The sequence below is a fragment of the Synchiropus splendidus genome, chromosome 10 (genome assembly GCF_027744825.2).
Source record: "Synchiropus splendidus isolate RoL2022-P1 chromosome 10, RoL_Sspl_1.0, whole genome shotgun sequence".
Classification (NCBI taxonomy): domain Eukaryota; kingdom Metazoa; phylum Chordata; class Actinopteri; order Syngnathiformes; family Callionymidae; genus Synchiropus; species Synchiropus splendidus.
In genome coordinates, this window is record NC_071343.1 from 1516356 (window position 1) to 1796332 (window position 279977).

General features: G+C 47.9%; 17 protein-coding genes and 3 long non-coding RNA genes across 40 annotated transcripts in view; 8 read left to right on the forward strand and 12 right to left on the reverse strand.

Moving 5' to 3' along the window:
- gpm6bb (glycoprotein M6Bb) overlaps positions 1-14995 on the forward strand; it is a 24321-nt gene extending 9326 nt beyond the window's left edge. Inside the window, exons 2-7 of one of the 2 annotated variants that reach the window (XM_053877945.1) lie at positions 8405-8591; positions 9062-9218; positions 9381-9549; positions 10439-10512; positions 10797-10862; positions 13707-14995. In XM_053877945.1, the coding sequence (XP_053733920.1) occupies positions 8405-8591; positions 9062-9218; positions 9381-9549; positions 10439-10512; positions 10797-10862; positions 13707-13856 (803 nt within the window). In that variant the 3' untranslated portion in view covers positions 13857-14995. The other variant, XM_053877946.1, reaches the window with a different exon arrangement.
- A 1626-nt stretch (positions 14996-16621) lies between these two features.
- ofd1 (OFD1 centriole and centriolar satellite protein) lies at positions 16622-24831 on the reverse strand. Of its 4 annotated transcripts, none has more exons than XM_053877924.1 (22): positions 24233-24831; positions 23613-23801; positions 23476-23544; positions 23374-23401; positions 23204-23308; positions 23004-23140; positions 22764-22937; positions 22563-22669; positions 22279-22398; positions 21792-21865; positions 21629-21720; positions 21289-21478; positions 20560-20681; positions 20378-20489; positions 19334-19885; positions 19111-19267; positions 18876-18967; positions 17822-17950; positions 17420-17559; positions 17222-17350; positions 17092-17153; positions 16622-17019 (listed from the first exon to the last, which is right to left on the reverse strand). In XM_053877924.1, the coding sequence occupies exons 1-22, from the start codon at positions 24323-24325 to the stop codon at positions 16968-16970; spliced, it is 2925 nt and encodes a 974-aa protein (XP_053733899.1). In that variant the 5' UTR covers positions 24326-24831; the 3' UTR covers positions 16622-16967. The 4 variants fall into 4 exon arrangements, with proteins under 4 accessions (XP_053733899.1, XP_053733902.1, XP_053733898.1 ...); XM_053877927.1 differs by having other exon boundaries at positions 16623-17019; positions 17822-17953; positions 20587-20681; positions 24233-24830; XM_053877923.1 differs by having other exon boundaries at positions 16624-17019; positions 17222-17347; positions 17822-17953; positions 24233-24829.
- trappc2 (trafficking protein particle complex subunit 2) lies at positions 24609-26894 on the forward strand. 2 transcript variants are annotated; one of them, XM_053877950.1, is made up of 5 exons: positions 24609-24764; positions 25022-25147; positions 26343-26485; positions 26560-26647; positions 26710-26894. In XM_053877950.1, the coding sequence occupies exons 2-5, from the start codon at positions 25055-25057 to the stop codon at positions 26806-26808; spliced, it is 423 nt and encodes a 140-aa protein (XP_053733925.1). In that variant the 5' UTR covers positions 24609-24764; positions 25022-25054; the 3' UTR covers positions 26809-26894. The 2 variants fall into 2 exon arrangements, with proteins under 2 accessions (XP_053733925.1, XP_053733926.1); XM_053877951.1 differs by lacking the exon at positions 24609-24764 and adding an exon at positions 24788-24919.
- A 67-nt stretch (positions 26895-26961) lies between these two features.
- Positions 26962-29034, reverse strand: rab9a (RAB9A, member RAS oncogene family). 3 transcript variants are annotated; one of them, XM_053877949.1, is made up of 3 exons: positions 28852-29034; positions 28494-28594; positions 26962-28404 (listed from the first exon to the last, which is right to left on the reverse strand). In XM_053877949.1, exon 3 carries the CDS (start codon positions 28379-28381, stop codon positions 27773-27775), a length of 609 nt encoding a protein of 202 aa, XP_053733924.1. In that variant the 5' UTR covers positions 28382-28404; positions 28494-28594; positions 28852-29034; the 3' UTR covers positions 26962-27772. The 3 variants fall into 3 exon arrangements, with proteins under 3 accessions (XP_053733924.1, XP_053733922.1, XP_053733923.1); XM_053877947.1 differs by having other exon boundaries at positions 26962-28416; XM_053877948.1 differs by having other exon boundaries at positions 26962-28436.
- On the forward strand, positions 28578-31576 carry LOC128766376 (uncharacterized). The gene is made up of 3 exons (XR_008415983.1): positions 28578-29108; positions 29764-29905; positions 31074-31576. It is a non-coding gene; the product is annotated as an uncharacterized LOC128766376 (long non-coding RNA).
- Positions 30635-40479, reverse strand: egfl6 (EGF-like-domain, multiple 6). 3 transcript variants are annotated; one of them, XM_053877931.1, is made up of 14 exons: positions 40313-40479; positions 39233-39662; positions 37403-37509; positions 37100-37192; positions 36526-36645; positions 36319-36438; positions 35826-35960; positions 35635-35757; positions 34580-34642; positions 33364-33552; positions 31531-31605; positions 31369-31464; positions 31049-31311; positions 30635-30957 (listed from the first exon to the last, which is right to left on the reverse strand). In XM_053877931.1, exons 2-14 carry the CDS (start codon positions 39298-39300, stop codon positions 30853-30855), a joined length of 1557 nt encoding a protein of 518 aa, XP_053733906.1. In that variant the 5' UTR covers positions 39301-39662; positions 40313-40479; the 3' UTR covers positions 30635-30852. The 3 variants fall into 3 exon arrangements, with proteins under 3 accessions (XP_053733906.1, XP_053733907.1, XP_053733905.1); XM_053877932.1 differs by lacking the exon at positions 34580-34642 and having other exon boundaries at positions 33352-33552; XM_053877930.1 differs by lacking the exon at positions 40313-40479 and having other exon boundaries at positions 33352-33552; positions 39233-39714.
- An 11628-nt stretch (positions 40480-52107) lies between these two features.
- Positions 52108-52848, reverse strand: tmsb4x (thymosin beta 4 X-linked). The gene is made up of 3 exons (XM_053877952.1): positions 52712-52848; positions 52410-52520; positions 52108-52337 (listed from the first exon to the last, which is right to left on the reverse strand). The coding sequence occupies exons 2-3, from the start codon at positions 52507-52509 to the stop codon at positions 52312-52314; spliced, it is 126 nt and encodes a 41-aa protein (XP_053733927.1). The 5' UTR covers positions 52510-52520; positions 52712-52848; the 3' UTR covers positions 52108-52311.
- Positions 52849-54472: 1624 nt separating this feature from the next.
- LOC128765743 (toll-like receptor 8) lies at positions 54473-58044 on the reverse strand. The gene is made up of 2 exons (XM_053876770.1): positions 58033-58044; positions 54473-57508 (listed from the first exon to the last, which is right to left on the reverse strand). The coding sequence occupies exons 1-2, from the start codon at positions 58042-58044 to the stop codon at positions 54473-54475; spliced, it is 3048 nt and encodes a 1015-aa protein (XP_053732745.1).
- Positions 58045-59940: 1896 nt separating this feature from the next.
- Positions 59941-64126, reverse strand: LOC128765744 (toll-like receptor 8). Its single transcript, XM_053876771.1, is given in 3 exon segments — positions 59941-61063; positions 61065-62968; positions 64121-64126. Coding segments are annotated over 3 exon segments (3033 nt in total).
- Positions 64127-65779: 1653 nt separating this feature from the next.
- Positions 65780-76030, reverse strand: LOC128766361 (toll-like receptor 8). Of its 2 annotated transcripts, none has more exons than XM_053877920.1 (2): positions 75913-76030; positions 65780-68818 (listed from the first exon to the last, which is right to left on the reverse strand). In XM_053877920.1, the coding sequence occupies exons 1-2, from the start codon at positions 75913-75915 to the stop codon at positions 65780-65782; spliced, it is 3042 nt and encodes a 1013-aa protein (XP_053733895.1). In that variant the 5' UTR covers positions 75916-76030. The 2 variants fall into 2 exon arrangements, with proteins under 2 accessions (XP_053733895.1, XP_053733894.1); XM_053877919.1 differs by lacking the exon at positions 65780-68818 and adding an exon at positions 71600-74668 and having other exon boundaries at positions 75913-76027.
- Positions 76031-78073: 2043 nt separating this feature from the next.
- On the reverse strand, positions 78074-82121 carry LOC128766360 (toll-like receptor 8). Its single transcript, XM_053877918.1, has 2 exons — positions 81982-82121; positions 78074-81163 (listed from the first exon to the last, which is right to left on the reverse strand). The coding sequence occupies exons 1-2, from the start codon at positions 81985-81987 to the stop codon at positions 78128-78130; spliced, it is 3042 nt and encodes a 1013-aa protein (XP_053733893.1). The 5' UTR covers positions 81988-82121; the 3' UTR covers positions 78074-78127.
- Positions 82122-83961: 1840 nt separating this feature from the next.
- On the reverse strand, positions 83962-88666 carry LOC128766362 (toll-like receptor 8). Its single transcript, XM_053877921.1, has 2 exons — positions 88553-88666; positions 83962-86997 (listed from the first exon to the last, which is right to left on the reverse strand). The coding sequence occupies exons 1-2, from the start codon at positions 88553-88555 to the stop codon at positions 83962-83964; spliced, it is 3039 nt and encodes a 1012-aa protein (XP_053733896.1). The 5' UTR covers positions 88556-88666.
- A 394-nt stretch (positions 88667-89060) lies between these two features.
- tlr7 (toll-like receptor 7) lies at positions 89061-95585 on the reverse strand. The gene is given in 2 exon segments (XM_053876772.1): positions 89061-92380; positions 95406-95585. Coding segments are annotated over 2 exon segments (3336 nt in total). The 3' UTR covers positions 89061-89224.
- Positions 95339-133888, reverse strand: frmpd4 (FERM and PDZ domain containing 4). 2 transcript variants are annotated; one of them, XM_053877915.1, is made up of 18 exons: positions 133771-133888; positions 133513-133694; positions 112732-112848; positions 106024-106184; positions 105779-105881; positions 105406-105451; positions 104600-104704; positions 104333-104440; positions 103151-103282; positions 102658-102777; positions 102041-102177; positions 101760-101886; positions 101562-101651; positions 101314-101496; positions 101119-101239; positions 100074-101051; positions 98626-99777; positions 95339-96866 (listed from the first exon to the last, which is right to left on the reverse strand). In XM_053877915.1, exons 2-18 carry the CDS (start codon positions 133575-133577, stop codon positions 95713-95715), a joined length of 4899 nt encoding a protein of 1632 aa, XP_053733890.1. In that variant the 5' UTR covers positions 133578-133694; positions 133771-133888; the 3' UTR covers positions 95339-95712. The 2 variants fall into 2 exon arrangements, with proteins under 2 accessions (XP_053733890.1, XP_053733892.1); XM_053877917.1 differs by lacking the exons at positions 112732-112848; positions 133513-133694; positions 133771-133888 and adding an exon at positions 112377-112644 and having other exon boundaries at positions 95340-96866.
- LOC128766375 (uncharacterized) lies at positions 111420-124881 on the forward strand. Its single transcript, XR_008415982.1, has 7 exons — positions 111420-113580; positions 113639-113702; positions 113890-115482; positions 115593-115775; positions 118514-118616; positions 124148-124265; positions 124359-124881. It is a non-coding gene; the product is annotated as an uncharacterized LOC128766375 (long non-coding RNA).
- A 2525-nt stretch (positions 133889-136413) lies between the features above and the next one.
- On the forward strand, positions 136414-156454 carry LOC128765581 (rho GTPase-activating protein 6-like). Of its 4 annotated transcripts, XR_008415899.1 has the most exons (13): positions 136414-136654; positions 146001-146160; positions 147890-147961; positions 148376-148740; positions 149885-150080; positions 150882-150937; positions 150993-151143; positions 151208-151347; positions 152398-152586; positions 152789-152886; positions 152951-153180; positions 154474-155695; positions 155882-156452. XR_008415899.1 is itself a non-coding variant. In XM_053876334.1 (12 exons), the coding sequence occupies exons 1-12, from the start codon at positions 136505-136507 to the stop codon at positions 154938-154940; spliced, it is 2274 nt and encodes a 757-aa protein (XP_053732309.1). In that variant the 5' UTR covers positions 136414-136504; the 3' UTR covers positions 154941-156453. The 4 variants fall into 4 exon arrangements, 3 of the variants coding, with proteins under 3 accessions (XP_053732309.1, XP_053732311.1, XP_053732310.1); XM_053876334.1 differs by having other exon boundaries at positions 154474-156453; XM_053876336.1 differs by having other exon boundaries at positions 148376-148638; positions 154474-156452.
- Positions 156455-168316: 11862 nt separating this feature from the next.
- On the reverse strand, positions 168317-171546 carry LOC128765584 (uncharacterized). The gene is made up of 5 exons (XR_008415900.1): positions 171459-171546; positions 169607-169726; positions 168722-168895; positions 168486-168639; positions 168317-168421 (listed from the first exon to the last, which is right to left on the reverse strand). It is a non-coding gene; the product is annotated as an uncharacterized LOC128765584 (long non-coding RNA).
- Positions 170851-207491, forward strand: mid1 (midline 1). 7 transcript variants are annotated; one of them, XM_053876341.1, is made up of 11 exons: positions 170851-170947; positions 188653-189374; positions 191994-192050; positions 197186-197281; positions 199046-199153; positions 200549-200697; positions 200759-200886; positions 202284-202427; positions 204625-204786; positions 204847-205054; positions 205116-207437. In XM_053876341.1, exons 2-11 carry the CDS (start codon positions 188709-188711, stop codon positions 205459-205461), a joined length of 2064 nt encoding a protein of 687 aa, XP_053732316.1. In that variant the 5' UTR covers positions 170851-170947; positions 188653-188708; the 3' UTR covers positions 205462-207437. The 7 variants fall into 7 exon arrangements, with proteins under 7 accessions (XP_053732316.1, XP_053732315.1, XP_053732318.1 ...); XM_053876340.1 differs by lacking the exon at positions 170851-170947 and adding an exon at positions 174238-174382; XM_053876343.1 differs by lacking the exon at positions 170851-170947 and adding an exon at positions 177194-177391 and having other exon boundaries at positions 207260-207491.
- Positions 207492-208737: 1246 nt separating this feature from the next.
- On the forward strand, positions 208738-232729 carry cog3 (component of oligomeric golgi complex 3). Its single transcript, XM_053877375.1, has 23 exons — positions 208738-208945; positions 209165-209311; positions 209384-209445; positions 211423-211588; positions 216734-216808; positions 217264-217356; positions 218586-218711; positions 218792-218872; positions 221272-221315; positions 221396-221522; positions 222089-222180; positions 222280-222419; positions 223519-223679; positions 224093-224201; positions 224303-224421; positions 224510-224599; positions 227271-227391; positions 227635-227723; positions 227828-227962; positions 228190-228265; positions 228369-228496; positions 230329-230427; positions 230503-232729. Exons 1-23 carry the CDS (start codon positions 208778-208780, stop codon positions 230530-230532), a joined length of 2478 nt encoding a protein of 825 aa, XP_053733350.1. The 5' UTR covers positions 208738-208777; the 3' UTR covers positions 230533-232729.
- Positions 232730-263622: 30893 nt separating this feature from the next.
- LOC128765746 (endothelin receptor type B-like) lies at positions 263623-267939 on the forward strand. The gene is made up of 7 exons (XM_053876773.1): positions 263623-263997; positions 264072-264184; positions 265341-265545; positions 265641-265781; positions 265833-265966; positions 266042-266150; positions 267808-267939. Exons 1-7 carry the CDS (start codon positions 263623-263625, stop codon positions 267937-267939), a joined length of 1209 nt encoding a protein of 402 aa, XP_053732748.1.
- The last annotated feature ends 12038 nt before the right edge of the window (positions 267940-279977 follow it).

Below are 279977 nucleotides of genomic sequence, written 5' to 3' on the forward strand. Positions count from 1 at the left end.
GTTGAGATTTGTGACGGAGACTTCAGCTCGGGACTGGACTCCGACGCGCTCGACGGCTCCCTCCAGAGACTGAAAGCCGAGCCTTCACGTTTTCAAACAGCCATAAAGCTTGTATTTATGGGTTTGAGGCCGAGCCGTTCCGTCTGTTATCAATTACCGGCGGAGACGAGCATGTGGCCAAACGCTCGGCAGGAACGTGAGATGCTGTTGGGTCTCATGAGGTAAATGGGTCTCATCTGCGCGGCGCTTTTGTAAAGCAGTCGATGGCTTGTAATGATTCATCGAGCGCTGGAGAGGGGCCGCGGCTGAAACCGGGTCAGTACTGGCAGCGGAGTGGCGCTGAGAGAAGAGGACATCTGAAGTGAAGAACCCTCCCGCTCCACCTCAGGAGAGTCAGAGATGAAGGTGATCAGAGATGAGTCCATCAGACGGAGGTGTGGAGAAGTTTGGAGGGCAGATGTTTGAGGAGAGGTGAGACCAAGGACTATGGAGATGAAGGAGAGGAACCACTGAGGTTCATGACTGGTGATGGTGGTGGGACTAGAGGGTGATCATGAGGGTGTACCTCACCCGAGGGCTCCACCAGTCCACCATGCAGAATTTTGACCAATGAAATGCAACAGGGTCAAAACAAAAACAAAACTTTTCTCAAACTCTGAAGAGATTTTGTGTGTATGTGTATGTGTATAAGTGTACCTGGTTTATCCATACTTGTGAGGACATTTTGCTTTGTGGGGACATTTTTGCTGGTCTAAGGTTAAGCCTCAATTTCAGGAATTAGACATCAAAATAAGTGAGTCCTGGTTCAGGTGGGCCATGTGTTCAAGGGGAGAGGCTGATGGCCATGAGAGGTCCCCACAAGGACTGAGATCCAAATGTGTGAGAGATCCCATCATGACTGGTGTCATGTTCAACGTGGCCCAGTCGTTGCAGCCCTGCTTGAGTCAGCGAGTCTTGTTCTAAATCACATTTAGCGAAGTTACCGCGGGGGGGCAAGGGGAGAGTGGGGCGTCCCCTTGTCAGGACCCAGCCTCCCGAGGACACCCGGACACACAGCAAGCTAAAATCCTGGAGATGGAAATGAATGCAGCGCCCCGTGCTCTGGTCCTGTCTTCAAACTGCAGCCAATACTGACGGAAACGCTGATGTTAAAGTATCGGTTGTTTATGGTGCAAGTCTCTGTCTTGAAGATTCGCGGCGTGTTTTCTGCTGACACCGTTTCAAGGTCAAAGCCTCCTGTCAGCCTTGGCCTCCGTCCTCTCGGGGTCCCCTGTTCTCTCGCGACTGGGCTCCAGACTGGGAGCCTGAGAACTCTTGAGTTGGTGTGAGCCAAGCAGGTTGCAGGTCTTCACGGGCGGCTGAACAATGAGGGGCATTCAGGGCCCCCCAGTCTCACAGCGTGAGAGCTGGACCCACAATGGAGCCTGGTCCATTCCGAAGAGATTCATCGTCATTCAGACCCTGTCCTCAGCGGCGAGGAGTGTCCCCGCACCATGAGTGAGTCTTGTTCACCTCGAGGACTATTGAGACCAGGGCGAGTGAACAAGCGTCCCTGAACGGAATGTGCAGCCACCAATGAAGCCTCTTGCTCTTCAACCCGACTGAACCATTTCTCTTCCATGTTTGTTGAACGAAGATATTGGAACGAGCTGGCGTGGCTCTTCGCTTCAGTCACGCACATGTTGGCTTGAACGTCTTTACGCGTTGCTCGTAAATGGCTGAAGTCCTCGCTGAGTCACCGCAGAGGAAGCCTGATGAAGAAGACGAGGACTGTTGTGGGATTCACGTCCCTGACCCCTCAGCCCCCCTCCTCAGCAGATCCCCCGCCTCTCTGATGTCTGGTATCCGTGAGAAGAACCCCCCCCCCGGTGCCCCGGCTGAAAAGCCGTCCTCTCATTAACATGCCCCTGGGCCTGCTGGCTGAGCTCCTGCCAAACACACAGAGCCAAGAGCCTCCGCGGGCCCCGCGCCGACCCAGTCTGTGCTCACCTCTCCGACCAAGACTCGCTCCCACCCCCTCGTCCTTCTGTGGATCTTCTTCATCATGTTCCAAAAGTCAACGGATCTCTGCTCATATTTAAGAAAAAAGGGCAAAGAATTCATTTGTTTATTATTGAAGACTAATGCTTTATGATGGTTACCAGTACTTTGGCATAAGAGTCCAAATCGAGCAGTGTTGAGGTTGGTTCCAGTGAAAACACTTCAGTTCTTGATGTACAGTTTTATTTACAGTACTTAAGAAACGTGTCTGTGTGACTGAAGCACTCATCCTTCTGTATTCTGGTGTCTCTCTGGTCTCCGTCTCGACCTGGTCTCGGCACGCTCAGGTCTTGACACAGCCCGAGTCTGGAGTCATCGATTAACCCCTGTATGTTCTGGTGGGAGGAAACCGGAGTGCCTAGAGCACAGCAGGGAGCTGTAGTTGAACGCAACCATCACAGATGTCGCTGCCTTAAAGTAAAACCTATTGAAGAGAGAAGAAACACAACAGTAAAACAGAGGCGAATCACAGCGTCAACGTGTTCATCATTTCACAGTGTTGACATCAAGTGTCAGTGGGTGATCTGAGACTCGAGCTCGACAAGTGTGAAGGAAGAAGCCACCAGCAGAGCCAGACTTGGGGGGGTCGCAGTGCTTTCGCTGGAGCCCGCAGTGGGGGTCCGCTCTCCTAATCCTGGGCTCAGAGGGGTTTTAGTGGCGGGATCATCTGAGTCAGTCCGCCTGGAGCGGGCAGTAGTTCACGGGAAGGTCTGGCAAGTCCTCAGCTTCACTTCTCCTTCTACAACTTCTCTGCTTCCGAGCGAGTTTGTTGGCGCTCCATCTCAAGTGTGGCTTTAGCTCCTCCTCCTGCCAGCCCGAGTCTCAAGTGCGAGCCTCTTCAGAATCAAAGTTTCCTCTGAGGCCCGAAAGCTGTTCCCTAACAGGGTCAGTCGACGACCTACGCAAGTGCTGCAGCATCTTCTGCATACCTTCCAGGAACCTGTTGACGAGAAGAGCAAATATTTTCCTCTCTTCGTTCAAGAGGGGACAGATGTTTTGAGCTCCAGCGACCGGAGAATGCAGCCATGTTCCAAGTCACACGCTCAAGTCTGTTCCAACCTTGGACCTCGCCGGTCCGTTGGCTGAAGCGTGATGACCCTGGTCCCAGTCCTCACCTTGGTTGTGTCTGCTCCCTGATGGAACCAGACTCACGTGGAATTGAGTTAACTTAAGTCAGGATTGGAATAAACCCGGTTCCCTCAGGTGGCACTTCTTCATGCCCAGGACCAGGAGCATCTTCAGGTCCCGCTCAGGGTCTGGTTCATGTTGTGGAGGACGGGACTGGAAGCTCTGCCAGCTCCTAGGACTGGTCTCCATCCACCTGGAGGACGTCCTGACCCCACGTCGTACCTTCAGTTGTAGCCTGCAGGGAGAATACTTTGGCTCTTGTCAGTTACTGGACCTTCTGAGCATAGAGGTGTGTCGGCTGGCGCTAGCTGCCGCTGTGGTGACCCACATGGAACCGACAGGATGATCCGAGCATCTGCGGCGGCCAGGAAGAGGAGAAGCCCTCAGGAAAGAGCTTGGACGGAGATAGGAAGAGAGAATGTGCTGAAGAGATGCATTTTTGCTGGACGCGAGAAAAACAACCATGGAAACTTCATCAGAGGGAAAGCGAGAGCCGAGGCCCAACAAAAGGGGCCCCGATGAGCCGCGACAAAAGGCCGGTGCGCTTCCTTTGAGCCGAGTGTTTACCGAGGCCCGAGCCTTCTCCAGTCTGTTGGTTGGACTCCAGACAAGAGTCAGCATTGTTTAAATGTCAGTGCAGTCTCTGTTGATATTCCAGCGGCAGCAGCAGCCGTCTCTGGACCGTGTCTTTCCTCCGCGAAGACACATCACATCCATCAAACCTGTAAGGTGGATGTGTTATATATAATATTGTGATTGAAAACAAGAGAATATCCTTGAATTGTTGGTCGCACTTGGATAGAGTTTACCTCTGCTCAAAAAACACAGATGATGTCATGACTCGGTGCATGAAGCAGTTGGAGTGGACTCGTCTTTGCAGCTCTGACGGTTCCCTTTAAAAGCCCATAGTGCAGCAGCTTCTCAACACTCTAGTGCAGCTCAGTCTTGAGGTGCTTCTGATCTTCTTGGCTGCTTCACTAGTGGAGGTTTGAGGAGGGCAGTCGTACACCCCACTCCACCCCGGGTCAGAAGAAGAACTCAAATTTGTTTCAAACCTTTGGCACTGCTTCAATTGTTGCAGTGCATCCCGGGACTTTTTGGCCTGGGGGGCTCTGAAAAGAAGTAAGGAGTCAGAGGTGAAGATACTGAGGGTGTCACTAGAAGGGAGAAGGTCAGAAATGAGTCTGTCAGAGGGAGATGAGGAGAAGTTTGGAGACAAAGTCAAGGAGGACAGGTGGAGAGGAGAGACAGAGTTGGACCAAGGTGGTTGGAGATGAAGAAGAGGAGGAGGACAACAGTGAGGTCCATGATGAAGGTGTGACTGGAGGAAGATGACAGGTGAAGGTGGAGGACCCCTGGTGGGAGATGAAGATGTTAGGCACCTGGTCTCTGGGTTTTCAGTCGCAACTCTAATCGGGTTTTCGCACGATGCTGTTGGCTTGTTTCCTGCTGGAGCGACGCTCCGCCGTGGTCCTCACCTCCTTCCCTCCGGCCGTCCACCAGCTATTATCCACAGATCATACGTTTCCTCTGCGAGCAACACCGAGCCCACTCTGGGACTCGTCTTGGATTACCCCGCTCCCCCGAGAGCCGCCATTACAGCCATTACAGCGTTTTTACTATGCTCACAGAGAGGAGTGCGGAAAATGAGGCTGTTTCTCATAAATGGTGTTTTGGCATCTCGCCTTGTGGCGGCAACAAACAACAAACACTTAGCCGTAACAGAGCACATCTGCAAGTAATGAGCCTCCACGACTGGAGTTCTTAATGGAGCTTTGGGCGGACCAGATCGCAGAGCCTGTTCCTGACCTGTTAGCTAGCGGGAATGGTTCCTAAATCTAGAACACTCTTCTGCTCGTGTGACTCTGGCTTTGTGTCAGTTACGTGTCTTACACAAACTTTGAGGGAACTGATGTCCTGGGTTCTGGGTTCTGGGCCTCCACCCACTGTGTTCCTCTTATCCAGGGTGGGGTCGCGGGGGCAGCAGCCAGGATAAAAATCTCCCCCTCTGTCCACTCTGGTTTCCTCCCACAGAGGTGTATTCAGGTTCTGTGTGCGTGAGAGGTCAGTGTGTGTCCTGGGGACCTGTCCATGGTCACCCCAGTCGGGCAAGCATGTGACCTGTGGCTCAGATTTGGATGCATATCGTCCTCCACGTCTGTCGTAGACGCTACAGAATGGACTGATCCCAGCACTGCTGCCACTGGGGGGCGTCTGTCGGAGACCTTCCGCCCTTATTTGTCCAAGTCCAACTGTGACTCGGCAGCCTTGATAGACTTCCAGCACTGACTGTGGCTTCACCACGCACAACATCTCACCCCGCGCTCCTCATCGTGGGATCTCCGCAGTTTGTGAGAAATTCCTGCCATCCAGCTGTTGATGATGATGATGATGAAGAAGAAGAAGCAGCTGCAGTGTAATGACACGCAGCTCGGTCCGAGTGCTCCGTCTTTCATCGCACATGAACCTCTGCAGAGCGAAGAGGCTCATGTGGACCCCGTCCTATGAGCTGCCGGATGGCGCTCTGCAGCGGGGCGTGTCTCGGGTCTGCGGCCCGGAAGAGCGGGTCACCGTGGTTCTGAATGAGCCGTGAGAGTCCAGAGTGATGGACAGTCTGGAGCGGCAACAGTGGCTCTTTGTCTGCTGTGGAACACCGGATCAGCCTGTCGTCCTCGCTGTGCTGCGGTCGAGGCGTCGCTCTCTCTCCTCAGCGCGTCCTGTTTCATGTTGCCAGGCAGAGATATGAGCCAGCAAGAAGCATGTCAGCTGACTCTCTGTGAGTCCCTCAAAAGAGCTTCTCCTATGTGTCGTTTGTCCTGTCCTCCATGCTGCCACTGTGCTCTTGAGCAACCACAACCATACGGTTTGGGGCTCATCGAAATTATCAATAACAGGCGTCTGATTTCCCCTCCAAATGTTTCCCAACTTCTCTCATCATGAAGGACTTCTGAAGACAGGACTTGTGTTAGGTTGTTGCAGTGCATCATGGGATCATGGTGTGGGAGTTTTACGTTGCTGCTTTCTGAGACTAAATGACGTCATCATTGAACTGGCAGCATCTGGACACTGACTCGGTGCCATGGACCCGCTCTCCTGGTCGGGTCTGACCCGGGCCTCCTCTGGTCCGCCAGACATCCAGACAGGAGCCACCTCAGCAGGGGTTCCACCCCGAGTCTCTCCTGGTCGACGGAGCTTCTGTCTGGTCTTGTTAAAACAAGTGTGTGATGTGGCTCCTGCTGCGTCTCACGGAAGCTGTTTATCAAGCCCACAGTTGAGGTCTGCCAGCAGCTGGGAGGACCTCTCCAGCGTGTCACGTCCAGCTGTGAAAACAGCCGTCTGGATTTATGATAAGACTAGACTGGAGGAGAGCGCGTCTCTGCCAAGAGCAACACACCACAGAGTGCTGTCCCTTTGGTGGAGTCCACCATCTTGGTATCAGAGTGAGCCTCTCTCTGAGCCAGAGATGGAAACGTTCTTCTGTCCTGAAGATGTTCTGCGAGAAGACATCCAGGCCTCGTTGACTTTAGAGTCTGACACCATGGTTCTCTGTCCGCCACGCTCAGATGTCTTCTCACTCTTGAGGAAGAAAGAGCTGAGCCAGAAGACAAAGCGCTCAGCTCTCCTCTGGTGGACTTCTCCTCTCACCTGTGGTCACCAGCTTCGGAGTGACCCACAGAACAAGAGAGTCTGGACTCTCTGAGAGAGAGAAGCTCCTCCAGGAGAAGATGGTTCAGACGACACAATGTCTCCTGGCCTTGTGAGATGTTCAACTCTGAGGAGGCCCCCGTGGCACACTCTAGAGAGATAACGTCCCTCTGGCCTGGGAACACCTCGGTGTTCCTCCAGAAGAGCGGGCTGAAGTTCCTGGAGAGGGTCTTGGTTGATCCGTCACTCTTTCCTCTCATGGAAACTTTCCTCCCCCCTTACCACGAGATGTTTCCACGGCAGGAGAGTTCAGTCCTGGAGTCAGTTTTCATGCTCTTTGACTGGTCTCCAGACTCTGCCGCAGAGGTCTACCTGACTGTGACGGCTCCTCCAGCAGCAGCTCTTTAAACTATTTACATTGTGTGTGAGCTGCGTGTGCTGTGGAAGCGCTCGGCAGGACTCGGGCTCTGTTCTTCCTATGGCCCATAAATAGTCAGAGGTTCGCTCCCTCCTTGCCCTCGCTGCAGTTGTGTCAGCGCCAAACTGTCTGTTATCTCGGGGGAGAAACGTAACCAGAGAGTGGACCAGTCTCAGACAGCCAGCAGCGGAGAGAAGTCCAATAAAGTCTGGGAGAAACAAACAGGATGTGCTGTGACAACAAGGTCTTCGTCGGAACATGTGGCTGTGATTGGAAACACAGGCTTTGTTTGTGAGTCCATCTGCTGCTCTGCGTCGCTGGTGAGCTTCTCAGCACAGCGCGTCAGATGGTGTCAAGTCCACAGCTCTGTTTTCCCTCCTCAGATCATCATGAAAAGTGTTTGCAGCTGGCGTCACGTGAGCATCTGGACCCAGGTTCTGTTGCGAGATGTTGTTGATGATGACTCAGCTGCATAGTTAAACAAGTCTTCATGCTCCTCAGGAGAGGAAGAGCAGCAGCTATGAACAGACACTGACTTGTATGAGGAGTGGGAAAGAAGCTGCGGTCCATCTGAAGTTTCCATCGCAGGGGCAGCAGCCTTGTCAGGAGGCCTTCCTGAAGCGTGTTCCTGAAGCGTGTTCCTGAAGCCTGTTGCTGAAGCGCGTTCCTGAAGCCTGTTCCTGAAGCCTGTTGCTGAAGCGTGTTCCTGAAGCGTGTTGCTGAGGCGTGTTGATGAAGCGTGGTCCTGAAGCGTGTTCCTGAGGCGTGTTGCTGAGGCGTGTTGCTGAGGCGTGTTCCTGAAGCGTGTTCCTGAAGCGTGGTCCTGAAGCGTGTTGCTGAAGCGTGTTGCTGAAGCGTGTTGCTGAAGCGTGTTAATGAAGCATGTTGCTGAAGCGTGTTAATGAGGCGTGTTGCTGAAGCCTGTTGCAGAAGAGAGTCCAGACTGAGGAACTGTCTGTGGTTCACTCCAAAGCTGGTGACCTCAGGTGAGAGGAGAAACCCGGGGCTCAGTCTTCTGGCTCAGCTCTTTCCTCACTCATGAACGAGAAATGCCACAGTAGGTTTTTTGAGAAACGCTTGTTTTGTCTTCTCTGTAAAGCTGAGGACAAAGCGGGGTTTTGGTGGACGCCCAGGGTCGAAGCGTCTGAGTGTTTGTGTGCTCTCCGTCCTCAGGTTGCTTCGAGTGCTGCATCAAATGTCTGGGCGGCGTCCCCTACGCCTCGCTGGTGGCCACCATCCTCTGCTTCTCGGGCGTGGCCCTCTTCTGCGGCTGCGGCCACGTGGCGCTCACCGGCACCGTGACCATCCTGGAGAGCCACTTCTCCAAAGTGACCAGCGACCACGCCATGCTGACCGACGTGTAAGCGCCGACCTCACCGCCCAGGCATCTCCACCATCCACTCATTCTTATCGTAATCGAAGAACTCGGGCTGTTTCGACCCGGGGAAGACTCCAAATAAGGACTTTTTGGTGCGGCAGTAAAAGCCAGTTGACAGGAGGCAGCTCTGTTTTATGCTGCTGTAAATCCAGCCAGCGCTGTGTTGAAGTTAGCTTGTCTGCAGCGGTGACCGTGTCCAGAGCCATCAGTCACTCCACGTCTCCACTGATGGATTGTAAACTGTCGGCAGCTCCTGGGAGGCTCTGAGCACGGCCTGGTTTTATCATATGATATGATGCATCCCTCTGGCCTGGGAACACCTCGGTGTTCCTCCAGAAGAGCCAGCTCCTGGAGAGGGTCTGGGTTTGAGCTGCCACTCCTTCCTCTCCTGCTTCACTACGAGGTGTTTCAAAGCCCGCTTCTCAGACCAGCTGATGTTCTCGCTCCTGCAGAGTGCAGCTGATGCAGTACGTCATCTACGGCATCGCCTCCTTCTTCTTCCTGTACGGGATCATCCTGCTGGCCGAGGGCTTCTACACCACCAGCGCCGTCAAGGAGCTGCACAGTGAGTTCAAGACCACCATCTGCGGACGCTGCATCAGCGGAATGGTATGTCCAAACACCCGCCGAGCCACTAATATTTACCCCAGGAAAGACTGGAAAGCAGCTGACTCCAGAGTCTATTTACACGTCCGGATGTGCACGGCGGTGCAGTGGTGAAGCCACGTCTCCTGCGAGCTCACGGACAAACGCCTTCCTCCTCTCGTGCAGTTCGTCTTCCTCACCTACATCCTGGGCGTGGCCTGGCTGGGCGTGTTCGGCTTCTCCGCCGTCCCGGTCTTCCTCTTCTACAACATGTGGTCCACCTGCGCCACCCTGAGGTCTGCCACCGCCAACATCACCAACATCGACTCCATCTGCGTCGACGTCCGCCAGTACGGTGAGAGGCCGCTCTGTTGTTCACGGCCTCAAGGACCAACTGTTGAGCCCTGAAGAATCTCAAACATCCTTTCTGACAACATTAAAAACATAGTCCAACGCACAGCCCTCAGTTCCTACTCAAATTCTGCACTTTTTGAACACGAAGCTGAAGTGATAGAAAGTACTGAATTCTCTTCTAAGAACTATGATGTTTGTTGATGACACTGTGATCAGAAGAGTGACTGGAAACCGCTGAGTTTATCGTATAAAGACTGAAGAGGCTTTGTTTTGTGGAGATGAAAAAATGATATTCAAACATTATAAATCGCAATGAAAGCAGGAAAGTGTGGTGAGCTGGAAGAAGTATTTGAACCCTGTAACATGGCTGTTATTAACCCCAGTCATGAGAGACAAAAGGAAGCACAGCGTCTCCAGAATTGAGATTTTTCTGTCATTTTTATGCACATTTCTATTTGACTATTGGATTTAAACATACTTGTACTCGCGCTGTTTTTTTCTTGATTAAAAAAAACCTCATACTTTATTTATTTATTCAATTATATTTTGTTTGCAGGTGCTATTTAAATCATTTCTCTAAAAAATGAGATTTTTTTAATCCTCTTCATTAATTTTTTTCCTCAATATCATCGCATCATTCCCCATTTCTTTCTTTACTATTGTGCGAGTCCGTCACATGGTTATGTTTAGAAGATTTGGAAGGTCAAAAAAGTTTGTTTTTAAAAAATGTAGTTTTCAATTTCATCTCCAAATACTTTTAATGTTTAACATTGTAACTCAAAGGCGGAAGCAACTTTAATGTGGATTGTAAATATGACCGTCTGCAGCGAGGTGAACCACAGTGTGAAGCGCCAGAGCTGTCACCTGACAGGAAGTGCTTGATCTTGCAGGAATCATCCCGTGGAACGCCACTCCAGGAAAGGCCTGCGGATCCACGCTAGGAGACATCTGCAACACCAGTGAGGTGGGTGGGCCTCCCACACACACGCACTCACACACTTGTATCTCTGTCCTTGTGAGGACCTCTCCGTCCATCACCCTTTCCCCAGCCATGGCTCACCTGAGCCAGGACTCTGGAGCAGACCAGAACCCTCAAACTTGACCTTGTGGGGTCCGGCATCACATCCACATACAAGGAGGTATTTTCCCCCCAAGTTGGTCCTCACTAGGATAGACGTGCTTCAACACTCACTCACTGGCTGGACAAACACAGTCGACACAGGAAGTGAGCGACCTGTCTGTTTGCAGTTCTACCTGTCGTACCACCTGTACATCGTAGCGTGTGCCGGAGCCGGAGCCACCGTCATCGCTCTGGTAAGACTCTTCACTCCTCACTTCACATTCAGAGAGGGAAACTTTGATGAGAGCCTTAAAGAGTCAATGTTAAAGGGGCCGTCATCCGAGTTCAAACAAGTGCAGAGAATTCTAGACAACTGTCGCTCCATTTCAACCAACGGAGCCTCAACCGTTGCAGTGCATTATGGGGTTTGTTCAAACTACAAAGAACATGTGAAAGAACATGAAGCCTGCAAAGTGACTCAGTGAGTCAAGAGACGGCCACCTTGGCTGTCTTCTTCCAGAGGTGTGGACTCCGACTTGAACCAGACCTGTCTCGCCCACTTTATCAGGACTTGACGACTGACTCGAGACTGGACTTGACCTCCTGACCTGTGAGGCTCCTCACGCATGACACTCAAAACGATAATTGTTTTAAGGTGTCTGTAGCTTGTTAGACAAACAGTGTTGGGCTGGTGAAGCTTCGTGAAGCAGTATCCTAATTTTCAAAGCCCAGTAGGTGGCGCTGTCAGTTAAAAATGATGTGAGGTGTCATTAAAATAGTTGTTCAAAGGTGCTGCCGTGAAGAGAGCCGTCGTGCGGGCTCAGAAGATGAGGCTTCACGAAGCTTCGTTGACACTTCACCAGCTCACCCTTAGCTCCCAACATTCAGGAGGGACTCGGAGTAGAACCTGCTCCTCCACATCAAGAGAGCCAGTTGATGCAGCTGGTTTTTGACACGCCTCCCTGGTGAGGTCCGAGTCTGACTGGGGGGAGGCCCTGGGACAGACGCTCTCAGGAGCAGGAAGTCCGGGCCTCTCTGCCCAGGCTGCTGCCCGTGTGACCCCACCTTAGATAAGCGGTGGAGGAAAATGCCGCTCCTACAGTTGAGGACGGGGTCACGCTCCGAGTGTGTGTGAGGACTGGAGACTTGAATGTGACTCGTCACTGTGACTCCTCCTCTGCCGCCGTCGCCCTCTCAAAAGTCAGCGGTCTGTTGTTTGGGCCAGCGCAACTGAAGGTCTTGTCAAGGTCGCCGGCATGTCCTCTTACCATCTCTTCTCTTCTCTTCCACCAGCTGATCTACATGATGGCTACCACTTATAACTTTGCCGTTTTGAAGTTTAAGAGTCGAGAAGACTGCTGCACTAAGTTTTAGCGTGGCCGCTCTCCCACGCCCACTAAACCAGACTAGACACCTTTCCGCGTAGAACCAGTGTAAATAGCTTCTTAGCTTCCAACTGATGAAAGTTTCCTGGGGACTGAGGTGGAGTAGAGTCAGGCTGCACCAGTGTTATATTTATATAAGCCATCACAGACGTGACAGACGCCCAGCGGTGTTGACCCCGAGTCAGGTCAGGAGGAGGCGGCCTCAGTTACGTCACATGTTGCACAGAAACGCTCAGTGTTCTCCTTCACCGACTGTTAAGAGCTCGCTACATGGTAGCATGGTAACACCGCTAGGCTAGCTTAGCTCAGTAGCGCCGGCGCACGGGGCCTTTCTTCATTCCGTGTCCGTTCCTCTGTACGACGTTTGGGCCTGGGCAGCGAAGGCCCGCGCTCCTTCTCTCGACGTGCCTTTTAAGAGCCTGTTTTTATCTTAACGCTGAGCTTGCATGCTAAAACCAACCTGACCATATTTAATTGGAGACTGTAGCCTTTCTTTATAAAATAAACGTCTTTGTTTACGAACGTAGCCCCACCTGTTTATTTCAAAGGGTCCGACCGCGACGACGCGCCGGCTTCGCACTAACCGCCAAACTTGCAACTGCATGTGCCTCTTCTTTCTGTTCTCTTCACCTGGCTAACCTCAACTCTGATCCACAGTTGTGGGCCTTCATGCTAGCTGTGTACCTCTGTGTGTGGACCTTTTGAAAGGTTAAAGCAACACTACAAAGATCTGCCGTTTACCTTATGGCTTCATGGCGCTGTTAGCATGCTACCTACGCTGACAGCTGAGAGCAAACGCCACTGAGAAATGGATCTGGCTTGTAGAAGCAGCCATTTTTAAATACATTTGTGGACAATTTAAATTGTTTTTGGGGGATAAAATCAGTTTCTAGCGTCAATGATGTCGACGTGAAAGACACATTAACCCGAGGAAGGGGGAGTCGTCCTGAAATGAGTGGATTAGAAGTGAAATAACGCTGGAGGGAGAGAGTTGTTTCAGGGGCTGGTTTACTGGGTTGCTGTGCTGGAGTGAGGGGTTCGAGACGGTTGAAGTCCGAGGTCCGTGTTCCCTGATTTGTAGCTGATGAGTTAGGACGAGCCACACAGTGTTTGAGTCGGGAATGTGCTGGATGGACTCGCCCATCCTCACCTAAACATTTGTCTCTATGGCAAAACATCCACTGTCAGTTCAAATGCTTCACTCAGACGTGGGTAAAGTGCGGCCCAGGGGCCACGTGTGGCCCTTCGCCTGTGTTCATGTGGCCCTCATGAAGTCAGAGCAAAACTACAAATAAAATCCATGGACACGAAAAAAAGCCCCGCAGCAGATTGAACTGCGCACAGCAGGTGACGTGTGGATGGAAGTGAGAACAAAGTCTCTCTACTTGTTGCTGTTTGTTTGAGCCGCATCGAGTCTGAATTGAGGTTCCCGTCTGCGCGACTGTGGTAAACCAGCCCCTTGCTCTTAGTTAAGAGGTGAAGTAAACAAGCTCCCTGCTGGACTACGGTGGCTCTCTTCGCTGGGTCCATGACGGACGTGCAGCGCCGCCCGCTGCCGGTCAGAGCCATGTGGTGTTGCTTTAGCTGCCCAAGGGGGAACTGGGGTGGAGAAGTGTTTCACGTTGACCAGGTCGCGGGCCTGATTTCCTCCTGTAGCTTGGCTTTGCTTCTCTGACATGCTCACCGCCCACCCACCTCACCCTTCTCTTCCAGATCCACTACCTCATGATTCTGTCCGCAAACTGGGCCTACCTAAAGGACGCCAGTCAAATGCACAGCTACCAAGACATCAAACTGAAGGAAGAGCGGGAGCTGCAGGACCTCACCTCTCGCTCAAAGGAATGCCTCAATTCCTACACATAAGGGACGTCAAACGCACGCACACACACACACACACACACACACACACCGTGGGCTCTCTGGACTCTCTCCACCAGCAACCGCGTCCTGCCGCTCGCCGCCACACTCCACTCACTAACGCATCCACACCTCTGCTTCTTCTCACCAGCCGGCTTCTTGTTTTAACCGTCTTCTCGCGCTCTCGGCTCTGAAACCTCTCTGCGCTCCTTCAGTGGCTCAGTGTCGATTGGAAAAGTGCTGTTTTGGGAGCTTTTCCGTTGTTTTCTTCTCGTGGTGCCGCTGAGCCTGGAACCCAGTGAAATTGCGGATGAACAAAATCGAATGGCAGCAGAAATATTCTCTGGAAACTAAAGGACTGTGAAGGTGGAATTAAAATCTTAAACGTTTTGCACTTAAATGTAAAATCAACTGCTTTTCCGGTCTTGAACTGAGCACTGAATGAACCAGCTCTCCTCCGTTGCTGTCTCATGACAAGCCTTACGTCAAATTCCTAACAGTGTCGATGGAAAACCTGTCGTGTGGTTTATGAGGAGCCGCGATGAAACGACACAGCCAAGGTCGCAGGTGCGCTCGGAAGGTCGACTCTACCTCGGGAGGGCGCTGTGCTCCAGTCTTCCACGGCAGTGTGTGGCAGCATGTCTGCATGCGTCTGAATTCTCTTCTGTTTTCTTGAACTCGCTTGTGTTTATGTTCCACATGCAGTCGCGCCATCCTTCTAGCGGAGTTGCAGGGAAAACCTGGTGTCTTGCATGAACCCGATGAAGTCATGTGACTTGTGTAGTAGGCAGCGTTTGCCTGGTTCCTTTTTCTTACCGAGTATAAGTGAATTAATGGTAGTTTAGTGGTGAATATTGTAGCTTTTAGTTAACCTGTTTTTTTTATGGGCGTGTCGGGCTCCCTGCGCCGACACCTCTCTTTTATACCTGCTATAAGTTAGCCAAAGTGGACTAGTGTTCTGACGCTGATGAATGAGTGAAGGGGAGCGTCAGCCGCTTCCTTCGGAGCCGACCAAACTGGAGGAAGGGAACCTATCAATCACCAGGAGGACGACAATCCCACGCTGGGTCCGACTGGACTCCCTGTTTGACATCGCAGCATCAAGTCTGCTTTTTTTTTTTTGTAAATAAAAAGAAAGAAATGAGGACTGCAGCGTTTGTGTTTCATTGCTGAAGTTCCTGCTGGGGCCTCACGTTTCAGATGAGTCCAGGTCCAGGGGCCGGTTGCTGCCCTTGAAGGTCTGTCCAGCTTACGTCACCTCGTCGACGGGTGAGTGTCTTTCTTCTTGCTGTACACTGTGTAGGACGTTGGTCTTTGTCAATGTTCTTTCTGTGTCAAAAGCAATGAAGCATGGCGAGGGACAAATGGTGCGCTGCACACCATGAGTCAGCAATCTGAACAAACAGAACAACAACAAATATTGAGTTCTGTTCACGCCCAATTCAACACCATGTCGGGACACGCCTTACCTCTGGTGACCTGGAGTAAGGAGTAAGCTACTTATATCGTCCTCACCTGGAGGGCGCTCATTCCCATCAACCCCAACCATGTGCAGCATAATGTTCTGCGAGTGGAATGTACAACCTAGTATCTGTTGCATGGACAGATGGTCCACATCTGAGGACCTTCAGGTAAGCATGTGACCTGAGGCTGAGCAAGTCCTGGCCAGTCACGGTAATGGGTTCTGAAGCGACTAATCCCAGAGGTGGAAGGTCCAGAGATGATGTCAGATCTGGGCATCAGCCATGCCAGAACAGAGAAGTGCCGTTCAGAGAGTCAAATGTTCTGAACAATCCCTCATCTTCTGGGCCTGGCGAGTGGACCCGGACGTCCCGTAGTGGAGTCTGTGGGCGGGGGACCGAGGGGCCATCAGGGGCCTCCTTGGAGAGGGGGACGCCAGTGTCCAGGAGAAGCTCTGGAATGTGGTTCTGGAGGGAGCGACTCACAATGAGGTCTTTTATGCTGCACCATAAAGCGGCCGGGCCAGAGGACCGGCACAGAATACATAATCAGTTGCCTGGTCTTCACCATTCTCCCGGGCCACCGAGAGGACACGTCGCTCATCGACCACCGACTACATTTAAAGGTGAAAATAAAACGATTGGACTCGCCGTGATAAATCTGAAGGGCTTCCAAAAGCCGTAAGAGAAACCACATGGTTGCTCGTCCTGGGACGGTCGGGCAGTGTGAGGAAGCAGCCAGCTGCTTTTCCAAGATTCTCTAGATGCCGTAAACATGACAGACCTGGGGAGGAACTAGACAGGTTCTGCGCACGTGACACCAGCTGTGGATGGCACCAGAGCGGGCGGCAAACAGAACCAGAATCCTGCTCCACTCGGATCACCCACGAAGAGACGTGGTTTGCACCACTGGCTTTTGACGGATGAGTCGGATCTGACCGACATGCACTCGTGACACTGACCTCTGGTAAATTTGTGCTTGTGAGTCAGTGATGTTTCGTAACTAACTGTTTCTGAACCCGCCACATCCCAAGTCTGGACCTGGGCCATGTGCAGCCTGTAACCCGGGATCCCACCGGACACGTTCGTGATGAGTTTGAGAAGTGAGAAGTGCGTCCCCAGTGCGGGGCCTGGGAGCCCTCTGCTGTGGAAACAGCAGTGGTGCGCCTTCCATAACAACAGGACCATGAATCATGAGCCTCTTTATGACCGAAGTTCATTTCATTTTTCATGTTTTTTTTTCTCCAAAAGATATTATATATAGTATATACAGTATAGTAACCATATTCATGTCATAGTACAGCCCAGCGTTGTTTTTCTAGTTTAGAGTTTTTATCCAATGGGAACTCAGCTGGCTCGTGTTGCTCACGAGCAGCAAGGCCTTGGAGCTCGACGCGTCCTGTGATTGGACACTCGTACAGTCCTTCACGGACGAGGCGCCACTGTTTCCTCGCCATCTGAACCCTGTGTCTTAAACATATAGACACAACATCTCCACTCTGGCACGAGAATGTCTCAAGGTGTCTGAGGACTTGCTGATCCACAACTTTATTGAACACTATGAAACATCAAACATCCACGAGTTCAGACCAGAGAATCAGAAGAAAACCTTTCTGGTGACAGAACATCAGAACAGCACTGACAACCACCACGGCGTTCACCAGAAGTCGTCCTCGTTGTCTGCCTCGTGCTGAGAGAACTGCACATCGCTGCAGGACAAACACAGCGTGGTCCAGGTTACAAAGGGGAGGAGACGTTCTCAGGCTTAGAGGAGAACTTACCTGATTTCCTTCTCTTCTGAAAGAGTCTTCAGCTCGGGACTCGAAGCTTCTAGCTTGGGACTCTGCAAGAGGAAGCGCTCGTGGATGACCTCAGAGTCGAGGAAAGACTTCCCGAGTCCTGGTCACTCACCTCTGTTTGTTGCTTCTCTCGGGCCTCCAGGACCATCTTCATGTATTTGTCCAGTGGATTCTCTACCGCCGGTTTGGGCTCCTCGTCCTTCTCTTCTCCTCCACTTTCCTCGTCTGGCTGCTGCGCCTGCTTCGACACAAACTCTCGCTCTCATCCTGCTTCTGAGTCGGCTGACTTTTGTAACGGCTCGTTCTTTACCATTTCCCTCTCCATCCGCTCCAGCTCCTGGAGCTCCTTCTCTCTGGCCTCCTCCTGCTCCAGGCGTCTCTGCTCCTGTCGCTCTCTTCTCTCTTGTTCCCATCTGGCCTCCTCATCTTCAGGCGTGTGTCGAGGCGGTTCTGGAACACAAGAAGAACCTTGAGAAGGAGTCAGCTGTCACAATGCTTGTGAACACCGTGGACCTTCAGGCACGTGACCCGAGGCTGAGCAAGTCTGAGATGAAGTCACTGTAGTCGAAGGGCTACAGAGGCCCATCCGGGAGGTTACAAGCAACTAATCCCAGAGGTGGAAGGTCCAGAGATGATGTCAGATCTGGGCATCAGCCATGCTAGAACAGAGAAGTGCCGTTCACAGAGTCAAATGTTCCGAACAATCCCTCACCTTCTGGGCCAGGCGAGTGGACCCGGATGTCCCGTGGTGGAGTCTGTGGCAGGGGGACCGAGGGGCCGTCAGGGGACTGCTTGAAGAGGGGGACGCCAGTGTCCAGGAGAAGCTCTGGAATGTGGCCTGCTTCTGGAGGGAGAGACGCACTGAGAGGTCTTTTATGCTGCACCATAAAGCGGCCGGGCCAGAGGACCGGCACAGAATACATAATCAGCTGCCCTGGTCTTCACCATTGGCCCGGGCCACCGAGAGGACACGTCGCTCATCAACCACCGACTACATTTAAAGGTTTGATCAAGAGCCAACCGAGTTCTGTCTCGGCTGAAGCGTGAAAATAACTTGCCGTGATAAATCAGAAAGGCTTTCAAAAGCCGTAAGAGAAACCACATGGTTGCTCGTCCTGGGGCTGTCGGGCAGTGTGAGGAAGCAGCCAGCTGCTTTTCCAAGATTCTCTAGATGCCGTAAACATGACAGACCTGGGGAGGAACTAGACAAGTTCTGCGCACGTGACACCAGCTGTGGAAGGCTTCTTGGCACCAGAGCACTCGGATGGTTTCACCAGTCTTTGTTTCAGACTCCTGACTTGGTGTCATCCTGTTGGTGCGTAAGTGTCTCAGAACTGTAAGTCTGGCCCACGGACAACACATCGATTCAGCTCAGTGCTCGAGCAGGAGAGGAAGGGGTCACAAAACCAAAGCACCCTTTCAAAATAAAATGAATCCTGTGCATGAGATCAACTTTCGATGGCCAGCAGGGTCATTCCTTCTTAAGCTCTTCTTCATCATGGGAATGACTGGTCTCACAAGGCACAACTGGCACAACACCAAAGAGAGGGATGCTATGGACTGAAGACGCAACACCATAGTGTCCTCGGGCTCCAACCTGTGATGTATCACTGAGGCTCAACAGTGCTGTCTGTACTGCTGACTCAGCATTTGGTTTTGCCTCAGCTCAGTACAGACACTCTTCTTCAGTGTCCTGAATATGCGCATCATGTATAAGATCAACATCAGCAAGAGCACTGACTTGAGCCACATGAGGTGTGATGTACCTGGCAGCTCCTCAGTGAGATCTTCTATGTTGATGCTCTCCGGCTTCGGTGACGACTCCGTGCTGGAGCCGACATGGTGAAGTGGTGGTGCACTGGAACAAGACAGTTACGGTTCATGAAACCATCTGACGAGTCTGGCTGCTCAGGTCAAAGTTATGAAGGCAGAAATGTGAGATGAATTCTCTTGTTCTCATCCCAGACTGAAGCCCGTCTGTGAGGCTCCTGAGCATGGTACCTGGGTGGGTCTCTCGCTGTGCTCTGCAGCTGAGGACTCCGAGGCAGCTCGGGGGAGGAGTGACCCGAGCGGGACAACTTGTCATGGACGGCTGCAGGGTCGGGAACACGAGGCATCTGGTCGGTGAAGTGCCAGGACAGAACTTCTTCCGACAAGTCTACAGAGAAAATCCAGAGAGAAAGATGAAGCCTGAAGTGTTTCTGGTGAGCGACAGCTGGAATACCTTCAGTGGATCTTCTCGGGGGCTTTTTTGGTGAAGGGGGTGATTGTTCAATCTGTGGGCTTCCACCCACTGAACGCAGGTCGGTGAAAAGGCCAGAGTGTTTCAGCTGGGGTTTGTCAGTCGGGTTTGGGACATGGGGCCGAGCAGGTGCGGAGGTCTTCCTCAGATCTGAGAGGAAGGGGGTGGGAGTGTAGTTTGGCTTAGGGAACTGAAGAGGAGAAAAGGGTCTGGATGGAAGGAGCTGACTGGTGGGGGGTTGCGCTGCCATCTGCTGGTAGTTCCTGAAGGCCTCCTGCAAGGTCTCGGCCTCCTTCCACAGCTCCAGGATCTGAGCTTTTGCTTCAGCCACCAACTTCTTGTCACAGTCTGGAGAGCCCTTCCACGAGGACTGGACTCCACCTGCTTTGCAAACATCATCATGACCCGTCCTGGATCTCGACGCGCCCCTCTCCACAAAGACGTCCGACGGAACCAGCCTGTTTGGACTGAGCTCCAGGACCGAGCGATCCACAAGGGATGGCTTGGGGTTACGCAGCACTTCGTTTTCGAGAGCTGTCGTCATCAAGTGCAGGAAGAGACAGAGCAGAAGAGGACAGTTGACATCTAATACGAAAGACCGACCACCGAGGAGAGAGCAGGCGGAAAACACACGGACGCAGAGCCATGCAGAGAAACTCGATCTCTCTTCGCTGCAATAAAAGTGCAGCATCTGGGAAAAAGCTCAGGAACTGTGAGTGAGGAGCCAAGTTCTTGTCGTCATACGGATCTTCAGCTATTACAGAAACGATGGAGGTAAAACAAGAAAACAGCTGTGAGAGCTGAAATCCTCACGCGGCTATTCATAGACCGTGGTATTGTTTCAGACAGTGGAGCTTTGAAAACACTCATATTTAACTGTTAAAACAGTTTTTACTCCCTGGTCTATTGAATAAGTGAGAGCGTTCACTGTCTGCTGGTGGACATGTGTATCTGTATGGCACAAGCAACAGATCATGCAGACAGGAAACTCAAGGTGACAGAAGACTCCTGCTTCTGTGATGGTACCTTGTTGAGTTTGCCGAAGCTGTGTTTTGATTTCCTCCATGTGAGTGGCCATCCACTGGGTGCGCTCCTCGCTCTCCATCAGCTGCACCTTCAGTTGCCCGCAGCGCTCCACCTGCACAGAGCGCTCGCTCGTGATGCACCGACACACAGAGCAGGCGGGAGGTGGCGACAGCGGGACAGACCTCGGCCTGTAGCTGCGTCTGAAGCACCTGCTTCTGGGTTTTGAACTCCTCCTCGTCCAGTCTGCGAGTGCTCTGCAGCCTCCGCAGCTCCAGCTGCAGGCCCTGCTCCTCGTTCCTGACATCTGAGGAGCACAAGCATTGTCATCTGATAGTGTGTTGGAAAGTGGCGTTTAAACTCAGACATGTTTGATTATTGGACCTGGACCCTTTGATTTGTCATTTATTTTCTGGTCCTTCTTCCCATTGCAGGGAGACACGCACTCTCTCACCAACTCACACACATAGGAACACACACATTCACTGTGTGGGTCCTCTCACTGACTGAGAGCTACACTAAATACAAAACTCCCACAGTCGACAAAATGGAAGGAAGCTGGCAGCTTGGCCCTAATAATGGCCGCCTCGCCGCCTCAGTCTTCTTCCTGTTTCCACGTCTGTGAAGCAAGAATCTTGGTTCTCCATAGATGGATCAAGCAGATCCAAATCGCAGCTGAGCTGCGATCAGAAAGACGGACAATCTCGTGGGATTAGAGAGAAGCTTGAGAGGAAATTGATTTATCTCAGACGCTGAAGCAAAAGCCAGAGATGTTTTGTCTGTTTCATACCGAAGTAATAACCTGTTTATCTACAGCCGGAGCCCCAGATGTTATTGTTTTCTCACGCTTGTCTGGCTGACTCGGGAAATTGGAGACTTTTACAGCTCCTCTGAGGAACATGGGAACGGCTCACCTGCGCTGAGCAGCCGGTTCTGCTCCTGGGCCTCGTCCAACTGTCTCTCCAGCAGCTGCACTTGTCCCTGCAGCTGGACCTTCTCCTTTCTCAAGACGGAGTAGTCGCTCATGTGGTCCAGACGCTCCTGCAGCCGCTCGTTTTGCTGACTCAGCAGGGACGTCTGCTGCTCTGCCGTCTCCAGCTCAACCTGGGACGCAACAATAGAGGTGTGGAAACACGAGCGAGGCTCAAGTCCTGGTGCACCAACAACAATGTTGATGTTTCTGTTCTGGTTTTGCAATCAAGTTTCCTGACTTATGATTCAACTTTCATTTCAGTCAATTGGTCCCTGATGTACCTGCAGCCTCTGCAGCTCTGCACGTGTCTGTGTGTGCTCCTCCAGTCTGGCGCTGACAAAAGCCGACTCCTTGTGGATACGAGCCGTTTCCTCTGGAGACAAAAAGTTGGCTTTCAATCCAAGAGCGAACACACACGTCACCTCCATGCTCTTAAATAATTGCCTTTATTCTTGTTCTCGTTCTCTGTGAGCGTCTCGGTTCTCTTGATGTACTCCTCCTTCAACTCAAGCTGGTACCTGATAGAGTGAAATATAGAACTCATTTCCCCTGCTGATATAGTTTCATTTGATATCACACCATGAATTCAGGTTTATAGTGGTTCTATATACGAGTGAGAACATTGATCTCAAGAGCAGCCTGAAGTGAGAAACTTGAGGGGCCGTGTGCTGGCCCGAGTATTAGGAAGTGGATGGGGAGTTGAATCATTATTCCTCCTTTTATGCGGCTATTTTATCACCAAGCTTTGTTTTACTTCAAGAATGTCAAACAAAAATCAGCCGCTTGAAACAAATATTCATGAAGAAACAATACAGAAGTCCACTTTAAAATGCAATTAGAACTTTGACTTGCTGAAACAAACTTGCTGAATTGTATATGATTCCCAGGATCTAAAGTGATCTGCTTCCGTCAGTGTCAATGCAGAACACACCTGGAAAGTTCATTCTTCAACCTCTGATCGTGTGTGTCCTCCAGAGTCCTCACAGCCAGCTCTCTCCTCCGCAGCAGATCCTCAGTCGCCTTCACCTTTTCCTGATGGAGTTGAGAAGTCCTGAAACCATTCAACATTTGTTCAGAAAAAGGCAGGGAACTTCACCAGACATTCTTTTTTATCGTCAGCTAGTAAAACCTGCGAAAATGAGAGCGCTACAGTTATCTTCAAGACTGTTGAAACCTCTAGAATGAAAATAGGAAAACCAAAAGTAAGAATCTTACGTTTCAAGAGATTCCATTCTAAATTTCAGTTCGTTCTCCCTGTTCCGCAGCTTCTCGCTCTCCTTCAGCAGCACATGTCTCTCCATGTACATGTTCTTTTCCTCAATCTGAACCAAAATACATGTATATATATTGTACTGCCTCATATCAGCACTTTAACCAGACATCTTTATCAGCAACATGACAACAAAACGGACGCACCTCCTGTTGTTTCTGCAAACGATCAATCGCGTTCTTCTCTCTGTCGTGTAATGCTTTGGCTTTCATCTCATAGCTCCTCTCCAGATCCTGTTTGACTTTATGAAACTCCTTCTGAAATTGTGACTTCTCCTCCATCCTCATCTTGGCGAGTTCCACGCTTTTAAAATGTTCAATCTGGAGAAATCAACAGTCAAGCTAAACATGAACAGGATGTGGTGATGAGAGGCTAAGTTCTCATACCTTGGTGTTCATTTCCATTTCCAGCTGTGCTTCCAGTTCTTTTTTGTAAGACTCCAGTCTGGACTGGAACGAAAACCCTTGGCTATCTTTGTGAACGGTGCCTTCGTATTCCTGGTCGATCATTTTTAACTTGTCAACTGAAAAAAAGCCTCATTAACACAAAAGCCAGATGATTCATAATGTTGGACTGTTCTTCGTACCGAGAGACTCTCCATATCTTGATGTTGCTGTTTGAGTGTCCGTGTCATGACACTGTGTCGGGGTGTGGCAATGTGTCAGGTGTGTAAGAAGATTCATTAAAAAGCCTGTCAGAAAGTAAAGAAGTCAATAATTTGACTAAGAAGCTGAAAAAAAGGAAACAGACACGTACTCTGTCCATTGCTGTTGGTACTGGAAAGCTGTTGAAAGAACGAAAACCTTGTCAAGTTGTGGATGAGATGATCAATTGCAGAACAATAATAAAGATCATTACCGCTGAGATGTAAAGCTCTGAGTTGGGGTGAACTTTAAGGAGCTGAAGAAGGTCTTCTCTTCGGAGAATCTGCCGGAAATCAAGTCGGATGAATGTCAGTACACCCTTCTTCTGCTTAAATCTTAGTTAGAACTTGCCTTCTCTTTGGAAAGCCCACAATCAGGGTAGAACACTGACAGTGTGTATTCATGGCCAAAATGTTGCAGATGATCAGCGATGATGTTGTTACAAGCGGTGACCAGCAGAGGCTGAGCTCCTCCGGCAGGTTCTGATCTGGACAGGGGACGAGGCTTCAGCTCCTGGATGAGCTGATTACGAAGCTGAGCCTGTGTCAGGTCACACAGTGGGATGAACAGGGAGGTGAGAGGTGAAGAAGAATACACTTCAGTTAGAACATTACAATTACCGATATCTAGCTTCATCAGGGACGGCTTGAAAGAAAGAGCCTTGCTTATAAAGAGCACAATAGCTTTTAATTTGAAAGAACAAACTATCCACAGTGGACTCAATGAACTTTTTAGAAGTTACGTCACATGCCAATAAAGTAACTTGACAAGAAACATGACCTAAACAGACAGCTAGCATACATAGGGAGGGAATGAATAACACACGGAATCACTGCCATTTCTTTCACAATTAGATTTACTGGAGGAGAAAAGTATTGAATGTTGACTACTTTTCTCGTCGTTTATGTTAAGATTGATACGAGTTAAATCCTCATTACACAGCCAACTTCTCTTTCAATGACAGAACTTACTTTAATAGAGTCCAGTATTCCCTTGTCTTTGAATGTTTGAAAAAGCTTCTTTCTCAGCTCATCGCGAGACATTTCGTCCTCTCTTGAGGCCATTTCTCAAACGGTTCAACCGTTCCTCCAAAAACAATCAGACGTCGACGACTCAGCTGTCATTGTGCGTTCCAACCGGTTTCAAACTGCTATTTAGTCATAACCGGTCGCAGGTGGTCATGTCTATAATTAGGGAATCTTGAAATCACGATCGTAAAAAACAAATTGTCGCTTAGTAACCGGGGAGAGCGTCCGTACGTTTGAAATGATGTTTATTTCCGGGTACAGGTGATGACGTAATGACTCCCATCAGAGAACGATGAAATATGTGTTTATCAAAATCTACGTTGCTTTGATTTATTGATCTAGAAATACCCTAAGTGTTGTAAATGGGGATTTGAATGTGAAAAACAAAGTCACTAAAGAAACGCGTCTGGTCTTCATTCCCTGTCGTCATCTGCATGCGACAGCTTTCGGCCTTTCGCCAAGAAGTCATCAAACGGTAAGCTAAATCATATTTTAAAGTCTCTCCTGTGGATGCGCACTCACGAATTCATTCTGTCCTGGAGAATTAAAGGTTTATCTAAGTCGTGGGAATCGCATTCTGCGGTGAAGTCGCTTTACCCGGTAGAGGCTAATGTTAGCGCGCTAGCTGCGGTCTGTCAACCTGATGTTTACGTTTGTATTATATTGACATACGTGCTCATACTGTGTTGTTGGTTAACGTGGTTGTTTGATCTTATCCTGTTGTTACTGCAGGCCACGCTGGTTTGACGGGAAAGCGGGGGAGTCATGTCTGGCAGTTATTATTTCGTCATGGTTGGCCATCACGACAACCCCGTGTTTGAGATGGAGTTCCTTCCTGCTGGGAAGTCTGAGTCCAAGGTGAACATGCCTGACACTTGCATACAATGGTCTTTTCATAATAATGCCACTCATGGACACCCACACAAGAGATTGGTTCATCTTCCTTATCCTCTGAGCCAATATTAATTCGAGAGAATGTTTCGATCGAGGGGCATCTCTACTGATATCAGGTGTAGTGATAGAATAGAATAGAATAGAATAGAATAGAATAGAATAGCCTAGCCTTTATTGTCCTTGTGCAGTGTACAACGAGATTTGAGCGCTACTCCCTTGGTGCAAACAGTGTAAAAAGAATATATCAAAACAATCAAACATAAGCAGAAAACAACAAGTTGGTACTAATAAATAATATATACACAAGTAGCAGCAGTAAAAAGAGCCTAATAACAGAAAGTGGCTCTCATCCGGATGTAAACGTGAATCATTTGTTATTGCACGTAGTGATTTCTCTATTGCGCGATGATCAATATGATCAGTAATACATGAAAAATGTAGACTGTTTAATCTGGTGTTGTTGTTTTTGTTCAGTACTGAGATAGGAAGAAGCTGTCTCTGAGTCTGTTTGTCCTGGTTTTGTGTGACGTCTTCCTGACGGTAGACTTAGACTTAGACTTAGACTTTCTTTATTGTCATTGCACAAAACATATTACTATATGATGGCAACGAAATTTCAACGGTAGCTGGTGGAACAGAGAGTTACTGGGGTGGGACGAGTCCTTGATGATGTTGCCGGTTCTGCTGAGGTAGCAGGAGTCGGCCATGTCCTCCAGGCTGGGCAGAGAGCAGCCAGTGATCTTCTGGGCTGTGTTGATGACTCTCTGCAGAGCTTTCCTGTCTGCAGCTGAGCTCCCTGCGTATCACGCTGTGATGCAGCACGTTAGGACGCTCTCTGTAGAGGGTGACCAGCAGCCTCTCCTCCAGGTTGTTTCTGCTGAGCACCCTCAGGAAGTGGAGACGTTGCTGAGCCTTCTGCTGTGGTGTTTGCAGACCAGGAGAGATCATCAGAGACCTGCACGCCCAGGGACCCTCTCCACACAGTCACCGTGGATGTGGAGAGGGGCCGGGTCCGCTCTGCCCTTTCTGTAATCAAAAATGTCATATGTAGCTATTATTTCATCTAAAAAGTAACATTTTCTCATCATTATCATACACATGTATGACACAATAGATGTAATATATGTTAGATAATAAGATGGATACTCTTTGTGGACAGGACGACCACCGGCACTTGAACCAGTTCATCGCACACGCAGCCCTGGATCTGGTGGACGAGAACATGTGGCTGTCGAACGGCATGTTCCTCAAAACAGTGGATAAGTTCAATGAGTGGTTTGTGTCTGCCTTCGTCACGGCGGGACATATCCTTCCTTCCTGTGTAACCGTTGTGTAACTTACTGCCAGTACGAACCTGCTTTCTTTAACGCCCATTCACATATCAGATTCATCATGCTGCATGACGTCCGACAAGAAGATGGAATCAAGAACTTCTTTAATGACGTTTATGATCTGTACATCAAGGTGAGTGAGTTGCTGTGAATTTGAAATGCCTTGTGCTACATTTGAATTTACTCCCGTTCCAGTTTGCCATGAATCCATTCTACGAAATCAACACGCCAGTTAGGTCCACAGCATTTGAGCGAAAGGTCCAGTTCCTTGGTAAAAAACATCTCCTCAGTTAATCTTCACGACGTACTTACACCTTAATATGTAACCTGTTTGTAAATATGTTTCTGATTTAATGATGCAAATAAACAGTTATCTCGAATACGGGTATGTTCTTGATTTTATCCTAAAAATGTGAAGGAATGAAAAATGACACATTTATTCAGATTTATTTGATTTATTGACAGCAAAACAATTGAGTTTTTTTTTTTCTGAACAGAATTTGATTAAAATAACCAGTTTAATAAAACGGGATCATCTGCTTTTTGTTATGAATTGATTTAAGTATTCTATATGTTAACATACAACTGCATAAATAGTGGGATGTTAATGGAAATTTTAAACGTTTAAGAAGTAATGTAATAACACTTTTCTTTCAATCAAAATAGTTTTTTTTACATGTATTCCACTGACAAAAATTCTCATGTTTTTTATTTATTCCGCACTCCATAAGAAAATTTGCTCATTCATTTGAATCAGACAACATTGAGAGGAAAGATACTAACCAGAGTCCCATCACACTGTTAGTAAGCGTTCTATAAGAGTTCTACAAATGTTTCCAGAAGCTTGAAACTGCCGACTGCCATGCATGTTGATCTGGTTTGCATCAGGAAGCAGAGAGGTACGATCGTCATTAGAGCTGTAGCTTTCAGTCCATTCACAGAAATCAGGTTGTTAAGCTGCTGAAAAATCCAATATACATTTATGTCTCTACATCTAAACATACAAGCCGCCACTTCTTGACACTACTGTGTAGTATGCATCCACAGATTGATCTTTTAAAAGTGAAGTTTGTTAATGATTCCTATTGACATGTCGTCGCTGTGTTTTGTTCCCGTGCTCCTCCAAAGCCTGACCTTCGAACTGTAGTAAATGTGAAGGAGTGATTCAGCATTATTTTATATCGGTAAGATCACAGTCAGCTCCAGTTCATGTCACCTGATTTACATAAAATGTAAATGTGGAGAGCAAAATGGGATGTTAAGAGCAGCACGCGGCCGCAGAACGTGGCTTTCTATGGAGCTTGACAGTGTCTGTGGGGATCAGGTGGTCCGTTCTCTCGTCCATCGCCAAAACCCTGCGCACCGCTTCCTCGAAAGCCGTTGCTACGTTGGTGGCATCCTTGGCACTGGTCTCATAGTAAGGATAGTCCCCGTTCTCCTTGCACCACTGTTGAGCCTCCTCCGAAGACACCTGTCTCTCAGTCACATCCAGCTTGTTGCCCAAGACCACAAACGGGAACTTTTCTGGTTCCTTGACGTCTGCGTAGTAGATGAACTCTTTCTTCCAGTTGCCCAGGTTGAGGAAGCTCTGGTTGTCGTCCACGCTGAAGGTGAGCAGGCAGCAGTCCGAGCCGCGGTAGAAGGGCGTCCGTAGGCTGCGGAATCGCTCCTGCCCGGCCGTGTCCCAGATCTGCAGGGTCACCTGGTGGCCGTCCACCTCCAGGTCTTTGTTGAGGAACTCCACGCCGATGGTGTGGAAGAGGTGCGCGTCAAACTTGTTGGTGACGTATCGGTTCATGATGGAGCTCTTCCCCACGCCTCCGTCGCCAAGTAGGATGACTTTCAACAGGGATGTTTTGGTTGTCATGGCTCCTCACGCCTCCCACCAGTCTGATGATTCACCTGGTCAGCCGAAAGAAACACTACAGAACCACACACTCGCACACACCTATTCAGGCAGAGGTGCCATTTTGACTCACCCAGATCAAACGTCTCGTGTCCTTGGCTCGTCCAAATCATGTGCTGCCGAATCTGTCCCTGGTCACAGGCTCACTTCCTTCATGTTGATGTGATTATCCAGCTGGAACGCAGGGACAACAGTCGTTTCACTGATAAACAAACGAGGCCACACACAAGTGTCGTTTCGACAGTCATGCTACAAGCTAGCACACAGAACGCCACCAGCGAGTGCCACAGAAAATGAATACACCACGATGAATCCTAGTTTCACGCTGAGCTTCGCTGTGTCCACCGCAGAAACCAAACAACCCCAGCGAAGCTAGCCAGTGATGCTAGTATAGCCATCGCGCTTTGCTCGGGAAATTCAAGAAAAGCTACCTCTACTTCTGGTGCAAGCGGGTCTGCGGAGACAGCGAGGAGTGAATCACAGCAGTGGGAGCCGTGTTCCGTCCTTGGAACAACGGGACAATTCGTTTCCTGGAAGCTCCGACGGATCCTGCTAACGCAGCTAGCTCCTCGCAGGCTAGCCAGGTCGTGTGATCTCCGGGCACGCGCGCAGCTCCGCGGTGTCGCCAGCAGAGGGCGACATTGGTCCGAGAGTCGCCGAGCTAGCACCTAGCATCCACCTGCGATAGGTGAGTAAATGTGAATAACCTGCTGAATGTAGCCCGTTCCACGACTAAGAGGCTGTAAATATTAGGATATTAAGAGGTTCTTAGGCTTCGTGTTGCCAAACCCTTTACCTATATCTCACTTGGGCGCAGTTCAACAACTCTTCTGAGCAAGTTTTTATGTAACACAAAGATTCACAGGGCTGCGTCCGTTTTCTTTCACGAGGTTTCAAAACGGTTCAGTGAAACGCCAGGTGATATTATCGCCGTTACTTTCTCTGCATCTTAAATTTGGTCATGGGGAAGGACGAAAGCGGTTCTAGTGTCGGGGTTGAAGACATTTTGGTGCTGAGGTATTATAAAACTAGGATAACATTGGCGGGAAGCATCACTGTGGCGTGGCATTATAAGCTTTAAAATTTCAATTTCTTTGGGGAAATATCTGGGTAACACGTCTATGAATAAAAAGCTATGTCGAATATGTCTTATTTATTGGTTTTTGAGGGACCAGACGAACCGGAAATTAGCATTTCATCTAGAACTAATCACTTTTCTTTAACATTTTATTATAGTTGCGTTAGGAAATGCAGTCAGGGGGAATGAAAGGGAAAAACCAAACAATTTCCAAATATATTGAATGATGACTAAAACACTGTTTTTTTGTTTTGTTTTTTTGTAGTTTTGCTCTGACATGAGGGCCGCATTGTTCTGCTGGCCTCATCGGACCGGGACCTTCAGCATGCACTGGGGCCGGGAGTGAGGCGGCCGGGATGAGGATCAGCACCTCCAAGTCTGTGGCCATGGTTCTCGACCGGAATAAGGTGGTTTGCTCTCTCCGGGTCGGTGGAGAGTTCTTGCCCCAAGTGGTGGCGTTTAAGTGTCTCGGGGTCTTGTTCTCGAGTGAGGGAAAAGGGGAGCGTGAGATTGATAGACGGGTTGGTGCAGCGGCAGCAGTGATGCGGTCGCTGTATCGGACTGTCGTGGTGAAGAGCTGAGGTGCTAACTAGTTGAAGAAGCCATGAACTTGTGCGCTTGGGATTCTTGTCCATCATGATTGATAAGACGGTGACGACCAGCCTATCACTACTCCCCACAAGGGTGCGCTGGCATGGCGTTCATCTCAGTCCCAGCAGCTCCCCCCCCAACAATGTTTCCTGTTCCCACACTTCTCACAAAAGGTGTGCGTCAGTATTTCTTGGAAGTGCAGTGACCCCAACATGAAACAAGGCCTCTCACCGGGTTGGTTGGATTCAGGCGTTCTTGAAGACACTCCATACGGTTTGGGTTTTAGTTTTACCACGTGTTTTCAGGCTGCTGTAATAAAGTTGACCAAGACAGAGATAATACATTTTCAGTTACCTGGCAGAGTTTCCACCCTTCTTTTTGCGTGTCAGTTTTTTCATCAGTTACATTTTCCCCTCTGCCACCATTTCCTTTGGGATTCAAACATTTCTTTCACATGCCTTCACTTATCTTTTCAGTGATAAGTACAGTATAATTTGATGAGAAATAAGCAACTTCATTAGAAAAAAAACAAGTTTAATGTTGAGATATCACATGAATGCAAAATATACAGGAGCTGTGTACTGATTAATCACATCCGTATATTTCATCATTCTCATCACACGCCATACATCACTATTATTTATTTAACCGACTGCACACAATACTGTTCAAGGACAAACATCTGGATTCCTGAGAGACTCAAATCAGGTGTGAAACGTGCACGAATGGAGCGAAACTTGCTCATGGTTTTTTGTATAAATAGTTAAAAGACAGGACTCCCATCCTCACAGGTTCCTGAGGTCAGTACTACATTGTCCAGCCCGATCTCGCCTCCAACTCCTGTCCCACGCTGAGCTTCAAAGATAACCTGAAAGACATCCCGGTGATTGACGGCTTTATTGTGAAGCTTAAAAAGTGTCACAGGAAATCTGTTATCATCTCAATGATCTGAGACTCACAGAGTGCGGCGCCTCGTCTTTCCAGGTGACGGTGAGAAGCTCCGTCTGCCAGGCCTGATCCCTGCTGCGGTTCTGGTCCCACACGGGGTAGTCGTTGTTGTCCAGCAGCACCCGGAGAGAACCCACGTCACGACCCACGATGCGGTAGTCAAAGGTGAGGCAGAAGCTTCCCTGCTGGGCTCGGTCGCTCAACAGCAACTTCAGTTTTGCCACATCATCCTGCTCGCCCATCAGCCCGTTCACAGACATGTAGTACTCTGCGCCTGAGCAACAACCTTGTGTAAAACTCAAAGAAAGTGGCAGGGTTTTGAGATAATCACCGTTATCATGGTACGCCACACTCCAGTCCATGTCGTCCGTCTTGTCCTGGACCCACTCGCATGCTCCTTGATCGAAGTTGCAGTCCATGATGAACTCTAACATAAAAGGAGATTGTCAAGCCTGATCGGTCACTTGTTGTGAGGGTCTAAAATGGACCATACCTTCTTGAACTGGTGTTATTTCAAGTTCTTTGACTTCAGTTGCAGGTCCAAAGACAGAATCAAAGTCTTCGGGAACTGCACAACAACAACATCAAAATAAACTGAACATGCTGGTTGCTTCTTCTTCAAACATACAATTATTGACGTTTTTTTAGAACGGAGCTGGGGTGTTCTACAAGCAGGTGCTGACCTGCCTCGCTGTCACATACATCCCGAGACTTAACTATAACTCCAGGATACAGCCTCCTAGCATTTCGAAAGAACAAACCTCCCCCCTCCCTTCAGTCAGTCAGAGGAGTGACAGCTGGGGTTATTGAACCTGCGCCCTCAGAGCTGGCCGCTGTGAGAGGGGGCTCGAGTGCTGATGACAGACTTTCCTTCGAGGAGTGAAGTCTGTTTGCACAACAGCTGTTTTGGGCAAAACATAATAAAAGGCTGGGAAATCTGCCTGTCTGTTCCCTCCTCCTGGAGGTGGGAAGTACAGCCAGGATGAGTTGTGAGCCTCCACATGCCACAGGAGCTGAATTCCTTCCTGCAGGTGATGGATGACACGGGGCCTGTTCTCTCTTGCTGTCTCAGACGCCAGTGTTTCCATGACTGGTGAATGGAAGCAGCACTTTCATTTTCACCCCCCCGAGTGAAATGTTCAATATACAAGACGCTGTAGACGCTAGAGGCATCAAAGAGCAGTACTGGCTGGTTCCTGCCGGATGATTAATGACACTCAGCTTTGTACAATTTTGGTGAAGTTCAATTTTCAAGCTCTGCTTAAATGTAAGGTTGAGTCTGAGGCAGAAGCTCTGGCTGTGTAAGAGCTGCAGGCGTGGAGCGTCTGCCATTGCTGTTGTTCTTGTCGCTGTTTCCATTTTGTAAACTTCAGATGAGTAAATCTTGGTAAATAGAAACATTTCATAACCTGCGAGTGACGGTGAGATCTGATTACTGAAGGTAAAAAAATGCTGATCAGACCTTCATAGTTTGCCCAAAGACGCCTCAAAATCATGCAGTGAACTTGCTTGCCTGAAGTTTCCACCACTCGCGACACATTTCCTTCTTCCTCCACCTCCACCTCTCTAGATCATCCTATTATGTTCACCACATCCATCAACCTCTTTGGTTGTCTTGCTCTTCTCCCAACACCTTCCAGCAGCCAAAATGCAGTTTGAAGGTGGGAAACTATTGAGCATGTATATCCATTGTCAGTCCATGGCTTGTGTATCTGCTTGGGATAGTCTGAATAGCTCTCTGAGGGCTGGATGGAAGTTGCTTGCTTGCCCTGCTTTGGATGTTTAATTGTGGAGCTGTCGAGGTAAAACTCCCTCCGGTTGTAAAAATCTTGCCTCTTGTAGTAATGGCAGTACGATTCCACCCCGTGACATCAGGAACAGACAGCAAAGTTCGTCATGATGAATCTCCCTCTGCTTCCACATCAATAAAGTCAGCGTGATGGTCTGTAACTGATTTCCAGGCCTGCACACTTATTCACACTCTGGTGTCAGCAATGTCAACGTCTTGCTCATGAACATGTCAGCTAGAGGAAACGTGAACCTTATTAGATGACCTGTGTGTTCTTAGAATCCCTGGAGCAAAACCAATGCTAGGCTTGTATCTGTTACTTCAAACCATCTGAGAAGAATCACTGAGGCCTCTGAGGTCACCGAGAACATGAATCAACAAGCCCCCTTTTATCTCCGGTCAGAGGCCAAGACCCTGATCAGTGTTTGGTTCCACTGTTCTATCTGGGTTAACTGGGTTCAGATGCTGTCAAGACTCGACCTCAGCAGATGAATACATATTCCATATGTACAAGAATTGACTTACTGAAAACGTCACCTCGCTGGTTGAGCTGGTTGTCCTCTTCATCGTTCTCTTCCTCCTCCTGCGGGAATTCAGTTGCGGCACCAATGTAAACTTCCCCTTCATAGTCAAATGGCTGCTGGCGGACTGCAGGAGGCGGCGTGGCGGCTGGTTCAGGGATGATGTTTTTGATGTCTTCGGGTCTTGCTTGTGAGTCTGGAATGGCTTCAGGAGAGCAGAGCACTCTCATTTACAGGGTTGTTTTTACATGCTTGGACTTCCTTTTTCAAATCACGAGTGATGCACGGGCCAACTAGAGCGTCCCAAGTCATGCGGGTATCATCATGAGTCTCGCTCATCTGTGAACATGCTGAGGTTTCCAGCCCTAAAAGCCTGTGTGTTTAGCAAAAACATTTCCAGCCAAAAGCATCAAGAATAGTGACACTTCATCATCAGGGTTTGTTTGTGAAGGCTTCAAACTTCTTCTTGACCCTTTGTCATAAACTAGCACTCAAGAAATCGAGCGTTTGTGAAGCTCATTATATTCACTTAATTGAAATGAGGTAATGTGCCGATGTGAACCAGATGTGGAACAGCACGGCCCGTGGGCCACATGCGGACTGGTGCCTGCATTTTTTCGGACCCGATGATGGCTGTGAGTCTGTGCCATGTTCTCAAAGTTGTAGGTTCTATTCACAAAATGTATTGCTGTTATGAGTACAAATAAATATTTTCAGTGGTGGTGTTATAAAACCTTCCATCACACTTTTATTCATATAATCATTATATACATATTTTAAAATGATTGTGTTGTATCATCACAACATTTGTCTTGTGTCCATGGCTGAAAAAGAAATGTATTTTTAAAACATCAGATTAATTTCTCTGTTTCTTCTTGTCTTCTAATCAGAGATGAGAGAGCAAAAGCGCCTTATAAAATAATTGGGTTTCAGCGGCAGTGCCACTGTAGAGTGTGGCCCTTTGAGTGATTTCAGTTGGATTGCACTGAAGCCATTGCTTTCCTCACACACGTTAGTGGTTTGAAATTTGATCTTGCCTCTGAGTGAGTGTGGCTGTAGGTCCAAAGTTGAACAATACAGTGTGGGTTCACTCATTCTAATGCTTGAAAGTGTTTTGAAATAGTCAACAAGTTCTTCAGAGCCTTCACACACCCTCATGTTGAAGTGAAACGAATGCTCTGATGGGGTGGCGTGTTAGCGGAAGCAGGGTCTTGGATTCCACACAGTCTCACCATTCAGGAAATCATCTGCACTGCCTTTGTCGCCGTCCCAGGGCCTCTGATAAAACGGCTTGACTACAAAAACATAAAGGCACTTGCATTTACAACCTGAGCCCACATAGAGAGAAAGGAACGCCACTGGTGAGGTTACCAAGTGTTGTAACTTCCTCAAACCTGTGTGTGCGTATTTACACAGGTGGGCTGGCCAAGTAGCGCCGGCGGCAGGCTGCAGGAAGTATGCAGTTCCTGTTGGCTCTCACATTGGCTGAGAATTGTTGTGCGATCAGTGACATGAAGAGTTTGGTTGCAGAATTAAGTACAGGATTATAGCTTGTAGCTACTCGCACCAACTTTCCCAACACAGGTCTGCGGTGGAGTTTCCATGCCTCTCACTGCTCCGCTCTTTATTCCTTCCGTATGGTTAACCCATTTTTGATAGTCACGTGATAAACCCCGACAGCTCCAACTCTTGATTGACTTCAAGTTGTTTGTCTTATAAAGCCAACAAATGAGTATAGATGAATGTTCCCCAGGTCGGTGACCAAAAGAACAAGATCTTGGATACAGCTTTAGAGTTTCCTCCATATGGTAGCTTGACTCTCGCGTTTAGACAAGTTGAAGAGCTTGTTCGTCTGGTAGTGAGCCAGATGAAACTCCTGTTCTGCTGTTCTGAGAGAAGCCGGTCTTCTAGTGAGCCTCCTGTTGGCGGAGGTCGTCAGAGCAGTTGTTAAAAGGGAAACGACATCCAAGAGACAAAGTGGAGAGTGTGTCTCTTGGATGTCGTGAGAATTCTTTTCCCCAAAAGAGTTGGAAGAGGAGGGCAAAGGTTAGCAGGGTTTCCCGCAGAAAGTCTGTCTGTGTGACGACCAGGAGATTGTCAAGCTGTCGTCGAGAGAGAGTGCCTGAGAGCTTTCAAGATATTTGTAGATTTGTGTCTGCTAATGAAAGGGGTAGTTTTTATCAGCCTTAACATTATAGCACCGTGGGAAGCCTGGCTGCGCCTCTCGACTTCTGCAACAGTGACCTAACCTTAGAAAAACAGCCTCCTTGACAGTGCGTAGTCTCACCTGTGCATTCAAATCCATTTCCTCTGAAGCCAGAGTTACACTTGCACTTGTAGGACCCCTGAGTGTTCACGCAGGTAGCGTGTTGGCTGCATTTGTGGGTGCCAGATTGACACTCATCCAGATCTGCAAAGACGGTAGATTATTTGAGTCTGAATGAAGTGTCTTATGTATTAGGCTCAGGTGCACCTTACCGACACAGTCGTATTTGCCGTTGACGTATTTCAAATCGTAGCCATCCTGACACTTGCAGTAGTAGCTGCCGAACGTGTTGACGCACTGTCTGTTGTACGGGCAGAGGTTCTTCCCTGTGACACATTCATCGATATCTGCCGAGACACAGCAGAGTGTTGTACTATCATCATCATTTATAAATCATTGTGACCGCATGTAGCTTCAGGCCATCGGCTGGAAAATGAAAATATGAATCAAGAGCATATCTCTAGGCCTTTCAGCGTCCATTCCACTTCTGGCACCATGTCTCACACGTGTCCTAAACCAGGAACACAGACCACACTTTGTCACCACGAGGGTTTAACATAGGTGCCCTGGACATTGGTCTCCCTTGTTTTCCACCCAGTGTTGCTGCAATAGTTTACTCAAGCGTTCCCTCTGTCTTGTCTGACGCTTCAAGCCACACAGTGATGGTACAGTCTTTCAGGTTATTTTTGTAACCTGCTCACTCACCAACACACGTCCTCTCATCTTGGCCCAGTTGCAGCCCAGCCGAGGGGCAAAGGCAGCGGATCTCCCCCTGGACTTCCTCGCAGCCGTATTGACAGTGGGAGAGAGAGCAGGTCCTGGAGTCTGTGTGTGGAGGCAGTGGTACAGACATGTCACCGTTATCAATACAAACCTGTCTGGGACTGAAGCAACAAGTGTGCTCGGACTCACTGGCACAGGAGCCATCCGGCATCAGCGTGTAGCCATTCAGGCAGTAGCACTTGTAGCTGCCGTAGGTGTTCATGCAGCGGTGTTCGCACGGTCGAGGTCTGAGGCCGCACTCATTCAGGTCTGAACCCAAGATCAACAAGAAGGCTTCAGTGCTGTTTATGTGCTCTTCAGCAACACCACACCTAACAACAGGCTGTTGATGGAATCCTCCCTACTAATGCTAGAAACTGTGGAGTCATCAGTCCGTCCAAACACACTGTGTTAAGGTCACTTTACTGAACGAGGACTGATCCAGACGCTTTGTTACTCAACGACACATCTGCTTATCTTTACGAAGGACTGATGGCGCCCCAGGGATTTTGACAATCAAGACAACGATCTAGACTCTCTGTTACCTTTGAGTCTATGTGTGTGGTCAGAATGTGGAACACTGTGACTGACAGCTCACAGCTTTTCTACCTTTGTGTTCGTCACAAAGTGGCATCTTCGTTTAGGACAAATGAGCCTTTCGAGGGCAACATGATGGATGCCCTGGCACTTCATCTGGCCACTCGTAGTTTGACAGCCGGCTCACCTTGGTTGCAGGTCTTTCCCGTGTATCCCTGGAAACACTTGCATTTGTTGGGTCCGACACACTCGCCATGCTTGCAGCCGAAGTCACACTGAGCTGGTTAAACATTCAACAGGAGAAAATACCACCATAATATCAGACAATGATGGACGGCAGTCAAGCCACAGACTTCTATTTTCAAACCACACTCAAGGTTTTCCAATCTAGCCAGCCACGGAAAGTCCCGCTCTGGTTTTCATTAGCGAAGGCTTTACATCTGATTTTAAAACTAGGGTAAATTACAGGCGCGCATACTTTGATTTGTACCTTCACACTGTCCTTTGCTGTTCTTCTTCCAGCCATAGCAACACTCCAGTCTGTTGCCATAGCGACACACACCTGGTTGGCTTCCAGTAAAGACTTGTCGGTGCTGCCTTTGAAGAAAGTGGAAGGTAATAAGTGTTATTTCACTCTTTATTCAATGAAACGTGGAACTGCAGTGAGTGAGAAGGAGGCTCTTGTTGATGGATGTACGTGTAGGAAACACCACCTTTCACCTCTCACCTTGTGCCAGATAAAAACACCCTCTTCCTGTAGCTGACATGTCAACATATAAAAACCATGAGATGATTTGCTCATGTAAAATGAATCACCGCTTCCTGCTGCATAAAACGATCCCCATTTCCTCAATCTAATTAAACAGTGGGGTTCTCTACGCATCCGGGATCCAAGCGTGGCTCCACAGAGACTGGAGGAATCTGAGAGATCAACCAGAATAGCCGAGTCAGGGGGGACCCCTCTCAGTGTGACAGGTGCTCGTCTGCTATTAGCGTTCGTGTGCCACTTTTAGTGACATACTGTCTGGCCTTGACATTGAATACACACCATCTAACACACACAAGGAGAGAATGCTGTGTTTGACATATCAAACACGAAATATGTCACATAAATGTGGCAAAACTGAATCAGGAAGACAGTGGACTAGTAGCTTCCTCTGAGGTTGAGTTCCACCTCTGGACCTACGAGGCTTCTGGACTGATATACATCAGAGGTTCATCACCAGTGAAACAAACACTTGCGATCTGCTTCCATTGGTCCTGAGAACATTCTCCTAATTGAAATAGTGCTGCTGTTATTTTAGTTTTTGTCGTAAGTAGGTCATGTTCTGGTCACTGTAGTCTTAGTAAGCAACAACATCTGAAACTGACGTGGTACACCAGGAAGTCCTGGGAAACAAACAAGTGCTGTGTTGACATGGTTAACTAGGAAGTCGACAATGATAATTGTGCTGCTCCTCCGTTGTCACTTTTGTTTGTTTTGTTTTGTTTCACAATGCTAATGGTGAATTGCAAATCCATTTTGCTAATGTAAAACTATTAACCGACTACTGCATAACTTAGCGTGATTGAACTTTTCATTCCAATTGCAAATATTGTTCTCTAGGAAGTAAGGAAAGAAGGAGAATTATAAAGGGATGGACGTCAGTGTGATGCTAGCTAGGAGTGGATAAAGGTATGGATCAAATGAAGGGAGTCAGGTGGGAAAAAAATATGGAGAAGAACTAAAGGTTGGAGTTGAGGGTGAAGCGTGGCAGAAGGGCAGAGGAATAAAAGGACAGATTTAGTGGAATTAGTCATTCAGAAAGTCTGACTGTGTCATGTGATGGATTGATATGTTAAATGTGGGAAGGGTGAAGAAGATGAATCGAGGTTTGAGGGAGTGGAGTTCAAGTTGAAACCAAGGAGGTTTGACTGAAGGAAGGGGATAAGAGGTCAAGCAGGGTTGATGGTAAAAGACAGAAATTCAGAAGAGATGGAGGGAAGAGGTAGACAAGAGAGGGGAGGGAGCAGAAGAAATAAAAGATGGGAACGTAAAAAATTGATGGTGAAAGAAAAGAAAGCAAAGGAATGTGGCAATGCTGACTCAGCAAAGCAATGAGGCTAGATTGCTCCAGGTGTGTGCAAGAGCACAGAAGAAATGTTGATATTTAAAGACTGGCAAGTGGATGGGCTGGTGGACGAGTCCTCAGTTACCATCTCCTATCTGACCTTACATACATGTGCTACTGGAGAGAACGGTTTTCTGATTCAGTCACTCAAGTTTAAATGACAAAGGTCTCTTTAAAGTAACTCGGTGCTATGTGGAGTAAAGACTTACCTGTGAGCTGAGGATGAGGAAACATGAAGCACCAGCAGCAGAAGGCTGAACACAGGTAACGGCCTCATGGTTGCTGTCCTGCAGACTGTGAAATCAAAGCTCTTCCCTGCTGCACTTGTTGAAGTAATCTCAGACTCCTGGTGCCGACGCTCATAAAACTGCTTCGGTTAGCAGCAGCTATCAGATCTGGTGGAATGTCATGGGCTTCCAACAAAAATCCCAAAGTTGAGCCTCGCTGTGAGAAGAAAATCCTCCTGCTGCAGCCGCGGTCTTCAAAGTCCCATAATTTGCTCTGTGGTGCTCCTGGCCTGTGCAAATTGCAGGAGTGGGTTGACACTGTGGGAAATGACACGGCACTTTGAGGGAGAGGACTTTGAGGAGTAGGGGTGGCTTTGAGAGCGGGGGGTGTTTTCGGGGTGCTTTCTCTCCGCTGAAACTCAAGACAAACCACAACAAATTCTTACTCTGGGTCTGGATTTGTTTCCTTCAAATCCCGGTGATCCCACCTCTGACTGAGCAGAGCAAACATTTGCTGCCAGAAGCTTTTTTTTTTTTGGATAATTAGCTGCATCAGCTAATTGCAGCGTGAGACGAGCACAGGCCTGTCATTAGCAGCTGCTGCCCGCTTTGATGTTGCTCTCGCAGGTAGCACATAAAGCCGCGGCTCGGGCACCGGCGCTTATTCTGGGCGCGCCAATAAAAACATTTCATAGCTTTTAAAGTGCACGCCGACATCTGGTTCTGTGTACCCTGGAAGTGGAGAAGGCACGGCTCTGATTTGTGGAAACACTCCCCACCCCGACAGTTTGTGGCACATAACTTGTTTTCAGCAGTGAAATTGTTTTTTGATGTCTCATTAGTCAGAGTCCAGTCGAGTTGTGAAGCACAGCGTGATCGCCACACACGCAGATCTAGATAAAATGATGCGCTATGAGTCCTCTGGTGAGGAATATCCGCATGTCTGGGAGCTACGTAATAGCTACATAACTTTAGCAAGAACTAGTAACTCTAGAGCTGTGCAAGGTGTAGGGAAGTTGTGCACTTGAAGAAGAAAAGTCTTCTTTGTTGAACGTGGTGTACCTGTCCAGTTTGCTGAGCAGCTGTAGATCTCTGCTGGTTAGCAGTAGGTAGCACTCCACACAGGAGGTGGTGAATCTGTCCACATCTCCTGCGTGCTCCTCCTCATATCAGCTCGGTTCTCTGCCCCAGAGGATCACAGTGAAAAGAAAGAGAAAGACAAGAGTGTCCTGAGGTGCCACACTGGTGAATGAGTCTTCACCAATCAATTCCACATGTTTATGAAACTTAAGAGACTGTAGCCTGCCTTTACGACCTGACCTTTTCTTGTGTTTTGCTTCATGCACTTTGATATGGAGTAATAGCTGAACTTTGTCTTGTAAAGAAAGTTGTTATTGCAGAAAAGAATGACCTTGTTCCTGGATAATTATTTTCAATGCTGTTATTAAAACCGAGATAAAGATCCATTCCTTTCTTCTTTTTTTTCACACTTAAATGGCTCTATTGTTGTTGTATCACTGCAGGATGGTGTGGGTAATGTCCCCTAATGTGGCTAGTTGATCGACATTTAAAAAGCCATGGCAGTAAAAGACAAAAATGTAGCCTGCACGTATGTGGACAGGGGGGTCTAAGTATCTGGTCTTTCCTTGGCGAATTAATTCACCAATCTCTTTTTGATTCCCATTTTCGATCCCATATTTCATGACATTATCTCCTTTGCATGTGAACAGGGGCTGTAGTGGAACGCACTGTAGTGGAAACATCTCCATCTAGTGGTGGAAGAGCAGGCCCTTCTGTGGCAGTTTGACACACATGCACGAAAGCCTCACTAAATCTGCAGGCCAGAGCGGAATTTTTATTCCTCATGGACACTCATGCACATTGCATCTTCACAGAGAGTTAACTGATGGGTTCATTGTTAGCACTTAAATGAGTGGGTCCACTGATCATTTGACCTGCAGAACTTCCACTGGTCTCTGTTCACACCTTCAAGCTCTTGAGAAGATTTGTATCTGGTACAGTATAAGTTTTAAGCATCAGAAGTGCTGATACGAAACTAGTTTCAGTTCTGGTTGCTGCACTCTGCACTCACTGGATGGAAAATGACAGTTACAGTTCAGAAACTAAGACATACGCTCGTCTTGCTTCACTCTTCACAACCACATGACTGTGGTCACCCCAGGTTCCCACTCAGGAGAACTTGCTTTTTCTTCAGACACCTGATAGTAAAAACACTTTTAAACAGGAAACAAACCGGTGAGTCACATCAAGGGAATGTTGCAAAAAACATTTCCAAGACCTCTGACTGCTCTCTTTGCCATCCTGAAGGAGGAGACAAAGAGTATGTCGATTACATTTTTATGAAAGCTGATTTACTTGAACATGAAATATTTCCGAGGTAAATCTACCATCGGTTGTTGCATGTGCATAGAGCCCAGATATTGATATGATGATGTCAGACATTCAAGTATGAGTGTTGTAATCGTTTCCCTCTGTGCTTCTGAGGGTTGCAGGTACAAGAAATGACTTTTCTCAGCTGGGTGTCTCGAAGCTTAGTCTTCCAGAAGAGACTTGGACTTGAACATCTGCTTGTCTATATGGGGAGAAGCTGTTTATCTTGTTGAGATGTCTCCTGGACCAGTGAGATGTTCTGGAGAGGAGAGGCGATGTCTCTCAGTTGACCTGAGTCCGACAGTGTTCCTCCTGAGGAGTTGGAGGAGGTTTTCTCCAGACTGAAGTCTGGGCCTCTCTGCATGGGTGTTTGACATCATTGTTGCTGAGCTCTGCTGTTGGCTCGCTATAGAGAACGTGTGGTCCCCGGGATGCACCTACTGTTGCTTTCGATAAGTGATCAATTGTGTTCATTTTGGAATTGCTTCTTCCTGCCGCATGCTCTGACCTCTATCCGCCACTAGATGCCCCTCTTTCTGTATATTCACCGGTGACATGCTCTCCGCGACACAAACGCGAACACCACATTTTAGGTGAGTTTGGGATTTTTAACTCAAATTCACACCATCACACTTTGATGTTGGTTGCTGGTGTTTCCTCGCCCCGACACTTGGCCCCCCACCCCTGCCTCTTCATGACCTCTGACACTGAGACTTTTGACTATAAAAGGATAGAAAGTACTTCTGAAGCTGATGTTCGACCACATCCTGCCCGGAGCAGAGATGAGTAACAAACTCAGTGTGTTGCTTCTTGAATGCACAGAACAGCACGGGAGTCAGCTTATTAGCTCGCAAACCGGTTATGAAAGTAAATCTAGAAGAGTTTACTTGGTTGAAAGACAAGGGTGCTGTCACTTGTGTTGAGATCACTTTATGGCACTTATTGTATGTGACCTGTAAACAGAGCCCAGCTGAAATGTTACGCAATAACGGACTCCCTGGAGGTGGGTTTGTTGAGACGCCGTGAGAGAGCTGGTGCTGGGTGTGGCACACTTGGCTGTAGGCCTCATCTGGAAATCTCAACCCCCCTTCATTACTAATGCAGCGCCGTGTCCTGCTGTCAGGAGGGAGGTTGTGGAGCGGGGGGGACTAATGTTTATCACTTATTAATGTCAGTGCACTCACAAGAGTGTCACACAGATGTGATGATGTCACCAGCTGAAGATCACCTGAGACATATTGACATAATCTTGCGTGAGGTGTTTGTTTTCAGTCTCGGCCTGAGCCAGGCGAAGCGTGGCCTGTGGGCCTCATGAGGCCATTAAGTTGTGTGTCTGAGGTCAGTGTGAGACTAACAGTGGAAATGTACTTTTGGTGCAAATGGTGTCTCTATTGGATTATTTTGGTTACAGCTTTTGAAAGTTAAACTACATCATTGATGAAGTGAAACTTCATTATTGATGATTTCACATTCTACATACTGCATGAACGTACTTGAGTATATTCAAATTTAAAATGAAGTTTTCTTCCACAAATGGCTAATTTTATGTTGGATATTCATTTTCCTATATTTACTCATTTTATTGGAAATCTTAAAGATGTAATTTAGCTTCAATTGTGCAAAACAAAAAGTGATGTCAACATAGTTATGATTATTTATTTTGGAGAGACACTTTATAGTCATGTTTTAAGGAAATTCATTGATGTATATATGCACACTCGGATTTGTTATACCTCTTTGTGAGGACCTCTCATCGGTATAAAGCTTTCAAAACACATGGGCAACCTTAATCTGGACTGAAACCCAATTATAATGACTCAGGTATTTTGAAGCCCTCTTCCTCAAATTGAGGCTTAACCTTATGGGGTCCAGCAAAACAGCCCACACACACATAAAGGCCCCACAAGGAGGTGTTTTCCCCCAAATTAGACCTCGCTAGGATACTCACACACATTCAAACAGCTGAAAGTCAGACGAAAATGAATGCAGATTCTTGTTGCGACCTTTCTTGTGGTCAAGAGTCAAAGGGGAACTTCCCTCTTCCACTTCCTGTCTTATGACAGAATATAGATTCACATTTAGATCCTATCTTGCCGCGATGTCATGAGAGGTGAACACTACTCTGTCCCAGTGATCATGCCTGAGGAAAAGAAAGTACCTGGATTAAGTTTCACTCATGTATAGGAATTCAAGTTATTTCCTCAGTCACTATCACGTCCGTCAAGCCAACTGGTATGATGACAATCGCTTCTAACACTAGTATATTTAGCAGGTTCATGAGTTTGAATGTAGAAAATAAAATAGCAAAACAACCTGTTGAACAACCTGAAAATGCAAATACAAGACTGAGAAAGTGGCGTGAATCTGATGAATCATATGATGAATATGATGTTGATTTATCATACACATGTAAAAATAGCATGAATTAAATGATCACAGATTGAAGACAATAGTCTTACGTATGCATTCTTTGTTTCCAGAAATCAAACCATTTTAGCAGTAGCACAGGTGCACAATGTATGTAATGAAATAAAAATAAGATAAAGAAAATGACAACCACAAAATGTACAGAGGACGGCGGGCTCAGTAGTTTGAGTTGAACATATTCACCAAGTAAAAGGGAGTGAAAGCATTAATTGGCATAGAGGTAGAAGAGTTTTCTGACATGTTTAAAAACTATGTTGTAGAAATTTTAGATCTGTTGATTGTATTGGTATTTGTTTTATGCTTTGGTTTCTAATGGCTTGGTTTTTCCGGACCCACCCTGAAGCTAAAGTGTCAGTCAGTTGTTATTTTTTTGTGAAATAGCTGTCATCAAACTTGAAAAAGCCAACCTATTTGAAGTTGTGATGTTATAATTCCAGCACTCCGACACAGATTCTCACGTTGCATTGTTCCTGATGCTCTAAAGAGCTACTGTTGCCCCTGAACCTTCACAACAGGTTCAACACTGCAGCTAAGAATGTTATTTATGCTTCACAACTGGTTTGTGCTGACTGCCATTACGCAACTATGAACACCTTCAAATGAAGTGCCGGAGCTGAGCTGTTTGGATTGTCACAGTTTTCATGTTTGTGAAAAGCCTGTTAAAAATAGTGACTGTGTTTGTCATGTCATTTGTGCTAAAACTAAGACGATACCTAATGCTGGCTGCCCGTCTGTGTCTGTTGCCTCCGGTCTTTTAAAATGTTGAGCAGTTTTGGATTGTAGAACATTCACCTGTTTTGTCCTGACTTGATCTTTCACCAACCACAGCCTGTTACCAATGTAAACAGCGGCGTTTTTACAAAGGACGGACATGTTACTGCCTGCACTCGCCGCTAAAATTTCCATCTCGTTGAGACACGACTTCAGCCTTACGAGCAGAGCGAGTTCTCAAGATTTCATCAAGCTGTGATCGACAAACAGATGCTGTCGTGATCCCTAGGTGTGCAACGATTCGTGCACGTCATATATTCCTACTCTGCGCACTGATGGCTGATCCTGTTGTCCTGACTCAGAGCCAAGGCTAATATCATCAATAAAAACCTGCTGATGAACACCGTCTGCCAGCACATTTCTGTTAACAGCTGCCTTTGCTTGTTCAGAATGGAGGCGCAGCTCGTTGCCACATCCTGTTGCATAATTCCACTGTGCAACACACACCACTGTTATTTCGACTATCAAACAAGTTCCTGCAGCAGAAGTCGGAGTGGACACGTGTTTGAGGCCCGCTCATGTGGTGTAGAGTAGATATCCTTTATTAGCCTCACAGTTTAAACATGTATGATGACGACGACAACATGAGGAAGTTTGTAATCTTTAAGAGACTTGGAGTAGTGCGTAATGCAAAATAGTGACACGCCGGAGCTGCGACTCGTCGCCCCAAACGTGTCGCATGCATCGCTGGTCATGCTTCTGCATTGATCTAACATGCAAGTCATTGAACTAAACTTAAAGGAATTTGGTGTGAATGTCGAGTTAGGCTGAAGAACAGCATTGGTGCTGTCCCAACCATTGCCTCACAGTTGCTTAAGAGTAAGACAGAATTATGTTACTTCCCGTTTGCAGGCCAGCTCGGTGTGGATAAGAGTTTTTTGGAGGAATATTCTGAAACCAGTTTTGTTAATGGGCTCAAGATACTCAACCAAACCCTCAGAGGGCACCATCATCGGCCTCGTTTCACATGGCCTTATGAAAGGCAGCAAACAATGTATTCAACCAAAAAAGAAGAAATCCCTGAATCTTGTTGTCATTGTGCTCACTCACAACATTTGATGTCTCACAGCTGAAAGCTCCCCATGAACATGTTTTCTCAAACTGCTCCACGAAGGGCAGCAGTGACTGCAGGTTTTTGTTCCTACTGAACAAGCTGCACCAGACGAGCAGTCGCCTGATCCCAGTCTTTAGTCACTTAGCTGGCGTAAGGGTGTGCCCTTATTGGTTGGAACAAAAAACCTGCACCCACTGCGACCCTTTGACCCTTAGACGTCTGCTCTAAACCAACTGGCGTGTCTGACACATTTAAAGTCTTGGATCCAGATAGTGATCCAGATAGTGATCCAGAGCATTATTTTGTATTTAGGAATGTATATAGAAGAATTAAATGTCTTGTCCAATAACCTGATTATAGACGTCATTAAAAATTAAATATAATGATGGATAGACTAAATGATGAGTGGGATTTTTCCCATGATTCCGTGTAGAAACATGGACTTGTTACAAAAAAAAAAAAGTGAGAGAGCTCCAACTCTGCATCTGCAGAAGGTTGGTGCCACGTGTTTGAATGATTGGGTTCAAAATATTAGAACATACAAGACTTTACCTTCCTGAAAGGAATTTCTGAAATCCCTATTTCTGGTGCGTTCGGAGTCATGCCTGAGAATAACAGCTAATTAGGAGCAGCTTCGTCTTCACTCGCTCCACTTCTGTGTGTCTCACACACACACACACACACGTCTCCTTATCAGGCTGGACAGAGCGGCAGAAACTGTTGGTGACCGATTCTTCAAGGCACCAGCTCTTGCAGAATACAGAACACTGCCACACAGCCCTGACACCTCGCTGACACAAACTTCCTCAAACCTTTTACAAGTGTATTTATGTAACTGCTGCCACATGACATTTCATTTGAGCGACATCACAGAATATGTAGGCAAACCTGCGTGCACGTGATGCATTCGCTCGCAGCACCTTTTCTAGCTATTTACTCAAACTAATTCTATATAAACACTGCAGCTCCCAGCATGAACCCATCACCACCATGCTGTCACATGATAGAATTCTTAATTAGGGTTAATAGCTGACACGGAAGTCACTGGCTGTCACCTCAAATCTATGAGGTTCTGGATGATAGGTTTATCATGTGAGTTAACGTGTGTTGACCAGTGTGTGTGGAGTGGTTCCCTCTTCTCTCCTACCTTCTATTCTCGCATGCATTTATCTTCCCTGACAGTGGGTACAACACCCCCTTGGATTGATCTTTCTGTACCGTCTACCCGACATAACGTTGTGTGTTTTGAAATATTAAAGCAAAATAGTGGCCCATCCATCTATTGTCTATCTGAATTCGTAGTTAAAGAGGACCACTTTTGCCTTTCTCTGGTAACATGCTCTACTGAGGGGGCTCTCAGGTCAGCTTGCATTTCTTTACATGTCAGTATTTTTCCGTCAAACTAAAGACTGAAAACAGAACAAAAGCTGAAAATATTAGTCTCTGTAGTGGGATGAGTGAGGTTGAGTGATGCACTACCTTTGAAGTGTGGATAGTAAAACACAAAGCAACGTGATAAAACATTGTTGCTCACTATGTTTGCAAAAGAAACAGATGGATGGAAAGATAAAACCAGATACAGTGTTCTTATGCAAACACTACGTGTGTGTGTATGTAAAATCTCCTGCTGTGGTTGATGATGTTGTGATCAGCTGTGACAGTCAAATGCAATGAGCTGGAAACACTGAGGAGTATATGCTGCCTCAGCGATGAAGTTGATCTAGTGTTCAGCAACTTCAGCAGTGACTTTTTTTCTCCGTCAGTAACAAATGCATATATAGTTAGCTGCTGCTGTCAAAGTGTCTCACACTCACAAGCACTTGCCTCCCAAGCCGCATTTCCTCTTTCACTGATCCATTTTTGTGTATCTCTTCCCTAGTTCACTTCCTGTGTCTGTCACACATGAGCACCCTGGTCGCCACTGACTGGTGTTTTGATGCATCAATAATGCTTCTTTTTTTGTATACAGTGCCGTTTGTACGGACCAAAACCTTGTTGTCATGTTGTGCAATCTTTCCGATGAATCAACCTTTTAGAACACGAAGCAACTATTAACTTCCGTCTTCCCAGAAACCTCCTCTAGCACTATTAGTTGACAATGAAGAGACATGATGTTTCCAATGGAGGCGTCCTGGGGACAACACCATAAATTGCTTCTCAATCCTCTCAGTACGAAGCTCCACACTGAGCCTTTGATGGATGACCCAGCTTACTTCTGTCCTCACATCTGTTGTTCAGTCAGAGTGCCAGATCCTTGAACTCCTCCACGAGTAGAAGGGCCAGCTATTACACCCTGAGGCTACTAAACTGAAAACCTTCCTCGTTCTGAACCAACTTCTCATAGGATATGCAGCGCAGACTCTTGCTTCATGTGGGCACTAGAGGGATAGCAACATTATCTGTGTCGTGTTCTGGTCACCCAGACTCCCGCTGGTGAAGATCAGGGTGTGGGGGAAGGGCTGGTCCATTACCAGGAAGAAAACCACAGTGCTGCTCCTCCATTCACGTCGTCACTCTTTGGCTTGTGGACCAAATTAGTTTCTGATTTCCGTGTAGTCGTCCCTCCTTTTTCAGCCATGGTAAGCCAGTCCAGATATGATAGAGATTCATTAAAAAACCCATTTGATGCTCGTACCCAACACATTCAATAAAGAATGAGTCCAGATAAATCTCTGAAGGGCCTGAACGTGTTCAGTGTCACTGAGTGTCAAGACTGCAACGGTGCAAATCCGGTTGAAGCCTTCATATTTCATTGACATTTCATCTGCTTTTATATGGGGAACATTTGGGTGGGTAAGTGGAGCTTCATGTTGCCCGCTATACTTTCCTGTCAGGACTAAAATCCAAATTCCGATTGTCTAGGTGTTCCTCTCCAAAAATGTAACGTGTCAAAACATGGAGATCTGAGAGAGAATTTGTTCTGGTTAAGTGAGGTGAAACCAGTGCAGTTGTATCAAAATACTCAGTCTGCATGTTTTCATGAAACCAGCTGAAGCATGGTCACATTCCCTGCTGCGAGTCTGCTCCTGGGCTTCACTAGCACGGCTCCACAGAAGTCTTAAACTACTCCCCAGGGCAGTAGTCATCCACATCATCTTGTTTTATCAAATCTGTTTTTAATATCTTCTATCTCAACATCAATATTATGAGCAGAAGTGTCTCAGTGTTTACCTTGTGGAAACACAGCTGTGCCTTTGGGTGAGTTTCATGTAGTATCTCTCATCAGTGAGCTGTGTGTTTATTCAAAAGGAGGTTGTGTGTTTTTTCACTGTCATTTTGCCAGTCTGCTCTGCTACTGTTGAGAATTCAGCTTCAGGTCGGCATATTGGAGAGTCGGTCGGTCGGCCAGTGTGTGTCCATCCATCCTTTTGTCCTGTTCATTAATGTGTCTGTTATTCAGCCATTCATCCCGCTCTGCCTGTATAATCTTTGACGTGACACATTGAGGCCTGACTGAACGTAACACAAATGAGACGTAGTGGGCTGTTTTTTGCTCATGACATCTCTCGGTGATCAACGAATGAGACCTGACAGTTCAGTCTTGTATAAGTGTAGTGTACACGTCATCGCTTTGAGTTCCGTGAAAACACAGCCATACACAGCTAACTAGAAGGTTTGTCTTTCGCTATTCGAACAGGTGATTAGCAGTACATTTCAGGAACAGGTCTGACAAGTGTGTCTGTGTTTGCTGTCTAAAATTTGCTCAGAGAAAACTCAGTGCAACAGGTTTGCATCTTAAATTACCAGCGCACTTTCGTGGCAGATTTATTTATTAATCATCAGATATATATATGTGCTACAAGTCTTGTCTGGTTTCTGGTTCAACACAGCTGCCATTGTAGTGAGCGAGCGGATCGGTCGGCTCACACACCCCCGGCTTTTGTCTACCTGTGACACAATGGCAGCGCTCCTTTTTCCCACCGTGACTTTGAGAATAGAGACAAAGATGAATTGTCTGGGTGCACTGTTCATAATGCTGTGGAACACTGCACTTTTAAGTCTTCTGCAGTCCCTGTGTTCAGTGTGTTGCTTGTCTTGCGAATCATTCGCCAATACAGAGAAGGGAGTTTGATGTTTGTTCTCTTCATTTGTATCTCTTTACTCCCATATTCCAAAAGCATTCTGTAGCTATCTTGTGAATCAAAATTGTCTTTGGGTGCGAGTTTCTCTGCTTTTAGAACTGACTTTGATGTGATGTGAAGACTGTCAGATATGTTTCACTGTCTGGATGTCGGCCACAAGAAGGTACTTTTAGTTTAAAGACACTGGTGACGAGTCAACTGTGGTGGTGATGTGCTGTTGTGGTGGTGAAGCTGCGAGCACGCAGGAGCACTGCAAGCGATCACGTTGCGGAGGATTCACTGGGACTTACGCAGTTCATCGCAGCGTGTATGGGTTTAGTCATGATGTGCTCCGTATGATGAAAACCTTTCCAGTGAGTCCTTGCATTCTACCCAACTGTATGTAGCTGGGTTTTGTCTTGTATCTTGATGTGGTATGTGACAAAAGCAACTGAGTTACTTTGTATGTGAGTGCAGAGCTGTGATCATGTGGGACAAACAAAAAAAAACAACACAGGAGCAGGCGCGATCCATTTGGGACGGCTGGGTAGCATCTTACACGCTTCTTGCAACGTCTGTAGCATGAAATGTAGTTGAAAAATCCACCCAACCAATCTGAGCCCAGTAAAGGAAGCGGAGCAGATCCGAGGCACCCAGCTATTTGCCCAGGTCTGGGTCAAATGGAAAAACGCACAGCAACATTCATTGTTGGCTGTATTCGATGTCATGCTGCATCTGAAACATGCTGTTTGTGTTCGAGCGAGAACTGTTGAATTAATCAGTTGTGTTTTCAAATTTCCTCATCATCACAATACAAAAGAGGGAACCCGAGGCTGAGACAATAACGGCGCTCCAGCTCTGTGATTGGAGACACACCTTCAGAATGCAACGTTGTGTCTCAACATGAAAACTGTGCTTCAACAGGGTTTGACTCCCTGAAGGGACATTTCTCTGCTGGTTACACCATACCAGAAGCTGATGGCCGCTTCAGCATCTTCAGAGAACCGTCGATTCGCCTCGTGTAGTTTCATGACTTATCCAGAAACAAAGAGTTGTAATCGCAACTTCAGAAACTATATGCAACCGTCTGTCTACTACTATGGCAACAGGGCCAGTACAAGGGAGGAAGCCTTGTGGTTAGTGAGTGAACATGGGCCTCGCTGGGAGAACAATGACCCCTAATATAACCTGCTGCCCCAGTGGATAACACAAACCGTCTGATACACAATCGCACTTCCTCAAACTCAAACTTGCATGACAGTGATCAAATATACGGTCATGTGACACCATAATCGGCGCGGTGGGCTTTTAAAAACTCTGCCGTCGGAGCTTCAGATAGACTGTTTAAGTAAGGTCAGAGAGGTATGCAGGAGGGTGTGTTGCTACTTTGGAGGGGCTTAGGTGTCATCAGGTCACTAAATCTCCACTCTGGATCGGGAACAGCCTGTCCTACCTAGGACGTTTGTAAAACCCTGATTTAAAGTCAGATTTAAAAATGGCTGCAGTGAAATTGACTTGAATGTCAAAGCATGTGACCATTTTGGACCTTGGAATCGTGTTGCAGCAGAGGAAATGGTACCACCGTTTCAAACGCCATGAAGGTGGGACCAGCTGAGCACCATCATGCTCTACTCACTCGACTCACCTCCTGCATGACACGACTTGTGCATGAGGGGAAAGTTGTCAGGTTGGACCAGTCTAATAATTATCAGACTGAGCAGAGTCTCAGCAGTGGGTGTGGCCTCCCATCAGTCAACATTTCAACTGCAGTTTCCTAAACAAAACAAAAAAGTCTTTGCAGTCATTTCAATGTGGAGGCAGTTATAGAAACGTTACCCAGTGGAGCAGACAGTGTTCAGCTAAGTGCAAACTCCAGCCATTTGCAAAACTTTAACCGATTTGCTCTGCAGAACAGCTATGTTGCTCTCAAAAACTTGTTGCGCCACAGCTGCGGTTACAAAACATAACCCCACCCCCCACCTATCACACGAAACATCCGAGCGCTGCAGATGCTGCCGCTCAATTCTAACTTCCTATTCTGCTCTTCATTTAGCTGCAGAGCAGGAAGTGCAAGAGGGGTGGGGTGGGCACTGCCACAGAACAGCTCATGTAAAACATGGAAAAAAAATGGAAAGAATGACAAGTCCATGAAAGAAGATTTACATTTTTTTTAATTTTGCATATTTAACAATGCTTTTACATTCCGGGATTCAGAAATTGGTGGCGACAGGGTGCGAGTGAGTTCACACATGTCAAGCGACATTTACCAGATCAAAGTGGTTCAGTTGACAAAGGTTACATTTAGAGTTCAGATTGGTGGAAGCCAGCCGGAATGTTCAAGCAAAGGTGGGCTGGGCTCAAGAAGACTTCTCCTGCTCGATGGCTGCAAGACAGGAAGCAGAAGTTGAGATCTGTGATCTTGAGACCTTGGACCGAGGCAGATTTCTAGACTCACTTTCTTTGGTTGGTAGTGTGTTCTTCTCATCCGTCTCGGTCTTCTTCAGCTTGGACTTGTCGAAGGTAGTAACTTCTGAGACGTCTGGTTTGTCAGCCATGCTTGAAGAATCTAAAAACAACGCCAACACAGAAATTCCATCAAGATGCCCGCAGCTTCAAGTCGCAAAAAGGACTCAGTGCGGTGTCAGCTTAAACGAGACGCGCCTGACTTTGGCACGCATTCCGTGAACGCAACGACGCATTGAGCGCCCCAGCAGCACCGACACAAGACAATCAAACAAAAGCCATCTGTGCACGCACCTGGTTCCGGTTACGTAAGAACACCTTAGTCTCCGCGAGTCGAGGTCAGACTGCCGTTCGCTGCGCCGAGCGCGCTTCATATATACGAGCCCGCATGCAAATAAGCCTCTGACGTCACAGCAATGCTCTCCTCATCTGAGTTCCCTCAAGTCATTAGAAAAAACACATTTCAGACGCCATGTTTAGAAAGCGACGTGTCATTTAAAAATGTGAAGCTTGCGAGAAAAAACAAAACAAAATAAAAACAAAACGTGTTGGTTTTAAATCTACACAGGTGCGTTCAATCAGTCGCGATTAGAGCCGCACCAGACGTCGAAACCAATCAGGCTCCTTAAACTGTGTCGCGGCAGATGATTTTAAAATAACAGATTGCGTTGGGTTTATTGGATGTGCGTTTGTGTTGTGGCAAGATGACACCTTGTGGACAAAATGAGTAAGTAACATACAATGTTTTCTCGCAGCCGATGGCAGAATTCAAATCATCACAATAAGATGCAGACAAAGTGAGTGTTTCAATGACTCAATGACTCACAGATCTGAGACGAGTTGGAGCAATTCAGATTCATCTAATCAGAATACTAGATTCTGGGTGTAGAGGGTTTTCATTCAGGATGAGGATCAGCTGAAAAAAAAAGCTTCATCTCTGAATCCATTTTAAGATGGTGACCACCATAAACCTCCAGTACAGTTTTATGTAATTGCTTTTATCCAAAGTATATTGTATTTGATCACTTTTCATGCCTGCTTACTCTTGGTCCCTGAAGGATGAACGTAAAAGGCAGAGAAAGGCGCTCATGAATGAAGCATATTATCACTATTGGTATTATTAAAATGTCTTCAGTTTGGGAGTCTCAATCAGGTTCAGAACAGTGCTGATCCAAAACCTTACAATCCACCATTTGAACCCACTCTCACCTGTAGTTGAGAACATTCCTGTCTGGTTTGCCGTAGCGAGAGAAGCTCGGGTGTCTTGAAGCAGCTTGGGCTGGGTAGACCTAGGGCATGCAGTGGAGGTAATGTTGTCTTTGGAGTGTGTTGTTCTTCCACAGTGATGTCAGAATCTTTGTGTTCCCTCATGAACCAACCTGAGGGATCAGAGGGCCTCGGCTTGTCCTTACCTTTGATTTTCCCACTGTACACCAACCCTCGACCGTAGAACTGGACATTTTCAGAACTGGATGTGTTAGTGGAGGAGTTTTGAACACCGAGGGGAAGCAACATATGGAGTCGATATGAAGACGAGAATAGAATCTTGGAAAGCAAGACGAATAAAAACGCAGAGGTCACTGGGGCAGACTAACCCCACCCCTAACTTTTGTTTTGCTGCCTATTAAGTTGTGCTATTTGAGTTGAACGCTGACAATTTCCAGATAAATCTTTGTTGCTCCGCCCACATCGGGCACTGTAACTGCAGGTCTGTGATGCTGCAGCTGGATGCTTCTGAGCACGAAATGTGTTCAACCCTATCCCTAAAATACGCATCACAAATAGCCAAATCAAAACCATCACACATATTTTGGAAAAAAGAGAAAAAATTTATTGCATGTCCAAACTGATTTGTTCGATCAAGCGGATTTCAAATGTAATAGCGGCCCAGAGAATGTTAAGCGGCAGAACAAAGATTACTTGGTTATTAGACCAACACTTTCTTGGTTGTGAGGCAATACGGGCTTAGGTGAACACAAATGAAGGATATAGTAACCAAACTCTACAATATATCATGATGAACTTGTTTATTGGTTAGGAAGGTATTTGATTTCTTCATCGGCTGTTGAAGAACTTTGAGTAGGTCTTGTTGTACATGACGTCATTGTCCACGCGGATGATATTTCTAAGGTTCTGCCAGAACCATGGCTCTGCCGCTGTGTTTTTGGGCCACCTGACGACGCTCTTCCCACAGAGCCTCTCCCTCAGACGCAGCAGATGAGAGTACTGCAGTACTGGCTCCAGCATCAGCAGCACGATCACGTCCTCGTTCTCCTCAAGCAGTCTTTGATGGGCCAAATACATGGCCAGCCTGAAGACGCCGGTCTTCACGTAGCCCTGAGTCAACACGAAGAGGGTCTTGCGGCTGTATCGGATGCTCTGGATGAGGTTGTCCACCAGGGGGACTCCTGCAGGCCAGTCTCTCTCCTCCAGACAGAGAGGAAGATGGTGTCTGTCGTCCTCCAGCTGTGCTCTCAGATTCGTCATCACCCACTCAGAAACGTCTGCATCAGTGGTGTCATAGGTCACAAAGGCGTCATACACGTTGTGTTTGGAATTCAACTTCCTGTAGCCCTTTAGCTTGGCCCTCACGTAGTGCAGGGCGTAGAAGGCATCCCAGTAGAACAAGTGATAAACTGTGGCTACGAACATGAACAGGAGGGTGAAGGAAGTGGAGAGAATGTACATCAAGAACGCCAGACTGTCGTTGACACAGTTGTTGATCTGAAAGTGAGTCAGCAGTTTTCCTTTTTGGTTGGCTGGTGAGTCACATTTCACATCCCAAGTCAGTTTTGGGATTTTTATTCTGCCACTTTCAATCCACAGTATGAAGTCTAGTGAGTCGCACGTGCACTGAAGAGGGTTTTGGTGGATCATCAAGGTTTCAATCTTGGGTGTGGTCTCGAAAGACGACTGGTTGATGGTGGTCAGCCAGTTCTTGATCAGGCTCAGGGTCTGCAGAGACGGTGCTCCCACTAAAAACCCATCATCCAGGTGGAAAACTTTGTTGTGAGACAAGTCCAGAAAGGTCAACGAGTGCGAGTGGATGCCAACCACGTCCGACAGAGAATTGTGGCCGAGGTTCAGAACCTGAAGTTGTTCAAAATCTTTGAGTTTCTCCCACTGAAACTTTGTCAGCAAGTTGTTGCTCAAACTTAGCTTGGTCAGGGTTCTGGGTAAATGTTGAAACACTGTGTCAGGAATGTTCTTGATGCTGTTGAAAGAAATATCCAAAATGGTCAAGTTAGTTAGATTTGTAAAGATCATGTCGTATGACTGATCATGTTTCTTCCAAATTTGTCCCAAGTGGTTGTTTCCGAACTGAAGTTCTGCTAGTGAACGGCTGCTCATCTGCTTGGTTGTTAATGTGGCAATGGAGTTGTGACTAATGTTCAGCACCCTGAGAACTGGCAGGTTCTGAAGAAAATTCAAGCTGTGTGTCACACCGTAGGCCTCAAAGTAGTGAGGGTTGTAACTCAGGTCCAGCACCTCAAGCTTCTGGAGTTCTCTGAAGGAATTGTTGTAGGCCAGACTGACCTTGTTGAAGGACAGATCAAGGTAGGTCAGGTTTGGTAAGGCAGAGAACTCTATTCCCTTTGGTGCCATGGAGACCCCACTTCCTGAGAGGTTGAGGCATGCCACGTCATTGTAGCCTTCAAACTGCTGTGGAGCGATGAAAAACAGGTTGTTTGAACTCAGGCTCAGCACTCTCCCGGCATTCAGGCACTCTGGCTTGATAATGTGATCAATTTCTATGAAGCTATATGGTCGTGAGTCAGGTGGATATGTGAACGTTAACCCAAGGCTGTGTGCATCACTGGAGTCTAGTTGTTTCTCTTGGCTCAATGGAGAGATATGGTTTTCTGCCAGGTATAACACCTTCACGTGGGAGAAGTGTGAAAATACATTGGACTCGTATTTAATCAAGAAGTTTGTGCCCAAGTTCAGGACGGTCAGATTTTTGAGATGGTAGAGAGGCTTAAGAGTCCAGAGCCTGATTTGCTGGAAGATGAGACCTCGCAGATGAAGAACTTGAAGAGACTTGAGGTGTGAGAAGTTTTCAGAAAGATTCACCGTTGGTGGGAATTCCCAAGGTTTAAAGTTGAAGGAGAGATCAAGTATTTCTAAATTCTGCAGGTGTGTGAGAAATGTGGCCTCTGTGCATATCACTTGATGCAGGTGGTTGAAGGATAGGACAAGGACCTTCAGTTGATGAAGATTTTCGAATAAGGAGGGCTCCACACACGTCAGCGAGTTTCCACCAAGGTGCAGCATCTTAAGCTTTGTCAGATTTTGAAATGCATTTGGATGGATATATAGAGACTGGTTTTGACAGGGAACACAGGGGAAGGAAGCCGTGCTGCATCTGGGACAGTTTCCCTGGAGAAAAAGTACGGAGAGGTTATCGAGGCCTAGAAAGTCATTCTCATTGATCGCCTGTATGCTGTTGACTCCCAACTTTACGTCAACCAGGGTCTTGGGAAGGCCTTTGGGAACCTTGGTCAAGTTGTTGAAGGAAATGTCGAGTGTGTTGAGTTGGGTCATCACGAGCAAACTGTCATCCTCAATGGTGACACGCTTGCCACAGGGAGTGACTGAATAGCAGTTCCTGTTTAAATACAAATGCGTGATGTTGACCAAGCCTGCTAGCATCTTGCTATCCAAGTATGTTATTTTATTGTGGTTTAAGTCCAGTGTTGTTAATCTGGTGGGAAGGTTTGTCGGTATACCCTGCAGGTGGTTTCCTCTCAGTGACAAGTTCCTCAGTTCCGTCAGGTTCTTGAAGGCATCTTTGCTGATGACCAGCTTTCCCTCCTTGTGGGCCCAATTGAGGTTGAGGGAGGTGAGATTATGGAGGTGTGACAGCTGCTTTTCCGAGACTCCCACAATAAAATTGTCTGATAAATCGAGCTCTGTCGCGTTACCAGTGATCCCTAATGGAACCTGTTTAAGGAAGCGTCCATTGCACAGGACTATGATGTCCGAGTTGTTGTAAAGCCTGACGTCACATGGGAAGAGCGGAGAGGTCCAGTTCGCTGTGGCTGGCCCGACTGAGAACCACAGGAAGAGCCGCAGAATGTTTGAGGAACCCTGTAGAGGGGAGGTTGATTTAGTTTTCTTAGAATGACCAAGACTGTCAAAATGATTGTCATAACCCCTGATTTGATATGGAATTTGTGTGCACTTCAAATCCCTCTGACTCTTCAAAGGCTTATCCTAGTTAAGAAATTCAAACACCATGCAAGCTGAAAGTGTGCGTGTGTCCAGCGCCACAAATGAAATGAGCGATGGAGGTGCTATCCTGTACAGCATATACCAAGTGGCATCTATTGCAAAGCTGAACTGAGAACTCACCGTCTCCTGATACAGATCAAGAGACATGAAAATTTAATTTCAGGAGCAAAACTGTAAGTGGCACCAACCCCTGGCTCAACCCTAATCCCAACCTGTGTCTTTTCTGATGTGACATGCTGCTCATGGCGCCAGGAAACTGGCAGGTGAAACGTGCTTCATTTGAAAGCCCAATGCATCAACATGTAGCTCGTGACTCCTGTCAAGTGGACTTTGGTGTCACTCTCGGATGCAGAAGTCACATGACATTTCCCTCCTCTCACTTCTCCGTTCATGGCTATTCTATTTTTCAGACTGGAATCCAAGAAACTACATGAGTATAGTGGATTGCTCGGGGCCAGGAAGCCAGTTGATGAAAAACAATGTGGATCTGTCCATGTTTCTGAAACACACGCTGTAGACTTTGAAGCACATGTACTCTGAGACATCACTGAGATCGTGGAAAGTGATATTGTGACTCATGACCCCCCAAATTCCTGCTGGTGTGCCTTCATACTGAGAAGTTAAACAGGTATAATAGTATTTGCTGGTGATGTACTAGACTGGGCCTTTTCTTGAATGTGTGAAGCTGCGAAAACACTATGCTAGTACTGAAAAGGATTTCAGTCACATCTGGCACTTGATCCACTAAACTGTGTCAGAGCCACCATTGATATGAAATATTGTTATGAGCGCCTCAAATTCACCAGAGCGATGCGGTCGTATCTTTGTTTCATTGTCTGCAGATGAATCTTAGAAACTCACCATTGCGTCTGTTCTCTTGGTCTCTGACTTTCGGTCGCTGGACGTCTGCTGTTCAGATGTGGATTCTTAACAAGTCTGAGACGAACTCATGATTTCTGGTCTGTTGTTGGAGCTCTAACATCCTCTTTCAAACAATGTGTTTGTGCTTTAGTGGAAGTTAGTATGAAAACTCTTGAAGTGGTTAACAGAATCAGTAGCACTCTTCTTCTAATTGGTCAGAAGGAATAGGAAGTGAAACACACAGCTATGTAGCTGCGTTATCTGACATTTGTTTCATGCTATTGTCACCTGTGACTTCAGGACGGTGGGACACAAAATGGCTTGAATGATGACAACAACACAACAGCATGTTTTACGCAGTTGGCCTGAATGGATGCACATGGTAACAAGATTGGGACTGTAGATGGAGTAGGAAATTGCATCTGTAAATGCGGAGCTTAGTCTAGATGCACTGATCTCACCATCGCAGACACATCCTGTCTGTTTTGGGACAGGAGGACAAGCAACCCCCCACTGGTGTATATTGTATAGCTGGCATCATCAGGGACACAGAACTACGCAGAATGAAGAGTGATGGAGTTACTGTACATACACTCTCACTGCAGAGCCGCCCCTTTCATCGACCTATCAGACTGCAGGTCAAATAAGAAGCTGGGCCCAGGTGTTTCATCAACATTTATTCAGACAGTTTAATTTGAATTAATATCAGTGAGGCAATGATGCAATGGTTCTTTGATAACTCGTGGAGATGCCACTCAATTTCGTTGTATTATGTGCTACAATGACAATAAAGGCTATTCTGATTCTGATTCTGAAATGCAAGCCAGTGCTGCCTGAGCTCAGCAGCCAGGTGGGGGGGTTCAGGATCAGCCAGGTCTGTGCTTTTAGGGTGCTGGGGGGCTGACAGAGGCAGAGCAGAAAGATCAACCACACAATAGATGGTCAAGTGACCACCGTCAGAAATACATTACTGTAGATGAATAACTCCTTGAAATAGATCGCTGCATGCACATTGCAAGTTTTAAAACATTGTAATGTTAAGTCAGGTTCAGATTATATCCACACACAAACTTTGGATCTGAAATCCCACACTGTTCAGAGGTCAGGACACATGTGCCCAAACCTTAAATATCTGAGGTGCCTTGTCTGATGACTAAGTTGTGATGCTGAGATAATGTTGTGGAAGTGTGCATGACAGATACACACACCTTTACCGTCTCGATTTCTACCGCTAGATTATGTGTGTCGGCATGGTCAGAGCAGTGTGTAAATTTCCCTGATTTTGTGCGTCAGCATGGCCGTCTTAAAATGATCCATACTTGTTATGCAAAAATATTTTGAAATACTTAATTGTGTGTGCAAACCCATTGATTTATTAATTTCTGCGACTTAACAGCAAACTGTTGATGATCATTCAGTCCATTTCTTCATCGACTGAAGTACTGTGAGTAGGTCTTGTTGTACATGACGTCATTGTCCACGCGGATGATATTTCTAAGGTTCTGCCAGAACCATGGCTCTGCCGCTGTGTTTTTGGGCCACCTGACGACGCTCTTCCCACAGAGCCTCTCCCTCAGACGCAGCAGGTGAGAGTACTGCAGTACTGGCTCCAGCATCAGCAGCACGATCACGTCCTCGTTCTCCTCAAGCAGTCTTTGATGGGCCAAATACATGGCCAGCCTGAAGACGCCGGTCTTCACGTAGCCCTGAGTCAACACGAAGAGGGTCTTGCGGCTGTATCGGATGCTCTGGATGAGGTTGTCCACCAGGGGGACTCCTGCAGGCCAGTCTCTCTCCTCCAGACAGAGAGGAAGATGGTGTCTGTCGTCCTCCAGCTGTGCTCTCAGATTCGTCATCACCCACTCAGAAACATCTGCATCAGTGGTGTCATAGGTCACAAAGACGTCATACACATTGTGTTTGGAATTCAACTTCCTGTAGCCCTTTAGCTTGGCCCTCACGTAGTGCAGGGCGTAGAAGGCATCCCAGTAGAACAAGTGATAAACTGTGGCTACGAACATGAACAGGAGGGTGAAGGAAGTGGAGAGAATGTACATCAAGAACGCCAGACTGTCGTTGATGCAGTTCTTGATGTCAAAGTGAGTCAGCAGTTTTCCTTTTTGGTTGGCTGGTGAGCCACATTTCACATCCCAAGTCAGTTTTGGGATTTTTATGCTGCCACTTTCAATCCACAGTATGAAGTCTAGTGAGTCACACGTGCACTGAAGAGGGTTTTGGTGGATCATCAAGGTTTCAATCTTGGGTGTGGTCTTGAAAGACGACTGGTTGATGGTGGCCAGCCAGTTCTTGATCAGGCTCAGGGTCTTCAGACTTGGTGCTCCCACTAAAAACCCATCATCCAGGTGGAAAATGTTGTTGTGAGACAAGTCCAGAAAGGTCAACGAGTGCGAGTGGATGCCAACCACGTCTGACAGAGAATTGTGGCTCACGTTCAGAACCTGAAGTTGTTCAAAATCTTTGAGTTTCTCCCACTGAAACTTTGTGAGCAAGTTGTTGCTCAAACTTAGCTTGGTCAGGGTTCTGGGTAAATGTTGAAACACTGTCAGGAATGTTCATGATGCCGTTGAAAGAAATATCCAAAATGGTCAAGTTAGTTAGATTCATAAAAATCATGTCATATGATCGATCACTGTTCTGCCAAATTTGTCCCAAGTGGTTGTTTCCGAACTGAAGTTCTGCTAGTGAACGGCTGCTCATCTGCTTGGTTGTTAATGTGGCAATGGAGTTGTGACTCATGTTCAGCACCCTGAGAACTGGCAGGTTCTGAAGAAAGTTCAAGTTGTGTGTCACACCGTAGGCCTCAAAGTAGTGAGGGTTGTAACTCAGGTCCAGCACCTCAAGCTTCTGCAGTTCTATGAAGGAATTGTCGTAGGCCAGATCGACCTTGTTGAAGGACAGATCAAGGTAGGTCAGGTTTGGTAAAGAGGAGAATTCTGTTCCATTAGGTGCCACAGAGAACCCGTTTCCTGAGAGGTTAAGACATGCCACGTCATTGTAGCCTTCAAACTGCTGTGGGGTGATGAAAAACAGGTTGTTTGAACTCAGGCTCAGCACTCTCCCGGCATTCAGGCACTCTGGCTTGATTAAATTATGTGATTCGATGAAGCTGAATTGTGGGTAATATGGATATCTGAATGGTAAAGTACGGTTGTTTACGATACGTACCAATTGTTTTTGTTCGCTCAGTGGAGACAGACGGTTTTCTGCCAGGTATAACACCTTCACGTGGGAGAAGTGTGAAAATACCATGGACTCGTATCTTATCAAAAAGTTTGTGCCCAAGTTCAGGACGGTCAGATTTTTGAGATGGTAGAGAGGTTTTAGAGTTTCAGGCCCAATTTGCTGGAAAACCAGACCCGGCAGATGAAGAACTTGAAGAGACTTGAGGCGTGAGAAGTTTTCAGAAAGATTCACGATAGGTGGAAATGCTCCTGGTTCAAAGTTGAACGAGAGATCAAGTCTTTCTAATCTAGGCAGGTAGGTGAGGAACTTGGCTTCCGAGGATATCGCAGGTAGCAGCAGGTTAAAAGAGAGGATGAGGACTTTCAAAAGTTGAAGATTTTCAAACCAGGAGGGCTTCACACTCCTCAGTGAGTTTCCTCCAAGGTGCAGCATCTTAAGCTTTGTCAGATTTTGAAATGCATTTGGATGAATGTGAAGCGACTGGTTTTGACAGGGAACACAGGGATATGGAGCGGAGCTGCATCTGGGACAGTTTCCCTGGAGATAAAGCACAGAGAGTTGACTCAGGCCCAGGAAGTCATCCTCTTTGATCGCTTGTATGTGGTTGGATCCCAGCTTCATGTTAACCAGAGTCTTGGGAAGGCCTTTGGGAACCTTGGTCAAGTTGTTGAAGGAAATGTCGAGAGTGTTGAGTTGGGTCATCACGAGCAAACTGTCATCCTCAATGGTGACACGCTTGCTACAGGGGTTGTCGGAATAGCAGTTCCTATTTAAATACAAATGCGTGATGTTGGCCAAGCCAGCTAGCATCTTCCTATCCAAGTATGTTATTTTGTTGCGGTTCAAGTCCAGTGTTCTTAGCCCTGCTGGAAGGTTTGTTGGTATATCCTTCAGGTGGTTTCCTCCAAGTGCCAAGTTCTTCAGTTGTGTCAGGTTCTTGAAGGCATCCTCGCTGATGACCAGCTTTCCTTCCCTGTTGGCCCAGTTCAGTTTGAGGGTGGTGAGATTATGGAGATGTGACAGGTCCTTTGCTGAGACTTTCTTGATTAAATTGTCTGATAAAACCAGTGCCGTGGCGTTACTGGTAATCCCAAATGGAACTTCTTCAAGAGAGCGAGCATTGCACAGGAATATGATGGCAGAGTTGTTGTTGTGAATGACAACGTCACATGGGAAGAGTGGAGAGGTCCAGTTAGCTGTGGCTGGCCAGGCTGAGAACCACAGGAAGAGCAGCAGAGTGTTTGAGGAACCCTGTAGAGGGGAAGACACAGTCGGTTAAGTGTTTGGAATGAGCACGTCTGCCAAGTAGTTTAATCTTAACCTGTTATTTGACGAGTCTGAGAGCCAGGCCTCTGCACTATTACAGTTAACTGCATTACTGCAATCAAACGACCTCAATAGGGTATTCCGATATGCCGCTGCTGCTTCGACTTGGCTCCCAAGGAAAATGTAAATGCCATTTAAATTGAAAGCATGGATTTACTCTATCAATTTGTATTGATTATTCTATTTTTAAATATATATAGATTAACTACAAATGAAAATCTGAGCAACAGGATTGATGTCTCTAAGTACTGTCCTTCCCAGCACTTGCACTTTACTGTACTTAGAAATGTGGTATATCCCAGCCTTCCGATGAGACAGCCTTGTGAATGAAGAGGATGTGCTCTAACCATTCTAGTGACTAGGAGCTACGGGGGTAGCTCTGCTTGCCATACCTTAGCTTAGTCGGAATTGACGCCTCTGGTGACCTGTTGTCTCCGGCACCATGAGACACAGTATCTGTCCCACGGGTTTGACTTCAAAGTGTAATGCGTCAACATGCAACACATGGCTACTCTCAAGTGGACTTTACTGTCAGTCTGGGACCCAAAATTCCACTTGAAACGGGCCACGTGACATTTGCCACTTTATAAGTGAGAATGTGTTGGTGACGTGTAACGTGTGACGTGTTGGTGAAGTCAAAGTCTAACCAATTCAGAATACGTCTTTTCTCTTCTTTTTATTCTCCACTCTCATCAAGGCCAATCTACTTTTCATACTGGATACTAAGAAACCATATCACATCAGAGTGCAGCGGCTCGCTCAGGCCTGGAAGTCAGTTGATGAAAAAACAATGCGGATGTGAATCTCTGCAGACTTTGAGACACATGTAATGTACTCTGAGACATCGAAAAGTTCCCACGCGACACCCTAAATTCCTACTGGGGATCATTCATACACATATAAACAGGTCTCATTGTATTTGCTGGTGATGCACAAGACTGGACCTTTTCTTTACTATGTGAAGCAGTGAAAACACGTCGTTAGTCACATTTGGCATGAATTGAGCGCCTTGAATTCACCAGAACAATGCGGCCGTATCTTTGTTTCATTGTCTGCAGATGAATTTTAGAAACTCACCATCATCTCTGTTCTCTTGGTCCCTGACTTCGACAAACACCTCACTGGTCGCTGGACGTCTGCTTTTCAGATGTGGATTCTTAACAAGTCTGAGACGAACTCATGATTTCTGGTTTGTTGTTGGAGCTCTGACATCCTCTTTCAAACAATGTGTTTGTGCTTTAGTGGAAGTAAGAATGAAAACTCTTGAAGCATCCACAGCACTGTTCTTCTCATTGGTCAGTGGGAATGGGAAGTCATGTAGTGAAATATGACATTTGTTTACAGGATCACGTATGCTTTTGTCACCAGGAGTGTGACTTTCAAGAATGGTGGGACTCAAAAGACTATAATTAGGGCTGCACCGAATTGAACATTTGAGGCCGAAGCCGACAAATATTTAAAATGCTTGGCCCAATACCGAATAGTACCGAATAAAACAGAATACACAATATCCAAAGCTTTTTACGACGTTTTTCAAATACGCCATAGTGGAGAACATATTTACACACGTTTGACCAGGAACGTTATTGTTTAGATGATTGAATATTTCTGACATTTTTTTAAATTTCAGACTTTACTTTTCAAATAACAATAAGAAGAAGGAAATAACAAACCTTTCTGTTGTATAACAGGCTGCTACTGTAAACACAAGGCACTTGATAGTTGGGTTGCACACTCATTGCAAACTACAATCCGATTCTTGCTCTCCACAAAGCTCAGAAGAACTGAAAACTTCAACACTGCATCCAACCTTTGATCACACTTAGCACTGACACTGGACACCGTGGACAACAAAGAAATGATTAAATAAAGAGGAAGATACATGGGTCAAAAAGTCAAAATCTTTTCAACTTCTGTTGAACCGCTGCTGTTCGGTCTCCAGCTGACCGGGCAGTGAGCTGCGGAGTCGGTGCTGTCATTGTGTTGCCAGATTTTCATGACCTTTTGAGAATGGTGGAGTGGGTTGCCAGAATTCTGTCAGGTCTCACATAGTGCATTTCACTTCTGTGGCACATTTTTTCATTAAAAATACACATTCTATCACATCGCGCTGTCGATTTGAGGTGAAAATCATCTTTCAGGCTGCGCTGCACTGTATTCGATGACGTCACATGTCACCATTCATCTACGATGAGTCTTTGCCAATGTTGGAGGCATCCCTAGTTTGATTGATTATGCTTCATGTCGACAACCACATGACGTCAGCATGTTGAGTGCATGCACATGCGTGAATTGGCGCTGTAAATGGAGGAAGAACTTGCACCTGTATTGTAAATTCAGAGCACTGATACACTGATGTCTTCTCAACGTGTGATGGTGGTCAATATTATTACACGTCTGATGTTACGTGAAGAATCTGGAGGTTGTGTGTTTTTCCCTCTCCTATGATTTTCTCACTGAACACAGACGAGGACGTCTGCCAACACCTCCCCAGAGCAGTTGAAATGACTCTGCCATACTGATCCTACTCAACGATGTTTTGTGGTCACCGGAGACAAATGATATCCATTGGCTGTATCTTCAAACATGTACTGTATAGCCATAAAACCGCCATGTGAAAATAATACATACATGTTACTTTATTGTGTATGCAAATTCATTGATTATGGCATATTTCAACAATGTAACAGCAGTATGTTCCCCAAGAGTACTTTATTGATCATTCATCCCCTCTCGTCATCGACTGTTGAAGTACTGTGAGTAGGTCTTGTTGTACATGATGTCATTGTCCACGCGGATGATATTTCTAAGGTTCTGCCAGAACCACGGCTCTGCCGCTCCAGTTTTGGGCCACTTGACGACGCTCTTCCCGCAGAGCCTCTCCCTCAGACGCAGCAGGTGAGAGTACTGCAGTACTGGCTCCAGCATCAGCAGCACGATCACGTCCTCATTCTCCTCAAGCAGTCTTTGATGGGCCAAATACATGGCCAGCCTGAAGACGCCGGTCTTCACGTAGCCCTGAGTCAACACGAAGAGGGTCTTGCGGCTGTATCGGATGCTCTGGATGAGGTTGTCCACCAGGGGGACTCCTGCAGGCCAGTCTCTCTCCTCCAGACAGAGAGGAAGATGGTGTCTGTCGTCCTCCAGCTGTGCTCTCAGATTCGTCATCACCCACTCAGAAACATCTGCATCAGTGGTGTCATAGGTCACAAAGACGTCATACACATTGTGTTTGGAATTCAACTTCCTGTAGCCCTTTAGCTTGGCCCTCACGTAGTGCAGGGCGTAGAAGGCATCCCAGTAGAACAAGTGATAAACTGTGGCTACGAACATGAACAGGAGGGTGAAGGAAGTGGAGAGAATGTACATCAAGAACGCCAGACTGTCGTTGATGCAGTTCTTGATGTCAAAGTGAGTCAGCAGTTTTCCTTTTTGGTTGGCTGGTGAGCCACATTTCACATCCCAAGTCAGTTTTGGGATTTTTATGCTGCCACTTTCAATCCACAGTATGAAGTCTAGTGAGTCACACGTGCACTGAAGAGGGTTTTGGTGGATCATCAAGGTTTCAATCTTGGGTGTGGTCTTGAAAGACGACTGGTTGATGGTGGCCAGCCAGTTCTTGATCAGGCTCAGGGTCTTCAGACTTGGTGCTCCCACTAAAAACCCATCATCCAGGTGGAAAATGTTGTTGTGAGACAAGTCCAGAAAGGTCAACGAGTGCGAGTGGATGCCAACCACGTCCGACAGAGAATTGTGGCCGAGGTTCAGAACCTGAAGTTGTTCAAAATCTTTGAGTTTCTCCCACTGAAACTTTGTGAGCAAGTTGTTGCTCAAACTTAGCTTGGTCAGGGTTCTGGGTAAATGTTGAAACACTGTGTCAGGAATGTTCATGATGCCGTTGAAAGAAATATCCAAAATGGTCAAGTTAGTTAGATTTGTAAAGATCATGTCGTACGATTGAACATGTTTCTTCCAAATTTGGCCCAAGTGGTTGTTTCCAAACTGAAGCTCTGCTAGTGAACGGCTGCTCATCTGCTTGGTTGTTAATGTGGCAATAGAGTTGTGACTCATGTTCAGCACCCTGAGAACTGGCAGGTTCTGAAGAAAGTTCAAGTTGTGTGTCACACCGTAGGCCTCAAAGTAGTGAGGGTTGTAACTCAGGTCCAGCACCTCAAGCTTCTGCAGTTCTATGAAGGAATTGTTGTAGGCCAGATCGACCTTGTTGAAGGACAGATCAAGGTAGGTCAGGTTTGGTAAAGAGGAGAATTCTGTTCCATTAGGTGCCACAGAGAACCCGTTTCCTGAGAGGTTAAGACATGCCACGTCATTGTAGCCTTCAAACTGCTGTTGGGTGATGAAAAACAGGTTGTTTGAACTCAGGCTCAGCACTCTCCCGGCATTCAGGCACTCTTGCTTGATTAAATTATGTGATTCGATGAAGCTAAAGTCTTGGGAGTGATGTGGATATCTGAATGGTAAAGTACGGTTGTTCACAATATGTGAGCCCAATTGTTTTTGTTCGCTCAGTGGAGACAGACGGTTTTCCGCCAGGTATAACACCTTCACGTGGGAGAAGTGTGAAAATACCATGGACTCGTATCTTATCAAAAAGTTTGTGCCCAAGTTCAGGACGGTCAGATTTTTGAGATGGTAGAGAGGTTTTAGAGTTTCAGGCCCAATTTGCTGGAAAACCAGACCTGGCAGATGAAGAACTTGAAGAGACTTGAGGCGTGAGAAGTTTTCAGAAAGGTTCACGATAGGTGGAAATGCTCCTGGTTCAAAGTTGAACGAGAGATCAAGTCTTTCTAATCTAGGCAGGTAGGTGAGGAACTTGGCTTCCGAGGATATCGCAGGTAACAGCAGGTTAAAAGAGAGGATGAGGACTTTCAAAAGTTGAAGATTTTCAAACCAGGAGGGCTTCACGCTCCTCAGTGAGTTTCCTCCAAGGTGCAGCATCTTAAGCTTTGTCAGATTTTGAAATGCATTTGGATGAATGTGAAGCGACTGGTTTTGACAGGGAACACAGGGATATGGAGCGGAGCTGCATCTGGGACAGTTTCCCTGGAGATAAAGCACAGAGAGTTGACTCAGGCCCAGGAAGTCATCCTCTTTGATCGCTTGTATGTGGTTGGATCCCAGCTTCATGTTAACCAGAGTCTTGGGAAGGCCTTTGGGAACCTTGGTCAAGTTGTTGAAGGAAATGTCGAGAGTGTTGAGTTGGGTCATCACGAGCAAACTGTCATCCTCAATGGTGACACGCTTGCTACAGGGGTTGTCGGAATAGCAGTTCCTATTTAAATACAAATGCGTGATGCTGGCCAAGCCAGCTAGCATCTTCCTATCCAAGTATGTTATTTTGTTGCGGTTCAAGTCCAGTGTTCTTAGCCCTGCTGGAAGGTTTGTTGGTATATCCTTCAGGTGGTTTCCTCCAAGTGCCAAGTTCTTCAGTCGTGTCAGGTTCTTGAAGGCATCCTCGCTGATGACCAGCTTTCCTTCCCTGTTGGCCCAGTTCAGTTTGAGGGTGGTGAGATTATGGAGATGTGACAGGTCCTTTGCTGAGACTTTCTTGATTAAATTGTCTGATAAAACCAGTGCCGTGGCGTTACTGGTAATCCCAAATGGAACTTCTTCAAGAGAGCGAGCATTGCACAGGAATATGATGGCAGAGTTGTTGTTGTGAATGACAACGTCACATGGGAAGAGCGGAGAGGTCCAGTCAGCTGTGGCTGGCCCGACTGAGAACCACAGGAAGAGCAGCAGAGTGTTTGAGGAACCCTGTAGGGGGGAAGACACAGTCGGTTAAGTGTTTGGAATGAGCAAGTCTGCCAAGTAGTTTAATCTTAACCTGTTATTTGACGAGTCTGAGAGCCAGGCCTCTGCACTATTACAGTTAACTGCATTACTGCAATCAAACGACCTCAATAGGGTATTCCGATATGCCGCTGCTGCTTCGACTTGGCTCCCAAGGAAAATGTAAATGCCATTTAAATTGAAAGCATGGATTTACTCTATCAATTTGTATTGATTATTCTATTTTTAAATATATATAGATTAACTACAAATGAAAATCTGAGCAACAGGATTGATGTCTCTAAGTACTGTCCTTCCCAGCACTTGCACTTTACTGTACTTAGAAATGTGGTATATCCCAGCCTTCCGATGAGACAGCCTTGTGAATGAAGAGGATGTGCTCTAACCATTCTAGTGACTAGGAGCTACGGGGGTAGCTCTGCTTGCCATACCTTAGCTTAGTCGGAATTGACGCCTCTGGTGACCTGTTGTCTCCGGCACCATGAGACACAGTATCTGTCCCACGGGTTTGACTTCAAAGTGTAATGCGTCAACATGCAACACATGGCTACTCTCAAGTGGACTTTACTGTCAGTCTGGGACCCAAAATTCCACTTGAAACGGGCCACGTGACATTTGCCACTTTATAAGTGAGAATGTGTTGGTGACGTGTAACGTGTGACGTGTTGGTGAAGTCAAAGTCTAACCAATTCAGAATACGTCTTTTCTCTTCTTTTTATTCTCCACTCTCATCAAGGCCAATCTACTTTTCATACTGGATACTAAGAAACCATATCACATCAGAGTGCAGCGGCTCGCTCAGGCCTGGAAGTCAGTTGATGAAAAAACAATGCGGATGTGAATCTCTGCAGACTTTGAGACACATGTAATGTACTCTGAGACATCGAAAAGTTCCCACGCGACACCCTAAATTCCTACTGGGGATCATTCATACACATATAAACAGGTCTCATTGTATTTGCTGGTGATGCACAAGACTGGACCTTTTCTTTACTATGTGAAGCAGTGAAAACACGTCGTTAGTCACATTTGGCATGAATTGAGCGCCTTGAATTCACCAGAACAATGCGGCCGTATCTTTGTTTCATTGTCTGCAGATGAATTTTAGAAACTCACCATCATCTCTGTTCTCTTGGTCCCTGACTTCAACAAACACCTCACTGGTCGCTGGACGTCTGCTTTTCAGATGTGGATTCTTAACAAGACTGAGACGAACTCACGATTTCGGGTCTGTTGTTGGAGCTCTGACATCCTCTTTCAAACAATGTGTTTGTGCTTTAGTGGAAGTAAGAATGAAAACTCTTGAAGCATCCACAGCACTGTTCTTCTCATTGGTCAGTGGGAATGGGAAGTCATGTAGTGAAATATGACATTTGTTTACAGGATCACGTATGCTTTTGTCACCAGGAGTGTGACTTTCAAGAATGGTGGGACTCAAAAGACTATAATTAGGGCTGCACCGAATTGAACATTTGAGGCCGAAGCCGACAAATATTTAAAATGCTTGGCCCAATACCGAATAGTACCGAATAAAACAGAATACACAATATCCAAAGCTTTTTACGACGTTTTTCAAATACGCCATAGTGGAGAACATATTTACACACGTTTGACCAGGAACGTTATTGTTTAGATGATTGAATATTTCTGACATTTTTTTAAATTTCAGACTTTACTTTTCAAATAACAATAAGAAGAAGGAAATAACAAACCTTTCTGTTGTATAACGGGCTGCTACTGTAAACACAAGGCACTTGATAGTTGGGTTGCACACTCATTGCAAACTACAATCCGATTCTTGCTCTCCACAAAGCTCAGAAGAACTGAAAACTTCAACACTGCATCCAACCTTTGATCACACTTAGCACTGATACTGGACACCGTGGACAACAAAGAAATGATTAAATAAAGAGGAAGATACATGGGTCAAAAAGTCGAAATCTTTTCAACTTCTGTTGAACCGCTGCTGTTCGGTCTCCAGCTGACCGGGCAGTGAGCTGCGGAGTCGGTGCTGTCATTGTGTTGCCAGATTTTCATGATCTTTTGAGAATGGTGGAGTGGGTTGCCAGAATTCTGTCAGGTCTCACATAGTGCATTTCACTTCTGTGGCACATTTTTTCATTAAAAATACACATTCTATCACATCGCGCTGTCGATTTGAGGTGAAAATCATCTTTCAGGCTGCGCTGCACTGTATTCGATGACGTCACATGTCACCATTCATCTACGATGAGTCTTTGCCAATGTTGGAGGCATCCCTAGTTTGATTGATTATGCTTCATGTCGACAACCACATGACGTCAGCATGTTGAGTGCATGCACATGCGTGAATTGGCGTTGTAAATGGAGGAAGAACTTGCACCTGTATTGTAAATTCAGAGCACTGATACACTGATGTCTTCTCGACGTGTGATGGTGGTCAATATTATTACACGTCTGATGTTACGTGAAGAATCTGGAGGTTGTGTGTTTTTCCCTCACCTATGATTTTCTCACTGAACACAGACGAGGATGTCTGCCAACACCTCCCCAGAGCAGTTGAAATGACTCTGCCATACTGATCCTACTCAACGATGTTTTGTGGTCACCGGAGACAAATGATATCCATTGGCTGTATCTTCAAACATGTACTGTATAGCCATAAAACCGCCATGTGAAAATAATACATACATGTTACTTTATTGTGTATGCAAATTCATTGATTATGGCATATTTCAACAATGTAACAGCAGTATGTTCCCCAAGAGTACTTTATTGATCATTCATCCCCTCTCGTCATCGACTGTTGAAGTACTGTGAGTAGGTCTTGTTGTACATGATGTCATTGTCCACGCGGATGATATTTCTAAGGTTCTGCCAGAACCACGGCTCTGCCGCTCCAGTTTTGGGCCACTTGACAACGCTCTTCCCACAGAGCCTCTCCCTCAGACGCAGCAGGTGAGAGTACTGCAGTACTGGCTCCAGCATCAGCAGCACGATCACGTCCTCGTTCTCCTCAAGCAGTCTTTGATGGGCCAAATACATGGCCAGCCTGAAGACGCCGGTCTTCACGTAGCCCTGAGTCAAAACGAAGAGGGTCTTGCGGCTGTATCGGATGCTCTGGATGAGGTTGTCCACCAGGGGGACTCCTGCAGGCCAGTCTCTCTCCTCCAGACAGAGAGGAAGATGGTGTCTGTCGTCCTCCAGCTGTGCTCTCAGATTCGTCATCACCCACTCAGAAACGTCTGCATCAGTGGTGTCATAGGTCACAAAGACGTCATACACATTGTGTTTGGAATTCAACTTCCTGTAGCCCTTTAGCTTGGCCCTCACGTAGTGCAGGGCGTAGAAGGCATCCCAGTAGAACAAGTGATAAACTGTGGCTACGAACATGAACAGGAGGGTGAAGGAAGTGGAGAGAATGTACATCAAGAACGCCAGACTGTCATTGACACAGTTGCTGGTGTCAAAGTGAGTCAGCAGTTTTCCTTTTTGGTTGGCTGGTGAGTCACATTTCACATCCCAAGTCAGTTTTGGGATTTTTATGCTGCCACTTTCAATCCACAGTATGAAGTCTAGTGAGTCACACGTGCACTGAAGAGGGTTTTGGTGGATGATCAAGGTTTCAATCTTGGGTGTGGTCTCGAAAGACGACTGGTTGATGGTGGTCAGCCAGTTCTTGATCAGGCTCAGGGTCTTCAGACTTGGTGCTCCCACTAAAAACCCGTCATCCAGGTGGAAAATGTTGTTGTGAGACAAGTCCAGAAAGGTCAACGAGTGAGAGAGAATGCCAACCACGTCCGACAGAGAATTGTGGCCGAGGTTCAGAACCTGAAGTTGTTCAAAATCTTTGAGTTTCTCCCACTGAAACTTTGTGAGCAAGTTGTTGCTCAAACTTAGCTTGGTCAGGGTTCTGGGTAAATGTTGAAACACTGTGTCAGGAATGTTCATGATGCCGTTGAAAGAAATATCCAAAATGGTCAAGTTAGTTAGATTTGTAAAGATCATGTCGTACGATTGAACATGTTTCTTCCAAATTTGGCCCAAGTGGTTGTTTCCAAACTGAAGCTCTGCTAGTGAACGGCTGCTCATCTGCTTGGTTGTTAATGTGGCAATAGAGTTGTGACTCATGTTCAGCACCCTGAGAACTGGCAGGTTCCGAAGAAAGTTCAAGTTGTGTGTCACACCGTAGGCCTCAAAGTAGTGAGGGTTGTAACTCAGGTCCAGCACCTCAAGCTTCTGCAGTTCTATGAAGGAATTGTTGTAGGCCAGATCGACCTTGTTGGAGGACAGATCAAGGTAGGTCAGGTTTGGTAAAGAGGAGAATTCTGTTCCATTAGGTGCCACAGAGAACCCGTTTCCTGAGAGGTTAAGACATGCCACGTCATTGTAGCCTTCAAACTGCTGTGGGGTGATGAAAAACAGGTTGTTTGAACTCAGGCTCAGCACTCTCCCGGCATTCAGGCACTCTTGCTTGATTAAATTATGTGATTCGATGAAGCTAAAGTCTTGGGAGTGATGTGGATATCTGAATGGTAAAGTACGGTTGTTCACAATACGTGAGCCCAATTGTTTTTGTTCGCTCAGTGGAGACAGACGGTTTTCCGCCAGGTATAACACCTTCACGTGGGAGAAGTGTGAAAATACCATGGACTCGTATCTTATCAAAAAGTTTGTGCCCAAGTTCAGGACGGTCAGATTTTTGAGATGGTAGAGAGGTTTTAGAGTTTCAGGCCCAATTTGCTGGAAAACCAGACCCGGCAGATGAAGAACTTGAAGAGACTTGAGGCGTGAGAAGTTTTCAGAAAGGTTCACGATAGGTGGAAATGCTCCTGGTTCAAAGTTGAACGAGAGATCAAGTCTTTCTAATCTAGGCAGGTAGGTGAGGAACTTGGCTTCCGAGGATATTGCAGGTAACAGCAGGTTAAAAGAGAGGATGAGGACTTTCAAATATTGAAGATTTTCAAACCAGGAGGGCTTCACGCTCCTCAGTGAGTTTCCTCCAAGGTGCAGCATCTTAAGCTTTGTCAGATTTTGAAATGCATTTGGATGAATGTGAAGAGACTGGTTTTGACAGGGAACACAGGGATATGGAGCGGAGCTGCATCTGGGACAGTTTCCCTGGAGATAAAGCACAGAGAGTTGACTCAGGCCCAGGAAGTCATCCTCTTTGATCGCTTGTATGTGGTTGGATCCCAGCTTCATGTTAACCAGAGTCTTGGGAAGGCCTTTGGGAACCTTGGTCAAGTTGTTGAAGGAAATGTCGAGAGTGTTGAGTTGGGTCATCACGAGCAAACTGTCATCCTCAATGGTGACATGCTTGCCACAGGGGTTGGCGGAAAAGCAGTTTTTGAATAAACGCAGAGTGGTGATGTTGGCCAAGCCAGCGAGCATCTTCCTGTCCAAGTATGTTATTTTGTTGCGGTTCAAGTCCAGTGTTGTTAACCCAGCGGGAAGGTTTGTTGGTATACCCTTCAGGTGGTTTCCTCCAAGTGCCAAGTTCTTCAGTCGTGTCAGGTTCTTGAAGGCATCCTCGCTGATGACCAGCTTTCCTTCCCTGTTGGCCCAGTTCAGTTTGAGGGTGGTGAGATTATGGAGATGTGACAGGTCCTTTGCTGAGACTTTCTTGATTAAATTGTCTGATAAAACCAGTGCCGTGGCGTTACTGGTAATCCCAAATGGAACCTCTTCAAGAGAGCGAGCATTGCACAGGAATATGATGGCAGAGTTGTTGTTGTGAATGACAACGTCACATGGGAAGAGCGGAGAGGTCCAGTTAGCTGTGGCTGGCCAGGCTGAGAACCACAGGAAGAGCAGCAGAGTGTTTGAGGAACCCTGTAGAGGGGAAGACACAGTCGGTTAAGTGTTTGGAATGAGCACGTCTGCCAAGCAGATTAATCTTAACCTGTTATTTGACGAGTCTGAGAGCCAGGGCTCTGCACTATTACAGTTGACGTGGTCCCCCACAGCATTACTGCAATTACACAACCCAAACACCAGATTCACTTGAACATGCGTCTCACTTTTACAACTAGTGTAAAAGTTTGAGTGATCCGGAAACCATAACCTCCCAATTGTTTGGAGCAAGTTCAGAGTTTGGGTCAGAAAGTGAGTCTAAATGTCATTTTTATTGGCATTAGCATGGGAAAACCATGCATGAAGCATCAGGTGCATTTCAGGAACTTTTTCAAGGCCTCCAAACACTTTGAAATAATTCAGGAGGGAAAGTTTGTAATGGTCGTATGTGAACTAGGTCACATGATAATCTCAGGTAGTCACTCTTTTTCTTTTTGTTTTAAATTACCATGTTATTACGTTGGAAATGTTATATGAAATGTTATCCAGACTGTCCAGTAGATGGTAGCAATTCCTAATTAAACCGAAATTAGAGTTCAAACGTCAGACGGTGGCGGAGGGAGGCTGAATTGCTGATGAATCGAAAAAGCAGTCTCAGATGATTAACCATGCCATTTTATTGCACAACTGCAGCATCGTTTTCACTGTTGGCACTGTTTTGGCTGTTTGTCAAGAATTTGTTTTTGTTTTACACTTCCTGAACTTACTAGGAGCAAGTGCAAAAATGAATGTTTCCAGTTTAAAAGAACCTACGTTGACTGAAGTTTAGATCAGTTCGTGTGTTGGAGGCATTTATGTTGACCATAAATATTTCATTTGTTTCACTTGTAACTATTGTTCCAGACATATGGTTTTTCACAAGTGAACTTCTCATGACTCTCAATAACCGTTGGTGAATCAGGTGTTTATAATAAGCTGACAGGCTTGTCTTGAATATGGGTGTGTTCCCGCTGGTGTGCGTTCATACAGACACGCGAGGATCTTCAGCAGGTAAAATGGTGTTGGCCCATGATACACTGGACCGAAACCCTTTACCTTTTGAAGCTGTGAAAACACTCTGCTAGTGCTGAAAAGGATTACGGTCACATCAGGCACATAATCTATTTAATGGTGTCAGAGTCACTGTCAATATGCAGTATTGATTTAAGCCCCTCTCATTAACCAGACATGCAGCCGTACCCTGCTAGTGCTTCATAGTCTGCAGATAAATGTTAGCTACTCACCATCACGTCTGCTCTCTTGGGCTCTTCGGAGTCGAATCTGGCCAACTTTGGTAGCCAAACCTCAGCGTTCACATGTGGATTGTTATCACACACAAGCACAGTTTCTGGTCATTTGTTAAGCACAAAGTGAAGAGCTGTTTCACTTCCACTTTCGACCAACACTTCATTTGAAAGAGGAAGTCGAATAGCAAACAAATGAATTTCTGTTAAGAAAAAAAACAAAAAAACCAGCAGCAGCCGTCCAGCAGGAAACTTAAACCACATCTCTGTTGCTGTCACATCTGACTTTATTTACAGAAGTGAATTTACAGTTTTCACTAGGGGTGTGAAGTTAAAGGATGGTGTGACACACAATGGTTTTAATGATTATTCCTCTGGTCAACAAGAAAATACAACTCTCACACAAAACAATGATAGATTATTTTTATACAGGGCTGTTTAAGACACTCCAAGAGCTGTTCCATTCACATCACTGGGGCAGACGGACAATGGACATGTCGCCTTAAACCAGGATGAATCCCAGGCATGTTAGAAGCAATTAGCATGAATGCAAGCATCAACACAGGTTGTTCATCTAGTGTGATGTATTGTCAAAGGACTCACAGCACACTGTCTGATAGCTGGGGAGAAGAGCAGCTCCAGACAGTTGATGCTGGAATAATACGGTGTTCTCCCTGTCCAAAAATCAGTGGATTCTTCTTTGATACAACAAAGATGGACTCACAGTTCTTCTTTATGTTTGCAGCTCTGCGCATACTCGTCGCACCCAAAGCATCTCTGACATCATCACTTTTGGCTTTACCACTGAGCGGCCCGGGGGCTTCATCTGTGGTCCTTAGGCCTGTTGTGTGTCCTCACTAAGTGAAGTACCCTTATTGAGGGTCAAGGAAACGGATGGTGACCACTGCTGGTAAGTAGTTGAACGAAAGACACTGTGCTGTTTTATTCTTTGTTTCACCAATGGCATCTGCAGCGTTTTCGCCTGTGTTTATTCTTGTTCTTACTGCTACTGCTCCTGTAGTGACAGGAAGTGCTTGTTCTTGTTGGACCTCGTATTCGAAACTCGTATTCGAAATAATGGAAACACCTTAAGGTGTTTCCATTATTTCGTCCAACCCGTGTATGTATGTGCAAAATCCATTTTCTTCTTCAATTTAGTTGGTGCAGCTTATACTATATTAAACAGTGTATTCAGTCGTCCGAAAATTACAATACAGTTGTGAATAGAGTTTTTTGAAAAAAAGAATGCGAAACAAAGGAGGTCGGCAAACTCTTGAATTGACCCTTATGTTGACAGGATTATCCATTGGCGACAAAGGTAAGTGAAGCTAACATGTTTAGCTGTGTTTCCCTATCGAACGGACTTCATAATGAAGCATTTCTAATTATATGAATATTACATAGACGTGTACTTTTCAAGATGTTGCTACGAATCAGAAATGATTGTATCGTCCTATATATCGTCGCAATGTACAATCTGCCTTTCGAGCAAACTCATTCACAGTTACCAAAAAGCTGCATTGCCCGAAGACCAATGGCCACCTCTCTTACCTGAAAGAGGAGGAATAATCTGATCTACGCGAATGCACCACTTCTCATTAATCAGCAAACAGCAGCAACAGATATCAACACCAAAGCACCCAGTTTCAGAGAAACCCAAACTGCTGTCAAGCTCCTCACCTGCACCTGGGGTGCCATATCTGGCGCTCAAGAGGTGTCCCAAGCTCTTGCCTTGCCTGACAGCAGGAACAATTCGAGTGCTGGAAGGTCAAGTGAGAAGAGCGGTTATCTTGAAGAATCTTGGCAGTCTGGGCAGGATGCCTTTCGGATGTCTTCCTAGTATTGAGAAAAAGGGCTCTGCAGCAAGACCTGGACACGGTGTGGAGGTGTTTTTGTCCTTGGCGGTTTCTTTGCTCAGACTGCTGCTCTTTTCCTAACCGGGGCTTTTCCCTCTGAACACCGACTAGGACGACTCTCAGCACTGCCTAGGCGTTGTTAAAGAAACACAACCATACAGGTCCCACTCAACCCTGAGTTTGTGTGGCCATCAAAACTGCCATGTTAAAATGATCCAAACATGTTCTGTAGAAGTCTTTCAAAAGCCTTTATTGTGAGTACAAACTTATTGATTTAAGCCAATTTCAATATTATGACAGCTGACTTTGATCCAGAGCAAGTTGCAAAGATTATTTTATTTACTATTCAGTCCATTTCTTCATTGATTGTTGAAGAACTTTGAGTAGGTCTTGTTGTACATGACGTCATTGTCCACGCGGATGATATTTCTAAGGTTCTGCCAGAACCACGGCTCTGCCGCTCCAGTTTTGGGCCACTTGACAACGCTCTTCCCACAGAGCCTCTCCCTCAGACGCAGCAGGTGAGAGTACTGCAGTACTGGCTCCAGCATCAGCAGCACGATCACGTCCTCGTTCTCCTCAAGCAGTCTTTGATGGGCCAAATACATGGCCAGCCTGAAGACGCCGGTCTTCACGTAGCCCTGAGTCAACACGAAGAGGGTCTTGCGGCTGTATCGGATGCTCTGGATGAGGTTGTCCACCAGGGGGACTCCTGCAGGCCAGTCTCTCTCCTCCAGACAGAGAGGAAGATGGTGTCTGTCGTCCTCCAGCTGTGCTCTCAGATTCGTCATCACCCACTCAGAAACGTCTGCATCAGTGGTGTCATAGGTCACAAAGACGTCATACACGTTGTGTTTGGAATTCAACTTCCTGTAGCCCTTTAGCTTGGCCCTCACGTAGTGCAGGGCGTAGAAGGCATCCCAGTAGAACAAGTGATAAACTGTGGCTACGAACATGAACAGGAGGGTGAAGGAAGTGCAGAGAATGTACATCAAGAACGCCAGACTGTCGTTGACACAGTTGTTGATCTGAAAGTGAGTCAGCAGTTTTCCTTTTTGGTTGGCTGGTGAGTCACATTTCACATCCCAAGTCAGTTTTGGGATTTTTATGTCGCCACTTTCAATCCACAGTATGAAGTCTAGTGAGTCGCACATGCACTGAAGAGGGTTTTGGTGGAGCATCAAGGTTTTAATCTTGGGTGTGGTCTCGAAAGACGACTGGTTGATGGTGGTCAGCCAGTTCTTGATCAGGCTCAGGGTCTGCAGAGACGGTGCTCCCACTAAAAACCCATCATCCAGGTGGAAAATGTTGTTGTGAGACAAGTCCAGAAAGGTCAACGAGTGCGAGTGGATGCCAACCACGTCCGACAGAGAATTGTGGCTCACGTTCAGAACCTGAAGTTGTTCAAAATCTTTGAGTTTCTCCCACTGAAACTTTGTGAGCAAGTTGTTGCTCAAACTTAGCTTGGTCAGGGTTCTGGGTAAATGTTGAAACACTGTGTCAGGAATGTTCATGATGCCGTTGAAAGAAATATCCAAAATGGTCAAGTTAGTTAGATTCATAAAAATCATGTCATATGATCGATCACTGTTCTGCCAAATTTGTCCCAAGTGGTTGTTTCCGAACTGAAGCTCTGCTAGTGAACGGCTGCTCATCTGCTTGGTTGTTAATGTGGCAATAGAGTTGTGACTCATGTTCAGCACCCTGAGAACTGGCAGGTTCTGAAGAAAGTTCAAGTTGTGTGTCACACCGTAGGCCTCAAAGTAGTGAGGGTTGTAACTCAGGTCCAGCACCTCAAGCTTCTGGAGTTCTCTGAAGGAATTGTTGTAGGCCAGATCGACCTTGTTGAAGGACAGATCAAGGTAGGTCAGGTTTGGTAAAGAGGAGAATTCTGTTCCATTAGGTGCCATTGAGAACCCGTTTCCTGAGAGGTTAAGACATGCCACGTCATTGTAGCCTTCAAACTGCTGTGGAGCGATGAAAAACAGGTTGTTATAACTCAGGCTCAGCACTCTCCCGGCATTCAGGCACTCTTGCTTGATAAAGTGATGTGATTGTATGAAGCTAAAAGCTCGTGAGTGTGGCGGATATCTGGATGTTAAGCTAAGGCTGTGTCCATTACCTGAGTTCAATTGTTTCTGCTCGCTTTGTGGAGACAGACGGTTTTCTGCTAGATATAATACTTTCACGTGGGAGAAGTGTGAAAATACTTTGGGTTCGTATCTTATCAAAAAGTTTGAGCCCAAGTCCAGGATGGTCAGATTTTTTAGATGGTAGAGAGGCTTAAGAGTCCAGGGCCTGATTTGCTGAAAGACGAGACCTGGCAGATGAAGAACTTGAAGAGACTTGAGGTGTGAGAAGTTTTCGGAAAGGTTCACGCTTTGTGGGAATGCCCCTGGTTCAAAGTTGAACGAGAGATCAAGTATTTCTAATCTGTACAGGTAGGTGAGGAACGTAGCTTCTGAGGATATCACAGGTAGCAGCAGGTTAAAAGAGAGGACAAGGACCTTCAGTTGATGAAGATTTTCAAACCAGGAGGGGTTCACGAACATCAGCGAGTTTCCTCCCAGGTGCAGAGTCTTGAGCTTTGTCAGATTTTGAAATGCATTTGGATGGATATATAGAGACTGGTTTTGACAGGGAACACAGGGATATGGAGCGGAGCTGCATCTGGGACAGTTTCCCTGGAGAAAAAGTACGGAGAGTTCACTCAGGCCCAGGAAGTCATCCTCTTTGATCGCCTGTATGTTGTTGTGTCCCACCTTCACGTCAACCAGAGTCTTGGGAAGGCCTTTGGGAACTTTGGTTAAGTTGTTGAAGGAAATGTCGAGAGTGTTGAGTTGGGTCATCACGAGCAAACTGTCATCCTCAATGGTGACATGCTTGCCACATGTGACAGTGGAATAGCAGTTCCTACTTACATTTAGAGTGGTGATGTTGGCCAAGCCTGCTAGCATCTGCTTATCCAAGTGCATAATTTTGTTGCTGAATAAGTCTAGTGTTCTTAGCCCTGCTGGAAGGTTTGTTGGTATACCCATCAGGTGGTTTCCTCCAAGTGCCAAGTTCTTCAGTCGTGTCAGGTTCTTGAAGGCATCCTCGCTGATGACCAGCTTTCCTTCCCTGTTGGCCCAGTTCAGTTTGAGGGTGGTGAGATTATGGAGATGTGACAGCTGCTTTCCTGAGACCGTCTTGATCAAATTGTCTGATAAATCGAGCTCTGTTGCGTTACCTGTAATCCCAAATGGAACCTCTTTCAAAGAACGTCTATTGCACAGGAATATGATGGCAGAGTTGTTTTTGTGAAGCCTGACTTCACATGGGAAGGGCGACATCATCTTGGCTGTGGCTGGCCAGGCTGAGAACCACAGCAAGAGCAGCAGAATGTTTGTAGTGCCCTGTTGATGGATGACAGTCAATTAATGAAAGACAATTTAAAAAATGTTATGAGTCAAAGAGCCATTCAAAAATCTAACTTTCATAATAAGAGCAGACCTAGTTTGGTTCTACCATTGTTGTGGACAAACAGTTGGACAAAGCCAGCGCTCATTTGTCTAAAACAGAAATATCTTGCTTATGAAGACCAACGTTTCCGATGTTGACCATTGAGGAGTTTCCCTCCTCACAATTCTTCCTCAACACATGACGCTCGTTCACATAAGAAACAGTTTATCAGTAACATAATGTCACATTCCACTATATTCTATGGAAATTCCGTAATCAACCAACTCCGCCATTCTGCCTGTGCCAACAACTCCTGACTGAAAACAACGGGAGAGAACATTCTGTTCAAGTTTTTAGAATGAACCTAGTGTGCATGTAATGTGTACAATAGTCCCCAGCTTCATATGACATGAAAATCTGACGTATATTAGTTATAGAAGAATTATTACTGATTACAGCATTGTGAATAATAATTGTCCACAAACAAGGTTCTTTGCAGAAACAACTTTCTTCACAAGATAAAATCTTGTCCCTTCCAAGTAATTCCTCTCTCAAATTGCAAAAGACAAAACTCAAAAAAAAAGCTAGGGTCATAAGTTGAGAGAACCAATATTTGAGAAAAGGAATTTGCACACATTTGGCACACAATCTATTTAATGGTGTCAGAGTCACTGTCAATATGCAGTATTGATTTAAGCCCCTCTCATTAACCAGACATGCAGCTGTACCCTGCTAGTGCTTCATAGTCTGCAGATGTATGTTAGCTACTCACCATCATGTCTGCTCTCTTGGGCTCTTCGGAGTCGAATCCATCCAACTTTGGTAGCCAAACCTCAGTATTCACAAGTGGATTCGTGGATTCTCACACAAGCTCAGTTTCAGGTCTTTTGTCGAGCGTGAAGTGAAGAGCTGTTTCACTTCCTCTTTCATATAAAGTGTTTGGACTTTAGTGGAAGTTAAACTGAAAAAAACCCCAAGAATTTCTGTTAAGAATAAAAACAGCAGCGGTTGTTCAATTGGACTGCTGGAAACTTAAGTAAAAACTAATCCGTCTTACGGTTAAATATTTATATTTACTCAGAGAAGCACTTTGCATGTTCAGTCGGCATTTTGTTTGAATGCAGTTAAAATGAATACAAGCAACTGTTCACAAAAATACGTGCTAGAAATGGAAAATTTCACTGCAGATCACTGATACCGATTGCATGGTCTGACTATGAATTTGGATTCAAATTGATGCGGTCTTCTGTGTACACGATATGAAAAAATGTACCATGAAATCATTTTAATTCAGACATATTTTCAAATACTCTTCAAGGAGGAAAAAAACAGAAAAACCTTGCAGTATGCAGCAAAAGTCAGTCAAAAGGACGACTGAAAAACAGTTTCTTCGATGTGAGGCTGGTCCTCTGATTGGCAGAAATTATAGAGTTGTTCGGAAAATGAGCGTGAACGATGCGGATGAAGACGGCAGTGACGATGCGAAAACTCTTCAACCTTCTTGATGGCTTCACGGAAGGTTGATGTTTATCATTATCCAATGGAGCTAGACTGTTTAGCAGTGTTTCCCAATCTAAAGTATTTGTTTTTCTGTCATGAACAAATGTTTAAAACCGTCAAATGCATGTGCACATTACATGGGCTTGTTAACATTTCAAGATGACGATAAGAATTGGAAATAATTGTACGATCCTTGTGGGAAGTTGCTGAAATCACAGTTGCTGTCACTAGTGCAAGAGCAGTAGTAAATCTAAAATGTTCTTTGAATAGATGAAAGAAAATACATATGGAATTGTAAATAGACATAGTTATTATTGTTTGTCATACATCATAGACTTTAACAGAGATACCTCTGCATACTCTCCTAGGTTTGTTGTTGCTCATTGAGTGCAGAGTTTCACGACCCCTCATCTTTGTGTGATGTTGCCTCTCTTGATGGAGAGGCAAGAGAGGCACAACAGCGCACCTGGCCCCCTGAATAAGAGGGTTGCCATTGCGCACTGGAAGCTCGTCTTCAACAGCAAGGATCAAAGTATGACCCATTTGTCATGTCAGTAGAACCACAGTGGAGATTGCTTCAGGATTTTTGTGCAAATTTCCATTGTGGCCCATGACATCCACTGTGAGTATGTTTGCATTTCAACTTTGAAGACACATATTCCACTAGCTCTGTACTTGGACCCAATGGTGCGCCGTACCTAGTGTACATGAGTTGCCCCTAGATTTGGCACTGTCGATGGACCTACAATGGAGATCTGCAGACTAGGATGGAAGAAAAGACAACCACCTTTTAGGATTGGCAGTGTGTTGCTGCTGTTTGGCAAGTGATGCCGAATGCACCCATGTTTCCCGGCTGAACATGACTTTAGGACGCCACCCTGACACCACGGGGGAGGCTGTGCGACATGACCTGGACAAGCCCTTCCAGGTTTCCCTGGGGAAGAAGGTGCTCTTTCATTTGAGCAGAACACTACATTTCCCCCCTGAACATCATTTAGGTTGACTTTTGACATCCCCCGAGAGCAGTAATGACAGTACCTTACTGGTCCTACTCATCGCGATGATGTTTCCTTTTCACTTGACATGGTTGAGGTCCATTAGCTGAAACTTCACAAAGATCTTTCAGTAAAAAACTGTCATGTTAAAATGGTCCGTGTTGAAACACTTTATTGTCTGTACAAACTGAATACATTTGGCAAATTCACTGCAAGTGCCGTGAAGGGATCTTTATTAATTATTCAGTCCATTTTTTTCATTGGCTGTTGAAGAACTTTGAGTAGGTCTTGTTGTACATGACGTCATTGTCCACGCGGATGATATTTCTAAGGTTCTGCCAGAACCATGGCTCTGCCGCTGTGTTTTTGGGCCACCTGACGACGCTGTTCCCACAGAGCCTCTCCCTCAGACGCAGCAGGTGAGAGTACTGCAGTACTGGCTCCAGCATCAGCAGCACGATCACGTCCTCGTTCTCCTCAAGCAGTCTTTGATGGGCCAAATACATGGCCAGCCTGAAGACGCCGGTCTTCACGTAGCCCTGAGTCAACACGAAGAGGGTCTTGCGGCTGTATCGGATGCTCTGGATGAGGTTGTCCACCAGGGGGACTCCTGCAGGCCAGTCTCTCTCCTCCAGACAGAGAGGAAGATGGTGTCTGTCGTCCTCCAGCTGTGCTCTCAGATTCGTCATCACCCACTCAGAAACGTCTGCATCAGTGGTGTCATAGGTCACAAAGACGTCATACACGTTGTGTTTGGAATTCAACTTCCTGTAGCCCTTTAGCTTGGCCCTCACGTAGTGCAGGGCGTAGAAGGCATCCCAGTAGAACAAGTGATAAACTGTGGCTACGAACATGAACAGGAGGGTGAAGGAAGTGGAGAGAATGTACATCAAGAACGCCAGACTGTCGTTGACGCAGTTCTTGATCTGAAAGTGAGTTAGCAGTTTTCCTTTTTGGTTGGCTGGTGAGTCACATTTCACATCCCAAGTCAGTTTTGGGATTTTTATGCTGCCACTTTCAATCCACAGTATGAAGTCTAGTGAGTCACACGTGCACTGAAGAGGGTTTTGGTGGATCATCAAGGTTTCAATCTTGGGTGTGGTCTCAAAAGACGACTGGTTGATGGTGGTCAGCCAGTTCTTGATCAGGCTCAGGGTCTGCAGAGACGGTGCTCCCACTAAAAACCCGTCATCCAGGTGGAAAATGTTGTTGTGAGACAAGTCCAGAAAGGTCAACGAGTGAGAGAGAATGCCGACCACTTCCGACAGAGAATTGTGGCTCACGTTCAGAACCTGAAGTTGTTCAAAATCTTTGAGTTTCTCCCACTGAAACTTTGTGAGCAAGTTGTTGCTCAAACTTAGCTTGGTCAGGGTTCTGGGTAAATGTTGAAACACTGTGTCAGGAATGTTCTTGATGCCATTGAAAGAAATATCCAAAATGGTCAAGTTAGTTAGATTTGTAAAAATCTTCTCGTATGATTGATCGTATTTCTTCCAAATTTGGCCCAAGTGGTTGTTTCCGAACTGAAGTTCTGCTAGTGAACGGCTGCTCATCTGCTTGGTTGTTAATGTGGCAATAGAGTTGTGACTCATGTTCAGCACCCTGAGAACTGGCAGGTTCTGAAGAAAGTTCAAGCTGTGTGTCACACCGTAGGCCTCAAAGTAGTGAGGGTTGTAACTCAGGTCCAGCACCTCAAGCTTCTGCAGTTCTATGAAGGAATTGTCGTAGGCCAGATTGACCTTGTTGGAGGACAGATCAAGGTAGGTCAGGTTTGGTAAAGAGGAGAATTGTGTTCCATTAGGTGCCACAGAGAACCCGTTTCCTGAGAGGTTAAGACATGCCACGTCATTGTAGCCTTCAAACTGCTGTGGAGCGATGAAAAACAGGTTGTTTGAACTCAGGCTCAGCACTCTCCCGGCATTCAGGCACTCTTGCTTGATGAAGTGATGTGCTTCTATGAAGTTCAAGGTTTGGGGGTGGGGTGGGAGGGGTGTTAGGCTAAGGCCGTGTGCATCACTGCTGTCTAGTTGTTTCTCTTGGCTCATTGGAGAGATATGGTTTTCTGCTAGATATAATACTTTCACGTGGGAGACGTGTGAAAATACTTTGGGGTCATATCTTGTCAAAGAGTTTGTGCCCAAGTCCAGAATGGTCAGATTTTTGAGATTGTGGAGAGGCTTAAGAGTCCGGGGCCCTATTTTCTGGAAATATAGACCTCGCAGATGAAGACAATGAAGAGACTTGAGGTGTGAGAAGTTTTTTGAAAGTTTCAGACTTTGTGGGAATACCCCAGGTTCAGAGTTGAACGAGAGATCAAGTTTTTCTAATCTGTACAGGTAGGTGAGGAACGTAGCTTCTGAGGATATCACAGGTAGCAGCAGGTTAAAAGAGAGGACAAGGACCTTCAGTCGATGAAGATTTTCAAACCAGGAGGGGTTCACAGAGGTCAGTGAGTTTCCACGCAGGTGCAGAGTCTTGAGCTTTGTCAGATTTTGAAATGCATTTGGATGGATATATAGAGACTGGTTTTGACAGGGAACACAGGAGAATGGAGCAGTGCTGCATCTGGGACAGTTTCCCTGGAGATCAAGTACGGAGAGGTTATCGAGGCCTCGAAAGTCATTCTCATTGATCGCCTGTATGCTGTTGACTCCCAACTTCAGGTCAACCAGAGTCTTGGGAAGGCCTTTGGGAACCTTGGTCAAGTTGTTAAAGGAAATGTCGAGAGTGTTGAGTTGGGTCATCACGAGCAAACTGTCATCCTCAATGGTGACACCTTTGCCACAGGGGTTGTCGGAATAGCAGTTCCTATTTACATTTAGAGTGGTGATGTTGGCCAAGCCTGCTAGCATCTGCTTATCCAAGTGCATAATTTCGTTGCTGAATAAGTCTAGTGTTCTTAGCCCTGCTGGAAGGTTTGTTGGTATATCCTTCAGGTGGTTTCCTCCAAGTGCCAAGTTCTTCAGTCGTGTCAGGTTCTTGAAGGCATCCTCGCTGATGACCAGCTTTCCTTCCCTGTTGGCCCAGTTCAGTTGGAGGGAGGTGAGATTATGGAGATGTGACAGCTGCTTTCCTGAGATTCTCTTGATCAAATTATCTGATAAAACTAGTACTGTGGTGTTACTAGTAATCCCAAATGGAACCCCTTTTAGAGAGCGCCCGTTGCACAGGAAAATGATGGCAGAGTTGTTGTTGTAAAGCCTGACGTCGCATGGGAAGAGTGGAGAGGTCCAGTTAGCTGTGGCTGGTCCGACTGAGAACCACAGGAAGAGCAGCAGAGTGTTTGAGGAACCCTGTCGAGGGGGAAGACACTCAGTGAAATAATTGACATGAGCAAGTCTCCTATATTGTTCCACATGTTGTGGCACACGGATTAATTGTATGAAAAAATAATCTTGCTGATGTAGACAAAGGCTTCCACCATTACATGTGACGCGAAGTTTGAATAATTAAATAGAACCAGAGATTTGTCAAAGAAACTTGATAGAATAAGAAAATGGATACATGCTTGTTGGGAACTTTGGCTACAGCTCAGGCTTATATCCAACTTGCTGACTGGGCCAGGGTGGTACTGATGTACAGTATATGGTAGGCACCTGTTCAGGTTTGGTAATGACTCGAGGCCAACCGTTAGTATGTGCCTGGGTGGGACCCTGTGAGTCCCTGTCCTGCGGAGAAGGGTATGGGCCATTCGGTCGACATATCTGCTGACCATGGCCCTGAAGTTAATGAGGGCTGTGTGTGGGTGTAGGTGTAGTGTAGCACGCCTGGGTGCAAGACAAAGGCTACATTGGAAGGATGATGTCTGAGCTTTGCTAAGATGACTTCTTTAACTCTCTTTGAAACCTGTATTAACCTGTATTGTTGCTTGTCCTTGAGGTGTCGATGGACTGCTGGGTTTTGTGCAGAGGAATGGACTGTGCTGTGTTCAGCCATCTGTTTATGATGATATTGTTTGGTTTATCCATTGTACAGGTCCAACTTTACCTTAAAATCATACATTTGTGTCCGCAAAAAGAAATGGCCACAAAATCCTCGAGGGACTGGTTATTACCGTCAAATACTTGCATACAGTCATATTTAAGAACTGCTGCTTATTGAAAATGTAAAAGCCAAACTGTCAATCATTTTGAAATAATTATCATTATAATATAATGGAAATTTAAATCAATCAAAATTCACTCAGGACTTAAAGGATGAATGTTGTCCTGTTTTTCCGGTAGATGGTAGCTATTTCCAATTTTATAGAAATCACTTAAAAAGTCAGATGTCGCGGGAAAGTAAGTGTTAAAATAAAGACTGACACGAACAATGAGAAAAATATCGTGTCTCAGATGATCAACAAAGCCATTTTAATGCACAACCGTGGCATCATTATGATTATGATCTGTTTTTTTTTTTTTTTTTTTTTTTTAGGTTTGCACTTCATCTGCTTCCCCATTCCCTCAATGTTAAATGAAATCTTTACCTTAAAAGGAATGAAAATGTTCCTAAAACTCTGCAAGGAATATATAAAAGTGCTTTTATGATTTGATCACCTATATATAAAAATGAAGCTTTTTGTAAAAATAGAGCATCACAGTGTATGGACACTTTATCCTATGGTACAGTGTGTTGGTCCAAATGTGTGATTTTCCACAAGCAAACTTACTCACTAACCATAACCACTGATGAGTGTAAGTGTTTGCAACAACAGTCTGACAGGATTGTCTGAAATATGTGCGATTCCTGCTGGTGTGTACTGGTGCAGTCGAGCATGTTAAGCAGGTGTAATTGTATTTGGTGTCAGAGCCACAATCAATATGAAATATTGATTTTATAGTCTAGAGATGAATGTTTGGAACTTACCATTGTGTCTGTTCTGTCGGCCACTTTGTCTAATCCATCCAACTTTGGTCGCCAAACCGCAGCTTCCACATGTGGATTTGTGGATTGTCACACAAAGTCAGTTTCTGGTCAGTTGTTGAGCACCATGTGAAGAGCTATTTCACTTCCTCTTTATTATAAAATCTTTGTACTTAAGTGTAACTTAAAAATGCAACTCTTGAACTTCCCTCATGAAAGCAGCAGTCTTCTCCTTGGTCAGCTGGAAATGAAGTTGTACCTTGTCTCCGGCTGTGGTGAAATATAAGGTGTATTTCCAGAAGCACAGTGACATTCATGACGAGGGCGTGCCATTAAAGGAAGCTGTGAACATAATAAAGAAAAAGCAACTACGCTGCTCAGTATAAACCAGGATCATTCTTGTCACAGTGCAAGTTTAGCTTTACTTTATTGAGCAATCAGCATGAAAAAAAGCACTTTGGCATTCAGCTTCTCTGTCCAGAGTCAAAATACATAAGTTGTTCTGCTTCAATAGTGGTTCTCTCCCATCGTTGGGCTCAACATCTTTCTTCGCCATTTACTTTTTTTCTTTTTTTTTATGAGCTTGAAATTAATATGGAGGCAATTCCTTCAGGACATGTAAAAGGACTTGTCGGGTCAGATGTGACCCCAGGCCCTGAGTTTGACATGTGTGATCTACAGCGTCTCCTTGAAAAGACTATTGTACTGTGTCTGTCCCTGGGTCAGTAACACACTCCTGAGGCTGTACCAGAAATACGGTTCAGCTTGTGGATTTGTTGGCCACTCCAGGACAGATCGTTTGTACAACCGCCTTCTCAGTCTCAGGTACTTCGAGTTGCAAGGTACTTTCTCCAAGAGGATGAGAACGATGACATCTTTTTTCTCATCCATGAGCCTCTGGTGGGCCATGTAGAACGCCGTCTTGAAGCCACCGCTTTTGATGTAGCTGTTGGTCAAGATGAATACTGTCCACTTGCTCTTATGGATGCTCTGCGAGAGGCTGTCAACCGTGGGACAACCTGGTATCCAGTCCCGTTCCTCCAGACACAGTGTCAGTCTTCGGTCCCCACGCTCTTCCAAGTTAGTGGACATCTCCCTCCAAACCCACTCGGACACAGCGGGATCGTCTTTGTCGTATAAAACAAAGGCGTCAAAGACGTTGCTTTGAGAGTGCAAACGTTTGTAACCACGGAGCTTCGCCCAGCAAAAGTGGTATAAGTACCAGACATCCCAGAGGAAGAGATGGCTGGAGATGGACAGAACGAGTAGGCTGAGGACGGAGGAGGTCATGAGAGTGTAGAGTAAGATGGAGAGGTAGCTGTACTGACAGGCCTGCAGGTCAACAGAGATGACCGGGGAACCTTGCAGTGTGCCAGGCGCATCGCAGGTCACGTCGTAGCCCAGTCTTGGGATGGTCACCTTGGTTGTGTTGAGCCATCTGATGAATGAAGTGGCCCTACACGTGCAAAGGAAGCTGTTGTTGTTCAAAAGCAGTGTCTGCATCCCATTGACCACATCATCGGGGAAGCTGGATTGTTCAATGTATTGGATGAGATTGAAACTGAGGTCCAGGTGTGTCAAGTTAAAGGCGCCTTTTAGGAAGTCTGGTGTCAGTTGGGCAAGCTGGTTGTCGTGCAAGATGAGCTTCTTCAGGGACTTGGCAGAGGCCGACAGCGTGGCTGGCACTTCGGTCAAGTGATTTGTACTCAGATCTAACACCTGCAGGCAGGTTAGAAGTTCTAGTTTTTCCCAGTCAAAAGTCTTCAGTTTGTTGTTTCTCAGGTAGAGCTTTGACAGTTTGGCAGGTAGTCCGCTAAAGACCAACTTCGGAATATATGTGAGGCTGTTGTGAGAAATGTCAAGGACAACTAAATTGACTAGTTTCTTGAAATAGTTGAAGTACCTGCTGTCCCCGTCCCGCCACATCAGGTCCAAACGGTTATCTCTGAACTCCAAGTGCTCCAGCGACTCGCTTTCCAGCTCCTTGTTTGTGGACGTAGAGATCTTGTTGTGGTTCATCATCAGTTTCTTCAGATTCTTTAGATTTTTGGTAAAATTAAGCATGTGTGTGACGCCCTCCGACTCAAAGTAGTGGTTGTTGTGGCTGATGTCCAGGACTGTGAGCTTCTTCAGCTCCTGAAAGGCTGTGGAGTAGAGCAGGTCCAGACGGTTGGAGGAGAAGTCCAAATATTTAAGGTTGCTGAGATAGGTGAACTCTGTACCATTCAGACTCTGACTCATCAGATTCCCGGAGAGGTTGAGGCAACGCAGCTCTCCGAGGTTGAGGAATCGACTATGCAGGAAGAATATGTTGTTCCTGCTGACATCAAGAGTCTTCCCATAATCACTGCATTCTTGTTTGACAAAAGAGAGGAGGACTCCCACTTCTTTATCTTTATGTTTGCAGCTGCGTGCGTACTCATCGTATCTAAAGTAGTGGATCTCTCTGACATCATTGTTTTGGTGCTCTATGGCAGGCGACATTGGCGACCAGAACTCGGTCACCTTTGGGGGCAACCCCAACATCTCCTGGCCATCGGAGGGCGACGATATTTTGTTGTCAGAGAGGCTGATGATTTTGAAACTTTTTAGTTCCATGAGGATGCTCAGATTTGCCATTTTGATGAAGTTTGTGCCCAAATCTACAATCTCCAGGTTCTTTAAAGCTTTTAGAGGATCGATGCTCTCTGGTGGCAGCTGCTGGAAGATGTAGCCCTTTAATCTGAAAATTTTCAGGGACTTTAGGGAGGAAAAGTTCTTGCTAAGAATCAAAGTTTGGGGATACTGCTGAAGCTCGTAATTAAACGAGAGGTCGATTTCTTCTAGTTTGCCGAGGTAATAAGGAAAATTGGTTGACTTTATTTCACTTGATAAAAAGTTTGAAGATAAATCAAGCACCCTCAGATCTTTGGTACTGTGGAACCACTTCGGCGACACGCTTCTCAGAGAGTTACTTCGTAAACGTAAGGTCTTCAGTTTGGTGAGCATTTTGAAAGCCGAGCTGTTGATGCGAAGCGGTGAATTATTTGGGCAGGGGGTGCAGGGGAAAGGGGCGTTGTAGCACCGTGGGCAGTTTCCGCTAATGTCTAGAATCTCCAAGTTGGTGAGATTCTTGAAGTCCTCTGCTGTGACCGACTCAATGTTGTTGTTGTAGAGGTATAACTCCTTCAGGGTGGCCGGGAGTTGATGTGGGATGAAAGATAGGTTGTTTGACTTGAGGGACAGCAGCGTTAAATTGTTGAGATGTGCAAAAGTGCCCTCCTCGATGCTGTAGGACACGTTGCAGGGGTTTCGGTAGTAACAGTTCTGACCCAGATAGAGGATTTGGACATTGGTGACGTCAGAGAGGTTTTTTCTGGAGATATCGTAGATGTGATTGACCTCCAGGCTCAGCAGGATCAAGTCAGAAGGGAGGCCTCTCGGGATTTCTGAGAGCTGGTTGCCATCCAAGTAGAGAGCACGAAGACTCCTCAAGGTGGAGAAAGTGTCGTCATGTATGATGACGCTCCTCGTACATATGTGGTCTTTGGGTCCGATCTTGATGGGCACACAGTTGCACCTCATGTCGATCTCGGTGAGGTTGTGCAGGTCGCTGAAGGAGCTGGAGTTGAACTCGTGGATGTGGTTGATGGTGAGCGTCAGATTGGTGGTCTCTCTGGGGATGTCGGGTGGTACGTGCACCAGGCCTCTCTCTGTGCAGTCCACCGTCACAGCACTGCTGTTACGGTCTTCGCTCACGTCACATGGCAGAGTTTTGGGATAGTAAATGGTAGCAGCTGTCATTGTCAGACAATCGCACAGACCCAAGAGTATGACACACACCTGCACAGAAACAAGTCATCGCGTCAGTCAGCTGGTTCTCCATTGATCAGATGATGCACATAGAGACACAACAGCATGTTCATCCTATTCTCAAGTGGAGGAAAGTGGATTGTCTGGATGTGTTTTGGAAGGTTCTCATTCACCAAAGTCAGGATTCAAGCACTAGACTTGGAACTACTTTTACAAGTACTTCACTTGGATTTGCATCTTGATTTCTCCTTTAACCCAGAACTCTCAGCTATCCGGGTTTGAAGAGGCTGGTGCTGTTGCTGTGCTCCATGGGTGACATTGACCAGACCAAGCTAGAATGCATTACTGCCTCGTGTGGTCTTTCCACTTCAACGCTCTCTATGCTGTTTGTCTCATCCGGTATTCAAATTTGAAGTGGAGCTGAACAGAAACTAGGTTCAACTCAGAAAAAGAGCTCGGCCCAGGCCACAGCCTTAAGTCTGTTGGATCTGAAGCTTCTCTTTCATCGTTGTTGTTTTTGAGGCTGCTGGACTCGCATTTGGTTCCACCTATATATCAAAATGTTCCGAAGTCCAGAAGGGTTTTGGCAATCAAGTGAGACATTTTCAAGACCAATCTAGCAACTTTCAAGCAGATGTTTGTGACTATTTTGTATTGCTGTTGTCTTCAGCAGGCAGCTGCTGTATGCGGTGCCGCTCGACCTCCAGGCAGCAAACGAATCATAGCCATTATGCAATTCAGGTGATTCTACGATCTACGACCGCCAATAGAGACTTTCCTTTTTGAGGCTTCCTGCCATTTGACCTCTATTGCTTTAGACATTAGAACCCCCAATGGCATGAGAAAGGTATTAGACCTGCAATACCTCTGTGTAGTTAAATAGTAAAAAAGTCAAATCAGTCAATTTGTTTGACTAAACTACTGGTATTCATAGGTCAGCTTGAATTACTTGAGACTTCGTAGTCATTGACACGTTCGTCGTTCATTCTCTCATTCATTCTTTCGTTCGTGTCCCCATGCCTCACTGCAATTCTTAATCGACCAAATGGATGTTCCCAATTCAGTTGGTCATAAATGACAATGACTGCTGTCTCATTTAACTGCAGATATGAAGAACATTTGGCATTTAAAGACCTTGAGTTAGGAAGAACAATCTTACCAAGCGGAGCGCCATTATTCACGCACGATGGAGACGGTTCAGTTCATCAGCAGCAGCAGGGAGAAATGAGATGGTGTCGAGGCAAAAAAGGAGCTGAAACTCACAGGTGCCAGTGTGGGGTGTTTATATTTACACAGCGTCACTTCCCCATCAGCTCAATGCTCCATTTTTAACCTTCATAACTGCATTGTCAAGAGACCTCAAACTTCAGAAAGCTCATTTTTGATGAACCTCTCTACAATGCTTCATTTGTAGGTCGTGAGGTACACGGTACAGATGACAGCACAGGGCCGTCGTGTACAGAATATGGGGTTGGAAACGACATGCGAAAGCATCGGAAGAAACCCATGCACTGTACGTCGGGCCGTGGTTCGTTGGACCAGCTTTTGAGCGCGCTAACAAATCTCAAAAGCGTATTCCAATTTTATTTTAACAGTAACGGAACATGGGGATGCCAAAAACGACTGTAATTGTGATGTCGCTACAGCCTCTCACGCTGCACCAGTGCAGTGTGGGTTAAGGAGGAGGTTGCGAGGAGCACAGTGAAACCATCCAGGCTTTGGTGCTGTAAACGTGTTTGGAGCGGCGGCACCATGCTAAGGGAGGGCATGTGAAGTGTCGGTGGCATGGTTGGTAGCACTTTACCATAATGACTCCCAGTGCAGTGGGATTGATCGCCCACTAGGGGGATGGAAGTGAGACGGGTGATGTGCATCTAAGGCTGGGAGACTTCAGAAATTTGGACTCTGAATGGCCTTAGGGTGGAACATACCTCCACTCCACGTAGAAATCTTTCTTGTTATTTAATGGCTTTAAAGCAGAGTTCATTTAAGATTCATCGCAAATGAAACTCTTGACAAAACTCTTCCTTTAAATTACATATAGAACAGAAAACTGCTGTGCGGTTAAATGAGAGTAAACATTTTAATCTACAGACAGCACTAGAACAAATCATTCCAGAGAATTACAGAGCTTGTATTTCTATTTTATACTCGTTCCAACCAGCAAGGTGACATTAGTTTTATAAGCCTCGGACTGTTGTGATGAACTCAACACGGTACACAATTACGCAACTGTGAAAACTGCAGCTACAGAATGGAGCGCCATTTTTAATGCAGGAGCACTGTAGGGTCGAGTTATTGTTTGACTCTAAATTATTAACCGTCAGTATGAAATTAAACATGGACCCAGAAATCTTTTCCATGAATAATGCAGTGTTGGGGGGGAGGTGTGCGTTCAGATTCCGTCTCACGATATGAATGGAGAAAAAGCGCTCCTCATCCACGTCATTAAATTTGTCTTGAGAAACGAGAAACACTTGGACGCAAAATGTGCCGTCTTCTTCAGCCAGTAAAGGGTTGATGCTGACGGAGCACATTCATTCATGGGTTCGCAACTGGGGTCCAGCGCAGCGACTCCCAAGTATTTGTTTCTTTAGCTGCACTAATATCATGGAATCATCTCTGTGGGTCGGCCTAGCGCTTATCATAGGCTGGATTAAACCTGCCTGATGGCTGTTAGTCTCGTTCTCCATCTCGTCTTGGTTTGACATGCATTTTGAGAAAAGCTCAATCACCTGTGAGAGACTCGGGGTAGATCCACTGCTAGATCCTCAGAGGATAGGGAGTTGGAGGAGTTTTGGGGAGAGAGGTCTGGGCCTCTTCAGCAGATAGATGCATGAGCACATGAGCGAGTAAAACAAGATGACTTCCTCCAAATAAAGTCCTGAAATGTACAGTGGCTGGTGGACAGTACTCGGACAGTACAAAAACTTTTCTCATCACAGAGGTGGCCATGCTTATCCGATTGCACTGCACACAAAGAAAGACGAGTCATTTGCTGATGATGTTTCAAAACGTTTTATCTCTGTAATGACAAAATAACAAAGTGTACACAGTGTTATACAGTAAGTAACTTTAAGAGTATTTACTGTGCAATGAGCAGAACATCTCTCTCAATAATATACACTTTTATTGTGAACAAAGATGCTTCCAACAAATGAAAAAGAATAATAACACATTGGTTGTTATATTTTTGGCTGAGGGTTATAGGATTATTATTATATAATCTTCTTAAAACTTTCATAAATTTCTCCTTTACAAAATAAAATATAGTGTACACAAGGCATTGTTTTTTCCGGCTGCCATTTGCATTGTAGTTTACACTCACCTCTGTTATATGGCTTTCAGATCAGTACACCGAACCAAACTGCTTATTTGCTGAGCATCGTTGTCACAAAGTGAGTGAGTGAGTTTAGAATAGTGGACGTGGTGGCTGAGTGGCGAGTCAAGGCGCTCACACTCTGATCGCTGGGGGACACCACTGCAGCCTCTTCTGCAGCTTTCAGCAGACACACATAGTTGACGACCACCTCGTCCACCATGGCGACCGCCTGGCGCCGCTCGCTCTCCACGCCCAGGCCTTCCAAAAGTGACATGCAGGCTTGTGCGAGGCAACAGAGTGTGTGGAAGCTGTGCGTCAGAGTGAGCAGCAACTCCTCCGGGCTTCGATACTCCACAGCCATCTGACTGCAGGAGTTGCTCAACATTTTGGCCTGTGAGATGAGCAGCTGCGTGACGTCTTCGTCGACCCCTGACCCCTGACCCCTGGGCACGACACTGCAGCGCACCAAGTTCATGATCTCTAAGGCATCGCTCTGTGCAAGTGCAAATCCTGTCTGTAGGCTGTAGGTTTTCCCCTTCATGGAGTTAACACGTGACAGCCTGTCTTCCAAGCTCATGCCGCTGGTCGCCGCACCTTTTCCGGCCACGCTCGTTTCCTCCCCGCTGCTGTGGACGGTGGATTTTCGCTCTCTGCTTTTGTCGTCAGAATTTTTTTTGCTCCGTGTGAACCAGCAATTGAAGGGCCTATGGCGCCTACGCTCAGCTCCGTCCAACCTCGACTGTGGCAGGGCAGCAGAAGGCCCCTCTCTCGGCCTCACACTTGATGGGTCAAAGGTGATCGAAGCTTGGAATGAACTCTGGGCTAAAGCCTTGGCAGAGAATATCTTCTGAACTTTGGAGGCATCTTTAGCTGACACTTTCTGACCTTCTTCTCGCCCGGCTAGAGTAGCTTTGGTCTTATCTAACAGTGACTCCAGGCTTCTGGTTCCTGGCATGATGGTGCTCCAAGTCCTCCTGAGAGTGCGGCTCTTGCAAGGCCTCCTGAGGCTGCCGGCCATGAGATCACAGGAAGATTTGCTTGCGGGGAGGTCTATGCCTCGTCGGTCAGGCTCGGGTCCAGCCACTGTTTGGCCGCTGGGCTGTGTGCTACTTCGTAATGAGGATGGTGACATGGCTGTGGCGGTGGTCTCATTACAGCGAGCTAAGGATGACTCTTCCCCAACCTTCTTCAGCTGTGTCCAAGCTACACTAGGGGCAGCAGGAGAACAAAGACAACTGTTAAGCATCCATTAGACAGTTTTGTGCAGGCAGTCAAGGAATCCGGTAAAAAGCGACACTCAAGCCGAAGGAAGCTGTTCGTCACTGGTCCTCACTTCCTACTTAAGTGATGTGAAAACCAGCTAAATACATGATTTACACAAGAAAAGGAAGAGGGTGTGAGAAGTTGCTCTGGTTCCTCTTCCCACGTTCCCTTCGGCAGCATTCTTTTTTTAGTGTTGTTGGCCAACTGTTTGGTTCACGTGAACTCAATCCTTGACTCAGGATTGTTATCTGAGTTGGATGTTTGAAATTGTGTTACTGGAGCACACGCTGCTCCAGAACAGCGTTGTAGTTGACCCTCATGACTGTGTGGCAACAGAATTGTTCACCGTGTGGGTGCGTTTGTCCCCTTTTCTGAAAAGTTTCCAACTTGTGGACCTCTGCACAAATATGCAGTATGAATGATCGTCATCTACCAAGTAAATAAGTGTGAAGTTTAATTCAAACTCAGCGCAGTGAGTCGGAAATGTGGCGCATCCGACGTTCAGGTAAACAAGGTTTTAGCTTGAGTGTCAGGGAGGAGACGCTGAACCATTGCCCGCTTGCTGGATGTGGTCGTGCCAGTGAGCTTGCTGCTCTCCCCAAAAGATGTGTAGTGTCAGGAGAAATGGTGACGCAACTTAAAAGAACGAGGGACAAGTGGTGACCATCGCCATCTGCAGCCATCCTTATGCTGCTCTGCAAGTTTGCCTCAAACAGGTTCTGAGTCCGACTGCAATACTCTCAGCTTTCAAACGTAAGCAAACAGAAATGTATCATAAAAGTGGCAGAAAGTTGCAGCGGGGTTGGAGACTGGCCCAGAGATGGCACTGGTGTTTGACCCAGTGACCCAAGCATCGCTACAGAGCCCTGGAAGTGACATGCTTATGTTTATTTTTTTTTGGAGGTGACATGCATGACTTTATTTTTTTAGCCTGAGATAACCGTTATCTCGAGACAAAACTGTTATCTGGTGGTAATTAGTAGAGAAACAATTACTTCCTGTAACCACCATGTCTCCCATGGCTTTGTAACTGCTCGTCACCGTTGTCATTCGCTGTCTGCAAGTCAGAATATTGCTGACGGCAAAGTCAGTGCGCTTTTAACACTCTGATCAAGTGCCTTCTCCTCAAAGTAATACCACATGTGGCATGCATGACTTTATTTTTTATCTCCCGAGATAACAGTTATCTAGAGATAATTTGTATCTCCGGATAAAAAATAAATAAAGACATGCATGTCGCTTCCAGAGACTCGTAGTACCACATGTGGTATTATTTTGAGGAGATGGCACTTGATCAGAGTGTTAAAAGCACACTGACTTGCAGACAGTGACTGACAACGTTGAGTTACGAAGCCATGGGAGGCAGCATGCGCTGTCGTTTACGACTGTATCTTGAGATTAAAATGATCTTGAGATAACCGTTGTCTCGAGATGCGCATTATTGCGAGATGCATGTCACTTCCAGGGCTCCGTACATCGCACTCGTCTCACGCAGTATTTCTTCTTTCTAATTATGTCTCATTTGACTTGATGTCATTGACCCTTTAAATGAGCGCCTTCAGACGGAGTTGGGGTTTTCTAAATCGGATAAATATTTGTGGCGTTATGATGATTCGAAGCGCACAAATACTGCCAGGACTTTTAGGCCACTATGACTTGAGTGTCGCTCTTTAGTTGTAGATCTCCTGTGTGGTTTTACCTGTGGTTTCCTTCATCTTTTTGTGGGTCCCTTCCCGTGCCATCGACGGCTCGGCACTGGTGACAGCGTGGATCTTCCTCAACAATGTGGGGTCGATGACGTGGCCGGCTTTGCCTGTCTTCTCCTCAGCCGTGGCGTAAGCCAGCCCCTTCAGCGACGACTCTGACAGCACATGCATGTTGTCGGTGGTGCACAGGGGCGAGTCCATCGGTGTCACACAGCTGCTACTGCCAGTGCTACAACCGGCGTCTATGGAGGAGCACTGTGAGCTCTGTAGTGAATGCACGCCCTCACTCTGGATGGATGACATACGTTTGTTCACATGATAATCGTACAACCGCGTGGCCTCTTGATCTGAGTGGGGGATTCGGACTTTCTGCTGCTCGCCATCCTGTTGCGAGGTGTCATCTGCCTCAGCGGGCGCTTGTCCTTTGGCTGGGGAGTGGAGATGTGCATGTAGCTGCTGGCTCCCATCCTCCGAGTCCTGCTTCTCCCCCCTCACTGTCAACCTGTTTGTGTGGGAAGCTTGTGACTCGTTCACACATTCTGGAGCAGGATTCTCTCTCTCCATTTTGTTCACCGGCTCTCGCTGCTGCCATTTTTGATGTCTCTCTTTGAAGTGAGTTCGGCCCAAATCCAGCTGGTTCATGTAGTAGGCGTCTCTCACAGTGAAGGCATTATACTTCCCGACAAGATGAGGCGGTTCCTCTCTCGCCATGTCCTGACAGGTCCCATGTGACCTGTCTGAGGAGTCTCGGTGGATCCTGCTCTCCGGCTCCCTCTGCTTCCCTCTCTGCCGACTCATCATGGAGCTCATGTGCATCTTCGTGAAGTATTCACTGACTGATTTGATCTCCATCGTTTCCGGTTCCATCTCGCCACCGTCTGAGTGGCAAAGCTGGGACGGGGCGACAGCAGAGGATTTGGGGTCCTCTTGGTTCTGCTTAACAGTCTTGGCACCACGCTCGCTCCTGGCATCCGACCTCTCCTCGTGTCCTTGGTATCCCTCCGCCATGCAGGAACTCATCCTCAGGTGGTTATCGGAGTGACGCTGGGCGGCGGCCAGCTCTGAGCTCTCTGTCATCTCAGACGAGTTTGTTTCATTTCCAGAATCTGACGACTCGGGACTGAATGCTCTTGATATTTCTACACCTGTGAGTCACAAAGAACAAAAGCTCTGTTAGCAACGAAAGGAGGAACCCAAATGTGTGACAGGACGGTGGATGAAGAATGTGCCTCGTATACAGCCAGAATCCTTGAAATGGAAAACAAAACTGATAAACTCATGCGAACCACAAAACAAATGCATGACTGAACACAAATGAAATGAGAAAAAGAGAAGACAAATGAAGAACAAAATGGGCTTTATTGCAAAACAAGATCAGTGAATGAAAAGTGGATGGCAGGACAGTGTTAGTGAATAAATGTGACAATAGTGTAAGGAGGACCTGGGCTGCTCTCCGACTGTGCCGGGCTCTGGTCTTCGGACGCAGCAAGAGCTTCTAGAGCCTGCAAAGTGGACACCATTGCCGTGTCCAGCGGCTCCACAGGTCCCTCTGCACGGTGGGTGGGCACCGAATCAATGAGCGACACAGGGATAACGTCGCAGGCCCCCTGGGGCCCTTGTTTGCCGACCCCCGGCTGCTCGTCTTCGTCGGAACTGTCCCTGAATCCTGGGGGAGGGGCGGCGATGGCCAAGTTCAGAGAATCCAGGAGGACATCGTTGTCCTCCTCGTTATCTGCACCCTCCGGAGGCGGGGGAAGTGATGTCAAGTCGATGATGTCATCACTCGACCCAGACAGCGACAACAAGGTTGGCTTATCGATGTCACTCATGACCAGGTCTTCCTCGCAGCTGATGTCATCATCGTCCTCCGCGTCGTCCGTGGTCTCTGCGTAGCAGATGTCGTGCAGAAGCGGCTCCTCGATGCATTCGGCAGGACCAAAGATTTTAGTGGAGTACGGATACCCGTCCTCTATGGCGTCCATCATCTTGAAGTCCTCCTCCAGACGCCTGTACATGGGGCTGTGATGGTCAATGATCTCGGAGCTGTCGTCCATCAGTCTCTGATAGCCCAGATTCTGGGGGTTTACAGTGTCCAAAGAAGGATCTCCAAATATGAAGGAGACCTTTGCACTGCTAGCAAAGTCTTGGGGATTGGTTCGTGGAACATTGAGGTACGTTTGGGAGCAGGCAGCCCGACAGCAGTCTGCTCTCTTGGCCATATGAATGGAGTGCTGAGGCTGGTGGATCTCGGAGATGTAGACAGACTGGCCGTCGTACCGCCCGCAGTCGGGATATTCCCCCTCCTGGTCCGAGAATTCCTGACTGCACCTCTGGCTGGTTCTGTCTTCGTAGCCCTTGTGCGGGGTGCTGTACGTGCACTCGATGGGTTGGTAGTTCTGCTTTAGTTTTGTGGCTTGGCCTGGAAAGAGGAAGCCAAACTGAAAACAGGCTCTGACAGTTGTGTATTTGCAGTGCCGCTTCACTACCATCTGCAGTCTTTGACATGTTGAAAATGGATCGCCGAGAGTCCACCAGTAGTCTGTAGTAGCCCGCGGTCAGACAGGCCAGATTCATGGCGTCCACAGATTGCATTAGGAGAGTGATGGGCTGTGAGAGAGGCAGACGCCGCAGTTTTAATGGCTGCAGAACAGACCGGCATTATTTACATCATCCTCTCGAACCTTCACATCCAGGACATGGAGCTCCACCCGGACTCGGTTCTCGTCCTCTGTGTACATCTCAATCCTGTTCACGTGGCTGAAGTCGGCAAGAAGTGCCACCAGATTTGTTTTGGTGTTGATCACATGACTGATGCCGTATTTGGGCCCCACCAGCAAGGTCACCTCCGTGTGCTTTTCTCCTTGCTGTGGAATGGGAAGATGCCTTTACTGACTGCAAAAGTTGAGTGACTAATACAAGTTTGACTCACTATGAGTGTGGACTTGAAGACTCTGCCTCCGTACAGCCTCAGGTCACTCAGATACTTCAGATAATGGACCTTTGCTTGCAAGGCCGTGAGCTAGAACGAGGAAGTTCAAAGTGATGACAGGTGAAAGTGAAACGTCTTCCAGTGTTTTTAATTTGCTCCCGTGAAACACGGAGATGACAGGTGTGCACATGAAGCTACCTTTTTTCCCGGTGGCACCAGGTTCTGGTTGGTTTTGAGGATGTGAGTAAGAGCCTTTTTGATGTTCTTCTCCTTCATGCTCGACAGCACAGCAGGAGGCAGGAACAACGCCAAGCCCCACTCCTTCCTGCAAACACAGACTTCAGAACGTTACCCCGTCGATCCTTCATTTTACAATGACCCCACATCGGTCCCTGGAGCTCCACCAGGAGATGGTGCTGTCCATAACTGATCAGGATCTTTGTGAAGACGGCACTGTACGTGAAACGCGATCCACTTACTCAATATATTTGAGGGAAACTTTCTGGGACTGCTTGGTGTTGATGGTAAGAATGTACATTTGCAGGGCAGCCAGACGGAGAGCCGTGTCATATTTCAGCTCTGACCCGAATCTCTCCAGCACCACATCGTTACAACTCTGGAGGAGAGAGAAGACAGGGTCACGTTTCAGTCAATGCGTCAAAGCTGCCGGGAAACCCACCACAAATCGTCATGCATCATGTGTTTCAGCACATTTCCCACACAGGATTCTAACAATTAACCGATCAAAGGAGCCAGTCCAAACTGGTGGATCACTCTGGTGTCATCACTGAGCTCTGCCAAAATTTGCTGCTGACACTGTTAATATGAGCCAGTCGAGCAGTTGCTGGTGTGTAGAGCAATGAAAAGCCGGTTGCAGGACGCTCCTCAGTAGAAATGGTGCGGTCGTGTTTGGGTTCATTCTGAGCCTCAAGACGACCACACAACCAACAAAACGCATGGCATGAGACACCGTGGAACGTCTATTCTGACTGGCCCCTCCACCTTGCTGGGACCAAGCACAAGTCTGATCGTAATATATACCTATTTAATGAAGAACATGAGCTGAATTAAAAGGTTTGTGTCGCTATACCCTCACCTGGACGTAGAGGTACTCGAACGCCACGGCGTCTCTCCTGAGCAGTTCTAAAGGATCCTTTGGGACGAAAGTTATTCTGAAAAAGCACTTCATCTTATGAGAGCCGGGCCTCTGGGTCACCTGGAGGGGGATGGACAGAGTTAAAATGAGGGAGACCTCTGGAATCTCATTTTACTCCTGCACTTATGAGGAAGGGAATGTTGTGCTGTTTGTCTGGATAGTTACGCTGTGACTGAGGCTGCTGTTTCAGGAAGCGGCTGATTTTTTTTTTTGTTCATATTCCAGAGCTGGCTGCAAACAGGATCCTGCGTCTCACCAACAAAACCCTCCAACCAGCAGTCGCTCGGAAGCTCAATAATTAATGTGTTGCGTCTCACTTTGACTTTGACCCAAAAAAAGCCAAACCCAAGCACTTTCTGGGGGAAACGGCAGTTGGCACCGTGGGAGGTCGGGCATGTGAATGGTGAAGATCATATGTGGACCTTCCTCTCACCTGAGTTAGCATTTCCTGTTCATGCAGCAGCATGAGTTTGCTGGCCGATCCCTCGGCTCTCTGCTCCAGCATGAGGGAGAAGTGCTCAATGCTTTTAATGGACAGCTTTTCTTGCAGCGTCAGGATCACGTCCTGTAACAGACACACGGTTACTAAAAAGGAACACAACCAAAACTCGATGTTGAGAACTCAAGCTGCACATTTCTTCAATAATTCAGGAGCAGATCACAACTGTTGGCTGCGGCATGTGAAGAAAGGGACACCTAGTGGTGGTTGAAGGGAACAACATGCACCTCATGATGCACAATGTCAAACATGCTGATGGTGCATTTACGTTTGTTCTTTAAATGCCCAGAGAACTGTTGTGTGTTTGTCAGTGATAACACCCTCTCGGTCCCAAACGTCTGAGGGCTAAATCTCCAAAGATCAGGTCGCCTGAGATCATATCCCCGGGGACTGTGTGTGTGCCGAGTACCTGCAGTGGCTTCAAATATGTGTTAGCAATGACTTGTTGCTCAGTAACGTTGCTGTATATTTTTATTTGTGGCTGCGTTGCTGCGTTTCATGCAACCTGCAGAGATTGACTGGTCCTCTGTGTGAGGGACCTGAGAGACGGTGACTCGCAGCCAGCGGTTCTATACTGCACTCAGTGTTCTCGCTTTAGACCCGCCCACAGACTGACCTACTTTCGTAATGTTACTTGAGACACGCAGGGTAGTCACTTTGGCAGTCGCCTAGTCGTGTTGGTGTGACGTACAGAGATGGTGTCAGAAGTGGGATGGTAAGTGGGAGTCATCGACTTGATTATCCCAGCAGTCCACTGAGAGGCAGCTCCAGGAGCGGATGGTGTCAGATGTGGGATTCCACATGAGGCCATTGGAAGTGTGAAGAAGTGAGCAGAGATCCTCTCTGAGCTGTGACGCCCTTAATGGATGTGTGTGCGAAGTAACATGAATGATTGGTTATTTTCATTACGAACCTGGCCAAATGATCTTAATAACCAGAGTGAGTTTTTGTCACGGCAATCTATCTGGGCGTTATTTTTTCCCTTGTTTATCCAGGGCAAACGTCTGGTATCGATGCAGCTCTCTTAAGCGTATTAACTTGGCTCCAGTGTGGATCACGTTGCACACCACTGCATCACTTCACAGTTCGGGAAGCGGGACGGGTTCCAGCACCTACCTTAATGGATGTGTTGCTGTCAAACTTAAATGATTTGGTCTGCCCGTTCTCCAGGTACACCTTCAGAACGTTTGGCATGAACAGGAGGGAATTGTCCTTCACTGTGTCCTGCAGGTGGACCAACAAATACAATAAATCATGAGGCACCTGGAAGATGAGCGCTCCTGTTCTCAATGCGGATCATGGTGGCGCAGAAAAGTGAATCCACTCTCGTCTCATCTCTCCTCCTGCCAAGAAGCTAGAATGACTGAATCCAGAGCCACTTACAGGGACTTGGCCGTTGATGATAACCTCCTCGGCGAAGCGGACTTTCACGGGATTGGTCTTTAGTTTGGCCTTTTTGGCGGCGCTGATGAAGGCCGATTTGGGCGACTGTGGAGCAGAGGGTGGCACAAGAAAAGTTTGTGATGAGTCATAGAGTCCACACAGAGGAGCTTCGTCTTCCTGTATGCTGCCGAGGCGAGTGTGTCGCCGTCGCCGGGCCTGTAAAGAATGGCCTAATAAACAGAAGCAATTACCGTCTGGATGAGAAGGGCTCTCGCTCCTCTGGGTTTTATTGAAAAGCACACCCACTTATTTCGGTTTTCAAGTTCGGTGGCTGCGTAAGTGGCTGTTTTCACATGCTTGCCTTTTGAAACTCAACATAATGGTGTGAAATGGATTAATTGCAGATAATATTTGCCAAATGTGCTGCCGTGTTGCTGAGGGAACAGGTCCAACGCGACACCAGAGGCTGTGAGAGCCAAGTCTGAGCATCGACTCGTGCATTGACTAGTGCACGCTGATTGGAATACAATACATGCGTTAAACTGCAGGCCTGGGGGCCAAATTTGGCCCACCAGGTTGGATTAAAACTCTATCGACAGCTTGTATTACTACCAACAAAGATCAGTGGTCAGTCGTCCAGCTGGCTGAGATTATCAGTGTGGACGATGAATTCCAGGCGATGGGAACTTGCTGAATGTTTCCGTGCCTCACAGAGAGGGTTTTCCATCAACTCCAAACACAGAGGCAAGGATTTTGGCCCCTAGTGTGGCTGCCTTTGACACCCAGGGCCTCGTCACGGGACTTACTGGATAGGGCTGGACCACGGTCAACAGGATGGACTCCTTGCAGCTCCTGGAGGAAGACAGATGTTTTCATGAGACACACAGCAGCTTGGCGTAAAATGCTGCCTAACAGGAAGCGAGGACTATTTCAGACAGAATATATGCGTTATTGGGTGATGTATCGAGGGTCGATCCACCAGCATTGTTGACCTAAATCCCGACGCTCCTAACTCAGAACAGCCTCTGCTGGAACGTGAGCTCTGAGCTGTTTCTGTCCTAAAATGAAGCCTTTCTTTCCTTCTTGATCCATGAACCTCTTGCTCTTTAGTTACACGAGTCAGTTGTTAGCGGACCAAACGCTGGACTAGTACCGTCTCACCCTGGTTTGCTGTCGTACCTGACGAGGTCGATCACCCTCTCCCTGGGCGCCGTGCTGACTGCCTCATCATTTATCATGATGATCTCGTCCCCCGCGATCAGCTTACCTTCCGAGGGACCCCCTGCCAACAAGAGCGCGCGGGTTAAGAGGGAACAGAGCGGGGGAGTGAAGCAGCTCTTCACTTCAATGGCGGCTCAGTCACGTTCTGCCGAGGATTTTGCAGCCCTGCTTGTGTGAGTCACGGTTTAGGAGCGTGGTTTTACCTGGGGTCACTGAACGCACCACGACTGGTTTCTCACTTCCTGCGACGAAGCCAAAGCCCAGCACCGGGTCTCGTCTCATCTCCACCTTCCGGGGTGCTGGGGGCACAAACTTGTCTCCATCGAGACGAACCTCCTCCAGGGAGTTGCTCTGAGAGACGTGACTGCAGAGACAGCAGAAGAGAAATCACTGCATGCTCACGTTGTGAGCTGAGGCGCAGCAGAGAGACGTCGAACACAAAGGAACAACACGTTTTGAGGAAATTTCAGGAAAGGAGAACAGATGATTCCATGTCGTTACATGACAGTACTTTAAGGTGTACATGAGTAATCTTCAGCTTATAACCTCTTTATTTATGGAACCATTTCCACGCTTCTTTCCTTCCAAATGTTTTCTTTTATTTACACCTGCATCAGTTTCCACACGTTTGTTGTTTCACGATCAGAAAGCCAGTGCATGGGACCTGAAACTGAAGCTTGAGGTTTGGACAAGGGACTGCCACATGTGGTGACCTCAGAGTTCAGTTCCATAGCTGAGTCATGACTTCACTTACGGACCATAAGTGACTATAAATGACAAATGTGACTTGCACAAAACAAGCAATTGTTTACTTATAAAGTATGGTATGTTGGTATGTTTCAGTTGTGTGCACATATATTTCATAGCTAGCATAATCAGTGAAATACTGCAGGAAGCATGTCTGCGTTTCCTGTTTCTATTGAGCTGAAGCGCTTCCACTCACACGGGACGTGTCTGTCGCGGCTAACAAACACCTCAAACAGTGGAACCTTGAAGGAGAGGTTGAGGCGGCTGTGTCTTCATTTCAGTGCTTCACGCCCGACGTCTCTCAGTGAAGCTGCAGACGTGTTTTCATGACGACCGGGGACCGAGTTTGCGAGGTGATGATGAAGTACATTCAAACTTTGCTCGTGCTAATTTGATCGAACAGCACCAGCATCTTTTGTCGAGTGGAAGTTGCTTTTTTTTTTTTTTTTTTTTTTTTTTTTTTTTTACTCACTGGGCTGGAAATTTGCGGGGACGGTTTTTGGTTCCCGCTGGACCAGAAAAGTCTTGGTCCACGGAATGATTGAATCCATGGCGATGGTTGTGTGGGTTGCTCCAACTTGGCACCCACAACTCCGCTGGTTCCGCCTGGAACGACGACAGTGGAGCTGAGCAATTGGTCCGCTTCAACCAGCTCTGACTGGACCCTGCGGTGACCTCAAGTCAAACCGTAGCACCCCAGATTCTCCCCAGCCAATGGAACCATGACATGACCTGTCAGCAGGTCTGTGGGCACTGGAACTGCCCTCAATCCCGCGGTTCTTCTCATGAAGGACACGCTCCTCATTCGTGTCTCTGTGACTCGAAGCGTCGCCCGACTCTTTCTCCACCACATTGTTGGTAAGGCTTGTGCAGCTTGGCAGGAGAGGCCGTTGCTGGTTATTTTAAACCGTCAAATCTCACGCAGAACCATGGCAGCATCCAAGAGTCTGTGTTCTTGAGCGGCTGCAGAGCTTCTCCGTATGGTGCCGACACTGTTGGTTAATTAAAGCTGTGGGCTCCGGCAGACAGTGTGTAATTCACAGTTAGTCTTGACACGTGTGCTTTTCACCACCAAATAATAACAATTAATCTCTCACGGCACAAAGGCGCCGTCAGACGTGTCAGTCGCCGTCACACACTGCAGTCTTCATTCAGAGATTTTCTATAGAAACACAGGGAGAAACACAATAAAACCCTTGTGTTTTATCCGTTTTGATTTGTGCGACTGCCACAGTTGCAGCTTCAAAGATGAGCTTTGGAGAGTTAGCCTCCCAGAACATGCTCTGGCGCTGGTGACCGGATTTAAGCTCCATTCAGGAAGAATCCAGCATTTAAATCATGAGTCAAGTTAAAGATCTGTCTTTCAACCTGGAGAGTCGGGGGCGCCAGTGAGGACCCTGGAATGGGACGCTTTTTCATGAGCTCCTGCTAAACCCGACCAGCTTCAACAATATTTTGCTACCAACTATTATCTCAAACACCAAAAGGAAGGAGCGACAGCAAGGAAATGGCGCCAGGTCTACACAAATCCAAATATGACCCGTCGTCAGGTGCGAGGCGTCGCACAGCTCCGGCAAAAAACGCTAGCCAATCAGCATCTGCGTCCAGAGAGGACAAGAGCGACAACAGATACGGTGACGCTGAAAACTGTAATTATTTAGATAACTGCAGTGGTGTGATATTTAACTCAAAAGCTGAAATAAAGACGGACAGTCGTCAAACAAGCACCAAGAGAATGTCCTGATTGGAGGGAAACCCGCAATCTTGTTTTGGTTCCATCAAAAACCTGCTGGTTTCTCTGAAGTATTTTTGTTCCTGCCTCCACCTTCAGCTCATGTTTCATCCTGCGCTGGTGCTGCCTGTTAGATTTCCGTCCCTACAAACGTCTGCAGCACCAAGACAGCTACGCAATTAAAAATAATGATCTCGGTTGGGTTGTCTCTTTCCGGGGTTGGATCCAAAATATAAGCCCAACTACCGGCTCACCGGGAGCTCGGGCTGCTCTCAGAAACACGGAGGAAGAGAGAAGAGAAGTTTCCAACTACTGCAATAACATTATTAGCATCATGAGTTTGAGAATGACGAACGACTCAAGTTACAAAAGTCGCGACCAACAAAGAGGTCCACAGTGAAGGTCAGGATCCTCCAGAGATCTTCATCAATACTTGAGCATCCAGTATCACGGAACGTAGCACTGATCACGAGACACACGGTGGCGCTATTTAGAGTCACCTGTTCAGTAATATAATACAGTGGTACCTCACTTTTCGAATGTCCCGGAATTCGAAGAAATTGGAGTTCAAACAAAAATTTTTCGCTGGAACGCCCCTGAAAAATGCCGGAAAAATCATAACGTGCGCTGACCCACGACTCGCTCTGTTGTTGTGTATAACGCAGCCTCTGTATGCAGGCGTGTCCCGTTAGTTCCATTTACTGACTGTTTTTTCTTCATATTGCGGTGTAAAACCTTTCCTGTCTCCGCACTGGACCGTGGTAGAGTGTCACAGGGGAGGTGCTGGAGCGCTCACTCCAGGGTTTGATGTCCTGTTGTGGGCTGGAGCTGGGACAGGGATGAGGCGAGTCTGGGACAGAGCGTGACTTGGTTTATGACTTTGTCACAGCCAAACTGCACAGAAGCGCACATTCAGAGCTGGACACGCACCGGGCACCTCTTCACTTCTGGAGAGACGTCACTCACTCGGCAACCCCTCCCACATGCAGCGGCCACACACATAGAGGAACAGCCACCTGCAGCAGACACTCCACATTCACTCCTACAAAAGACTATTTTAAGGCTTGGAACGCATTAGTTCGTCTTCCATTCATTGTAATGGGAAACATCGATTCAGATTTTGAACAAATGCCTTCTTGAACGGCCGTCTGGAGTGGCTTGTGGTCGAGAACCCAGGTATCCACTGTAAAGTGACGTAGTAGATGAGTTTGGGCAGATATGTGACTTGGATAGAGTCACAGTGAACCTCCATCTTTGTGACGATCGTCTCTCTCTGTCCTCAGCCACAAGATTTTACTGCTTCAGAGCGGAGATGTCCCCGTGTGCTTCCAGGCGAGTGTGACGTCACGACATCATGGGCCGTCTCGCTTCCTAAAATAGGGCACATGTTGGATCAAGTCTGCTCCTACGCACTGGAAACATGCCGCTGTGTGTGACTGGAAGACCTCAGCTGGTGAGTACCACGGACGCCCCTGTGACGCTCCTGACCATTGTTCCAGCAGCGGAGCGATGGGAAAATGTTGAGTCCATGACTGGGGGCCTGAAGAAAACCTCTGGGAAGTTATGGAGTGCAGATATCTTACACTCCAAACCGCCAACTCGGCTTTCATTTTGAAGACAGAATTCCTAAAGTCAAAGAGGAGGTTTCCTCCCCAGAAAAGTCTAAAAAGAAGGGAGAAGTGCAAAGTCCGGTTCCGTTCTGAACTAACTTGACCACATGCTTCGTGGGAGACGCAGGCGACAACATGCTAAATAGCATGCTAATGCTAATCTGATTATTTAAGTACTTTAAGGACTGGAAACTTAGCTTGATTCAGTCTTGCCCTGCACGATCATATCAGCCTAACACAGACCGTCAGGAATAAAGGCGTCGGCGTTCCGAATCACTGCTTTCTAGCTCACCTTGTGGGACCTGACCTACTTGTCAAAAACAGCTGATGTGAGGTTCAAAAACAATTTGACACTCAGTGGTTGACAGTGCCACAGCAACACACGGTGTGACAGAGGCTGTGGCCCGTGTGAAATCGGATCAAGGGCAACAGAGGGGCCTGGGGCCGGACTTTGAATCGGCCTCATTTGAGATGCAAGGTTTCACTCCGATAAGTGACTGTAACATGACTCGTGTCTATTTTTACTTTAGTGTTCAGGGTCAGCCGCAGCAGCGTCCAATGTTCCCCACATCACTTGTGTTGTTGACTTGTCTGCTGAAACAAGTCTGTACCATGTGGAGCTCTGCGTCGAGGCGAGCACGACTCGGTCCTCGGCGCTGCCACCTGCCTCCCACTGTGCAGCCAGTAATGGCTCGAATAACCCGCTAATGACACGTTAGCAACATGTCAGGCGCTGCGATGCCTGTCTTAAGGACGCGTGAGTGACAGGAGGACAGAGGGCGGGGCCAACAACACGCACGACAGGTCTGCCTCTGAAGCTGATCCCGAGTCTGCTGCAGGTCCTGTATGAAGCCACACTGGCCCGGATCACCTCACCAGGGAGGAGGTCACCGCAATTCATCACTGAAAGAGTTCAACTCTGAGTCTCTCCTAGATGACAGAGCTTCCATCACAGCCATTATCCCTGACTCGTGAACAAACCCCAGTGATTGATCAAAGACGGTAGTACTGCTCTGACGTGTCAAACTCGAGGCTCGTGGGTGAACCTGGGCCGCCACATCATGCACATGGCCAGAGAAAGTTTGAACCAAAACAGCATATCCACAACAGTTCCTTGACCCACCAAGCAAAGGCCTCCCACCACTAGAAGGCAGTGTTTCCCCTGCTTATTTTGACACCAGCCATGGAGATAAACTTCCCAGGTTTCCCACCAAGAAAAACCCTCTTGTCCCACCCTCTTCCACACTGGCCATGTTTGGTCCAGGTGCTGCATTGCAACAAAAATCAATTCACTTCTGAAAAGGTTAAATTGTTGCCTCCATCTTTTATGCCCTGAAAATTTTATACAATTGTATTTTATTTTTAATTTTCCAATTCCACTTCTCACTGATCAGAACTACCAAGTACTGCAGTACACGGTTACTTTTTCCAAAAGTGAGCCCCGATTTGCTAGTTTGAACCCAGTCATTTCTATCACACTATTTGAAACGTAGAGAATAAACAAGTTGAAAATGCCAAGGAGTGGACAAATAAAGAAATACAAAAAACCTGCAAATTTCTGAGAGGGGGCGTTTTTGGTTTGTTTTTTGATGCCCTGTCATTGCAGCTTTTTAAGATTCTCTTTTTCATGACACTGTTTCCACTTCAGCTCAGACCATAAATGCCAAATCCAATAACTCAGTTGAAGCCATTTTTTCCCCAAATTTCTTTTGTAATATACATATAATTTTAATTTTATTTAAGGGCTGTTAGTCTTGGATGGTCACTGAAGAGCAGCTGAATATTTATTTCTTCATTTTTATCTCCAGATTTTCTGCTGTCAGATGTGAGGGTGAAACGCCAGGCGACCACCAACGACTGCCAGAGACTCGGAGTAGAGCCCTCTCTCCACCGTGACGTGGCTCCTGGCTCTTGCCTGGACGTCTACCGGTTTAGGATCCAGCATAATAACTAACGATGATATGATACAACCAATAGAATAATCCTGCTGCAGTGTTCCCACACTCCATGTTGTGGAAGTCACGCGTCTCTCCTTCATGACCTGCGTTACATCACTGCCATGTACATATGAATCAGCTGCTGGCTTATTCATGCCTTGCTCTCACGCAGACTTCAGGACAACTGAAGCGGAGCGGCCACTGGCAACAGTCACCCCACCGCCGTCCATTTCAATGCAAACTTGCTGATTCCCAAAAAGCCTGTGCGGTGATGTGTCTGGTCCAGACACGCTCTGCATCAGGCTCCTCCGCGGCTCCTTGCTCTTACGTAACTCCCGTGGCATCACGCTTCTCGTGCTCTACCCCATGTGTGACAAGTGTTCACCTCCTGTTTGACGCATCGCTCCACAGCGCTGGAGAGGCAAGAGCAGCGCAACCAGCAGCCACAGAGAAGCAAAATCCGAAAATACGTCACTTTGGACTCCAAGCCCGCACTTGACTGACTGACAGATCGGAAGCCGCCTTGTTACCTGCTCCCCGATATCCACAAGTGACAGCCCACAGACGTCAGCGAGGCCCAAACAGCCCGGCTGGCATCCTCTCAGGGAAAAGACAAATCCAGCTCCGGCACAAGCTCCTCAGCAGCAGCAGCGGCAGCAGCAGCAGCGGCAGCAGCAGCACAGTCCAAAGTCCTCTTCTACATGTGGGAGACTGCGTGAGGAGTGTTGTGGGTGTGAGCGAGTGAGCGAGCGAGCGAGAGAGGGAGAGAGTGCGCAGCTCAGAATCAGTATTCTAACTGCACAGATGGAGACAGTGTGGAGGCAGTGACATGGCGGGAATGATCACAGGGCCGCAGAACATCTGGGCCTGGGTTCAAGCACTCACTTCATGTAGCAGTCGCGCCCCTCTCTATTGGAGCCCACGTCCCATCCGTTGGGCGGTCCCTGCGAGGCGTTCCAGGTCCCTGAAGGTGGCGGCCAACCTGACGATTTGGTCCTGTGGCTGCAGGGACAAGAGTCACAGCGGGGTCTTAGCAATAGGGGTCAGTGTGCAGAGCATGCGTTCAGTGCTTGGCTAACACAGCTGAAGCTTGAACCTGCGGCCCAAAACAAATCTCCTGCTTCCCAGAACGTTCCCGGGAACGCTTCCTGGAGTTGGAGAAGCAACTCTTCGGTGCGATAGGATTGTGCCAGTCATGTGACGTTTAAGTCCTAAACGCAAAGCCATCTGCCGGCCGCACCTCCATCACCTCACTGCTCTCTCCCTCTCCAACTGTCCTCCCTAACTTTGTCTCCAAACTCTGATCGTGTCTGGTCTCTGAATGATGCCCTGATGATCTCTCATCATCTCCGACTCTGACTCATCATGGCAGTGACTCCACTGCCCTGTGAAGCTTCACTTCAGTCGGCTCCACCCTTCCTGCACTCTCTTCTTCACCTCCTTTATCGCTCCATCACGCTGATGTTTGACCTCACAAACTGAGCTGTTTTCTTCTTCTGTTGCCTCTGATTCCAACTCCACCTTGTTGTTTCTGCTTTCATCTGACTTGTGAGTCCTTGTAGCAGTGATCTGGACTGGTGTGGAGCTTCAGTGCAGAGACGTCAGATGCTGAGTGAAAATGAAGGTGGAAGTGACGTGGAGGAAGCTGCAGAATCTTGCCCAGGTTTAAAGAGCTGACCAGTGAGCATCAGGACTGACGCAAAAGAAGCCACCACGTTTCTCAGTTTTGCAAACGTAGGTCTCCACTAAACGCTTAGCTCAATGATTCATTTGTTTTCTTCTGCTTGTTAAGGTGAAGCAGTTGTGGAGGTGGATAGCCTGGAAAGGTCTCCAGACCGTCATCTGAATATCTATGGGTGTGTGTGAGTGTGTGTGTGTATGCCTTTGTGCATTGTGCACATTACTTGGATTCCTGTGAAATAATGTATAATAATAACGGAAAACTTCACAAAATACTTGAAGTGATTGGAAATATTTGAATCATTTTGGCCAGAAATTTTAAACTGTAATTCAAATTAACAGGATTTTTGTATTTTTTTTTAGCAGAGCTCTGCCTCCAACAGAGGTACAGGTTGATCTGTAAGTGGCCGGTGGCCTGGTGAAAGCTGACGTGAAGCCAAGCGGTGAGCGTAGAAGTCTCACACGTGCCGGCCCGGTCCATCTCAAACCCAGAGCCATCTCAAGCGCACAGCGCCGGACCAACCTCAGCGTCGCGATGAGCTTCCGGCCGCTGACACATCGGACTCAGATGGAGTCTTCCAACAGACTTCTCTCTCCGCGACTGCATTTTCCAAACTGCCACAGTGAGGAATTGTTTCAACGTCTGTGACTCTCTTGTTGAGAAAGAGGAGCAGCCAAAGAGCGCGCGTGAGTCACCGGAGTCACTCGGACATGTAAGAATAGGACGCGTCGTCTGGATAATTGGATCAGCCAGCCGTGACAGAATCGGCTCCTAATGAAGGCAAATGTGGCGATGCTGCCCGAGCGACACGACTCCAGCCAGATCAACAAAGTTTCATAAGCACTGTTCACTCAAATCACATGAATTATGGAAGCTAGGGGCGGCGTCATGCCTCACTCTTGTGCTTTGAGAGGCATGAAATTGGGTTTATTTCGAGATGTCAGCACATTTTTCACGGACGCCCCGAGCTAGTTTGATGAGTTAAAACTTGCAGGACGGTTCTAGCATCTGATTTCAACAGAATGTGGATTGTGCCGTCCTCTTAGTCAGAAGCCTGCGCTGGGATTGTCTTGCGTTTATCTCTCTTTGCGGCGCCGCGGAGGCAGTGGCAGTAAGTTGTGTCACTTCAAAGGCTCGTCTGCTGCGTAACAGGCCTCTTCGCATGATTTATTCAAAGCTTCTCCCTCTTTCCCTCTAAATGTTTCCTCTCCAGCGCACATCATAAACCGCGTGCATAAATATCTGTTGCGTCTCCCAGAGATTGTTTGGTATCAAACATTTTATCGCTCGCTGCGTTTGTGAGTTTCCACAGAGATATGGATTTATCTGACCCGCGCTGAATTCGCCGCCAGCGGGATGGAGCGAGTATATTTAGAACGGATCCTGTGTCGGTCAAACGCGTGCGGATGCCACTGCGGCTGTCTGGAACGGTTTGTCGGCTCTGAGCCGCACTTGTGTTTGTGCAGTCGAAAAGACTTTGCCACTATTTGGGCTGGATGTTTTGGATGACATCAGAATTATGTAACAACTGCTGAGGGACGTTTGACTGAGCTGTTTTTCATAATGTGTATGTGGATCTTCATTGTCTCCGGCGTCAGAACCAGGAGCCTGACGTGAAGCTGCAATATATATATTTGATTCTTTGCACCAGGATGTGCAACATTAGAAGTCACGTCTTCTTCATGACCTAAATTCATCATTTATAGCTCTTACGACCCCCAAAACATTAAGTTGGTTGGATGTATTTCAGAATCTATGACATCCAGGCATCTAATCTAATCTCATCTGATCTAATCTGGTTCTCAATCCCAAACAGGAGTGAAAGGTGGCTCAAAGTTTGGAGTCCGATTCTTCTGCAGATGGAGGCGATCAAGTTTCTCGAGGTCTTGAGAAGTGAGGGAAGGATGGAGATTGGCTGGAGAAAGAGCTGAGCCAGAAGACAAAGCTCTCCTCTGGTGGGTTCCTCCTCTCACCCGGGGTCACCATCTTTGGTGTGATCTCTATCTGGACTCTTAGAGAGAATATCATCCAGGATAGACCCAGAGTAGAACCTCTGCTCCTCCAGGAGAAAACAGTTGAGGTGTCTCCCAGGATGTCTTCTCGGGAGGAAGTCATGGTGCAGTCGCAGGACATGCTGGAGCTTGGTGTTTCCCGAGAGGAGCTCGAAGAAGGTTCTGGAAAGAAGGAGGTCTGGACCTCTCCATGAGAAAGAAGGTCAGCCATCCAGGACCTCTCTGACTAACCTCAGGTAAGCAGCACCGACTGTCTCGATTCACCATCCGATTCAATTCCCTCAGATGCAACATAGAGCTCTCATATTCGCAACTTAACTTCCCAAAACCTCATCTCCAAATAAGTCCTTCACCAGTTGGCTGCTGTTCAAGGCAACATTTGCCTCATCTGTGACAACATGAGACGCTTTCTGGATGCATAGACAAGAGCTGGTGTCAAGCCTGGAGGAGACTTTCTACTCACAGATGCTGCAGCTTCAAAATGTTTCCCGTCTCTCGCAAATCCTCCCGTCGACTCCATTTTCAGTGTCAATCAAATTTAGGACGACAATCCCCCTGCGACCTTTGATCTCCACGTATTCTCCTGAAAGAGCTCGGGCGATGCTGAAGCGGCCGGTCGGCCGGTGGACAGTGAAACCGATCCCCGGCTGCAGGCATTAATAAATGATGTGCGCACCGCCACGTAGCACTAAGTAATTGAGCGGCAAGTGGCTGCGCTGTTCTGCACAATTCATGAACAAGTTACCCAAGAGTCGGAGCGGAGACAAGCAGACGGAGTCGGAATGCAAATGTAGTGTCAGAGGGAAGCGGCCGACTCGGCCCGTGTTTCTTTGATATCTGCAGACGTCCGTTTTTAAAAGAGCAACTGTCATTGAAATCAGATTGTAGGAGCAGAAGACTCAATTGTTGCTGTGTGGAATCCATTTAATCTGGCAAAACTCACATCTATTTACTGTCATCCAAGTTCTGAGACTCTCCATCAACATATGAAAATACCCCTGTGATTCCCATCTGCACCATGAGAGAAGGGGACGCAGCAGTTTGGCGTCTGAGAGACGGGGAGAAGATCGCTTTTCCACCCTCATTAAAACTGCATGAAGAAAGTGATTCTGGCTTTATCACTGAAAGTCACTTTCTCTTGGATCTGGGATATTCAGTTGGAGGAATGCGATGTGAGCAGATTGAGACGATGGCTGATGGAGAAGGCTTCACTCCTGCTGCTGCTGCTTCTACAGAACACATATCTGGAGGAGACGGCGATCCTGGCCCTGACGCCGCCGTGCCATAATCTCACGCCTTTGTCTTTGGGCTCTCGCATTCATCACACATGATGGGCGAAAGCCTGGGAAGCCACCCCAGAGCCAGTTTCTCTCCCGGCTTTAGATACGCCGCCATGAATCACACGTCACATTATTCTCTCTCACGCTGCTGCAGAACTGGACCTCGAATGCAAAAGCACAGCAACACAGTTCACTCCACACTCATTAGATCTTGATGTTGTGGCTATAAAACCGAACCTCGCGAGGCCTGCAGCTGCAGCACTCGCCAGGAATTGAACAAATTCAGGAGCAACGGTTCGACCTTGGATGAGCTAAATATCTGAAGCGACGCTGACACTTTCTGAACCGTACGTGTGACATGTCTGATGAACAGAGGTGGAGAGGTTTGGAGACAAAGCTGGACAGATGTTAGTAGAGAGGAGAGACAGAGTGGGACCAAGGAGATGAAGGAGAGGAGCCAATGAGCTTCATCATGGAGAGGGATGGAGGTGGTGGAGCTCCTGCTGTGGCTGAAGCACCAGTATTGTAGTATTTGAAAGTGGGCTGTGGGCCCTAAATAATGATGTCATCAGAGCGTGACTTTCATTTCTCCGCTTATAGGTGGTTTGCAGGGGCGGGGGGTTAATGAGGGGAGTGGGGTGGTCAGTCCGCCGGTTACAGTAGGGAGAACCATCAAGGACGTCCTGTGCAAGGCCATGTACCGAAAGAGACGGAGGCTGAGGCAGCCCTGACACGGCGAGTCAGGCGTCACTACATGTTGGAGTTTGCTTCCCTCTCTGCCTCCACGAGGAACACTAAACCGGCCCCAGGTTTTATGGGGGCGACCTCTGTGACACCAGACTTGATGTTCTTCAGGGTTTGGATCGGGGCGGAGACTGACTCTCCTTCGATGGTGGGAGACTGAAAGCACTTAATGATAATGAGCACTACAGTAGAAATAAACAAGGATTCAGTAGTCATCACAGACTCAAGCTATTTGTACATGACTCTCAGTTTTACCTTTGCCCTCTGACACCCATCCACCCATCCCGGAAACTGTGGAAAATTCCCTCTATGCTGTAGGGCGCAGGTGGGTGTGGCCTGCGGTCCTCATGAACCCAGACCTCCTTCTGACCTGACGCACTTTTGCATTCCAAACTTCTCGCAGTCCTTAACAGGACTCAACACGACTCCTTCAACTACATTTGACTTCACTTGCCTTGTAACGCAGTGTTGCAGTCACACACTGGCAGGGAGTTGGAGCAGGGAATCTGTCCTCACAGAGGACGTTTATGTCCATGTTACGGACAGTGTAGGAGACGGGATGGAGAGTGGACAGGCTAATGGCCGCGCTGTAAATGTCACTTCCAAGATGTTCACCACACGCTGCGTTCAGAATCAGAGTTACAGCGAGAGACCCCGGGCCACCAGCTCTGGGAAAATGAGCCCACAAAAGCATTGTGTAACTCAGGCGCTGCTTTCTAACTGCATCAATACATGCAGTACCTTTGGTATTACATCGTGCATTGACAACAGCAACGATTGGAGCACAGTTGTTGGTGAAACAACAAAGGAAAAGTCATCTCAAGGTCAGGGGTGAAACCTCGTCGTGTTCATGGTGTTTCTCCATCAGGTCTGCTCCTCTCCAACACTGAAAAAACAGGAGCTAAAAATGGGGTGAATTTCAAATCTTCCCTCCTGTTTCTCTCTTTCAGAAAACATCCTGAAGTCTGTGGCATCACAACACAACTGGGCCCACTCTGCTGCTGATGTGTCACCGCTGAGGTGAAGCTTCTCAAGGTTCTGCTGACTCTGCAGGTATCTCCAATTGATATTCCACGCTGGTGTTTGTTCTTAGCCGAAGCCAAAATCCACTTTAAGATTGTGTTTGTATCAGTAAAGACAACACTGCACTATCATCACATCTGCTCCAGCGAAACACATTTCACACCACTAAAGCAGCAGCCTCTGATGTCGTTGCTAAGGGCAACCACCCTATTCTTAGTGGAACCGCAACACAGAGTGTATGTTTTTGTTGGTGTGAAAAATAGAATTTGTGGACGCTACTACGATGTTTTCCCCTGGATGTTTGCTCCGGCAGATTCATGCTCCCCTCCAGCTCGTGACTCATTGTGCACCTGCTTAAGGACGTCCCTCCTTCGTTGTTATTATCAGCCACAGAGGGGACTCTGACTTCAAGTCATTGTTCCGTCCGCTGCTTCAGAGCCGAGTGCTGCCCGCGACCTGGTCCAGCAGCCACTTGGCTCACAATCATGACCCTCAGCCATCCTTGCTCCAATCTTCCCGTCCAGCTCCTGATGTGCTCGAGTAGTTGTGACAGGTCTTTTAGTCCTGATGCCATCGGATTAACTCCAGAACAAAGATGACTGTCTCGGAGCGCTCGCAGCGGACACAAGAACACTTTGGCAATCATGGTTACGCTAGTGGAGGGCGGCCTTGTCGTTCCCCATTATCCCAAGGTTTTCCTGACGCAGCCCCGAATCGTGCCCCGAGTGGGCCACCAGATAAGTAAAGAAGGCTTGTGTGGGAGTACAAGTCGGGCTGGAGACACCAATACTAGCATAGCTGGACCATTTACTGTACTGTAACATCACAAGCACATACATCTGAATATTAGAGCGTCTTGGTGATAAAAACATCTTGTACTTGTCTTGTGTGGCTGGGCTCAGCAACGACACCTGAAGGAGTTGATCTACCACCAGTGGGCGCTCTCATCGGCATGACCGCTTCTTCTTCTCTGATCGTAGTCTCCCCTAGTCGTTCACCACCCACTGACCTGTGGTTCAGTGACATGTTTTGTCACTGGTCCAACCCGCTCTGCTTGGGTCGCCATCACCCGGTTGTTCTGAACAAAAGCTCTTATCTGAAGCTACTCATAACCCAAAGCAATTTTTACCATACCAGCTGACGCGCTGCCGTCTTCCCAAAACCAAAAGGCTACATTCCAGAACCTTAGGAAACCCCTCTGATGCCAGGGGGTTTAACAGCCACATGTGTTTACGTGCGACGATCGCTCAATTAACCCACAGTGAGCGAGGCACCTCCAGGCCAGCGAGTGGCGCTGTGACCTCTTCAGTCCAACCTGACAGTAAGAAGAAGCAGTGCTAACAGCTAACAAGCAGCTGTTCGATTTTAACACAAGAGCTGCAGACTCAGCGGCTCATCGGAGCGACACCATCTCAGAGTCGTTGTCGAAGAGAGGAAAATGAGCGACTGCATTGCTCAATGAAGTGCTCCACACTGAAGTCAGTCTCGTCCGACTGCGGCCACCGTGCTGGTGAGGGTACAAAGAGTTGGACCGCACTCTCCGCTTGTGTCAACAGCAAAGGAACATGACCAGGTATTCAAGTCGTCCGCGGCAGAGCAAAGGGGAGAGTCGCCGTGTATGGTCGACTGCTTCACTGATACGATGCTTCTCCGCCGCCTCTGCATCACCAACATTTGAAACTTTCCTCCAGCAGCTGCGCCGCAGAGAGACGTTTTTAATCGCAGCATGCAGAAGCACTCAGCAATTACATTTACTTATCTTCCGCCAGGCAGGTCATCATTACCACGGGCCCATGATTGACACTCGCTTCATAAACCGGGGAGGGTTGCTGCTGCCTTTTCAGTGCTGGTGCTAATGACGGACTCACATCAGCCCCGAGTTTGCTTCCCTCTCTGCCTTCACGAGGAACACTGCTCTTCAGAGTCATCTTAGCGGCCCCAGGTTTTATGGGGGCGACCTCTGTGACACCAGACTTGATGTTCTTCAGGGTTTGGATCGGGGCGGGGACTGACTCTCCTTCGATGGTGGGAGACTGAAAACACTTGGATAATGATGGTGACTTCCTGAGCAGTGAGGAGAGCCACGTATCCAGTGGAAGTCAGTGAAGAGAGCTTCTGAATGTCTCCCCCTGCTCCCCGTGATTCTAACACTATTGTGTTCCAATAGTCATTTGCATCAATAAGAATTTTGGGAGAAGCTTTGCTGCTCTAGAGGAGCTGCCAAGGAACGCGGCGTTTCAAGTTGCAGCATGGATTTCAGCGGGATTGACAAATGTTGACTGTAGTGAGTGAGATCTGAGCAGAAGACGACAGCGGAGCACGAGGCACGGCCGTCGGCCTGCTTCCTGGCAGGTGCTTCAGCTGTCACACCAGCGTGTAGAAGCAAACCCAACTTCACTGGAGCGGCTTCCTGCTGAGTGAAATGCTTCCTGGCGTCTGAGCCAGAGCGAGGAGGCCCTGCCTCTGTATCAGGGCTCTTCATCAAGGGATAGTTGTGTGTGCCGTTATTATCCGTGACAGCGCGCGCTGACATGTGACTCCACGGGGAGCTAAATCATAAACGCTGCCAGGAACTGAGAGATGAAAGGCAGTGGCGAGAGGCCTTTTTCCTATTATTCCTCGACGTCTGCGTCAGCGTCATCAGCCCAATCTCCATCTCCTCCATATATGATCAGCTGCTTCCAGCGCTGTGGCGGTCAGAAGCAAATCCCCTCTGGAGGATTAGTCCCATCCGCCCAGTCCACTAGGTCTGGGTGCAGAAGGTGAGGCGTTTGACCTAGAATCCTGCGGCTGGAAAGTATTGGACAGCTTTTACCCAGGACCCTGTTGTCAGATGGTTTTTGTTTCGCCTCACTTGTTCGCTTGAGCTGAGATTTTATCCCTGATTTATCATTTGCAGACCATAATCCCACCTAGAGGAGGCCCTCCTCACCACGCTGATTCACCGCGATGGTCATGTGGAGTGAAATGATTCTTAACGCACCTACCGACAGATTCAAGAAAAGTTCAAGAATATTCTCTGTTTTTTAGTGTAAAAAGTAAAAAATGTTCAAATAAAAATATGACATTTTACTTTTTAAAAAGTTTCTTAACAGTCACAATATTATTATCAGTAAAAGGTAGATTGGAGAAGGTGAGCAGAATTAATATTCTGGTTTAGAGCCGAGGCGATAAAACAAAACACACAACGGAAGGCTTTTTCCATATTGGTGTTCACCTGTTTACATCAAACTAGGACTGAGGTATATTTAATAATGTATATTCGTAAAATAAATCATCTCGTCTCGAAACGAATTGTTGTGAGAAGATGAACTGTCTTGGAAAGATGACTTCGATCGTGTCCCGGTGACGACACGCCGTTGCTCAGAAGAGTTGCTGCCAGCATGAATGAGGCCCACGCTCGACTCCGGTTTTGACGCCAGACTGGTGAAAGAGTTCGGGGAGGTTCGTCGTCACTCATCGCCGTTGACGCTCCGCAGCTTGTCCGCCTCTGTCCTCGGCCCCTCTCGGTCCCTCACCTTTAGATGTTGGTGATGTGTGCAGCAGTTGCGGAACCGCATCGCCCCCACCCGAACCACTCGCTCATTCCAGCCACACACGACCGCACAAGTTGTGAAGCGCACGTCGGTCCTGACACGCCAGCGCGGCACCGGTGATGCGCAGACCGCTCGACTCACCCCGGCAGCTTTGGCATCTTCACGAAGCTGAACACGTCCATGTGCGCTGCGGACGCGACGCCTTCACTCCGTCCTCCCCCCCAGCGAGGGGCTCATCCAGGGAAGCGGCGCGGCGGGAGATCAGCGGCGGCGTGTGGGCTCCGCCATGGCTGAGTGACGGCTGCGGGGAGAGGCTCTGGCAGCGCGGCTGGCTCCTGGTTACATCCCTCAGAGCGAGCCTGCGTTAGCGGCGGCGTTAATCCACCTTCACTTCATCTCCATGGCGGAACAGCAGCTGTGGAGGGGCGCGACAGGCTGAGGGGGGAGGGAGGGAGGGACGGCGGCGGCGTGGTGCTGGGAGATGCGCGAGACGGGGAGGGATGTCACTAGCGCGCGTGCGTGTGTATGAGTGCGTGGAGGAGACCTTCCTCGATTCCCTCAGAGGCTCATCGGTCCTGAAGGACGGATCCAGGGGCCAGTTGCGCAACTGGTGGCGGGCGGGGTCAGCGAGCTGCGGCGTCTCGCTGCGGGTTTGAGCCGTGACGCGCTCCGGTGAGACGGCGGCCCCCGTCATGACACACGTGATGGAGACCCAGTCGTCGCCCGGCTGCCTTCCGACTCACGGTGACACTGTTGGGACCTGGTGAGCCGGAACACAAGTCACGCGCCGCCGAGAGCGCGGACCAGCGTGTTTCCACGCACGCCAGATGTTTGCGTGTCAGTGGGGAGGGTTGTGTGTCAGACATCCATCCATCCTCAGCCCTCGCTGGTTGAACAGGTCGCACCACACCTCCACCATTCAGCTCCGCCTGGAGAATCCTGAGACGCTCCCAGACCAGAGAAGAGCTCTCATCCTTCTACCCTGGTTCTGACTGAGAACCGGGTCTCCTCCCAGCTGGCCGCTCCAGAAACACCTCCTAAGGCAGGCACACAGGGGTCATCCTCATGAGACGCCACCTCAACTGGCTCCTCTCACTGCAGAGGAGCAGCGTTGGGGCTCCAGCCTCCACTCAGCCCCTTTTCAGGTTATCATCCATCCTGGCTGGGAACTTTGCTGGGAACAGGACACCTCAGTAAGTACCTCAGTCCATTAGCTCCTCGGTGGCGCTGACGCCCTGCACTGACTCCAGATGTTTGCTGAGGAGCACACTTGTCCTGACTTGTTTTGCCTCTCGGGTGTTTCTGGGCACCTCTTGGTTCCTGCTTCTGCGTCCTGAAACCCAACAGTAGTCAGGCGTAGTCCTCCCAGCTGCAGTCCCCTTACAAACTCGCCGTCTCTGTCTCACAGACTTGTCTTTGGTCTCCAGTTATCCTGGATGTTGCTCGCTGCCCAAGAGACGTCCCAGCGATCACCTGGGTTTCACGCTATTGCTGATGATAAAGCAGCTGTCAGTGGGAGATTGAAACCCCTGACCTCAGATGTCGCTCATCCGCCCTCATCCCGGCGCCACCTGCTGGAGGTGCAATCCTCCTGCATTGAGCTGAGACAAACGGTGCCATCCTGTGTCACTTTCTCGTCACGCTTCTCTCTCAATGCAAAAAAAAAAGATGTATTCACTTGTGACAGGAGCAAAAGGCAAACGTTTCACAGTTGCTGATGAGCATGTGTGAAAGCCACAAGAGTCACATTGGTGGCACACGCTGTGTTTGTTGGAGAGCTCTTGGCAGGGATTGAGCCTGGAAGGCTGCGTCTTGGTTGTCAGCGCCGTGTGGGCGACTACACGAGGCGAGAACCAAACATCAGGCAAGGCAGATGCTAGTTGCACATCTGGGCCAGGAGGCAAGCAGACTCTTCTTCTTCTTCTTTGGTCATTTCCCATCACAGCAAGTCCTCCAGCTTCACCACGAACCCCTCTCTTGTCTTCCTCTGCTTCATCTCCAACTCTCTGTCTCTCTTCTATCCAGACATGTTGAAGTACCGCTGCAGATTCAACTTGGTATCGATGGAACAAAAGACGTTTGGGGTTTTTAAACCCATTTTTATGGCTCCTTCAGCCGACACACGGCGCCACCATGACGGCAGGTATGTATGACTCTGATTCCAAGAGACAACACGCAACTTTCCCGGCTTGTGAGAGACGATTCTGACTGGTCGGCTCGGTCTTTGCTTTGTAAGTCTGGTTCGCAGGAGTCGTAGAAAAGAGCCCAGCACGTCCTTGTTTCCATGGCGAGTCCTGTTCCGTGAACGACGTGCATCAGGTGAGACGAGCGCCGCGGGTCTGTGTGAGTCGTACAGCTGCTGCTGTTCTCCCGCTGCAACTACAGTGACGTGATGCCAAGTAGGTTCTGATCAGAAGAGCAATAGAAAGGAGCTGGAAGCGTCTCAGGGCAGCGCCGTGGTTCATGCCTTCCATTTCCACCTGAGTCACCTCCTCGCATTAGGATTCCAGCGCGTGTTCCAGACCTTTGGGAAGCTCAAAGCCCTCAGCCCATGGAGAAGAAGGTAAGTTTGCCGAATACGATCCAAATTTGCAGATTCTCGAACCTTTTGCAACCGTATTTTGGCCATCGCGGTCGCCATATTTGTTTACTGCCATAATCTCGCGGTAAGTGGCGACACTCGGGGCATGGAAGTGGCATGCTGTTGTTCAGTTCCAAGCTTGAAACAATCCTTCACTAAACTAACTCATTGCTTTCTAATAGGGGCGGGGTCATGTGTTGGGGGCGGGGTTTTAGACGCCCTGTTTCCAAATCCCATCTAGAAGCCTGGCCACAAACCTGTCGACCAACAGCCAAATGAATCCTCTGATGTCACGGGGACGGCCGGCGTGTTCAGAGGGGTTTCACCAGAACAGACCAGGTGACTCAGGCCAGACAAGGCGTGGATGTGTCACCCGCGGCGACTCCTTCACAGTCGATATCACTGATGGATGTGACAAATGGCTGCCGTTGCCACTCCGAGAAGAGGCGGGATCTTCATCCATCAGTGCTGATCAACACCAGCCAATGAGACGGATCAAAGGAGCTCCCTTGTCTGTCGATGCGACTCGGACAGTGGTGATGGATGGAGGCCGTCGCCACGTCGGGTCCATGTCGCGACTCGAGGATTTCAGGCGGATGTCCTCCACCTCAGCTTCTCACACCCGCTGAGATCGAAGCTGAGGTGGAGGACATCCGCCTGAAATCCTCGAGTCGCGACAAGTTGGACTCAACCTGTGTGTGCTGCCTTTGTTGTGCTGTGCCCGGTGGCCACCAGCTGTGGGTCGTCTGTGAGAGACACAAACTAGAACCTCTCGCTGCCGACCTGACCTGCAAGTCTGGGCCTCCTCACTCATGCTGCTGCCCCCACGACGCAGGGTAAACAGACGGATGGATGTTGGAGACACTGATGAGAACAAGTGCAACCTCAGCAGCGTCGGATATATTACGACTCGTCCTGAAAAAAGAGCACGAGCGGGGTGAAGCGATAAATTTGAAGGAGTCCACACACACACACACACACACACACACACACACAGGCGGGGGGGGGGAGCGGTGACGAGCGAGCGAGGAGAACATGTCCGACAATTTGCTTCCGAAGCAACAAGGCTGCTCTGCGGCCGCAGGACTGGGAGACTCAGCGTATTCTGGACAGTTACGTTGGGCCATTTGGGCTGGAGGCCCCGAGGCCGACACGAGTGGCAGAGGATATTAGGGTCAGGCGGCAGCGTGATCTGAGCGGACGATCGCTGCAGCTTTGACTGATAAAACCCCGCTGGCCCACTGAGCCCTGCTGCTCTCTTCTCTGCCTCTTCCTGAGCCACTTGGAACAAACACAGCCCACAGAAGAGCCTGCTCTCCTCTGAGATCCAGCCTCTCCCATGTCGTGCTCACTTCCTTAAATACGCCCGGCTCGGCCGGTGCCGCGCTAATGTGTTCAGTGAATCCGACTGGGTTTGGAAATGTGCTGACTCCTGAAGTCTGTAGCAGCAGGTGTGGACCACCTGTTTGTGCTGCGTGGTGATGCAGGACGTCGTCCGTGCAGCAGAGCTGCTACAGGTCAGAGGGGGGTGGAGCTCCGCCCACTCAGTCAATCATCCTCCATACGGGTGGATTAGCTTCATCTCTTTGAGCTTTGAGCATCAGTGTACGGGGTACATCACCACTCCAGTCCCTCCATCATCATGACCCTCACACTGGTCTTCTTCATCTCCAACCTCCTTGGTCCAACTCCACCTGTCCTCTCCACCAACCATCTCCAAACTTCTCCTCATGTTCCTCTGATGGCCTCAGTATCTTCATGACTCCTGAACATCATGGCAGTCACCTCCACACTTCTGTCAAGCTTCACTCTGTCTCCCCCAGCTGCACTCTCTTCTTCACCTCCTTCACCGTTCATGTATCACTTCAATAGCTGGAGTAACACCCCGACGTATTCGCCTGTGCTGCGGGGGCCACACGCAGCTGCTGTGTGTTAACTCTGACTCCAGTTAGATAGAGTCCAATATGACTCAGAGTTCAGCCCTGGCCAGACTCCAAATGCTGCTGGAGCCCGACAGAGCTGAAACCTTCATGATCATTATTGATGCAGGATGTCTGGATATTAGTGTTTAATCCTGCGGAGACGCTCAGTGTTTCTGGTTTATATCAATAACAGACGCAGCGTTTCCTCTTGTGTTGAGCATCCGACATAAATACAGAATAAAAGAAACAAATTCTTTTACTAAAACAAATGAATAAATAAAATGACATTTGACTGAAAGTGAAGTTGGTTCAGCATAATTAAAAAAAGTTTTTATCCAGCCGGAGCCAAAAACAACTGACACGATTATTTCTCAGCAGCAAATGCTGCAGCGACGTACAAAACGTGTCGATATGATTCAAGCCCTAATGACATGAAAAATGAATAAATAAACAAAACCAAAGAGGCTTTTATTCTTACGTTATGTCCCCCAACAGGGAGGAAATGGAGGCCAGAGTTAGAGAGGTTGTTGTGGTGTGTGCAGCGCCTGCAGACTGATCATGGAGCTGTGGATGGAAACCTCACATTTCCAATTCAGCTGCTGAGCGAGGGCTGCAGCGGGAGGCGCCCACTGAACTAGTGGGTGCAGGTCAGTTCAGCTGAGGAAGCGCAGCCATGTCTGGACACACACGAGCCAAACCGTCATTTGTAGCATGAAGAACCTCGGTGACGCACTTTTGAACCGTCCCCAGCGACCTTCAGCCGCCGCTTCACCAAACCTGCGCCGCGCCACGTAATCAATTATTCACGCTTTAGATTCATTAACTGAAGCCGAAGCAAATAGTTTCTCCGTCTGAAAATACCTCCCCCCGTTCCCCCCACGCCCCCCGAGAGTGAGCGGCGGTGACTCAGACTGGTCACTACTCACTGGATGACAGTGAAGACGCCGAGCTCGCTCTCCTCCGGGTCCATGGCGTCTCTAGTGCGGCGCTTCCTGTTCTGGCATCACAGTCCCTGCGCGGCGTGTTGTGGTCCCCGCAGAAGTTCCGCTCTGCTCGATTCCCAACTCACCACAGGCAAGTGAGCCCGTGTGCCTAAGCTGTTCACTTGTGATGGCCCGGCGCGAGCGACTGTCCTGAGCCCTGGGGGGGAGAGCGAGCGAGCGAGCCGTTGCTGCTGCCTGGGTCATGAAACAGCATCACATCACGGGCCAGTGCCTCAGAAAACTCAGAGGGATCGATGCCCAACAGCTGCACTCCAGCGGGATTGGCTCTGAGGTAAAGCGTGTTTTGGGACCGTCCCAGTGGGCCGCCATCATCCCTCTCTGTGTGAGGCATTTAGAGATGGCATGCGCTTTATCATCCATCACAGCTTAAAAAAATAAGCCTGCAGCATAATCCAGACTCTCTCGGACCCGGCCGCCAACTGTCGCCCCGCACCCGGCCAAACCCAAATCCTACGTAAAGCAGGAGAATTCGCTCTTAACCTACATGCGGCTGGCAGCAGCAGGCAGGTGTGCCACGACGCTGCGGCGTCTTCCGCGAGGTTCTGAACTCCGGCACGTGTCCGGCCCTGCGAGCCAGCGCCGGCTCTTGCGTAACACGTCCCATTTTGTGTACACACAGCGCTCTCCCGGGAGAGAAGGGAACATCTGAGACGACTGCTCAGGCAGCAGGCCGCGCACCGCTGCATTCGCTCAACTCAGCTGTGAGCACCGTCAGTGTTCCAGTTTGACCTCGTGCAGCGAGTCAGCCGCGGAGCCTGGCTCTTTCCTGTTCATGTTGGGGAGAACCAAGTGTGACTGCGTTCACCTCACGTCCAGGAACCTCACTCCAACTCTGCCCCTCCACTCACCATCTGTCCTCCCTGACTTCTCCCTCAGAGAGACTCACTTCTGATCGTCTCCTTCCTCCTCATGTCGCCCACAGCGTCTTCATCTCTGAACGTCATGGCAGTGGCCTCTACTGTCCTGTCAAGCTTCACTCTGGAAGATCTCTCCTGCTTCTCTCTAGTGTCCACTTCACCTCCCGACATGTCACCATATCATCAGCAAACGTCAATGTCCTTGAGCTTTTTTTATTTTTAATCCCAGGTTGATACTGATTCTCATCACTTTTGAGGTGTCCAGTCCAGACCTTTCTTCAGCTGGAAGGTGCCCAGAGAGTGCAGCCCTCTATTTTTCATTTCTTTATTTTATGATTCATTTTATCATCATTTTAAATGGCAACAATGTAATCGCCAGATTCAAATGAGCTCATTTATACGCGGCGACAGGTCCCTCAAAAAACTAGACCACGAGTCACATGACCTTCTCAGCGGAGTCAACAAAGTCAGCTATTTTAAACATTTATTATTGTTATTTTTGAATATCAAAAACCAGCAGGACAAATACATTTTGTCAGTTCACTGAATGATTGAGTGGGTGGAGCTAAACCCAAGCGAGAGAAGTTGGTGCTACCTGCTCCAGTAAAGTCGTTGTGCAGACAGGAAGTGACCATAGAAGGAAGGCGGCAGGTGACTTCCTGTGCAGTGGAAACATCGAATGTGTCGACACGGACATCTGGGGCGTGACCCTCGCTAACCTGGATTAAGCCTTTGGAACTGAATGAACATAATCCAAGGTTAACAGTTGCGGCTCATGTGCTTGCTCAGCTGATCACAGAAGGTCAGGTGACATCACAGCCCGGTCACTTTCGGACCAGTCAGCGGGAGGATGCAAAGGGAGCGGCTCGGAGAGTCGGGATCCCGGAGAGAGCTGGGGGCCCGCAGGCGCGGGACTCGGCCTTACGTCACTGCAAGTCACTCTGAATAACAGCCAGCATGTCGAGTGGCCACTGAGGTCACTGAGGCACAGCATGGTGGCGCAGTGGGCGGAGATGAAAACTCACAGCAGGAAGTCCACGGAGAGACATCTGGGTCGGGGGAACATGGGGGTCAGTGCTTCGCTGGGTTTCCTCTTGGAACACACCGAGCGTGAGGCCTCCATCACTCGTTCATCTGGACCCCAGAGTACACAAGTCTTTTCAGTAACACCCCAGGTCAGACATGCCAACTCCCGACCTGCAGTCCACATCAGGACCACGATCTAGTTCTGCATGGCCCAGGACATGTGTGAACATCTCATATTAATGTGCAGACTTCCTGCAGCAAGTACCGCTGTGTACTGCCACGACTGAGGTACCCACGACCTGGTGATCCGTCTTTTACCTGCAGTGTGTTTGCATAGCACTCAGTGGCCCCTAGAACAGGAGGCACAGCACGAGCCAACAGCCCTTGGGGATGTGGACTTGCTCGCTTGTCCTGCGGGTCAAGTCCATGTACATGGCCCATGAAGTACTATCACTGTGTCTATCTATTGATACTCACGAAGAAAATGCACCCCCATGTTGCACTGCAACAGTGGACGCAGTTCTGACTGTTTGTATTGGAGATGAGCCACAGTGGGTTTTCAGGACGGGTGACCCCTCCAGGGTGTCCCCCGTCTCTCACCCCGTGTAATCGCCGGGTTGCCTTGTTTGCGAGTCTTTGACTGTGGAGTGCACTGCACGCTGAGCGAGCGCACAAAAGCGCCGTCCAAGATGAAAGCACTCCGCAGAGGCAGACCTTTGTGAGAGGAATAAATAGCCACACGTGAACGGTCGGATGGTCGCGCTCGCCCCTGGGCCACGCAGCAGCGCTTGAGTGGCCTGTTTTCTCTGGGACACACACAGCGCCGCACGGTTCGGAGCGAAGCTGGACGCAGGGCGGGAACAGCCTGCTGTCTCGGGTCACAGCTGCCATGACTTCAGACAGGTCTGCGCGTGTCCGAGGCGTCACGTGACGCTGCAAGACTCCGGCTCTGACAGATGGTGAAACATAATCCCATTCGTTTTTTATTCAAATGACTTCTGTATGGGACGAGCTGGTAAATAGCTGCTGAAAATAGCTCGCACTCACCAAAAGGTGCCGGAAAAGCAAGACGCGGCAAATGGACTTGGCGCTTCACATCATGACGTGGAAGCGAGTGTTTCATGACTTGATGGAGCGAAGCAGAGGCTGATTTGCATAAAATGATGAGAGTGGCTCGGTGCAGCGCAGCGAGAGCGGGACGCGGCCAAAGGTTAAAGACGTGATTTACCCGGGGTGGGAGCAAATACGGCCGCGGCTAATCGTCCACCAAAACTGCCAAACGGCTCGTCAGTCATAATTAAGCCTCTTGGGGCGGTTGGTAACGACTCGCTCGCACGTCGACCTGAGAGTTGGAGTGCTGTGCAGACGTTTGCTTTATGGCCTGCAGAACAACATGAGTCTGCCGAGACAGGAGTTACGGATGGATGACGTCGCCGCCGGGTGCTGGCGCCGTGAGTGAGTCCAGCCCATTTATGAGGCACAGTACGGAGCAGTACCAGTGGACACCACAGGGGGCAGTGTGGCTGTTACTCCCCGACACGCAGCTCTAGTGAGACAGGAAGAAGACGTAACAACGGTGGAAACTCTCCGTCCTCCAGTGGCCATATATTTACCGTCCTCACCGACCAGCACCTCCTACAACGCTGCCTCCGTTTCCTCTTCTGTGCCACAGCTACATGGTCAACACTGACTCCACAGTCACCATGATGGTTTTGGAGTTTGTTGTGCTATGAAACCTTTGACTGACTGACCTCATGGACACCTCTGTTCTCCTTTCAGTTCACAAGTGACTCTTCCAGAAGGGTTTTTATTTCACCGTTTACGTAGTTGAGACAGTTCGATACGTTATATTTAGCAGGCTAACGTTAGCTAGCTAATCTTGCTCTTGACCCGTAACACAAAAAAAGCCACTTCCATGTCATGGTTGATAGACTGTGGCTCCTGGGGCCACATGTGGCCCTCCAGGGGTCACAGTCTGGTTTCTATTTCAACTCTAAACATAACTCTCTAATAATGTTTCCCTGTTTATGACTTAAATGGTGAAACATTTTGTGGACATTTGTACAATGTATATGGAATGAAATCATTTTATAAACAAATATACTTCAAGTATTTGCTTTCATGAGGTAATTCAATTTTTCCAATTTCAGAATATTTGCGCTACAAAATTCAAGTCATATTTCTGATTCTTTTTCTTTATGTTTAGTTCTAATTAGGTCTTTTAGTCAAATCCAACCATTTTTGCATTTGTTAAGTGCAATCCGTGGCCGTCCTAGCGCCGCCCTGCTGGCCTTACATGATATATATATATGTATGTATATGCCCAGGCTCCAGATGTTTGAGTGGCAACGCTGAATATTGCTTTGACAGGTGAGTGTGTGTTTGGCCCAGAATATCAGGATATAAAGTGTGGTAAATGGGCTATCGATGGCTACGTGTTAGCTTAGCACTGAGCAGCAGCGTGTGTGTGTGTGAGACAGCGCTGGCCTCCCAGCAGGGGGCGCTGCTCTCATGTGACCAGAGCAGGAAGGCCTCCTGAGAAGCGGTGGAGGAGGCGAGGAGCCGCCCTCTCCACCGTGGAACCTGCTCAGAGCAGCGCGGCGCTACACAGTCGCTCACTCTCAGCGACTGGGCAGGACGTCGCATTCTTGCCGTCAGATGGCGAGTCTCGTGTCAACACATGGGCGAGGCCCCTCCCCCCCGGCCCCCGCTGCCCAGGGAGGATCGGATGTGCAGCCATTATCTGTAATGTGGGAGGAAAATCAATGCGCCCGTGGACAGCTGCTAAGGTCATCGGGCTAACATTGCCACTTGAATCGGAAGCAGCACAGCGCCGCGGGCGTGGCCCCGGGCCCTTGGGCTCGCTGACATCACGCATGGTTTCATCTGCAACGATTGCGCCGCTTGTGTGACGGCCCGTGTGCAGCGTAATTGCTTTCTGCTTTGGACCCAAGAGCCGAGGACGATGATCGATTCCAATCCCAACTGACACGGCTCCACAGTTGGAGGTCTCCACACACATGAGGATGGAGCTCTCACTGAAGCAGTCACCATGGAAACCCTCAAGCTAAAGATCCCAGATCACCTGCTTCCTGTCTCTTGGCTGTCGCAGGGGCAGCAGCCTGGCCAAAGAGGTCCAGACCTCCCTTTCTCTGGACCACCTCCACCAGCTCCTCTGAGGGACCACGGAGGTCACCTCGCCGTCTGCCCCCTGGCCTTCTCCTCTGAGTCTCTCCTGGATGACGGAGCTCCTCTCTCAGTGCAGACAGAGACAATTCTCTTAGAGGAGCAAAGGATCTACCCTGAGTCTCACCTGGTCGACTAAGCTTCTGCTTCTATTGGAGGTCAGGACTTTCCTTTCTCCTGAAACCGCATGGCTCCAGATCCTCTAGAGAAGCACCAAGGTGCAGCAAGTCCTGGAAACCAGCAGCCACCTCAACTGTCTTCTCCTGGAGGAGCAGAGGTTCTCCTCTAAGTCTCTCTTGGATGACTAAGCTTCTGCCTCTAATGGAGGTCAGGACTTCCCTCTCTCCTGACCCCAAGTTGCAGCCGGTCTCACCTCACCCGTGAGGTCCTCCTCTGAGTCTCTCCGGGATGACTGAGCTTCTCCCTGAGAGAGAGTCCAGACAGCGGAGCTCTTGTTCTCTGGGCCACTCCACAGGTGACCACAGGTGAGAGGAGAAACCCACCTGAGAGCTTTGTCCTCTGGCTCAGCTCTTTCCTCTCCTCAGATGAGAAGGTTCCCCTCCTTCACCCAGTGAGGAAGAAGGGGAACTGAACCACATTGCCACATTGCCCAACAGAATTCCATCATGATCTCACGGATATTGGGAGCAAACTGCCGCGCGATGAGGGCAGAACAAAAGTGATGAGATTTAACAGTGAGCTGTGGGTGCGGTCATTCTCAGAGACCCTCCCTATCTCAGCGAGTGTGTGGCAGTGTGGAGCCAGTGCGGTGATGTGAGCCGGAGAGCTTGCTGTGTGTGTGTGAGAGACTCACCTCTCTGGTTCCTCATCCGAGCTCCCGTGAAGAGGAAGCTCCTCCGAATGATCCTGAAGGTCCATCTCCCGCAGGCAGGTGTCCACGGCTGCGGCTCCTTAAGGCGAGTGAGTCCGGTCCGAGACGCAGCCCGGCAGAGGAGGCCGGCCCAGACACCGATACCCTGCCGAGGATCCCATTAGCTGCAAGGGGATATGGAGGAAGACGAGAAATCAATAGGCGGTTTGGAGGCTGAGTGGAGGCCGTGGTGAGGCCGACCTGGACGGTTGTCTGACGCCGTGATCCAGTGTCCCTGGTGGAGCAGCTGGGTACTGGAGGCAGGGGTTCAACATCTGATCTGTCGCCCTGTGTTTCAGAGCCAGACTGGGACTCTCAGTTGGAGGCCGATGTGCGTCACTGACCCGGCTGCGTTGATCTGCAGCTGCCCGTCACTGCCAGAAGACACAGCCGTCACTGGCCAGTCTGAGGCGGAATCTCTGGACCGAGACAAGAGCCAGAAACGGCTCCGAACAGCGGACTGACCTGCGGCTGGCTCCTCTTTTGCGAGGCAACAGCGCCCACCAGCGGCCTTCGTGAACACTACAACCGAGTGGGTGAAAACCACAGGAACTGACGGGGCAGTGAAGCGCTGTTTATCAGCTCTGTTGCTGCAGACTTCCGTTCCTCATGGCGCATGCGCGACCGTCCCAGCGGCGCAAACTTCCGCCGTAAGTTTAGACGGTGTTCAGGTTAATTTGGGTTGAAGGGTGACGCACATGTCGAGGTCGCGTCTCTGAAGTGTTGCAGAAACCAGGGGTGAAACACATCCACCTGATTATAATTAGAATATAATGACATCATTTTGCTTGATCTTTTTAAATAAGAATCACGGTGAAGTCAATGTCAACCAGCTTCGTGTGGAAGCAGCAATGACTTCACTGACGAGGAGGTGGTTTTCCTGCTCTGAAGTGGCTGCGAAATAGAGTTGAGTTGAATAATTCAGCCAGTTGCGGAGAAAACTGCGAACATTCCGGTGACTCTTTTGAGAAAGAGTGGCCCCGTGGCGTCACCGTGTCTGTCTTTTACTTGTTTTATTCACATTAATAGCTTGAAAGGTTCTTTTAAAGACTATGTCGAATCACTCGAGTCTGCCAACTTGTCATTGTATTTCATGTTTATACCCAACGCGCTGGCGCGGCCACTGACTGTCTTTGGCGTCATCTAGTGGCCAAAACCAGGCATTGCTTTATTGACCTATTTTGTTCCTTATTTTCCCTCCAGTTCCAGAATGTTTTTCCTCGTTATTTGTAATCGGGGTTTGATGTACCATGACGGCATGAAATGGAAGTTGAAGTTGGGGCTCAGGTTTATTCCCAGGTCACAGGTGAGTCACGTGACGTCATCCCACGCCTACAGAAGTCCCCTGCAGACTTCCAGAAAGTGGGATCAACGCGAGCTATTTCCTCCCACAAATGGTCCTATTTGTTTACCAGCCAGCTTCCTGCCGGAGTGGACCGGGCCCGGCTGATGACACCGGATGGTTTTCTGCTGTCAGCCTTCAGCATCACCCAGACGTGGATCAAAGAAAGAGCCGCCCTGTTATCTGCCCCTCCTCTGATCCGGCGTTATCGCGGCCGTGTTATCACTTCCCCGGAGCCCCCACAGGAAGGCCCCGGCTCCCGCTGCGCAGACGGAAGGGCCCAATCACAGGGAGGAATGTGGGACAAGAGGAGCTGCCATTCCAGGCTCACATTCATCCTCAGTTTGAGGACATTCTGACAGCAATGTAGCCAAAATTCCCAGTCATATGGAGGCTCTGCCGAGTCTTTCGGCAGAGGAGGAGGTCGGAAAACCTGGAGTCGTTCTGGGCTGAGCTCCTGTCAAAGGAAGACACTTCAACTGACTCCGTTCCTGACTGGACATATAGCTTCGAAATCAGAGCTTTGACAAATCACAACCTGGTTTCTCCCTCAGAAAGACCTGCGGCTGTGGAGCGGGGTTCCTCAGGGCTCCAGCCTTGGATCGAACACAAACACCATCATATTCATATGATATCATATCACTCAGGCTCAGATGTGGAGCCTGCGAGTGTTGCACACTTGTGTCTCTGTGTCAGGCTGGATTCTATTGCTCCGCTGACAAACCGGTCCGGCTCAGTTAAACCCACTTCAGCAGCCACATTCATGACATAGCAGCTGGACACAGAGGTCTCCAGTGTGACACACGCCTCGGAGGGGACCCAGGTACTGATGGAACATTGTTCAGTCTGTGCCTGTGCTTTGGGATGGTGCTGCTCTCCGGCCTTCGTACGTTCTGGACTCAGGATGAAGGTTGAAGATCCAAGCTGTGGGCCAGATCTTCCTGTGGCCCCTGGTTCCTGTCCTTCGGTCCTGTCACTGAAGACCATGCTGGAATCTGCTGGATCAAGACTGAGTTGGGTCTTCTACACAGGGGAAGAAGATTGTTCCTCCAGCTCAAACACTTGTGGAGCCACATGTTCTTTTCATGGTGGACTTCTGGATATGGATCTTCCCTCAACTTTGACCTGAAACCTGAAGCTCAGGCTTTTTAATGTCCTGGGAGCAGAGCGAGTCACGTTGGTTGGGGGTGAAGAGTGACGCTTCATTCAGACACCATCACCCTGGTGGACCTCCGACCCTGGTCTTTCATCCTTCTGACCGTTTAAACGCACCTAATCCTCAACCCGGGTTCCACCTGCTCCAGTTATAAAATAATCCCTGGGCTCAGACAGCGAAACGCACCTGATCACGACCAAGAAATGGGCTTTAATTCCAGAGAGGTCTGACCTTGTGTTCTGCTGCGACAGCCACACACTGGCTGCCGGGAAAAAGAGGCGTGACCCACCCAAGTTTTCCCCTCGTTCCTCCGCAGCCGCCGTGACGTCGCCGGCCCTGAGTCAGAGCGGGAGGCGGACCTGAGGGGATCCCAGCACTGACGGAGCCGAGCCGGACCCCGCGCGCTGCGGTCGGAGTGATGCGCTCTGACGGCAGAGATGAGCGCGCAGGGACTGCTGAGCAGCGTCTTCTCCTGCTCCCTCAGCCCCGGCACCATCGCCAAGCGGAGGCTGCGGCAGACGCGCAGCCTGGACCCGGAGATGGTGATGCGGAGGAGGCACCGCGAGGCGGACCAGACTCCCTACAAGGTAGGTCCGGACCCAACTCAACTGGCGAGCGATCCCGAGCAAAACTGTCTGTTTCACACCAACCTCTACTGCTGCTCCGGATACTACCGCTGTCCCCGCACCCGCTCGCGCGCCCTCTCCTTCACTGTGAGGGTTTGTACGCGCGCGCTCAGACTCACTTCAGCAGCGGTGGGTCGAGAGTGGACTCAAGGGGAAGTACTGTTACTTCAGGATAAAATGACTCGAGTACCAGCCAGAAGTCGGCATTTAAATCATTACTTGAGTAAAAGTAAAAAAGTACTTGGTGAAAAAACTACTCAAGTAATGAGTAACTGTTGAGTAATTTATGTTTTTTAACAACCATTCATTAAAAAAAAATCTTCCACATAGAAATTAAATTCCACCCAATCAATAAAATAATAAAATAAAGAAATAAATCAAGTACTTTAATAAGTAATAGAAAATAAATAAAAACATAGAATTAAAAAAAAAATTGAGCAAGTACAACTAGCACAACACTGTAGCATTGTACTTGTACTGAATGCGCCGGTCTCTCCCTGAGAGAGAGAGAGGTGCACACGCACATGCAGGCGATTTGAAAGTAAGGTGCGCCATGAAGCCTAATGTAGCGTAGAGTAAGAGTACAGCTTTTTCTTGACAAGTCTACTCACGTAGAGGTAAAAAGTACAGTGGCTTAAAACTGCTCCTCGGAGAACAAACTGTCCCAAAACCCACTCAGGTAAATGTAACAGAGTGAAAGTAGCTGGTCACTACCCACCTCTGCACTTGAGTGTCACAGCCTCCCACGACTGAACTACTGCACTACTTCATGGCCAACATCACACCCAGTACTACTGCTGCCAGTGGCTGCCTTGACTTGCAAAACTACTGCTGACCTCGCCCAGCAGGTCGTAGTACTGTAGTCACAGTGGAACCCAAGAATTATTGGATAGATTCTCGCACTTCTGAAAGTCATGAGGTGAGATACTTACTCTGTAACTCATAATACTGCGTGTGCTGTCGTTGGTGTGTACCCGGTACACAACTTCTTCAGAGTTGTGGGAACTACGTTTTACTACAAACACTGCGACCCGCGACAGACACAAGGAATCCCAATCCACTGTCAGTTATTAACATAAAACTCGTTGACTCTTCACACCTCCAGCTCTTAGCAGTAGGACGCAGTACTGCAGCTGATATGAAAGGTGAAGAAAACCTGAAATGCTATTGCTCATCTTCCTGACCCAGCTGAGGTGCAGCACCTCTGCCTTCAGTCTGTTGTCCACTGAACTTATGTTGTACTCTGCTACAGCTTGTCGTACCACAATGGATGTAGTGGAATTGAGATCTGAGGAGAGAGATGTGCTGAACACGGTTGACATAAGAGTGTTCCAATTGTTCTGGCGGCCATCTTTAAAACACACGTGTCCTGGCTGGAGTTTGGTCGTTTTTGATGCACTACTTCGATACTTTGCTGCAGCTTCTTCCGACAGACGATGTTCATCTTCACTAATGGGTATTTCAATACTTTTTCCAAGTTGTGTCTCGGAATACCTTGGGGCCTGCTCCATGGCGCCCGCTGCCTTGCACCCGGGTGAGTCATGTGACCAGCATGGCAGGAGCGTGAGAGTAAACGGACCGTTTCCTCGGTCAGTGGCACAGGAACTGGAAACGACAGGAGGCCAGCGGCGAAGAAAGAGCTGAGCTTAAAGGCTGATTGAGCTGTGGCTGTGCGCTCTGGCTAGTGACTGACAGTGTGACACCCAGACTCGGGTCTGGACGCCCACAGAGAGAGCAGCTGAGAGCGTGGAGAGAAGCCGGCGGCGGCGAGGGCTCTGCTCCTGCTGGGTGGAGGCCCCGGGGCAGACGCGTGCTGCGTGACCTTTCTGAGCGCACAATACTCTGTGGGGACAGCAGTGAAGTCTCGGGCTTCTTGCTGAGTTTCCAAGGAGCAAATCTCCGGCTGCCTGCGTCCGTCAGCGCGCACCTGCTGTCGGCGTTTAATCTGCTCAAATGACTTGGAATAATTGTTTTTCTTGCGGCGACCTCTGACACATCAGCGGGGCGGCTGACGTTCCCGGTAATTCCTGCGCTCAGCGGGTGGGGGGGCTGGGCTCCTGCCAAGTGGCTGACGCCTGCTGAAGCGGTTCCCACTGCAACACCTCGTCCCGCTGGACGCTGCTGTGAGGCCGGCTTCACCTCAAGTGTCACATTTTTTACCGTAAGAAACACCCCAGGTTGGAATGAGGGACGTCACATGACGCACTAGCATCAGTCACTCCTCACTCGACAGGATGACGTCACGTTTGACGCGATTGTGAAAGCGGTGACGAAACTTTGAAGTGTTTTAAACAGAAGCCAAGCAACCCTGAGCCATGACTGTCCTCCATCGGCACAGCTGTGGTGAACACGCGCGCGGCAGCGCCCCCTGCTGTCCTGCCGAGCTCCACCCACAGACAAAGATCACACCACCGTTACCTTCTACATTTCCAGTTATTCACTTGTTATTGGATAAATAATCTTTTACATTCCGTTTTTTTCAGTACTTTTTAGAATATTTTATTTGACTTTTTATTTTCCTCAAAAGTCGCATGGAGTTTTTCATCTTTTGCATGAGATCATTTACATCTTGGATTAAACTATGGATCCAGTTTTTTTACTCTCGTATTAGATTTCTTCAAAAGTAAAATGAAAACTTGGAAGTTATTGTACATGCAGTGGAACTAATGTATATGATTTGTTGTTCAAAAACAATGCAGGAGATGAAAAGGGTTGTGAATGGAATAATCTGTGGGACGAGACAAAAGGGAAGCAAATATGCAAACACAGAAGTGAGATTCCAGTTCAAAGACACAAAAGAAAACGTTGAACAGAGAAAGTGTTGGGCCAGAAAGTTGTAGTCCAGAGGCCATATTTGGCCCCGGAGCCACACGTTCACCAGACATTCGTGTCATTCTATTGAAACGTTGATTCAGCTGTGTAAACCTTGCGTGATTTATTTCCCTTTTCACCACTTTGTTTGGTCTTTTCAGCCCTTCACAGTATCACATGGTCTGTGTCACTAGTTGGCGCTGTGTGTCAGGCGTCTCTCTTGAGCCAGGCGTCGTCTCCGCCGGCTCTGTGAGTGTGGAATGATGCCAGTGTGTTTGGATTGTTCTGTACTGGTGTCAACACAGAGCTTCTCTGCTTCCGTGTGAGTCGTTTGGCCCGATCTGTTGCCAGGACGGAGACGCTGCTGCTGCTTTGCCAAATCTCGGGCACTCAGGTTTGGTCCCGCTGCCGTGCGACGGTGCACCTTGTGAGTGGCGCAGCCCAGGTCCGCGGCCCGTCGGCTGCGGTGTCTGAGGCGATCCCAGGACTCGGGTTCCGACCCGACGCCTCACATGACCGCGCTGTCGGCTGCTGCTGTCGACTCTGAGTCTGCGCTGTGTTCACAGCTCTCTCCGTAATTGAAGTCACACATTTCCGCGGGCGCAGACGTGCACAGCGGGGGTTCAGGCCGGGACAGCACTGACTCAGAGCCGCGTGACGCAGGTCCACAGGAACTTTCACGCAGTTGAGGAGAGTTGGAGCTTTTGTGCTGGGCGCAGTGGCGTCCAGCCACAGGTGCTGCCCTCGCTCCAGTGCCGTCCAGGCCTCGGTCGTCTGAGCGGAGACGGACGGCAGACCCATCTGGTTTCCAGGAGGAAACTGCAAATCTCCCTCTAGAGCAGCGCGACTTGATCCTCAGCGACAGCGCCTCCGGCACATACTTCTTCCCGCAGCACCCTGTAAAAGTCCCTTTTTCTCCGAGTGGAAAAACACTGGCTTTTTCAGTCTGACTCACCGAGAATTCCACTTTCACTGGTCCACCCTCTGCTCTCCGTTCACAGCCCTCGGTGCCTCGCTCTCACGCCGCTGGCCTGTTCTCCGCTAGATGCTCTTTAAAGATGCGTGTTATGCTTTTGTTTCACTGGAGCTCACCCCAGTTTTTGGGGCGTGGAAGGTCATTCACCTCCGTTCTGCCACATTCAGCGTGTGAACAACCCTCTTGAGGCCGGGAGGCTCCCCTCCCCCCCGCTCCTGCTGCACTACTGCCGCTCCCTGAAGCTTGTGAGGGTAGTTCAGAGTAGGACTGCGCCTGAGTGACTGTTGTGAGTCCATCAGCTGCAGCAGTGTGGCACCTTTTTTGAGACACGGCACATTTGGTTGGTTGAAAAAGTCGCACCACCTCGGCCGACGCACAATTGTGTGTTGGCGAAAGAGAGATTGTAGCCGTTTTTGGCAGGCGGAAACCAATTGCAGAATTAAAAAAAAAAAGTCCCCCGAAAGGGGTCGTTGGCAGTATGGCCAAAATATATCAGTATATTTCTAATTAACAATAATTATATCAAATCTTTATTCAGCGATTTTAGCACGATCTTGTTTGCCTGATTTTATCCTAGTTCTATGAACAGTCTCAGCTGGCTTCATAACAACAAAGATTCTTCACTTCTTCACCTTTTGTTTGGCTCTGCCTTTAGTTTCCCTCAGCTTTTAAACCACAGAGAAAGCGTTGACGGTCTGCGAGGGTCAGTAGAGTTTTGATGTGAGCAGTGCTGACAGTCTCAGGCGGGTCCGACAAGCTTCGCTCCGTCGCTCTGGGGTGAAGGTGTGTGGCCATGTTAGAGGGGCATCAGGTTTGAAAACAACTCAAAGCGTCATGAAGAAGAAAAAAAGGTATCTGCGTTTCATTCCGGGACGACGCGCTCAGCCACTGGGGCCCCAGAGAGGGGCCTCCTGCTGAGGAGGAGCGTGGCTCTGGTTTGGCCTGGAGCGACGTCCACTGAGGCCGGAGACGCTGCGCCGCGCAGCTTCCCAGCAAATCTCCCTCAAATCCTCTGGAGTTTTGTCTTGTGCTTGTGTCTGTCTCAAACTATACCGCCGTGGACCGAGCACCCGGAGTCTTGTCTCCACTGCTGTGCACACAGCTCTCCTTCGGGTGATCTGTCTCCAACGTGCAGCTCAGTCTGGCGCGTGCAGCCTCAGAGTAGTTCCTCCGTGACGCTCCTCTCTGAAGCGCTCGCAGCTCCGCCGCAGGCCCCGTGGAGTCTGGATTGACTTATTCAGACGTGCGCTCTGAAGCTGGCGGATGAAGCTCATCTCTGCTGACTGGGGCTTCTCCTCGGGAGCTTGTCGGCTGTGGGAAATGGAGGCGTTTCTCTCACTGTGCAGGGGTGAGAGGAGGACAGGGAGAGTGGTGGAACAAGAACAGGGCAGGAACAAAGGAGGAGGAGAACGGAGGTGTGATGTGATCCAGTCGACAAATGAACTGTCTGAATATTTCGGTGGATATTTCCACATGAAGAAGCTTGTCCGGATGTGACCAAAATAAACAGGTCGACCAAGTGCAACACTATCAAGCCACATCTTCACAACTCACTCGCAACGCAGCGGAAAACTCTTTTCAAAAACCGTCATCATCATGATCAACACAGACAGGGCTGTTGTCGAGGTGGAGCCGTCCAACTGTGGCTGGTTGGACATAAACTGCAGGTTCCTGCATCGATGTCATGTTGCAAAATGTCTGAGATTGAAATGTTAGTGTCACATGATCATGTCTGTGATGTTTTCAATACAGGTTTGCTTTATGTTGTTTATGTGCAACAATCACGTATTAAAATAATATCAATAATAATAATCGACCCAAGTTTTAAAATAAAACAGGTTCAGCTTTCTTTATTAATCCACTGTTTTAACTCCACATCCTAGATTTAGATGTGAATAAAGGTAAAAATATTCTGAAGCTGTTATGACTCATTTCCCGCTGGATTGTCAACCCTCATCAATAGAACAACTTTAGTCATTTTGAAAAAAGTATTGAGAGCACAAAAAAGTTCATGTTCTTTTACGTATTGTAGAAATATTGAGGACATATATATATCTTTTTTTCAACTCTTATGTGATCATTTTAAATCGTGATCAAGGAAAAGGATTGTGTGAAACACACTTGTTTAATATCAATGGTGAAAAGAAGAACAATTCTTCCGGTGTATTGTCACAAACGTTTGTCTGATCTTTGGTCGGATGAATCACGGCACAAACGAAAGATTCCCATCTCAGCTGTGTTGGCCGCTCCCTCGGAGCAGCGCCTTGTGGGTCGGTACCCGGGCCTCCTCCCGAACCCGCGGCTTTGTTCGGAGGTCGCGCTGGACCTGCTCTGAACAAGCAGCTGGCCCAGCGCGGGCTCATGCCGAGCCTGGTCCGAGCGCAGCTGCGCTCCGGTGCGTGGCTTCACCGGCTGCAGACGAGTTTGAGGGCGGGGTCTCAGACATGGTGCACCTGCGGCCTGCTAGCGCTCGCCGCTTCTCCTCGTGTCTTCTGAACGTTGGTTTATTCCGGTGTTGACCACTTTAACTGCGCGAAGAAACGCCGATGATAAATGTGTCCTGCTTTTACAGAAACATACGGCAAGATAAGCTGTGTCAAACTCCAGGCAGCGTCTTAAAATAGCGGCGAGTGTTTTGTTTTATTGGGCTGCGGACGGTGATTTGGGGCCCTTCCTGGACGCTGAGATCCGTGTTCAAGTGTGTTCAGCGTAATCTCAGCGGTGGATCAGGCGCGATTGTTCAGCACAGCCTCGCAGGCTTCCTCTGTATTGTGCTCCGTCTCAGGAGTGTCGCAGCTTCCTCGGCTGTGGTGGCGATTGTTCCCGCTAACATGAGACCGAGGCGCGTGTGAGAGGCTGCTGCTTTCTTCGCACCAGTCCGAGTCATGGCGTGTTCAAAAGAGTGTGATGGACGCTCACTCACTCCACTTCTTCAGCACTCACAGGGTCAATAGCTTTTCTGTTTTCAGCGACATGTGGGGCTGGACCCCCAGATGGCCACTGCTGACCCCTGGTGGTGCTGATGCAGAACTCCAGTCTAGGGGGAGTCAGAACTCCAGTGTGGGGAGTCAGAACTCCAGTCTAGGGGGAGTCAGAAGGCAGAACTCCAGTGTGGGGAGTCAGAACTCCAGTGTAGAGAGGCAGAACTCCAGTCTTGGGAGTCAGAACTCCAGCGTGGGGGGTCAGAATTCCAGTGTGGGGGGCCAGAACTCCAGTGTGGGGAGTCAGAACTCCAGTCTAGGGGGAGTCAGAAGGCAGAACTCCAGTGTGGGGAGTCAGAACTCCAGTGTAGAGAGGCAGAACTCCAGTCTTGGGAGTCAGAACTCCAGTGTGGGGGGTCAGAACTCCAGTGTAGAGAGGCAGAACTCCAGTCTTGGGAGTCAGAACTCCAGCGTGGGGGGTCAGAATTCCAGTGTGGGGGGCCAGAACTCCAGTGTGGGGAGTCAGAACTCCAGTGTAGAGAGGCAGAACTCCAGTCTTGGGAGTCAGAACTCCAGTGTTGGGGAGTCAGAACTCCAGTGTTGGGGAGTCAGAACTCCAGTGTGGGGAGTCAGAACTCCAGTGTGGGGGGTCAGAACTCCAGTGTTGGGGGCTTCGATGCTGCTTGAGCAATGGGGAGATTCACCGGTGTAAATGGACAAGTTTTTAATTCCAAAATTGAAGTTATGTTCTTCTGAAAACGTCAGCGATGTTCCTCAGTATAATAAAGTCATAATAAAGGTGCTGCAGTAGGAGCCGACGTTGTAACCAAAAGCTGAAGGCAGGAAGCCAGAAGCATGTGACTGGTGTCTCAGCAGCAGGTGTGAAGGTGGCGGCTGCATGTGCAACACAACACTGTGCTGGTCCGACGCTGTGCAGCCGTCGTCCTCATGTAGTAGACCCTTGATCCATGCACAGTTTGGATTCACGGAGGGTTGGTCCTGAGCTCAGAGAAGCGCAGGCCAAACAGGTGCCTGGTGGGATTGAAGCTCTGCGGTGGAGAGGGAGCGTTGGTGGATCAGAAGATCCTGCTGTGAGCGGACGGTTGGATCTGGAGTCCTCCTGGAACGTGTTGGAACGGATCCGCTACAGCGCGTCTCGTCTCGTTGAACAAGACTGATGATCTGTCTCTTGTGGCCGTGACACACTTTCGGTTGTGAAACTGCCGAGTCGTGACGTCAACGCGAAGCCACGACAGGAACTTGGGCTTTTAATCCCATTCAGTTTCTGTTCCCTGAGTGGCGGCTGCTGTGGACCAGCTGCTTGTTCAGGGACCCTCACCAACGAGCGTGACTTGGGTCTGACCCGGGGCCTCCTCCTCCTCCTCGGGCCGACCAAGTGTCCGAAACAGAGGAACCGACGTTCTTATCTTGTCTAAATCACTATTAAAAAGTCGTTTGGGCAACTTGCGCTTCAGAGCCAGGGTCCCCTCCTGTCTCCTCCCAAGAGACTCTGGCAGTGGTGGTCAGAAATTTCTGACGCCCCTGAACGCGCCGTCTGCACGTAGGTCAGCGAGAGTAAACCAGAAAAAACAAAGTGTTAGGTGTAAACGTTTATTGAGCCTGACCAGCTCAAGCAGGAAGCGCCTTCATCTACGGTGGCCTTGGGTGGACATGAAGATCGTCTCACTCAGGGATTCATGAGGAAAGATGTGACTCAGGTGATAGGTCCAAATGAATCCGACTTCACCTGGAATGTTGTCGAACAGTGCTGCGCAGCCGACCTATGAAGAGAAAGGAAGAATGGAGGTGGAGTATCGGGAACGTTACAGGAGCTCTCCTTGCTGTTGACACTCCCAGCAGCCATCTTGGATTGTGGTGGGAAGTCTCCCACTGTCCGACGGAGAAATGTGACGCAGGTGATGTCATCTTCGTGAGGAAAGACGTAGATATCATACAGTACATTGAAGTACAGAGAAAAGTATATTTCATGATGCATGAGTGACGTGCTCTCTGTCTCCCCCTGCTGAGAGGGAGTCCTGGGGAGAAGGCAGCGGGACATTGAAAGGACGGTGAGGATGGTGACATTTGGGGCGGTACGTGCCGCGCGGCGTGCGCCTGCAGCTCCTGCGTCGGTGTTCCTGTCTCACTGCAGCAGGCTAATTGTGGCGCTCAGCTTCATCCTGATAATGAGCTGCTAAGCCTCTTTGGAACGTGGCCGCGACCATGATCTTGCCTCGCCTGGATCAAAGACCTCTAATCTCCATGGAGATGCTGAAGAGGTTGAGGATTTGGTACGAGATTATTTGAGCCGTAATGAGCGCTGATCCTCCGCTTCATGACACCGCGGCCCGCCTCTGTGGCCGCGCACGGCTCTCTCACCGCCACAGGTTTGATGCAGCTATGAGCCTGGTTTGGGACTCTTTGGAGGAGCTGGATCCAGATACCAGACAGGTTTTTTCACTCTGTTTTCATCAGGGCTTAAATCGGGGCTGACGGAGAGTCGCCTGTGACGTGGGTGTGATTGATGCTGCCCAGTGAAGCCGAACCTTCACGGCCTCCGACAGCCGTGACTCACCTGTGAATCTCTCTGTTTGTTTAGGGTGGTTTCACCTGGAGCGGCGCGTCGGGGCGGACGGTTGGCCTGAAGCCGGTGCCCCTGCAGAGCCTGTCTGAGCTGGAGCGGGTTCGACTCCAGGACGTGTCCTTCCGCCGCCTGCTGCGAGATCCAGACCTGCGTGGCCACATCAGCATCCCCAAATGTAAGACGAGTCAGAGCACTTCTGCTCCGTCCTGCAGGCCCGGGCGCCGTGTTGTCTCTGCGTGTTACGGTCCAGATGCTAAGTTGACAGATCCCTATCTTTCTCCGTGGCGAGCCGCGCATCCAGCTGCAGGCTGCGTGAAGCTCCTGACACCGCCGAGTTGACGGAGCGTTTACTGGTTCCACATTTCCATAATCAGCCTCTGCCTCGTGCAAACCACCGAGCTGCCGACTGTCAACCTCACCTACGACTTGTTAGGGACGGATGGTAACTTATGGTGCACCATATCCCGCCAAACCTCCACCATGACAATTCTGCATCTCAGGATAAAGTGGATAAACCCGCGGCTCACTGGCTGCATTGGTCCTGCACGCGTGAACATGAGGAGACGGTGACGGCGCCGCGCTCTCCAGCTCTGCGGCGTGTGACAGCTTTGGAGAGTGTGGTGGACTGTGGTTCACCGTGGTCGTTTGAACCTTTGCTCATGACACTGGTGGACTCTGAGTCTCTGGTTTCTTTGATGAGATGGAGTGGTCCTCACAGGCTCTCTGAGGCGCTCCTCTGCTTTGCTTCACATCAACAGGTGCAGCTCTCCCGCTGCCGAGGTGACAACACTTGCATATTGGCGGCGGACAGTTTTTAATGTCCATATGGCCCTTCTCTGCGACCCGTTCATGGGGCTCACTTGGTGGTGCTTGAGAAGCCTGTTGTCCTGAACACACACTCTGACCGGGTCCTCCATGTCTGCTCATCTGGATGAGACCGTCTCAGCTGACAGAGCTGCTTCTGAGACCATTTAAAAAGCTTTTGTACGACATTTAGTTGAACAGTCAGACTGGACCTTGTGGGGCTCCTTGCTGCCCTGACCTCCTCGGTCTGGCCCCAGAGAGCCACCATACAAAAGGCGACAACTCGCTGCTTGGCTGATAATGGCACCAGTACCAGTCACACGCCGCGGCGCCTCTCACTGGATGGGAGGGAGTCCACTCTTGTTAGCTAGTCCTGACCTCATCAAATCAGTTGACGTGGTTCCAACGCTGTCCTTGCGGCTCCTACTGTCCTCCACGTCCCTGCTCCCTGCTCCCCGTCCTGGGGACTCGTGATGAGCCACCTGACCGGTGAAAAGTTGTCCCCCGCCGCAGCCCTTTGAGGGCCAGTTTGGACACCCCTGATCTGACCCGAGACAGAGACCAATGTGGGCTGAGACCCAGACCGAGAGCCAAGAGAACCCAGAAGAAACCACTAGTTTGGTCCAATGACAACATTTCAGTTCAGATTTATTTTGACAAAAATGACTTGTTTCTTTTGCAGTGAGAGATAGATGTGTGTGTCTGTTGGACCGATAGACTTGTGCTTCTGGATTGTGGTCTCAGGTCACTGGGGAAGAGGGACCCGGGTGGCTCGGTGGGAACACAGGCTCTTCTTCCTTCAGATGGAGACATGGCTTCCTCACATCCTCTCCTGTTTCTGTGAAATGTTTTCCATAAGTTACTGTCCATTTCACCATCGTATTTCATTCAACTCTGGAATTGTCTTGTGTGAGTGAAGATTCTGCCAAATGATGGTCATTTTCTCTCCTGTAAACAAACCCTCTCGTCCTTGAGCTCAGTCATCCAGAGACGTGGAGCAGAGCAGCTGCTTGGATCATTTCATTAAAGAACCCCACGTGTGTTCTTCAGCTGGGATTTGAACCAGTGACTCTCCAATATGTCCATTTATTATCTTCCAGGCGGCCACAAGAGCAAGAAGTCTCTGAGGCGGAAGCTGGATTCACTGTCCAAAGAGAAAAGCAAAGACCGAGGTAAAGCTGCTCGCTGTCTTCAGTCTGGGTCCGGAGCGAGCTGAGCCAGGAGCCAGTCTCGCCCAGAGGCCAGGATCCGGCTGAGCGCTCGGACAGGAAGGGGTCGTCACGGGAAACAACACAAACAGTCCTGACGGCGGCTCATTCATTAGAAGGTGTCCTCCAGCGCAGGCAGCTGCTCCCCCTCCGTGTTTACAGAGGCACTTCAGGAAGAATGCGCCGCTGAGCCCTGCTCTGGTATCTGCGCTTGTTTACTGAGCACTGCAGTTTAAAAGTTCAAGTCGAAGCTCAAGGGTCCGTGAGCTGGTATTTAGTTTCCACTGGAGGAGCTTCCTAGCTCTCATGTGGATGTTTCTCCTCCTGGAAGATGAGGTCAGAGTGTGGAGTTGACGTGTGCGTCTGGTGTCCTCGCAGAGACGCTGCCGCAGGCGTTCAGCATCCCGCTGTGGCAGGTCATCGCCAACGACCACACGCACAAGCAGCGGCAGGAGCCGGCGCGGGAGGAGCACAGCGACCCCAGCGAGCTGATGCTGACCTTCCTGCACCTCACCTCCAGCTTCAGGCGCGTCAACAGAGATTTCTCCAGCAGCAATTCCTCGCTCAGCTCCGCCTCCGAGACCCAGAACGAGTCGCCGCTCCCCGCCGTCCCGGACCTGGCGCCCCGGACTCGCAGGAGGGTACCACCCCAAATTTCCTCTTCTCCTCCCTCACATGACTTATTCCTCCAGTTCCTCCAAGGATGGAAGCTTCAGTTGAGTCAAGGCTCTGATGATCCTCAGGTGAACTCAGGTCTCCCAGAGGAGGTCCATCAGGACGGCGGTCACTCCATCTTAAATGGCTTTATTTCAGATGTTTTGGCTCCGTTTCAGCACATTATTAGGTTTAGCTCCCGCTCCACATCACTGGAGCGTCGTCCAGATGCTCCGTGACCCTCGGGTGACCTTCATCAGTGCAACATCTGGACACCCAAATGGCGGCGTGTAGCCATCAGAGGGGTTAAATACAGGTCCAGCTCGCTGACAGAAACAAGAGTGGAGGGTCTGAGGTTCGAGTCCTGCGCAGACCTGCGCCCTAGTGTGACCTCGTGCTGCAGGAGCTCTGCTTTCCTCTCACTGTCTGTCCTGTGATGGGCTGAGCCTTTCACCCTGTGTAGCTGGGAGGGACCGCGATCCTCCGCCACCTCTTCAGTAGCAACAGCAGTGAGATGAAAAATACAATTGTTGGTTTCAGATCGACACTGGAAGTGTGAAGACTGAACCTTCTTTGCTTCCTCTCCCGTCTAGTCCAGCTTTATTTCCACAGATATGAAGCATTCCAAACAACTACGTCTTTTTTTTAACGTTATTTATTTAATAATCAGTGGATTTATTTATACGATTTCTCCGACCTAAATTCTTTCTGTTCCTGTAGTAAAAAAAACTGAGTGGTGAAGGTGAATTCACCATCATGATATTCCAGTACTGCTACTTTTTTCTCGCAGTCTAAGCCCTGCAGCTTACACTACAGCGCGGCTAGGATTTTTCAGGCTAAATCTGATTAAAGCAGAGGCTCTTTATTGACCCTCAAAATGCGCTGTTTTCGCCCGCGTGTCAACAGCTCCATCAACAGCAGGGATCTCCTGCAGGTCTGGAATCCAGAAGCAGCAGTGCATTTTGAGGGCTTTAATGTGAATAAAAGAGAAAACTAGTTTTGAAAGCCGGCGCACCACTGACCTTTCTACGGCGCAGACAGCACCACTGCACCTGCGGCTTCTGTACGAGCAAGATCGATTTTCCTTCTTAAATTTAGTGGGTGGGGCTGATATTCCGATATTCCGCTCGATGTCTCTCCAGCGCAGCAGGTGCAGCCTCTCTGTTTGAGGCTCGCTCCCATGCGCGATGACCCCATTAACATGACGCTCTCTTCCATGATGGCCGCCCGCAGGGAGGCGTGTCGGTGGATTGCATCACGGACCTTGACGATAACCAGTCGCAGCTGCTGGAGGCCCTCCAGCTCTCGCTGCCCGCGGAGACGGCGGGCAGCAGGAAGAAGAGTGGCGACAAGAAGCTCAGCCTCAACCCCATTTATAGACAAGTTCCTCGCGTGGTGGAGCTCTGCTGCCAGCACCTGGAGCAGCACGGTACGTGAGTGTGTGACGCCGCTAATCCCTCCCTCATCCGTCTGATCTGAGGCCAGTTTGGAGCAGTACAAACAGCTGCGTGATCCAGGAGCCGCTGCAGATGCAGGGGTGTCTGTTGTTGGTCTGAAGTCCAGGACGGAGCGGTGGTTGTTTGGTCCACAGGTGAAGCCCTCAGAGTAACCTGCGAGTATCTGTGTAGTAACTGAGTCAGGAGGGCGGCGCGAGAGCGAGTCGAGTTAACGCTGCGCTGAAAACCTTTGTGTGAGGAACCAGATGAATGTTTGTGACGTGTGAGAAGGTCACCACCTCCCACTGAGAGATCTGAAGGGTCGGAGTGGAGAGGAGGAAGTGGAAAGGCTCCACCATTCCAGCTCTCAAAAGGCACGCGGTCCTCTGGATGGCTGTGCAGAGCTCTGGGTCTGTGGGTCTCTGCTTCTTTGCCTGAACTTGCAACAATGATTCTTTCTCTCTTCACATTCATTTTGTTTCGCATTTAGTAGAGTGGAGAGTAGAGTGGCAGCCAATCCATGGGATCATCTCCTCACCTTGGTTGCTCCTCAACACCTTCTCACTGTCATGATTTCATGGCGTCATACCGCCCGCCTCTGTCTCCGGACACATGTGGTGAAACTGGATCATTTTCCCACGACACACCTGACACTCTCTCATGGCTCACTAGCTCACTCCTCTTCGCCTCCCTCCATGATGACTTGCGTCCTGGTCATGTGTGAGAGCCTCGAGTGCTTGAACCTGCTCAGTCACCGGCCAGTGATCTCGGACCTCTCTTCCTTCTCCTCACAGCGTTACAGACCGTTGGAATCTTCCGTGTCGGCAGCTCCAAGAAGCGAGTTCGGCGGGTAAGGCGACTCTCACCGGCGTGCGCTGCCTTCAGTGACCCAGAGGTGGTTTCAGCTGCGGGAGGAGTTTGACCAGGGCTGGGACGTGGGCTTGGAGGAGGAGCGCAGCGTCCATGACGTGGCGGCCCTGCTGAAGGAGTTCCTGCGAGACATGCCCGACCCACTGCTGACCAGGGAGCTCTACAGCGCCTTCATCAGCACCACACGTGAGCGTCCCGGAGCCACCTCCGGAGCCGTCCTGTCTCAAACCTCCCTGGCTTGTCCCCGCAGTGCTGGAGGTTGCGGAGCAAGAGACGGCCATCCAGCTGCTGATCTTCCTGCTGCCTCCCTGCAACTGCGACACGCTGCAGCGCCTCCTCCGCCTGCTGTCGTCCGTGGCTGCACACGCTGGAGACCAGAGCGGACCTGAGGTGAGGCCTTTTGAAGGGACGTCCTGGGGTGCTCTGGACCCTCACTCATCATGGCCAGACTGGACACAAGAGACACACAGTCAGTTCACAACAAAAGTAGCTCCGTCTCTGCAACAGATGGCACCGCACGAGGTGCCGTACCTCACGAGGGCTGAGTATCGGCAGGTATCTGGTGACACGGTACACGCCCCGGTACAGGAGTGGTGACACTATACATGGTGATGTATTGCAATACTGTGAGTTCAGCAGTATATTGCAGTAAGAACCACCATCTTCAGGGGGTGAATCAGATAGTGCAGTACAATATTATGTGCATGAGGACAAGTTTATTGTGATGACGTCAGCCCACTTAGACCTTCAGTCATTTCCCAGTCCAACAGAGGAATGAATCGCCCCTTTGATCAGCGAAATCAATCCAGTGTGCAGACGTGTCCCAAATGCAGCAGCAGCATCAAAATATCCACGTATTAAGTGTTGATTTAAACAACTTAAAATATCAAGACGATATCACGCTATATCAATACAGACATCAAGGATCACGATATTTGAGCGTATGGATATTTTCTTACAGCCCTGTACCATGCCACATTTCTACTTGTTGTGTTGTTGTTCAAGTACTTGAAGTACAAAAACAAATCCACAAAATAAAACAGTCTGAAACACTCCGATGAGATCAGCCTTATCTTGTTTCCCCTGACTCGTGTCTGACATGAGGGCCGTGTTGCCACAACTCGACCTTTAGCGCGGCGTCACACTCGCCTCCTTAAGAGCCTCTGTGTGGTAATGATCACCGCTTAATGGCTTGTAATGATGATCACGTTGGTAAGTGGGTTCCCCGAGGTAAAGCTGCGGTTTGGACCGGTCCTCCTCAGCCGAGGGTCCCGTGTTGAGAGGGTCTCGTGCTGAGCCGCTCAGCGGTGTCGAGGCTGAGTCGGGTTCTTCAACAGGGAATACGGCGCCTCCTCACTGCCGGCAGCTCAGCGTGTTGACACTTGACACCAGCAGAGGTCCAGGTCCTGGTTCTGATCGCTCTTCTCCTCTTCCCCTCAGCCTTCCCAGGGTCAGGGCAACAAAATGACGTCGGTGAATCTGGCGACCATATTGGGGCCCAACCTCCTCCACAAGCAGAAGAACTGGGACCGGGAGTTTGCGGTCCAGAGCTCGGCCCGTGCGGAGGAGAGCTCGGCCGTGATCAGCGTGGTCCAGAGGATGATCGACTCCTATCACAGCTTGTTCACGGTGCGGCCCAGTTTCACTCTTGGGTTGGTGGCGACTGGCAGCCTCCTGTTGCTCACCCTTCGCTGCGTCTTCACTGTCAGTGGTCGTGTCGTGTCATGTCATCACCTGAAGAGTTTATCTGCAGCTCATGAGTTCATAAACAGCTCCTGAATGTGGCTGAGTCCAGCTTGTCCGACATGAGTGATGTTGTCTGGTGTCGCAGGTGTCTGCCGACCTGCAGAACGAGGTTCTGATGAGTTTGCTGGAAAGTGACCCGGACGTTGTGGACTACCTGCTGAGGAGGAAAGACTCCCGGGGCTCGTGAGTTTCCTCGGTTGAGAAAAGCCTGTCGTGTTTGAGTGTAACGTGGGGTTTGTTTGTGCAGAGAGTCGGGCCCCGTGACTCTGGAGGGACGGCCCCTGTCGGAGCGCTGCTCCTCCGACGAGTCCAGTGGCGAAGTGTCTCCGTACGACAACAACTCGCCGGTCCAGTCTGCCGGGCTGCTCACGCGGTCCTCTCAAAGCCGACGCCCGTCTTCAGGTTCACGCCGCAGACTTGACAGAAGGTCCCGAGGACAGTGTGGCAGGTCGGCGCCCGACTTGTCTAAGGACAGAGGTGAGTCGGTTTTTCAGTTGAGATAGATGCTGGAGCAGACCTGGGCAAAGTGCGGCCCGGGGGCCATATGCAGCCCTTTGCCTGTGTTTTTGTGGCCCTCATGAGGTCAGACTATAACTATCCAACTGATGAGTCATCGTTTTTCTTTTTTTTAAATCCTCTTTCTGTTTTATCCAGTGCTGGTGCAACGGTAAATACAACACATTCATGACTAAGGTTACGTTTCTTCTTTTCATTTGTCATTTTAGTATTTTCCTGAAAACTCGTTGACGGACATTGAAAATGAATTGCCTTTTGATCGTAGGTGTTTGGACCATAGTTTTGTTATGATTTACATTCAAATAAGAGGCATGGAAAATAATGTTTTAGAGGCTTCATGCCATATTTACACTTTTAAATATCTTTGCTTCCATTGAATATTTGATGGTTCATTTGGTCCTTAGGATGTTTCACGCTTCGTAGTCATTGCTGTTTTTCTTTTGGCACGATGGCCCCTCATGACAGTCAGAGTTTATAATGTGGCCCTCAGGAAATGTAACTGCCACCTCGGTGCTAGAATCTGTGACTGATCTGAGGAAATGCTGACTGAGGTGAAGAAGAGAGTGCAGCAGGGTGGAGAGCACTGTGTCCTCAGATGGTGTGTGGAGGCTCAGGAGTCAGAGTCAGAAGAGTCAGAGTCAGGAACGGGTCCATCAGGGAGGACAGATGGAGAGGAGAGATAGACCAAGGAGGTTGGAGATAAAGAGGAGGAGGACCTTATCTCCAGGTGGAGGAGATATGACTCAGCTGGTCTCAGCTCATTTGGGAGAGGCTCAAGTTAGAACTTCAGCTGCTTGGACACCCTCACGCGACTTTATCTCTTGGCCTCTGAGGTTTCTGGAGAAAGTCTGGACCTCTCTCCTCCGACTGCTGCCTCAGCGACCCTGCCTTGGACACGTATAGGAAGCCGATTGAAACGATTTTGACAGATGGAACATGTTAAGTAACAGCTGTTATTACTTTCCTTGCCGCTGTGAAAGACACGGTGAGTCAGTAACTACCGCGTGTCAGGGTTACTGAGTGACACTCCAGGTGGATGTAACCAGGACGTGTCAGATGAACAAACACGAGTCTGGGCTCTGGAGTTCAGCATCTGTTGTTTGGCGAGCAGCGGGACGTGTCAGCCTCCTCCTGTTTACTCTCCCATTCCGCGGAGACCTCACAGGTTTTTAAGTTCCTCTCTGAGGACCGGCTCTTCTGGGACGCGTGTTCAGCCAACAACGGAGCGTGTCTGACTAACGCTCGCTCCTGCAGGCTCCCTGGGAGACACGTCGGAGGGCGAGTCCTGCGGATCCTCAGACGGCCTCGGCAGTCGCCAAGGTAACAGCAAGCCGCCTGTCCTTGCAGCTGCCGCCTCATTGGACGGGGCAGAGTGTGGGCCACACCTCCCGCTCGGTCCTGTGGAACAGAGCGGGCGGCAGCCGGGATCAGCGCCGCTCCCGGAGCTGGCCGGCCAATTGGAGGCCGTCAGCTCGGACGATCCGGCAGAAAGGACAGGACGCCCTGGAGGTCACTTCCTCAAAGCCAGAAGGTGCCGTCTGCCCCCGCATTTCTACTCCAGACCTCTGAGGGAGACGCGCGTCTCCCACCCCTCGCCATCAGAGTGGTGTCGGCAGCTGGAGCCCCCGAGCAGGTGCCCGGACTCGCAGGCGGAGAAGTGGCTCACATGGAAGCTTCTGCCCAAGGACAAGACTGACACGCTGCCGGACACTCTGGTGTGACGGGTGCGAGCGGCTCCTCTGGACCCCGCCACTGACGCCGTCCTCACGCAGAGCCTTGCACTGTACAACGCGTCCACACACAAATGTGCTTTTGATATGTTCATGTATTGATACCGATCATGGTTGTGCTGCACTGGTCCTCACAACATTAAAGTGCACTTGCTCTTGCTCCCCGTGAATGTGGCTCAACTGGACGGAAGGAGACAGTGTGCTGGTCAAATAAGATCATTTTTCTACTTTAAGTTGCTTGAGTTTAACTTCTGACGGTTGTCGGCCTTGAACTCCAAAGTTCTCTCCTCAACAAAAACTCTTTTTTTCTTTGGTAACGTGTTTCAAGCTGGTGTAAAGGCTCTTTCTCCCTGCTCCGTTCAGTGTGATGCAGTTTTCATGTGTTTTCTGGCGACTTTTCCTCCACAAACTCTGCTCTCGGTCCTCGGTCAGGGTGAGGTTTCCCAGCCACTGGGATCTTCAGCAGGTCACTGTCCGGTTCCTCAGCTCACGTGCTGAAGGGTTGGCTTTTGTTTGAGGCTGGAGACCTGGAGCTGGCAGTACTGCAGCCTGGAGCCCTCCACCTGAGTGAGGTGTGTCTGGAGGCAGCGCTGCTGTCGATCCAACAGGAAAAGTTGCTGCATCTTCATGGAAACGGAACTGCAACAGGTGGACTGAAGGCCTCCTGGATAGTTGGCTCACATTAATGAAGCGCAGAGGGAAACGTGGGAGGCTCCTCGCCGGGTCCTGGTGGGCGACTGAAGCAGGTAGGTGGGCTTGCTTTCATTCCATGTCCTGAGGACAGCCTCACATCAATGATTAAAAATAATCCTCGTCCATCTCTTTTAATTGCTGCTGAGGTTCAATGAAGCCATGCGATGGTGAAACCGTATTCTCATTTAATGAGACTGTTGTTACTGTCCGCCTCATGAATCGCTGTCCGTGGTGCTCAGGTGGAGGAGGGGGGCCCAGAAACATCCTGTCAGCAGGGAGGATGCGGAGAACTTCATCCTTCAGGTGGCTCCTCCCACTTGCCTGAAGTACCTTGTGAAGCAAAGCATCTCCACTGGCTTCTGACGGAGGAGCAGGGCTTCTACTCTGAGTCTCTCCTGGATGACTGGCCTCCTCTCTCTAAGAGAGCTGAGGAGCCTCCTGAGTTCTTCAGAGACACATACCTGATGTCCGCGGTGACTCCTGTCCACCGCCTGAAACCATCAGTCCCAGTTACTTGACGGTGAGGAGTGGTCCCAGCATGGTCGCTGCAGAGCAACACAGAAGAGACAAAGGGGATGCAGTACACCAACCCGCCACACGGTGGCAGCATAAGCCCGCGTCATATCCTCCGTCTAGACGGGTTAAAAAATTGGATCCATTACCACAAGATTGCTCAATAATTCATCACTCATCGCGAAGCTGCTCGAAACATCATTAGCTTTTGCGCGGTGGCTGTACTTTACCTGTTTAATATTTAATACTGCCACGCTCCTCAACCTGCCGTTCTGCTTCACAGACTTGTTAAAACACAGTGAGAGAATCTGACGACCTGATGGCGCCTCCGTCTCTCCAGCGGCAGGTGACCGTGATGGAGTCTCATCGCCGCAGCCCTGGTGGATGGAAGCCCATCCTCTGGCGGGGATGTGCCACGGGTCCCAGCGGGAGGCCGTGGGGGCCTGACTCACCGGCCTCAGGAGCAGCTGCGGGGAGGAGAGAGCAAGGTCACGGGCGGAGCGAGGCTGGGTGTCCAGTAACAAGAGAGTCCTCGGCGCGAGCCTTCAAGGTTGAGAGTGATACACAAGTCCCCGCAGAGCCGAGCTGGAGCTCAGTGGAGCTCATTAAGGTGCGACTCAGAGCCCAGCTGATCACACGATACTCAGCCTCAGTCCATTTTTGCTCATTTACAGACACTTAATATGCGGCTGGCTGAGGAGCGCTAACATGTCCCTGAGCTACGTCCCAGGAGCGGTGGCTAACGCGCGGCCGTGGAACATAAAACTCCCGTTATTTACCTGGAAACACAACGCTCTAATTGGACGGTGGGGAAGTGTATCAAACATACCGAAGCGCACGTTTAACATTTCCGTAAGAGCAGTGTCTTTTGAAGGACGACTCTTTATGAAGCACTCTGTGAGGCGGCGTGTCCAACTGGAGGCTCGAGTGCCGCGGCCAGCCCGCTCTGTGACAGCTGGACCTGGTCCTGGGTTCAAACGCTGCGTGTAGTGTGCACCTGGGTCGGTTCTGCATGTCTTTCCTCCAGGTTTCCTCCCACATGGAGGCTAACTCTGAATTGTCCAAAGTGCTGTGTGTGCCCCATGATGTACTACAACGGTTGTGTCTAACCCTTCTATTATCCCCGATTATTGCCGTGGATTATCATTCATTTTTAAGTCCAGAGGACTGAGTGGACAAGGTCTGGTTGCCTTCATAAAGTGTTGGTTTTGCTGGTGCAGTGGCTTCTGCAGCGCCACCATCAGGTTGATCTTCATCCAAATCTTTCTGGATGAGTCGTACATTCACATGGCAAATATAGAACGAAGGTTCTCATCCATCTCATCTGGCGTTCGCTCCACCTTTTGAGTCGTAACTCCCACCGAGAAGTCGACCTCGCCCAACAGGCCCCTCCCAGCCCCTTCCTTGTACAAGACGTCCGTGATGACGTCTTCACGGTGGCTCGTCTCTTGGCTTGACCCCCAGCTTGCCCAGCTCAAGTGAGAGCTCACTCTGAACGTGACGTGACGCAGCACTAACCAGATACTAATCAGATTAGACTCTGCTGGGAGTCCAGTCGCTCTCAAAGGTGCGGTTTAATTTCATGTTTCATGCCTGTGTTGTGTGTGCACGGCTGCCACACTGTCCAGCCTGATGAAGCAGGAAGGTCTGAAGCAAAGTCTCTCAAAAGCACAGATATGAAAATAGAGCAGAAATAAATGGATATTTAACAAGGCTGGGAAAGGGAGGCCCAGCAGCTGCTGCTGTTTGACAGCAGATGCTGGAATCAGAAGTCTAACCATGTGTTCCATCAGATTCATTAGATACATGAAGACGTGCGGGCGACACTGCGACGTCTCACTCTGGTAGAACACTCCTGAGAACGGAGCTTTGGATGGATGGTTCCGGGATTGAATATTGTGTTGATGCGTCTCAACAGTGGTGGTTATTTGTCCTTGGTTCCCAAACTGACACACGTGACCAGTAATACTTGTCATGACTCCAGCGAAAATACAACACCAGTCTGTGATTTGTGCCGTCGTTTCAGGGGCAGAAAAAAAGTGCAGCTTCTTTTAGCTATCACGGCCCTGGTCTGTGAACCTTGCTCAACTTCAGATGGCGTTGTCAGACTGTAGACTCTTGGTTGTCTGGCTTCCTTGGTTTTGTTGGCCCAAATCTGTTGCAGTTTTAACCTGCCCAGCTGGGGGCGGCATGGCGGTTGCCTGAGAGCCACTAATCCTCCAACACTACAGTCTGCCGAGGGTTTTTCTTCCCCAACACAGATTGGACGGTTCATTTAATCGCTGCGCCGTCCAGAATCGAGCCGCTGGCCGAAACCTCAGACCTCCTGCAGGTGAAGTCTGGGACACGAGCCACCTCTCCAGGTGGACTTTGACCCGGGGCCAAACCCAGAGAGTTTGTGTTCACATCTCGGATTTTTGAGCCAAACAGACTTTGACCTGAGACAAAGTCCCCGGTGTGAAGGCCCCTGACATCCATGTGGGAGGAAACTGGAGTGCCATGTGGGCCAAGGTTCCCAGGATAGGAGTGCAGAAGCCAGAGTCTGGAGAAATTGTGCAAGGAAACGAAACACGACGAGCTTCTCACAGAAACCTCTTCAGAGTAAACACAAGGGTGAAGTACTTTGCGAGCGGCGGGGGTGGGGGGGTCAGCGTAACGGTCCTGATCATTACTCTCCAGGTAAGTGCTGCTGGACAAACTCTTCCTCTGTGCACAACCCAAATGTCAGCCGAGCGGCTGAGCCCAGCCGGAGCTGCTCGCTGAACTTTACTTTGGGAAGAGAAAAAAAGAGAATCAAGATTAGCGGATTAGTGGCGCCGCTAATACGACTGTGTGCCGCCGAGTCTCCGAGCGCGATGTCGAGATTCTGATTCTCAATCTTTGGCTGATAATAAGTTCATTTGGCGCCTTGTCGACTCCGATTTGGAGGGAAATCTTTGAAGTTTTCTTCAACTGTTTCAAATGTATATCAGTGTGAAGATTGTGAAGCCAGAATTGCATTTTCTCTTTTCTCTCCCTTTTAACATCTGAAAGAATAAAAAAAACACGAGCTGCAGTGTTATTTATCAGACAAACTGTTGACTCATCATGTTATTGGACGGATTGAAACGCAAACATTTGCTTCAACATCCATCTGTCAGTCTGTGCGAGTCTTTTTGTCTCACAGCCCAAAGATTTTCAAAGTTTTGTCTTCTCTTGGTGCCATTGCCTTCAAGTTGTGTTTCCTCTTAACACCTCTGAAGTCCTGGACCTGGTTTTAGTCTCCGTCTCGTCCCCATCTTTTCTCGTGAAGACCTTCACTCATCTTCCAGAGGTTTCACTCTCATCCGGCCTCATTCTGCAGCCTCAACCCTCAAAGAACCGTTGGTCTCTGCCTAAACCTAAAAATCCAGGTCCCTCTGTGACTCTGGCTTTGATCCCTCAAACTTGTGAGAAGATCTGTTTCTGTCTCCAAAATAAACCCCGTCCTCTTGACTGCTTGTGGTTGCGTCTCTTTCTCGTCTTTGTCTAACATTAATTGTGGCATCTCCAACTGAGTTATGAGCCGTCTGTCGAACACATCTTTGTGGTGCCTTTTCCAATTAAGTGTTTTGATCTATAAATAGTTCTCATGGTGCGAGCTGAAATACAAAGCAGAGACTGGCAGAAGGTGCCAAAGCTTCCAACACAAACGCACAGTATCAGTTCCACGAGGATGTCAGTGGAACAGTGCAGCGCGACTTTGCCAAAGCTTCACTAAAGCCAAAGAATGATGTTACACAACAGACAGAGTTTAGTTACGAGCCATGTGTTCGGCTCCGTCGGCACTAAATTACCCAGTTGACTAAGAGAAGCCTACAAAATGACCCTGGAGATCTTGAACAATGATCATGGCCTCAAGTCAAAAGTCTCTGTCTTTACTTGTAACATGCTTGGTTTCATTTGGAGGATGAAAATTCTATCCAGTGGTGATATCGTGGTGGTGATCTGTTTTCTTTCCCTCAGGCTCAATCATGAAATACTATGTCGAGTAACAGCCCTCATCCTCCTGACAGTCTTTGGTCTCGCCGCCGTGAGGTCTTTGGCCTGTGTTATGTACGAAAAACAACAAACTCCAAAACCAACATGGCGACTGTGGAGTCAGTGTTGAGCATGTAGCTCTGACACAGAAGCGGAAACGGAGGCAGCGTTGTAGGAGGCGCTGGTCGGTGAGGACGGTAAATATATGGCCACTGGAGGCTGGAGAGTTTCCACCATTGTTACGTCTTCATGTCTCATCACAGCTATGTTTCAGGTGGTAACAGTAACACCGCCCCCTTGGTTTTCTGTGGTGCTGCGCATCCGTAACCTTTGTGAAAATGAACAGAAATACGGAGGAAATGAAGGCAGAGCATGGACGGAAGACTGTCTGGAACCAGATTGTTCGTACCGTTGAGCATAAGTGGGCCTTCAGCCCTGTTTTGCCATTTTTGTCTCCTGAAGTCCAGATTTATCTCCGCCGTGTGCCTTTCTCTGGACCCCTGACTCCTATGTTGAATAGTCCCTGGTCTGATTCTGTTAAGCAAGCGTCAAACTCAAGGCCTGGGGGCTAAACCTGGTCCGCCAAGTCATTCCATGTGGCCCAGAAGAGCTGTAAACACAAGCTTCCAAAACGTCCAAGTGAATCCATCCTGCGGCTCAGGAAAGGCAAGTCTCATCCTGCAGATGGCTGTTTTTCTGTAGTACGTTTCACCCATTCACACGTGCCTCCAAGATGGTTCAGTAGGCTGTGATCACCTCATTCAGTGGGCCAGTAGGTTAGGGTTACGGGGCAGGACAGGGGTGTCGGACCGAATCCCAAAATGGTCGTGTGGCTGCAGATTCTCGTGACATCCAACCAAGCAGCTCCAGATAGACTGTTCCTCGGATGAGACACCTCACTGGGGATTGAGTCTGACACCCCTGGGTCATGGACTGGGTTTGTCCATAACCCTGTTTCTGCCCGTATATATTATAAAAACAATGGACTGAAAAATCAAGATGGGGTGCAGAGTTGGACGCCTCAGCAGCTACGATTGGGTCTGCTTCTTGTCCTGGTAAAAAAAAACCCTGTCTTGCCTGGGTTGAAACGGTCCTGGTCTCTTGTCTGTGAAGGTCCTGGTCTTACCTCGGCCTCGGCCATCGAAACTGTTATCATTTGAAGTAAGAAAAATGATGTCACGCTTGTGTCCGAAGCCGCTGCTGCCTGCGGGGCCGTAGAATGTGACCCCCGGAGACGCTCGGTGGCCAAGTCCGATGATTCATAATAAGGCTTTTAAAATACATCACCACAGAGAAGATGAGTTTGTCAGTGGATTTCTGCAGGGCCCTCTTACTGCCGGGAGAGATTGAGACTCCCACACAACATCTGGAAGTGCGGCTCCCAGATGTTTTCCTCTGCTTAATCTTAATAAATGATCTCACATTAGAGCTTCCATTCCAATTAGACGGCGCCTGATTATTCTGCATGTTTGCATGAATATACACAGAGCTGAGTGGGGAAAACATCTTGATGTGTTAAAGTTTCAATTGAGCCATTTTGGTTAACCGAGCCTCAGTCTGGATTACAGTCAGGAAATGAAAGTCTGAAGCTATGAAACTTGTTTGGGCTTTATAAGACTCCCAGACCAACAGGTTTCTCCATGTGAATCGCTCATGTACGGAGGTGGATGAAGTTCCACTTTTATCTGTTTGGTCGTGGCTGGAGCAGCATTCCAGCAGCGGAACATCAGCAGGCTGGGTTTGTTGAAACTCCCTGCTCCTCTGAGAACACTCTATGAAAAGCAGATGCTGCTCCAGGACCGAAGACAATGCTCCCAATTGAAGAACTTGCACCAGGACACAGGGTGCCAGAGATTAGCCACACAAATCCTTCTGAGGACTGACAAATGCTCGGCATCTGCGTTAATGAACGTGCGATCAACACATTCATGCCTACTCAGCCACACATTTGTTTCACCTCTGAGTCTTTTAAACGATACGTTTTTACTGTCGAGAGACTCGGCCCATGGTCAAGAACTCACAACTGAGTCGCGCTCAGACTCCAGGTCCAAAATAAACTTGACATTTCTCAGCGTGGTCTCACTTGGTCAAGAAAAGTTGAAGTAGACTGTCAGAAACTGAACAGGTCAGTTTCTGACAGACTTTCAAAAGGAAGCACTTGTTAACAAACAAGTATATTATTGAATAAACTTGGAAGTCCAAAACCGAATCTGAGATGGACCTGACAAACTAGGTTATTCAAAGTATACTTGGTGAACCAGAACCTGAAATAATGTCGGTCATTTAGTTGAGTTCTGAAATCGACTGGATAAACCCTTCCAGACGTCCTATGTTTTAGAGATGTTTGTAATGCTAGAAGTCCACATTAAATGTAAAAAACACCAGAAACAGGGAGTCTCTAAAATTCGTGAATGACTTGGCTCACTCTAATCCCAGAGAAAGTAACCAGTGGACGTCTCAAGATCAATGTAAACTTGATGAAAAATGAGGGAGGGAGGGTCTGTACGTGACTTGGTGCACTGGAGGCCGAAGAGGCTTGTTAAACCAGACTTTCTCAGGTGTCAGATCCACCTCACAGCTCCTGATCCGAGCAGGTCCCGCCCCTTCCATTCCCCGGGCTCTGTGGCCAGGAAGCCAGGTCCAGTCTGCTGACCTGACAGATCCTCCTTTACGTGCTCCTTCACCTCTCGACCCGCTCGGCGCACTGCACACACTCGGATGCTTGTGATTTATTCATGATCGGAGACACCGACTGCAACATTCAAAACAACTGTTGTCAAAACAAGTGGGAGCTACTCCACTGCCTCGCCCTCTGTCTGTCAGAGAGAGAAGAGCTGTCTGTCACGTCAGCGGCTCCTCAGAGGTCCGGCCCTTTCTGTTCTTTAAGTCGACTCACTCCAGCGACTTGCTCTTCTGCGATGGCTGAGCCAGCAGTTTTCTTAACAATATGCTGACGCACCACGACTTGTACTGTATTGACATTACTTTTTAAATTAGCGCGGTAATCATCCTTCTCTCCCTCTGCCTTCCTGGTATTCTAAGGTGATCCCAGATCAGATATCTCTCCTGGAGCCTCCTCCCAGTGGACACACCACTCAGGTGCAGTTCTACGTTTGCAGCTTCTCTCAGCAAGGAAGAGCCCAGACCTACAGCAGAAGGACTCGGTACCGCTGCTGGTCTGGTCTGGTCTGGTTTTGTGGTCGTGAATGAACGTAAAACAATGCCTTTGGCTCAGCTCCTTTCCAGACTGCAGGTGCTGCCTCCCCTGACTCCTCACCTCCTCTGCTTTGGGACCGACCTGAAGATCAGGGCCCTTGCTGGGTGAGGGCTTCTGGGCCTGAAAACATGTGGTGTTGCTTTAAATCCCTTCTGTACTTTACAGCTGCTAATTATCAGGTGGTGTCAATTTGCCAACTCATCAGATTCCTTCACGTCGATGACAAACATAATGACAGTAATAGTCGCACCTGCACCACTTTCCCATCAGCGCCTCCTTCTTCATTCTTCCCAAAAACTGTTCCCATGTTGCTCAGGAAATGCGAAACCCCAGTGATCTAAGACTGGTCCGTCTCAACCACAGTGAACTGGACGAGTCGTGTTGCTATAGTGGAAACCAGTGTGTCTACCAGCCAACCAGCGCAGGTTTAATATCGCACCAGGAAATCAGATTAAGAGGATCGATTGTCCTCGTGGTTCCTCCCGACTCCATTTCCTCCTGCCAGGTCTTAAAGGCCTAAAAGCTGCGCAGCGACCCAGAGTCCTCTCAGTACTTCCATTGTCTGAAGAAAATGGATCGAAAAGGATTTCATGTTGAAAAGTATTCAGGAGAACTCAAAAGGCTGCTTTTCAGTTTTAGACGTGGAATTGGGATTCGGTCTGAAACATCTGCACTTCTGTTTGTGGTGAAATCTTAAAAACGTCTGGCCACCATTCCCCCAGAGAGAAACACGTTTGATCTTTGTTTGAAGTCAGTTGAAGGTCTGGAGTCTTTAGATGCAATATTCTGAACACCTTCAAAAATCAAGTGTGACATCCAGACTTCCATGTTACGCTAGCGTCACCACATGCATGTTGAAGCCCACCTCCCACTGTCCCAGCCCAGACAGCCACAGTCGCTACCTTCTCAGCTGAAGTCCACTGTCAGTACTCAAAGCCAGGAGCTGCTAGTAACCTCACATCAGGGGCCACAGCCTGCTGAGAGAGTCCAACCCCTCTCAAGCAGGTGGAGTTGAGTCAGACTATACCGTGGCTTTGGAACCTCCAGCCGCAGGGACGACATTACATGTCTATAGAGTCAGCCCAAGAGGCGGGATGACGAAGGCCTTAGTCCTCGACTGGCTCCCAAACTTGGTAGTGCTGGACCTTTATCACCAGTCATGTTGTTGTTGAGCCACACTGAGCCAAAGAATCTGGGAGGTGGTCATCGTGGCTGTCGCATCAGGTACCTGAGAGTCATTGTAAGGAATATGTCCTGCAGTGACCTCACACTTCCATTGAAGTGTTGTTAGAGGAAGAATCCAGCTCCCGGTTTCCCGGTGTCTCTGCTGTGCATTTCTCAATTCCAGGAGCTCATTCCACCTGTATTACAGAGAATATTACAGAGAATATGACGAGTTGTGAAAGGTCAAACTGAGTTTCTTGGTAATTTGACTTGCTTCTGTGGGGAGGAAAAGTGGATTCCTTAAATACGATCTCCTTATTACAAGTGTGCGACTGTGTTTCCAGACCGACTCATCCATCTCGCCGGATGAACCCTCATTACGTCTGAACCAAACCAATTCTCTGTCTCTTAATAATCTGCGGAGGACTCGGAGTTTCTTCCTCCGGTTTCCCATGGTGACGACAAGATGTCTTTCATCCCAATTATCTTGGCTGACTGGCGACACGTCACTGCCGACGGCGTCCCGAACACCTCCCAGCCCGGGCGTCGCGGGGGCTCCCAGCGGGCTTCAGCTGTCGGCCTGATCAGTTTACTCCTTTGATTATTCCTTATTAGCCGTTTAATATTTGTCATGGGAAACACACCAGTGGTTTGATGTGAGGTCAAACTGATTAAACCTGCCTCACAGCCAGATCCAAACTTTGTCAGGCCCAAATGCTGAGGCTGTGACAGAGTGAACAGCCCTGCAGTCTGTTTGATTTAGGAAGTGATTCCATTTAAACGCCACCAGCTTCAGGCTCTAGCTCCACACTGACTCAAGTTGTTAACTTTTATTTCACAGTCAGCGCCTTTTAAGTTCCAACTGTAGTGTGATGTATGAAACTATTAATGTATATTTCAAGTTTAATGGTGAGCACAGAACTTGAAAGTCTATTTGTGCGTCCTCCGAACTGTAGTATGGATATCGATGGTTTTGTGTACAACACTATTAGGTCCAGGCGCTGAAGTCTCGGCAGAATGGTCTGCCCTTCACCTGTGGGCTGGTGGGAGTCAGCTCCTCTATGTCCTAAGATGGTTGGAGAGGATTCCACAGGGGAGGGGTCTTGTCTGTGAGTGAGAAATGATCTGTGGCTCTAGACCAGACCTGGGCAAAGAGCGGCCCGATGCCTGTATTTTGTATCGTGGCCCGTTTGACTAAAACTATAACTAATATGTCCCAATTTTTCTGCCTGTTTTGTTCTTTCTCTTTTAGTCACCACCACCGCTTCAGCAGTAAATATAGCAAGTTGTTGTTTTAAGACTAAAATGTTCCTCTTTTCATTGGCTATTTTTGGTGTTTTTCTTGTTCCTCAAAACACATTGAAGGAATACTGAAAATATATTTTGAAATAAATAGACTTTCTATCTTGAACATCTAGTCCATAGTTGATTTATATTCAAATTAAGTGCATACAAAATGAAATATTTCAATAGGTTTCATGGCATGTTTACACTTCTTAATATCCTTACTTACATTTCATCTTCTTAGGTTCATTTTGTCCTTATATACAGTATATATTTTGGATATTTTTCCATCATGTTTTGTCATCGCTGTCTTTCTTTTGTGGTGGCCCCTCACAACCGTTACAGTTTCTAATGTGGTCCTTTAGGAAATTGTATTGCCCACCTCAGCCCTCGACAATAATCCAGAGGACCAGCAAGAACCTGCCCCACGTCTCTCCAGCAATGATGGAGAGATAAACGGCGTCACTCAGCATAACACTGGGGGGTGGCAGTGGGTTTCAGTTTTTGGTGTGTCGACAGGCTTGTACTCAGATATTTTGTAGGGCAGGTGCTAAAGCTAGAAAAAAATATCACTTATGGTGAACTCAAAGAAAACAAAGTTTGGGGGGAGTAAAAAAAGTAGGAAAACAAGGGCTCATGCTTGAGCACCACTTATTTGCATGTGCCTGATTGTCCTTTATGTCTTTTATGTCTGTATGTTTTGTGCTGGATGAGGCAACACTTGTCAGCCAAAGGGTTAAGGATTCCTCCTGCATTTTTCTGTGCTCGTGTGAGAACCTGTAGCGCAGATGACAGCCACTGTGTTTCAGCTTGTGCATGTACACACCCCTATAAAGAGGAGTAACATCTCCCACCTCCTGTCTTGGCTCTGTTTTACCTCAGGGAACGTGCCAGCTGCACTCAGCTCCAGCTTCAGCTGAGTGTTCTCCAGGGAGAGATGTTTGCCGGCAGCACCATGGGGGAGCAGGTAAGACCTGCAGAACGGCAGTGAGAGTCAACATTGATATGTTTTTAGTTGACAGCATAGATGAGCCGCGCTCCTACGTCGACATAAAAACACTTTCATGAGTAGTTCCAAACATCCACTCAGATCGACGCTGGTGTCAAGCACGTCTGCCTCTGAGCGTCTTTTCAAGAGAGACATTATTCTTTGAGAGGTCGACTGAATTTGATTCATAGTAAATGGTGTTGTGGTGAGGACAGATCTGCTGACACGTCGGAGAGTTCAACTCTGACGCCGAACCAACTCCATCTAGTCAGAGAAGGAAACAAGCTTCGGGTGCTTGTTGTCAATACACTGCATTGTTCCCACTGTAAACAAGACCATGCTGAGCTGAGAAGGAACGGCGTGCCAAACCCAACCATTCCAGAACCTTGACTCAACATCTGTTTCTGCTGTTTGTCTGAATCTGCACTTTTCTTTCGGCTGTAAAGAGAAGACATTTCTCTCTTCAGAAAGTGTCTGGTGTTTAACGGGTGTGTGAAGCATGTTTGATGTCCACATCACTTCAGTGCCAGAGAACCGCCCATCATCCTTAAACCTCTTGTCTGCCCGGGTTCGTCAGCCCTTGACTTCTAGAGTTGTTTAAACTTTGGAACAACACTTCTGCTTCAGCTCAAAAACAGCAGGAGTTTCCAGATGACTCAGGTCGAGTTCAGACTTGGAAGTGGGCGGAGAAATTGAATTTGCAAGGAAGTAACTAAACCATTTATTAGTCTCTGAACAGGGACTTTTTTCATGGTTGTTTCGACACCTAAATAACAGGCTCCAGCATTGACACACCTTCCTGATGCACTTTCTCTTCAGACCTCACTTGTCAGGACCTTCCTCGGCTCATTCAGCTCGCTCCAGCCAACGAGAGGTTTTCAAACGTCACTATGTTCTCCCAACTAATTCAGAGACCCACTTCTGGAGGGTATATTCACTCGCATCAGATCATGCGGGAAATTCTGGTCAGGGTTCTTCCCTGCAGATTGTTGTGGGCTTAAGTTAGCATCAGGCTTCTCTGTTTTTCTTGATTCTCATTCTTCACTAGTCACCAGGCTTTTCAACAGTGGAGAGTTTCTTCCTGAAGCACAAACTTTCTTTCACTTTCACATCTTTCACTTCACTATCATCCGTTTCCACAACAATTCTTGACATTTCTGGTGTTCAGTTGCTGGCCTGTTGCTTCAATACCAATCTCTGTAGGTCTTCATATCCACACACTATATTTGATGATGGCGCGCATTGACTATTTCTGAATTTGACTATTCACAGCCATGAAAGAAAAACGACATGGCGGCCATATCTGGCCCCCGATTCTTCAGATTGACTCACAAGGTCAACACCTTCCACTACTCTCCAGCAGGGACTGATAAAAAACATACAATGATATTATATCTTTTATGAGACCATGGCGGAGAAACAGGGGTCGCCAAAGGGCCACATTTGGCCCCTGAGCCACGCATCTACTAGAAATAAACAGCCCACTACCTGTGTCAAAGTTGAAGACAGAGCCTTGACATCGTCCAGTAGCAAGCTAGCGAGCTGCACAGCGAATCACTCGGTCGGTTTTATAACATCCAAATGTGCAACCACGTCATCTTCCCTCAGGCCCTACTGCAAGCACCAAAGAAACACAGCTTTCAGATTCGTTTGTTTCTTGTCTGTCGTCAGACTATACCTGTAAAATCCTGCTGAGAAAAATATTAGGCAATATGCTCTATTATGTCTGGAGGTGAAGGGAGGCGAGGGATGTTTTGTTGCCATGGTGATGCAAGTTGGAAGGTTTCTTTCTGATCCACTGCAACACCAAATATCTCCTCTGTCATTCCAGCCTGGAGGACAGGGGAACACAACAGAGACGGACCTTTACCTTTCTCTCTGAACGCTTGTGGCGACAAATGTAATTTTAATCACCCGCATAAATGCAGTTCTGACTTTAAACGAGCGCTTTTTCGAACTCCCTTTGGACGGATGTAGCGAGGGCTTGGCGACAGCTGGAGCTTCTGCCGTTGGCTCCGACTGTCTCCGCTGACACATGAACGCACCGCAGCAGATGTGCAGCTCTTTCCTCTCACAAATCATTTGCTGCTGTGGATTAGAGTGTGTTAAGCCCCAACTTTGGTACAACACATGAGGAGATGAAACCTCTTTTGAATGAGTGGATGAAAGGTTACGGGTAACCGGTTTGGTTTTCAACATGGTGGCTTTTGTTTTGTGGAACCTCGAGAGAAAAATGCCACCTAATTAAACAAATGAAGTTTCTCTTACACTCCAGTTCCAAATCACTGAGTAAGTAATTGAATTATTGAAAGCTTCTTCACTGTCGCAAACAAATTGTGCCGACGGTGGGAGTCGCAGAACTGTTGCTGCCGCTTGATGAAATGAAACGATGGGTAGATTACATTTGGGAGGACGTTTGTGTGGAATGACTGTGAGAAGAATTGAGCCGTAAAGCCGTTCACTTTATGGAAGCTCGACTGAGTCATGAATATTGAATCAATCGTCTGCAGCACTTTCTGCCACGGCAGCTAATCAAACTAACGTCTGCCTCCATCCAGAGTCCAAAGGTCCCTGCATCTATTACCTGAGCTCTCACTGATGTCCACGTAAAGCTTGCTCAAAGGCTTGGCTAATTCTCCCTCAATCACTACCTTTTGATTTCAGCGCACCTCTTCTGTGAGTCTTTCCTGAAATTCTACAGCTTCACTTTCTCACTTTGTTTTCCCCTCTGGCCAAGTTGTCTTCTTCAGTGAACTTATGACAATATTTCAGTGTATTTGCAGCTGCCGAGTCACTCACCATCTTCTGCATTTTTGTCCATTTTGCTGTCACTGTGATGATGCGTAGAGCAGTGTCGGCTCACGTGCTTCCCTGACGTTTCAAGTACCGCCACAGACCTGTGGTGGCAAAGCTGTTTTCCTGGAGGAGACATAGACGCAAAGATTTTTATCACTCTTATTAGGAATGAGAGTTTGAGAATAATTGTTGAAATGAGGAAGCGGCTGGGCACGAACAAACTGAGCGGAACTCAAAGAAGGGCAGCACTACACACTGATGGCGAAAATGACAGACCAACTCAAATACAGTAGCAGCTTGGCACTTACAGTTACATGTACGTACTAGCAAGGGAGCGTCTCTGAATGCCCAGTCTTAACCTGATAAAAATGGAGACGGCAACAAGGATTGGTTGGTTTCTCTGAGCTTGGGATGTTAGGAGAACCTCTCATGGTCTCAGGGACAACTCCAACTCCAAAGAAGCTTTGACCGGCTGTTCAAATGGTGTTTTCGAATCATCTGCATTTCAAATTCCATGCATGGCATCCATAAAGCCATAAAGCTTTGGACCACTCAGAGGAAGCATCACTTCCAGGTCAATGAGCCGCTCAGTTCTATATGTCCTGTCAGCTAATCACGTGGATTAGACGACAGTGGTGGTGAGATTGCTGAGGAAACGAGCACTTTGTGATGAAGTGCAGCTGCTTCCAGAGTTGAGCTGATGGGTTCTGGTTTTATGTTCATCTTTAGGTGTGCATGTGTCGTGTAGCTGCTCTGTGTTAAGGGTGGTGAGCAGTTGTCATCTTGAACCGAGACCATAATCAGATCGGAGCCTGCTTCGTATTTACAGCCAGAATAAAGTTGCTGTCTGGCTGTACAGATTAAAGGCGGCGTGGCATGATCTGGGTGGCACAGCACGTGCTAACTCATTGTGATGGGTATGTGGCGTGCATGATCTGATGGGGGGCTGGGTTGGTGGCGAGGGGGCGCAGGGCGTTGTGCCTGGAGACTGATACCATCTGTTTGGGCCTCGGCAATGCTCATCAAAACGTGGTCCCTGGGGTTCATGCTCACTCTTTTGTCTTTCTTTTTGCTGCCTCTTTGTCCTATTAGTGATGGGGTGGGGGCCAAGGGAAGGGGGAGGGGTGATGGGCCCCCACACTGATGTAGACAGTGTCCATGAAATGACCCAGTGGAAGCTTCCTGGGCATGTTTTACGCTCGCATGAGCATACAGCTGGGGCAGGGTGGGAGCTCAGGCGGCGGAAGGGAAGCAGCAAGCATGCTACTGTTTTGTTTAGTCCCTCACCCATGTGCCTGCGAAGGAGACAGCTTCTTTTGGATCGAGGATCTCAGATAACGGCATGTAAGTACTCTTCATTTGCTACTTCATCATCGTCCGTGGGAGTTGCGCTTCTGTGTTTCAAGGCAGAAGCAGCTAATGAGCATCACTTGAGAACAAACTTGGTGTGACGACGTGACCCGCGTGGAGTCCACCCACGCTGGCCCTTGCAGCAGGTCCAGGACTACCTCTCTGTTTGTTGTATGTTGTTGTTTTTGTTCCGTGTAAATAAAGCTTAATGTGGCAGCTGGCGTCAAGAAGACAGCCGCGGGCGTCAACTGCCCTTATTTAAGGCCAATGAATATTCATCTCTGCGGAATAATTACTGCAGCACAGAGAGCTGTTGGTTATTGATAAGAAGACGTGTGAGCAGAGCGATCCAGTGCACAATAGTCAAACTGAAGAAGTGCTTCACTTAAAGCCCAATTTGTTTCACTTTCTGTTCACATTTTATCATTAAGTATGCATGCCTCATTCAGTATGTTTTACATGACGTTAATTAGGGGTTGTTCAGCAGACGCTTTCATTCACTGACTTGCTGAAGCACGGTGGCCATCGTGGGGGCAGGAAGTGTTTTTCTTGATCCAGGTGACGTCTCAATCTGGGTTTGAAGTCTCTGTCACATGGAAGTGCGGGGTGCTTGTTCCACCAGCTTGGGGTCAAGACACCAAACAGCCAAGAGTTTCTAGAGCGCGACGATCCTCTCAGTGAGGGGACAGCATGCAGATTGGTTGATGCTGAGCAGAGAGGCCAGCCTGGGGCGTGAGGATCAACCATATCTTGAATGTTCCGCTGTCCTGCTCCTTTGGCTGCACTATAGGCAGGTCTTGAAATGGGGTCTAGCTGCTATCTGTAAACAAAAAAGAAAGAAGAGGAGCTGTGTTGTAGGAATATTTGGGCAGGTTTTGGATAAGTTGTAGAGGTTCAAGTAGGTAGAACAGCCAGCAGACGTGAGCCACTGTCCAGGTCGGAAGAGGACGTATATTCCTCATGCAACACGCACAGATATGTCGGTGTCTGAAGAGTGACATTGCACCTCTTCGCTGCAGTAGACAACAACTCACTGTAGTTTAAGTTGCGTTTGACATCACACGCATATCTAGAGGGTAGGTGTCCTTCACACTGTCCAAGCTGTTCTGCCACACTTCGGACACAGGAAATCAGACGATTCATTGTGTGAATAAAAGAAAAACATTGGTTAATAGATGATCCAAGTGAGTTTGTATGAAGAGCAAAGGATCTAGTGCAGGATTATGGGAGGTACCCCAGGGGACAGCAGGCACTTTGGTTTGGTTTGATGTACCTGCCCACCTAAGTTATAAAACCTAGCGAGATGTTTGATCATTCTTGTCCTGAGACCGGAACGGACTTCCTGTTCAATTCAGATTTTCCTTGAATGTGACTCAGCCTCTGTCCATTCATTTCCTGCTAGTCTCTATCTGTGCATTTTTTTTCTTCAGAACCGACATTGATGTCAATAATCTGGTTCTGCTCAAGGTTTCCAACCTCCTCCAAGAAAACGTGGCTGGATTTTACAGCTGCTGCTTCTGCAGTGCCAAAGATGAGGTTTCTCGGGGTGAAGTCATCTGAGTGCTCATAAAACATTTTTCTATTAGAAGCTACTATTAACCAGAAAACATTTTCCTCAGACAATCACTGTTTGTTCACACACTCTCAACATTGTTTCAATGTCTGCAGACATCAGAAATGTATTATTCAAGTTCAGTCAGGGTGGTTCAAGTCAGGTGCAGCCCAAACATTCACTGGATTCACTGTCAATGTGTTTTCAGTTTAAGTTGTGAACTGTTGGATGAAGTGTGCTTGAAAACCAAGCTGCGTACGTGGACGCTCAGCTCAGACCCACATGAATTTGGTAATGTGTAAAAAAACAACCAAACACAAAAACGCTTTTATTCGGAGATATAGTTGATGTTTTTGTGAGGGTGGGGGACCTGGCTGGGCGATAAAGAAGCAGGCCAACACCTTCTTCCTGAATCTATGGGGCAGATTCAAAGCAAAGCATCCTTCATTGATTTCTCTCAGCTGTATTGGTTCGAACGAAGCTTTAGACACAATACTGGGTTCACTAAACATCATTGTTGTTTTCATTTGAATACAGGAATGCTCAAATAAATGCCTTGTGTGTGTTTGTTGCAGTCTCTTTGGGTGTCAAGAACATGGTTGAGGTTACTGAAGCCGCATATAAAAAGCCCTGCTTTCCGATCACAACTGAAGTTGGAAAGATTGCTCATGATTGCTTTAGAAGTTGTGATAACACTGAGCTTTACTGTCTCGCTTTCGAAGTCGCACTCTGAAGCTTTTTTAGTGTCATAAGTTTATGACTTTTTATTGCTGTGGCGCTGCTCTCATAAAAGCTGGTGCAGCGCTGGAGTCATTAGAATAAGAAGGATTTCCGTGCAGTAATTGGTTGAAACTGAGGGAGGAAGTAATGTTGGAGTGATGCTTGCGTGTGTGTGTGTGTGTGTGTGTGTGTGTGTGTGTGTGTGTGTGTGTGTGTGTGTGTGTGTGTGCGTGTGAGAGAGACAGAGAGAGAGAGAGAGAGAGAGAGAGAGAGAGACAGTGAGTGCTTCAGTGTTGTTTACACACCACAAGCATGTTTTGTCTGAAGAAATCCCCCGGGTGTTCATTCATCCATTAGTCCTGAAGTCAAACCCTCTGGGAGCGGAGTGACCCGGTTGGAAAGAAGTTAGCGTCTGTGCTAAACGTGGTCTCATTCACACGGGATGTTGGACGGAAGTGTGGAGTGACGAGCAGCAGTGGCATCAGCTGTGGAACAAGCCAGAGATGTGAAGGCTGGACAATGAAAAGAGTAGAGTGGCATTTGGCATCAGCGCCAAGATGTGTCGCTGGCCAGGCCACACGGCCATGGCAACAGAAGCGCCGGGTTTTTCTCCCGCTGTGCGCCCAGACTGGCCCAACTCATCGGTGAAAGATGGTGTCATTACTCACACTGAATAAACTTCAGTGTTTTTTGACGACTGCGTGCACCATGTTTTTCCATGTGCTTTAGCCTCAGCTGTGCGCTGCTACGGGCCCATCCATCCCCATTAGTCATTCAGGACACCTCCGCTCCCCTGGTGACCAATCAGAGGAGCCTCCCTGGCAGAGGAGCCCCCCCACCCTCCTCCTCATCATCAGCTGTGATTGACAGTCTCCCACAGGAAGGAAGGGGAGTTATTTACCTCTTGTGTTCTCGTGGGACTGAGCTAATGATCCCTGCCAACAAAAAATACAAAGCAGCAGAAGCCTGAGAAGTCGGCGCTCGGGCTAGCAGCACTTTGAGAGGCTGCGTGAGGAGATTGCAGGCAGACGCGGGCCAGAGGGGAAGAGAGAAGAGAGGGATTCTTCTGAGGCATGCAGGTGCTCTTTTGGAGGAGTAATATTGCTCTGAAATTATTTGTTTGCTCATCTGTCACTCAAGTCGGATTAACAGCAGAGGTAAGACTTATATTGTCCGCAACTCCATGTGGGGGCATAATGTACAGTGACAGTGGAGCTTCTTTGAACATGAGAAAAAGAACTTTCATTCCTGTTTAGAGATGAAAATGGAGTATGTTTTTGTTGTTAGATGAGAGGTTTGTAATGGCATGTCAAAGTCGATATGATTTTGGAGGTAAAATATATAAGTAAATATATAAGTAAATAACAGGAAATGTCAATCAAATCCATGTGAGACTTCTTATACGATAGTAAGGAATAAGATCAGTATAACAAAGGAAATACATGCGCATCTATTAACACGGATACGTCAGTGGAATGAGCCGCTGCATACCTGTCCACTAGGTGGCGCATTTTGAACGCTGTGTATCATGGCAATATTTGCATGGAGTCAAGACAGCAAACTAAAATGCCATGTCATCATTTACAAATTCCGGAAAATATCTTTTCTTAATCTAGATATAAGCTACTACTTGTTATCATTCTTTCTAACTATGGTTTAGTCTAGTTTATTTGGACTCTTGATTATGTTCAAGTTCAAGTTGTATGACGGGAGATGATAAGGATCTTCACTCTAAAGTGGAGCGTGGAAAGCAATACAAGTAAGAGCCAGTTACCAAACATAATGTTTCCTTGATCATCAGGATCCATTTATGCACCATTAAAATTCCAACCTATGGTGATTCAATATTGATCATTGCAATGTTTGTTTGGGAAAAGATCAGTGAGCAGTTCACCCTGCTCACCAGCTTGTGGCGTACTGGCATAGTGCACATTTCATTTCAATCAGATGGGAAATTTCACTCTATTGTCCCAACTTCATTATTTCTTTTTGCATTAAATGACCATTTCGCTCGAATATTATTTCATTTATAACATTTTAATCTCTGTAAAATGTGAGGTGATGTCGTACCCATTCTGTGTGTAATGTGAATGACAATACAAATGTAAATAAACGTATGAGTTTTGTCAATGGAACAAAACAGTGCATAAGAAGCAGGAGTGTGCCGTGTTTTAGGGGCCTCAAACTGATCCGCTGAGATTTCCTCCAGCCAATCGAGCCAATCAGGCACCAGAAGCACTTGAGTGTCAGTCAGGTGCTGCTAGATCTGTTCCAACTAAAACCAGCGCTCAGGATTACACGGCAAAAAAGGCTACTCTAAATGTAAGATTTTAACACCGATATCAAGCTTGACTTCAGTGAAATTATCTGTCCATGAGATGTTGATTAAGTCTTCTTGTGGCAAGTTTCCTCATCACAAAGTGTGCTCGAGTGTGAAAAAAGGACATTAAGATATCAATTAAAACACTCAAAGTTTGCTCAGTATGATGTAACAGAACACAGGTCCACTCCACACATAGCCTACAAACCTACGGTGCTACACTGTATTTGTAAGGAAGGGAAACATTAACACTGCACAAACATCCCACATAAGAACAACACAGATGATTCAGACTAACTATCCATTTTTACACCTCATCCCTGCTCCCATAATCCTTTGCTCCGGAGGCAGCCTGGATCACGACAGTGTACTAAATTTAAGAATAAAACATCTGGTTTTAAGATGGTGAAATGAATGACTTTCATAATGAATTGTGATATGGCTGTATCTCATCATGCTTGGAACTAAGATCATTAATAAAGACTTGAATGAAGCAACAAGTTTTATTTTGATGAGACAGGGACAGTGATGTAAAATATCATAATTTACCAGTTATTTACCTCATTCTAAGATTTCCCGTCTGTTGTAGGTTATGCTTGAGATAAGATATTTGTGAAAAGTCAAAAACCAGAAATGAGAAATCCATGCATAAAATAAGTGATCTAACACCTCTAAATCTAAGTTTATTTTATCTCATTAAGAACCATATAATTTGCAGTGTCAGACCCTGGAACTGCTGGCTATAATGCACCGTTTGTTAAACACCAATAGGCCCAGTTGACTTATGAGGTACCTCAAATAAAACCCCCAGCCGATGCGAATGACATCCATCGATGATTTAGAGATGATCACTAGGAATGCTCACGTTTTCCCCCTTCACTGTGTTCCCAAACACAGTTGAGAAAATCAGCTGTTTTTATGAGACTCACGTCTATTTTCATTACTCCACTGTGCCAGCTTGACTGAAAAATATGCTGCGGTTTCACCATGCCACAGTTTAGAGGAGACTCAATATCACTGTCAAGGTCCCACGCTGCATTCTTGAACCTTCCCAGTTCAACACAGACAGCCGGCTCCAGTCCAGAACTGTGGCGCTCCATGTGATCAGCGGCTTTGGAAGCGAGTCAGTGAGCACATGCTTGAATGGAGAACAAGTTTGAATGTGGCCAGCAGAATCCAACTGGACTGGAGAGTTTGTGTTCAGATGAATTCCTGCGTCTCACATCAGGGTGTGATCACAGAAAAACAAACTCTGACTCCCGCTGGATTCTTTATAATCACTTTCTGATCTTGGCGCTTAACTTCAGCGAGGCTTTGTTCTTTCGGGACATTCTTATCGATTTCACTGTTTGCCCATGCATTCTTTAAACTGCCTGCGGCACATCTATAATAATGACCACTGCATGTTCTTTGATCACTGGGACCTGTAAATCCTGTCCTATTGACGATTATCTGCTGTTACACTTGTATTGGGGACAACTTTCATTGGAATGTGCTTGTGTGAAGATAACAAAAAGCCTCCTGGAGAGTTATGGCCACGCTCCATGATCTGATATCCCTGAGTGATGAATTGACTGGGCAAAGAAAAAAAAAAAAAATGGCCCTGCCCCTCTCCCATGATTGGCTGTAACACGTTTGCAGGCCTGTGCGTTCGAAAATGGGGCAGATACAGTTGTCAGAGAGAGGAGAAGCTGGGTGGAAAGTTTCGATCCTCCTGCTGGCTGTCAGCAGGCTCAGAGGCTGGAAGGTCAGAGACTCAAATTAGAAAGCCTAGGAGACAGTGGATCAGAACCCAAACCCCGGCCGACTTCAAAGTTGCTTGTGTATCGATGTCATCATGTGGCGGGTAAGTCAGAAGGTCACTTTTAAAAGTTTGAATTTCTGTGTTCGGCCCTGGAGCGGCGTCTTGATGTTTTTCACTGGCAAAACACTGAGTCATCACCGCTTCCGACGCCCCCAGAGAGTTGGGCCGGTTGGGCCCTGGCGTGTTAACAGATTCCTTCATGTTTTGATCCAGATGATTCTCCAGGGATGGGCTGACTAAGCAGGAAGGCCAGGGGCGCTTTTGTGAGTCGAGTTATCAGACTGATGTGTAGAGGTGAAGCCGCTCTTATGTCCCTCTTTCAAACATGTATTTTGATTTCATCACTATTGCCCAGGCTAAAGAGCATTAGCGAGGCTCTTCAGCCCCTTCTTTCATCATCCTTTTGTCATCACTAAAAATGTTTTTATTGCCTTGTTCTCATCCGGCAGCAGTGAGAGAGATAAACCCGCCTTTCATCAGTAATCTGCTCACCTCATGACCCACAATGCACAGCTGATAAGGATTCAGACGTTTCTCTACTGCGCACGTGCCCGGGTGATACATCAGGCACGCCGTGCGGGACAAGCGGAGATGAATGGCTTTTAGATTCTCCAACACCCATTACACATAATAAAGGAGAGAAGTGGGGCAGGGCTGTCAGGTTTCCCCACAGATTATTAACTTGTCTCTATTTTTCTTAAAAGGAACTTCACATTATCCGTCAGTGTGAGGAATGAACGTCAAGCTTGCAGGGTTGTCTAGTGTGTTTGTAATGCGACTGCTGTTCCAACAATGCCTGTTCTGTTTCCGTGAATATTCGTAAGGGAATAAGAAAAGTTAGCTGTGGTTTGTCTCCAAAACTGCAGCCCTTCTCGGGTATTCCCATGTGTGCAGTGGCCAGCAGCCATGAAAAAGTGATCCAAGGAAAAACATTGCAGGCCCTTATGGAGGCATGTCAGAGTACTGTGACAGTTGTCTGATTTGTTAGGCAGTGGCTCATAGGTGTATTTAATGGACAAACAAATTTGGCTTTTTCACCTTTTCCATAGATTTTACTTGAAACCTTCTGTGCATCTAATATGGTGGAGTGTTATGTCCAGGTGCCGGAGGTCAAGTAGCCTGGGATCTTGTTCAGGAGTGAGGGTAAGATGGATCATGAAGCCCTTCAGCCATGAGAGCTCTGCATTGGTCTGTGGCGATGAAGACAGAGCTAAGGTAAAAGACAAAGCTCTCCATTGACAGGTGGATTTCTCCTCCAGCCTATGGTTTCGAGTGGATACAGGCAGCCAAACAAATCTTCTCTTAGAGGTGACTTGGTTTGGCTCAGTCATCCCACAGAGACTCAAAGCAGAACTTCTGCTGGATAGATGGATGCAGGGAGGGAATCTTGTCTCCACCACTCACTTATCCCTGAAGCTTGTGATGCCTTTGTACCTTCCCATCTGGTTTGTCTTGTCATTACATTTACAGCCTCTTGATACGATCAAATCTGTCTGATTTTGAATTTTGCTCACCGCCTTCCTTCCTTTCATTGTTCCACACTGAGAGGAATCAACTGGACAAGCAAGTCGTGAAGACAGTGCACTTAACTCTGGATCTAACTGAGGACCCTGTCGATTTTAAAACTAATTTGGTGCTTCATTTAATGAATCACTTCGATGCTGAACGTATATTACATGATGAAAGTTTGAGCCTTGCTTGGTTGTATGAGCAAAAATGGAAATATACTTGTCCTGGGGAATTGTCATTGTGAGTATATGAATAAAATATGATGCATACATTGAAAAATGTCCGTCAGGTAGTTGATGGTTCAGTGGTTAAACGGTGAAAATGTTGCTACGACCGAGTGTTTCATGCTAAAAGGTTATGATAACAGACTTTTCAACATGTACACCGAACATGAGAGAAACAAATTATCTGTACTTACCGGGACATCAGCCAACACGTATAAACTGCTCAATTCAAGACGTGCAAGTATGAAAAACAACTCTTACTGCAGTTAGAAAGCGAGCCACAAGATGGCGGCCGTCGATTGTTTTCCAGTGAGGCGGGCTTGTTGGCGTGTGACGTCAGGAACTGTACATTGTTTAGAGACGCCGACACTCGCCGAGGGACTTGTCCGGGTCCAAGTCTGCAGGCGGGATGGTGGAGTGGGAAGTCAGTAGAGTTCCTGTGGCCGAGGAAAGAGCTCCGTGTGCACCTCCCGAGCCACGCAGACGGAAAATGAGCCGCGGAGCGATACACACAGTAAGATCACTGTTCAAAGCCTCTCGGTCACAACAGAGAAGTCGATATTTACAGTTAAGAGTGATGAGTCCAGAGCTCTGTCTCAGAGAACTCCTTCATCAAGTTGCTTTTACAACCAAGCTATTGGAACTCAACAGGTTATGGTGTGTGTTTTGCTCAGTCTCTGCTCCTCAAGGAGTGATTCAGCGTTATGCTGCCACTTGGGAGAGTCAAATCTGCCTTTCTGTGACTCACCTTCTCACCCTCGTGGCCCTAGACTTGACCTTAGTAGGTCTGGTCGGGTCTCCTAATGCATCCAGGTCCATCGATGCTTCCTGGAAGCATTCTAAAGTGAGAGTCTGCTCCTCCATGTTGAAGACCATTCTCAGTCTGTAGAGAGTCCTGTTCAGGTTGGAGGTGGTGGCCATGTCGCCGGGTGTTCATGAGTGTGAGGTGGACTGTTGGGTTAAGACAGAGCAGACTTGTACTCTCACCCTGGTCATGATCTTCTGGGCGTGCCACCTGGACTCTCCCTTACAGGTGAGCCGTGACCGTCCAGAAGAGTGTCTCAGTGACGCTGCTGCTCCTCCACATGGACGGAGGCCAGTCGAATGTTTCTCATCCACTAGGAGGAGGCCCCGGGGCCGAGCCAGGACACACTGGAGAGATGGTGATGATTGCTCCAGAAGACTTGGAGGAGGTTTGTGGGAAGTCCTCTTTATTTTAGCTGCTGCCCCCAGAACATGATGAGTAAATAGAAGAAGACATGATTTATCTCTCCTCTCTGGGAGGAGTAGGGTGTATGAAGTAATTGAATAAATAATCGTATTAGCTGCATTTGCCTCAATATTTGAATCCGTAATGAACTTGCCTGGATGATAATGTGAGTGTAATAATAAATGGATGGGGGAGGAGGGTGCAGCAAGGCGTGCGGCAGCAGATGAGGTGGAGTCTAATCAGCTGTCTTCTGCTAAATCACATTAGTCCTGAGTGGGATGGCGCTCAGCATCACTGCTCCAGGGCGCCTCGGTCACAGATCTGCAGCGAAGACAGGATTACAGATCATTACGTGAGGTGTCTTCTCCAGGAAGGATGACACACAGCAATCACACTGTCTGGGCCACGGAGTGCACGGTTCACAGCCCGACCCAAGAGATGAGGAAGAGCTTGAACCAGAAACCCTTTCTAATTGTTTCTCCTCTGAGTGACCGTGATCAGACGGCGCTCGTGCGCGCGCTTTGGCTTCCATCAGAGGCGTCATTTGGACGAGTCTCACACCTGTCGTATCTGCCTGCCGTCACTGTTGGGGATTATCACCTCGCCATCTTCTCAACTGCAAATGACTTTCACATCCACATTCAGTTTGGGCTCCTGACACTCTGGTCACAGCCCTGAATTTTAACAAAACAAATTGATATCCACTGTCTATTTCAGCAGCCTGTTCAGCTGTCGTCTCATTGGCTGTTGTGTTGTCGTGCTGACTTATCTACTGGAGGTTGTTCAAGTTCCCGATTGATGGGAACGTTACTGAGAGCTGCGTCATATATTGTGTGTGTGTGTATATATATGAAATAAATGCCCTTCTGTCTTCTAGAACTAAATCCAATCATCTGATTCTAATTTTGGATTGTCGAAAGACAAAATAAAGAGAAAAGTGACACAACGTGAATTAATATGAAAGTATGTGTTTATGCGTTTGAATAGAAACAAGTAATAAAATAAAATAGTAGATAAGAATATGATTAATATTTATGTCTTCAATATCAATCAAGAAACATGAGGGACAAAGAAATGAAAAATTGTAACCCAAATGTATATCTAAAAAAAAAAAAATTACTATAATACAGTGCATTTAATTCAAGAAATTACTAAAATAGTGTTTGTGTAAATGTTTAGAAAGAAATATATTGAAATTATATTAACAATTAAAAATATAGTTTGAAAAACTGTAAACTTGATAAACAGCAGTGATGGTAAAATATCTTTTTATTTATTAGATTTTAAATTTTTTTAAATTTTAAGCAGCTTGTTTTAACTATCTAGTCTTTAAGTGATTAAATTTTATTCTCAAACTATTAAGTTTAATTTATTTTATACAACTTTTTCTACCAGTCTCAATAAAAAGTGATTTTCTCTTTAAGAATTAATTCACTCTGGCAAAACTGCGGTGTGTGTGATGTTTAAAGTTAGCGTTTGTACTGAGCTTACAGGAAGTGTTATTTTCACAGTGTCCTGGATCACCGTTCGGGTCCATGTATGCTTTGAAGGTGTCAAAAAAAGCTGGAGCTTTTCTTCCTGGCCTACTGTGTGTGTTGTGCCAGTGAATTTCAGAGCGCTACTGCCACCTGTTGAGTTTGTCGGAACATGCTCGAAAGACATCTAATTACAATGATCACTTTCACGTGTATTTGAAAGTAGTTTGTTTCTGTGGCGTGAATGAAGTCCATGGGTCTCCGAGTGTTTCCACCTTGCCAAACCTCTGCTAACACTTCAGCGCCCCTGGTGCGACCCATGTAGACAGATGAGTTTAAAGTCCAGATATTTATTTCAGTCAGATTCCGGAGCAGCACGACGTCTCACCGCGAATAGTTAGCAGCTTGTTAATACCCACAGAAGGACAAGACTTCCCTTGATCTGGCGACTTTGATGTGTGTTTGAACATTTCACACGCGCCATTGCGCTACATTGCATTACTGCGGAGGAGTTTGGGACCAAATGACGTTTTATTTCTCAGGCGACGGTAATGAAAGAGAGAATTGCCTGAGTCAGTGTTGGTTTTAGTGTCGATTAGTGTTGCAAATAAAGTTCTACACAACAGCACTGATTTACTGTCCAGTGACATAAACACTTGACTGAAGTTGTGATGCATAATTAAGACTGTTAATGGGCCAACATTCTGGTGTTTGCCTTGTTATTTCGGGGTTTTGGAACTGTCCATGAATTTTGGGGTTTATTTCTTACTTCAGATTTGTTCTCGTTTCTTACGCCATCGAGCGACATGAGCTTCCAATTGGTTCTAGCCTGGTGATGTGTCTCTGTGCTCCCATGAACATCGTCCCACCTGTGACCAACCCATCGAAGGGGCGTGGTTGTTGTTTCTCGCTGCGCCAGCATGAACTGAGCGGCAGTGAGTAACCACCTAGGAATCGAATGTCATGTTTGTGGAGTAGCTTCGCATCAAAATAAAGTGTTAAATGTTTGTATTTATCAAGTCCTATTAAGCTGAAGTTTACAAAGTGGCCACCTTGAAAACCCTTTTTGTGTTACAAGGACTGTTTTTATGTTTGGAGGGGTTTGTACAATAAGGTCTCTTACAACACAATACAGCCTCTTAAAGATTTCTTGCTTCAGTGCTCCACTGTGATCTGATATCAATTAAAACGCCCCTAAAATGAGCCTCATTTGGGAGCTTTTAACTCAGTTAATAATTGTGTTTACTCTCCGTCAGTCTCTGAAAACATCATGATCCTGCTGTTTCCGCTGAATGCTCCTAAGATGGAGGTTGACAAACAAACAGTCTTGGAGGTTTGGCAATGGTTGTATGAATAGAAATCTAAAAAAGGGTGACGTGCTTTCGAAAGAAGGTGCTTCTTCCAACACCCTTATCTCCTCAAGAGTGAAGGCTGAACCTTTGATTTGACTTTGGAACGGGTAAACTTTGTTTGTATTATTCTGACTCTGCTTTGTCACAGTTTGTTTGCCTCGTCTTGAGAACAGATGTAAATACTGAGAAGTGACTAGGCGAGATCAGAGAAGAGTCCACCAGAGGGACATGTGGAGAGGTTTGGAGACACAGTTATGAAGGACGGATGGTTTGAAGATGTTGGGGAGAAGAGACCAAGGTGGTTGGAAATGGAGAAGAGGAGGAATCGATGAGGATGATGAAGGTGTGACTGGTGGAGAGGTGACCGATTTGTGGTGACCCTAACCCTGGTTGCCGCCCAGTGGTACTCTTCTTTCTCATTTCGGTTGTATGCAGCAATGTGAGCATCGTCTGACCGTGTATGAAAAGCGCTTTATAAATAAGGGTCAATCAATTGTAAGCACCACAAAGATCTGAGTCCATGGTGGGCAGCCAAAGTAATGACTTCTCTCATTGTGAGATTGACATGAATCCAACAGGGTGAAGCTGGAAGTGAGTGCTGCGGTGTCGAATGTTAAACCAGGTAAAAGCTTGTGAGTGGGGAAGTGTGGGAGGGCGGGCTGGTCCAGGCAGGAACCTGTTTGCTTTGCTGGGAAGAAAACAGGATTTAATTATAAGTCAAGGCTGGAAGAAGATTTCTGCCTGTGGGGTTGATGCTTTGAGGCAGTGGGCAGAGGTTGTTTAAATGAAGAGGGGAACTTCAGAAAAATTGGAGTCATTTTTCTCCCCGATTGACACATGCTCTCAGCAGCCTGAGCTGGGGAGCTTCAATTTACGAGCTGGAAGCTGACAGATTGTGCGTGGTTCCTCCAGATAAACACACAAACAAAACTGCTCCTGTCGAGATTTAAATAGAACAAAGTCATGCGTTCACAAGTCATACATGTACACAGCTTCAAACTTTGTTTTGGACCCACTGTGAAATGATCAGAGGAACGCTGGGATGTTCACCACTTTCAAACATCTTCATGTCCCAACCTCTCCATGTTGAGAAGTTGCTGCTGCATCTCCTCTGAGTGTCAGCGGAGGAGAAAAAAAACTGCATTCCCACATGCGTCTCCCAGCGATGTAGCGCACACCCACCGTTTTGTCTGAACTGGAGCGCCACTTTAATTGCTGTGTGTATGTGATCCTCAGACAGAGCGCTCACTCTGGGGACGCCTCTGAATGACAGGAGGATTCAAGTGAAGCTTGGTGGGGGGGTGTCGGGATGTGGAGGCACATGGTAAGCAGATGGTGCCTTGGTGATTTCCACACGAGGGCCGACTGGGACTTCATGTGAAGGTACTATCTTCATTCTCACTCTTGTCTGACTCTGAAGGTTTTTAAAGAGGATGGTGGTCGTGAAATGAGCTGGTGACTTGCACCTTCTCCTGTTCAGGCAGGCGTAGTTCGACTGCCTTCAGGAGCTGATAATATCTCACTCCACTGGATTTCAGTTTGACTGGAAACCCTGACATGTCTAGCCTGGATTTATGCTGAGAACAGTACTGAGTGCTCTGCGGCCCTGAACACAAGGAAACAAATGTTTTCATTTCACATCTGTTTTCCTTCTGTGCTTTGTGAAAGTCTGAGCCGTTTTAGCCGTCCACGCCACTGAAATCCATGCAGTACCCAAGCTCGGCCCGTGGGTGGCGTTCAGGAAGGCAACGGTGCATGTCTGTAAAAGAGCATGCTCAACACCAACATGACCACCACAACTGAGTCGGGTGGTTGTCAAGGGTGGAGTCAAGACCATGCTAGGACCAGAGCTAACAAAGACCAAGACCAAGACCAAGAAGAAGAGGAGGGTGGGACCAAGATTAGGGACTGAGACCAGAATACAGAAGCGTTAGTCATAAAGAACTGATAGTACTGAAAGGCTGCAAGACGCTTGATTTAAAATTTTTATAAATACATTTCCTCATAATATCGTTAAAACTTACTTCACTTTGTTTAGTCGACATCTGTACTGTAATGTACCATCAATATTCTTTGTGCTTTAGGCTCAAAAGCGTCCACTCTTCTATGGATGCGCAGCGTCCAAGGGAGTGTGGCCTCATGATGGGAAAAGAAGAAAGATGGTACTAGTCATGTCTGCGTAGATGAAGAGCACAGTCATAAGTATGACCTTGTCTTGCTGCAGTGAGTTAGATGCAGGCTGGTTTGAATCTCGTGGTGGATATTATCTGGTGTGAGAACCGGTTGGGTCACAAACAGAGCTTCATTCCCAGGATGTGTGTGATCTGCCTTGTAATGAAACACCACTGTGACCGGGTCCTGGGGTAGGAATGGAGCTGGTATCTGTGGAGCCGCACCTTTGTGTGGAAAAGGTGTGAAGGTGATACAGTCACAAGTCTGGACCTTGAAACGGACCGGTTTGTCGGTCAGTGAAGTGACTGTGAAGCTGTCGGAGCTGGCTTCTTCTCCTGTGTCACTAGACTTGTGTAGTGTCAGCATCTCACAGATAATGAAGGAAGAGGAGTGCAGTATAATGTATATGGGAAGAACGGGTCGTTTCTGTGGGCATGATGAGTGTGTGTGGACAGATGCCCCTCTGTGGGGACACCTGAAGCTAGCTGCTAAAAAAAGAACCCTGGTCATTATTTCTGTGCAGAATAGTAGCAGGCGCCTGCAGGCAAGAGAGTCCTCGAAACTTTATCTGGGTGGTTTGCATTTTCCTTTATTTTCTGTCAGGGTGTCCCCTCGGTCCTAAAACACGCTGTTTAATTGGTGAAGGTAATGGTTTTAGGAAAGTAGCCGCGTGGGACGGGGGAGGTCATGTGGGCCGTTTCTCGTTCATTTGAGATGCACATTTGGAGATTGTCTGTTCTGGTTGTCCGTGATGCGTTCGGGTGACGCAGGTGAACCCAAGCGAGGACATTAAACTCCCAGAAACAAAGTGTATTCCTTCATAAGGTCATTGCAGGTGTGGAATCTGAGGTCTGAGGTCATTGCAGGTGTGGAATCCCCTGCTCTTGGTATGTTCGAATGCTGACCGGAGTGGGCAGAACTTGGTTGGAAATCATAAAGGTGAACATGATTCATGTTTTTCTGAGAGATGACTCTTTGGAGGAAGGACGTCAGCATTCTTTTTCTCCGTGCATTTTCCTCGAGGTCGGGTCGTGGCGGCAGCCGTACAAGCCCAGACTTCTCTCTCCGAGGATGCCTCCTCCAGCTCTTCTGGTGGAAATCTCAGGCGTCCCACGTGGACTGAGCAAGCCCTGGTCTTCCCAGCTGGGTCGGCCTTTGACTCCTGAGTCACCTTACAGTTGTTGGACATGACCCCTCTTGATCCTAGTCCGAGTTGTGTGTCATTGTTCGGTCAGTGTTTGTGAAGTCCTGCACACACGGGTAATCCTTGACAGCAAATCCCACCAGTTCTAATCTGCTGCAAAAATGATTCTGAATATTTAAACAGACCGGGCTGAGAGGATCTGGACCGGACGGGGGATTGGACTACTTTCTTTCAGTCCGTCTCACTCTCTTTCCCACACACGCTCTCCCTCCCTCTTACTGACACACAGACACACACACACACACACACACACACACACACACACCAGTGCTCCTCCAGCACTGGCCGGTGCTCCGACTGTAGGTGGAGCTGGCTTTCCTGGAATTGTCGGGCAACTTTTCCTGTTGTGCTCTCAAACTCCAGCTCTCGCTCGATGACAGCTCGACTGCAGGACCGCTGCCGCGGGGAGAGTCGTTCCATCTGGATCTTTTAAGGCACAGCTTTCAGGATGATGCATTTGCAACAGTGAATATTCCATCATGACTCCAGTCCAAACTTTTCTGGCTGAGATGAGTTGCCAGTGCAAAGCGGTGCGAAATCCATCGGTGGGTAAACTCTCATCAGGTTGGAGGGCAAGTTTGTGCGGCGGTGTTCTTTTACAAGCTTGTTGTGGGGATTTGAGCCTTGACATCATGTGTTGTGTGCTTCGTTTTCATTCAACTTGAAGCCTGCTCCAAGTGACTGCACGTCGCATCCGATTGTGTGAACCTGAACGAGCAGCCTAGCAAAGTGCAGATGCACCGCAGCCACCAGAGACTGGCCAACAATTGTCTCTTGTCTGCCACAATACTGAAGGATGCTCGGATGTCTGCACACAATCGAGTGCAGCACAGAAGGTCTCTGGGTTCAGGCGTAATTGCTGTATCCCCACAGCTTCAAAAAGGTGACCGGCTGTTCTCATAACAAGCTCTTGGCTTCTTCACGCCTAATGAGTAGAGGTAGAAAGTTCACATAGGAAGACGCTGTGAACACAGTGTGTCCACTCGCAGCTGGGGTGTCTGTCTGCTGAGGAACAAAGGCTTCGTGTGTGTGATAGTGTGGAGCCCAAGCCCTCAGCAAGCAGGCCAATGCACTTCTGCTTGGCTGAGCTGTCAGTCCCGCCGTTGGCCGACCCAAAACTCCACTGGAAATGGGACGGGCTTCTCTTGTTTGGCAGGTTAAAAGAGTCACTTCTGAGTTCACCAAAGTTCAAGTTTATGTTCAGGACTTTACCGTTTGTGCTCCTCTGAATGTGAAGCATGGCGTCATCACGTCGCGCACTGTGCTTCCTTGAATTTAACCTGCTGAATCTGCTTTTTGAATAAAATGATTCACTGTTTTTAGACACAAAAAATAATTGCTGCTCATGAATTGAATGAATGAATTTATATCGATATTGTGAGTTTTATGATCATACTGTTGCATCATTGCTACCTTGACAGCAATACAAAGATATTATAAACAGCTGTTAGCAAAGCCAAATGATTCCACAAAAAAGTAAATAAAAATAAGTTTTTATTGATTTTATACAGAAGGTCTTTCAGTATTGAGTTCGACCGAGCACCTTCTCTTGCGTCCACTTCTGTGTTATCTTAGATCAAAGTAGGACTCCTGTTGAGTGGAAAACTGGCTGTTGCGTTTTCAGCTTTAATGTTTATTTTTCACAATTGAACGTAACATTTAGATGATTAATGTTGAGATTTTTGCAGGAGCTACTGACCTAGCTTGCTAGCAACATGCTCGCATCATAATCCAAATTGTTTTTAAAGTATGTTTGTGTGTTTCAAAAGGCTGATAAATACGAGGCTTGAAATTGCCGTATAGCCAGTACTTTCTGTATTTCATTTAGGAACAATTTCACCATGTTATTTTGAAGTTGGTTGAAATCATTGCAAATACATTTGGTGAAATCTAAAGATCCCTGTGGTGCGGATGAGGCTGATAATTGTCCTTGGAAGTGTACCGTAATTGTTCTTTGTTTTAATGAACTCACCACGTCGGTGCATTAGTTGTTACAACAGTAGAAGCCTGTTGCTAAGTTCTCCCTGTGGATGAATAACCGCCTGTCCTGACAGCAATTATATTTCATTGTGTTCAATTTTTGTCGACAGATGTATCGTTTACTTTTTTTTTTTCATTTTACCTCTAATTGTTGTGATGTGTGTGTCATCCTCACAGAAAGCTGATCAGCTTCCCTGGATTTCGCTGACAAGCTCATTTAGTTTTGCCTGAAGATGGAAACACTGGAGTCGGAGCTGACTTGCCCTATTTGTCTGGAGCTGTTCGAGGACCCGCTGCTCTTGCCTTGTGCTCATAGCCTTTGTTTCAACTGTGCCCACCGCATCCTGGTTTCACACTGCACCCCCAGCGAGACCATCCAGTCCATAAACGCCTTTCAGTGCCCGACGTGCCGCTATGTCATCACTCTGAACCAGCGGGGCCTGGAAGGACTCAAACGCAACGTGACTCTTCAGAACATCATCGACCGCTACCAGCAAGCTTCTTTAAGTGGACCCAACTCTCCCAGCGAGACTCGGCGGGAGCGAGCCGTGCCCGAGAGCCGAGCCATGTCGTCGCCGAGTGGCAGGGTGCAGTGTCAGTTCTGCGAGCAGGACCCACCGCAGGAGGCGGTGAAGACGTGCGTCACCTGCGAGGTGTCGTACTGCGACGAGTGTCTGAAAGCCACTCACCCCAACAAGAAGCCTTTTACGGGCCACCGCCTGATCGAGCCGCTGCTGGACTCTCATCTTCGCGGCCTCATGTGTCTGGAACACGAGGAGGAGAAGGTCAACATGTACTGTGTGACGGATGAGCAGTTGATCTGCTCTCTGTGCAAGCTGGTGGGTCGGCACCGGGACCACCAGGTCGCTGCTCTCGGCGACCGCTACGACAAGCTGAAGGTAAGGAAGCGCTCGCTTCAGATTTAGACGTCACCAGTCTTCCGTGTGCTCGAGATCCAAGACAGGACTTCAACCTGCTGCTTAAATTTAGGAGTCATGCAAGTTGAAACAGTCGCCATGTCGCTGATGGCATTTAATCTGCAGCCTCAAATGATTTTTCTTTTGGCGCAGCCATCTTTGTTAAGTTGCAGGAGCAGATGACAGCTTTTGCCATGATTGAAGAAGTATAATTAAACCCTTAATTCTAAGATTGACTCAGACAAATTGAGTTCCCGAGCTGGATGTGTTTTTGCTTCTGCAGAATTTAACTTTCGGACAGTTGAGTTTTCTTTGCAGGTGTGAATTGTAATCAGCCTCTCTGCTTTGACTTCATGCCGACCCTGACGTTTAATCAGCTCACTTCATTAGAGTTCATTTCAACTAAAGGCCCTTTCATTTGCTTGCACTCTGTTAAGTAAATCATCACCAAAACATTCACCATGAAGGAGACACTAAATGAGATGAAAACTGAAGCAGAGAAATGTGGTTCTTTGTACTGTATTGTGGCAAAAGATTGAATGTGTTATTTCTACATTGTTACTGCACTCACTAGACATCACACGAGGCTTGAAAAAAGATGCTTTGAATGTCGATAAACATGGAACTTCTAATAAGGTTTATTGATTGACGCTGCAGAATTTGAAGTAGCGTTATCTGTTTTCTAATAATATACTGTGTGGTTATGCTAGAAGTTATGGCTATGGTTAACTAGATGAAGTTAAACAGCTTATTATCATTAATAAACCTGGTGATGAGTCGCCATATATGATTCATAACATGTTTTGTAACGTCTTATAAATGCATTGTGATGTCTGCCGTTACTGAGTTTGATCATAACTGCAGCTCACGTGTACAAATTCAACATCAGTTTCTGGTTATTCACAATTTATTAATGATAAAACCCTTGGATTCATTTTTTAAATCGATTTGACCCTCTCATTAAATGCTTTAAAACGTTCAGTGAACAAATAAACAGTTCGTATAAATGTATAAATAAATTAATTATAAAGTTGAAATGAGTGTAATGTGGACACAACTGAATTTTCAACAAAAAAAATCTTCAATTCATGTATTTGTTATTCCTTTTCCTAGCTGTGGTATTGCCAGATCGACCACTTTAGATTTCCACACATAATTACTTACAGTTTCTTATCACCACCTAAGTTGCTCCTTTTGTGAATGTGTCTGGACCAAGTCCAAATGTGTCTCGTAACTGTCCGACCATAGCACATGCACTCATTCGTCGCAGTAATTCTTCTGTCAGCAGACCCAGTCCACCTGATTTCAAGGTAACTTCTACTTCATCTCAGCAGATGGTTTCACATGAATTAGCAATGAGAAGATGCTTCTCTCTAACGCTCACCTTCTGTTGGAGGTGTAAGATTTTAATGCGGCCGCTCCTGCAGGGCAAAAGTGGAAGTTTCATCTTTCTTCAAACAATTTTAAATAAGGCATCAGCCCTGCAACCTTTTTTATATAACTTGTGGTTGGAGCAAACTTTTATCTTTATAAACTTGAAACCCAATCTGAGGTTTTTCAGTTGAAAGGGAGGAAGATGTGTTTGCTGTCGTCTGTCTGATGAAGGAAAAATATGTTAAAAATGCAAGCTTTTTTTGTCCTCTGCTTGTCGGCTTTAAAAACTACTCACTCCAGATAAGCTTCAAACCACAGCCAGTCGTCCTTTCCATGAGATATGAGTGCGATTTCCCAAAATGGCTGACATAAATCCCTAAATACATGACGTGTGTAGCATCTTGACACCGATAAAACCTTGATGGTAGCTGCAGCTCCAGCTTTAACCTGTCTATGTGTTCATGACAAACCGTGTCCTGTTGTTGCTTTCTACTGGTCAAAATGGAGTTAAACTGGTGAAGAAATCAGAGTTTTGCCTGCTAAACAGTATGAAGAGTAGTTTGGATCAAAAGCGCGACATGAAGTAACTGTATTTCAGTCAGCAGCCGAGCTGTCACTCACTGCCAACGGGCAGCATTTGCTTCACGATAGGTCCGTCAGCGTTTCAGTCCTACCACAGCAGCTAAAAACAAACTGGTCAACTGGCAGAGGAGCTGAAGAATGAAAGGTGTGAATCTTTTCTCCTCGAAAATGGGACGAGGCACTTTTTTTTTTTACTATTCAACAACCTTAAAGTCAATCTGTAGGTGAGTATTGATGAAGTCACCAAAGGGTTAATTGTCATCTTATGCTTATTTATCTGACCCAGTGGCACAAATGTGGCCTTGTGTTTTCTCAACTCTCCACCTTGTAAATGGTTCAAATGCAGCCTCGTATTTCATATCAACACTCTCCCTGCACATCACACTCCTTTGAATAATCCAGACCGCTGTGTGGAGTGTCCCGCATGAAATGAAAAAATCATGCTCCCTTTTGTTCACCTGGAGGAATGTTTCACGCTTGATTGACTGGAAGGATTCGCTGAGAGATTCCCTCCTAGATCTTCCCGCTAACCTCTGAAGATGGGTGGCAGTGAGAGTGAGCGAATGCGACCGTCGTTGTCTCGCGCAGTGGCCAGTGGCCCCATCCTAACCCTCTCTGTTTCTGTGTGGTCATGCTGTCGAGAAGTCTTCAGGCCACTCTCTCTGTGTGGGCCGAGATCGCTCGCTCCAGGAGGCAGACCAGGTGATCATCTCTTGAGTTACACCTTCAGCCTTTCTCTTTGTCACCAAAGCCGCCTCAATGACAGACTGCATTCTTGTGGTTTCACACACTGGGACGAACTGAGAGCAGTTCCTGGACAGTTAGTCCTCCAGGACAGCAGGTGACGCCGACTGTGGTGCTGAATCACAGGGTCACATGGTTACATTACCAAATATTAATTCATTTTAAATGAATCTGCAAATCCTACTACTAATAATAATCATAACCTGAAACTTTTTCTTTATTTACTTTAATCTTTTGTTTAAAGAAAGTAAATCAGGTGAGATTTAGTTTTTTTGGCACTGGTAAATAAATAGATTTGACTGAAGTTTTAATCACTAAAAAAGTTCTGAATCTGAAAAAGTAATTCATTGTTTTTTAGATTCAAAGCTTTTTTTCAAATTCCAGTCACTCTATGCTACCACAGTGTCACCTGCTGAACTGGAGGGTGAACTGATCCATAAGGTCGTAAAACAAATCATGACTTTTATATTTTTGGTTTCTTGTTGATAATAATGGATTTGTCCTGAGTATTTACTTTCTAAACCAGAGATAGTTCAATTGTTTCTAAATTTGTTGATGAATCTGAGTTTTTTCTGCACTAGCATTTGTGCTAAATTAGCGTAAAGCTACGTTAGCTATTTTTTTGCTGCAGCCCAATTCTCACGGTGCCAAACTGGAACCACTGTAATGCTCGAATCTGTGTCTGTATTACGATGCCAAACACCTTTATTTATATTTTGTGTCATGCATGCCGCTGGTCCTCGACTTGATTTAGTCTGTTGGGCGTTTATTTATGCAGTTTTTCACAGCATATCCATGCTGCGTTTGGAACACAGTTCTTTCTTCAGACAAACGATTAAATCTAAAACGGTTTCAGATTTGCTTCAACAAGGTGTGTGGTAATCCCACTAGTGCCACCAACACTTTCAAAATAGGTTTTATTCATTCTGTCCAGGGCTTACATAACCTGTGTTTAGTTGCATAAAGCTCCAGAGATCCACGACATTCGTCTAGAAAAGACACAGGCATTCATTTTTGCAGCCTTTCTGAGGGACACATCATTAATACAATGTCATTTAAAGTGTGTATTCATTCAATGAGTCATTGCACTACTTCAGTTATCCTTCATTTACACTGGATCTTTGTGCGTGTTAACTACAATGTTGAAGTTCCCCGGAGGAATTGGAAATTTGGATTGTGTAACAGGAGCTGCAGTGAAGCGATAGACTTGACAAAGGAAGCAGTTTCACATGTTGACTCGGGATTAAATTCCAGGTCCTGCCACTGACCTGACTGGCTCTGAGAGGAAGGAAGAGAGTCCGGCCGCAGCCAAAAGGTGCGGTACCAGAAGCTTTTGCGCTCAAAAGGAAGCCAAAATTCTTTCCTCTCATCAGCGTTTAAATGATTTTTGGAAGAAAAGCGCTCAGATAGAGGCGGCTGTCTAAACACAGAAAGAGGATTAAAGTTTCAGAGGGATGAAATATTTCAGGCACATTGAGAAATCAAACAAAGCAGAAGAAAGGACACCCACTGTTTTCGCCTTTATTCTATATCCTAGCTGTCTGCCACTCTGGTTTGTGTTTTCTCTGGCACACAACAAAAAAGCCGATACATTAGCCGCACAAAACAACAACTTCATCAATTTATCATCTTCCCTGCATCCATTCCGGCCCCAGCTCACCTTCGCCTGCAGTGCCGCATCACAAATGGCTTTTATCACCCACTCTAATATATAAATAAAATATATCGCAGTGGATGAAACAAAGGCTCTGCTATTTAGGGAACAGACCCCAAGTACGCCTTCTGAAATCACAATGTGAGATTGGGATCTTTGTGGGTCACTGTCAGAGCGACAGATTGACTTGGAACAGTAAAGATGCTGATGATTTTAGTTGCTGTTTGCGATGCTGCTGCTTGTTATTGCCATTCTTTTCTCCTGGTGTGCGAGTGCGAGTATCCGATTTCCTTCTTTAGCTAGAGTGGCAAGAAAACTGGAAATAGAAACACTTAGCCGGTGACCTGTTGTCCATTCTCCAAAATCCACGGGGAGTGAAAAGACAGAGGCTGTTAAACCGTGAAACTCATCCCAGAGTGCTCAAGAGAGTCAACATGCTGGGCTGCCCTTGAGCAAGCCAGTCACTTTTGTCAAGATCGAGCTGGTTATTTATCTAAGACTTTTCCCAAAATCCACATTCCATGGCCTCTGTCATCTTTGTACCTCACTTCCTTCCTGTGAGTGGAGGGCACTCGGTGGTCTCTAACTCCTGCTCCTCCTTGTGAACGAGCCTCAGCGCTAAAGAGGAGGCTCTTTGTGATGTTGCTCCATCCCATTTCTCCACTCATCCGGGATACAACCCCCAACCCTTCTCACAGCCATTTGTCCATCATGCAACATCTATACTTCAGTGTCACTTCTAAGCTAACAAGTCTAGTCTTGTAAAAGTAAAATGTGCCCCAGGAGTGATGGCTAAAAATCGCCACTATCACGCAACTGAAGTAAGCACTTAGCATCGTACTTGCCATAGCATCCTGCTTGCATACCCTGGTATGCTTTCACAACCAACTTGCCCAACTCCTGGTGGTCGCTGGTTTCCAGCAAAAAGAGCTCTCCTCAAACCCTTGGACGCTATCTTCCTTGTGATGGAACCAGATGTCCAGTGACAGGTTTGGTTGCGGCACATGGATGCTAGTCTTCTCTGACGCCATCTGGCCTTGACAGATTTGGACTGTGCTTCTTCTTGTTTTCTGCAACCCACAGGAAGAGCAGTATGGTACTTCTGCCGCTTGAAATGCCATTGCAACAAACGTGTACCCTTCATTCATTGATCACTGGGGATGGGTCCCAACCTGCTGTCTAACCCTGATCTTGACTCTTCTGAGGGACCCAACAGTTGGTGAATGAATAGGAATAGGAAAGGACCACCTCTGTTACCACCCCAGACCCTTCCTATTCATTCACCAACTGTTGGGTCCCTCAGAAGAGTCTTCTGCTTCTGTTGGGCCTTCACTTCCAAGATCCTGGCTACACTTTGTTGGTCTTCTGTCACTGTTTGTCTGAGGGTGGAGTAGTCCAGTCTAGTAGTGTGTTAACAGCATGCAGACCTCTAGTGTGTTGACAGCATGCAGACCTCAAGTTTCCTTTCAGGGAAAATCCCAATGTTGGTGGATGAAAACCAGAGGAAGGAAGTGGCATCATGATCAGAAATATTCAGGTGTGGTGCGAAGGTGATCTGGTCTGGTGAAGTCCTCCGTAAAGGGTTGGATGATGTGGACAGTGACCCTGCACCACCTTCATTTCAAAAACATGTTTCATCTCAACGCTCATAAAAAGAAGCCGCCTTGAATCAAATTAATGCATTTTGAAATTCAAAGCGAGTGGTTTCACAGCAGCCTCCGCTCAAGCATTTTGTGGCAAATTCTGATTAAAGCGGCAAATCAACCTCCACAGAAATGAACTTCCTCTGTTAGGACAAGGTGCAGCTTCTGTTAAACTGACATGACAGCCATTCCAAATGTTGCCTTGGTATTTCCTTTAAAATTAAAGCTGCTGCTGCTGCTGCTGCTGCGGCGGCTTTTCTTCAATCCCTGCGCGTATCAAAGAGCTGCTGATGTTGTCTCTGAAGACGACATCCTGCTGCAGACAAACAGCAGTTGTTAACTGTGATCTTTTCTCTGACCCTGTTTTCAAAGAAGGGAAGGAAGAATGAAGGCATTCTCTGAAACGGCTCGTAAGAAAAAACAAAATATACTCCTTTTAAAGACATCCACAAAACAACTTTGTCCTGACATGAAACCGCCGCAACCCAGGACACAAAATATTTTTCAGCACTGTTCTGTTACTCCATCATTTTGTACAAAATAATTTGGTCGCTCATTTTCCTGCTTATTCATTTCTACATTCATTGTCATCCTGTTATTCCCATTTACACTGCCACACGTGTCTGGACTTTGTCACGACAGACAACCCCTCGCACATTTAGTCTCACTTATTAACCTGCAGTGTAATGGTCTGTGGGAGGAAACTGGAGAGACCAGATGAAGCCCACGCAAAATATACAGCGCTGTATTTTATGTGATGTGTTTTGTGATGAATACCACTGATACACACGTTTTGGTTTGATTTTATTCTAATAGATGACTGTTTTTGTCACAAAAAGTCAGTGTCCACAAACAAACCAGTGTGGCTCTAAGAGCCACATATTTTTCGTACAGTTTCACACAAATTTTGCAATACAATCCACCATCTGATGTACTTATTATGATTATGATGAATGTGATTATTATTATTGCTTAATTATCTTGTTTGATGGCATATTCACCTTTCCTGGTGTATTCTCCATCATTATTTATTCATGTTTACTCGACTTCACATTTTATTATTTTTACTTATATTTGCTTTCCCACATATTTATTGATTTATAATGACTGCTGTTTAATTGTACAGAAATTATTCAAAACGCTGTTTTCTTCATCTGCTGTATTTTCCCTGTAGTGATTCCATTTTAATTTTATTATCCTATCATAATAGCAAATTATTATCTGCGAAAAGACATCCATTCATAATTACGTGTTGTCCGTCCTGATGCAGCCAGTTTCTGAAGTGGCTCTTGTGGAAATGTAATTGCCCGCTCCTGCTATATACGACACACACCCTCGGGGGACGTCTGTGATGCCATGAGGTCCAGACTACAGCGGGTTATGAACGCAGGGTCCATGTATGAATAGAAGGGTGGGAAACCAGTCAGGTGCTCAGCGCTCCACCAGAGAGCAGTTGCAGAAGCCACTGTTCATGAGTGAAATAAAAAGCAAATCTCCAATGTGGTGGCCTGGTTTTTCTGTTACGGAGAAGAGGGCTGTCATCAGCACGACTGAGAGGGAAGCTTTACTGGACAGCAGAAGTTTGGAGGACAGACGGCACATTCAGAGTTGACTTGTCCAAGTGATGACCAGATGCGCTGCTGAGCTGTGAGACCGTTTGGAGGACGGGGAATTGCCTCACAATTAGGAAGCCACAAAATAAATGAGTCTCACTCATTCTGAATACGTTCATGTAGCAGCTGCGAGTCAAATCTGAAGGCAATGTGTGGTAGAAATGCTGTTCTTCTATTTTCCAGCAAGCGTTGGACTCCAACCTCAGCAGTCTCATCAAGAGGACCAGTGAGTTGGAAACGCTGATGGGCAAACTCATTCAGACCTGCCAGCATGTGGAGGTGAGCCCCTCTGAGGTGGAGGTATTATTGACTCTGTGATGGACTCCTCAGCGTGAGGGGAACTTTACATCATCTCAACAACATCGGAATCTTTGCTGTGTGTAATTTGCAAACAGTCACATGGCAAAAATACAGGATGCAAAAAGTGCCACCATGCCAGGCGTTGAACCTGGCAGTACTGAAGACACGGCACTGCAAGTTGTTATCGCTAGTCAGAATCATGCCTTCATTTTCTCCTGCTCCAAGTGACCCCTGCCACTTGGAGCGAGAGGCAGGAGAGGCCACATACATCAACAACCATTCACTCACTCACACTCACAGGAGTCATCTGTGAAACTCTCCATGGTTTTTGGTCCCCCGGAGAAACCCACACAAACTTAGGTCGGACCCAAGCACAGACTGGAATCGAACCTCCAGTCTGTGCTTGAAGAATTGGGAGGTTCACCTCGAGAATGGATTTTTTTCTCCTGTGTCTCAGACCATGTCTATAGCTGCACATTAAAAATTCAAACCGCTGGTGTGTAGCATCACTGTTGCTGCGGTAGTTTTCCCCTGACTGATCAGATGATGGAAGAACCCTGGCTGGTGCTGGCAGGTGACTTTGAGACCCGACAATCCTGTAGCTGTTATAGCTGCAGGCCGCCTAGATTCTGCAAGCCGTGGGCAGATTAGATTGACCGAGACTGAAATCTGATCGGACCAAAATCATTTGTCCGGTGCAGCCAAGAGATATGCGACACCAGTCCATGGAGTAGCTATTTGAATTTATATTGTGAATATCGGTGAAAGCTGCTGATCAGGTTGGTCTCAGCCGTGCTGCACCGAAGGACTCTCGTAGGAACTTTCGTAATGGTGAAGTGCAGCTTTTGGCTGTTCCCAAAATAAAGGAACAACTGGAAGTGGCTTGTAATCGAGATGACACCACGGCCCTCCAACTCCACTGGTCTTAAACCAGCCCAAATGTTCTCACTGGCTTCAACTTGTGACGAACGAGAGGAGCAGAACCCAAGTGTTTGAGAGCAAAACAGACTCAGACCGTTAAGATATTAACAAAGGTGCATTCTAACACAACAAAATACTATGACAGACAGAATGGAGGAGCTGAGGATGCCACCGAACTCGGAGGAACCTCATCATGCAAATGAAAACTGAGAGAACACGCATGGAAGCTGAGAAGATGTGGTGATTAGAAACACTCACAAAGGACACAGATAAATACATGGGTTACTCAGCACATGCTTGTGGAGAGGAGGCGAACAATAGCAGAATAGATGACAAATGTGGTGTTCTGCACCCACATGGAACTAGAGAAAGAAAGTAAAAACAGAAGAGAAAAGCGTGTCATCTTCTGTCCTGGCTGAGGTGGCCAAGTAGGGGACACCGTGGAAAGGTTGCCAGATCCTCACCGAGCACACACAGACCTCTGGTGTGTGAGAGATCTGGACTGAGCTGGAGGGACGAGATGCAACACAAACCGAGATCCAACTCGCACCGTTGAAGCTGTTACAAGGTCTGACACTTCCATGGTGTTTTCCTGCTATCAGAGTCTGGAAACTAAAACTGCAGGAGCCGCTCATGCAGAAGGATTATCTCGTCAAATATCTGCTGTCGTGCAGGTCACAGGATATTGAGACTTTAATCAGGGGGAGATGGCGTGCCAACGGATCGGCGTTTGTTCTTCTTCATAACATTCATAAACGCCTTGTTTAAGACGCGCTGACGGCGGGACTTGTGGATTAATGACGGTTCTTTGCTTCTGTCTAGATGAATGCGTCCAGGCAAGAAAACAAGCTGCTCGAAGAGTGCGACGTTTTGATTAATATCATTCAGCAGCGGAGACAAATCGTGGCCACCAAGATAAAGGAAGGGAAGGTAACGTCTGCCTCTGTGCTTCTGTGGTGGCTGTGAGGGCAGCAAACCTTCAGCACTGTGACTCTTGATAGCAGAACGTCACCACGGCAGCTGAGGGGCCTCATGTCAGAGGTCTGTTGGATGCTCCACAATGAACAGCAATTGTTTATTATTTATATTTTGAACGCTTGATCACTGGATTGCCTCGAACCACATCCCACTGCTTATCAGAGTCGCGGGGGCAGCAGCTGGAGCGAAGCGGTCCAGCGGTCTCTTCTCCTCAGACAGCTCTCTTCTCCTGCTATTTTTCATTAACATGGCTGCTGTGGAACCACCTCCCAGTTGGACATACTTTGAGTACCTCACCAAGGATGTGCCCAGGCAGCATCCCAAAAAACAGCATCCTGTCCATAAAATTGATAACTGAGCCAGTTCTCACATTCTCAGTTAAGTTTGAAGTGAAGCTGAGATAGTGGCCTCCTGGAGGTCCTGCCTCGGTCCTCAGTCGGAGGATGGTGGAGGAGAGATCCTTCCCCAGTTTGACTGACAGATCAGTCCACAGTCAGGAGGACTCACATGAGTCTGTCTGGATGAAGACAGGGCTGAGCCAAAAGACAAAGATTTCCGCTCTCTTATGCTCAGGAATTTTGAACCATTTGAGTTTTCCAGGAGCTTTGGCGCAGAGCTCATCCATCCAGGAGAGACTGACAGCCTGTACCTTTTATAGATGCCTCCGGCTGAGGTGTGTTCAAATGGGTGGAGTCCCCTGGGCAGACCCAGGAAGCGTAGATCGCCTCGGTACCAGAGCCGGACAGGGTTTCTGAAATGGCTGCCCCCCCGACCTGACCTCCGATTAACGTAGGATGATGTACATGTTACATGTTCCTTCATTTCCCTCCTGCAACTGTCAGTCTGACCTCAGATTAGCGCTGGAAAAATGAGCGAATAGATGGATTTTGTTCCTACACTGAAAGGTTGGGAGAGGAAAAGTTTTTTATTTCACCGTCTCTCAGGACTTGTGGAATATCTTGAAGTGCACCTCAGTGATACCAGGCATGTTTTGGATATTAACATAAAGCCTTTTGGAACTAAAGCGAACATGGCACCTTCATTTTGCGCTGTCCCACCCCTGTGTGCTGAGTGGGCTGCCAATTGCATTTGAAGGCGCAAGGAACCGCCACTGGAGTTCCCCAAAGCCCTAATGCCAGCTTATTACACAGGTTGCAGCCCAGGGTGTTGTGAGAATTGCACCAGCACATAATCCAATTGTTAAAGGTGTAAATTTGCTTTTATTCTCTCCAGAAGGATTTCGTAATTGCATTTTAAATAGAGGTAATCTGATCTAGCAGCTGGTAGGTCGGCGCCTTCCAGCTTTGTTTACAGCATATTTATCAGCGTGTCCTTTCCTCCGTCCAGTCCATGCGGCTGAGGAAGCTGGCGCAGCAGATCGCCAGCTGCAAACAGTGCATCGAGAGATCGTCCTCGCTCATCGCCCAGGCCGACCAAACCCTGAAGGAGAGCGACCCGGCCCGCTTCCTTCAGTCCGCCAAAAGCATCTGTGAGAGGTGAGGAGTCGCCCGCGTCAAGCGGAGGAATGGAGAGGCTCAGTCGCTTCCTCTGTTGCAGAGTCTCCATGGCAACGGCGACGTCTCAAATACTCTTGCCTGAGATCAACCTGAACGACACCTTCGATACGTTCGCTCTGGACTTCTCCAGGGAGAAGAAGATGCTGGAGAGTCTTGATTACCTGACAGGTGCGAGTCAAGCACGACATGACTCCTGCGACTTCCCGACCCTGAGCTTCTTTAAGTTTATTTGTTTATTACCTCTAGTAAAGAGACACAAATCATTATTTAAAAGCTAACATTTCTTGCTGAGTTTTAGAGAGCTTCGATTTTTGCAGAGAGCTTCGGTCGTTGCAGTGCAATGTGAGACTTCTTGGGCAGCGTGCGTTATTACTATGCCAATTTATTCGGTTCCTTCCGGGTGTGCTGGAGTGGTAGGGGGTGGAGCCTATCCCAGCTATGAGGGACACCCTGGAAAGGATGAGCAGATCATTTACGGCACAATTTTCTTCATCTTTATTGACATTATCTTCGGCCAGATGTGACCCCAGCACACTGACCTACTTTTTATTAACGTGACTCGAGAGATTCGGTGGCTTAAAACCAGCAAGTGCTCGGGTGAGAGTAGCACAACAAGTGCTGCCTTCAGTGTCAATACACCTTAATGTTGACATTTATTGTAAATAAGAACTGCATTTCTTATAATTGAAATAAAATGATCTGCACTTAGATTAGATGAGACTCGACTCAAATCGACTCGACCAGACTAGATTAGCTTTGTTTGTCCCTCGATGGGAATATTCAACGTGTGACAGCCGTTAATGACAACAAAGACACCCTTGATCACAAAGATCAACTTGATCACGACACAAAATTCTGAAGGTTTTACAAGAGTAACTACATGAGAGATCCAGTATATTTCACTTCAGGCTGCTGAAGGTAATCAGGACCTGTGTTTGTGAACCAGCGTCCAAACATCCCGCCACTCTGTGTTGTTAAATCACATTTCTACAGAAAGCAGCTTTTCGTCTCAGTGACCAGCAGATGGTCTGCGAACGCTGGAGTGGCGGCCTCCTTAGTTTTCATTTGCACGGCATCAGCAGGTATTTAGAGAAACCCTTCCTGTGGAGCTGCGAGTCCAGCTGGCCAATCGCTGCTGCGCCGTCTCTTTTTGTTTCACTTCCAGTATTTATAGATGTGATCCTCTGCTGTCACTCCAAATTCCCTGATCTGAAAGTGTGTCACCTGATCGTCACCACTGCACCCATCACACCGCCTCGTACCCTCTTGTCAGCTGCTGCCCAAATCAAGGCGACAGCTTCACGTGGCTCATCTGGATTTGACCTAGATATTTTTTTTTTTGGGAAAAAACATTCAGGCTTTATGTAGCTGAACTTGCAGTGAATACAGTACTTTATTGTACTTTTGCTCAGATCACAAACAACAGCATTCATCACAGGACCACAAGCTTGCTGTAGCCTTGTACACAAATCTGCTCGACAATGTGGCTCCATTGTTTATCTGACTGCAACACAGTTCTCGTTCCCGCTCGGTGAAAACATTTGTTCTTTGTTTACCGATCGCAGCTCCAGATCCGCCTGTAATCCGGGAGGAATTATGTACCGCTTCATATGACACCATCACGGTTCACTGGACTACGGATGATGAATTCTCCGTCGTCTCATACGAGCTGCAGTACGCCATCTTCACCAACCAGTCCAACGTTGTCAGTAAGTCGGGCATGAATGGATCTGCTTTGTCTTGGTGCTGGTGTGTGTGTGATCTTAAAGAGGATTTCAGCGGGAGACTGGTGCGACATGAGCTCCCGAGCAGAGCCTTTGATTTGTTCCTCACTGGTATCCATGAATCCAGAGGCCCTTTTAACGCTCATTTATTTTTAATGTTTAAATAAGGGCTGCGCTGGGCCGACCTCTGGTCATTTCAATGCTGTTATGGGACTCAGCCAATTACCACCTTACCACTCTGAATACTTTTAATGGGTGGAAGTAAGACTATAAAGGACTGACTCATGAGAACACTCGGATGCAAATGGCTCAAATCGCATGTTTAAAGTTGATAAAAGGAGGAGTGAGAGACAGGAGTCAGAGTCAGGAGAGTCTGAGGGGAAGATACTGAAGGAGGGGACATGAGGAGAAGTTTGGAGACCAAGGGTGAACTTCCTCAGCCTTAATCCTCAAAACTGAGGGTTTGTTCCGAAGAAATGGGACACTCCCTCATGTAGGTTGAGGTACATGCATATAGGCTGCAATCTCGATAAAACGATGACATTGCAGCTGAGAAAAATGACCTTTTTTTAGTGTTAAATAACTTAGATGATAGCGACATAGTTTGTCCGAACCAGCCGCTTTTTTACAACATCATGAAATAAAAACAAATATCATGCGATCATGAGATAAAAATCCACAAAATGGGCATGAACTTAGATAATGCAATGGTTTTCGTAATATTATATCACCGTTGACAAAGAAAGTACTTACATTTGTAGCTCAGTCTCTTTGTTTTCGGCGCCGGATTCTGGGTATTCCTCGATGAAACGAGTTCCTCAGTTGCTCAATTTAAGAATTGGGACAGTCGGGAGAACATGCATTGTGAGGACTGAGGAAGGAATGGGAACGCACCCAAAGTTATGGAGGACAGATGGTTAGCGGAGAGGATCCGCACCACGGATGATGGAGAAGAAGAAGACCTCAGTGAGGTTCATGATGAAAGCGTGACCGGGGGGAGGCTGCTGAAGGTGGAGGACTGCTGTGGGAAATGACTGAAGGAGATGGTTTGTGTTTTCATGTGTGATGGTCCTCATACAGGGATTAAGGGAAGAACTCTGCCGTAGTGAACGTTATGAAATGTGGTCGAAAAACATCATTGTGTTTGACTGTTGACACCAGACGTGTGAAGCTTATCATCAAGCAAGATCAATAAAAATAAAATAAATAAAGATCAATATCAATGGAATACAGAATCAGGCACTCACAGAAGCGCTCCAACTGTTGTAGTGCACTATGGGAGCTGTGGAAGTAGTTTTCACCAGCAGGACATTAAAACAGGACTTGGGTCCATGGATCCTGCTGATGTGGCGGTTTTTGAGCTTGAAATGGCTTGATACCTTCAGTAAAACTGTGAATAATTGATCCACTTTATGACCACCATCCGCAAATACAGAATAAATACGTCGATGGTCTCGTGCTTCCCCTTACTCTGACTCTCTGAAAATATTAGAATTCTTCTTCTTATTATTATTGTTATTATTGTTGTTGTTGTTGCTGAAAATGTGAAAAAATGATTGAGAGTGAAAAGTGATTCTTCTCAGTTTTCAATGAACATGTCAGTATTAATTGAATACATATACTGTAGATATTTATTAAATTATTTATCACTGTTTTTTTTACTGTGACATTTTACTATGACTACATTTAGACATTCTGCCTCTTAAGTGCTGCATCAGCAGGTGTCTTTTTGAATAATATTCTCAATAAACAAATTAATACATAATTACAAAAAATGAGGATGATTCTGCCTTCAACCTGAACTGTTTCTTGAATCCATCATTGAACACAAAAATCCTTCACGGCCGCCTCCCCGGTCACTAATCTATGTTTGCTGTCTCAGTGCTGCTGTTGTGCGACAGCGAGGTGATTTATCTGTCAGAGTGGACACACACTCCGTGGGGAGGATGGTTCTCAACAGGGACCCTGTTGTGACCTGCATGATTATGCGCATGGACACACCCCACGGGATCCTCCAGCTCGGGCACTGTGGTTTCTCGTGTGCTGCTGTGGACCGTGTAAAACACCACGTTGTGCGGTTTTGTTCCACGTGTGCCGACCAGACCGAGCGCCCTGTACCGAAACTCTCCAGTTTTGCACACGGATACGTGACCCGTTACACATGAGTGTGTTTGTGTTGCAGGCTTGTGTAACTCTGCTGACAGCTGGATGATTGTCCCAAACATCAAGCAGAATCACTACACGGTTCACGGCCTCCAGTGTGGCACCAAATACATATTCATCGTGAAGGCCATCAACCAGGCCGGAGCTCGGAGCAGCGACCCCGGGAAGCTGAAGACCAACAGTGAGTCCGTGTGTCCGAGTGCAAGTCGTGAACTCGCCCCTCATCCACCGTGTCTTTCAGGTCAGCCTTTCAAACTGGACCCAAAGTCCGCCCACCGAAAGCTGAGGCTCTCCCACGACAACCTGACGGTGGAGAGGGACGAGACCTCGTCCAAGAAGAGCCACAGCCAGGACCGCTTCACCAGCCACAGCAGCTACGGCGTGACGGGCAACGTCTACATCGACAGCGGGCGCCACTACTGGGAGGCGCTGATCGGAGGCAGCACGTGGTAAGTTGAACCCGAAGAGTCGGAGCAAAGGAACAGACCTCACACGCGATGTTGGGTTCAGGTTCGCCGTGGGGATCGCCTACAAGTCCGCCCCAAAGCACGAGTGGGTGGGCAAGAACTCGGCCTCGTGGGTCTTGTCGCGCTGCAATAACTCGTGGGTGGTGCGACACAACAGCAAGGAGATGCCCATCGAGCCCTCCCCGCACCTGCGGCGGCTGGGGATACTGCTGGACTACGACGCCGGCTTCCTGTCCTTCTACGACGCCGTCGGCTCGCAGCACCTGCACACCTTCGACATCACCTTCGTCCAGCCGGTGTGTCCGGTGTTCAACGTCTGGAACAGATGCGTCACCATTCTCAGCGGCCTCCCCATCCCTGACCACCTGGAGCTACCCGACTACAACTGAGGGCCTCCGTGGACCCTAAACAAAGAATGAAATATGCAAATATTGGCTCAGGTGTGCGTTCCCACTAACGCCAGCATCCGTAGATATGGCATTTTTTTCTGTCGCGGTTTTGCAATTGTGTTCCTGTGTGTAGGCGCCAAGCAAAGACTGTTTCCTTGTTATAAATAGCACTTTGAAAGCACAGATGATGTCACAGTTCAGCGTACAGTTTAGCCGTTCCTCTGTCGTGAGCCCTCTCGAGCTGTGGCAGCTTCATAATGAGAGTGGGCCGGGCAGGTCGGCAGGTCATCGCAGGGCAAACACAGAGACACACCTGGGTGGAAATGTTTGTGAGATGAAGTCACTGTTCAAGAGCTGTGGCGAGTCACGTGAGTCCTGCTATGAAAGATTCATGAACGACAGAGAAGGCAACACAGTCGTGTGCACTGCGAGAACATTCTCCTAAAAAAGGGCCGTAAATGCGTCAGACGACCTTGAAGCTATCGACCAGGATCCAGTTACGCACAGAGAAATTCATCCTCCGCGTACACTGACACGGTGAGACTTGGTTTCTCCGACGCTCCACATTCATTCAACGTGATGGGAATCACTGCTGTCCAGGTTTCATCTCTGGCTCTCTGTTTGGTTCGATTGAAGGCCTCATACGGTGCAGTCAAACCATCGGAGACAACTATGTTGAACATATGGGGAGTGCAACAAGAGAGGATGAGTGAGATTTGTATAAAAGCAAAAATAAGTTAGAATCACTGTCATGCTGGAAACACCATCCAGGATTGGAATATCTAATATGCTATCATTGAGTTTTTTATCGTAAAACAAAAAAAATGTTTGCTTTTTAAAATAAGTACAATTCACATTCAATCCAAAGTTTTCTTTGAGAGAAGCGTCTCCCCAAAGTTCTGGTGTGCAAGGTAGCACTTTAGATGAGGCGACATGTACCACCATAAATGTGTAGCAAGTCAGCCAGTTGTTAGTGAGTAGTAAGTGTGGATTAGCGTCTTGTTAATAAGCTTTACACTGGGATGATCATGTCACTCAAAAGCGCACTATAATGACTGATTATTAACGCTGTGTAAGAGAGTAATTGGTTATTAATGATGATTTGTGTTCCCGTATCTAAAGTGCAATGATTCAAGTCAAGTCTCCTCTTCCAGGCCACGAATAAACATTTAGGACCCAACAAATCTTGAGATGAATTATGAGCATTGTTTAGTATTAAAGTTGCTGTTTTCAGAAATAATTCCTCCATGTTGTCATGGCAACAGCCCGAGCTTGGATTGGATCGAAGTGTCTCGGGCGCTTTCAGGTTCAGGTTCCCTCTTTTAGTCTTCACTTCCTGTCACATGTGGCTGTGCGAACTGGCTCGGTTCAGACTCAGGACCTTGAGTGTGTGACTCATTCCCAGCTCCACCTTGTATGTCACTGATCGACCAGTAGTTGTCCTCTCCCCCCTCCTCAAACATCCTGTCGACGCTCTCTCATACTCTCGATCCCGGTATCGGCCTCTGCACATGTCCGATCACACTGTCGAAGCAAAGATCTGTGTCCTGACGGGAGGCGTGACGTGTGAGGTCGAACCTTGTCGCGCCGCCTTTGCTCCACCACCCTCTGCACTTCACGTTATTTAACATTTTGATGATACTCTGTAAAACCAACAGCAACTTTAAAAATCAATTTTTACTGCCCGCTCAGCTCCGCGGGACTCGCCCCGACCCTCGCTGAGCCAATATATAACGGGAGATGAGATTTGCTCTGACAAGTCTTTTTGTTCGCGTGTAACGTGGCTTGAATTCCGCAGTGACTCCTCCAAACTCCAGCCGACAAGAGGAAAAACATTCATCAAGAGAACTCTGTGCGACCTCTCCGTGAGATGCCCCGCAGACAGGACTGCCACAAGGACTGGACTGGAAGATCTGTATTTTTGTATATTTTCAACTGCAAAATGGGATTTAATAAATTATGAGGATGGAAACTTGTGCTCTGTGTTTCGCTGGATATGATTTGTAATTGAAGCTGGTGACAACTTGCGCTCAGTTTTCCGCTCGATCTATGCGCCCTCTCTCACCTGTGGGTCATGACCGAAAGATAGAAGAGCACAATGAAATGGCTTCTCTCTGCGAGGTGTCTGGTTCTGAGAAACGAGGTGAAAAGCTTGGCCATCTGGAAGAGGCCTGTGGAGGTGGCAGCGTCTCCTGGTGGAGCTGTGGGTCAGACCCAGGTCACGATGGAGAGATTAAGGTCTTGGTCGACCTGGAAACTCCTGGAGGAGGTTTCGAGGGAGAGGGGAGCCTGGGGGCTTTTTCCTTGGCTGCTGCCCCCACGACCTGACCTTGAACTAAAGCAGGAAAATAGCTGGCTGGATGGATGGACTTGTACCATGACATTCATCATTTCAAAACAGCTGTTGTAAGAATGTATATGGTACAGTTGAAGTATGTAAGCGGTGTCCTCAGTAACTAAGTGTGACTGTACATTAACTCATGCTTTAAATAGACATGAGGCCCACAAACTTAGCTTGATGATTCCCTGAGCCTCTGGGGCAGGTCAGCAAGGTGCTGCGTTGTAGCCCCCTGCTGGTCTGTGAACACACGGAGAGGAAATCGAAAGTGATTCTGAGGGAGGGTTTATGCATGAGCCAGTTGCTCTACATTAATGGTATGCTGACGCTGATTTAAAATAATATCCTGTCCAACTAAACGTTTTAAAATTAACATTCTCCACTGCTCATATTATTCAAATTACAGTCTTCAATTATTTTTATTTTTCCCTTTATAATCACACCATTTATTTAGCTAGTTGAAATGTTCACTGCTTTTTATTAATTCGTATGAAACCATTTTTGTCACCTTAGTTTTTTTTTTGTCATGTGGTTACAATATTTTTTGCGTTATTAGTTATATATATTTGCCTGGTTGTTTGTGGTCATTCGATGTTAGTTCTGCTGACAGTATATCTCTAAATACTAATTCAAAATACATTCAATATATTTTATGAACCATTTAAACGTGTTTGTATGTTGTCTAATAATATTTTACAAAATGCTATATTTTTGCTGTAATATTGATAATCAAGGTCCTATAAAACGTGTTTTACGTTTAATAATTGGCAACAATGTTATGCTATAGAATGTAAGTTTAGTAAAACGAATGTTCATTTGGTGATGTGAAATGAAGTAAAACATAAATAAAGTACGTACCGTGTTACGACAGTCTTCAATAATAACAGTGGGATCGTCGCGCGTTACGTCACTAGCCACGCCCACTAACCCGGAAACAGGAAGCCCCGACTGGTGACGTTGCTGCTGTGCGGAGTGACGATGGCTTCCACGGAACAGTCTCCGCCGGACCTGACAGATAAAGAAACCCGGGAGAAGCTGTCGCTCTGGGACCGCCGACCCGACCCAATGGCCCCTCTGACGGAGAGACAGACGGACTCCGTGCTGGAGATTCGAGCCGCGGCTGAAAGCCTGTCCATCCCCTCGGAGGTGAGCGGAAGCTAACCGGCTACCAAGATAGCTTGAGTTGTGGAGACCAAGTTCGGGTAACTGGCATCTGTGCTGCGGCCGCTCAGCAGTCGCACCGGTGCCCCGTGTGATGTGGCCTTGTTGACGAACGGCAGGCTCTAGCTGTGCCACGTCAGAGCCCTGAATTGAAGACGGACTTGCTCGTCCTGTTCACTCACCGTGTGGACTGTCCCACTGCAGCTCCCCATCGAGGACCTGTGCAGCCTGTCGTCTCGGTCCCTGCCGTCTCCCTCCACTGCCACGGTTCCTGCTTCGACCGAGGACGTCCTGCTGCAGGGCTTCCGCACGCTGGAGATGGAGAGCGAGAGGATAGAAACGGCGCAGCAAGTACGTCAAAAGTCGTTTGTTTACGCGTGGAATGTGATTCTCAACTAACGTGTACAACTCTTTGTGCTGCAGTTTTTCACCTGGTTCGCCCAGCTACAAACAAACATGGAGCAGGACGAGAACGCAAAGTACAGGTAACAGGGTTTCTTCTTCTTTTCCTCTCTATACCTCACCTTCTTCAGCCGCTTATCCGGAGTCGGGTCGCGGAGGCAGCATTCAGAGCAAGGAAGCCCAAACTTCCCGATCCGCACAAACCTCCTCCAGCTATTCCCGGGGGATCCCGAGGCGTTCCCAGGCCAGAGCGGAGACATCATCTCTCCAGCCAGTCCTGGGTCTTCCCCGGGGTCTCCTCCCGGTAGGACATGCCCAGAACACCTCCCCAGGGAGGCGTCCAGGGGGCATCCGGGTCAGATGCCCGAGCCACCTCAGCTGGTTCCTCTCCATGTGGAGGAGCAGCGGCTCCACCCCGAGCTCCTCCCGGATGACCCAACTCCTCACCCTATCTCTAAGGCTGCGCCCAGCCACCCTGCGGAGGAAACCCATCTCAGCCGCTTGTATCCGCGATCTCATCCTTTCGGTCATGACCCAAAGCTGGTGACCATTGGTGAGGGTGGGAGCGTAGATCAATCGGTAAATCCAGAGCTTCGTCTTGTCACTCAGCTCCCTCCTCACCACGACGGTCCGATACAGCGACTGCATCACTGCTGCCGCTGCACCAACCCGTCTATCGACCTCACGCTCCCCTTTTCCCTCACTCAAGAACAAGACCCCGACATACTTAAACTCCACCACTTGGGGCAAGAACTCTCCACCGACCCAGAGAGAGCAGCCAGGGTTCCTCACTATAGATAAACTTCAATGGGCTCTATGTAAACAATGAGACTTGAGGACAATTCCTTTAATTCATTAGTACTGTGTGTTGGAAACAAAGCTAATTTATACAATTGAGCGGTGATATTAACAGCTTTTCAAGAGGCTTCATTGGATGAGAATGTTGTGTCGGCTGGTTCTGTAACACCAGAGGTTTGGTGGAACAGCAGTTGGTAGGATTCTCAAGGGTCTTGTTCATTTGAGAAGTTAAAATATTATAGTATATATATATATAATAAAATTTAATCCTGTGAAGGTGTCAAAGGAAGAGGGGCGACCTGGTCGTGAGTATACGAGCAGCTGAGTTAGAAGCGTTCTGAAAAGGATGACAGGAGAAGTTCTCGGTGCATATAATCCAGTCGCCTCATATACAGTGTTGTAGCTGGGTCCAGTCGAGACCGAGGCCCATGAGGGTTAAGACGAAGGGCCAGACCAAACTGAATACACAATCCTGAAGCATAGGTCCATAAGTGATACAGCAACTCATTTATTTCCGACTGCAATAGAAGCACTAGTCATTTTTTAGAAATAAATCAGGAACTGTCATGCTTCCATTAGAACAAGCTATTAGTTTGTTCTGTGCTCCCTTTGTCTTGGTCCTGGTCTCACCCCTCATTGGTCTTGGTCTCTCTATGCTCTGCTCTCAGTTTCAGCCCGGTGTCTTCAACACTTCTAATGCAGATTGAAAATTTCCTATTCTTTCAAAATAAGCCAGTTCACACAGACTGTGTGGTTTTAACATTGTAGTTTTTCGTACTTGTATTTGTTTTCCTGTTCTGTGTTTTCAACAATGGCGGTCCACTGTTGCCAGACCTTCATCTTCTCCTTCTACTACTGCGGCCACGGTTAAAGCTTGATCAAATATTGAGCCAAAATGTACAGTTTAATTGATGTGTTCACGGTACAGCACAGCCGAAGAGAAGAATTATATCCCAACGCTTCCCACTTGAGAGAATGCGCAATCATTGATGACAAATCGTGGCATTACACGTGCGTCATATCATTCTCTGCACTTGCTTCTGATTTTGGGTGGAATACATGGTTTGGTTATGAAAACAAGAGGCTTCCAAGTGATGCAGCCATTATTATTTCCCCTCAGTGTTACTCTGTTGCACTCACGCCTCAGTTACTTTTCTGTGGGTCCCAGTCCAACCGACTTCCGACGTGACTCCAAGTGTAACAACAAAATAAACTCTTTGGTTAAAGTGAGACTGTTGCTCACATGTTTTCTTCGATTTCAGGCAAACCAGAGATGAGCTGAACTGCTACCAGGAGCAGTGTGATGCCATTTTGAAAGATGTCTGTGCGGCTTTGGATCAGCTGGACTCGCTTCAGAAGCAGTACTTGTTTGTGTCGAACAAAACAGGAACATTGCACGAAGCCTGTGAGCAGCTCCTGAAGAAACAGGTAGGCTTTGTGCTGACTTCCTCAAATCAAACACGTCTTTTCAAATCCACAAATCACAACGCTCTCCATGTTGTTAAATATTGACTCGATGAAAACGATATTGCTGCCAGGTTTTGAGAGGCTGGATCTGGGATTTTCTGTCCCTCGGCACTCGAGGTGTGCAGTTCAGGGTCCTCGCATATAAACGCAGTCATGAGACCATGCTGCATGGATTCATGATTCTGGCCTTTGACTGAGATGATGTCTTCGTGTTCTTGATGCAGCCCCACGAAATGAAGTTGATTTAAGTTTGACTCCCTTGGACTTTTATTTTAGCAGAATAATGAAACTTTATTTGAATGATTTGTGTATATGTTTGGAAGGTCAGATGGTAATATGCTAACTAGCAAGAGGGTTTGTTTATGATCCTGGGGCTGAATCATCTGATCTTTCACGCAGTAACATGCCATTATTGCCAGAGTAAGGTCACCCGAGGGTTTCCCCGAAACAGTCGGCGCCGCTGAACCTCGTCAGTGTTGCATTGCAGACCGTGTTCTGTCAGTTAGAGCGAGAGACTGGGCCTGATCGCTCCTGTTGCTGTTGACAATAAAACTTTATTGACACAGCACCTTTCCGGACTCAGTGTGCTTGAACGTAGCCAAGGCGGGGAGCAGTTCTTGTCAACAACCCCACCTCCATACGCCACGGATATTGTTGCTTGTAGTTGTGTGAAAGACTTTCCTTCCGTGTGTCGATGTGACGGCATCTTCTGTATTTCTTTCTTCACTTTTCCTTATTTTTAGGCAAGAAAGACACATTTAGAGGTGGAAAATAAATTAATTAAAATGTGCAAATTAAAATTGAGTATATAAAATGGAAATGGACAATGATTTTAGTTAAATTAATATCCGATAATATTAGGGATGGGAATCTTTTACTATCTTTTCATTTCTCTTCCAGGTTTTTACTGTATCAAAATCCATTTTAAATTGATTATAAATCAGAGCAAAATTGCAATCGTCATTCCTATGTGACTTTGTTTTGCACACCCCAAGACAGAATGTGGTCTGAAATTGAATTCTCCTGCAAATTACCAATGTATTGTGCTCTTTGCAACAAGTTAATTAGTATTGCATTTCATTGAAGAAATGAATCAGTTAATGTGTTCAAAATGGCTCCAGTGCACAGCAACGCTGATACACAACCTGGAAATGGATCCCACCTTTATTATTCACAGTCCATCTATCATTGAACAAATGTGTTAAGTATAACTTTTTTTATTATCTGAAAGGTTTATGGAGGGTTACTTTGATGGGGCCCTTTTTCATATCCTGCCCTTTAACAGTGATGTAATGTCTGTCCTCTGCCTGTGTCCTTTCTGGTTGGACGTGCTGTTTCCAGGGACGGACATGATTTCAATCTTCTCTTCATAGTCTTTCCTTCACACACACTGTGCCTCCCTGTGAGTCTCGTCTTTGCTTCTCGTGACCGTCTACCATGAGTCACATTGGGCTGTCATTCAGTGGATATCATTCCGCCCAAACTCTTGACATCATCACGCCACCTATTCGTCTTAGATTGTAGCCATTCCGCACCTTACAAAAGCCAATACCGTCTCTGTGGTTTGCGATTCTAGCAGGTTCTTTCTGCTCATCTACCAGGAATAATTGAGTAAATGACAGCAGCTGCAGCAGGCAGGAGACGCTGGTGCTTTTATGATGTTGTCGTCTTCGGAGGCTCAACAGAGAGGCAGCAATGGCACAAATTGATATTTAAGAAAAATAAACACATTAAGCAGCAACAGCAACAAAGTTTGATGTTGCGAAGACATAAGGCGTAATGGGAGAACATAGCTTCGCGGCAGCTGGGCGCGAAGCGGCAGCACATTATGTCAAACGGAAATCCTTACTGAAGTCAATGACACCTGAGAAGCTTTTATCTTTTAGAGTAGAATTTGTATTATCAACCTCACTTTTTTTCTGATTCACTGGAGTTGATGATCTGAACCTCTGAGTGATGTTGCACAGGCAGTGTGACTTTGGTCTTGATGGCCTCCTGAGATGCCAGTAACTGATTAATAAGTACAGACTTGTGACTACATTTTTTTTAGTGCAATGTGCTCAATCGACCAATGGGTGTCAGTAGTGTTTAGGATGTCCATCAACACAGTAAGGATAACTGATGAAGTACAGCTTTGACACATGAAGCTTGAGCGTTGAATTTCAGTGATTCCCGTTTGTTATGCTGATAAAGACAGATTTGTGTTGCTTTTTTTAAGTGGAGGTGGTCACGTGACCGGAAGTAGTAGCAATGAATGTGGAAATCTTTAGAACGCTGGTACAGCCAATGGAATCTGAAGCTCTGCCTCTATATCTAATCCCTTGTTCTGATGATCCTGTTTCTGACGTGTCTGTATATTTGATCAAAATGAATCAATGTTGTAGCTCACAAGCAAACTGAGATCCATATCAACACCATCAACAAAGTGTCATTAATAGATGATCCAGTTTTGACTGCAGTGGGTTCCAGTTTCTGTGTAACTCAGCTCTGTGTAAATCGTCTTCCCTGTGCATGGCCTGGTATTGATCCATAAAATACCCATCATTTCTTATTTATTGTTTTAGACCAACCTGTTTCTCTCTTTTTTTATTATTATTATTAACGCGGCATGGGTTCATCAGCTATTTACAGTGCTGGTTCTCTGTGAATCTCTACTGTATTTAAGATAAATTGGCATGAATTAACCAAAATATTTTATTCTCTTCCAGGTCACACTTGGGCAAGCCATTTTTGGTTGTCCAAGTGTGACCAGGATTTAAACCAACAACCTGGAGAACTAGTCTATAGTCCTAAGCGTTGTGCTGCAGTGACCTCTCTGTGGCTTCTCTTTTGGATAAAGGCTCTTTATTTCTTGTCAGTCAGGAGCAACAGGAATTTTTCACATTTTTAGTGACGCATACTTTGTTTACTGGCAGCCGACTGTACATATTCCAGCGGTGTTAAGATGAATATTAATAACACCTTCAGACAAAATAACCTTATCTCGCATATAAATGAAATACTTGTAAGTCTTTATTGTCGTGTTGTATTTGAACAATTTCTCGGCCTATGCAAGTATCAGCTTCAGGAATTACCCTTGGAACTTTGACAGTTCTGCCTTTTCTTTACATCTGTGCCAGTGTAGTGTATCTGTTTCAAATGAAGTGGAACACATTATCATATATCATCGGGATTAAGCAAGTTCTCTGTTATTATTTCTCTCACAGCGCAGAGTTAGGTAATTAATGCAACAAAGTAAATGTATGTAAATGGACGTCTAAGTTGCCGATGATGGAAGAGATCCTTCATTACATGTACTGTATATACTCCCAGTCCCAGTGTTGACGTATGAGAGCACAAGGCCAAAGTAAAACTATATTACTTCTGTCTGTTGCCAATAAATGTGTGAAAAACAAACAGGACTATAATATGTCTTTGTTTTGGTTGTCTTCTTATTTACACCGGGAATATTTTCATTTCAGTCCGAACACACATCTAAAGGATTATATTGACTTTTGCTGTGACGTGCTTGTTCAACCCGATTGTGTTTTGAGCAAACGTTCTTTCCCTCCTTCAATAAGAATAATATTTCACAGTCTCTTGTTTATTTATTTTCACACAGCTAGACTGTTTGAATGCATAACAGAAGGTGGCCTTGCGTCGTGAGAGGAAAGCAAGAGTGTGGAAGGAGACTTATTTTGCTGACTGGGGGTGTGGGGTGGAGACGGATGGATGGGTGCAGTGTCTTGTCATCATGCTGTGGAGGTGGAGGAAGCTCTCCAATTACAGGTAGTTCCTGCTGTGATCTGTGGACTCAAGCTTGGAGCAGTGAGAGAAAGTACGAGATCGCTGATGCAAGAGATTTCTCTGTATGTTTGGGGTCTCTCTGACTATATGTTCACGTCAAACGTGACTTGGTGACTGTTGTCAGGCGGATGCTGGTTTCCTGCCGACTAGGTGGCTTCCCTCCATCTGACTGGTCACATTAAAAAAAGTATGTAAACTACGTGGGTTGGGGTTGAAGTTGGTGGAAGTCGATGCAGCCCTTTATCTAAGCAACAAGCAGGGTTTCCGCCAGGCTTTTTTTAAACTGTGGTGGAGCGCCCCCCCACAGGAAGGGAATGAGGAACAATCAAGAAGCCATTCGAAAATCAATACAGAAACTGAGGGGAACGTTGGAATTGGTGACAATATTAAAGTTAGCTTGTACAGTAAATCTGTCTGTAATCCAAGTCGTCCTCACTCGGTCCGTATCTTCACGTCTGGCCGTAATGCGCAACTTCAATTCCGAGAGCAATGGACTTCAGCCATTATGATGTTTCTTTCAGGATTTTTCAGTGAATAACACGTCTACCTCCATCTCCATGATGTGTTAGCCGCTTGTGTCAATGTTTCCACTTCTGTTAAATGCATCTTATCACATGAGATTTCATCCTTAAGAACGCTCTCATTTAAGCTGTGGCGGTGCACCACAAATCTCTTCCACTTGTCTTCTTTATGTTGCTGAATGTTCCGTCTGTAAGTACGTTGCCATTTAATCTGGGCTTGGTTGATGCACTGCAACTTGTCCAGGTTTCAACTTGAACATTTGATGCGACAAATCTCACCTGAAAGAAAGAAAGGCACCGAAGCTGCGACCCCGTCGCCCCAAACATGTTGCATGCCTCCTCCTATGTTGTAGTGTGTTGCAGTTATTTGAGCTTTTAGCTTGAATTAGCATCTAAATACAGCTAGAGATCCAAGCTTTGTCATCCCGGAGAGACTCAACGTAGAACTGCAGCTCCTCCAAGAGAGTCCAGCCGAGGTGGTGCGGGAAGCTTCTGGCACGGTTGCCCTGGGCACTCGGTGGATCCGGCCCTCAGTACTGCCTGCAGTACGTGTGTGAGAATAGATGGATGGTGATCGCATAATGGAAAAATCGAACACTAATGACTACATCATGACGCAGCACAAATTAATGAGCCTATCTGACAAACATATCGACATAATTATATCCGACCGCCAGCACATCGATAACACTTGAAGTCAGATTCATGTGTGGGTGTTATTGAAGGCACCAAGAGGAATCATCTGTGCTGGTGTCCATTTGTCAAAGTAGATCCCGATGACTGTTTTCTCTGCTGGCAGGCGGAACTTGTGGACCTGGCTGAGAGCATCCAGCAGAAGCTGTCCTACTTTAATGAGCTGGAGAACATCAACACGGTAGGCTTTTTCACACTCCTCCAAAGTTCCCATAAACTTGGAATTAATGGCGCGCTCTCATTTGAGGGTCCGCAGCCGTCTTGGGTTTAAAAGATAATGTTCAATAACTTCTGAAGTACAATGTTTCCCTCCGCTTTAAAGACGTTTTCTGGGATTGGGCTGAATGATAAATGCCACAGTTGCTCAGTGAACCATAAATAGTTCAACTCTAATGTTTCTGTCATCACTATTCATATTTGACAGCATAGAACATGAGACCTTCTCTCACCTGAGTTGCAAACCTTTGAGTTTTACAGGCAGGAATCTTCAAAGAGAAAATAAAACATGTCTTGCGGCACTATCTTTGTTCAATGTAAAAGCCTGGTTTATTATGACTACCAAAAGCAAGAGAATAATGCTGTATTTTTTATCTGAGGGAAAGCACCGTACTCAGTGTTCTCTTTGTCTCTCCACAGAAACTAAACTCGCCTACCTTGTCTGTAAACAGCGAAGGTTTCATACCCATGCTTTCCAAACTGGATGACTGCATTGAATATGTTTCTTCTCACGTAAGTTTGACCTTTCCGTAATGAGTTCTAATCATCCAAGAATGTTCCCATAGTGATGGAAGGGCCCGATAAGTCGGTCAGGTTTTTCTTCACGAACCTTGCACTATGTTTTTTGCCGTCATAAAGCCAGTCAAGCGACTTGATCAGCGACACAGATCAAAAATTAATTACCAGTAAACCTGGTATTTATCGCTGCAAAAGACGTCTTTGCAACTCTTATCAATTAATTGAATTGTTATCTGTAGCTGCCACATTTATGATCAACTGCAAAATACCGTGATGTGACAAAGGATGCCCGCTATTTATATTCTGCAACGTGGCATGCTTCTTAGAGCCAGAACAAATGTGTATAGTTAACAAGAACTGCAGGAACATTTTCAATCGTCTTATTAAACTTGTGTTTTATCATCATCGGCAGAACCTTCCACCCAAACTTTGCAGCATCTCTGTATGTAAATGGGATTATACTTTAGTCTTACAGACCTTTTTACAGCTATGAATTACTGATGTAGCAATTAGAAGTAATACGCTTTGCCCACGGTTTGAATCCCTTATTTTCTGCATATGAATTTGATTGCGTTACCTCTCTTGGACCCTTGGCATGAGTCATAAATGTATTATTGACTGTTTGAAGTCATATTTCTTTTCTTTTATTCTAAAAAACATGATGTTTTCCATTCAAACAATAAGCTGCTCAGTGAAGCTCTTCTAGTCTTCATTTGAAGAGTATTACACTACAAATGTCGCCACACGATGACCAGCATGAGAGGGAGCAGCTCCATCTCAGAGCTGTATCTTGATACCCTGAGCCACTGAAATGTGGGAAAAGAGGCTTTTGGTTGAGTTCTTTTTGCAGAGAAACCACTTCTGTTTCAGACACTATCTCTGTCACGGTTCAAATCATGGAACCAGGGCAGGATATCACCAGAATTTCAACAAGAGAAAGAGAAGAAACCAGAGAGAAAGCAGTGGTACTTGGGGATACATTGAGATAACCTTTTTAATTAAAATATGGTTTGACTCATTAAAAAAACTCCACTGGGAATAAAGCACCGGGAGTAGGAGTTTAAATTCTGCAGTGGTCAGAGAGGTTGGGTACACCCTGTGCTGAAACAGAACCTGGATGAAGTTCAGAAGATTATGCCAGTCATGAAGTTTGAATCAAATATTTCATCTGTTTCAGGTCAGGGAGAATCTGAAATGAACTGTTTCGTTGTTTCCTGTTTCAGCCCAATTTCAAGGACTACCCGGTGTATCTGTCCAAGTTCAAGCAGTGCCTCTCGAAAGCGATGCACTTCATGAAGATTCACATCGTGAACACCATGCACAATCTCACCAGCCAGCTCACGAAAAGGGTACGGCCGTGGGGCTGGGCGTACATCCACGTGTCTCTCAGCACGGAACCAGCCGGTGATTTTATCGTTCATCTCCTCAGGATCCGATGGGTTTGGCCAACGCAGACAACGCCTTCACTTTATACTACGTCAAGTTCAGAGCTGCTGCTCCTAAAGTCAGAGTGAGTACGCTGAAATCTCCTGCCCTGCATCTTCATATCAGGTTACGGCGCAATCGTCTTGAATCGTTACATGTAGACTGGTCCTCATGAATCCATGCATGAAAGTGAATACATAATAGATGTTCTTTTATGGCCGAGCGCTGCGGCCCTTTGCCCTAAACCCTCGAGTGTGATCTCATCAAAATATGAAAGGAGGTGTGTGAAGCTATTCAATCCACAGCCAACTTCGTTCCCATCTCTAAGTTTGTTTGTTTTTTGTCACACACCACATTTCGCTGATGTGTTCTATACATTAATGTCATCATGAAATGACACACATCAGCACATGTGACATGTGGAGTGACAAGCCTTTATTCTCTCTGGCATATTCCAACATGATCTGAGGCAGAGAACCGGGGCCATGTGCTCACACAAGACTCATAATAGAACTGTAGATGTATGGCAGTATGCAAGCTTGGTAGGAAAACAAAAGCAGCAATGAGTGGGCGGAGCTAAGGGGAGTGTGAGCCATCTAGCTGGGTTAAACAGTGAGTCTGAAAGCGACTGTATTTTAGTCAGGGAAGGAAGCAGCAATGTTTATGTTCTCTTCATCCCTGTACACAGTCTCCTACAATAATCAAGAATGATTTGTGTTTTAATACTGGTTTCATACTCGGTAGTGTCTCTGGCTTGGAGTTTTTGAGCTCTCTTCTTTATATTCATGGTTTTTAGTATTTACTCACAGATTGTGAACTCGCTTCAGTATTTGTGCTTTCACTTTTAAAGTTGACACGATGAAGGCTACATGAAATGTCTGTGAGGATATGAGACATTTAGATCAAGACGATGTAAAGGACTGGACTAACTTCAAATCAAGCGTTGATCGCTGATCTGATACAAGTCAGACGATTGCATCAGAAATCTCCCCTGCACGGCTCAGTCTAATAAAGTCGACTCTGTCTCAGAGTCTCAGTAATTACTGATGTCAGTGTTGGCAGTTTCTTGCATTAAAAATGTGAGGAGAGTTCCTCTAGACCCGGGGTGGACAGACCGGTCCTCGTTCCAAGCCAACCAATCAGGTGTCAGCTGAAACAAGCAGCACCAGACAATCCGCTGATGACTCTCCCAAGACACCCGATTGGTGAAAGGTGTCCTCTGGATGGCTTGGATCTAAAACCTGCAGCCCATTGTGGAACAGATAAAAGGAAAGCCCTGCTCTCGGCCCTGCTCCGGTGTCTGAGCTAACAAGGTTCCTTCAACTGTTCAACTCGGTTCCTGCTGTGTGAACGCAGACTGGCACCATTTAAGCAGTGAAATTGTTCTTAAATAGCTTCTGCAGTGTGAAAGCAGCTATTAACTTGTCAACTGGCATAAAAACAGTCTGCCTGTTGACAAGTGAATAGCTAAATATATATAAATCATTCAAACTGAAATTAGAGTCAAAACTCACTGTATTGGTGAGAAATAATGACTTATCTGGTGGACAAAGTCACTCACAACATTTATAACAATTCTGCAGCCATTAAATAAAATAAAAATCCAAGTAAACTGCAGTCAACGGAGGGTTATACGCCTGCAGGATTTGGCGCCCTTCATCACCTGTAACAGAAGCATTGAGAACCAGATTCAGTGCAGGTGCCCATTCAACCCCTTAGATTTTAAAAGATAGAGATGAAAAGGAAGATGTACCGACTTGGATGGGTCTGGGTCTGATCCCATTCAGTCACTTTTAAAAGCCATTCTTTAATCGACACACGCTCGTGTACGGCCCTCATCTTTTGAAAGCGTTTGACGCGCTTGATGGGCTTAATTGAGGATTTTGGGGCGAGAGCTTTCTGATTCAACAAAAAGCGTGAATGGGCTTTTAAAGTCCAACTTTCTAAGATTGAAGGATCTTCACTTGAGTTGCTGATGTCGAATGGAGCAGCGTTTTGTTTTTAAGTCCTTCGTGTTTTCTGACTGCTACTAAAATGCTTTCGCTCCGTCAAACAAAATTCTGGAATGCTACCTCAAGTCTTATTATCTTATTATGTTATGCTATATTTGGATGAAATACATGAATGACAGCTGGAGTAGTGAAGTATGTATGTGGAACATTTGCTTTCCTCTGGCCTCAGCTTTTGCTGACGGGGATTTGGGCTCTTAGTGATGGAAACATTTTGACCTGAATCTATTCAGATGATTGAAAAGGAGTTGGATTTCAAAAGGTGACGGTTAGGATTCAAATTCAACCTGGTGACTGAGTCGAGGCACTTATCGAAGCTGAGCTCTTGGAAGCAAAGCCTGCAGTGGGCAGTAGTTGCTGGTTTATCTCTGTAGTTATACAGTCATTATTGTTTGATTTGAGTTTCCTTTTTTTTCTACTGTCCAAAACGATATGTGAACAAAGCTAACAACCACATTGTCTTATGTCATTCCAGTCTCTCATTGAACAGATAGAACAACGGACAGAGAAGATTCCAGAGTGAGTGATGGTCCCTCCCTGAAGCACTGAATGTCATTCATGTCGTGGACTCCTCCATTAACCTGAATATACCCCAACAGATACCAGCAGCTCCTTGATGAAATCCACCAGTGCTACTTGGACCAGCGGGAGCAGCTCCTCAGCCCCAGCATCACGTCCACCATTACCGAGCTCACCACCCAAAACAGCAAAGACCACTGCGCTCTGGTGAGGCCTGGCCAGTTCAAAGCACAGCTGCCCTTTAAATCCCGTCTGGTGACATTTGGGCTCCCTAAGAAGGTTCCAGATAGTCACTGGGATATTTGCTTCAGCGTTTGATAGCACCACTAAGCCTCTCTCCTGATAAATTGCCGTATCCTGAGATTATGGACGGCAGACATTTGGTGTGCTGCTGTTCTTAAACCCCGAGGCATATTTCATCTATAAGTCTCTGAGTTACTGTGCCGACGGGAGTTTATAAATGTCCTAATTAATAGTCAAGTATTTTCCCTCTGATGTGATACTTGAGATATTTTATGGCACCGCGACAGGCTATTTATTGTGATGCAGTCCTGCGTTTGAAGCTAATTTCTTGACAGGCCTTCTGTAATTAAAGGTCAGAATCTTATGCGATGAAACGATATAATGGCTGCCACCGATCATATTGTTTTTTCCCTTGTGAAACTTGAAAGGTTATGCATCTCATTGAGAGTGGCGCCAACCGTCGACGGGCCGAGGACGTGTTTGATTTTGTAATGCGCCGCCACCAGTGCTGATGCTTTGTGTTGACGCAGGTCCGCAGCGGCTGCGCCTTCATGGTCCACGTGTGTCAGGATGAGCACCAACTGTACAACGAGTTCTTCTCCAAGCCCACCGCCAAATTAGAGTGAGTCACGCTAAGCTTCAGGGGTCGCCGCACATTTCTGATGAGTTCCACGGGTGGTGGAAATTCACCTGTGATTTCTTGACTTGACTTGCGTGGCAGCGAGCTGCTGGAGAAGTTGTGTTTGTCCTTGTACGACGTCCTCCGGCCTCTGATCATCCACATCATTCACTTGGAGACACTGTCTGAGCTGTGCAGCATTCTCAAGACTGAGATGTTGGAGGATCATGTTCACAACAATGGTGAGGTTTGTTCACCGTCATTCATGGCAGTTATTTTGGGGATGCTTTGTGCTCTCACGTGTTGTAGTCAGCACCTGGACTTGTATTCCACTGCCTCCAGTTGCTTAAGTACATTAGTTATTCATAGTCATGATAACTTTGTCATACAAAGCACATTTAAATACCTTACTCCTTCTAAAGTTTTATTCTGGGAAAATATCCTGGAAAGGGTATAATTAATCTAGTGAATTAAATAAGTTGTCATTAATTAATCTCAATGAATCGCGGTTTAATGGTTTCAGAATATCTGCCACAAGAAGCCACATTTTTCAATATGAATGAATTTGGTATATGACTGAATCAAATAATGGAGCCATAGGATGAGAACAACAACAACAAACATGGAGGAATCCTGCTTTGGTTCAGGGAAGTTTTTCACTACACAATGTCCAGGGTTTCCACCACTCTGGATGGACTTGACATTCTTATCACATTGAAATTCTTATACAAATATTGTCAAGACATGAAAAGAGCTTTAGTTGAAATAATATACCTGTATATAATACAGACACCATGGTGATTTATTGTGCCATTGTCAAACTGATGCAAAATAAACAATATTTTGTTGTTTAAATGTACGTATGGCTCCATCATGAGTTTCACTAATATAAAAAAATATATAAAATATATTAAAATATATAAATAAAAAATATTCTGACATGATTAAACTGCAATCAATTGAGATTAATTCATCACAAATTCTCGAATTTATTAGGTAAATGTTTTTAATCGAATCCCACCCCTAGTTATTTTTCCTTTGCCTCTCGTAAGATTTGACTGTACTTTTCCCACCTCTGCTGCTGTGATGTTGAACCAGTGTCACCCGCTGTTGCTCGGTTTAACTCATAACAAGCTCCTTATTCATGAATCCTGTGTCACATTGTCATCGTTTTTTAACTTGTTCTGTTCATTTATGCCGAGCGCCGTCATTGTGACATCCATATTCATCATTGCAACAGATTGCTTTTTTAGTTTCCGTCTGATGTCCTGTGTGCTGGCCTGCACCCGTAATTAATAATAATTTTGGACTGTGTGTGTGTGTGTGTGCGCTTGGATCAAGCTTGTCAGCTGGGAGCCTTTGATGCGGTTGTGAAGCAGATGCTGGAGGATGTCCAGGAGAGGCTGGTCTACAGGACTCACATTTACATCCAGACCGACATCACAGGGTATAACCCAGCTCCAGGCGATCTGGCATACCCCGAAAAACTGGAGATGATGGAGGTGAGGGGCTGTGCTGCGCGCCGACGGCCTTTTCCTTGCAATAACCATCAAAGAGAATAAAGATGTCCAGCGTCTGTGCTCCTCGGACCAACGGCGTGGGTACAACAGCATTCCTGTCGGTAGTTGTTCCTTGACAAATAGTTTAATGGTTTAGCAGCGCAAGCATGGCGCCGTCCCGAAGCGTGGCTCTTCCATATGTTCATTATTCATGAAAACACATGCTTTTCAGTTTTGACTGCAGGCCAGTAAATATCTGATGTTTTCGCTGCTAATATTTGATATGCAGGCCTTTCTTCCTGAATCTTGTGTTTCATCTTAATTTAGCCTCCAAAAACCTGAGACCTCCCAGTCAAGTCTTCCCAGCACCTATCACTGTCTGCCTGCTCACGCTCCCCTTCTCTTGACATCAACAGAGAATTGCTCAGAGCTTGAAGGAAGAGCAGATGAAACAAACATCACAAGAATCCGTGTTTTCTGATGTTCAGCTGGAGGATACAGACGCTAGAAGAAACAGTAACGCTGGTTGGTGTTTGCACTTTTTTTCTTTCTTGAGTCTTTCTTACGATGTTTGATGTTATTGTCATTTGCCTGATGGCTCTTGCCCCCTTTTATAATGAACACAGGGAATGTTGAAGCGCCGCGCCTCCAGACGTCTATCTCTCCTGCTGATCTGCACGGCATGTGGTACCCCACAGTTCGACGAACGCTTGTTTGCCTCTCCAAACTTTACAGATGCATAGATGTGAGTCTCCAAATTCTTCCTAATGGTCTTGTGACAGCAGTGCTTTTTTTTTTTAAAAGTTCCTGATCCTCCTTTTGTGATTTTCCAGAGAGCGGTCTTCCAGGGTTTATCGCAAGAAGCCTTATCCGCCTGCATCCAGTCTCTGCTTAAAGCCTCTGACATCATCCTAAAGAACAAGGTTGGTAGCGATAACCTCTTTTTTCCTCTGGCATCACAAAGTGTTGGTAAACCATGAGCACATCTTGCTGAAGTGTTGCTGTGTGGCTTTATTTGTGTTTCTGTTTGATGGTATTTACTAGAACACACAACTGAGTAGATCAGAAGTGAGGCTTTAAACTCGGGGCCCTCTGGCCATTTGTGGTCCCCCAGATGATTGTCTTCTGCCCGGGGGCACTTGATGTCCACGGTCTGTGTAGGACCCGTAGCATCTATTGTAAAATTCCAGACTGTTTGGAAAAACTGAATAATGTCATGGGAGCTGGTGCTTCAGTGGGCTCCACATGTAGCGATGATTTGGCTGGTTTTCTCCTGATTTCACTGCTTCCTGACCACGGATGCTAAGCGCCCAACCACTGTGACTCTTCCAAGATTATCCAACAAGATAATTCTGTGCACTGAGGTGTGTGAAGAGTGAATTCATCCCAACAATCAACAACAATCTTAAATGTTAGACAGGGTTTCCGCCAAAACGGAACACGGCACCCGTCAGAGAAACAAGGAAGCAGAAGGGGGAGTTTGGACACTTACTTTTTCTCTTCTGCCTGCAGCCATCTTCATGCACACCATCTCTTTATATGTCCGGCTGTGTGAATGAAGTTCTGCGAAGCAGTGGACCTGTTTTTGTCATTGAGTTATGTTTCTCTTGGTGGGGGGTTCAGTTAAAAACACTGACAAATGTCCACGTCCGTGATACGTTATGTATCATCAGCACGTTTCGATGTTTCTACTTTCTACATGTTAACACATTTGATGGTGTGAGAGTTCATCGTGAGGTCATTATTCTGAAGGCACTGCCGCTCTCATTTAAGCCGTTTACATGAAGCAGAAACCCTGCTAAAGGTCTTCAAAATTTATGATGGAAACCTTTCGGTTGAGATTTTAATATGAAAACATGACTGTGTCACCTGTTTATTATTCATATTTGCTGAGGATGGAGCAGATTTCTGCAAAGAGCTATTGTAAACTCCAAAAACAAAGATCTCAGTTTGATGAAAAGGTGACATTTCTCATTCTTCTTCTCTGATAATCCACATTACAGCAACAGCACAACGTCAGCGTAATGTTTCTCAAACCAAGAAATCTATGCTTGTGAAACAGAATGAGTTGCAGCCCACTGTAAGCAGGAGTTACCTCAGGTGGCCCCCGGGACTGTGTTGACTGTGAGAGTAACACCATGTCCACCGGCCCCATGTCTGTGCTCAAAGTTTCAGTTCGAGTTAAAAGGCATTTTCTGTCGTCTGATAGAAATGTTTGCCTTACACCACATGCTTTTCCACTTGGTCTTGATCTTTCCCCTTAGATTTGTGCCTGTAATTAATGTAGAGATGTTTATGATTCAGTCGATGTTGCAATTTGAATTTAGAAAGACGGTATAGAAATAAGCAAGAGTTAATGCGTCTGATCTGAATAGCCAAGCTAATTAAACATGAAGCATATGTTGATCTGGACTGAAAACCTGATCTCCACTGCACAGACACCGTAATGGAAAACAACCCTGCCTCAGTAAATCACAATAATTATTCATTATTGAGAGAGGTTTGTGTGTAAAAATCTTCAGTGCTTCTCAGCAAAGGTTGCCCTTCCATTGAAGATAATGAGGCGAGACTCTCTCCATTCACACAACAGACACGTGACTGGCGTCAGGTCCCGGTGCCTGAACTGGTCCCATCTCCACATGTGTGAGAGCAGCGAGTGTAAAGGGGTCACTGAGACGCGCGGAGCCTTGCTCAGATATTCTGGGGAGCAAGGACTCGGAATACAGAGTGTGATTGTTTGTTGTGTTCGGCTGCCCGACCGACTGCAACGCACTGTGTGTTCTGACCTCAGCGTGAACTTCTTCAGCACTTTCAATCACCTGTTGGTCTCGAGCAGACGAGAAGCCTTTGCTCCTCGCATACATCATCCACTCTGGTCTGCCCTCCCAGTGTGCTGCCTTTCCTTGCGCGTGCTGCTCGGGACTGACGGCGACCCCTGCACACTGTGATCCCCATCCTAGCCGCCATTAAACTGCGCTGAAGTCTTGAAGCTTTTTTTGTCATTTGAGTGGAAGAACGTTGCTGATTTAGTGGCGCGCCACAGTTTACAGTGGCACTGATGAAGGCGGCCGCTGACTCATTCTCATCCCTGCTCTGAAGGGCGGAATGCTTCACGGACTCTTACCGTAGCCTTTCAAACTTGGACTTGGATAGAAGTGGCTGTAATTGTGCTTTTCTTTCAGCATAATAAATGCGATCAGCGCGTATTTAATTAAAATGCGCTGCGTTTCATTAAACTGTTCTGGCAGCAGGCTCCTTTGCACAAGCAGCTGGATATTGTCATTAAAAGTTGATTTTAATGGGAGCTTTATTGTGCTCTGCCCAATGTTCGGCAGAGCGTCTTTTATTTATGGCTGTTTCTCACTTTGATATTTGTCGCTAATATCGGCAGGAGCTGGCCCATTTCAACCCCGGCCGCCGGTGTCTCTTTCCCTGGCTTGAGTCCCTGTCTGGGCCATAAATGATCCCCGCTGTCGCCTTTAGTCACACGCATATGTCATCCTCCCCATTAGGGTTCATCATGGGCTGTTAATAAGACGTGTTGCCCCATCGTCCCGGCGCTCTTTCTGAAAGTGTGTTCTGGTTTCCCCGCAGACGCAAATAGACGGACAACTCTTCCTGATCAAGCACCTGCTGATCATGCGAGAACAGATTGCTCCGTTTCACACTGATTTTGCCATCAAGGAAATCTCACTGGACCTGAAGAGGACTCGAGGTGAGATCATTATAGGTAGAGGGAACATTGGCGTTCGGCTCCATGGAGCCACTCATTACATTCTCATGCTCATTAAGCAACTTGTGCCCATCACATGCACCAGTGGCAGCAACTAATGTGGAAATGACAGTGAAACCCGACCCCATGATGTGCATGCAGGGAGGGCTCCTCCCTCTGTCCGGCACTAGAGGGCACTGCAATCCTTCCACCCACTTCTCATGGAAGCTCTGTCTCTTTGTTAAGATGCCGCCTTCAAAATCCTGAACCCCAAGGCTGTTCCCAAATTCTTCCGACTGAACAGCCACAATGCCATTCTTGAATTCTTGTTGGAGGTATGTCTTTTGCATTCTCATTCAAGATGCTTCACTTTCACCTGCCAAGGGAACCCGATTACACGCCCCCCTCTCCCTGCCCCTCCCCCTCTTTTGGCCGGCAGGGAACGCCGGAGATAAAGGAGCACTACATTGACTCGAAGAAAGACGTGGACCGGCACCTGAAGTTCAGCTGTGAGCAGTTCATCCAGCAGCAGACTCAGATCTTTGTGGGAAACCTTGAAGAGTTTCTCACCAAGGTAACGGTTCAAGCGATGGCAGACTTTCGCCTCAGGCATAAACGGAACAAACTGACCTTCAGTTTTCCAGCCTTTACAGTGTGAAACCTTTGGACAAAGAAAATAATAATTTATTATTCAATGATTACCGGAGGTGTTTGTCGTTAAGTCGGAGAAAGGCTCAAGCGCTTTTGTGTTGGTTCAGTTGTGTTGCAGTGGAACTGACGCCTGTTCTCGTCTTTGCTCAGGTTGCTGCTCTGAAATCCATGGCCGTCCAGGGGGGTCCGACTTACTCTCTGTCTCAGCAGCCCTGGGCGCAACCAAGTAGGTTCAGTCCCGGCATCTGCCCGCCATTCATCACACCGCAGCTCCGAGCCCACCAGAGGGCACGTCAATGTTTTCTCCCCTCTGCTCTTCCTCTCCTCAGTCAAGATCAACGATATCGTGACGGCAACCTACCGTGTGATGAAGAGCAAGCTGCCAAGCACTTTACAGAGCATGTCCTTGTACTTGGCCAACAGAGACACCGAGTTCATCCTTTTCAAGCCTGTTCGGGTGGGTGGTCTCAACGCTGGGATGTCGCCGCATGAGTCAATTTCTTTTTCAAAGTCCTTGTCGAGAGCCAAAGAATTCTTTAATTTAGAATTTTCCAGAGCAAGGCCTAGCGTGTGAATGCAGCGCAGCGTCCAATCACATGGCCGCCGCCGCCCGGGAGATTAGCCGGCGCCGTAATGAAAATACTTTAGTGGAAGCATGTGAGTCCAATTAACTGAGGACGTACGTGCCGTCACACACAGGTCCGTGTCGAGGAGCCCTCTCCATTGATTTAATTGAAAATGGCGCTGACATGACTGTGGCTTCCTGCTCCAAGATAACTTTGAGTGAAGGCAAAAACAAGTTTATAATTGGGAGGACGTAGTTACACAGGTAACACGTAGCATGTTCAGAGATATACATGTTGAATCCATGTTGCATTTCCCCACTGAGGGACAGATACAGTCCATCCAGTCTACATGAACACAGGGAAGTATGTGAGGCGAAAGCTTACTGAAGAAAATACAGTAAATCAAGGCAGTTTTGATGTTGCCGTTTTGTGCGTACACATGTGAATGAGCATCTGGAAAAGTGTTTATCCTTCTGAGACATGTCGGTTACAGAATAGTCGACGGAAGTTCACTCTTTACACCATAATTACAGAGTAATAACAGGAAATATGTAGGTAATTACTTTCTTACCACCAAATGTTCTCCAGTGTTACCCATATTATTGCTACGGTCATAGACATCATAATGCATTTGTAAGGCTTTAAACAAGATGCTATGATCGTTCATAACCATGTAACTTGTTGTTCCTTTAGTGTTATGTGGGTTGGGATCAGTATCAGAATAGAATTTATTCTTGAGGATTCTTGAGTCTTTATAACTAGAAATAACACTTTAGAAACCTGGCCATAAGTCCCCATGCATTATTATCAACCTAACATGTTCTATAAAGCCGTATCAATGCATGATGGTGTGTTCTGAATGTACTGCACAAAGTGTGGCTCGGATGAACATGAAAGCCCGAGTATCTATAAGGCATGTTTGTGTTCCTTGAAGCCGCAGTATTTTCTTTCACTTTGGGATTGAATACAGACTTTGAAAATATAATGTGAATATGTTTTTATGGGCAGCTCTTGTACCGGACTGATGAGGAGGTGGAGTCAAGACAGGAGATATGAGAGGGAGGCAGGAGCAAGAGTGAAGATGATGAGTCATCAGAGTGATGGACATAGCTGAGGGAGGTGAAGAAGAGAGTGCAGCGGGGTGGAGAGAATGAGCAGAAGCTGGAGGTCACTGCCATGGTGAATGGTTACAGAGTCATAGCAGCCAGAGATGAAGGCACTGAGGGTGGTGTTGGGAGAGAGGTGAAGATCAAGAAGGAGATGTTTGGAGAGGGAGGACAGGTGGTCTGTGGAGAGGAGAGACAGAGTTGGACCAAGGATGCTGGAGATGGTGAAGAGGAAGGGAGCAGTGAGGGTCACGACGGATGGTGAAGCTGGAGGACATGCTGTGGAGACACTGATGGGAAATGAAGGAGAAAAACGGATGTCTTTCTGGAAGACAAAACGAATGAATGACTGTGGAGAAAAGTGCGACTTGTTTCCTGCTATATATGTAAATGAAAGCCTTAAACAAGAGATGGATGTGTCAGTAAGTCAGCACATTAATGTGGAGGGGAGAAAGAGAACGAAAGAGAAGCGAGGAGACGTGTTTGTCGCCACATAAATTCAGCCGCATCTTCTCGCTGGACTGGAAGCCTGTGGGCTGTTTGCGCTCTGTCAGAATTGAGATATTATTGGAGATTAATTTTCACATTTGGCGCCTGAACTGAATTATCTTCCGCAGAGCAACATCCAGCAAGTCTTTCAGAGGCTGCACACGTCACTGCAGGAGGAGTACAGCGGCGAAGACCTTCAGATCATTGCCTGTCCGTCCATGGAGCAGGTATATTAGCAAGATTTAATCACTGCACTGCAACAGCAGCAGATACATTATGCATAAACTCCGTCTCTTTTTCAGATTAACCTGCTGCTGTCGGTGAATAAGTAAGGCCAAATTGGCTCCTTCTGCCCAGGAACATTTGGAGGAGGCTAAGGTAATGGAAATTCGTAGAGCAGACCAAAGATTGTAGCGTCGGGACTCCAGTAACTGCGCCGCCAAGGTTTGGCTCCCGCGGTCGGTGAAGTGCTCTCGGTTCTCCGGAGACCTGCGCCGCTCGTAAACACAATTGCGTCTCGGTCGGCGCCGCGTCGTGAATGAAGAGCTTGCCGTGGCGGAAAACTTGTTCAGACAAGGACACTTGGGCTGAGAAAACACGCCAACTGAAGAGCTGTTCATCACTCAGGTAGCTAATGGCCGGTCAAGGAGGCGTCTCCATTCACGTCCTGCTCTTCCCTGGGCTGAGATCACTCTTCTTCTCATGGTTTTGGTCTCTTCCAGTTCGCCAAGCTTCAAGTTGCTCTCAGCCTCATCGGGTCTCTGCGGTGAATTTAAATACCTTTTATACTTTCTAGACGCGGTACTTTTACTCTGAACTTTTGCACCGACTGTCTGTCTTCTCGTGCTCCATGTAAAATACTGTGTACAGTTGTAATATTTATGAAGATTCTGATTAAAAAATGTAAATGACTGTCTGGTTTAATGTCGGCTGGCGCTGATCAAAGCAGGTACCGGAGGAGGGTGGATGCCAGAACATGCTGCCGCTTTGGCTTCCTCCTCCTCCTCCTCCTCCATCTGTGACAGGAGGCTTTGCCGGGGCCTGACCTCCTGTGGTCCAGCAGGCTTCTGATGGAGGGATTGTGGGACTGGATGTTCTGGAGCAGGATACTTATCTCAGCACGGCTCTCTGGCTGCACGTGCCGCTCAGGCATGTCTGGCTGCCCAGGAGTCCCCAGCTGGAGGACGGTGTGTTCGCACTGAAGAGGGGGTGGCTCAACTCCAGGCCTGTGGGCCGCCACCGGCCGCCAGTTTATTACGCATGGCCTGCAACGCACTCCAATCACCCCTGTTTTGAAACGTCCCCCCACAGTGACGGTGTTAGACCCGCGTCTCCACCAGTGTTGTCCTTGTTACGGAGCTTTACAGTTCCCTGATTGTATATTCCGGCTCTTTGTCTTTGTCTCTTATATTTGTATTTGTCTCTTCCACAGTTGCAGTAGTAGCAGTAAACCAAAGCGAGGTACTAGTACTCAAAATGTAGTACTTCCTGGGCTAAAACAAGACTGAAGAGTATGATGATATTCTGAGGGCTTTCCTTACTGGTTCATGATGAAGGCAACAGTCGCAGAATCACGGCATGATTTGGGTTTTTTATTCCCACTCCGACTCAGGAATGTTCCTCATATACACTCGCTGTGCTACTCAAGGAGGCAAATCCAGATGAATAATAGTCCAATCATTTTGGAAATATACATTTGCTGTTGAAACTTACCTGGCATTTATTTGACTGATGTTGTCGCCCGACAAGTCAAACAGTTCCGGTCTCTCAGGTCGCCGCCGTTTGAAGTGTTAAAATAATAAATGGTCACTGTCATTTTACCTTCTGACAATAACTTTTTATGCAGCATCTCTGGGAGAAATATTGCTTTGAGAATCCGGCGTTTCTCCTTGAGGGAATGACATTTCCTTTTTAGCAGTGGGCTGCGGCGCGGCGATAGTGAGCCGTGGCAGCTGCTTGTTCTTTATGGCCTGAGCCGCAGATGAAAGTGTCATGACAAGGATGAGGAAGGAGGAAAGACAAGTTACTTTAATATGTTGAGGATGTTTGATGTGAAGGTTCATAAAAATTCAGCCGGCGCTCTGTTTGCTGGTGGCGGGAGGCAGAGCGAGAGAATGGAGCAGGTTAAACTGCGTAACATTTCATTTGAGCCACGTTTAATGACGCATGCCGATAACGGACCAGCTTCCGCTTCGGCCTCCGTGGAACAGCCTTCAGTCCGCAGTTGGTTTTATCAAACTCATATTGGATTTTTAATCAATTATAGCCATTGCTAATCAAATGACCATCATTTCCGCACTATAGATTGCACCGGAACATTAGCTGCACCCACTAAATTTAAGAAGGGAAATAGATCTTGCTCACACATAAGCTGTAGTGGTCCATAGGCCGCGGATGCAGCGGTGCTGTCTGTGCCGTAGTAAGGTCAGTGGTGCACCTGGCTTAGAAACGCTCCTCAAAACTAGTTTTGAAAACAGGCTTCGGCATGGAGACTGACTCCTGAAACAAACTGGGCAGGGTTCTGAACTTGAATCATGAGCTCCTCACATCTTTTATTCACATTTTTAAAAAATGCGCTGTTTTCGCCCGCGTGCCCGAAGTTCCAACACCACGCCGGGTCTCAACAGCTGCTCCTGGGCTCCAGAGCTCCGGGTGATCCACTCTGTTGCTGGAGCTGCGGACACACGGGCGAAAACGGCACTTTTTGAGGGCTTTAAGGATCGATAAAAAGCTTCTGATTTCATCTGATTTCTGCCTGTAAAAATCCATACATTAGCCACGCTCTTGTATAAGCCGCAGGGAAAAAAGTAGCGGCTTATAGTGCGGAAATTATGGTAATTACATCAACACCGCGGCAAAAACACAGCTAAAACAACTATGTACTGTTTATTGACTTTGTAAGCGGCTGCTCACCCAGACACTACTGCACTTAGTCAAAGATTTGTGTACTTCATTTGTATTGTAATATGAACAGAATGTGAGTTGCAGTGGAGGTGATGGTTATGAAGTTCTCTCACAGCTACACACGAACACGACTACTGGTAAGTGGTGAAGCTCTTCTGTGTCTGGAGCTCCTCACGACTTGCGGTTTTGATTTCGACTACTATCTTTTCCCATCATTGTTGCCACGGCAACCGTGACCCTCAGCCGTGGCCCTCTTCAACATCCAAGTCTGTCTCTCTGTCCTCCCCAACTAAAGTATGTCTCCAAACGCCTCCACTCGTCCCTCTGAAAGACTCCTTTCTTGTCCCCCTGAGCTTGTCTCTGACCCCTGAGTCTCTCGACATCATGGCAGCGCCCTCTACTGTCTGGTGACGCTCCACCCTGCTGCACTCGCTGCGTCTCCCTGGAAGATGACCCAAACACTTTCCAGTGAAGTACTTGAAACACTGCGTGCTGCACAGCATTCTAGTACTGAAACGTATACAAATACTGCGACTATGACAACCACTAAAAAAATGTATCTAATTAATTAGAGATGTTTGATTAGTTCATCTCGATTAATCACAGTTTAATGGTATCAGAATATTTGCCAAAAGAAGCCAGATTTTTCAATGTGAATGAATGTGGTGTATGACTGAACCAAATGATGGAGCCATACACACATTTAAACAACAGAGTATTGTTTATTTTGCATCAGTTTGACAGCAGCACAATAAATCACCATGGTGTCTATATTCATTCACCTTCATCACCTGAGTTCAACTGAAGCTCTTTTCGTGTCTTGAAAATATTTGTGTAAGAATTTCAAGTCCATCCAGAGTGGTGGAAACCCTGGACATTGTGTGGTGAAAATCCTCCCTGAACCAAAGCAAACAGCTGCTTTTGTTTGCTTTGGTTCAGAGAGGATTCCTCCATGTTTGTTGTTGTTGTTCTCATCCTAGCTGCCACGTGTCTGGTGCATCAGTGGGATCAGTGGAGCAGGAACTCCTGCACTGACAAATGTTCCCTGCTGTCCAGAGAGTAAACTGTTCCATTAAATTAATAAAAACGATTAAATGTCATTAAAATATTAACAAGTTAAGTCCCACCACTACTTGGAATATATTTTAAAAAGTAAGAATTTTGATAATGAATTTCAGAAAAACAAAAAAACTCACTCAGTATATTCAGTATGTATTTGTCTGTATTTGACAGTGGAGGTTCTTTTGGAGAGCAGTGCATCAGGGATGAAAGTTCACCAGATAAAGTGCATGAATTCTGACGGTGTTTTGGCGCGGGACACTACTGTCCTTCATTCAGGATCATCTGAATATGGGAGATGGAGTAAAAGGCAGGCTGGTGGAAGTGAGTCATGGAGAGGGTGATCCGGATCTCTCAGGCGGAGCGTGGCGAAGTGGCCCGGAGGCTCAACCCAACCTGGAATAAACAGTCGTAGATAAACGACGGAACGTTCAGCGGCGGCGAAACAAAAGCTCAGAGGAGATGTGTTTTCCATTAGAGCAGAAACAGATGATGTTTCGCAGCAATAATCGGATTCTCGACCGGCAGAACGAAACTTTCCGTCCCCAGCGATGGAGACGCCAGGAAACGACAACCTCGGTGATAAAGCGCGGCTCAGGACCACGTGGGGTTAGAGAAACGCTTCCGGCCTCCGCTCCCTCCTCCATCCATCAGAACCTAAGTGACACACATTTGTCAAGACGCACGCTCTCGTTCTAGCTTCGCCCCAATCCTGCCTCGCCGCTCGCGTCAGGCAAATGCTTCATTAATTCTGGACTAAAAATAATTATCAAAGCATTAGCCAGAAGAATGAAATCAATTACGAAGCTGCTAATCCGCACCGACCAAACGGCGCTCTGCCGTCACCGCTCGCACCGACCCGCGTCGCTTCACCCACCGTTCCCGGCTCTTTGTTCCTGCTAATGAACATATTTCAAAGTCACGGGCGAAACTTGGCCACTGCACCGCTGGACACAGAGGAAGCTCTGGATACAGGCGGTTGGACAGTGCGCTCCATCAGCCTGCAGAAATGGGCTTCAGGAGCCTCAATAGATGGAGAGACTCTGATCAGTCAGCCATGGCTGCGCTTATCATAAACGGTCATACTTCACAGGGTTTCTCACTCCAGCTCACGGCGGGGCGCGGCACGCTGACGTCCACTTTCAACCCCATTTCTCCCCACAGATCGTATTCAGCTGCTAAAAGCCGAAATCTCCCACTTTCAATTTGACAGTCCTGTTAAATCTACAGCAGGAACCAGGAGCCACAGAAAAAAAACGAGGTTTTAGAACCTGAGAGAGACCTGGTGTTCCACTGGGATCAGTTGGCAAGGGCGTGGTGTCCAACGTAAGGTGTGCGGGGCCAAATTCAACAGCTGAACTGGCGTCCTCGAGCTAGCCAACCATTCCTGACGCCCTCTGGGTTTCAAAACTGCACTTGACTCCAGGGTTTCATTCCCCGAAGAACGACGTCCTGGTGACCATTGCAATGGTCTGATGCGCCCCCTGCTGGGCAGCCTCGCACCTCTGCGCCTCAGGCCATGTCCCCTTTCCTCCTCAGCTGGGGGCGCTCTGCGCAAAATAGCTGGTTTGTGACCCAGGATGAAACTCATCTCAAGGAAGTTGTGATGTGACAACCTGTTTACCACCATGGCCTTGGCCTCCTTATTTGTCTGTCACTTCTTGGCTCTACTTAGTCGTCCTCTCCTCAGATACGAACTGATGACGGAGCTGAGCCACGGCTGGAACAGAATGTGGTGTTTCACAGCCAAAACTAAACATGGAAGAGTCTTGTCATGTTGGTTTTACAAGGAAACAGCAGAAACACGCTGCGTAATATGGAGCGTCTGGATTGGTCCACGCTGCTCTCACGACACCTTGAACTCAGTGGGAGAGAGGACTGAGGTATCAAAGCCCCGCACACATCTCCAGTCCTGCGCTCCTGTTCCCCAGCACCAGTCTCCTGCAGCTGAAGCTGCTCACCTCAGTGTTCAGGGAGTTTGAGAAGTTGTTTCTGAACCGTGTCGTGCGCCCAGACAGCCATCAGACCCTTTACTGCCCGCCATCCATCATGTTTGTGAGGAGTCACGCTGGACACCTCGTTTCCAGCGTCTAGCGCCGACTCGCCTGAGGCCAGAAGCTCACCACCTGCTGAGAGTTTCACGAGACAAGGGGCAGCTCTCCAGCGGGGATCAGGTCCGCGGCCAAAACCCGACTCGCTTGTGTTAACGTCTCGGACTTCTGAGCCGAAAGAGCTTTGTCTCGAGACAGAACCTGCTCTGTGAAATCGCCCTAAATCGCTCTCTCACACAGTGGCCCAGCAGGAGGTCTGACTCTTGATCCACAGCTCACCCTCCTCCACTGTAGCCGTCTGATGCCAGGGAGAACAGACTGACCCGTTTGCATGTTTAGCTAGCTCTGACGTTTTCAGCAACTGGAGCCTGAGGAGGATCCGAGGTCAAGTGTGTTGAAGGGAGACAACTAGAACCTGAAGTGGAACCCGTTCTGCCGCCTGAGTCGCCCCTGGGCTCCACTGAAACTCCTCCGCCACAGTTCACTCAGTCATGCGAGGGTCACATCGTCACGGTAGTCGTGCAAAGTGAACACGGGTTCTCTTTCTCTTGCCCTTGGTTTCCATCATGTCAGGTGTCTAGAGTCTTTCACTCGATGGGTCGATGCCAGGCCTCTGGTGATAACAATGCTAAGAAAAATGCGATCCCAAGTCTCCTAAACTGACCGGATCCACTTCACTTGTCCGCGACTGACTTCCTGTCCCAATGATACGTCCTGACCAGCGTCCAAAAGACATGGCCCGGAGCGTCACGCTGCTTCTGGGACGTTTTCGGAAACGTGGCGCAGCAGCCTGGGTGGGAGCGCTCCCACCTCCGAGGGCTGACGCGAGCCACAGTGGGGTTGGACGGATCCTCCTCACTCTCACGGGTCGCTGTGCTTCTAAAGATGGCACTAGTTCTGGGTGAGCAACAATGATATCACGCCGTAGTTCTGACTCTCACCAGCAGGTTTCATGCTGCAACTGTGTCTTGACATTCAGAGACGGTTCCCGCCGCGGCCGCTTCAATCAACAGCATACATATGGATGTGGCAGGTGAATGGAACCACGGGGAAAGTCGCACGCTGCTGTGAGTGAGCCGCAGTGGTGCGGCCTTTAAATGTCTGGAAGGTCAGAGGCAGGAAGATTGAGGGGGCGACGGGGACAATGGTCTCATGTTGGCGTGTATGTTTTGATGTACAGGCAGGATTTCATCTGCATACATGAATCCCATTACGGCTTCTCCTCCTCCATGCCTCTGTGTGTATTCCATGATCTGGAGGTGACATTAGCTTGCTATGTTCGCCGCTTGCCTCCAGCTTGAGCGGTGAAACTTAAGTTTACACAACAACTTTTCTTCATTTCCACGGACGAGCAGTGCACACAGGCGGGAGTTTGTCTTGCAGCCTGCATCGACTTCGGTGAGCATCGGATTTCTGCTACTGAGAGCGAAGCGGAGAGGCAGGGCTCCTTCGCTGCGAGGGGCGCCGGAGGTGTGTGTGGGAGCTGCGTCCGAGCAGAGGCTTTCTGCTTTTACTTGATTCTTCATGGCGTCACTTGTTAGCTGTTGGAGAATGTCAGGTGGTGCCCAGACACTACAACTCAGCCGACCCAGTCTCTCTCCCAAGGCATCGGAAAACCGCTACCTGCCAGTAGCTTTTCCATCCAGTGGTGCCTCTTCAGCCTTCTGCAGAGTGATGCGAGAGTGTGTGTGTGTGTGAGGTCCCTACAGGTGAGGCTGTGCAGAGCGAAAGCAGCGCCGCCCCGTGGCTGACCTCCGTCTCTCTGCTGCGGAGGGCGGATCATGTGCACACCCTGCAGGTCTGGGACACAAGACTACACTTGACAACAGTCTGCTGTTGATACGAGGCGGCGAGGGGGATTTGTTTTCCTGGTGTGTCGTTTCAGAGAGAGATAAATGATTATTGGGGGAACACAGGAGAATAGACAGAATGCTTATTAGAATGGAAACTCTCTATAAAGAAACACATTAAATACAGTGTGATTTTGCAGGGAAACTGAGAGTCAGGGACTAAACAAGTAAAGTTGGTTCTGCACCTGCGACTGGTGCGAACTCTGTGCTGCGCCGAGTTTTGTGCCTCCTGTTGTGAGATGAGTCCAAACAAGGTTGCGGTGTGTTGGTGTCCAATATGGTTTTATATTGATCAGAAAACTTCATCCATTTTTGACTGTTATGAAAGGAGAATCTATTTTGTTAGATGATCTGAATAGATGAATATGATGTGCATTCCTGGAATGGCCACAACAAGCAAGAACTCATCACAAATCGGTGAATAACAACGTCATAACAACAATATTAAATATCATCATTATTATTATGACGATGAGGCTGCACGGCGGGGCAGCGGTTGGTACTGCAGTCTCACAGCAAGGAGCTGTGTTTGGGTTGAACCCGGAAGTGTTTGTCTGGGTTTCTCTGGTTTCCTGCCACAGTCCAAAGTGTGTGTGTTTGTTTATCTGACGTTGTGGGGACCAGTTCACTATTCTTGTGAGGGGACATTTGACTGGACCCCACGAGGTCAAGCCTCTATTTGATGAAGGCTTCAAAATAAGCAGGTGATTCTAACTGGGTTCCAGATCGTTTCAGAGTCCTGGTTAGCCATGTGCTCAGGGTGAGAGGCTGGGGAAAGGGTGTTGGCCAGGTCCTCACAATGTCCCCAGAGGGATAGAAAAACAACCGTGTGTGTTCATTTGTATATCCTGCCTTGTGGGGACAAATTCTTGACAAAAGCGCTTTCCTCGTGAGGACCTTATGCAGGTCCAAACCTCAATTTGAGGATCTTCTTTCTCTCTGGGCTTCTCCCTTCAGAGGTGGCCACAGTGGATCATCTTCCTCCATCTCACCCTGTCCTCTGCTTCCTCTTCTCTCAAACCTCATGTCCTCCTTCACCACCTCCATCCATCTCCTCTGTGGCCTTCCTCTCCACCTTCTGCCTGGCAGTTCCAACATCTCAACATCTTCATCTACCAATGTACTGGCTCTCTCTCCTCTGTACATGTCCCAACCATCTCCATCCAGCCTCTCTGACTTGGTCTCCTAAACACCTGAGCACCTGTGCTGTCCCTCTGATCCTATCATCATCCTGCTCACTCCCAGAGAGAAGCTCAGCATCTTCATCTCTGCTACCTCCAGCTCTGCCTCCCGTCTTCTCCTCAGTGCCACTGTTTCCATACCAGACCAGAAACTTCAAAATAACTGTGTCATTATCCTCAGGTTTGAGTTTGGTTCAGACTCCAGGTTCAGGTGAGCCACGTGTTTTGGATGGTGAGGTTTCAGGGGAGAGGCTGGGGAGAGTGTGATAACCTGGTCCTCACAATGTCCCCAGAGGGATAGAAAAACGAAAGGTGTGAGTGCTTGTCTGTCAGTGTGTGACGGGCTGCGGGCCTGTCCAGGGTCTCCTCTGCCTCTGCATCACGGCGCTCTGTCTGTGCTGTATCAGCTCATTTATATTTGAGAAGCGTGTCCCCACGAGCCGTGCTCCTCCACGCTCCCCCCCCCTCTCACTTGAAGCTCCTGCGGCCAGTGGAGCTGGTCATGATCTCTGGCCACTGGAGGTTTCTCTCTGATGAGACCGCTCCACTCTGGAGCTGGAAGACAGTCCCCAAAGTGGCACAGCAGTTGCACAGAAATGTTTTGTCAGAGGGAAAACGGGAGGAAATGTGGGTTAATGAGATTTCTGGAAGCTGCGGATACACAGTCTGCCGTTGGTTTTACCGCGCCGCGGCAGTGACAGTTTGGACAGCAGACAAGCGCCGGCTCATTGTACGGCGGGAAATGTATTCATATCGATGAAAGGAGCAGATTAGAAAGTGAAATTCCCTCCTCATTCCGTGTCCGGATGAGTTAAAGACGCCTCACTCTCTCCGCTCGGCGGCTGCCGGAGCCTCCATGCTGAGTGAATTCAACACTTCATTATCCGGGGATAAAGCTCCCACTCAACACATCATGTTTTTAGGAATGCTCCAAGGAGACAAACAAAGACACTTCAGAACTTATTAAGTTCTTTGAGCTCTTTCGCTCGGCTCCATGAATAAATCAAAAGCAGAGGAAACTCGGAGTATCATGTCACATCATCTGACAAGGAGAGAGAAGATTATGAAAACTTGCATTTCATATGCACCGGGGATGAAACATATCAAGCACAAAGGCTTTCATGATAATAGCAGCCTCTCCTCGCTTGTCAGGACGTCGCCGTTTAAAAATTCAATTTGAAAATCTGCCGCTGTTCCCAGCAATTAGTCGCGTGTCCTGTTGGGTCCGGATTGCGTGGCAATTAACCAGAGGAGGAAGGGGAGCCGACATCAAACCGTCATGGAGGTTCAAGTCAGAACAACCAGCACCCAAGAGACCTTCTGCTCATAATCACTCAGTGAAGTCGAAGATATTGGCGGGGAAGATCTGAAGACTTCCCGCTGTAGGGAAGTGAAGCGGGAGACGGGAGCGATGAGCAGGCTGGACGGGGTTTATGGTCCCGCCGGTCCACTGGTCCAACCCCTTCGTTGCCTGCTAGACAAGCTCCGACTGGAAACCATGGAAGACGCCACCTGCTGGTTCAGTCCTGGTGGATACTGTGGACCTTGGAAGACTGCTGTGGAGGTCTAAGCTAGAATTACCAACGGACCCAGAGCCTGAGGGGGAGCAGGGGGAACAGAACTGCAGCAAACCACAACTGAGGATGCCAGATCTCGCAACCCAGTCTTTGAGAACAAGCCCAAAACAAGCGACTTTTCCGACTGAGCCTCTATCAGTTGTGCAGTGAGAAAAACAAATGAATCGCCTGCACGTTTTTACAATCTGTTTGGATGGAGTCCGGGCCAGGCATTGCTGCTAAACTCTACTTTCTTCTCACTTCCTAAATAGAAGAGGACTGGTGTGCTCAGCTCTCGCCACAGATCACAGTGTCATCTGCAAACATCATCGTCCAAGGGGCGTCTAGTCTAACTTCATCCGTCAGTCTGTCCAAAAGAAGAAGTGGACGCTGTCCTGCACCGTACTAGATGCTTTTAATGGGAGAAAAGCGTCGACCAGAGCGAGGAGAGCGCGACTCCATTCCGCTGGACGGCTTCAGGAATGTGCCGAGTGGAAACCAATGCTAAAAATAAAGCCCCATGCCGCTGCATGCTGGGTGGGAATTCAGGCTAACGGAGCGAGCTAACTGGCCTTGCGGAAGTGAAGTGACATTGTCCAGAACTTCTGGGGAGAAAAGGGATGCGTCTGTCTGATGTTCAGCAGCGTACGTATCTGCAAGATGGAGTTTCTTGAAAGAAGGATGACAGCCATGTTGGCTGCTGATGTGGTGCAACTCAGTCTTGAAGCTCAAGGCCTCGTCTGTTCATAAACACAGCTTTTCCTTACCAGTGTTTTTCCCGACATTTTCAAGTCTTCAGTAAAGACGGAGCCGTTTGAGGCTTGAAACCATGGACAACAATGCAGTACACAGGACTGGCCTGTGACCGTGGTCAAAACGGCTCGTGTGCGGCAAGTGGAACCCATTTGAGCCGGTCTGGGTGGGTCGACTCATGAGGCGCTACATCAACTCCAGCTAGTTATTTGTGTTTAACGGTTTGGTCAAAGACAAGCCAGTGTTTTCATAACTATTGACACTGGACCAGGCGTCACAAAGTGGCCTCTCCGACGCAGGACGTGAGCGAACACGACCCACACGTCTTCCTGTGGACGAGGCCTGAGAGGGTGAGTCGGGCGTCAGTCAGTCAAGATTCATTCATCAAGTCCTGGGAGATGAAGGATGAGTGGAAGCCACGAGAGCTCGTTACAGATCCCAGCGGGGAGAGGACCCTCTCCAGCACCTGCTGCAATCAAAGGTGGCCTCGAGATGGCCTCGCGTGGAGTCCTCAGAGGGATGACGCCGACCGAACCATCGGCGTGCAGAGAAGCCAGGACACATATTCTGTTTCTGTCAGTGACACGTTGATGCCCAGTGTAAGTCAGCATTCGCTTTATCGGTCCAAACTGAGACGCGGCGACTGAACAGTGGCTGGTCAATTGAATGACGTGTCCCTCCCATGATGAAAACCTGATCATCGTCCTGAAACCATTACTGTCTCCCCAGCTTCTCTCATTTTGTCCCTCTGCACCCAAACGCTGCACCACGCCTCGTCCCCGTGAAAACGTCCCGGTGGAGGCCACAGTGAGCCGCGAGAGACACAGAGTAGCACTCTAGCTTCTGTCGACATGACGTATAATATTAGCCACTGTTAGCTTGGGACTCGGTCGCCTGTACAACAGCTGCATGGTATCCAGCGTCAGAACATCCCAGGAGCAGACGCTCATCCAGCCATCGGAGTCACAGCAACTGTGACAGCTGCTGGTTGGAGATGTTTCGGAAACCAATGATTATTTGGAAGTGGATAGATGCATAAGAACCATCCTTGTCATTCATCACGCTGCAGAGACCCAGGAAGATTAGCGCTCAAGTATCGAAGTCTTATTGTCAAAGGAGTGATGTCTTCTCTCATGAGAAATGACTAAAAAAAGCTCTGAATTTGAAATCACATCTCACAACATCAGAACCACGGAGGAATCTAAGCTTCGCAGCCAAGTGCCTGCTCAACTCGACAGATTGTCTCCTGTCTCCACTGTCCTCCAAACCAGAGGTTCTTCACCTTTCTGATCTCGGGGTCCATGTTTCCCTGGACAAATGGGTCCGAGGCCCTTTCAAGGATCTGATTCATTTCCGTCATTTCATTTGTGTTCAATAGCCACTTACGTAAACAAACCAAAACCTTGTGACATGACATGAAACCATGTGATCAGTGCAAAGATATTTGTCATGGAAAAGTCCAACCAGCAGCAGAAGCAGCTGCAAGTCATGTTCATCACATTTACTAAAGAAAAAAATACACTTGATGCAAACTGTTGAGAAAAATGGAAATAATGGAATAACATTCAGGAGAAAATAAATATAATAAAACCATGTACCAATATTGTAAAATAAAAATGATATATTTTATTTAAAGTCCAAAGAAAATATAAGTGAAGTGTAAATGAAAATATCACCATAAAATGTTCTAATTCATTTTCAAAACTGCTTCAACAGGTGAACAGTGTTTACTGTTGGGGGCGCCATCACTTTCTTTATCATTGTTTCTTTTCAAACATTTCTCCATAGTTGGTAACTATCACAAATCTGCAACTGTCAAGCCACTTCAATGACTCTCTGCTGCCACCACGTGTGGCAAGTGCATTAAAACTGAGCGTCTGCCGCCTCGAGCCTATGGTTAAGAATCACCGCTCGAAACCCAGAGAGAAACCTTTCGCCTACTTGATGAAGGTTAAATAGAACAGTTAAGTTATTATTCATATTTTACGCATTGTTTTTGCAGTAGTTCAAGTTTGAAAGTTGAATGACAGCAAAACCTTCAATCGTCCAGCCCTATTGAAAGCTGTTTGACTTGGCTGCGTGTCGCGGTCAGCACCTTCGAACCTGCCTTGGTGAGCCTCGCTGGTTCCTTCCTCTCCTGAAAAGAGAATGAAAGCCTGATTCTTGGATGCGAGGCCCACGGCTTCCCCTCCTCTAAAGGCCGTAGCAACCGTTTCATGACTCACCTTGCCGACGGTGACGGAGCAGCACGAAGGTCTTTGCGCCGCTCCTGCCTCCATGACAATATCAGCTTTGTCTCAATGTGCCTCTGCTTCATTGTTCCACTTGCAGCCAGTCGCTCAGCTGGAAAGATGAGCCTCTGCATTGAAAGAGACATTGACTGAATGGTTATTACTTCCAACAGCAACAGCTGCGATTGAAGACTCTGCTCCTCTTAAACTATAGATACAGTTCTCTGTGTCCTCACACAGTGAGAGATGAAAGCGCCGGAAGATGCAGGCAGATACTATTAACACAACACGGTGAGGACCTCGGCTCCCAGTCTCATTAGTTAAGTCATGACGAACAGACTTGTGTGGAAGCAGATAAAGAAAGCCACATCTGCTCTCGTCGCTTCTAAAGGCCTGGTACGCAGGAAACATGTTCAATGAAAATGTCCTCAACAGGCCATTGATTTACAAGAATAGTTGCCGGTTGTTACTCGTCTGGTTTTGCCACTCTCCTTGGAGCCTGGTGTGTGGTTGAGTGTGTGCTGGGGATTTTGGGGAAGCACCGTCTCCGGGGGCTTGTGGGGAAGGTGTGTGGAGTTCAGCCTCATTAGAGGCGGGTTAGCTGGCTGGGGAGCCGCGGCGTCCAGAGCTTGAGTCTTCTGGAGGTGGACTGTCAAGGCCGTACGTTGCTTTTGGAGCAGCACGTCTGTGGACCGCTACCTTTGTAGGGGACTGAAGTCAGTTCTCCAAATCCTAATCCAAAGGTTTTAGCATAGAAAATATTGTGGATCTGTTGAGACTCCAGCCGAGCCTTTTAAGGTGCCCTTGGGAAAACCACAGGGCTCGAAAGTTCACATGGTTTTGCAGTGCATTGTGGTCCACGTCAGCCGTGTTTAGGGTCGACGGACTTTGTTTCCATTCACCATCAGGAGACAGGAATATATCAAAAGCAGACGTCCGTACCAAGACCAACTGGACCCTCTTCTTAAGGCTCACTACCTTGAGAAGTGAGAGAGATCGATGGGTTTGATCAGTCTGTGGAGAGCTATGATATGCAGCTGAAAACCATTGGGTTCCGCTGGTGGGCTGTGCCCTTGCTGGTTGCCCTCAGCTCATGAGTGCTCACTCTTGCTTTTGTTCAGACGTTCCAGTCTGACATTGCCGTGCTCCCTCCAACCTGCTCACGAGTGGTCCCATCGACAGTTTGGGCGTCTTACGGCTGCGATCCAGGTTATTCAGCGCATCTTTAATTCCGAGTCCTTGGCTCGTCTTACACTTTGAAATGAGAGAAATCGCCAACCGATGGTTTCTCCCAGGGAACGAGTGCGCAGAGAGCTGTCATCAGTGTTGCTTCCCAGAATGCATTGCGTTTTTTCCACTCCGTGTCGTCACCCTTTCGAGCCCTATCGACTCCCCCAGGTTCTGCGGGAGAAACGTTACTGTTGTTATTAAGCAGTGCTAATGCTAATGTGCTCATATTCGGCTGCTTTACCTTGTTGGCTGTTACAGCAGATGCTGGAATATCTTCTTCCTGCCTCATGTCTTCAACCACGCCCCCTCCAAATATTTGAGGTGGTCTGTGGGATGAAATCCTGAGGAATCCCAAGCACCAGCTCCACACAGGAAGGTTCGATCCCAAGTCAGATACGCCTGCAGCTGGATTTGAACCTGTGACCTTTTTGCCGAGGCTGGAGCTCTAACTACGACGCAGCCCCGCTGCCCTTTCAGTGACTCATGTTCAGGTCGTCCTTTGAGCTGCTGATTTCAATTCCAAAAGGTGCCCCGGGGTCAGAAACAGATTTTGCTCATTGATCTACGGGAGGCGGCGTGCGAACTGGCAGGTGCGTGGTGAGCTGTGCTCGGCTGTCGACGCTCTTTCTTTCTTTGTCTTTTCACTGCACCTGATGAAGAGACGTGCAAGATCCCGCGGTGTGGGACGGTAAATAAAGTTGGGGAGAAACTATCTTTGCTGAACTCGGAAAAGGACGAGATTGAGCGATGAATGGGAGGAGAGGAAAAGAATGATCAAATAAATACAGTTATGGTGATGAGGTGGTGAGGCACAAAATGTTATGAAAATGAATGTATGACTAGGGTTTGCATGAAAGTGAGAGTAAAACTGGCCCTCGGGTCCTCGGGCAGTCGGCTCCACAGGTAAGGGACCTGGTCAGCGAGAGGCTCCTGTGTGTGTTTTCCTTTGACCCAAGGAACATTTGGGCAAAAACTGCTGGAGCCCAGTGGGCGACCAGCAGCTGTTGTGTGAAGGAGAGGAAGGTTGGAGGAAGAGTGAAGGAGGTGAGGAGGCTGCTGAGAAAAGGATTTGGGCTTGATCTTCTGAGATGAGGTGAGGGAGGTGAAGAAGAAGAGGGGTGTGAGGTCCGAGCAGCAGCATGAGTCAAAGAGAAGCTTTATTTCTGGGGATATCTTTGAAGACAAGCTGTCGGTTCATCATGGATGAGAACCTGAAGGTGCGACGAGAGGATGGTGGAGATCGACAAAGAATGGGGCATGAGATTCGGGAACGTTCGGGACACGCCCCTACAGATATCCAGCCTCAAAACCGCAGTCCCTAGAGTTTCCACCTGCTTTGAACGCAACCTGCAACCTGCAGGACAGAGGTGTCTCGGCTGAGATGGTCAGTAGGACCTGTATGTGGAAGTCAGGAGCATCCAGTTGTGCTGGACCTGTCTGAGCCAGGACATGCTCAGATAAAGCAGCAGCCTCATGAGAGAAAAGTGCCCCTTGTTTTCTTCAATTCCTGAGGAACAAAAGGTTCCTCTCTTGTCACTTCTGCCCACATGTATGTTGGCAAGTTATTTCCACTGGTGCTTTTCAAGCATTTGTGAGGGGAACTAAATGAGTCTTCAGATTCTAGAAGCTAAAGTGAGGTGTAACAACAAAACAAAATCTTCACTGAAAGCTCAAACAATAACATCAACGTCTCTGAACCCCTCATTGTGCCACCAGAGTCAAACCCAGAGCTGCTCCCTGGGGTGAAGCTGGAGGACTGGCTGTGGCAACACTGCTGGGAAATAAGAATCGTGATGGGAATTTCACATGAGAACCTTCTTCTCTGTTTCCCGAGCGGACGCTGGACCTGGTGGGTTCGACTGTGCTACCACGGTAGAGAGAGAGAGAGAGAGAGAGAGAAGGGTGGCACACGTGCGTCGCTGTGTTTCTCTCGGCCTCTGTGAGCTCGGGTCAAAAGTGAGGAGCTTAAAGAGAAGGGTCGATGACGTGTGGGTCAATTCTAACAAAGGTCACGCTCCCCCTGCAGGCACGCAGCAGAGATTAGCAGCACACGCACACACCCAGACCGCGGCCCGAGCACTCCAGGCTACAGCTCTCGCTGAGGCTTCTTTTCAAGTTTTAAAGCCAGTTGGTTCTTCAGCCTCAGTTTTGTGTTTCATCTCTGCTTCTCCACCTCACTTCCTGCTACACCAGGAGAAAAGCTAATAAGGTGAAGCTGCAACTTTCTCCAGGAAAAAAGCCTCACAATGAACACCAGCTTTTCAAAGTGGGGACAATTCGCTGCGACTTTCTCCTGATCAGCCTTCCGTCATTATCACAGCCAGACGCAGCAATCTCACGTGGCCGCAGACCAAAGTACCTCCACGCTGGACTCAGCTTGACTCCCTGCCATTATCCTCTTCAAATGAGGGTTTTTCACTCACTCTTTTAAGGGGTTGTGGAACCGGTGATTGCTGAGACGGTGCTCGTTGACAACTTGACTGAGAAAAGGGAGGAAATCTGAGGCTTCATCGTGAACCTATAGAGGTTATCTAACGGATGACTGTTGGACCAATGGAGAGCAGGAGAGAGGTGTGGAGGCTGTTGGCTCAGGAGGGCGTCACAGAAGGTCAGTGTATGAGGAAGTGAGGAGCATCTCAGAAGAGTGGAAGAGTTGTGCTGGACTTGTCTGAGCAGGGACTGATAGCCACCTAGCAATGTTCACGCAGCTGCCCTTTTCTCCTCGCATGAGAAAATTGCCCCTTATTTCCTTCATTCTTCCGCCCAAATGTGCGTTGGTATCTGACGCGGCATGTATTCAAGCACTTGTCAACCTGCACCACGGCACCTCCGACTCATGACCAAAATGAACTCCGGTAAGTTTTACGTCGGGGCTCTGGCTCGAGCGTCTGCCTCCCCAAATGTCAGAGCACGTGCCTGAGAATGAGGACAGTGAGGCAGTGTGTGTTGCAGGAGTGATGGACGGATTCCAAGGTTGCCGTGGAGCATGATGTTTGCTGATGATATGGTGACATGGAAGCAGTCATCAATGGTGACGGACAGTGATGGAGGAAGTGAAGAAGAGGGTGGAGGAGCTTTACAGACAGTAGAGGTCGCTGCTAAGATGCTCAGAGACTCAGTGGAGTCAGTGGAATCAACGATGGAGATACTGAGGTTGTTGCTGGGAGAAAGGAGAAGATCAGAAAGGAGTCGATCAGAGGGACAGTGGAGAAGTTTGGAGGGAGGACAGATGGTCAGCGGAGAGGAGAGACAGAGTTGGACCAAGGAGATACGAGATCAAGAAGAGGGACCGATGAGCTTCATGATGAAGGCAGGTGAAGGTGGACGACTTGCTGTGGCGGGAAATGCCGTAAGTCACAGAAGATCATTGACAGCTGCAGTTTTGGAAGGAGGAGCGAGTATATGGAGCTGGAAGTAACTGCCCTTTCATCTGAAAGTTGGTGTTGGGAAGCGAAGGTGCCTTTGTGTGGACCACAATATAAGTATCATTTTGATGGGCTGATGACTCACGTCTTTTCCCAGGCAAAGCGCTGATGTCCTTCAAGACTTTCAGAGTCCGCGGCCGAGGCAAGGGCGCAGTAATGGCTCTGACTTTGTCTATGAAGAATCACTAATATCCTGCAAAGCTTTTATCCACGCCGGCCAACATTTAGCCTCTCATCAAAGCACGCACCTTCACCTTGTCCTCTACCTTTCCTTTAAAAGGCTGGAAAACCTCAGCTACTTTTCTCTGACATTTTCAAGGGAAACGCAGCCGGCGTGGGCTGGACTTGTTAATTGTGTTCTTGAAGTCAAGTTATTCATTAGATTTTGTGGTCATTACAGCGGCGATACATCACTGGCTTTGGAAGTCACCTCTGCTGGCCATCTGTCTGCTCTTGGAAGGTTTGCGAGGTGTTTTTCACATTGATCCGAGCGATGGTGGGAAGCCTCTCCTCACAGACCGCAGGAGATCGGATGTTTGATCTGGCCTCCGTCTGCGCCGACAGAGCGGAATATTCTATTGATGTTTTGTCGGCGCGCAGAAGCAGAGGCTGCATGTTTATTAGCTTCATTGTTTGTCCAAATTCTGCCAGCCATTCTCAAATGCGAGTGGTGTTCAAGAAGTCTCCAGACCTGGAACCGCCAGAGCGAGTCTCGGTAAACAACACAGATATTCAGTACGTCGGACACAGGCTCCTGCTCTTCCAGGGCTTTTCTGAGCGCCTGCTTTACAAACACATCTGTGGTGTTCCGTGGAACTTCATCTCCCTCCTGCCTCTCAGAAACATCTGCCATCAATTCATGAAATGATGGCTCCAGATTGGCCTTCTCCCACAACACCCCCAAGTCTGACACTTTGATTCCCATCCCAGGGACACCAGCCTCTCCCCCGAAACCTGTCTCCACCCCCCTTCCTCCTCAGCACCGCCCACATTGACTGTAACGCTGTGGTCGTCGGGCTTGGCCAGGTCTTCCTCCTCCACCTTCTCCACCTCCAACCTCTCCACTGGCTCCAGATCAAAGAATCAATATGGAGCACTTCTTCAAAGCCTTGTTCCGCCTTAATCTCTGGTCTCCTCTGTATCACCGCTCCAGTTTGGTCCCTCAAATCCTCCGTCTCATCCACCTCACACTCCCCTTCTGTTGCTTTCATCTAGTGCTGTGTGGATGAAGCTTCACGAATCAGTGTCTTGATTTTTCTAAGCTCACAAGGAGGCGCTCTCTGGTTAAAAAAAAAAAGTGATGCTTTATTGAACTACTGAAGATGATAGAGCAGAGTGTAGCGGGAAAACGAAGCTTCATGAAGCTTCAGTAGCACATTGCTTCAGATACAGTTGTGTGTGTTGTAAATTGACCCTGTGTTTCTTTTAGTCCAACAAGACTTTGGTTTGTGCGCTGATCTGCGCTCACTTCAGAGTCTGACAACAAGCAGTGCAAGGTCAAAGAAGAAAAGGTTAGACGGGCGAGAAAGGTCACACGGAGTCAAACAAGGATTCCACTCCACCACGAGAGCAGTGGGTAGAAATGTGGCAGAGAAACACAGGGAGTCAGTGGAAACGGTGAAGCACTTGGATGTAACTGCAGTTCTGTGAGCCCGTGCCAGCCGCCCCCCAGCTTATCCCACCTCAGAGCTCAGCACATGGCGGGGTCAGCTAGGCAGCATGAGAAAGTCCATGTTTTTGTCTCAGTTTGATGATTATTTTTGGAGCAACTGAGCTTTCTGACTGTTTTCTACAGGTTTTCTTATAACATTAAGGCACGGCTTCCATTGTGCTCCACCAGTGTTGTGGCTCCACGGCCCCTCACAGCACTGTATCAAGTGGCCCCTGCTTTACAGCATGGGCTGTTCTGTTTCTCCCAGCGCAGCTGAGATGCGAGGGACGCTCATGAGGCTCCTTCTTCTCATGACGCACGGCAACAATCCCACCAAGAATCAGCGGGACCGTTGCCAAGTGAACTCTTGAGGAAAGTCCAACTGCAAAGGTGCGGCTCCTCTGCTCCTTCACTGTGATTTTACATCAAACTCTGTCAAGGTTGAGCTGGTGCTCCTCTAGGTGTCGCTGCTTCTCTCAGGTGTAACTGGAGACAATGAAGTGTAGTCAGTCAGGTGCAACATCAGCAGCTCCCTCACCATGTATTCAAGGAAATGCACAAGCATCTTTTCAATGGTTCCTCTCGCTCTCTTCTCTCCCTCTCTCCCTCTCTATCTCCTCTCTCTCGCTTCCCCTCTCTCCTGTCTCTTCCTCTCTCTCACCCCTCTCTCTCTCTCCTCTCTCTCCCTCTTTCTTACCCTCCCTCTCTCTCCCTCTCTCTCACCCCTCCCTCTCTCCCTCTCTCTCACCCCTCCCTCTCTCTCCCTGTCTCTCCCCTCTGTCCTCTGTCTCACTCTCCCCCCCTCTCCCTCTCTCTCTCCTCTCTCTCGCTTTCCCCTCTCTCCTCTCTCTCCCTCTCTCTCACCCCTCCCTCTCTCCCTCTCTCTCACCCCTCCCTCTCTCTCCCTGTCTCTCCCCTCTGTCCTCTGTCTCACTCTCCCCCCCTCTCCCTCTCTCTCTCCTCTCTCTCGCTTTCCCCTCTCTCCTCTCTCTCCCACTCTCTTACCCCTCCCTCTCTCTCCCCTCTCTCTCCTCTCTCTCACTCCCCCCTCTCTCTCCCTCTCTCTCCCCTCCCTCTCCCTCCCTCTCCCCCTCCCTCTCTCTCTCCTCTCTCTCTCTCGCCCTCCTCCCTTCCTCCCTCTCTCTCACTCCCCCCTCTCTCTCCTCTCTCTTGCTCTCCCCCTCCCTCTCTCTCCCTCTCCCTCTCTCTTTCTCTCTCTCTCTCCCCTCCCTCTCCCTCTCCTCTCTCTCTCACCCTCCTCCCTTCCTCTCTCTCTCTCACTCCCCCCTCTCTCTCCCTCTCTCTCTCTCCTCTCTCTCGCTTTCCCCTCTCTCCTCTCTCTCCCTCTCTCTCACCCCTCCCTCTCTCCCTCTCTCTCACCCCTCCCTCTCTCTCCCTGTCTCTCCCCTCTGTCCTCTGTCTCACTCTCCCCCCCTCTCCCTCTCTCTCTCCTCTCTCTCGCTTTCCCCTCTCTCCTCTCTCTCCCACTCTCTTACCCCTCCCTCTCTCTCCCCTCTCTCTCCTCTCTCTCACTCCCCCCTCTCTCTCCCTCTCTCTCCCCTCCCTCTCCCTCCCTCTCCCCCTCCCTCTCTCTCTCCTCTCTCTCTCTCGCCCTCCTCCCTTCCTCCCTCTCTCTCACTCCCCCCTCTCTCTCCTCTCTCTTGCTCTCCCCCTCCCTCTCTCTCCCTCTCCCTCTCTCTTTCTCTCTCTCTCTCCCCTCCCTCTCCCTCTCCTCTCTCTCTCACCCTCCTCCCTTCCTCTCTCTCTCTCACTCCCCCCTCTCTCTCCCTCTCTCTCTCTCCTCTCTCTCGCTTTCCCCTCTCTCCTCTCTCTCCCTCTCTCTCACCCCTCCCTCTCTCCCTCTCTCTCACCCCTCCCTCTCTCTCCCTGTCTCTCCCCTCTGTCCTCTGTCTCACTCTCCCCCCCTCTCCCTCTCTCTCTCCTCTCTCTCGCTTTCCCCTCTCTCCTCTCTCTCCCACTCTCTTACCCCTCCCTCTCTCTCCCCTCTCTCTCCTCTCTCTCACTCCCCCCTCTCTCTCCCTCTCTCTCCCCTCCCTCTCCCTCCCTCTCCCCTCCCTCTCTCTCTCCTCTCTCTCTCTCGCCCTCCTCCCTTCCTCCCTCTCTCTCACTCCCCCCTCTCTCTCCTCTCTCTTGCTCTCCCCCTCCCTCTCTCTCCCTCTCCCTCTCTCTTTCTCTCTCTCTCTCCCCTCCCTCTCCCTCTCCTCTCTCTCTCACCCTCCTCCCTTCCTCTCTCTCTCTCACTCCCCCCTCTCTCTCCCTCTCTCTCTCTCCTCTCTCTTGCTCTCCCCCTCCCTCTCCCTCTCCCTCTCTCTCTCTCTCCCCCTCTCTCCCTCTCTCTTTCTCTCTCCCTCTCTCTCTCTCTCCCCCTCTCTCGCTCCCCTCTCGCTCTCCCCCCCTCCCTCTCTCTCACTCTCTCCCCCCTCCCTCTCTCTCCCCCCCTCTCTCTCTCCCCCCTCCCTCTCTCTCTCACAGGTGCACCGTGGTTGACATCAATCTGTCTCTCAGACTCCTCCTGTGCCAATTTGCTCTCCTCTGAATGGGATTTATTATTTTCCAGTTTGCACACAACGTTTGGGAGGAAAACGCTTCATCGGCGCTTTATTTCATTTTCAGCACGGCTCAGTGTTGCAGGCGAAGGGGAGGAAAATAATCAGAACATGTGGAAGTGGCCGGCTGATTTTCCTGAGCGAAGGAGGCTGAGGAGGAAGGCATCAGATCTGGCTGCAGACCTGGACATCTCCATCTATTTCTCATGAGGAATGTCGCGCACCTTGGCCACAGGTCTGCGGCGCCATGTGCCACTCTTGAATGCATTTCTTTTTTTCAATCTTCCCGGGAAGGTAAACAGGCCGCGCTCCTGGATTCAGTTTCATTTTCCCGCGACTGTGCGAGCAGGACGAGCTGACAGTGCCGGCGGCGATCACACGCAGCCAGATCTTGCACATCTTGTTTAGATCCAAGCTCTGGAGCCTATAGAGCGGCAGACAGAGATTCACCATCACCTCTTTGCTCCCGATATTACAGTCCACACACACACACACACAGTGATGCCAGCGAGCCCAGATGAAAAGGCCACATCTGTCATTTCCTGCTGCTGCAGGCAATATGGAGATAGCGGACGAAGTCAGAGGTGTAATTCCACTCCGGCAGTTTGTTTGCCCGGACACCAGTCACAGTTCTTGTTTGGACGTCACATCGGAGCCGAGCACAAGAGCCGTCTGTAAACAAGCCACTGAATCTGCTCACGGAGGATCAGGTTCCCCGCAGCATCTGTCATTGGAAACTGCATTTCCGGGACGTGTCCGGGAGGACTGCAGGAGGTCCCTGTGGTCTGGGGGGGTCAGAGGCTCCGGACCCCTACAAGCTGCTGGGGGCCCCAGTTCATGTGAAAAGTAAAGAAGCACCGGAGGAGATAAGTGACTGAGATGCAAGGAAGCAACATAAACATGTGCTGAATTGTTCATGAAAAAAGGTGAAGGGTCAAGTCTGGAAATATCAACACCCTCACGGTCTCAGGACACAGAAGCTTGCTGAGATCCGTGTCCCCCGAGGGCCGATGTTTGGGCCGGTCTTTACCTGTGACCTCAGAGACCCGAGACAGCCAGGCGTTGAACTGACTGGCCAATGAGGCGACAGAAAGCTCGGCCTGACTCGGTTCAGTCACTGCCAGACAGGTGTTTTCCTCCTGCTGCATGGAACGCTCCTGTTCTGCATCACAACTCCCCTGGTCACATGACCTTTCCTCCCGACCCAGTATCTGATGGAAGGCGAAGAATGACCACAGTGCCAGGGTCAGACTCGTCTTTCACAGCCTTAATGGAATGAATGGATGAATGAATAACCCTGTTATTCGGAAGTGAGGGGTCAGATGAGTGCAGAAGAAAGAGCTGAGCTAAAAGACAAAGCTCTCCAATGACTGGTCCCCAAACACTTTCTTGTCAACAATGGAGGAAAGCATCACTTGAAGACACAGTAGTTGCGATGTGATGATGGCTTGAAGGTCCATTCATGCTTCCTGTATGAACGAAAAGGAGACTGAACCTTTCAAAGGATGTTACCGTCACGTCCTTCCATGCTTCTTTACGTTGCTGTTCAGTGGAATGAGTGAATGAATCACCCTGTTCCAGCATCCTCTGACCTCCTTCATTCCCTTCTGACTTCCTCTGGAAACACCTTGAAATCTCTCCCTCAGTTCCTCTGCAGATGATCTCGCTGGCTCCAACAAGGAGGCGTTGGCCGGCCCGAGCGCTGGTCGCCCAAGTGAAGCCTGGTTATTCACAACATTACTATCTGTATATGAAACCATGAAGTGGAAAGAAATATGGTCTCAGCCTGGTCCTGACTGCTGTGAAAGGTCAAGGCCATTCAGAGCTTTACGATCCAGTTGAGTCAGGGAGCTGGTGAGTGAACTGTCCCGGACCTTTGACCTTTGATCACCACCTCTTGTGAAGATGGAAAGGAACGTGACCCGGAACCCTGCCCTGAGGGACACCGCCACTTCAGCTCTTTCAGAGCGCCGTGACGCTTCCGATCTGAGAGTGAGTTCCTGGACGTCCCCAGGACAAGCGTACGCAGGGCGCTGTGTTTTCTCCGGCCGGCACACTTCCACGTCCCTGGAACCTCCGTGTGCGTCTCCGGCGTCCTGATGAAGACTTGACAGATGTCTCAGTCATGGGAGGCAGCAGAGGGCAGGAGCGGTGACCCCACCATACGCAGAGCAATGACGGAGCCCAGCCTGACAGCTGACGGAGGGGCCGCGCTCCGCCCTCTTCCAATCTGTCGGCGCCTCATAAATCTCCCACCACGCCAGATGCCGCTCCAAACACCGGGCCGGTGGAGCCGCCGGACGGAGAGCTGCAGAGGACGGACGCCCACTTGTTGCCAGGCTACAGCGGCAGCTATTGTCTGGGCCAGTTTATGATCCCAGACTATTGATTCCAGTGGCCCATAATTCGGCGTAAATAACGGCGCTTATTAGCCGCAGCAGTAATGAAGACTGCAGATCAAAACAAATATCTCTCTGCGAGCTGAGCCGCCATCTATCAAAGCACTCCAGCTTCACTCCGCTGACGGGAGCGGTTCAGTCGATAGACAGCTTTGACTGTTTCAGACTGGAGATGAGGCGGCTGTGACCTTCACTCTTGCTCCTCGGCAGCTGAAGGTTGCTGGAGTGTGTTGCTGCACCTTCTTACTGACTCATGAAGAGTCTCCAGGCTGCAGCACTCTGAGCACCTTCCTGGAGCTTCCACCCACCCATCCATCCTGCCTTCCTTCCACCATCTATTGCTCTATACATCCATCATGCCTGCTTCCTCATCCATCCATCCACCCTTGTCTCCTGCCATCTCTGCCTCCGTCCTTCCATCATTCCCTCCCCCTTCCCCTTTCCCTCCCTCCATTAATCCATCCATCTCTCCCTCCATACATCCATCAATCCATACCTGCATCCATCCATTTATCCCTGCATCCCTCCATCGTCTATCCATCCATCATCTCTCCTTCTCCGCCTTCCTCCCTCCATCCATCTCTCATCCATACATCCATCACCCATCTATCCATCCTTCCCTCCTGCCATCTCTGCCTCCATCCATCCATCCATCCATCCACCCATCCATCCATCCATCCATCCATCATCCATCCATCCATTTGTCCCTGCATCCCTCCATCCATCATCTCTCCCTGCTTCCTCATCATCCATCCATCCATCTCTCCCTCCACCCATCCATCCATCCATCCATCCATCTCTCCCTCCATCCATCCATCTCTCCATCCATTCATCCATTCATTGGGGTTTAGTTCATTCATGGAACAGACGAATGATAGAATGTGATCGTGGGACTTCAGCGCAGTTTTGTTTTGTCCTGCATTGTGTTCATCTCTTCCTCTCCTTCCCTTGTCGTTCCTTCACTTCCTCCTCCAGAGTCACGACCTCTCACTTTTGTTTCCGTCTTCATCAGGGCCGTTCATTTCCGCTCTGCGGTGTGAGGAGGGATTCCCCTCAGCGTTTCTCTCATTTCATGGATTCAGGATCTTCACTCACAGCTCGGGCTCCCCCAGACTCCTGCGCTCCGTTCCTGCCTCTCCACTGATCGTTTTCTGGCCGCTATCATTTCCCCGTAGCTCCACGTCCTTCCAGTTATTGATTATGAACAATTGCTTTTTTTTTTTTTTTCTCTTTGACAGAACGCCTGAAGCAGCTCCGCTGTTGACTGGTGCCTGTTTGACTTTATTTTAGTCTGTAGTATTTAGCATTGTAGTGAAAACAATTTTCTATATTATTCTTTATTCTGACTCTCTCTCCCCTCACTGGTGAACCAGACCCCGTGATCTGTGTGCTGCTCCTCGTCATCCGACCTCTGTCCTGAACCGTAGCACTCGATGTCACCTCTGCGCCGTCTCCCTCTCCGTTCACTCAAAAAACCTTAAATGAAGCTAAACAATACAGCATGTTAACATCACAGTTCTCTTTATATGAAACAGGCTTGAAATATATTATTAATTGCACCAGAAACACCATTTCTACATTAGCAAATGAGCCACGACAGTTGGCTCCTAAATCATTAAGCGCTCGTCTCTCTCTCTCTCTCTCCGATACGACTGGCCCAAGTCGCACTCGCTGGGCTGGAATCCTATAGGTTCATTCACTTTCACCTCAACGAATCACTGTTTTTCTTTGGCTTCTCTCAGGCTCAAAAATTCAGTTTAACTTTCACTTTTTTATTGGAAATAAATACATTTGAAAACATTCATAGCATTTTTTTTTTGTGAAATAAGGAAATCACTTTTGACTATTGATGCGCCGATCAATCGGCACTGATCATGATCAGCTGATCTCAGTGTGATTGCTCGATCACTACCTGTCACTGCCGATCACAGCAACTGATCACGAGTCACAGCCGGCGCTCTGACGACTGGCTGTGATGCGTCCAATCCTCTCGGTTTGCTGCTCAATTGGTAGCAGCATGTCTGCTGCAGAGGTTTCTTCAGTCTGTCTGTCAAGTTAGCGTCCTGCAGCATATGCACGGGACAATGCTGCGCAGGGAAGCACCTTCAAATGAAACGCTCCATTTAAAGCCCCAGCACTTGACAGAGCATGGAGAGTTTACCGGGCTCATGAAAGTGAGACCGCTGGTTCCTCAGCAGCTGTTAGCGCGGCTAACGGTCAGCAACACCTGCCGGTCCGAGCGTGACACTTGGGCAAATTGCCCAAGAAATGATCATTAATTTCACCGTGCTGGATGAGCAGCCTTTCTCAGGTGTCGTTTAAAGACGGGATCGACCGAACCCGCTGCTGTTTTGTGTCGGACACATCGGATGCATGCAAACTTTTGTCCGAGCAGGAACTTTCATAAACACAGCGGTGGAAGACAGCTGCTTCTGCTGAGTGCTCTCCTTCTCTCTCGGAGCAGCTTCACCCAACTGCACCGTCTCATGTCCAATACAGTGCTTTTCACTCTTCTGACAGAGTAGTTGCTGCATTCTACTAGGTTTTTCTCTCTTTTTTTATAATTTTATTTTATAGATACATGTCTGCTTAATTTATCACGTCACGGCCACAGAAGGTCAGATTCCTTTTCATTGCCAGTTCATTGTCCATCCATGTGATGTATCGGTGGTCGCAGTGAAAGCCCTGATGGGAGCCTCCCTGCTGCTGACATGTCGTAACACAGGTGTAAACACATGTACTTCCCGCCACTCTCCTGAGGCCACAGCACCGTGGGTTTTTTATCTTTTCTCTCGCCGTCTGTTTCATCTTTTTTTAATGCGTCTCCTCCTGACTCGCTCATCAAAGACCCTCCATGAACTTTATGACTTTGAATGCGCCTGCTCGACTCTAACAGCTCAATTGATACAGTTTTTTTAATTAACTAATCCATTTTAATTAGGTTGCAGCTAATGGCCATTAGCTTTAGTGCTGCTGCTGGAATGTGATTTCACGTTGCCTGTGGTGACCTCATGTGGCTTGGAGCCTTGGCTTCACGCTGAAAGGCGCCAGGCTCCAGAGAGAGGTGTGACGTGAACCAGGTTCCTCCTCATTTGCTGTAAACATCCAGTCTGTCACTCCCGAACCAAACCCGCCCAGATGGGCGCGCGGGCGAGCGGGAGCCCCGTCCATTACTGTCGCCTCACCGTCCAGCCACAAATCACCGTTGACCTCAGACGTTTGTGCCCATTGTTTCTGCGAGCGGCGACAGATCAATTGTGCACACGGCTGATGAGCTTCAAGTCACTCCTGTGTTACCGGCTAAACTGAAGTAATGACAGAGACCTTCATTATAGTAATTCAATACTGTTGTTTTCATTCTGCTTGGCTCTTCATCGATTGAATCATCGCCGGCTATTGTACGAGCCGTGACCTGCGTTTACTTACCAGACACCTAAACACAGAGGAAGGTGTTCACACAACGCTGATATCCCTTGTTAATATCTGGGGTTTGGCTCGGCAGAGGGAGCGGGGTGAGGGTGGGGGCGGGGGGGTGAGGAGGCAGTGGGGGGATTTACTTGCATCAGCATGCAGCAGCAATAACGGACGGTGAATATTGATGGACGGCCAATGCAAACACGCCAAGAAAACAGTTGTTTCATGAGGTTAAACAAGCTTTCCGTGGGTCGGCAGCACGAAAGGTGCAATGCGACATTTTTTCCAGCGGCTGACGTGCTAGCGCCATCAGGAAGTGGCCAGCAGATGAATTGTTATTCAGCAAGGGATGAGGAGATCTTCCCCAGACGGAGGGGTCTTGTTCGGGAGTGAGGGGTGGGATGAGTGCAGTGTCTTTAGATATGAAGAAGAATGAGCTGAGCCAAAAGACAAAGCTCTCCAATGACTGGTCCCCAAACAGTTTGTTGTCAACAATGGAGGAAAACGTCACTTGAAGATAGTTGCTGTTTGATGCCTTCATTCTTCCTGCCTGAACCTGCCCTCTTTAATGCTTCCATGCTTCTTTATGTTGCTGTTCACCAGTGTATCCACCAGGGGGAGCAACCCAGAGTCAAGCGCTTGTGACAACAACAAATTCCAAAACCTGGCGACTGTGGAGTCAGTGTTGATCCTGTAGCTCTTGTACAGAAGAGGAAACAGAGGCAGCGTTGTAGGAGGCGGAGGATGGTGAGGACGGTAAATATATGGCCACTGGAGGCTGGAGAGTTTCCACCATTGTCACCCTTGTCCCGCTACTGTCATGCTGCTACATTGACTTTACATGCAACACACGCAGCAAAACATTAAAGACAAACCCTGAAAAACTGTACGTATGAGGCAGCCTCATATTGAACAGACAACATCACTGGAGGACATTGGGTAAATAAAAACATATTATAATTTATTATTGTGACAAAATAAACATCAATAAATAAATAAACAAAGAAAAGAATAATAGAAAAATATAACCATAATAAAAACAACATGTATTTACAGGTCCCTTCACAAACAATGTGTGGAGCTGAGCCATCTGGGAGAGACTCGAAGCAGAACCGCTGGTGTCCAGATCCTCCTCGAGAGAAGCCAGTTGAGGCGCCTCGTGGAAGCCCCAGGGCCGGCCCAGGGCAGGTCAGTAAATGGCAGTGTTCCTGCCGAAGAAGAGCTGGAGCGCTCTCTCTTCCTCCATGAGCCCAGAATGGCAGCAGATGTTTGGGTGTTTACTTCAATGAAACCATTCCAGTTGTGATATTAGAGACAAAGAGGCATTCGTCCCAGACCACAACAGAGCGACGGCAGATGTTTGAAGAGTCCCGCAGTGTGCAGGGATTCTTTCTCTTCATACAAGACAGAAATGAAATCTCAAGACAAATAATGTGGTTTGAACCGCAGGACTTTGCAAAAATGCAGCCTGATTTCCAGATCCGACTTGACACATCTGCGGCGGAGTCAAAATGTCAGCGGAAAGCCGGAGCAAAGCGAACTAACCAGATCAGACCTGTGTTCCGCTCATTGCAGAGGCTCCATTCAGATGTCCACACTATAGAAGCCTTGAAGGACAGGCGTCTTGTCCGCTATTCAGCGCCTCACCTCTGCGCTCACACCACGTCTCCTCGTCCACAAGCCCACTCATCAAGAGAGGCTCGTGTTTTGACACGCTGTTACGCCCGATGCTTCTGAAACACGCCGCTGCAGAGAAGCCCCATTCATTCGCCTTAATGGTTTGACACGGCCAGCCAATTCCACTGTCCAACTTTAATTAAAATTTCAGGACGTGGAATCTATAACCGGGGAGGAATCACTGGCTTTTAATTTGCAACTGCTCGGCCTCTGCTGAGACGCTCTCATGGACAGAAGAAAGCCAGCGACTAGCCTTGGGACTGGAACGCTTGGGTTGGGGTGACTCTCACTTCCCAGCTCTCTCAACACGCCATGACTCACGCTCAACTTTTTGCAGGGAACACCAGTTACTTTCCAGGAGTTACCGCACGTTCACCCCAACTCTGGGTCGAGTGATGCTAGCGTCGCTCAGCTAGCAGCCCGTCTGTGTTGGCGAGGTTCTACCGCACGCGGAGAGATAGCACATTCATGGTGTTGCGGTCCTCTGAAATACCCGTCAAATCCTGCAGGGGGCGACAGACTGGTGTACGCTAGTGTCGCCCCAGTTGACCGAACGTTCTTGCTGCGGCAAATAAAACTTAAATAAAGGCTGTAAAATCATTAAATGTGGTTTGTTACAGATGATGGATTAGAGGGCGCCGGGGGGGGGAGGTTCTGGTAGATACACCACCTGCAGGCTGGACATGTGTAACTGGGTCAGGAGCTCCAGAAAGAAGCTTTGTGCTTTCAAGGGACCTTCCCCATTGTGTTGCCCTCTGGAGGGATCTGGTGGAGGGATTTCCAGCAGGTACACGGCGTAACTGTGTCATGAGTCTGTGGCTGCAGTGCTCATGAGCAGAGCGCCAAACAAACGTACGTATGGCGGCCCAGGGTTCAGGAGGAGCCGGCACAGGCTATGCTGACCTAAATAGCTTCACTTCCTGTCCCACGTGTTCGGTGGAAGGATGAAAGAGACTTTGTTCAGCACAGACAATCGCACTAAGCTCTTCGCTCAGAAAACCAAGGTGGACGACACATGAGAGCAGCTTTGTCAGCAGTCTGACGTGACAACTGTGAGTGCACGGATGCGCACGCGACGGCAGCATGCGGCGTCGCTCCGTACGACAACACTGCCCCAGGGGGCGCCCAGGTTCAAGTGTGAAAGGTGCAAGTGAGCAGCCACAGATGAGCGTGAGAGGCATCCAGTCGGGTCAGGGGGCGACGGTGAGTCGGACTCTCCTCTTCCACCTCTCCCCGCTGCGCTCAGGTGTGTCCTGTGGCCTCCTCCTACAGGCACATCTTAACTAGCTTCTCTTGATCTGCTCTACTCTGAGCATCTCACAGATGACACCTTGTGATGGCAGTAATAGGTGGTGAGTCGCTGCCTACCTAAAGCATTTTTCATATGTCTGAAGAATTGCGCTGACTCCTGGAAAAGGTGATCAAAACTCTAAAGTTGCTTGCCACATGCGAAGCCACCAGCTTGTGGTCCAAGAAGCCGAGCACTGACCGCTGCGCACAGTGGCGCCAGGAATGCCTCACATCTCGAGGAGATGTTGAACCTCAGTCACCTGCAAGCTGATTTGTTTTCATATTGTCTTTTACAAAGTTTAGTTTTCCACTTACTGCTGGTTCGTGCTGGAGCAGGAAACATGTTTAGAATCCCAATACACCGACTGAACATCACCAAAACAAAATAAAAAACATCAAAAAAAGTGAAGAGGCACTTTCACGGATGTAATGGAGGCTCGTCCACCTCTTCTCAGAAGGAGGCTGAAGCGCATGTGCCGGGTGGGTCTGGGCCTCCTTCTGGATCTGCTCTGCTGTAGACGCCCCTGGTGATGACCACCCTGTGGAGAGGGTGGTCTTCTCCTGCACGCTGTGATGCCGGGGCTGAGGTTGAAGAGGCGCCTCACCAGGAAGTGTCGGCTCTGCTTCTTCTGAAGTCCTCGGTCTTTGATGGATCACACTGAAGCACAGGATATTGTCCCTCCACCGGCGTTCAGAATCATCACTGCTGATTCATCCCACGTCTGCGTCGTGCTCCTCAAACTTCATGGTGTTACAGCTCGAGGTCTCTGGATGGGACTCAGCACCTGGTCCTGAAGAGAGTCAGTGCTGAGCTTCTCAGACCTGAGATCTTTCTCCACGATTACACAGGGTCCTCACGACTCAGCACTGATCCGTCTGAGAACCACAGCTCGGTTTTTGGACTGGGATTCATCGCCTGACAAGCCGATCCATTGCTCTTGGAAGGTGTGGGAGAGGACCTCCAAGGGGCCACCAAAGGGGCCACACCCCCACTACATTCTCCTAAACTCCATTGTGTCGCCGGCTCATCATGATCTCCAACAAAGTTTTGAGCCTGAAAACCAGTGTTCCAGGAGCAAGTTCTCCCTCGGGGTGAAGAAGAGATGCGACTGGCGGCAGGAGGAGAGTCCAGGGAGCAGGTCAAACACGTACCACAGCTGCTATTAACAGTCTGAAGAGAAAACCTTCAGGGCGTTTTGTGGGAATCCAAATGTTTATATCTCCTTCAAACAGGCTTCTGTTAATTATGAATGTTGCTTACAGCTTCTTATTTTAGGCGGCGTGCTGAAGCGTCTTCTGCGCTGACCTATATGGAGAGGAAAGAAACGGAAGCAAAGACTTTCAGGAGTTCTTTTCTCTCCTCTCCTCTCCAACACAACAAGCTCACTCGACTTAATCGCTGGCTCTTGTGGGAACACGGCGGCGCGTTCTCTCCGCCAAGGTCAGCCGTCGCGAGCGAGGCGCGCACGTTTGTGCGTTCAAAGGAGCCGCGGTTTGAACAGCGTGAGGCTTCTGGTCGACGCGTGTCTCTTCTTCCTCCAGGCTCTTCAGGTTGTCATGAATCCGAGTCACCTTCTTCAGGACTCTCTGGAGATTCGGAGTCTCTCTCTCGCTCTCTCTGCGAGTCTGACTCAAAAAATAAAAAAGTAGATGTCAAATGAGGCAAAATCTCTGGAGGGTATTCACGGCATGGTGCGCGGTTCTATCAGCAAGTCTCAGTATTGTTAAAGTGCAGCTTCCTGACAAGCAAGTCGTGCAATTATCCCCGACACTTTTTGGCTCCTGCCGACAACACAAAGTGCAGAATTTGAGGAGAATCCTTCAGATGAGCAACAGGGCCAAGCACCAAGATGTTGTCTTTGCGGCTGCCAATAAAATGACCTCAGAGTTGTGCAGCCGACAGCAGGGCTCAGATCCTTGCTTTCATGGAGGTGATCCATCAGGGCAGAAAATTACAGCGGCTGGTGACAGATTGATGAGTAACGCTGACAGCACCTGTGTCTATAAAAGCCAGCTCCCTCTCTCTGCAGCGCTACAGCCGCTGCACGCCGCCGCCTTCCACAGTGAGCGCCGACATCTGAAGGTGAGCCGGAATAATTCATGCCATTTGTTTGATCAGCACGCTGGGTTCCTCCCGCGCCCGACCTGCTTATCGTTTTCCCCTCCAGAAACAAGACGCCCATGATGTGGACCCAGGTTCTGCTTCTGTGCTCGGGGATCCTGCTGGTGGGCGGAGAGGCCGGCGCTCAGCATTCAGCCCCGGCCTCTGGGATCCAGGGCCCCGCGCTCCCCATCCTGGCAAAGCACAAACCCAACAGCTCGATTCCTCCGCCCCCCCCGATGTGCTCCCAGCCGGCCGGGATCCGAGCCGCCTTCAAATACGTCAACACCTTTGTTTCAGTGGTGGTGTTCGGAGTGGGGATGGTGGGGAACTCGGTCCTGCTGCGGATCATCTACGCCAACAAGAGCATGAGAAGTGGGCCCAACATCCTCATCGCCAGCCTGGCCTGCGGGGACCTGATCCACATCGTGATAGACCTGCCCATCAACACGTACCGGGTGAGAGCAGCGCCGCGGCCGGGCGGCATGTTGAGCTCCAGCCTGACGGCGCTGAAACCCTGTGTCCGCCGCAGCTGATGGCAGAAGACTGGCCCTTCGGCCTGGTGCTGTGCAAACTGGTGCCCTTCGTCCAGAAGACCTCGGTGGGGATCACTGTGCTGAGCCTGTGCGCTCTGAGTGTGGACAGGTACGACTGGCACCTCAGTACTCACGACTCATACTGCTGCCTCTACTACACAAGTACTAGACGACTACTGCTGCCACCACTCTTCATGACGTTGCTGTCAACTTTGCAACCGCTACTTCTAAAACTACAACTACGACTACTGCTTGTACCGTGACTATGGCTATGATCATTCTTTGCAAATACTACTACTACAATATTACTTGCACATGCACCGTAGGCTAAATGCACACGTACTCCTAGCTCCAGTACTTTTGTTACAACTGGTACTACTCATAAAACAAACAAAGAAAAACAATTATCATAACAATCGTTTGACAACTTATCACCAGTACTACTTCTGCAGGTGTAACTATGACTATAGCTTCAGCATATGGTACAATGACGTACCTGTATTTCTACCCCCACCACAGCTGTGATGAGTGCCATCAGTAATGCTACTACTACTGCTTTGGCTCATGACACTGATACTACAGCTACTATTGTTCCTGTGATTACTATTACTACTTCTACATTATTACTTTTCTCAGTAATGCAACTAAAACATCTACTACTTTTTCACATACTGTGTGTACGACAGACGATACTGCAAACAGCCACTACTACTAATAACTACAAAATACTACAAATACAGGTCCAACTACTATGACTGAAATTCCTACTGCAATACTATCTACCTTACTACCAATACTACAAATAAGGTACGCTACTTTGGTAACTGAAACTAGTACTTCAGGTACTACAAATACTCAAATCAATACCACAGCTAGTACTTGTGAACTAACAATTGAGATAGTATTGTATTTACCACTCAATACTTACAAACCGACAAAACAATCCTGACTTCTTAATGTACTGCTACTGCAACCTCCACTTCTATCAGCGCTTCAATGACTGGCAGTGCTTCTAACATAATGAAATGTGCTCTTGCTCTGGTAGTACTTGTACTTTGGCGTGCATGAATAGCTATAAAGACAAGCCATTACAACGCTGTTTATTTCGGGGCTCAGTGTCTGGTGCTTTCAGGGCTCGGCTGAATTAGCTGAGCACAGGTGGGTTTGAAGGCGAGGCGTTGAGCGGTTTCATCTGGAGCTGGCTGTGTGGTGCGGCAGCCTGCAGATGTTCTCAGCGTGGTAACGTCCTCCCGTTGATCCCCCAGGTACCGTGCCATCGTGTCTTGGAGACGAGTCAAAGGCATGGGCGTCTCCGCGTGGACGGCGCTCGAGATCGCTCTCATTTGGGGGATCTCCATCCTGCTGGCGGCGCCTGAAATTGTCGGCTTTGATTTGGTCAGTCTGAAGTACAAAGACCAGGACTTGAGGATCTGCCTCCTGCACCCGAATCAGCGCTCAGGTTTCATGCAGGTGGGTCACAAAGGCCCCATAACAACGGCCCTTGAGTGCGAAGCCCCGTGCAGTGAAGGGACTGACGCGGCGCTTCCCTCACCTCTCACCACCAGCTTTACAAGTCTGTGAAGGACTGGTGGCTCTTTGGCTTCTACTTCTGCATGCCGCTGGCGTGGACCGCAGTCTTCTACACTCTGATGACCAGGGAAATGCTGAGGAGCGGCGAGAGCACTCTGAGCGAGCGCACCAAGCAGGTCGGTCACTCCTCCGTCATCGTCCTCAATTATTCACTCATTCACTCTCAGAGGAAGGAAGTGGCCAAAACCGTCTTCTGCCTGGTGCTGGTCTTCGCCATCTGCTGGTTCCCCCTCTACCTCAGCCGCATCCTCAAGTCCACCATCTACGACCAGGAGGACCGCAATCGCTGCCACCTCTTGAGGTGAAACCCTTTTCCCTCTCCTCCTTCGTTCCTCTCTTCTCCCGCCCACGTGCTGAACTGCTCTTTGTCCGCCAGCATCTTCCTGCTGCTGGACTACTTTGGCATCAACATGGCCTCCCTCAACTCCTGCATCAACCCCATCGCCTTGTACGTGGTCAGCAACAGATTTAAGGGCTGTTTCAAGGTAAGGCCGGCCGCCGCCGCCGCACCCTCATTGTTTTCCTCTCCGCGCTGCGCGGCGCATTTCAATTCCAGCCGACATCTGGTGGGGGTCAGAAACTCTGTGATCCCTGTCGAGTGAGTGTATCATGTGTCATCGTGGACAAATGGAGTCATGTCTGTAAAATGGGCTGCAGAGAGCGAAGACCCAAGGGTGTAATAAGTGCAAATGGTCGGGAAAAACATCCAGGGAGAGATGGAGAGCGCGGGAGGGAAACGCTTGGCATGGGACCAGACACTGCGTCTTATGAGACGGGGCCCTTCAAGGCAGGCGGAAAATACTTATTTTCTGAGCCCTTATTGAATTGCCGGCACAAGAGGAGCACGGTCTTCGATGGGGTCTTTCCTGGGACGGGTGAAATGTCATTTCATTCGGCAGAGTTGAGGGACCATTAGCGCTAATGGGTGGAGTGGAGACGCCACGCCTCATTGCTCGCCTGCGTCACCAATATACGGCGGCGAGTGTGGGGGCCAAACAACTGCTGGACGCTGCGAGGGGGGCTGAGGCTGCCGGACGACACCGGGTCAGATGGGCCGTGGACTCTACTACAGGATTCTACTGCTCTCATTACTGCTGCCACCACCACCACCACCACGATGGCTGCTACTGTAACTGCAACTTCTGCTGCTACCTTTTGCTTTTGCTTCGACTACTTCGACTACTTATGCTACTACAATTGCTACTACTACTTTTGCTGCTATTACAACTATGGGTCGTACTACTACCACTAAAACCTCTACCTCTACTACAACTATCTCTTTGACTAATATTAACTAATTGACTAATATTATATTATATTACATTATATTACATTACATTACATTACATTACATTATATTATATTATATTATATTATTAGCACCACAATGGGGAAATTCAATGTCACATCAGCCAATGACAACAAAGACACTGACTCAAACCAAAGACATTAAAGATACAAAACAAACATCAAAGATGTCTACAAAACAGTGAAGTGCCGAGCTGTTAGACAACACAAGAAAAATATATAAATACCTATAATATATATTCAAATATCGTGACAAAATAAAAAATAAATAAAACATATGTAGTTACAAGTACATAGATAATACACAATAAATTATATAAATAAACATATATATGTAGATGGATAATGAATATCTATCGATTTATACATTTCGTTTATTACAAAGTGAGGTTATTAGTACAATGCCTGCTGCACACGCTACAAGTCCAACTCCTAGTGCAATCACTCCGTAGAGTTTTGGCTACTTCAGGTGCTGCCGCTACTCTTGCATCACCAGTGGTACCACTAATACTGTGACTGCAAGTACCCGCAACAGAACTGTGCAAGCCTTACTACTAACGCAAGTATTGCCGTCCCGAATGACGACTGTTACTTCAGTCACTTAATAAAGTTCTACTCCTGATACTCCTCCTCCTCCTGTTGTACGTCCCATGATGCACTGCAACGGTGGACGCTCCTGTAAGAATGAGTGAGTGATCAATCAAAAGACACGGCGGAGGAGACAGTGATGGATGAGGAGAAAATGGCGATAGGTTTCGTCCTCCACCACAGTCAAGTGTTTTCAGTTCTCACGCTCCAGATGTGCCTGCGTTCACTCGTCTCCACCGTTTGCAGGCGTCTCTGTGCGGTCGCTGTCCTGCGGCTGCAGACAAAGTCGCCGCGGCCTCCAAGCGTGTGCCGCAGGAACACCCCTCCGAGCCCAGCAGCAAAGTCCCGCAGCCGGCGGGGCAGAGCTGGCCGTGCTGACCTGGCCGGCCACCTTCTCATCTCTCGATCAATACTTCATTGAACTGCCCTCAGACGTGAGTGAACATCTGCGCTGGCTGCTCCAAGCCCAGCCGCTGTCATCAGAGTGTTTGTTGGCTTCCTCTCTGTCGCCTCGCCCTGACTCCGCGGGTCCTTCCTCATTAAAAGAAAATCTGATTTCATCATTATGTTCATCCAAGACTGGTACTTACTTGAGTCTCCAGCTTCCAACTGTGGTCTGCGGTCAACTCTGGCTCTGCCCCATTTTTGCCCTTAAACCTTCCACTTGGTTTGAAGTGCCCTCAACTGTAAAGGTGGGGAATCTTTCCCTGTCAACACGGGACGCCACTCTATGCAAATTAGCGTCGCGAACGTAGCACGCTAGCTCATGCTAGCTCACGTAAACTGCTATTTTCATTCATTAAACGTGTCGGTTCCAGCCATGACGTTGGCTCTAGTTTGGACTTTCGACTAAGAAATGAGCAGAAAACAACGCGGGGAACAGATGACGTTTTTGTTTGAATATTCTGAGGTGATGTTCACCTCAGTAGCTGGTGACTGAAGCCTAATAGTCTAATATCGAGGTGCCCACCTGCCTATATGGTCTGGTATTAAGGTCTGACTCGCCCACACAAGCAGAGAAACAAGCCGCTTGTAAAGCTGTTGTGCTCCGTCAGATCAGGAAAAGAACTTGAAATGAACGACTGCTGTTTGCTGTGATGCCCTCGCACACAACCCACCGCTCACTCTGACAACTGTAGGTAAACAATTAAGGAAGAAAACTCAAATATGACAGAGAAACAGAAAATGCCTTTCGCCTGTTTTCCGTCGCCCACAAAAGGCAATATTTTTCTGCTGTTAATTAAAACAGAAACGCTCGACACGAGTGCGCTGTCGGCCCATTATCACCTGGAACAAAGCCTGGAACTGGAGAAGCTCAGATGAAGGAAGTGAAGTCACGGTCTGCTCCATCATCTGACGTGTGAACGGATGGATACGGAGGGAGCTGAGCGGCGCGGGATCACTTGTACTCATGTGTTTTCCTGTCACTTTCCCCGTTCGCTACCGAGCGATGGTCATGTGATCCTCGTTGAAAATGAGACCCAATGTCATTTCTGCGTTTTCGTCCACATTTCAGTGCCGGTTGAGAACTTTGCCGCTTGTCCCGCCCACATCATTTCATCCCATTTCTATTCATGAAGTGCTTGTAGTACTACGTTGTAATCTTTGTAAACACAGCAGACTTCTTTGTTTTGTTTACTTTACGTCACTGATTTTAGTACCGCAAAACAGGAAGTAAACATCTGCACGGATTGGCCTCCTCAGCTTTTCTCGCCATACGAGCGAATGTGTGGCGAAAAAAAAGTCTTATTTTCTGGTTCAAAAAAACAAAAGTAAGGCATGCCAGTCTTCTCTGAGCAAAGCCTCATGTTTGTGCGACAAATGGCTCATTGTTTCCGCGGGCACATGTTTGAGCACGTGCATTCCTGATCGACTCCGGAGTCAAAACACACATGTACGGACAGAAAGTGTAATTACGGTGACGTGCCTCCGCGGCAGGACAATACCTGGCGAACAACACGCGGCGCTGTCTCTCAGAATGCCGTCACATGTCAAACATCTGCTTTGGCGTGAGCAACCTGGAGTCAGACTCCTGCCCTGGGGGCTTGACTCATTCCCAGCCATTACATCAGATTTTCCAGAGTGTCTATCCTGTATCATGCATCACGCTTCTCAAATCCGCCTTTTGGGCCTGACGCTAACCTGGCAGCCATCAGCAGTAATCTTGTCACGGCTCCCCACGTATATTTAGACGCTTCTGGGAAGCCGTCGCTGCGGGATTTTAGGTAAATGTGCCATTATTACGGCGGCGTGTGGGGGTTCACGGGTGTCGTGATCACAGATGGAGAGCGCGTGCTCCCGTCGCACGTGAAGACTTCGCCGTGTTTCAGCTGGGAAATGTATCAAACGCCGCCGCCAGTCGATTCTTTCTGACTGGAAGACTGATTGATGGTGGCCTATTTTTAATGCATTGTTAAATGTGTAATGCATGGAGACACTTTATAAAAGACCTGAGAGTGAGGAAGCGGGAAAATGAAGATGACAGAATGAGGTCAGGAGGAGCGAGGGATGGGGGTGGGGGGTGAGATGAGCACCTGATAGGTCCTCCTGTCACAGGACAAGCACAAATAGAAGGCTGCTCCTCCACTTCATACCGTGTCAGTCGGCAAAACTGTCTCGCCGCCGAGCGCCGGGGTTCCCATTAAAACTTCATCCCCACCCGCTAAACAGCCCGATTCTCCACCGCTCAGGAAATTTTGGTCGGCGCCTGTCGCTGCTTGTGATGTTTCGCTGATTGTGAGGTTGTGCAGCGGCAAAATGGAAGTGCTGATGCTGTGTTTGAGGCGCGTCATTTAGTGCACGTTTCACATCTAAATATTGACTCAAAACATCCAGAGATGGAGGGGGCAGGAGGTTTGGTTTTCCTGGAAGAGAGGGGAAAGTGACTGAGGCTGGGTGACTGTGACGCTAGCCTGCAGCTAGCTAGATTCAGCTAACCCTGGTGAAGAGCAGACTCTTCGTTTAACTCACGCTGAAAACACGACTTGGAGGTAAGGATGTCTATAATACCTTAACAAACACTGTATCCGGGCATGATGCTAAAGTGCCGCGGTATTGATACGGAGGCGCCGGAGCCCACTGCAGCACACACCGCCACAGTGGACGCTAACATGTTAGTTAAAGTTCCTTTGTTCCTTCCTTTGTTGAACAGATAAATGATGTTAGTAGCTGCATCAGTGTGACATTATTAGCTGTGGCTAACGCGCTAGCTGCATTTAGCTTGCTGCTCAATGAATGTTGGTTGTTTTATTATTAGCCGTTAGTTGCGGCTAACAACTGGCAGATAAGCTACAGGCAACTGAGTGTTATTAGAAAAAGCATGAAAATATTCTCCTGAAGCTTTGAAAACAAAGCTGTGAGGGTTAAGTGCCTCAGATTCGGTTTATTTATTTAGCATTTATTAGGACTAGGAGATAAAACATCATTCTCATGTGTTTAATTGATTTGTTTTCTCAGTATTTTTAATTACATCATTATTATTATGTATTTATTCATCTGATCTGTGTTTCTGTTTTTCCATTTTAATGCCTGTTTAAATACTTGTCTGTTGTGGTCTCAAGTACCAAGTGTATTCTTGGGTATCGAGGTAGCGATTTTAGAGCGGTGTGGACCAGAGTTGGGGGCGGGGCCAAGAAGGGCCGCGCGAGCATGTGCACTTCAGTTAAAAGTCTGGTGATGGCTGTTCAGCCGAGCCATGATTATAGTCTTCAAGTCTCCTTCCTCACGGCTCCGTCAGACGCGGCGACAACAGAAGGCATTGTCTTCTCTGGTGAGTGCTGTTAATGACAGCAGCGACACAGTCATTACACTGTACTGCATTTGTACATTTCATCTGCAGTGACTGACAGGTCAGATTTGTGTCTGTTGTCTAATTCTCCGCCCGCACGTCGGTTATGAGGGAGGCTCACTGCTGAGCTCACTGATGTTCCCATCTCCACAGCGGCAGCGGAGAGGCACTTGTTCCTGGTGTTTCCGTGGTGAAGCTGCGTTGCTCTGATGAACTCTGTTCAAGCGCGAGCTCCACTCACAACTTTGACCCTTCAGTTGGACCCCCCTCAGTTTCGGCTGTGGCCTCCCATGATGACCTCATGGCTTTGGGTCAGCGCTGCTGGAGCAGAGGTGGAGGACCTCACAAGGAAGCTGAGGGTGTCACTCCTCATTCCTAGCGTCCTTTGATGATGGCTCCTCAGGTTTTAGTAGTGCACCACACAGCCATCTTGGAACTGATCTCTCAGCTTCGCAGTCTCTGCCTTCATTTCCAGAAGCTTCTTTGCTTCTTCCTGTCCTCATAAACCTTCTGTGAATAATGGTGGTCGAACGTTATCGTGGTCTGAATGTTTACCGTGAAGTTTCTGGCCCACCATGCGGCCTTGAGAACCTTGGACTGCATCACTTCCTGCTGGAATTTCACCAAGACTGGGCGTGACCTGGCGCTCATGCCGCGCAGCCATCCGATCCTCTGAGCCGAGTCCATCACAAAATCCTCTTTGTATCCGTCCTTCTCCCAGATGAGCTCCTCTGTGAGGAGCCAGCTTCCATGTCTTCTGGCACTGATGTCCTTAGCCACGCCCTCCTCATACCCGGCCGTAGAGATCTTTGAGGCTGCCCTCTTTACCCCCTTATTCTCTGCTTGTTTTCGCATTTCTTCCTTCATTGCTGACTGAATCTGATGGAATTTTCTTGAAACATTGCGAATGATTTTCACCAGAGTTTCCGTTTTTGCCGTCATGGCTGACTCCCCTGCCGATCACTGAGTGGCGTCTTCTCTCAGATTCATTTCCGCTTCTGTTTTCGGCACAATTACGATGATCAGCCGTCCAACAGCTGTTCTCGGTAACGTCATGTTTCCACAAGGCTCGGGCTTCTGCGGCTCTATTGTCAGGTGACTTTGATGCTTTGAACAGGGATATCTGGGTGCAGGGAGGGTTGTAGTAGTAGTAGCAGTACTGCGATCTCTACTCCGTCCTTCGATTGATTCACACTATATTTATGCTGACATTTTGAAAAGAACTTTGACTTTGAACGAGCGTTTGTTGAACCAGTTGGTGGGTTCAAATTCATTCATTCATTCTCATCCATTTCCTAGCGAGAGAAGAACAACCACTCATGCTAGCTATTGCGACGACTGGAGACACAGCTTCAAGGTGTTGCACGGTGGGAGGAAACCAGAGTGCACAGGGAGCGTGCTCTCAGCTGATGCTCTGTTGGTTGGTCGGTCGTCGTCCATGTTGTACTGTTGAGCGGAAACTGTTTTCAGCATGAAAGTTGGTTGGTTTTGAGTTCCGGCGTTTCGTTGCGGCCGACGTGACCTTGTCTGACCTTGGCGAGCGCGCGGCGCAGCGCTTCTGTCAGATGCTAATTTGTCTCGCGCGCCGTCAAGCTCCTCAGCCTGGCTTGTGAATGCCAACGCAGGGGAGCAGCAACAACTGTCGGAGCGACGGCTCACGACAAGATGACATTGAGGACGTCCCAGCGCCGTGGTGACGTCAGCGGCGTGAGCTCCCCGCGGTGGCGGCCAGACTCCCCAGACTGCGGGTTTAATTAAAGCTTGTGAAATGAATTCATCAGTGGCGTGGCAGGTAGAAGGACTCCCGTAACCATGACACCGGCGCCGACAGTGATTCACTGTATCGCGGCTCCGTTCGCGGGAAAACTGGGGGACTAAAGGAGGAAGGCGCCTGGCGCCGGGAAAAAGTCATGCAAATGAGCAAAATAACAAGTCGCCCAGAATCAAAGTGTAAACCTGTGTTTGATCCCTTCTATCAATTAATTAAAATGTTGCGTTCTGTATAATAATGCGGTGCAAATGAGATGGAAATGAGATAAAATATTCATGGAGTTATCTGGGGAATCTGCCCGCAGGGCTCTTTAGTCTCCAGTCTGCCGCCAAACGCCGTCCATATGGCAATTATGTACAGTGGTGTTGCAGCAGGATTGGTCTGATGCCCAGTGGCAGCCCGGACCCTGCCGGTGACAAACTGCTGCCGGGATCTGATGTGAGCTGAGGGAGATAATGAGGCTGTTGGAAGCCTTAAGTGCGGCGCCGGCCCCCGGGGCGCCGCATCCCAGCGCTCAGGCTTCCTCATTGTTGTGCAGGCAGCCCAGGATTAAAAACACATCCACTTTTTTTTCCCTGTCATAAACTTCGTCGCCGCTTCTTTGGACAACTTTCCCTCTCACGGCGCCTGGCGGTGGAGCGGCTCTACAGTCGCGCTCAAGTCCGTTCTGCTGCCGGGGGACGTCGCTGTCCCCGCCTGATCTGGTCGGCCGGAAAGTCCCCAGCTGGAACCGGAAGTTGAGCGTGTTTTACCAACTGCGTACGTGGTTAAATCGCGTAAAGGTTTTTTTTTTATTATATACTTATTATAATGTTTTTTTTACTTATAGTCTAGATTTAGAAATTGCATGTTTTTATCTGATATATATTGAATCAATCCACATTTCCAGCTCCTCTAAAACATTTGACCTGCTCAATGTACTGCTTCTGATACATGATCATTACTGTGTGGGAAACGTTCACACAGAATCAACAGGAGCAGGAGTGAGCACCCCTTTGGCCCAGAACCAGGTCTGTGTCTACTGTGGTGCTTGAGTCTGTTTATGTTGTTGGGTTTAAATAAACAGGTGGAAATAAATCCATGTGATGTAATAAATCACTTCATACCAAATGAGTGCACATTCACAGAACCACCTGTAGTTTGACACTTGCGCTGCATCAGTCTTTATGTCATTAAATGTATAGTTTCATACATCTGGAGGTGAAGAGATTGACTGACATGAAAGTACATGTGGTTACATGGAAATAAAAAATGGAGACTATTCTGAAATTCACACGAGGAGCTGCATAAGGAGATATGAAAATGTATTAAAGAATTTATTTAAATTTGTAAAATATTTTACATTCTGAGTGAGTGAATAGAACACACGCAGGTTTGTCACACCATCTTTGTGGGGACCTCTCCATCACCCCAGCCTCTCCCCCAAAACTCAGGGCTCACCAGGGCTCTGAACCAAACTGGAACCCAGCTCGACTCACCCAGTTATTTTAGAGTCTCCATCCTCAGTTTGAGGCTGAACCTTATGGGGACCAGCCAAAATGGTCCCCACAAGGAGGTGTTTCCCCGACAACTGGAGCTTAAACACACACATACAAGACTCCACCTGCTTCACCTGACTCCAAGCCAAGCAGAGTTTGTTTGCAGGGACAGTGTGAGTCGTGTGTTTTCTCTCTGAATATTCCTTCTTTCATTCAGAACTGTCCAGAGAGTGAGAGGACCCGGGGTCATGAAGGTCAGCGGTGACGACCAGGAAGCGTGGCTCTCATCTCGGTCCGTGCTCCGAGGGACTCTCCTCACTCCGAGCGTGATCCAATCATTCCATCACAAGAAAAGGACTCGGTGAAAAGGTTGACAGGCTGAAACCAGTCAGTGGGCCCCTGGGCCAGGAACCACTGGAGACATTGCTTATTTAAAACACCTCCACCTTCTGCTCTCAGTCCACTGAAGCGCCTCCCTGCTGCAGAGTGCAGCTCGATGAACTAACAACGTGGGGGTGGAAGACACCAGCCACTTGTTTCTGGAGTGAAACTACTCCGGGTACCTCCTCCCCTCCTGGGCGAGGGACTTTGGTTTGATTCCTTCTTCAGGCTGACTTCATTATTTCAGTTTTATTCAAAGATTTGCATTTATTTTCCTGTATTGAGGCAATTTGTTTTTATTTAAAAAAAAACAAATAATAATAAAAAAAAGTTTAGTTTGCTCCCCTTTTTAAATTTACATTTTTTTTTCCAAAAAAAATGTCCATTTCCCCTTGCGTTGTCTGATTTAAAACCAATTTTTGAAGTGGGTGTCAAAGGGATTTGTCGTGGTGGGGTGAGGGTGGAGAACAAGTCACCTGCTGCTGCACCAGTGCCAGTGACTCCCACTGCTTCACACCATCACTGACTTCTCTGAGCCTCCATCATCCCATCTCCACAGATGCAGTGCTATTTGTGGCACGGTTTATTCCTCACCTTGAATTCATATATTTGATGGGAGAAGCAGGTTATTGCCCTCCCACATCACAGCAAACATCCACTCTTCCATTCCTCTTCCAATGCATCATGATCTTCCTCTGTGTCCCCAGTCGGCCGGCGTTGGCATCATGAGAAGTTCCAGTTTCCCTGGTAGAAATGAATCGGTCACGAGGAAGACTGAATCCAGCATCGATATTCCATAATAAGTTCAGTGGAATTTGGCCACAAAAGTGCTTGGAATAAAAGCACTGGAAGAGGAGGACTGAGGCAGGGAAGGCAGCACTTGTGTCCAGGGCTGTGGAGGCTGAGCGACGCCCTCAACAGTTGGTCACTGTCTTTTCACCCCATGTGGCCTTGTCTGTTTGTTTTTGATTCATTGAAACAGCTGTGTTTATTACTCCATATTGTTGGATGATAATAGCCAATTATTTACAGATAAAAAAATAAAATAAAATGCTTTTATTGTTCGGCAACTGACCTCTATTTTGGGAGGAAATCAGAGTTCCCTCCTTAGACAGCCAAACATATTTGTGTCTAACTTGGCTTCCTTTTAAAACAACAGGTGTGAACCTCAAAACCTCTGAGTGCAAAAAAAAAATATATATATATATATATATATATATATAATAAAAATATGAAAATCTATACAAAAAACAAAACATGAAATCAAAATGTATTTATTTATTTATTTATTTATTCATCGCTATATTTGCTGTTGAGGACATTTATTTTCCCCGATTCCAATGTACCTTTTGCTGGATTACAAAATTTTTATTGGATTTTTTTCTTTCTTTCGTTCGTTCTTTCTTTCTTTAAGAGCCACATGTTTTTTTGTGTTGTGTTTTCTGGTTTCCTGCTAATATTTGATTTCAAGTTTTTCCATCAGATTCAAAACATCAAAAACATATTTCTCGAGCGTGAATTCAAAACAACTGCCATTTCATTATTTCAGTTTTAAAATATTAAAGATTTGCATTTATTTTCCTGCATTCGTTTTTATTAAAAAAAAGTTGAATTTCCTCATATTGAAAATGTATCATTTTTAATATTTTTTCCAAATAAATTGTCCATTTCCCCTTTTGTTGTCTGATTGAGAACACATCTTTGAAGTGGGTGTCAAACGGCTTTGTTATGGAAGTAAACCATAGTGGCCCCTGGTGACACACAGGATGTGGCCCCTCTGATCTGCCCCTGACTCCCAGTCTCCAGTTCACCCTGGTTCCTGAGGAAGGCCCTGCGCGCGCGAGCCAGCGAGCTGGACCGGCACCCTCTTGCTAACCTGCGCCTTCATGGCGCCGCCGCTCCCCCAGTTTACAGAGTCTCTCTGAGAGAAAGCAGCCAGCGAGTCGCCACGGCCGCCTCCAATTTAGAGCTCCGCCACACTACAGGTGTTCTCCTGGGGGGAAAGCAGGCGAGCGTGCAGCTAAGTGCGGTCCTGCAGCGAGTAATTGAGTCGCCCTGGAGAATTGCAGCAGCGTTTCATTACGTTGAGAGTGTGACTCACTGTCCGCCGCCCAGATTTACAGCTTCAACTTAGTGAATTAAACAAGAGTGACACAATAGCGGCCGTCCTTCGGCCCCCGCATACTAACACGGTGGAGGTGCGTCGGGACCCGGCGGACGCCAGAGATGAGAGTCCGGAGCCGGTGTCGGGCCGGGCCGCCAGCGCTCACTCAACCATGGGATTAAAAAGCATTTAAGCCTGCTAGCAAACAGCCCGCTCGGCCAGCCGTGTTATTTGTGCGCGTTCAGGAGAAAAGAAAAGACGGCCATTATGGTCCAGCGGCGGCGGGCGGCGGCGGGCGGGCGGGCTCTGCGCTCGGATCCGGCACGTGTGAGGCGGGCTTCCTGCCTGGGGAACCTAATGAGCTCACCTAAAAGGCTTTCTGTGTTCTGGTTAAGGTGCAAAATGGACTGTCACGAGTGTTTATTTCAGCCGCGTCTCAACGCTGCGATCGAGTGGGGGGGCGCCGGAGAGCGCCACTTCACACTTCCACAGGTCCACGGGTGACGGATGGCTTCATGGAGTGCTGGGCGCGAGCGCGAGCATATGTAAGCAGAGTGTACAGGAGCACAGGTGGGTCCCCTCCCCTGCGTGCTGCCGGGCTCATGGGCCGGTGCTCACAGAGCTCTGTTTGTTCCCCGGCTGAGCTCGGCTCCAGAGGGAAGGCAAACAAAAAAGGCAAAGGGAAACAGGGTTTTGGGAGGCGAGTGCCTCGGGTGAGGGAAGGTGCTGCTGTTGAGACTTTCCTCTGCAGCTCAATTGTCCTGCTGTTGTTGTCGGGAATTTAGCTTTTATGTTCACAGCTTTGTCTGGAGGCGGAGCAAAGCCAAGGGCGGCCCTCTGTGAGGGGTCCATCACAAGGTCAGGGCCTCAGTCCAAGGACATTCAGAGGTGGATGTTGTCGCCAGGAGCAGGTGGCTGACCCTGTTCCTTTGATCCACCCGCTCTTATCACCTGTGAGTCTTTCTTCCTCCCTCTCATGGATGACATCATGCCGAAGGTAAATGTGACGGCTTCGTTTCTACAGATGACTCCGTTTTTAGATCACATATTTTACATTCAGTGTTTAATAAAATATCACAGTTTTTTTTAAATATATTTATTGGTTAATATAAGTATTTTCAGTTCATTGCACAACTTGTTTTGGATTAATGCTTTTACTAACACAAATGACTGAAAACTTAATAAAAAATGTTTTTATTTGATGATTGTACTGATGTTTTACAAAATTGTTTTGAATCTGGGAGAATGAACTTCATATTAAAAAACAAAAAATATATTTTATGACTAAATCGTTTTCTTTTTTTTCTCCAGACACAAGTTTTTATTCTATGTTTATTAGGACTATGAATAAATGAATCCTTCAATTGTAAAAAGGTTTGAATGTGAAAGAAAGACTGGATCTTTATCTTTTTTTTAATTTATTTATGTTTTATTCTAATGTTTTTTTTTTTCTTTCACTGCACAAACAAGTTGTGAGGCTTTTCTCCACTTTCTTTTTCAGGATGAAATGAATCCCAAAGCCACTCAGGATGGAGTGGAAGTCCTGGCCTCTCATCTGACGTCAGTCGCCTGCTGGTCAGTGGAACAAGCTGCTCCAGTTTGTGGATGACATCATCAAGCTCCGCCTCTCAGCCCTTCGCTCGTCTGCGTTTCTGACCGTTGTTTCGCACCGTGTTCTGGTGCGACTCCACTGGAGAATCCTCTCATGTTCTCACCTGTGTGTCCCTATTTCTCCTGGATTATTGTGACTTGTGATCACTGTCGCTCTTGCTGCCTTTGCAAATCAAGTTTGAAGAGTTGTGTTGTCAGAGTTCCCACACGCCACAGCTGTTAAATGAGTAAGTAAACCCTCAAGTATTCGATGAATCTCATAAGTACGATACCTGTCAAGCAGGTCATTAGCCGAGCGTCTGCCTGTTCTACTTCCTGGTCCGGACTCATTCAAAAATGGAGAGACGTTTGTTCATTGACGCACGTTTTTCGCTATATCGTCCATGCTGCACAACTGTTTACTGAGACCCTGATTTTGTGCAGCCAATCACGATGCACTTGGCCTCAAACAGGAAGTAGAAGAGCTGATTGTCAAACATTGTCTTGGTGCTATCAACGTTTCATGCGTGGATCCAAGTGCCATCAAGTTTGTTTGGAAAAATCCCAACGCGACGTTTGCGACCGACAGCCGAAGTGCAACTCCAATGTTTCACTGAAGTACAAGTTCGGTTTAGATGCTAACTGAGGGTCACACGACCTCCTTAGCGGAGGTGCTATCACCGTTAGCATGGCTGTTCTCCAGAGTCACGTTCATAAGCTCTTCCACTTAGCGGCATCAGTTACGGAGCCCCTCCTTCGACTCACCTCACTCCGACACTCCAGTCCTTGCTAGCCGGGGCACTGGCGCCACAGCGAGACCCCGGCTGCGCTGGCTAACCCGAGCGCCGACCAGCTGCCCAGGAGCCGCAACTCTGCAGTCCAAGTGCAACTCCATTATGGAAGGGGCTTTCCAGCGGCGGCCGTGAGACGCAGCGGGATGATTCCGTTTAATGACCGTGGCAGTGACAGCGCGGTGATGAAAATTGGACTCCCCCTGCAAATGTACATCACTTGAGGGGACTTTGGAGCGAGCGCCAGCCATCAGGAGGTCCTGGATATGTCACGCTTGTCACCTTGCTTTAAGTGCGCTGGCTGACGTGGGAGAGGGATTAATATTACATCGCCTACGGAAGCGAGCGCGGCGTCTTATCGGCGCCGCAGATGTGATAAGCACCTCCAGCCGCATGGAAGCCCAGAGAAATCTGGGCGCGGGGAGACAAGCATCTCTTTGTGCGGCTCGCACGCGCGGCTTCTGACTTTCAATGGCGCTTTATTGGCAGATGTGGCGCAGCTTCACATCTGTTG

Bases quoted from the DNA above. Each gene is read 5' to 3' on its own strand.
- frmpd4 (XM_053877915.1), bottom strand. From the start codon at position 133,577: ATGGACCTTCAGGATCATTCGGAGGAGCTTCCTCTTCACGGGAGCTCG. The intron at 104,705-105,405 runs GTAAGTCCCGTG...TCTGCTCCACAG, and splicing joins CCGTGGTCCAGCCCTATCCA to TCGCCCAAATCGGCCTTCAT. The intron at 103,283-104,332 runs GTAGGTGCTGGA...TGTCTGTTACAG, and splicing joins ACAGCAACACATCCATTAAG to GACGTGATCCTGACGCTGCA.
- cog3 (XM_053877375.1), top strand. From the start codon at position 208,778: ATGGCTTCCACGGAACAGTCTCCGCCGGACCTGACAGATAAAGAAACC. The intron at 209,312-209,383 runs GTACGTCAAAAG...TTTGTGCTGCAG, and splicing joins GGATAGAAACGGCGCAGCAA to TTTTTCACCTGGTTCGCCCA. The intron at 218,873-221,271 runs GTGAGTACGCTG...ATGTCATTCCAG, and splicing joins CTGCTGCTCCTAAAGTCAGA to TCTCTCATTGAACAGATAGA.
- LOC128765746 (XM_053876773.1), top strand. From the start codon at position 263,623: ATGTGGACCCAGGTTCTGCTTCTGTGCTCGGGGATCCTGCTGGTGGGC. The intron at 265,546-265,640 runs GTGGGTCACAAA...TCTCACCACCAG, and splicing joins AGCGCTCAGGTTTCATGCAG to CTTTACAAGTCTGTGAAGGA. The intron at 265,782-265,832 runs GTCGGTCACTCC...ATTCACTCTCAG, and splicing joins TGAGCGAGCGCACCAAGCAG to AGGAAGGAAGTGGCCAAAAC.
- egfl6 (XM_053877930.1), bottom strand. From the start codon at position 39,300: ATGAGGCCGTTACCTGTGTTCAGCCTTCTGCTGCTGGTGCTTCATGTT. The intron at 31,606-33,351 runs GTAAGTCAATTC...GTTGTTGTGCAG, and splicing joins CCAGCGAGGTGACGTTTTCA to TTCCCGAAGACTTTGATTCT. The intron at 30,958-31,048 runs GTGAGTCTCAGA...GATGTCTTTCAG, and splicing joins AAGACGAGGCGCCGCACTCT to GTTATCTTTGAAGCTCAGCG.
- ofd1 (XM_053877922.1), bottom strand. From the start codon at position 24,325: ATGGCCTCAAGAGAGGACGAAATGTCTCGCGATGAGCTGAGAAAGAAG. The intron at 23,802-24,232 runs GTAAGTTCTGTC...GACCTGACACAG, and splicing joins GAATACTGGACTCTATTAAA to GCTCAGCTTCGTAATCAGCT. The intron at 23,309-23,373 runs GTACGTGTCTGT...ACTTTCTGACAG, and splicing joins TACCAACAGCAATGGACAGA to GCTTTTTAATGAATCTTCTT.
- tmsb4x (XM_053877952.1), bottom strand. From the start codon at position 52,509: ATGGCTGACAAACCAGACGTCTCAGAAGTTACTACCTTCGACAAGTCC. The intron at 52,338-52,409 runs GTGAGTCTAGAA...CCTGTCTTGCAG, and splicing joins CACACTACCAACCAAAGAAA to CCATCGAGCAGGAGAAGTCT.
- trappc2 (XM_053877950.1), top strand. From the start codon at position 25,055: ATGTCTGGCAGTTATTATTTCGTCATGGTTGGCCATCACGACAACCCC. The intron at 26,486-26,559 runs ACATATCCTTCC...TAACGCCCATTC, and splicing joins TCTGCCTTCGTCACGGCGGG to ACATATCAGATTCATCATGC. The intron at 26,648-26,709 runs GTGAGTGAGTTG...CTCCCGTTCCAG, and splicing joins TTTATGATCTGTACATCAAG to TTTGCCATGAATCCATTCTA.
- LOC128765581 (XM_053876334.1), top strand. From the start codon at position 136,505: ATGAGCGCGCAGGGACTGCTGAGCAGCGTCTTCTCCTGCTCCCTCAGC. The intron at 146,161-147,889 runs GTAAGACGAGTC...ATTATCTTCCAG, and splicing joins CCACATCAGCATCCCCAAAT to GCGGCCACAAGAGCAAGAAG. The intron at 151,348-152,397 runs GTGAGGCCTTTT...TCTTCCCCTCAG, and splicing joins GAGACCAGAGCGGACCTGAG to CCTTCCCAGGGTCAGGGCAA.
- rab9a (XM_053877949.1), bottom strand. From the start codon at position 28,381: ATGACAACCAAAACATCCCTGTTGAAAGTCATCCTACTTGGCGACGGA.
- mid1 (XM_053876341.1), top strand. From the start codon at position 188,709: ATGGAAACACTGGAGTCGGAGCTGACTTGCCCTATTTGTCTGGAGCTG. The intron at 199,154-200,548 runs GTAACGTCTGCC...TCCTCCGTCCAG, and splicing joins CCAAGATAAAGGAAGGGAAG to TCCATGCGGCTGAGGAAGCT. The intron at 200,698-200,758 runs GTGAGGAGTCGC...CCTCTGTTGCAG, and splicing joins GCCAAAAGCATCTGTGAGAG to AGTCTCCATGGCAACGGCGA.